At 32.9% G+C, this 213,707-nt stretch overlaps 15 protein-coding genes and 2 long non-coding RNA genes across 23 annotated transcripts; 10 read left to right on the forward strand and 7 right to left on the reverse strand.

Moving 5' to 3' along the window:
- The first annotated feature begins 10,087 nt into the window (after positions 1-10,087).
- LOC140054502 (arylsulfatase J-like) lies at positions 10,088-21,049 on the forward strand. 4 transcript variants are annotated; one of them, XM_072099511.1, is made up of 11 exons: positions 10,088-10,542; positions 11,095-11,217; positions 11,756-11,915; positions 12,427-12,539; positions 15,869-15,997; positions 16,778-16,903; positions 17,168-17,294; positions 17,520-17,874; positions 18,558-18,709; positions 19,146-19,307; positions 19,818-21,049. In XM_072099511.1, exons 2-11 carry the CDS (start codon positions 11,098-11,100, stop codon positions 19,967-19,969), a joined length of 1,596 nt encoding a protein of 531 aa, XP_071955612.1. In that variant the 5' UTR covers positions 10,088-10,542; positions 11,095-11,097; the 3' UTR covers positions 19,970-21,049. The 4 variants fall into 4 exon arrangements, with proteins under 4 accessions (XP_071955612.1, XP_071955613.1, XP_071955614.1 ...); XM_072099512.1 differs by lacking the exons at positions 12,427-12,539; positions 15,869-15,997 and adding exons at positions 13,313-13,425; positions 13,884-14,006; XM_072099513.1 differs by lacking the exon at positions 11,095-11,217 and having other exon boundaries at positions 10,457-10,542.
- Positions 21,050-32,165: 11,116 nt separating this feature from the next.
- LOC140055467 (uncharacterized) lies at positions 32,166-47,113 on the forward strand. The gene is made up of 23 exons (XM_072100806.1): positions 32,166-32,183; positions 32,350-32,424; positions 32,549-32,650; positions 32,955-33,711; positions 33,832-34,034; positions 34,437-34,582; positions 34,974-35,228; positions 36,903-37,061; positions 37,292-37,449; positions 37,694-37,939; positions 38,285-38,349; positions 38,645-38,874; positions 38,965-39,123; positions 39,419-39,548; positions 39,839-40,051; positions 40,353-40,608; positions 41,137-41,434; positions 41,788-41,951; positions 42,414-43,009; positions 43,177-43,545; positions 43,844-44,009; positions 44,513-44,664; positions 45,087-47,113. Exons 1-23 carry the CDS (start codon positions 32,166-32,168, stop codon positions 46,602-46,604), a joined length of 6,435 nt encoding a protein of 2,144 aa, XP_071956907.1. The 3' UTR covers positions 46,605-47,113.
- A 757-nt stretch (positions 47,114-47,870) lies between these two features.
- On the reverse strand, positions 47,871-57,569 carry LOC140055178 (uncharacterized). The gene is made up of 5 exons (XM_072100419.1): positions 57,410-57,569; positions 56,821-57,001; positions 56,162-56,312; positions 50,331-50,410; positions 47,871-49,866 (listed from the first exon to the last, which is right to left on the reverse strand). The coding sequence occupies exons 1-5, from the start codon at positions 57,488-57,490 to the stop codon at positions 49,784-49,786; spliced, it is 576 nt and encodes a 191-aa protein (XP_071956520.1). The 5' UTR covers positions 57,491-57,569; the 3' UTR covers positions 47,871-49,783.
- Positions 57,570-57,877: 308 nt separating this feature from the next.
- Positions 57,878-68,987, reverse strand: LOC140055690 (CCR4-NOT transcription complex subunit 11-like). 3 transcript variants are annotated; one of them, XM_072101057.1, is made up of 11 exons: positions 68,863-68,987; positions 65,533-65,638; positions 64,446-64,580; positions 64,233-64,340; positions 63,638-63,807; positions 62,960-63,092; positions 62,373-62,579; positions 62,079-62,228; positions 61,161-61,265; positions 59,949-59,999; positions 57,878-59,354 (listed from the first exon to the last, which is right to left on the reverse strand). In XM_072101057.1, the coding sequence occupies exons 1-11, from the start codon at positions 68,898-68,900 to the stop codon at positions 59,208-59,210; spliced, it is 1,350 nt and encodes a 449-aa protein (XP_071957158.1). In that variant the 5' UTR covers positions 68,901-68,987; the 3' UTR covers positions 57,878-59,207. The 3 variants fall into 3 exon arrangements, with proteins under 3 accessions (XP_071957158.1, XP_071957161.1, XP_071957160.1); XM_072101060.1 differs by lacking the exon at positions 68,863-68,987 and adding an exon at positions 67,792-68,021; XM_072101059.1 differs by lacking the exon at positions 68,863-68,987 and adding an exon at positions 66,736-67,182.
- A 270-nt stretch (positions 68,988-69,257) lies between these two features.
- On the forward strand, positions 69,258-70,728 carry LOC140055692 (uncharacterized). Its single transcript, XM_072101061.1, has 3 exons — positions 69,258-69,320; positions 70,092-70,167; positions 70,351-70,728. The coding sequence occupies exons 1-3, from the start codon at positions 69,267-69,269 to the stop codon at positions 70,506-70,508; spliced, it is 288 nt and encodes a 95-aa protein (XP_071957162.1). The 5' UTR covers positions 69,258-69,266; the 3' UTR covers positions 70,509-70,728.
- Positions 70,729-70,735: 7 nt separating this feature from the next.
- On the reverse strand, positions 70,736-83,712 carry LOC140055689 (CWF19-like protein 1). The gene is made up of 14 exons (XM_072101056.1): positions 83,623-83,712; positions 82,491-82,575; positions 82,112-82,196; positions 81,166-81,270; positions 79,896-80,113; positions 79,557-79,760; positions 78,369-78,494; positions 77,992-78,103; positions 74,691-74,770; positions 74,194-74,286; positions 73,322-73,438; positions 72,573-72,686; positions 72,100-72,197; positions 70,736-71,401 (listed from the first exon to the last, which is right to left on the reverse strand). The coding sequence occupies exons 1-14, from the start codon at positions 83,637-83,639 to the stop codon at positions 71,263-71,265; spliced, it is 1,593 nt and encodes a 530-aa protein (XP_071957157.1). The 5' UTR covers positions 83,640-83,712; the 3' UTR covers positions 70,736-71,262.
- Positions 83,713-83,944: 232 nt separating this feature from the next.
- LOC140054096 (dynein axonemal assembly factor 3-like) lies at positions 83,945-93,003 on the forward strand. The gene is made up of 10 exons (XM_072098942.1): positions 83,945-84,080; positions 84,618-84,763; positions 85,357-85,544; positions 86,199-86,345; positions 86,954-87,170; positions 87,291-87,413; positions 87,880-88,081; positions 88,982-89,096; positions 89,672-89,828; positions 90,219-93,003. The coding sequence occupies exons 1-10, from the start codon at positions 84,014-84,016 to the stop codon at positions 90,282-90,284; spliced, it is 1,428 nt and encodes a 475-aa protein (XP_071955043.1). The 5' UTR covers positions 83,945-84,013; the 3' UTR covers positions 90,285-93,003.
- Positions 93,004-94,733: 1,730 nt separating this feature from the next.
- LOC140055631 (GTPase KRas-like) lies at positions 94,734-120,539 on the reverse strand. The gene is made up of 8 exons (XM_072100973.1): positions 120,338-120,539; positions 117,664-117,712; positions 111,076-111,104; positions 109,318-109,402; positions 101,353-101,495; positions 99,552-99,670; positions 99,358-99,399; positions 94,734-98,429 (listed from the first exon to the last, which is right to left on the reverse strand). The coding sequence occupies exons 1-8, from the start codon at positions 120,366-120,368 to the stop codon at positions 98,364-98,366; spliced, it is 564 nt and encodes a 187-aa protein (XP_071957074.1). The 5' UTR covers positions 120,369-120,539; the 3' UTR covers positions 94,734-98,363.
- Positions 120,540-121,013: 474 nt separating this feature from the next.
- LOC140054750 (myb-related protein A-like) lies at positions 121,014-138,783 on the reverse strand. Of its 2 annotated transcripts, XM_072099831.1 has the most exons (19): positions 138,642-138,783; positions 137,727-137,850; positions 136,891-137,040; positions 134,190-134,293; positions 133,408-133,536; positions 133,029-133,143; positions 132,670-132,754; positions 131,960-132,092; positions 131,379-131,527; positions 130,867-131,000; positions 130,219-130,344; positions 129,644-129,798; positions 128,559-128,676; positions 128,162-128,257; positions 127,329-127,439; positions 126,212-126,301; positions 124,584-124,739; positions 123,828-124,025; positions 121,014-123,347 (listed from the first exon to the last, which is right to left on the reverse strand). In XM_072099831.1, exons 1-19 carry the CDS (start codon positions 138,659-138,661, stop codon positions 123,231-123,233), a joined length of 2,310 nt encoding a protein of 769 aa, XP_071955932.1. In that variant the 5' UTR covers positions 138,662-138,783; the 3' UTR covers positions 121,014-123,230. The 2 variants fall into 2 exon arrangements, with proteins under 2 accessions (XP_071955932.1, XP_071955933.1); XM_072099832.1 differs by lacking the exon at positions 124,584-124,739.
- A 458-nt stretch (positions 138,784-139,241) lies between these two features.
- On the reverse strand, positions 139,242-163,469 carry LOC140054322 (tyrosine-protein kinase BAZ1B-like). The gene is made up of 27 exons (XM_072099261.1): positions 163,308-163,469; positions 162,074-162,249; positions 161,504-161,609; positions 161,244-161,292; positions 160,922-160,999; positions 159,910-159,986; positions 159,323-159,488; positions 158,201-159,058; positions 157,383-157,546; positions 156,416-156,574; positions 156,073-156,202; positions 155,532-155,700; positions 155,017-155,120; positions 154,381-154,533; positions 153,144-153,301; positions 149,246-149,403; positions 148,583-148,809; positions 148,010-148,221; positions 147,412-147,576; positions 146,663-146,831; positions 145,955-146,066; positions 144,842-145,122; positions 144,164-144,354; positions 143,660-143,840; positions 143,447-143,524; positions 142,971-143,114; positions 139,242-141,941 (listed from the first exon to the last, which is right to left on the reverse strand). Exons 1-27 carry the CDS (start codon positions 163,418-163,420, stop codon positions 141,759-141,761), a joined length of 4,761 nt encoding a protein of 1,586 aa, XP_071955362.1. The 5' UTR covers positions 163,421-163,469; the 3' UTR covers positions 139,242-141,758.
- Positions 163,470-163,837: 368 nt separating this feature from the next.
- LOC140055468 (uncharacterized) lies at positions 163,838-172,723 on the forward strand. The gene is made up of 9 exons (XM_072100807.1): positions 163,838-163,998; positions 164,799-164,994; positions 165,381-165,470; positions 166,103-166,189; positions 168,240-168,487; positions 168,812-168,932; positions 169,438-169,636; positions 170,489-170,629; positions 170,772-172,723. The coding sequence occupies exons 1-9, from the start codon at positions 163,838-163,840 to the stop codon at positions 172,721-172,723; spliced, it is 3,195 nt and encodes a 1,064-aa protein (XP_071956908.1).
- A 4,517-nt stretch (positions 172,724-177,240) lies between these two features.
- Positions 177,241-187,461, forward strand: LOC140053849 (actin-like protein 6A). The gene is made up of 13 exons (XM_072098568.1): positions 177,241-177,666; positions 178,623-178,699; positions 179,410-179,590; positions 180,250-180,350; positions 180,810-180,907; positions 181,883-181,977; positions 182,522-182,628; positions 182,921-183,069; positions 184,214-184,328; positions 185,241-185,321; positions 185,492-185,587; positions 185,878-185,964; positions 186,394-187,461. Exons 1-13 carry the CDS (start codon positions 177,642-177,644, stop codon positions 186,472-186,474), a joined length of 1,293 nt encoding a protein of 430 aa, XP_071954669.1. The 5' UTR covers positions 177,241-177,641; the 3' UTR covers positions 186,475-187,461.
- A 1,490-nt stretch (positions 187,462-188,951) lies between these two features.
- LOC140055339 (uncharacterized) lies at positions 188,952-191,194 on the forward strand. Its single transcript, XM_072100658.1, has 7 exons — positions 188,952-189,441; positions 189,764-189,838; positions 189,998-190,146; positions 190,237-190,294; positions 190,384-190,582; positions 190,666-191,016; positions 191,148-191,194. Exons 1-6 carry the CDS (start codon positions 189,014-189,016, stop codon positions 190,816-190,818), a joined length of 1,062 nt encoding a protein of 353 aa, XP_071956759.1. The 5' UTR covers positions 188,952-189,013; the 3' UTR covers positions 190,819-191,016; positions 191,148-191,194.
- A 1,103-nt stretch (positions 191,195-192,297) lies between these two features.
- Positions 192,298-193,653, forward strand: LOC140055469 (uncharacterized). Its single transcript, XM_072100808.1, has 4 exons — positions 192,298-192,775; positions 193,071-193,145; positions 193,302-193,447; positions 193,538-193,653. Exons 1-4 carry the CDS (start codon positions 192,348-192,350, stop codon positions 193,651-193,653), a joined length of 765 nt encoding a protein of 254 aa, XP_071956909.1. The 5' UTR covers positions 192,298-192,347.
- Positions 193,654-193,755: 102 nt separating this feature from the next.
- Positions 193,756-194,866, forward strand: LOC140055643 (uncharacterized). The gene is made up of 3 exons (XR_011846680.1): positions 193,756-193,886; positions 193,969-194,317; positions 194,445-194,866. It is a non-coding gene; the product is annotated as an uncharacterized lncRNA (long non-coding RNA).
- Positions 194,867-196,416: 1,550 nt separating this feature from the next.
- On the forward strand, positions 196,417-198,125 carry LOC140055332 (uncharacterized). The gene is made up of 5 exons (XM_072100647.1): positions 196,417-196,738; positions 196,829-196,886; positions 196,976-197,174; positions 197,257-197,606; positions 197,876-198,125. The coding sequence occupies exons 1-4, from the start codon at positions 196,510-196,512 to the stop codon at positions 197,407-197,409; spliced, it is 639 nt and encodes a 212-aa protein (XP_071956748.1). The 5' UTR covers positions 196,417-196,509; the 3' UTR covers positions 197,410-197,606; positions 197,876-198,125.
- A 6,122-nt stretch (positions 198,126-204,247) lies between these two features.
- LOC140054321 (uncharacterized) lies at positions 204,248-207,929 on the reverse strand. The gene is made up of 2 exons (XR_011846509.1): positions 207,872-207,929; positions 204,248-205,881 (listed from the first exon to the last, which is right to left on the reverse strand). It is a non-coding gene; the product is annotated as an uncharacterized lncRNA (long non-coding RNA).
- Between the last annotated feature and the right edge of the window lie 5,778 nt (positions 207,930-213,707).

Below are 213,707 nucleotides of genomic sequence, written 5' to 3' on the forward strand. Positions count from 1 at the left end.
TTCCTATTGTCGTTTTGTGGTAATTTACAGCTTTTTATATGTTTAACAAACGTACATAATCAATTGCGTCTGCATCATGCTAGACTACAACTTCCGGTAGTGACGTAATCAGCATATTTTTGGTAATAAAACTTTTTCACTAAGCTAGGGAATCTTCTGATATCAATATTCATTAGACCGTACTTTAGTTAGCCAATCAAAATAAACGTATAAACAATTTTGCGGCGATGTTACATGTTGTTGAGGTAAAATATACTGTGTTTTACAATAACCAATTTGGTTAGAGTAAAACACAATGATAAAGAATAGGAAACATTTAATAATATGATAAATGACATTTACATAGCAATTTATCACTGTGTTTTACTATAACCAATTTGGTTAGAGTAAAACACAATGATAAAGAATAGGAAACGTTTAATAATATGATAAATGTCATTACATAGCAATTTATCACTGTGTTTTACTATAACTAATTTGGTTAGAGTAAAACACAATGATATAGAATAGGAAACATTTAATAATATGATAAATGACATTTACATAGCAATTTAGCACTGTGTTTTACTATAACCAATTTGGTTACAGTAAAACACAATGATAAAGAATAGGAAACATTTAATAATATGATATATGACATTCACATAGCAATTTAGCACTGTGTTTTACTATAACCAATTTGGTTAAAGTAAAACACAATGATAAAGAATAGGAAACATTTAATAATATGATAAATGACATTTACATAGCAATTTAGCACTGTGTTTTACTATAACCAATTTGGTTAAAGTAAAGCAGAATGATAAAGAATAGGAATTTAATAATATGATATATGACATTTACATAGCAATTTAGCACTGTGTTTTACTATAACCAATTTGGTTAGAGTAAAACACAATGATAAAGAATAGGAAACATTTAATAATAATGATTATTTACATAGCAATTTAGCACTGTGTTTTACTATAACCAATTTGGTTATAGTAAAACACAATGATATAGAATAGGAAACATTTAATAATATGATAAATGACATTTACATAGCAATTTATCACTGTGTTTTACTATAACCAATTTGGTTATGGTAAAGCACAATGATATAGAATAGGAAACATTTAATAATATTATGATAAATGACATTTACATAGCAATTTAGCACTGTGTTTTACTATAACCAATTTGGTTATGGTAAAGCACAATGATATAGAATAGGAAACATTCAATAATATGATAAATGACATTTACATAGCAATTTAGCACTGTGTTTTACTATAACCAATTTGGTTAGAGTAAAACATAATGATAAAGAATAGAAAACATTTAATAATTTGATAAATGACATTCACATAGCAATTTAGCACTGTGTTTTACTATAACCAATTTGGTTATGGTAAAGCACAATGATATAGAATAGGAAACATTTAATAATAATGATTATTTACATAGCAATTTAGCACTGTGTTTTACTATAACCAATTTGATTATGGTAAAACACAATGATAAAGAATAGGAAACATTTAATAATAATGATTATTTACATAGCAATTTAGCACAATGTTTTACTATAACCAATTTGGTTAGAGTAAAACACAATGATAAAGAATAGGAAACATTTAATAATAATGATTATTTACATAGCAATTTAGCACAATGTTTTACTATAACCAATTTGATTAGAGTAAAACACAATGATATAGAATAGGAACATTTAATAACATGATAAATGACATTCACATAGAAATTTAGCACTGTGTTTTACTATAACCAATTTGATTAGAGTAAAGCACAATGATAAAGAATAGGAAACATTTAATAATATGATAAATGACATTTACATAGCAATTTAGCACTGTGTTTTACTATAACCAATTTGATTAGAGTAAAGCACAATGATAAAGAATAGGAAACATTTAATAATATGATAAATGACATTTACATAGCAATTTAGCACTGTGTTTTACTATAAACAATTTGGTTAAAGTAAAGCAGAATGATAAAGAATAGGAATTTAATAATATGATAAATGACATTTACATAGCAATTTAGCACTGTGTTTTACTATAACCAATTTGGTTAGAGTAAAACACAATGATAAAGAATAGGAAACATTTAATAATATGATATATGACATTCACATAGCAATTTAGCATTGTGTTTTACTATAACCAATTTGGTTAGAGTAAAACACAATGATATAGAATAGGAAACATTTAATAATTTGATAAATGACATTTACATAGCAATTTAGCACTGTGTTTTACTATAACCAATTTGGTTAAAGTAAAACACAATGATAAAGAATAGGAAACATTTAATAATATGATAAATGACATTTACATAGCAATTTAGCACTGTGTTTTACTATAACCAATTTGGTTAAAGTAAAGCAGAATGATAAAGAATAGGAATTTAATAATATGATATATGACATTTACATAGCAATTTAGCACTGTGTTTTGCTATAACCAATTTGGTTAGAGTAAAACACAATGATAAAGAATAGGAAACATTTAATAATAATGATTATTTACATAGCAATTTAGCACTGTGTTTTACTATAACCAATTTGGTTATAGTAAAACACAATGATATAGAATAGGAAACATTTAATAATATGATAAATGACATTTACATAGCAATGTATCACTGTGTTTTACTATAACCAATTTGGTTATGGTAAAGCACAATGATATAGAATAGGAAACATTTAATAATATGATAAATGACATTTACATAGCAATTTAGCACTGTGTTTTACTATAACCAATTTGGTTATGGTAAAGCACAATGATATAGAATAGGAAACATTCAATAATATGATAAATGACTTACATAGCAATTTAGCACTGTGTTTTACTATAAACAATTTGGTTAAAGTAAAACACAATGATAAAGAATATGAAACATTTAATAATTTGATAAATGACATTCACATAGCAATTTAGCACTGTGTTTTACTATAACCAATTTGGTTATGGTAAAGCACAATGATATAGAATAGGAAACATTTAATAGTAGTTATGATAAATGACATTTACATAGCAATTTAGCACTGTGTTTTACTATAACCAATTTGGTTATGGTAAAGCACAATGATATAGAATAGGAAACATTTAATAATAATGATTATTTACATAGCAATTTAGCACTGTGTTTTACTATAACCAATTTGGTTATGGTAAAGCACAATGATATAGAATAGGAAACATTTAATAATATGATAAATGACTTACATAGCAATTTAGCACTGTGTTTTACTATAAACAATTTGGTTAAAGTAAAACACAATGATATAGAATATGAAACATTTAATAATTTGATAAATGACATTCACATAGCAATTTAGCACTGTGTTTTACTATAACCAATTTGGTTATGGTAAAGCACAATGATATAGAATAGGAAACATTTAATAATAGTTATGATAAATGACATTTACATAGCAATTTAGCACTGTGTTTTACTATAACCAATTTGGTTATGGTAAAGCACAATGATATAGAATAGGAAACATTTAATAATAATGATTATTTACATAGCAATTTAGCACTGTGTTTTACTATAACCAATTTGATTATGGTAAAACACAATGATAAAGAATAGGAAACATTTAATAATAATGATTATTTACATAGCAATTTAGCACAATGTTTTACTATAACCAATTTGGTTAGAGTAAAACACAATGATAAAGAATAGGAAACATTTAATAATAATGATTATTTACATAGCAATTTAGCACAATGTTTTACTATAACCAATTTGATTAGAGTAAAACACAATGATATAGAATAGGAACATTTAATAACATGATAAATGACATTCACATAGAAATTTAGCACTGTGTTTTACTATAACCAATTTGATTAGAGTAAAGCACAATGATAAAGAATAGGAAACATTTAATAATATGATAAATGACATTTACATAGTAATTTATCACTGTGTTTTACTATAACCAATTTGGTTAGAGTAAAACATTTTAACTATGATAAATGATATTTAGCACTGTGCTGGATACAGTAAAACACAAATAAAGAATAGGAAACATATAATAATATGATACATTTACATACAAATTTAGTATTGTGTTTTACTATAGCCAATTTGGTTACAGTAAAACACAATGATAATGAAACATTTATTATATGATGTTATTTACATAGCAAAATATTATATTAAACATATCTTATTATCTAAACGTTATGATAAAGAATAGGATACATATAATGTAATAATATAATAAATACAAGTTACATAGTTTATCATCTTGTTTTACAGAACCAATTTGGTGACACAGTTAAACACAGTGATAAAGAATAGATACTGTTTTAGGTTATATAACCCTAACCCTAGTTTAAAGCGATATAATACATTCATCGCGAAAAAGTACGTATCGTATTCAGAAACTTTTGAAATTTGTTAGATATGTTTAATAGGTTCTTACGTCTATAAAACAAACAAAAAATATAAATTTCACAAAAAATTCGTGATTTTAATAATTTGCATTTCTAAAAATGTACACTTATGAAATACCATACATTTTCCAACACATTTTTACTTCATTGATGATTCCCAGAAATCAAAATAAAACAAATTATGATATTTCTTTTACGTTATAGATGTAAGAACCTATATTGAACATGTACCAAATTTCAAACGTTTTTTAAGACGATACGTATTTTTATCGATGAATTAAGTATGTGATCGCTTCAAACTAGGGTTAGGGTTAAATAACCTAACAGTTCCATTCTTTAACACTGTGTTTAACTTTTAACCAAATTGGTTTTAGTACAACACAATGATAAACTATGTACATTTTATTTTTCATATTACATTATAGGATACATATAATGTAATAATAATAAATACAAGTTACATAGTTTATCATCTTGTTTTACAGAACCAATTTGGTGACACAGTTAAACACAGTGATAAAGAATAGACACTGTTTTAGGTTATATAACTCTAACCCTAGTTTGAAGCGATCACATACTTAATTCATCGCGAAAAAATACGTATCGTATTCAGAAACATTTGAAATTTGGTAAATATGTTCAATAGGTTCTTACGTCTATAAAACAAACAAAAAATAAAAGTTTCAAGACAAATTCGTGATTTTAATAATTTGCATTTCTAAACATTTACACTTATGAAAGACAATACATTTCCAACACATTTTTACTTCATTGATGATTCCCAGAAATCAAAATAAAACTATTAGGATATTTCTTTTGCATTATAGATGTAAGAACCTATATTGAACATATCTACCCAATATCAAACGTTTTTCAAGACGATACGTATTTTTAGCGATGAATATTAAATATGTGATCGCTTCAAACTAGGGTTAGGGTTAAATAAACTAAAACAGTTCTATTCTTTATCACTCACTGTGTTTAACTTTTAACCCAAATGGTTATAGTAAAACACAATGATAAACTTATATGTAAATTTTATTTTTCATAACATAAAATGTTTGATATTCTTTATAATATTTAATATTATATTTTAGGCCTACTATTAATGACGTATAAATGCACACTATACATCTGAAATAACTTTCTACTTCATTGGCGATTCTTACCAAAAAAAAAGAACTAATTTTGTTATGTATATAGAGCAACCTATTATAACATGTCTTGTATGATTTTTATCTCGTTTCAATTACATTTTATACTACAATTCAAATGAAAAAGCATCACAAAAAAATACGTCTGGTATTCAAAAAGTTTCTAAACTCGGTACACAGAAAAAACGAATATGTTGAAAATGTATGGTCTTTCATAAGTGTGAATTTTTAGAAATGCAAATAATGGAAATCATCGATTTGTCTTGAAATTTATAATTTGTTTTGTCTTATTGAACATATCTATACAAAATGTCAAACGTTTCTGAATACGATACGTTTTTTTTCTCGATGAATTTATAATGTCGCTTCAAACTAGAGGGTAGGGTAGTAACCTAACAAGTATCTATTCTTTATCACTATGTTTAACTGTGTAACCATATTGGTTCTAATAAAAAACAATGATAAACTATGTAAATTGTATCTTTCATATATTACATTTTTGCCAAAAAATGTTTTTTTATCCTCATTTTAATATTTTGGTAATGTAATTCACATGCATAAAGTTTTGTATCCAAAAATTGTTTATTCTTGGGTAGAAATGAGGAAATAAATAGTATTCCTGTATAATATAATAATCAATAATAAAGTATTTAAAAAAGTGTTGTGTAAACGAACGTTTTTTACGCTTCGAATTTTCTGTTACATTATGTTTGAATTGAAGCTACAAATATTGAATCATGGACCTATAAATTAGTAATTTATAGGTCCATGATTGAACATATCGTCACTCACCACACATTTTTTGTTTTGTATTTCGAAAGTATTTATTCTAAAGAACAATTGATGCAAACATCAACTGCGTATCTTATTTCATTAATTAATTATATTAATTATAATTTGGCGATTATTCGTCACACGAAGCGTCGAATATCGATTCGTCTCGTCATATGGGAAGAAAACGTGCATTGCGCACACTGTTTACGCGCCTCAACAATAAACGGCGAATATGCGATTCGTCACTAATTATGGAACGCCGTTTTACACAAGTTTTTGGCGATGATAAAAATTGCGTCGATGATGAAATTGCGTCGATGAAAATTGCATCGACGCAATGTAGATTGCGTCGATGCAATGTAGATTGCGTCGACGCAATTTACATTTTGCGTCGATGAAAATTGCATCGATGAAAATTGCGTCGATGAAAATTGCGTCGATGAAAACTGCATCGATGAAAATTGCGTCGATGAAAACTGCATCGATGAAAATTGATGTGATGAATTTAATTGATTATGAAAATTCCAAATGGTTTTAATTCAATCAATGATGAAAATGACTACTAGTAAAGTAAATGATGATGTTAATAATGATGTTAATGTTATTATGTTGCTAAAAATTGACGGTTTCTGAATATTTTGATATGATAAACATGTTTACCGCTTGCGCTAGCGCGCGTTATAGACAAGCGCACAGTGAGCGCGCACTAAAACAATGTTGAAATATATGCACTGATTAACATTTTAGTGATTTATTGTCAACACATTTTAGCAATGGATCCATTATTGTCCTTTCGGACACATTATATCTTCTAGCTAATTGCTTCCGTTAATCCACCAGTTCAGTACATAAAATTCAGATGTCCAGCATCCATGACATCATATTCAAATCATACCAGCAGGGAGATCGCAATTTTCATCGATGAAAACTGCATCGATAGAAAATTTTTTTTTTTCATCGATGCAGTTTTCATCGATGCAGTTTTCATCGACGCAATTTTCATCGACGCAATTTTCGTCACATTAACGCAATTTTTATTACATCGACGCAATTTTCATCGACGCAATGTTCATCACATCGACTTAAATTTTCATTACATCAATACTATATTCATCGACGCAATTTTCATCACATCGACGCAATTTTCATTGCATCATCGACGCGATTTTATCATCGCCTAAACTGGCATTCCATACTAATTGAGTGTGATCTGATTGGTGTATTATAAATAAATTCATCGCGATGAATTTTTCAGTAGATGTAATGAGACAGTTCAGTAGATGTAATGACAGTTAATTTAATTGTTCTGCTCTTTTTGTACAAATCTATACTACTTTATATTATGGATTTTGTAGTACTGTTAAAATTATTAAATCTCTGGAAGTGTGTTTTACGAGTATGTCCGCAAATTTATGCGTTTACGGTTTTAAAATGTGAGTTTTAAATAGCGAACATGATCTTGTTAGGTGCACTACGCACGCAGTATTCCAAAATGTCTTACTAATTGGGAGAAAATCATATTGTATCATATCATATTATATCCATTCTTTAAATTGGTATAGTAAAACACAGTGCTAGCAATGTATCATATTATTAAATGTTTCCTATTCTTTATCATTGTGTTTTACTCTAACCAAATTGGTTATACAGTAGTAAAACACAGTGCTAAATTGCTATGTAAATGTAATTTATTATATTATTAAATGTTTCCTATTCTATATCATTGTGTTTTACTCTAACCAAATTGGTTATAGTAAAACACAGTGCTAAATTGCTATGTAAATGTAATTTATCATATTATTAAATGTTTCTTATTCTTTATCATTGTGTTTTACTATAACCAAATTGGTTATAGTAAAACACAGTGCTAAATTGCTATGTAAATGTAATTTATTATATTATTAAATGTTTCCTATTCTATATCATTGTGTTTTACTTTAACCAAATTGGTTATAGTAAAACACAGTGCTAAATTGCTATGTAAATGTTATATATCATATTATTAAATGTTTCCTATTCTATATCATTCTGCTTTACTTTAACCAAATTGGTTATAGTAAAACACAGTGCTAAATTGCTATGTAAATGTAATTTATTATATTATTAAATATTTCCTATTCTTTATCATTGTGTTTTACTCTAACCAAATTGGTTATAGTAAAACACAGTGCTAAATTGCTATGTAAATGTCATTTATCATATTATTAAATGTTTCCTATTCTTTATCATTGTGTTTTACTATAACCAAATTGGTTATAGTAAAACACAGTGCTAAATTGCTATGTAAATGTCATTTATCATATTATTAAATTCCTATTCTTTATCATTCTGCTTTACTTTAATCAAATTGGTATAGTAAAACACAGTGCTAAATTGCTATGTAAATGTCATTTATCATGTTATTAAATGTTTCCTATTCTATATCATTGTGTTTTACTCTAATCAAATTGGTATAGTAAAACACAGTGCTAAATTGCTATGTGAATGTCATTTATCATATTTTTAAATGTTTCCTATTCTTTATCATTGTGTTTAACTCTAACCAAATTGGTTATAGTAAAACACAGTGCTAAATTGCTATGTAAATGTTATATATCATATTATTAAATTCCTATTCTTTATCATTGTGTTTTACTCTAACCAAATTGGTTATAGTAAAACACAGTGCTAAATTGCTATGTAAATGTTATATATCATATTATTAAATTCCTATTCTATATAATTGTGTTTTACTTTAACCAAATTGGTTATAGTAAAACACAGTGCTAAATTGCTATGTAAATGTTATATATCATATTATTAAATGTTTCCTATTCTTTATCATTGTGTTTTACTCTAACCAAATTGGTTATAGTAAAACACAGTGCTAAATTGCTATGTAAATGTCATTTATCATGTTATTAAATGTTTCTTATTCTTTATCATTGTGTTTTACTCTAACCAAATTGGTTATAGTAAAACACAGTGCTAAATTGCTATGTAAATGTAATTTATCATATTATTAAATGTTTCCTATTCTATATCATTGTGCTTTACCATAACCAAATTGGTATAGTAAAACACAGTGCTAAATTGCTATGTGAATGTCATTTATCATATTTTTAAATGTTTCCTATTCTTTATCATTGTGTTTAACTCTAACCAAATTGGTTATAGTAAAACACAGTGCTAAATTGCTATGTAAATGTTATATATCATATTATTAAATTCCTATTCTTTATCATTGTGTTTTACTCTAACCAAATTGGTTATACAGTAGTAAAACACAGTGCTAAATTGCTATGTGAATGTCATTTATCAAATTATTAAATGTTTTCTATTCTTTATCATTATTTTTTACTCTAACCAAATTGGTTATAGTAAAACACAGTGCTAAATTGCTATGTAAATGTTATATATCATATTATTAAATTCCTATTCTATATCATTGTGTTTTACTTTAACCAAATTGGTTATAGTAAAACACAGTGCTAAATTGCTATGTAAATGTTATATATCATATTATTAAATGTTTCCTATTCTTTATCATTGTGTTTTACTCTAACCAAATTGGTTATAGTAAAACACAGTGCTAAATTGCTATGTAAATGTCATTTATCATGTTATTAAATGTTTCTTATTCTTTATCATTGTGTTTTACTCTAACCAAATTGGTTATAGTAAAACACAGTGCTAAATTGCTATGTAAATGTAATTTATCATATTATTAAATGTTTCCTATTCTTTATCATTGTGTTTTACTCTAACCAAATTGGTTATAATTTATTTAATTTCATTTCAAAAGACATTTACCTAAATTGCTATTTAAATGTCATTTATCAAATTATTAAATGTTTCCTATTATTTATCTGGTTATATAGTAAAACACTGTGCTAAATTGCTATTGTATAAGGACGAGTTCCGAGAAGATGTATTCAAAGCTACAACCAATCAGAACAGTGTTAATCAATATAATCCATGGCTACAGCCAATCAGAAACGTCCAAATCGCAATAACCCCTAGGCTAATAGAAATTATTGGTCCGAGTAGCCTTTTCAACCAGACGTTGCGAGGTTTAAAAAGTAAAACATGATTTACTCGCCAGTTTGGTATAGTTTATATACCTGAAGTAGATGAGTGCCTGGTTCACGAAAATCCTCAAGCAAAACCATTGTTTAGCCATTTTAATGTAATCATGTTATTTTAGTTTAATATATGTAAGTACTTATCTTAAATGTTGAATTGAATCAGTAAACTTGTTTCTTGAGAAATTAATTTATCGACAAATACTGTGTTGTTTGTCTACTACTACAGTTACACAACACAACACACACATAACAGTCCAATGTCGGTTATTAATTTATAATACTGTATTATGTTATGTCTAGGGGTGCCTTAATAAGTTGAGAGAGTTAGGTAGCCGAGAAGAATATGATTTTTTTTTATAGATATTTGAGACACAAACCGTCAGAACATGGATGGTGCAACAATGATCAGACTGGTTGACCAGCCTACTAGAAACCATTTAGCTCGGCCTATTGTATTGTTAGTTATACTAATTCCACTTTCACCAAGACGTTTACCTCCCCATGCCTAAATCAGCAGGTTCTCGCCTTGTCTGAAATTTTCAATTTTCACCACCCATCCCAATTCCTTGCACAGATCTTCATATTTTATATAAATAATTATATTTAAAGCATCTTTGTCTCATCTGTTTTTAACCTCTCGCTACGGCCTTGTCTAAAGTCTTTTTTTGTTCATTAATACAGTAGATGAAAATGTTGACCACCAGTGAAGGACGCTTATTCTCAGTATTTCTAACTGTTTTTTGTGTGTGGATTGTCACTGCCCAGAAACAACCAAATATTATATTTATTGTTGCTGATGACTTGGTAAAGTGCAAAATATTCTTTAAAAGCATGTCTAGTCAAGGGTCGGATGCAAGAATTTTGTATATATATAATTTAATGTTAGCTATAATTTAAAAAGGGAAAACTTGCACCTCTAGTGCTACCCAGCCACTGAATCCGTCTCTGGTAGTTATGTAATATACATGCCCACCCATCCTGCCCCACCTCCTCCCTCCAAAGTAAAAAAATTAAAAAAAATTATTTATCAAATTTTCCTGTAAAATGAATGTATTTTATTTAATGTTCAGGTACATTCAACAACATTATACACATTTTAAAACCCTTTCTACTGATATTCCAATTTTATTTAAAACATACTATTGTCCCTTGTTTATTAAATAGCACTAAAGGCTTTATGTTATCAACATTGAACACATCCACTGTCATATTTTATTCAAAACATACTATTGTCTCTTGTTTATTAAATAGCACTAAAGGCTTTATGTTATCAACATTGAACACATCCACTGTCATATTTTTTTCTTTTTCACATAAATGAGTATCAAATTTGTCACTTTAGGGATGGAATGATGTGAGTTTCCATGGCTCAGAACAGATTCCAACACCAAATATTGATAAGTTAGCATACGAAGGAGTTATTCTCTTCAATTACTATGTGCAGCCAATTTGTACCCCAACACGTAGTGCAATAATGACAGGCAGACATCCTATACATACAGGTAATTTATAATACAAAATGATTTATTGTGGTAAGAAAATTCTAATCTTAGGAATAATTTCCTTTTTAAGTTCTGTCTACACTATCTGTGATGTGCCCATGGATATGAAGATGTCATATCACTACCATGTTTGGGCATATCACTACCATATCACTACTCTTTTTGTCAAACTAGTTTGAAAGTGAGACAATTTAGACATGGTTTTTTTTTTTAAATTAATTTAGGCATCAAATACCAAAACCGGCATCATACTAAACCATAATAATTGATTGTTTATTTTGTACAGTAAACAGTAATGATTGGTTTATTTTATTTGAGCTTTAAAAAAGTTTTTATATTGTACTAAAATAAATCCAAAAAGATTTTTTCAGAAAAAAAGGCCAATTCTTAGTAGCCGCAATGCAAAACACTACTTTTGTTAATATTTGTTCTGGTATTTGTAGTGTGGTATTTTAAGCGGAACCAGGTCCATTGATGATATTTATTTTATGGTAGTCTTATATCTTGACAGGATTGTATCATAACGTTATTATGGGTCAAGAGCCATTTGGCCTCAGACCAAATGAGACCACTGTTGCTCAGTATCTTCATGACTTAAATTATTCCACAGTAATGATTGGAAAGGTGTGTTATTACTAATTAACTAAGTTGTGTTTAATTACCAAGTTTGAGGAAGTCTTTAGTCCTTTCATTTATAACAATCATGATCTGCAACAACAGTTAAAAAGTTGATGTTTCTGCTAAGGTACTCAAGTGTTATTCTGTAGAATGTTAAGCATCAGTTTACATTCAACTGGGTGAGGAGTGTTGGACATTGATCTTGAGATCCAGTGGCGTAACGCAGAGGCCCCTGGTTTAGGAACCCTAAGTGGCCCTCCAACTCTGGGTTTAGCCAGTGAGCGCTCATAGCCGTTACGCCACTGTTGAGATCATGAGTTTGAATGCTTGTCGCTTTGCTTGTATTATTGAGAAGCCCATAATTACAATACAATACAAAAATGTAATCTGTAAACTGACAGAGTGTTCTAGATGGCATATAATAAATAATGCAGATTCAAAATAAGCGGCCCTTCGAGTTGTTAATGAAGGCTTGGCTGACCATTCCAACATTATCGAGAACTTGTTTGAATATTGTGTTTGTATTTCGATTACGCTTCGAGCATTTTTCATCTTGGAAGAATAGCTTTTTCGTCATCTGATCCGATTGGAAGGTTTGGAAGAGGAATGGGGTTCTGCATCAGCAACATTTTTTGCATCACGACATAATTATTATACATGTTTAGAAACAATATGAAATCTTACAAAATGTGTAGAAATAAATAAAAATAATAACTTCAGTTCATCAATAGTAGTCTGTTTTGACTTTACCCTTTGACCCGTAAAATTGTGCTTTTCAGGCTTATTTCATAGTGTAATAACGGCTGCCCAGCCAGATGGACTTAGGCCAAATGAGACCACTATCCCTGAACACTTACGCCAACTTGGTTATGAAAACCACATGGTTGGCAAGGTAGGTTTTTATAAAAAGATAATGTTTATTCCAATTAAAAAGTAAATTATAAAATATAATTACAACAAAAATAAATATGACAATCACAAGCAGTCACCCTAATAAAAAGAAAGGATACATTATATACTGTACAGTATATCAAAAAATTGAATATATTGTAATGTTTTTGGCAGACGTCTGTCGCGAATGAATATTCATCACAGAAGCCTCGAACACAATACAAAAATTAAATACATTAAAAATAAATTCATTACTATAAATTATAATAGATATTCAATTATGTTCAATCGGGAAAAGACAAAAAGCTCAAACATGTATTTTTCTTTGAAAACTCAATAGACAGTACAACAATGACTTCATTAAGAAATACCTTTTAAGAGAAAAAAAAATGTACAGTATGATGTTCATGGAAAGTGCAAACTCTAATGCTCAAATGGACTCTTTTTGTATGTCAACAGTGGCATTTAGGTCATTTTGCCAAAGAATATCTCCCAATAAATCGAGGATTTGATTCAAGTTTTGGATATTACCTAGGAAAAGAGGACTATTGGGAACACACCTCCTCATTCAACTTCTCCAAGGTATAATATTGAGGGATTTGATTTGCAACAGCCGGTAACTAAAATATTCCTTGCATAAGTCAGCTGGGTTAAAAAACAAGACAAGCATCTGAAATAAAATTGTTTAAATTTGACAAACAAAATTCAAAACAAATTTGAGGAATATGACAGAAATTCCATATTATTTTAAGGAATTTGTATTCGTTTGAATGCCATTTACATATGTAAACTAGTCGCTATTTTTGCTGGTAGAAGAAAGATGTATAAATATCTTAATACTAGATGGCGTGTGAAGTGAATAATATTTGTTCACATAATTTACATATAATACTGAAACAGTTTGGCTGTCAGTGATATAATAGTAAATACTTGGCTTTTGCAAATCAACTTCTCTCTTGTGTTTTTAAATTTATGCATGACTGTTTCCTATATAATAATTATATTTTCCTTCCCTTTCTTTTAATTATTTTTTTCATTGGTTCATTTGTTTACCTTTTTCAATTATTTTATTGATTCATCATATTAATTGTATAATTTTACCAGACATAAATTCTCCACCTGTGGGAGGTTAATACCTCATTTTTGCGATCACATAAAATTTACCAAACTACAGCTAGAGATTTGAATGTTTAATTCTATATTAGCATTTTTTATGATTATAGATATTTTTGTTTTGATGGAGAGGGATGTCTAATCTCTAAAAGTTGTCATCTTTTCCATACTGCTTCTTTAGCTCTGTCTACACTATCAAACTTTATGTGACAAAAAAATGTGATATGTCATATCACTACCATATTTGGGCCATCACACTTTTTTTTGTCAAACTAGTTTAGTAGTGTAGAGACAGAGCTTTGATATAAACAGTTTTCTGCATGGTTTTTGTAAGTTCTAAATCAATACACAGCATGTATTTACCAGAGGTTTTAGTGCTGCTTCAAGTGCCTATCTTGGTTTTACCAGTTGGTGAAATAGATTTTTGAAGTCCAGAATAGAAAAGTGTATGATATCTAGTTGGCCAGTTTCTTCTAATGTACAGGATAATCCCTACTTTGTATCAAAGGTTTACTATAGTATTATTAGTTAAACTGTCTTTACTATAAGAAATGGAGACCCACTTGATAGTTTGATTTAGTTCGCTTTTGGGAATCCGGTCTCTCTCTATTGTTTGTTTTTTTTTGTTATAATTATGTGAGACGAAATAAATGAAATGAAATGAAATGTAATATTGCACACATGACCAACAACTTAACATCTCATCTGGAGATAATGAATACTGCTGCAGCCTATTCATGAATTGTTTCAATTGTCTAAGTAGCATTGTAGTCTTCAATTATAATTTGTTGTATTGTTTATTTTTATAGCATGGTGTATTTTGATGTGAAGTATAGTATTTAGATGTGCGACACATAATGTGTGTGGTCGATTCTTAATAAGGTACTTGTCTATTAATCCCAGTGTTCAAGGGTTACTTCTTGTCTATTAATCCCAGTGTTCAAGGGTTACTTCTTGTCAAATACCAGGATTTTTGTTATACTGTATGGTTATGTTGAGTATCATGTATATTGCCACCTTTTAGTTTTTGAGACCTTAGCAGAACATCCTAATTTTATTTTGCTAAATTTAAATTGAAAAATGCATTTAGAATGACATGAAATGACTAAAGACTTCTAAAAATAATTTTAATAATATCACTATAAAATATTCATTGTATTAATATTTTATGAACAATTTAATTTAATATTGCAGATATTGTCATTTTTTAACATTACACAGTAACTTAAACTTTTTAAAAATAATAGCCAGTTTAAAGCTTTAATTGATCCAAACATAAACTATTGCAAAACTATCCATTGATTTTATCATCAATCATTTGTCATGTTCAGTGGCATTTAGGATTCTTTGCCAAAGAGTACACGCCCACGTATCGTGGCTTTGACTACCATTTGGGCTACTACACGGGTAAAGAAGATTACTTTGTGCATACATCAAATGAACACATTGCAGGAGATAAAGTGAGTATGTTATGCTGTCAAAACCTGGTTATCCTCATAGTACAGTTGGCTCTGTACCTGAAGTATTCTAGGCTAAAATTGTGTTCTGTGGTCTTATGTTTCAAGCAATATGGAGCTATATTGTGTATAGGGAGAGTTTGATATCAGTGCCATCTTGTCATCATGGAGGATAGACAAAATATGTAATATTCTAATTGTCTCTTCCTTTAAAGGATGTTAAGCTGTTGTTTCTGTGTATATAAATACATTATAAAAGAAATTGGTGTCTCATAGTGTATCGATAATGGTATTAGCAGAGGACTGATTTGAATTCTCTTGGTTTTATTTTTATATTAACACTTTATGATATACATGGTTATTTGGTTCACTAATATAAAATGAGTTGGATGTATTCTAATTCACTGCCATTATAGGTGCTCTTGTCTGCCTGCAGAGGCCCTAATTGTTGTTGATGGATTTAACTTTAAGTCTAAATTGTTTGTATGTATGTAATCACAGATAACAACTTTAATATTACCTTTATTTATACTGTATGAGTTCAATACTGTTACGGTCAAATTTATAGCAAATCCCTGACAAATACTGTATATAACACTCTGTTCTATACATTACTGTACTTTCTGAATTTAGTTTTGTCTGTTTATGCTTACTCATGTTTTTTAGTTCTTCTTCTATACATATTTTATTGTATTGCTTTTTTTATTTGATCGTTTTTATTGTGCATGCCGCATTCTAAATATAACAAACAATTTAGTAACACTGTTGATGTTAATTTGCCAGCATGCATTCTGGGGATATGACTTCCATAAGAATGGTGAAGTGTACAAACCTGAATTTGGACAGTATTCTACTGAGCTCTACGCAGATGCAGCTATAAATATTTTGAAGAACCATGACACTTCAAAGGTAGAGTTTGAACACATTTCAAAGTGTTTGCTAATTAAATTAATAAATAACCAAATTATCTTGTAAAGCTTTCTAAAAAAAAGTAAAGATGAAGTCTCTCTATTTTGCCATTACTATCCATTGTCCAGGTTGTGAGAATATAGCATCTTCTAATACAATATGCTCTATTTTAAAGAAGCATCGGCAAAAACAGTATCTCTATGTACAACAGTAATGATTAAAATTAGAAAGACTATAGTTTTAATTTTTGAAAACTCTTTTTAGCCACTGTTCTTGTATTTGCCATTCCAAGCTGTTCATAGTGCCAATGAAGATGATCCATTACAGGCTCCTCAGAAGTATATCGATAGATTCCCATACATACAAAATAAGCAAAGAAAAGTATATGCTGGTAAGTCAAGTAGCAATTAAGCTGACTTGTAATACAGAGATGGTGTTACATGATGCCCCATAATACATAAGAAAACTTTATTATCTCCAACAATCCGAAGAAATTACAAGCACTTGCCATCAATCATACTGAAAGAAAATGACCCAATTTTTTATGGAAGTTGAGAATGTGCTGTTTTATTTTTGCCTAAGTAAATACTCACAGAAGATATTTTTTTTTCAATAGCAATGGTTTCGGCACTTGATGATGCTGTTGGAAATGTCACTGCCAGTTTAAAAGAGACCGGACTCTACAATAATTCAGTAATCTTTTTCACGACTGACAACGGCGGCCCCGTTTGTGGGTTCGACTACAACTGTGCAAGTAACTTCCCTCTACGTGGCGTCAAAGCAACTTTGTGGGAGGGAGGTGTTCGCGGTGTTGGTTTGGTTAATAGTCCTTTCTTAAAGAAACCTGGTAGAATTTCTGAAGACCTTGTGCATGTCTGTGACTGGTTGCCAACGATTTATCACTTGGCTGGTGGAGATACAAGTAAACTAAAGAACTTGGATGGATACAACCAGTGGGAAACTATATCAAGGTTTGTACACAAACACATCAGCTCAACACAGACCTTACAAACAACCCGTGATGGCCAAATAAGTCTGGTATTCCAGCAGGTCAGGATTTCAGAATGAATGGCCGATATGCATGTGTGGAACCTTGGGAGATTTTTATGTTCAGGGCCAGCTGAAACTCTAGAAACCTTTGACCTATATTTTCAGTTTCATTTTTTATTTTCAATATAAACAAGTGTCATGAATATAAGCAAAAATGGAAGGATGACCAAAAAAGAGCAAAGTCTATAGTGGCAAATTGTCTGAAACAACAATATACTTTATGTCTGAAGTATCAGTTGCTTGGCAAACAGTACACACTCACAGTATCTGAAAGTCCTTTTGTTTTGCAAATAATCTACAGTATGTTATGTTGTTTAAATACTACTTTTCTACTTGTTACTACTGCATCATCACTTATCTTTACATGCAGAAACTACAATATTTTTATACAGTATCTTGGATATTGGAACAATTTTATTTATGTTCATATATTTATATTCATGTTTCATTTACTAAATTAAAATACTGTAACAAAACGTACATTTTGTTACTTATTTATTCAATTTTGGGTACCTCTTTGCTAAATTGAACAATCTTTTCTGATATTTGTGATAATTTGATGACTTTTTAAATTTTAAATTGATGAATGTGTGTGTTTATATAGTGGTGTGACAAGCCCAAGAAAAGAGGTCATTCACAATATTGATACAGTTGGCAACTTCTCAGCCATCAGGATGGGAGACTATAAGCTTGTTGTCAATAGCAACTACAATGGATCATGGGATGGCTGGTATCCAACTAAAGACGAGGATGAAGGTACAGTATCTTATTTTTTATTTTTCTTATTCATTTTTTTAAAATTTATTTATTAATTCGGTGGGGCTTCTAAAGAGACAATGAAGCTCTATAGCTCGTAGAAGTCCCAGCTTAAAATTTACAACTAAAATAATATCAATGATGTTTCTGGACGGTCATTGTAAGTCTGTGTCCACTTACTGGCATATATTCATAGCAGATATCTACCTGTGTGTGTTTGTACTTTATACCATCTTTTCCTAATTACTTGTAAATAGTTCTTGTTCATCTTTGTAATTAATTATTAAAAATAAAATATTCTGCTGTGTGTTTTCTCATATTATTGAATTTTCTGATTGGAATATGTACCTTAGTGAATGTTGACATTTCCTCTTTCAAACTAATTTTTTTCAGTCAGAATAGTAATAATACAGTAATTAAATTTTCTTTCCGCCAGACTTTGTAATACCCGTAAATGTAAACCCGCAAGCAGCTGTAGTGCACTGTCCACCAAAGCCACCAGATGTAGAGACAAACTGTCAGCCATTCAAAGCACCATGTTTGTTCAATATTAGAAATGATGCTTGTGAATATATCAACATTGCTGCGCAACATCCAGGTAGGCAAAAGAATACAATTATTTGTGATTTTGATACCATTAAAGTTTAAAATGTCAAACGATTTATGTGATTTTTCCAAATGATGTCTGATTTTCCTTGCTGGTGCCATATTTGTTTCAGTAGTGACAGCTTGGAGATTGTCGATTATATTTTGTCTGCAAGCCAAATCAGAGTTGAAACACATTTAACATAGAAGTTTTGTTTAAAAAACCTATTTTGTTTTTCATTAAAAAGGTGATCTTTTTAAGATTTTAGCCTAATTATTTGTTTAAAGTTTGGAACTTTAGTTTGAAGTGACTGTAAGAAATCTGAATTGTAAAAACAAAAATTGTAATCACATTACTTTTGGTAACATAATAATAATGATCTTTTTTAGAAAAAAATTATTTTAATATAATATAAAAAAAATTGATTTTGATTTTCCCAAGTCTGATTTTCCTTGCTGGTGCCATGTTTGTTTCAATAACAGCTTCAAGATTGTAGATACAATATATTTTGTCTTTTTGTAGACATTGTTTCCAAACTGCAAGCCAGGATAGCTGAACTTCTACCAACAGTGGTACCAGCAGCTAACAAGCCTGAAGATGTCAATGCTGATCCCAGATTACATGGAGGAAACTGGGTTCCTTGGATAAATCTAACACAATTTAACGAAGTGTAAATTTTGGAGGTTTTTTTTTCTTTTCATTTTAGCATTTCCTTGATAAATAATTAATACAGTACTACAATTACCTCAATAATTAGTGAAATAAAAACAAAATTCTAATCTAATTTTTAAAATGTAGTATTACATATACACAGAAACAAAAAGGAAAATACAGTTTTAGTAGTAATAAAATAAGAAACATTTTTAAATGAATGAGATTTAAAATAATTATAATTTTATGGGTTTCTAATGGGTGCAACGTTTAATAAATATGCTGATGCTGATTTGATAACGTTGTGATCATCGGCTGCCGAAAGCTCTGTCTGCACTATAAAACTAGTATGATGTGTCCAAATATGGTAGTGATATGACATTATCATGTCTATATATGGGCACATCACATATACTTTGATAGTGTAAACAGAGCTTTAGTCAATATGACATGTCAAGTACACTTTATGATACTGTGGCATTGTCTCTTTCTCTGTGCCGGTATGGGGGACAGGTGTATCTTTGATTATTTCTCTTGTGGAGTCTGCTTGAATAGTGGAATAAAAAGCTCCGGTTACAAGATAAGAACAGAATTGGAAAGTACATAAATTTTCCTTTCTACAATAGGGTTACTTTTTAAAAATTGTTTTTTAAAATTCATTTATTGTTCATTTAAATTATAGTTACCATGATTATAAAATCAACGTATAAATTGCAATATTAAACCATGTAATAGAGTTAGAATACTTGGTTACTAAACACAATATACCATGCTAATGTTAATAGTTCTTTCGTCAACTTCCTTTAAACGATACTAGGCTACCTATATCATTCTAAACGGACAAAATACATCTTTTGATTTCGGCCAAGTGTCATGTATTTAGGTATTCTATGCACCAGCTTGCCATCCGTTGCATGCAACAGTTCCTTGTATATTGTACACTACAATCGGACAAAAAGATCTCCAGCTAATCTCCAACAACTCATTTGCATATTTTTGAATTTATTTATAGAAATGTACAATTTAATCTTACATTATTACTGGACATAATATATATCTATTTTTCTACTGTAGAAGAAGGGTTTTTCTACAAGATTTGTATTCATCATTTAATGTTCAATAATTTTTAATTATGATTTTTTTTTTGTCAACAATAAAATCGATTGAAAAAAAGAAATTTAAGTAATTTATCGTCAGTGATTACTTCATTGATGCGTAGTGGCCTAACAATAAGAACCACATCGTCTTAAAACAAGGCCATAGATGGCTGCAGTCGCGTGCTCATTATTGTTTACCGACCGACCGACCAACCTACAAACTGACCGATATTACTGAACATGTTTAAAAATGTTGAAAATGTTTAAAAACATTTATATTTTTTTAATTTACACGTGCGTATCTTGTCACTTTTGACGTGCTCGTATAACGTAATTTCGAGTTGAAAAGTAAGTCAAGAAAACAGAAATCGGCAAAAAGAGTGCGCAATAACATTTAACGCGCAGTGCGCGCGCAAAAATCTGCGCACTCATGGCAATTTTGTAAACGCTTAAAATTGCCTGAAACGTATTCTTATTTCATCGAAAATAAATTTTGAAAATTTTAAGCGCGCGTACGCATGCGTTACATGCGCTACGCACGTAATTGTATTGCCATATGATGATTTATGCCCTGAAATTTATGAGTACCAAATTTTATTTAATTGTGATTCATGGTTGTGAAGATATGATTACAAACGTGATTTCGTTAAATTGTGCGTAGACCGCGTCATTTTTTATTGCGCACCGTGAAAACATAACCACATCGATTCCTGGCCATAAGGAATATACTGTGAAAAATTTACTTAGCTAGATTAAACTGATATCAAGATACGGTCAGAAAGCGATAAAACGCATAGTGATACCGGACCGACAGACAGACAGACCGACCGACCGACCGACCGACCGACATAGTGAACTATAGAGTCGCGTCCACGCGACTAAAAATAATATTTGTATCACCAATCCAACAATTAATGAGTTATTCATTATTCATTAATAAGTAATTCAGTAATTGACATAATTCGAGGTTAAGAATTCGTTTCTTGCTTGTAGAATTGTAATCATTTTTTATGTTATTTATTATTATTTCAAATCACAATTGTTTTTTTACAATGTCGTGATAATGAATACAAAACGTGGCATTCAATGTTTTTGTGTTCCACCGAAAAATCTCCATGAAACGCAGGTGACGTACTTAAAAAAAGTTACCGCTAATGTAATGTAATATAACTGTTGGCCTCATGTCACTTTTGCTTTGTAGTAATACTTCAATGAAATGTTTGTGGTTGTTGTGCACGCGCATTCGTCACAATAAAGACACTGCAAAAAATTATGTTCTTTCAAACGTGGCGCGCTGAAATAGAATTTGCGCGCTTAGAAACATACATTTAGTTGCCATCGCAATTCAAAAGAAAAAACATATTTTTTGGCAGGAAGCTGTTATCGAAGTTTATTGTTCAAAATCTGCTTTCTACGCGGTCTACACTTAGACATTACCATGAAATTTGTAATTTTAATTGCAAAATATGACTTCTGTATAAAAACCAACGAATCATGCTTTTAACAGGCCTAATGCCTATTTGAGGTCTTAAGTTTTAAAAATGTTGTTTTATGACTCGTACTCCTCCAGCTAGGAGGAGGACGCCGCGCAAACGCGATGGCGACGAAGCCGTAAGCTGTGTTTATCATAATGGTAACGCTAAACCAACAGAAACAACAACAGCTTGTCAATAGGTACATTTATTTAATTTATTTAAATATATTTATACAGGATAAAAACATCAGGTATAGGCCTAGGCCTACTAGCCTAGGTAGCACCTTTTTTACATGTCCTATTTTTAGAATAGGTTAAAAAACATACATAACAAACATACTAGCCTAGGCTAGGCCTAATAAAACTGTAAAAATAGCAATGTAAAGACAAAAAGGAATGAAACAAGCACGAATGTGCAATACTCGGGGTACAGCGAAAGAAGCTGTAATGACGTCATAAGACCGGATGTAACGTCACATACACATCACTAACCGCGCTACCGAATACGGCTATACGGTACCATCTTCGAGACGTGATATGGCTGCATCCGGTTTGAAATTAAAAAATCCGGCTCTATAGCTTTGAGGACATGTCCCTGTAGTATATTCATGCTAAATCCGAGCTCAATACTACAACGAATAAGGGGGGAGTAGTACTTTATAAATCGCACTTTTTGCTCAATAGTGTGTGGATGGTAGAAGAAGAGGAAAAGATGAGAGTCCTAGACTCAGGTACCCCGAGTAATAAAACGAGATATACTCTATATCATATTACGTATACAGTATATTTCACCATAAAGTTAAAGAAAAATAGGTTTCGCCAGGGCTCGAACAACCGGGACCTTCTGCGTGTTGTTAAGCAGACTTGACAACCACTACACTACAAAACCTCTTACACTAAAAATGTGGGTTACACAAAGTTTTTTAATCCATTTAAATTACAAATAAATATGGTAATAAGCACAAAGCAAAATAAACATGTATAAAAGTGATAATTACCGATTACACAAAATAGTTATTTAAAAAAATAATAAAAATAAGATATACTGTGTATAATTATCATATTGCGTATACAGTACTTTTCACCATAAAATAAAAAAAAAAAGGTTTCGCCCGGGCTCGAACCAGGTACCTTCTGCGTGTTAAGCAAACGTGATAACCACTACGCAAAGAAGCCGCATATAACTACCTTACGCTGTGTGGTGTGTCACACATTGTGGCTTCTTAATTAAACAAATTAATTAACAAACTAGACTCGGGTACCCCGAGTAAAAAGCACGAATGTACGATACTCGGGGTACAGCAAATGAAGCTGTAATGACGTCATAAGACGGGATGTGACGTCACATACACATCAATAACCTACCAAATACGGCTATATGGTACCATTTTCGAGACGTTATATGGCTGCATCCGGTTTGAAATCTAAAAATCCGGCTCTATAGATTGGAGGACATGTCCCTGTAGTATATTCATGCTAAATCCCAGCTCAATACTACAACTAATAAGGGAGGAGTAGTACTTTAAAAATCGCACTTTTTACTCAATAGTGTCCAGATGGTGGAGGAGAAAAAGAGTAAGTACTAGACTCGGGTACCCCGAGTAAAAACTAGAGATAAGTGATACACATTTATCTATAGTTTTGTAATTGATAATTCAATTTAACCGTCTTTAAATGACTGTTTCGATACTGTATCTAATATGCCTTGGCATTGCTATTAATAAATATTAGTGTTACCATGATCTTCTTTGACGCTTTTTTTAGTTTGAAGTTTACTGGTGATGCTTTACGGTGGGTAACATTTGCATTACTAAAGCGTGGTTCCCACTAGCGACGCAACGTAAGTACGTAACGCAACGCAAGTGAATTGACCAATCACAAGCGATGGCTTATACGTTTTTGATTGCTGTCTATAACTTCGCTTGTCATTGGTTAAAACGCTTGCGTTGCGTTTACGTCCTTGCGTTACGTTCTAGTGGGAACCAAGATTTACGCAGAATTGAGCCGCATAATGTTGCGAAAAAAGAGTTTTCAGATATGGCAGGTAAGACGGCAAGGTAAGTATTAAATTATTGTCTATTACTTTTAGAAATAAGTCGAGTATTATGAAAATTAACTTTGTTTGCCTATTAATTGTCAATCCAGTTTATACAGTAGTAGAACTCTACAGCTCACTATGTCGGTCGGTTGGTCGGTCGGTCGGTAAACATTAACTTGAGCACGCTACTGCCGCCATCTATATGGCCTTGTTAGTTATTCAAATGTATGCGAACCCCTACACGGCGGGTATAAAAGGCAAAACAAGATCAAACATTGAGCTAAACACCTAAAGTTGGCCTAGACAAAACAATTAGTACAATCTACTATAAATATTCAACTTCAAAATTATTAGAATTTCGCAACAAGCTTTTTTTTAACCATGTTGTTAATGATTTTTATTTATACCGCGGTACTAATGTTCATTGAAATTGTCTCGAACGTTTCTGTTAAAAAAATATGTTTACTTAATATCTTATGATGCCCATAAAATAGGATTTTTATCTTTGTACAAAGCTAATAAACGGATGTTTTTTAGAAGTGGAAACTGTTCTTGTCATTGATGTGCAAATATGTTCCTTTGAATACAGCGTGCTTTATCATGTGAACCTTATTATAAATGTTTGCTCATGAATAATGCATGTTCACCATGGAAACAACAAACAAAGAGGGAGGGACCGAACGTAAACAGGACTCGACCCTCTCAACGATGAATGGTCTATTGTATACGCACGTCTTATTAAGGTTGTGGCCTTTGTTATAGACAGTATAAACTAAATCATGAACTAGGGTACAATAAAGGTAACGTACTTGGTACGAGTGCTTATAACACTCGGTCATAACTTGTTTGAACAAGAACAATTTCACTGTTATAAGTGCTTGGTACAATATTTCAAGGATCACAAATCAGGATAGAAATGTTTTTTAATCGTAATCATTATAACCCAAATGATAGCACTGCGCAAAGGTTGAATATCAATGAGGTAAAGATAGTTTTTGAAAACTCGAATGAAGTTTACTAGGATATGGGATCGAATCGACTTGACGTTACCGAAAAGTGGTTCAAATCACCGTCCTCCGACATGGATAAAGGATTTACAAAACCATTGGTTCCTTCAAGAGACAGGGTGAGTTTAATTTTACGGTGCTATTTAAACAATTTAGTTAATTTGTGATTAATTAAATGGTAGTGTTTAAATATGAGTATGGGTTATAATGTATCAATCCAAAGGCAAATGACTGAAAAAATAACAAGGATGTGTGTATCAGTGGTTGGATCTCAATGGAGATACAAAAAAAAAGCAAAACAGCCAGAAAAGTTAGCAGAGCTTTCGCCAACACTAGTTTATCAGTGCAAGTTAAATGAGTAGTTCTGAACATGTAATACATTACCGTACACTTTTAAATGTGCTACATTTAAAACATGATGCCTACATTACTGCACATGCTGAAAGTATTAAGTTTTAACTATTTTTGTATGATTTTATTTATACCGTATTAACTAAATCAAGGCCAAAACTTTGTACAGTAGGGTTTTTTTTATATTAAGAATTTAATTATAAGATTTTCAATATTGTTTGTAATAGTCATGTTATAGGCCTACAACACTGACCAAAAAAGTAAAACTACTACACACCAGCACTGATTTGTTTTAATGTTAGTTTAATTTAAAACACATTTGACCGTATTTATACCAAACTTTATAGTTATGTCATAGAGATATTATAATGCACTATAATATCTCTATTGTATAGACAGTGTGTTCATAAATAATGGATGATCATTCAATGTTATATCTATTTGCAATGCGTCACTAAAATCTACAAAAACAAACAACACTTAATAATTAACTTATTCGGTTTAATTGAACCGCATTAATGCTAAAACACCTACTGCCTTTTGTAATATTTTTTGTCATTCCATTGTGAGAATTGTTAACTTGTTAAGCACGTTTAGATAGCCGTCTATTATATTCCGAGATTAAGTAGGCCTATACCCACTCATTCCTAAACGACGTCAAACTGTTTCAAATTATTATGAACCTGTTTCTGTAAATGTTCAAGCATTTTATTTTTATATTCCGAACCGAAGTTTCTTAATGTAGCCAACAGAAATATACAGTAATATATGCGTCTATCTGACCGTGCACTAACATTTTGTCATTAATAATTTATCGGCCTGGAAACTAAAGGCCGAATGACTTTGAAGATATTATGTTGTACTGTAGGCTAATTTGCAATGTACCGCAGAGACCTCCATAATTTCATATTATAGGCTACATCAGCAATGTTGAAGGGTCTACCGTCGTTAAAGAGGTGGTTCCTGATCATTGGACATTATTTTCCAATGTGTTACAAAAATGAGGCCTATGTATCTTAATAATGCGAACGAGGCGATAGTAAATCAACCAACTGTCAAACTGTGGTTACTGTATACTTTTTTTTCTACTCACCAATTATTTTTTGTGTATTCATTTTTTTTTAAGTAGTAGTTTATCTTTATAAAAAAAAAACAAAGGTTTATTGACCAAAATTCCTTATTTCCGAACACTGTACTTTTGATTGTGATTGATGAACGTTTTTACACAAAAATATTTATTTCAGACGTAAAAATAAAGAAAAGATTTACTGTAAAATGAAATGAAAACTAGTAATCACTATGCTGGTAAATATTTAAGATTGAAAACTGACAGTTCTTTTGACACCTCTCATTAATGTCAGAGAATATTAATCATTAGTTGTAAACAGTGAGACATTTCAAAAATAGAAGTATTTTCTAATTCTGATATTTAAAAACCACTTGACCTTCATTTCAAAAAGTATAAATTTAGATTTATGCGTGCATAATAAATCAGGGGAATTAACAATTGGAAAATGAAAAATAAGAAAGATTCCTGGTTAAAAAAACTAACAAAAAATGGTGGAGCAAGGAAGATGAAAAATACGAAATTAGATAAATTTGTAATTCCAATTGTTTGAGTTCCGTTCCGTTTTGAGGGGAAAAAAATATTTAGATAATAATTGAAAGAAGAATTTAGATGATAAATGATGAAAAAAGAATATTATGAAGTTGCAATTCAGAGGAAAGAAATTAAAAGTTTTGGGTGAAGAGGAAAAAAGAATATTTAGAAAATGATGAAAAGTAACGAAGAAATCAAGAATTTAAAAGAAGTTGTAATTCAGAAGGAAAAACAAATTAGAAGAAGAAATAAAAAAATTCCAGGTATAAATATTAATAGGAAATGATGGAATAAAGGAAGACGAACAAGAGAATACCTGAATAAAATTGTAACTTACGGAAAAAGAATCCAAGTAAATTGATGAAAATATATATATATAAATTTGTGTACCTTTATTTTTATATTTAAAGTAGTTATAAGAACAAAAATCAACAATAATTCTTTTACTCATAAATTTAGTGTTAAACATTTATTTTTCATATATTTTCATGTTTTTTTTTGTAATTCTTAATTTAATTTTTGCTTGTATTGTTTGATTGTCTGGAGTTGAAAAGATGTGAATATTAACAGAAAATGATCGAATTAGGACCACAAGACCCCCATTTTGGTTTTGTATTTAAACGTTATACTCTTCATGTTACAGTTGGCTATAGTTTTCAAAGATATTTTTTTTTCTAGGTGTATAAACACCCAGTCGGGTAATAATATCTCGTAAACCTAGTCGGCTATTAATAATAATAATCTTAAAACGATACCGACAATTATATAACATTTGTAATCATGTTTAGCAAGTTGAGTACAAAAGCAGGACTGCAAATCTGTTGTCGACATACTTACGTCAATAAGTAGTGTGTCGTTGTGTTCAGATCAAACCCAAGGAGCTCGTAAAATGACAATATTAATTCCCAAACGACCCCATGCTGCATGTCTTAGATAACAAGCGCCTCCCTCTTTTATTGATTTTAAATCATAATGGAGTAAGTCATTGTTAGCAAATGTAATTATATAATAAATAATAGGGATTGTCGATATTTGTTTGGATTTCTTAAGATAATTCCCAAACGACCCCATGGTACACACATAATTTACCACCATATATTCAAAAGGATTTACTCTAATCATGTACCTATAAATTATATACTAATTTATAGATAGGTCCATGCTCTATTCTATAATAACTCTATTCATTTTTTTTTCTAATTTAAACAGGTTTGTTTGTATCTACAGTATAATCATTGTATTAATAATTATAATCTTAATTCCTTACTCCCAGTCTCTGTGTTTACGATTTCAAAGCAAGTATATAGTATACAAAAGAAGTAGTTAGTAATGTTGTAATGATGAAATTAGCTTAAATATATCATCACCTGAAACAAGAATTTACTTTGCGTCTCGACCAAAGACATTATTATTATTATTACATTGTACCATTGAGATGTACATCTCCCTAGTTGTGTACGTACAGTTGGCCTATAATCTTCAGTATTTTCAATATAGACCTTACAGTATGTTTGACACGGTGGTGTAAATTAGCATTTACAATTAGTTTCCATTTTTGGAACTAGGTGAGGTAAAGTTGTAGTCGTAAATGTAATTCTTGATATATTGTGCGCATTGAAGTCAATAAATTCTACTTAAATTTGACGAAAATAAATTATCTTGGGATAAAAAAACTAAAATAATTTTGAAATAGACCTATATTCTATATTTACATTTTAATGAGTGTACATTTTTTGTTTGATGAGTTTGTGACGAGCAAAACGTTCGAGTTCTGGTGACTCAAGATGGGGTCATTAACGACATGCAAGCCTGTGTTCATAACGGGACGTGAACAGTAGGCCTATGATCATTTGTGAAAAGCAGTTTGAAGGGTCTAATAACGACGGTTCAATCGCAGTCATGGCCTGAATTTTTGGCTCTAAAAGGCATGTCTAACATGCGCAGAATGTTATACAAGTAATTATGAGCCCAATGATTATGAGAACACATTTTTTAAAATGATCGCAAACTGTCTTTCTACAGTATACCGTTTTACAATGACAATAATTGAATTTGTAATTTTATGTAAAATACCTATAATTTTTTCTCTATTAATGATATATTAACAATACTATAATAAGAATAACATTTATTATTGTTTACAGAAAAATTCTACGTTATAACCTTTTCCTTCATAACACTACTAGTACTAATGTAGTAAAATAATATGTGTCTGATATATATCTAACATTCCGATCGTTATAAATTCCCAATGTGAAAATCATTCATTTTTCCGATGCTCTTAAAATGTAATAATTTATTACTGACAGTATTTTAATTTTATAGAGATTTATAATACAAAGTAGGACGCTTGTAACATTTATTTTAATGACTCGAGAATCGTTAATCAATCAATTGTCATCTTCTGTAAGTATAAGATCAAGGTTTTTCTGAATATTGGCCCAGGTATACTTATTTGCAGATTAATGGGGTTTAAAATAATTAGATTAGCCTAAAGCTCTGTCTACACTATCAAACTTTATGTCTAAAAAAAACTAGTTTAATAGTGTAGGCAGTAAAGCTCTACCTACACTCTCAAATTGGTAGTGATATCTCCAAATACGGAAGTGATATGACCCATATGGGCACATCATATTTTTTGTTGTCACATAAAGTTTGATAGTGTAGACAGAGCTTTATAATAGTTCTGGCTACAAAATGTATGACAGGAATGTTCTATTGTTGCATTACTATAAGTTATAGTATACGTATATCTTGTTGAATTGTACTGTGTTTCTACAGTATATGTAACCAGATGAAATATTCTTTTGAAAGAATTATACATTTTTGTATGTTACCTGGAAATTGAATAAAATAAAAAAAAAAATTAATAAAAAATACATGGCTGTTTTTCTTGTTGCTATATTTTATATGATATGTTCTTTAATATCTGAATTGTTCAATTAAGTTCAATTATGTTATTCAATTTGCCGTATTTTTATTTAAACTTAGGCTATGTGAAACGCATAGGCCTGATCGTAATTTAATTAATTCTACTATATAAATATATAGCGACTAAAAGTTAAATAAGGAAAATATCTCTTAAGTGTGATTACAGCCGCAAAATTAATCATAGATCCTATAGTAGAACCTGCAATGCACAATATGATTGAAATAACGAATTTGCCGTATCCGCTTAGGCCTATTCCATCTGTGTTAATTTCAACATGGAAAGCGTCTGACGACAGAAACATAATTATTCCGGTTATTAGTTAGATTGCAGGCTAATTACAATAATAATGTCTGGGTTTCTATGTAAAATACATAATACATTAATATTGATTATAAGCTAAAATAAACTTTCATCGTTTTTCGTAATACTAGGCCTACTATTATGGTATCACGTGGGAGCAAAAACCTGGAAAATGTCAATCAGTAGAAATATTTGTGGTGAGAACAAAGGAACGTTATAGAAAGTTAAAACACTATTGCTAATATTTATACATTATTATATAATATATTACAAATTGTATTACGTTAACGTAATTAACTAAATATTGGAGCGGATGATTACGTCATACCGTGACAGGTATTCGACGCCATTCCTTGGATAGACATGTAAATTTGCCTAGCAACAGATTCATGTTTATATAAGTCCAAGTAGGCGGGTGAACTTAGGAATATTAAGTCTCTTTCTATTCGTTCTTGTTTCTTGACTTTGTTTGCACTAAATATCTAAAATTAGGGTATCATGTTCGTAGACAAATCTGAAAACAACTTGTTTATTGACTGCCGCCTTTATTCGATGACCTCTGTTGTTTTCCCATGTAATCGATTTGCTTTGAATTCAATTGATTGGCGGGTTTTAAGATGTACTTGAAGAAAACAATTCTATTTGTCTTTGAGATTTTCGACTGTTAACTAGAAGTGCTTGAGGAAACTTACGCAAAAAGTACATTACGTTGTAGCCTATCCAATGGTAGCATTGTTTGCTTCTAATATAAATACCCATTCACAGTATAAAATATTGTGAGCATGCGCAGAATGCTGCGTACGCCTGAAATTTGCATAAAGCTGCATTCACATCAAACCCGACAGTTACATTTGTTTGTTTATAGTTATTTTGATAGTTATTGTCATGCTTTAATTAGAACAATCGACAGACTGTAGATTGTAGTTGTACAATAGATGGATTAAAATGTATTTATTCATTCAGCTTATTTTAAGTAAGGTGTACATATATCACAAGGTCTAGTATTTATAGGCCTAACAGGTTTTTTTAGTAGGTCACATGGATAATTCTTAAAAAGACTATAAAAGAAGGTGTCAGTTTTGGCACTAGGACGAAACGCAAGTAGTTTTACCAATCCCGGGTCGATTGTGGATTATCCGTCGAGTCGTAATATTATTTGGCAAATGACTACATCCTTGCGTTGCGTCCCAGTGGAAACACAGCTTTAATGTTTCTTATGCAAGTATATGTATATCTACTACCGGTATATATACTGCATTACTTGTAAGTTAAATAAATATATACTTCACAATATTTGTATGCACCTTCCTAACTTTATTCTTACAATATTATTTAGCCTCATCGACGATCAACCTCTTTGCCGCCAATGACGGAAGAATTGAATACAAAAACATCTAGAGGAAAACTGATTTCACAATCCATGGGGCCTACAATTGAGGTATTGTTAATTGAATATATTTTCCAATAACGTCACTCACATTAAGTGAATATTTTGGCATATGTTAGAAGTCTGTACGAATAATGACTGTAAACTTTGACTTGTATTGATAATTTAAAATGCATGTATACAAATTTAAAATCTTTTTTTTTCTCTTTTTTATTAGAATGGAGACACTTACGTGAAAAGTAAACGCAAAATAAGTCAGGAATCGAATCAAATGATCGTGACGCATTTACGGGTAAGTTGATTCCAAAGAATAACACATGACGCACACATCGTAACACCGACGTAAAATGTCGTGTCACGTCTGTCTAATATCTTTCTATTATTTAATATACTGAAACATTTTCTTTTTATCTTAGCGGAAGCTTCGACAACGTATGAATCAATGGTATGATGGTGCTTCATCGTTAAGTGATGATGAATCTACGTCGGAGATAAGTCGGATTCAATCACCAGCAAAGGTATATATACAGTCTTATATTTAGGCTCTCTAAAGAGCTTAAACACGCAGTATTCTAAACAATTAGTAGACCCTATCATTCGTTTTTCAACATATTAGAGAACTTTAGATTTTCCTAGAATCAAACAAAATTGTGTTGGAGAATCTTGTGAGGAAATACGTTCTAATACCCAGGGTTGTTTATGTATGCGAACAATACATAAACATAAATGAATTAGGTCGATATCGTTCATTTTTAAACGTCATTTTTCTTTTAGTTATAATAGGCGTACCCCAATTCGTTATTTAGTGTTTTATTTCTACAGAACATTTCAAGGCAAGATATCTTTCACAAGTATAATGATATTGGAGGCCGATTAAGTAAAGAAGGCTTTGCCAGAGATGGTCTTTATCCAATACCACGCCTACCATCAGAAAAAATTAGTCCAGAACTTATTAGTAAGTTTGGAAAACATCCTGATACGAAAGTATCTGACCGGCACCGAAGGGTTTCAGAAATAGCGTCTGCTGTTTTGATAAAAGGCAACAAAGAAGTTAGTTTAAATACAGGACTTGAACGAAGGTTGTCATTGGTGAAAAACTTCTCATATGATATTGATAAGAAAGATAAAAAACTTGACCCAATATGTGCATCTGATGTTAGCGTAGCGTCCTCAGATGGAACACAGTCCACTGCCAGCACAAGGAGCAATTCTTCTAGGAAAAAATCTTCGGGAACGGAGAGAAGTCTGTCACCACTTGATGCAAGTAATGTCGGCGGTACGCTTCCAGGAACACCAGTTAAACTTCCGGCGATATTAGTTGATTCTTCTCCTTTGAATAGTGACGTCTTACAGAATGATAACAGACAATTAGAAGATAGTGCTACTATAAATCAAGTATCATCACGCACAAGTCCAGTACCTGACCAGCATCCAAATATCCTAGATATTGATACGGTTGACGTAGTTGAGGAATTGGATTGGGAGGATGCGTTTCATTTGATTTTAAAAGGAAATGTGAATGTCCGCTGTCCGATTGATAAGAAAGTTGTAAATATCTACCTCGCTTCTACTTTTTCAGGTAAGGAAAACGGCTTTCGGTCACTGTAGCTAGCTGTGAAGGCGCTAGTTACACTCCGTTATGCGTGATTAATTAATAGAATGACGTAATTCATAAACGGTATTTAACTTTCTTTTACAGATTTCGTTGGTGAAAGATCTGCGATAATCAGTAAATCAGTTCCGCGCTTGCGACAGTATTGTCGTGACCGAGGTTTTGACTTTCAGCTTCGTGATCTCAATTGGGGTCTGAAAGATATCACCACCGATGATCATACGCTTACAGAACTTCGTTTGAAGGAACTAAAGAATTGCCAGCTGTCATCAAAGGGTCCGAATTTTATTGTAAGTTTTAGCAGTCAAAGTACTTGAAGAGTATAGGTCTATATTTAATATAGTTATGTTACGGTACTTAGTTCAATGCGCTTAGTAGTCTTCTCACTGCTCCGCCTGGGCTGCTTTGGTAAGATTTTGGATAAGGTCTTTATTTTTGGTGCAATTTGTTTCGTGATATAGTCTATTATTTGTTTATAAAACAAATAGCAATGTGTACAAAAATGCAACAATCTTTCAAAAATGTATATTATTCTAATTAGATTGAGGCTGTTTCTGTTATCACTGTTACTTATAAAGCATCGATTTGATCTAAGACCTATACATTAAAACCTATAGTATTGATCTTCTCTGCTTGAAATATGCACACCTTTTTTCTTCTCTGCGATAACTAAGATTGTATTAATTTTATAGGCCTTACTTGGGCAGAAATACGGACAGTTACCATTGCCCTCAGCAATTACAGTGACGGAATACAAAGCGATACTGAACGGTCTTCAACAAGAAAAAGATTTTTATATTAAGCTATATAGACCTTCAAAACAACTGACAGAAAACGGGTATGTTCATTTTGATTTATTTAAATATCCAAAGTTGACTGCGCCTTCTTTGTAAATATTTTAAACAGGCGGGATTGGGCTCGCCGTTCCTCTTTGATACTCGTTCCAGTCGCCGTTTTAGATCCAGTATGGTGGACCTAGAGTGACATAGCTATACATTATTACGTAACCAATGGCATTTTCAAAAATTGCCCTCCTTGGCAAGATAAGACATTTAAGATAGTTATAAAATACATTTAGTACCTAAAATACTATAAAACCACATTAAAAAACATAATTAAAAAGTTCTCTTATATTTCGAATTAAAAGTGTGTAGTGCGTGTGGAACAAAAGATAATTTAAAACGTGATTTTTATAAATAAATCAAATTTTTTCATAATTTGCTACACAGGGACGACATGCTTGAAGTTCCTTCACAAAATCCAAATGGGTTTATCAATAATGTAGTAGCTGCATTTGCACATAAAATGAGTGAAAATACAACATCACAGGGTTTCCGATCAAGAGCTGGTTCATTTAAGTCTACGGGGCAGCCATCAAGAAGCAGGTCAAATTCCTTTAATGTCAGTCCATCAAGAAGAACGTCTAGATCCAGACAAGCATCAAGATCCAGATCAGGGTCGTTCAATTCTCAACCAGAAAATAAGTAAGTTCAATTCAATTCAAGAAACATTTATTGACCAAAACTATAACTTCATAACAATGGTTGGCATATAATATATATATATATTCGAGAGACTACAAAAGGCCCAATGGGCCTGTCGCTGTAGTCCCTCTTTACATACAAATAATAATACAACATTTGGTACAGTCTCTACTAATAAAATGTTGTAACGGGAAAGAGAAATTCAACTAAACGGCTAGTGATATTGAGCAGATTGAGAAAAAGAAGTAAGCAATGGTGCTAACCGGGAATCGAACTTTTCTTTAACAATGGTTGAAATGTAAATGATCATAGTAGGTGGTATGTTAATAGTTTACTATTTTTATGGGAGTTTACAGGAAAAACAATTCTAACAGTAATTATTTTAAAAATAATTATTATTTTTTATTAGTAATTATATTAATAATAATACCGTATAATAATGTATTTTATATATTTCACATTAATGCTGCATCAGGCGATCATCTTCCAAACGAGCCACCAAATTCAAAGTTACAGCAAAGAAAGTAGTAAATACGCTTCGGTTCTTCAATAGTTCAGCAGATGATGGAAATAAATGGTAGACATGCAGAAATAGTCATTCACATTGTTAAAATATGCACTTATTTGTATTAATATATGTCGTTTGTATTGTATGTTTCTGTAATTTGTATAAATTGATACAATTGTCTGGTTAGAGGTGTAATATATCATTTCTTATTCTATGGGAATAATATTTTCTCTCAAGGCTATATTTTTCCTCGAAAAAAAATATAATTCCCTCGGAGGATATCAAATGTTATACTGTATTACAGTGTAGCAGTGCACTGTATGACTTACCTTTACCTGTTTCCGCAGCCAAAAATTAACCGATAAAGTTCCTGTATAAACGGGATTTAACCGATTCCGCTCGAGAAAAATTAACCAATAATTATCTCATTCAAATCAGATAATTATCAGCTAATGCGACAACCTTTGACGTGAAGGACAAATCGTTGCGCTGTGATTGGGCTTATGGTTGTTCAGTAATGTCTGATCATGCACACTTTGATAATTTTTGTATTCATTCACTCATTCAAATTAACATTTAGTTCTTTCAAAACAAAATAATCAAAACAGATTAATAAAGAAAGAAGTGTCTTTAAAAAAATGGTAATATATTTCTTTGAGTTTTGAACGTGGCAAGATCCCAAAAATGTAACATTAAAAAGGAAAAACCAAGAAAAAACTTGTTGTGTTGGGCAAGCCATAAGATATTAATAATAATAATAATAATAATACTCTTTCGTATGCGGAAACGCGACCAACCATTTGTTTCTGTTATTGCTGTGTCACTTGTTTACATTATAATTATAATTTAATTGCTACTATTTTACTTTCATAAAATCAGCACAATCGTGTTTAAAGATAATCATGACTTTCTAACTTTTTGAATGTATGTAATGTTATAATAATGTATAAAGAATTTATGTACAAACCAAATCCACACTATTGTTTGTAAAACAATGCTCATAACTTTATTTGTTAATTCTATCAACTGTGTTTAAGATACTGAAGAGTGCTTTCTTGAACAATATTTAGGAGGATAAATAAAGTTATTGTGTATACAGCAAAGAAATGAAAGAGTTTGCAATTGATCTATATGTTTTGCTAAACAACATTATTTATTTATTTTAGTACAGATGAATATGAATCTGAAATCAAAGAAGAGACAGTTGATGATTCAAAAGAGAAGGCAGCTGAGCGAAAATACGAGTCTGATGCTAGTTTAGTAAACACGTGGTATAAACTTGATGAAAACACCATTCCTCATGTCTATAGGTTGCAGTCTATAAGGTAACATTGTTGCATTGTGTTTTTTTTTTGTATTTTATAAAGCGTAGTTAGTACTGCGCATGCTTGGAATGGAATCGGCCATGTACGCTTTCACGACTATGACGATTATCAAGATATGATCCATTCAAATGGCTGTATGCATAGCAATTATGTTTGTTGTTTTTGTCATTGTTATATGCAGAGGAAAAAAATTGGGGAAAAAAAGTTTCTTTACTAACCTTTTATTTCAGCTCTCAATTTAAAGACTTCACCAGTCAAGATAAACAGAAAAAACAGAGAGCGTTGAACCAATGGAAAGCAATTCAGAAAAAGCTTCAAGATATTATAAGCAAAATGCTGAAAAATTGCATCAATACTGAAGATAGGAGTCGTGAGTTTTACACATCTGGTAAGCTAAATTGAGTACTTTATTGCTTTAAAATGAAATGTACTGCAGTTTTGCCAAATTCACATGGATCGAAATTTTACCGGAAGAAAGGGACATTTCATTACTCGTAACATATTCTTAAAAAATAGTAAATAAAAATGTATACATATTAATATGTACTTATGTTTGCACCTTATTGATAAATAATGATATACCTACAGTACAAAGCAATCTCAATGTTTATTGAAATATCTTGTTACACCAGTTTTGGAACGGGAGGTTCAACAAGGTCTTCTAAATCCTGACGTCGATACAAAAGTTAAGGTCCAGTGCTTTCAAAGAAGGTTTGAAAATATCAAACAACATTTACAAGATTTCTCTGCTAAGGAGTACATTGATCTACTGCCGATGAAAGCTGAGAGTGATACAGCGCTTGCGCAGAAAACAGAAGACTTAATTGATAACAGAATTATGCAAAGAGTAAGTAAAAAAGTACAGCATGCTTATTACCGTTAAAGCTTGGTTCCCGCTAGGACACAACGCAAGCGCAACGTTAAGTGATTTGACCAATCACAACCGATGGATTTATTTGAACTACCGCTTGTCATTGGTTAACTCGCTTGCGTTGCACCTACATCCTTGCGTTACGTCACTACTGAGAACCATGCCTTATGAACGAGATATCTTGTATTTATATTACGGTAGAAACTCTATCAAAAAGAAAACGTTAGCAAAGTGTATCTCAACAAAGTTGGTCGAAGAAATACGATTTTGAAATACTCTTTTCTCTTGGTTTGTCAGTAAAAGTAGTGGATAGTTTATAATCTATTATATCTGCAGTAATTCTGTTCTGCAGTAATTATGTATTACTGTAAGGTAGTCAATGATTTATCAGCAAGATACCAACAGAATGACACATTTGTAGCTTTACACTTTCCTTTCATGATCTGCTTCCCAAACTTTTTTTTGTGACGCTGTAATATGTTGTGTTTCAATTCTATTTAATCTCTCTAATGTAAATGCACTTTATTAACAGACTGAACAATACTTTGCCTCAAACTTTAATGAGGCACATTAACTTAATCAGATTATACAAAATACGTTTAAATAAAAATAAACTAAAGTAAAAACCTTATAAACACATAAACATTTTTTTATTCAAACCGAAATATCATTCATGATAATAATAATGATTTTTTTTTTCAAATAAAATTAGATAAGCTTAAATAACCTCCACACGTACAATGTATCGTGGGACCGGGACGGAATCAACCCTGAAGCCAACCGCAGTCACAAACATTATTTGGAAAAGTTATCAAATGAATTACATGATTCGCTTAAAGTCAAAATAGACGCCATGGTGTTTTCAGAAGGTTGTATTACATTTGGAAACTCCTTCCAGTTATATGAAGAACTTTCCCAGCACGTTAACTATATTCACGAGAGGTAATTCATTTAACTATTTTGTATTATGTACGGAATGGCATCATTGACGAAATCTTTGAATTTTGATTTCAAATGTTTTTCCATTCACAGAACGAGTAGTTTCTTTGGGTTTGGTGATGTTCTAACTTGTATAAAGGAACACTTATGTAATGGTGAAAATCAAGTGACTGTACTGCATGGGAAAGCTGGCTGTGGAAAGTCAAGCCTGATGGCTAAGGTGTCACTATTGTTACCTTCTTGGAACAAAGGGTATGTTATGATAGCAAATTACTGTAAATTTATAAATTATACTTATATTATGCTATTTGAAATTTATAAAACGTGTACTCGAGAAAAACGCGTTCTACATTACAATAACGGGAGTTGTAAACCCGATGCCATCATTTACCGCTCAGTATATAATATATATATATAATTGATGATTTCAGAAAATAAAACAAGTAAATTCACGAAGCAATTTTAACTTTACAGTAACTATGATTTTCAGTGCCCGTTGAGCCTACAATTCATTAGTCTTACAATGTATCTTGTACTTGTTCTATAGACCGCAACCTGCTATAATAACGAGATTCATTGGAACGACAAGCTACTCAGAAATACCTCGTTGTTTACTCAAGAGTCTGTGTAATCATATTTCCAATATATATGATCTAGATCCGGAAACAATACCACAGGTAATTATTAATAATCACTATTAATCACATAGGATTTTCAATAAAACTCTAAAACAAAGTTGGCTAGATCCATCTTTTCAAATATTTCCATTTTCTAAAAAAGGTTTGGTCTCAAATGATTGTATTCATCGTGTACACGTTTGTGAGATATTTTCATTTCCCTAAATTGGTCATTCGATTATGTGATTGTTTTTGTACAAGACGGTGCCGCATTCTTTCTTCTCCATTTCTTCAAAACATCAGCCTAATTCTGGTCAGGTTATCTGTATCGAACTTACGTTTCATTTCAGGATTATTTTGCATTGATGAATGATTTTACAGGAAGGTTGCAAGCCGCAAATCACGAGCGCCCTCTTGTAATCTTTCTCGATGGTCTCCATCAAATGTCACCCGAAAGTTTGACAACGGGCGAAGGTTGGCTACCGAAGAATCTCCCGCCAAACGTCCAACTCGTGTTATCGTGCGCAGACGACGACTCGTGCACCACTTTTAAATCCATCAAGGTATTGTCTTTGATACGATAGCAATGATTTTGGGACTGTAAAGAAGAAGATTATTTATAGATATTTTACAAAAATTAATTTGCGCATGCGTATAAGCCTTATTCGCTATTATCACTTATTCGCTATAACAACAAGATTACCCTTTAGTTGCTAGATTTTAATTTACCGTCATATTTTCGTAAATATGTCTTAAAGGCGATGTAGCTAAACATTTATGAACTGATAGAGTTTTTTTCCTATAATTTACACTTGATATTTTACCTATCAATCAATAGTATCATTATAATTCTATAATCCACAGAAACAATTTCCGTCTGCAAATTATGTACATGTACCGGACTTAGCAAAGAAAGATATTAACAATATCCTACAGTATCGTCTATCAGTGGAAAACAGAATGCTCACAGAGGAACAGATGAAATATTTAATGGAAAGCGTTCTTGAAAACCCAACTCATCTGTATCTGAAAATGGCAATACAAGAAGCACTGTCATGGAAAAGCTACTCGGTGCTCAAAGACATGCGTTTAGGGAGTACGACAAAAAAGCAGATTAATGGTAATACTGTACTAGTATATTTTAATGTCTCTAATAAGCGACCAATTGCGCGTTCAAAAGTAGTTGCTTGCAAATTGTATTTTTCCAAATTTTAGCTTCGCATGTTGCTTGGCTGGATTACGTTCTTGCTAGTCATCGGTGTTGAAACTGAATTACCTTTATCTTGCCTTTCAATTTTAAGGAACCCAGTGTCAGGTTGTCAACTCCACTTTCTAAGCCTCAAATGAGACTTACAGTAGTTTATAAGCACGATAAATTATAAAGTAGTTTCCATAACTGTAATTGGCAAGTTCGCTGGTGAAAAAAGATATTTATAACGATAAATAGACTTGCCCCAAGGGTGTATTCATTGTTCATTTATTTTTATTTCGATTTTTGTCAGAAAATACATAGTATACGTATGAAACGCCATATGTGTCAAAATATTTATCTTTTTATTAATTTTTGCAGCCAGTACGGGTATGTTAACATTGTACCTACAATTTTGTACAATATCAACTAAAGGAAATGTTTTATTTTTCCTCTTAGCATTTTTCTTGCGGTCGGAGCAGTGTGTTGGTGAGCCCATTGTACGCAGGGCTTTAGGATACCTCACGGCATCTAAATGTGGTCTCACTGACAACGAAATAGAAGATCTTCTTTCCTTAGATAATGCAGTAATTGAAGATGTTGCGAGTGCAAATGGAACCACATTGTACCGTTTTCCACCAGTCTTATGGTCTAGCTTAAAAGACTTGCTTTATCCATATCTCATGAAAAGCACCTGTTGTGGGGTGCCACTTTACAGGTGGAGGTACCACCTGTTTAAAGAAGTAGCAACAGAAAGGTACGGTGTTTACAACCCTTTTCATTCAATTCACATCCCTGTCCATTCTATTCACATTTATTCAGAAATATATAGTTACATTGTTACATACAAATTGCAAAGATCTTGCAGAGAAAAGTCTATTTTCTGTAGTCTTAAGGCCCTTAGAAAAAAAAAGAAAATAACAAAAATCACGAAGAAGACGACTTTTCTGACGGTATTGCTAACATAAAGACTTATAACTACATTTTCAGAAATGTTATATTTTCTAATTATAAGATATCCAGTGCTACCGAAATTCTTCAAAATGTCTTAATTACATGTACGGTAATATTAACATTGTTTTTTTTTATTATTCTTTGGCCAACCATCAGGTACCTTCTTTCTAAAGACAAAGCACCATCTTATCACCTGATACTTGCCGAGTATTTTTCTGGTAGATGGTTTGACACACCAAAACCTTGCAAGTCCACTGAAAAGGGAAAACTACGGTTCGTAGATTCACAGGCATTGAGTTACACCAACAGTTTAACTTCAGGTAGCTTTACACTTTCCTTTAAACTTTCGTGTCTTGGTCCGCTTACAACCTGACGCTGTACTATGTTGTGGTCAGATGTTAATTCATTTCATTTAGATATATTTAGTATAGAAACGTACTTTGTATCAAAATGACTTGCTTCAATACAATAACTTCAGGACTAAACTATTTTTTACAAAATGTTATCGCACAGGGCAATTTAAAGATATATTATTTTCCACTTGAAAAAATAATTTTGTTGTGGAGTACCGTATGCCATTTAAAAAAAGCCATGAAAATTGTAATTTAAAGCAAAAATAGTTAAATTTGGTCGGATTTAACGGTCTATTTTGTGAAAACATTATTTTTCCCGTGGCCTATTCAAAGTCTGAATTTTTTAATCTTCATTTTCATGTTTTTAGAGGACAATACAGTTTAATGCCATGATTTTTTGTAACATTTGTGAATTTAACTGTGTTACAGGTGTATCAAATATGTATTACAACTACCGTAAGCTACACGAGCTACCGTATCATCTTTTAAATGGCAAGCGAATGGACCTTCTTAAATCAGACGTATTGTTGAACTTTGAATGGACGTTGGCAAAACTAAAAGCAGTGTCTTTACAAGATGTTCTGGATGATCTCCACAGTGGCCTTGCAAGTGAACCAAATGTTATGGAGTTACGTCTAATCAGTGAAACATTACAACTGTCCGTCAATGCGTTGAGGAAGAACCCGAACCAATTAGCTTCTCAACTAATAGGAAGATTGCATAATATAATATTGAACGACAAACCAATGTCAATTGGAGACCCGAAGAAGTACCCTCTTATTGCTGTTATGTTAACTCAAGCTACCAAGTCACCGACTTCTGCTTTAATACCATCGGTCACATGTTTGACACCACCAGGAGGCGTACTATATGATCTTCTTGCGGGTCACACTGACTTTATAACGGCACTGACAACTACCACTGATGGCCTAGAGTCTATCACAGCATCACATGATGGGACTCTCAAACTCTGGGATCTTAGAAGTCGAAAGGTTTTAAAAACCATCGAAAATGTTGGAAAGAAGGTAAGTGATTACTAAAACTTTTTTATTTAAAAAAGAAACACAGAAGGTTTTATGTAATAATACAGGTTGAACATTTAAATTCATGGACATTTACTAGACTATATTTTCATTATGGGGCATTTATTATCGTGGCATGTGTACAGTAATCAATATGTCGTTTTTTATAGGTTGATTCAGTCCACGTGTGCATGAATAACTTCTATGTCGTCACAACCGAAGAGATGCTAATTAAGATTTGGAATATTCATCAGGGTATTTGCATAAAGGTCATGGACGAATTTATTGACCCTGCTATTATTACTTCTGCTGGAATGGAACAAGAGTACCTCGTTGCTTTTTTTAACGGTTCAAATGTCATGAGGTCATGGGACTTGAGAGATGATTACAAAATGCTTAAAGAAATCCAAATAGAAGACGAAGCAATCCATAAAGACGGATCATTGTGCATATCTAAAAATTCCTGTGGAGAAAAAGTCTTTTTTGCGTTTCGAAGTGATAACAAGGCAAAGGTACTGAATACAATTTCGGGAAACACGGTATGTAAAACAACATAAGATCATTATATCATATTTATGTAGGCTTAATTTTTACTTTATTATTAGGTAGTTATATAAAAATAATGAATGTTTATGGGGCCAGGTACCTAGGCCATTCACAAAAGCAGTGCTTCTAAATTCCGAAATTTAATATACAATGTAAACAATTTATTTTATTTTATTATTTTCTTTTTCATGTTTTTGGGCCAATAACTAGTTAGTTTAATGCTGATTTTGGAACGACGATACACACAGATTACAAATTAACAGTATACTATTATATTTATATTCTATTTAGGTACATTGCTTACGCACAACTGGAGAATCTGCATCAATTACTGCACTTGGAGTTTCACGTGAATATTACGTCATAGCATGCCGTTACCAGTACATGAAGCTTTCTGAAATCCATCATCTTGAACTATTTGAAAACACCAGTGGTCAGTACCTACGCTGCATCAAAGGTAGAACAATACATTCCCTTTTTCTTTTCTTTGTCCGCATCAATCTTCATCTCATCGGATAGGCCTACTGTATAGCGTCTACTGACACCATCTAGAGTAGCCCTTTTTATTGTGGCTGTGACACGATTAGTTCCACACGCGCCCGGAGAATATGTACATAGTACAGTACTATTGGTATTTGTCGCAGCCAGACAAAAGATCATAGGAAATGGTACGAATTCCTATCTTGAAAAGGCGAGCCCAATGTCGTTAGATTGCGTTGGTTAGATGTAAGTTGATACAGAGTTTGCGGTACACCACGTCATATATTAGTTCTGAAAAGAACTGTTGAGTTTCTCGACGTTTCGATCAATATGCTTTAATCGTCGTCAAGAGAGAGAATGATGATGTAAGTTAATATTTAGGAGTTATGTGGCAATGGTTGGGTCTGTTTTCGACACATAATACCGTATCATGAGAATCGACTGAATGATGAACACACGTTTTTACCTTTTTTTTCAAAGGCTGTACACAAGACACAATAGATGAACTATACATAAACAAGATGGGATCACACGCGCTAAGTCTGTGTTATTCGGCACAGTCGAATGCTACTGATGTTGCTGTATTCAACCTGGAAACAGATGACCACAAGCATCTTGCACGACACGCTCAGGTAAACTTTTAATCTATATATAAATTTACGTAAGGGCAAAATTCGGTAAATCGCGCGTTATTTCTAGAATGTTTACTCGATGGTATATAAAGTTGGTTCGTACTTTCGGTACTGATTTTAACCACCTGATATAACCCTGTTTACTAATTAAATTGAGTTCGATAATTAGTTATTGACGATTAAAACGAATTTAGGTTCAACGATTTGCCCCAAATAGGGGTGTTTTTCGATCGCGGTATACACTGTCTAATGGATGTCTATACCGCTAGTTAACACTACTGTATGCTGTGGTATCATAGTATATTACTGGGTTTTTTTCATTCTAAATATTAATGATTATAAAACAAAGTAATGTGAACGTAAATATTAAACTCTATCGTGTTTAAATCGTACATTTCTCTTATGTATTTGTATAACAACAGGTTTCAACCATGGGAACATGTGTGAATCTCAGCTATTGTTTAACAGCATCGAAACGGGACAAAGCATTGCGTATATGGAATTTTACTAAATATGTGAACGAGCGTGAATCTGGAGATGGCAAGAATAAGAAAAGAGATGGAATATCTGCCATCGTGCCAATGATTGATAACTCTAGATACGTAGTCGCCAAAACCATCAACAACGGCCCACTGTCAGTCTGGAACGTCGTAAAAGGAAGATGCGCCGATAAAGCCGTTCGAATTGAAAGAGGACTCGGTGACCAACATGACGTGGTGCTCATTCGAAACAATAAGGCTATCATTCTGTCCGATAAAGGTATGTCCACTGTGAGTGACAAGCAGCAATTTGTATTTCAGACGGTTTTTATGTATGATCTACGACTGAAAAAGTATTTGAGAAAGTTAAATCAGGTTTTTATTGTACCGTCACCAGCGCATGAGTACAGGATCCTGGAAGATGATTCACTGATGGGTATGTCAGAAAATCGGGATCACTTGATTGTTTGGAATCTCGAAAATGGTCATATCAAATACAGGATTAAGACAAAATTCCGCGAGCTAGAAAGACAGCGAGTATTAAATCACGAAGAAGGAAAGCCGAAGTGGAGGAAGAAACGTGAAACCACGGCGAAGATGTTGCCATGGGACCGGAGAACTGAAACAACAATAGCAAGACAAAAACGAAGAGATGAAGAGATGGATGAAGATAAGAAGCGAATGGACGATCTTAGAAAAGAGAAGGAAAACGCAATCGAGCAATTCGTTATGAGTAAAGATGAAAAAGTTATCGTATGTTCTTATTTTGCACACCATATGTGCGTGTTCGACGTTGAATCACAGACGCACACGCAGACATTAGAAAATGATAACTCAATGCTATTTCTGTATAATGCATCAATAACAAGCAAAGGAACGCACCTTGTCCATGCAAACTACGATGATCTGGAAAAGGTTAGCTATGTAACATTATGGGATCTTGAGACAGGGCAAGTAAAGAAACGTCTAAAGAACGAACCTAACGTATGTTGCATTGGACTGAACGACCTCGCTAATAGGGTGCTCTTTGGAAACGACAAGAACATCTTAAAGATTTGGGATGTTCGTGGTCGTAAATCCAAATTAAGGAAATTAAAAACACCAGGACTAGAATTAACATTACAAAGTAAAGTGTTTATGATTGAGGATGGCAAACGAGCGGTGGTTTTCAGTAATGACGTTACGCTGTGGGATTTGGATGAAGGATCTCCATTGGCGATGTTCTCACCGGACATTAGCATCACTTGTGTCGATGTCGTCATGGATGGTCAGCTGATTGTGTTGGGATTACACGACACTTCGGACATAGTAACGTTACGTTTAAAGGGACGTAATATAAAATTTTTAGATTTCAAAAACAGTGCTAAGTCACAGGAACTATTTGGTGAAACGACTGGTGATACATCAGACGAGGATTCGTCGTCAGATGATGTAGATAAGTCTATTACTGAATCCACATAATGTGTGGGTCCGCCGAAAAGGACGCAACACATCAAGGCAGCGACGTAAAAGTGACAATCATCTTGCGTAGTAGACACACAGTGTCGAAAATGTCGTTTTTCATCGATTGCGGCAATGTACAAAAAATGAAATCCGTTTGATTTTACGTAGAAGAGTGTAAAGGAAACTAGGCGGCCATCGACCGGGGTCTTTGCTGAGCCATCCTTAATGGTTGATCCTATACCAGAACTAGTCCTAGCCAAACTTAATATTATAGTAGAACCCCTTTAAATGGAGTTTCTACCGTTATTGTAATTTATAATAATGTAATAAATATTGTAAGTAGGCCTATGTTGGAGAAAAACAAGTTTTAGAAATTCAATAAACAATATTTAAAAATTCGTGGTCACAATTTTTCGAAAATTTGCCAAATACCCTTTTAATTGACATATTGACCTGCGCAGAATCACATAATTTGGTCTGCGAATGTGACCTCAATATAATACATATTTTAAATAGTCGAATAGTCGGTACATATAGAGTTCTGCGCATGTTACCTCTATATATTTTAAATAGTCGATATTTGACCATTTTTCGAAAAAATCTTTGTACTGTAGTACAGGAAAATTTTCGAAATATGGCCAAAATTCCACCCATTTTTAAATATTGACATGCGCAAAATCACATAGTGTGTTCTGCGCATGTTACCTCAACACGTATTTTAAATAGTCGATATTTAAAATATTGAAATGCGCAGAATCACATAATGTGGTCTGCGAATGTTAACCTCAGTGCATTTTGAAGTAGTCGATATTTTCGCAATTTAAAAAAAAAATCCTGTACAGGGATTTTTTTTCAAAAAACGGCCAAATTTCGACCCTTTTCTTTTTCGACATAACTTGTTACAAACACTAAGATGTATAAGATGATTATAACGCAATGCGCATATAGCAATAATATCGCAAAATAATTGAATTTAAAAAAATGGATATTTTGGACATTTTTCAAAAAAATCCCTGGATTTATTTTCCAAATTTCGACTCTTCTTTTTCGACATAACTTGTTACAAACACTCTTATAAGATGATGATAACGCTATATATGCGTGGGCCTATATATAGCAATATTATGGCAAAATAATTGAATTTTAAAAAGTGAATATTTTTCGAAAAAAATCCCTTATACTACAGGTACATTTTCGAAAAATGGCCAAATTTCGACCCTTTTAATTTTTTGAAAAAATGCGAATGTGACCTCAATACAATAAAAAAAATAGTCGATATTTAACTGTTTTTCGAAAAATTCTTTATTTAAAATATGGCCATTTAGGCCTATATTTTGAAATACCTCAATACATATTTTAAATAGTCGATATTTGGAAATATTTACATGCTCAGATTCGCATAATGATCTGCGCATGTGGCCTCAATACAATACATATTTGAAATAGTCGATATTTGACCATTTTTCAAAAATAAATCCTTGTACTGTAGTACGGGGAAATTTTCGAAATATTATTATTTATATTATTATCATATTATTAATAATATGAATAATTAATTATTCATTAATATTTTGAAATATTGACATGCGCATCTCAATAGACTAGCTAACCTATTTAAAATATATATTGAGGTGGTAACATGCGCAAACCACATTGTGATTCTGCGCATGTCAATATGTCTATATTTGGCAATTTTTCGGAAATTTCCTTTTATACAATATTCTTTATTTATAGTGTATAAAAGAAAAATTCCCGTACTAAAGTACGGAAATTTTTTAGAAAAATTTCACAAAATCGACTATTTTTAAATAGGCCATTTTTTTAATTTGAAAAATGTATTTAGATAACATGCGCAGACCTATTATGTGATTCTGCGCATGTCAATAAAAGGTCTTTCGAAAAATGGCCAAAGACCGACTATTCAAAATATGTAGGCCTATTAAGGTAACAAATGTCGATCCTTTTATTTTTAGACATAACTTGCCACTATGACTTTAAGTAACCCAATATATGCACATATAATATTATCGTATAATAATTTGAATTGATATAGTTATAACAGTAAGACTTAATGCATAAAAACGGAACAGCAATAGAAAAACGGAACAGCAATAGAAAACCTTTTATTACCGACAAAAAAAATGATTTCAATTCTCATTTGTTAACCAAGAAAATAATGCTCAAGCCAAGATTACATACATGCGATAATATTTTTACACTATTTCTATAAAGCAAAGAAACCGCAAATATTGATCAATATTTTTAACGAATAAAGTACAGTTGTGTCTTCCTCTTCCTGATCTTCGTCCAAGAGACAATTATCGTTTGAATCCACGATGCTGAATCTGATTATACGTCTTAACAGGGAATCTGCAATTGACACTGCTGCTTATTCTCAATTTCAAGACTAAATAGGCCCCTAAGTTTAATTTTCCAAAAGACCAAACCAAAAGAATGTAGGCCTAAACTATTTTTATAATAAGTTTAAATTAAAAATCATATTAATTTAACCAATGTAATGTCACTTATATAATATATTATTAAAGCAAATTAAACAATTGTATTTGTTTATTTGACAAATTTTGCTATAGGCCTATAATTAATAATTTAAGCAGTTTAAGATGCACAATTTACATTGATAGGCCCACGAACGTGAAAGTATTTCCGTGTTTCATTGATGTAAAATAAGTCAGTTAGCATAGTCTCAGCGGCAATTACATTACATTAGGCCTATAGGCCTACATAAACTAACGTTCGAAAGCGATGTAAATTTATCACGGGCGATATCCCTGAAATAATTTATTACATTTTATCACATGCGTGTTGTAGGCCTACAGTTTGTGTGAATCGTTTATTAGCAAATACACAAGATTATTGTTTATAGGCATATAGATGTAACAATTTTAAATCGTCGGTATGTTTTGTCATTCATTTACTTGCGGGTTATTAGTTACGTCCTTGTAAGTGGGAACCAAGATTTAATAATACATTACTTTTTTCACCATAGTAAACGTTGTTAACAATTTCAATTCATTCTATCACCAAATAGAGAATCCCAAGAAAATAATTAATGTTGGCTGCTGTTCATGAATGTTCGTTTTAAACCAGAAAAGCATCTAGATACATTAAAGAAACCCAACAATTATTGAGAAAATTATTCAACAGACGAACAGACTATATGCCGCCATTTTAATTTGTTAAAAACCTATAGCTGCATTTAACGGATTGTAGGTATTTCCTGCGTGTACAGCGGGTTTATTCTGGTTCCTGCCCATAACCTCTGAAAAGGAAAAAAAAATACCATTATCATTTATCATTATCGGGGGAATTGATATAAGCCTACTAAACTTTGTTTTTTTATTTTATTTATTTAACAATTTTATATTACTGATCTATTTATTATATCATATTGTACTTCTATACGCATTGAACAATGGAAATGATGTTTCAACTAATCAGTATTATTATCATCTTTTCAAAATTATTAAATATTTGGCTCATTGATGGTCCGCTAAACAAGAGTGTTCTTGTATAACCTTGTATAAAAAAACATTGTATAGACATTTTAAAAATGAATACACAAAATTAACAATAATTATATTGTCTACATACAAGTAATGATCAATAACTAACATATGGAAGCATAACATATAGTCGAGCAATCACGTTATCGATAGGCTATTTAATATTACATGATAATTAAAAAAATAATAATAAAAATATAATTTAAAAATATAAATATACCTTGACAAGTACCAAAACCAAGTATGTGAATAACGATGCCTTTATCGTTTTGTTCTTTTCTGTAGTTTTCGTAGAAACACCTGTTAATAGTAATATAGAATAAGTAATAACAATAATGAATGCATTGAGTACAGACTGTACTACAACGTAATACAACTTTCAAGATACGTGTTCACACGAACTCTGAGTCTTTCTCTCCCCCTAAAACGTTTTTATTTCCGTAATTTTGACACTATGCTTTCCACGATTTGCTTCCGTATTTTTAAAATCTTTTTTTTATTTGGTTGTTTATCCCGTTTTCTTTTGGTCTTAGTAGTGGTCTTTTTTAAACTTTCTTTTTAGTTTCTTTCATTGATTAATTGGTGTAATAGTCTAATTATGTGCCCATACAATTTTAATATTCTTCTTTTAATTCTTTTACCTCATTCTTCTTGTTTTGATTGACCTGTTATTATCTATATTATTTTCTTTCACCTAAACAGTTCATTTATTAAATTTAGCTTACTGAAGGATACCAATATGCATATTAATTCTAATGACCGTATTATATAATAATAAATGAAAGAAATGACGTAATCATATGAGCATTATTCAAGATGGTGCTACTGTACTTATATCGACCAACACCTCCCAACACTCGTGCTTGGTTCCCAGTAGGACGCAACGCGAGCGTGTTGACCAAATAAATCCATCGCTTGTGATTGGTTAAATCCTTTACGTTGCATTACGTCGTTGTGTTGCGTCTATAGAATTGCAATCATTAAACCCACTGATAAAGGTTCTGCCACTGTTGCTATGGACATCAAATTTTATGAAGAGGATTCCTTAAGACAGCTAAACAATCCTCTTCATTATCGTAAACTTACAACGGATCCCACCCCAGAAATTGCGGATAAGGTGGCCAAATTGTTTGATCTTTTTGTTAGGGTTACATGCTTAAAGCACTTGTGCTTATTTTGTATCCCATTCCATTATCTTATTATTTGTATTGTATTTGTATATGTTTTTATTTTGATTATGGAATAAAAATGTCGATGAATTGAATTGAAATCTGTTTCTATGATGGTAAAAAAAAACACTTCAGAACGGTAAAATTATTCCATTGACTACCAACATTTAAGTCAATATTAACTAAGCTGTTTTTTTAGTTTCATTCCAAAATTGTTTATATCTCTACCAAGCTACCTTTTTTGTTTTCTACTCTTATTCAGACTCCACCCTGTCTTTTTTGTCTATATCTTAATATATATATTTGTATGTGTCTTAATGCTGTGTGTGATTATAGGCATATTTCACAAGAATGTGTATGCGAATTTGGTGTAATTGTTATGTAACCAGCCTTTCAACTAACAATAGATTCTGACTAACAATAGAACAGCAACGCCAAAAACAAAAGTATCAAAAACCTGTATATTAAAATGAAAATAGTAGCAACTCATGAAAAAAATTAAATTACTTGAGCAAGCACATACTAACATTTTAGCGAAAAGCGAGCTTGAATAACCGAGATACACTCTGTTGAATATGATAACCTACAACAAAGGATACAAATCCTAATTTTTAAATTCAAGTGGCCATTTGATGACGTCACGTAATTTTTTACGCCTAATGTGTACATGAATGCATATCTACAACTCAATGACTACCAGAATTGGGGGTCACCGTGCATTCTGAAAAATTATTTTCATTTTAAAAATTCCTTATTTTTAACCATTTTTAGCACTTTTGTGCAAATGTGCGCATTTTGTCATTTTTAACCTTCTCGTTATTTTAAGTCGGAATGGACTCAAATTTGGTGAATGTACTAAGGATTGTGAGTAGAATGTAATTTATACATCAAATTTTATTTTTTACGCTTTCTAGGAATCGCGTGCACAAAAACGTCTTTTTGCGCAGTCATTTTTTTGAAACACGCAAATAGCCTAATTCATGCTCTAATGATCAAAACTTAATTTTTAGCTTTTTAAATTTTTAACTCGCGATTGCACGCGCATGGCCTTACGTGCGCGTGCGTTTTTATTTGCTAATATTTTTACCCTTGACCTGAAGTTTACGTGTAGTGAATTTCATTAATATGTGATAATGAATTATGGAGATATGATTGATAATGTGATTTCACAAAATGGCGTATAAATGACGTCACGGATTGCGCTGAAAAATTAGTACTAAGTTAAAGTATTTGAAAAACATTGGGAAATTGTTGTGAATATTGTCATTCAACTTTTTGAGATAATTGACAGACAAAATCTGTAGAGAAAGAAATAAATAATATTGATTTCATACAATAACAATAGGTAATCATTATAACCCTTGCCTCTTGTACAAAAATGAAGTTTTTTGGACAAGGAGTTCTCGAGAAAAAGCAATTTCAGTTTACTTGTCACATTAAGACTCTTTACCGGCTTTTGAAAATTAAAATATCTTTTAACACTAGCCGGTCTAAAAATAATATCATTTGTGTTATCTATATATAAATTTACGTAAGGGCAAAATTCGGTAAATCGCGCCTTCTTCGAACATTCGGTACTGATTTTAACCACCTGATGTAACTCTGTTTACTAATTAAATTGAGTTAGATAATTAGTTAATGACGAATTATATATTAAAACGAATTTAGGTTCAACGTTTTGCCCCAAATAGGAGTGTTTCCAATCGTGGCATACACTGTCTAATGGATGTCCATCCTAAAAAATACCCGCACACAATAATACGAGGATGTTTCGCATTTTCCTATCTTCTCCTACGATAATTGTTTTTAATAGCCGAAAACCGGTTGAACAGAATCATAATGTTGAAGATTTTCTTAAAGAATACTATTTTGATAGATTTAATATACGTTTATACAAACGTTTTTTCAATCTGTGCTACAGTGGTTGGATATAGTTTTTTTAACGGATGAGCTAGCGTTTTCAGTCGCCGTCTATATGTACAAAACTTTATTATTGCAGTTAAACCACCCAAGCATGACATGACTGAGTAGCGTTGTAGGCCTACGGTACGAAGGATCACATGCCCTAAACGCAAAACAACTTTGGTGGGTACGAACCAATCTAAGTATGAATTGGCTCTAAAAAACAATTGAAAACCATTAGGCCTACTAATTAAGTTGAGTTAGATAATTAATATTTATTGACGATTAAAGCGAATTTATGATTTGCCCCGAATAGAGGTGGTTTTCATAAATTGTTTTACATTATATAAACATAGGCCTACAAATAAACTTTATTACTGACAGTTGCTTCTTACCGTTTGTATTAATTAATCTATATATAAATTTAGTAAGGGCAAAATTCGGTAAATCGCGCCTTACTTCTAGAATTTGTACTCGATGGTATATAAAGTTGGTTCGTACTTTCGGTACTGATTTTAGCCACCTGATGTAACCCTGTTTACTAATTAAATTAAGTTAGATAATTAGTTATTGACGATTAAAACGAATTTAGGTTCAACGATTTGCCCCAAATAGGGGTGTTTTCCGATCGTGGTATACACTGTCTAATGGATGTCCATCTTGAAAAATACCCGATACAAAAATGCGAGGAGGCTTCGCATTTTCCTATCTCCTCCTACGATAATTGTTTTTAATAGCTGAAAACCGGTTGAACAGCTAGAGTACACCATCATAATGTTGAAGACAGGCCGATTTTCTTAAAAAAATACTATGTTGATAGATTTAATATATGATTATACAAATGTATTGATTTGCGATGAATGGAACATCCCAATCTCTCAGTCTGCCAGAGTTTGGTTTAACACAAGTAGGTAAATTTATGAGCCCTTGGCTTAACACATACGGTAGGTAAATATATGGGCCCTTTGAGAATAAACTTGCAATACTTTGACAATACTGTAAATACCCATTAACTATTTTTAGTCCTCATTTGAATCGAACATTTCCTACTGTGAATGTTCGTACTGTAGATGTAATATAAAAATATATACAGATAAACTTTATTACTGAGATTGTGGATAGGATCTACTGTTAGATATATAAACACATTATTATATACAAATAAACTTTATACTGACAGTTCCTTCTCAACGTTTGTATTAATTAATAATTACCAATAAAATAAACGTCGTAGTGGTGTATCGTGACATGTACTTTAATATTTCAATCGATTATGACAGTGACAGTTTTAACAAAGTATTAAATCGCAAATGTTTTACTGTATTTAGAGGTATATTATTTATAGGCCTATAAAACACAAAAAAAAATATTTCGTTACTGAGTGGATAAAGAATATATTTAAAAATTGTTCTTCTTTGTACCTATCCGCTTTCCCATCCCTCAACCCTAATATAAAAAAAACCCATACAAAACACAAATTGGGTTTCTTTAAATGAGTCCAAATCAAAAATTTGGACTCATTTTGTGATAATTTTCTCCTTCGGAAGTAATTCCCAGAGTGGTAATTTTAGTTGACTACATAAATCATCGTGTCTATTTATTCGTTTCTGTAAACGACAATGTATTATAGTCCTGCGGTACGTACATTTTAAATCGCCAGTTTTGTGACGTTGAAATTACTGTGTATTCGAGAACCATCTGTGGGCACGACCTAGATGGTACGCGAGCGAAGCGAGCGTACCATTTAGTACTGTAAAATTAAACGTCGTAGTGATGTATCGTTATAATGTACTGTACTATTTCAATCGACTATTACGGTGACAGTTTCAACAAAGTATCACATCGCAATTTTTAAGGTGTTTAGTGGTATATTATTTGTAAAACATGAAAACAATTTCGTTACTAAATGGATAAAGAATATATTTAAAAAGTATTCCTCTTTAGAATACGCGGTTCCCGTTTGGGGAACCTGTGTTAACGAATCTCAGAGTAAGCAATTGGAGCCAATTCAACGTACAGTTTTGGAGATTATTTTGCCTGGGGTCAGCTATGAGTGTGCTAGAACATGTCTGAATATCCCACTCCTGTCAGAAAGGAGCACCCGGCTACGCATGAATTATTTTCAAAAATTAAGATTATCGTCTCATTAGACGTAAATATCAATTTCCTCTCCCTAAATTAACTAACTTTGGCCTCTTTAATTCCTGGTAGTGTATCCCTGTACACGGGTGCCCCTTTCTGACTTGAGTTGTTATTAAGAGTTTTTATTTTGTATTTTTCCGTTTTTAATTTTGTCCTTTTCTAATTGTATTGTATTTTGCTTGATGTATATGTATTTTTCTAAAAATTACTTATATTTTTATGCATACGATTTATATATTTTTATATATTTATTTTTGTTAAACTTTTTTAATGTATTTTGAAATTGCAATAAACTTTCCTCGTATCGTATCGTATCTTTTTTTGAGTACATAAATCACCGTGTCCACCATTTATTCGTTTCTGTAAACGAATGTTATTGTCCTGAGGTACGTACATTTGAAATTGCCATTTTTTTTAATGCTGACATTACTATGTATTCGAGAAGAGATGGTACGTGAGCGAAGCGAGCGTACCATCTAGTTTGTGAAATTATTACTAAACCAATTTTCTTGAATTCCAATAGGCATGGTCTGTAGGTCGAAGTATATACCTACCTACACCGAAAAATCCAGAATGATAACTTGGGAATTGTAGGCGTTATCGTGCTAACAAACATACATACACACAAACATACATACAAAGAAAAAAGTTTGCCAAGTAACAAACGCGTTCGACTGTTTGGTGATGAAGAGATAATAATGATTATTATATGAAATTGTTATGAATATGATGATTTAAGAAGATCAATATTGATTGATGACACAGTGGCGACTATGATATTATTGATAACAAAACTATATGGCTACCTGTAAGTGTGTCTATAACTCATCTACTGTACCTGTTAGTTGATTCAAGCAGGTCATCTGAACAAACGGGTCTATGAACAAACGAAGTACAGGTAAACGTTCGAGTACTGCATTCCGGTTTATTGTTCAGTATCATACATTGTTCATATGTGTCACAGTGATGGCCTGGTTCAAAACATGCATCTTAAACATAGAATATAATAGACAAATAAATGTATACGTCGTAAAAATATAATAACGTACGCTAGAGTACTGGTAAGTAGAAAAGTTAGTCAGTCTTTAAAAAAATATTAACGCAGTAGTCGATAGTCTGTGATGAGCTCGTATATCATTATTATAAATACTGTATAGAATTGGATATAGTTTATTTGGTAGATAATTGTCTGCGAGAAACACGAGAGAATGTACTATCAAATAGATGATATACTGAAGACTACAAGGCCTACACAATACAAGAGCGAAAAGCTGCGATTGTCAGCAGACAAAAATAGAGCTCACGACCGATATACTCGTTTGGTTGGCCAGTTTTCGCTTCGCAAAAAGTAGTAACTACCACTTCTGCTGAAGCAATAAAGTTTTATATAATTTGTCGCAGAAATTTAAAAGATGGAAGATGAATACGAATGCGTATAAGCAGACGCATTCAATTCGCGCAAACAAAATCACCTAGTGATAAACAAGCTTTTCCTACCTTCACAAATACCCTGATTTGTGTTACCCCTGGGTGCTGTGCAATAGAGCCCCTGTTCACATTCACCGGTCGTACCACATGCGTCTCCTGCTCTTAGACCACAGAAACAGTAACATTCACCTTCTCTTGAAAGCAACTTTGGAATTTGAGTTCCATTTGTTGGTGGTTTGCAGTGACACACCTACATAAAAACAAATATGATAGGCCTACCGGTATTCTTTCATTTGAATTAGTTTATTGCCAATTGAGTAGCAACATCAAAGAACATTCCATGCGCAATATTACAAAAAAAAACAAAACTAAAGGCTTCAGGGGTGCAAATTAAATAAACGCGTTAAAGATGAGATGAGGAAAAATGAACCTACTATCCTGGCTCATTAGGCTACTAGTGCTTTTTGGATTAAACCCGACATTTCATCTATCGGCACATCGGCAAAATAATTAATATAAATTTCTAGAGACAAATAAACTTACACTAAATAGACAGTAGGCCTATAAATCTACAGGAAACTACGATATAAGCGCAGTAATATAGGCCTACAGAAACGATTGACAAAAATCGTGTAAAGATCGAAACAAAAATACTTACTGGGCATATATCGAAGGGTTTGGCACCAGTGCAGGCAATTAGACCCAAAACGCACGCGACAAAAAGCGTCCTCATCATCATCTTGCCTTTCTATGATTTACATGAAGAAACTGCGTTTTAGTTGATCGCCAGTCTCAACGATAATGAACAATTTGAAAGTACGTGTAAAGTTGTTCAAACGCTAAACGAACACATGTTGACTTGTAAATAAACAGTGTTATCGATCACATTATTTCAACATTACATTTCCTTCGGCTATCAGATGATAATTAGCAATTCGATCTGTATTGATGATTAATAACCCGGATGCCAGTGGCAATTCATCGTACTAAACTTTTCCACGAGATATTAAATCCATTTGCGTTGGGTACGGTAATACGGTACCGTGCGCAAATTTATGATATAATGTTTCTAAGATAAATTGTGGGAAAACCCTGCGCAACAAAAAAAAAGCACAAAAGAAAACTCTCCAGCGATCCTATCATTTTATTTACAATGCATGTTCCGTTTACATTTGTTGACGTATTTCTTAAAACATTAATTTTATCGGTTTCGTTTTTGCATTGTAGGTCCTACTTCATTGTACCGTCGTAAACTTTACACAAGAAATTTCTCTATACTTTGTGCTCGACATAAGCCGAGGGCCCGCGCCGTTTTGAAAACCCATAACAGGCGGGTTTAATAGGTAAGGTATGGTTTAAAAATTATAATGCAAAATATTCTTCTGTACTTCATTTAGGTCCTAGCGTACCAAAACTCCGCCGCCCAATTTCATTTGTGGTCGCTGCTCCAAAATTGTGGAACTTTTTGCCTTTGGTGATTCGAATGTTCGATCTCCAAAGCTCAATTGAAGATTCACTTGTTTCGTTCTGTGTCAAATTCGTTATTTGTTTCTTATACATTTTACATGTTATTGTTTGTTAGGCAGGACAGTCAGATGCAGCTCACATCATTATGACACTTGTGAATAAATAGCTAGCTTGATTTGACAAGTTAGTGAAACAGTGTAGTGATGTGAGATTCCATTTTCGGACTTTTTGCTGTTGTCAACTAACTTGTCCATTTTTACACTTGTCCTAAACAGCGCATAAAGGCTATTTGTATTTTGCGCTATATAAATGTAAAACCATTAACCACTTCAAAATCTAAAATCAACATAGTCCTGATAATATTAGCATTAATTTCCGTATTCCAAAATGTTTGGGATGTCCATCCCCGAAAAGAAAAACTGGCGACGCCCATGCGGAGTTATGGATTTTATTTTTGAGGTCTAATATTGACGGATATATACGTAAGCAAGTTTCGGAATTGATTTTTATGTAAGGATACATATTTGCTAAATTGATTACAACGTCATTTCCCCAAACAGGTGTTTGTGACAATAAGGCCAAGTATCTGTATTTTTATTTCCAAATAAGGAAATTGTTTGCACAGACAGGATAATGTACAACCTAGGATTAATAGTAAAAAAAGTTGCAACCACAGAATTTGTGTGAACTCTTACATTGTTTTCATGTCAAAAAGATGTTTACTGAAATGAGATTACGGATTGCTGCAATGTTAAACCTCACCTAAATTGATTATTTACATTAACAAATAGTTCAGTTGATTTCATAAAAAATGCCCTTTCACACCCGGAAGCGCAAAACGAAAACAAGTTTGGTACAGGTAGTAACTGGATCTCGAACTCCATATCTTGTATCACCTCCACTAAAAACTAGTCTTTTTGATGTTTTTTTCTTAAATTTAATTATTTATATAAATATTACTTTCGTTATATAAATATTACTTCCATTGTTCAAGATTTTGTTTCAGTTTTCTTGGCAGAAGTTGTAGGTGTTGGCTGTTGTTCACTGTCTAAGGTCTTTAGTAATCGAAAGAGTCCAGCTGCTTCTCGTATATGACTAAATTCAATGCAGAATGCTTGCATCTCAATAAACAAATCCTACCAAATACATGACAAAAATATGTATTACAGAAGCCAATATAGTAGAACTTCTATCAAGGGGACAGACACCTTTGGTTTCTAAAGCAGGTACTTTTAATGGATGTCCTCTGAATAAAGGCCAATTTACACAGACGAGCGGTAACGGTAAGCGGAAAAACCACATAGCTTGTCCCACGTAGAATCTGTTTTTATCGTGAGCGGAAACCTACCATCGGCCCCGCGTTGTGTGTAAATGATCATAAGGAATAACATAGATTTATAGAGATATATATACTTTTATTACTGCTCGTCTGTGTAAATTGGCCTTAAACGTATATTGCCCTTCGTCCCTTTCATATTACAATCATAGACCTTTAAAAGGTCTATGTTAGAATAAGGATGTCCGCTGAACAGAAGTGTCCCAAAGAATTTAGTTATTTGCCTCCTAAACTTTAATTTGGTCAAATGTTTGATTTGAACTAATTGTAAGTAAACTTGGTTAATTAATATCTTTAGTCTGCTTAAGTTGACAAGAAAAACATCAATAATCAGGAATTGGTATTAAGAAACTGGAAATTACTGAATTATCATAAAAATTATAAAATTAAATACCTTAACATTGATGACTTTATTTCTAATCAAAGACTGAAGAAAAACACAGACCTATAACAGAAATGCTATTGTTATATTTTATTGTTCAAAACAAGGATTAAACTCTGTCTACACTATCAAACTAGTTAGTGATATGACATCATCATATATGGGCACATCACATTTTTTGTCACACAAAGTTTGATAGTGTGGACAGAGCTTCAGTGCATTAAAAGAAAATTGTGGGCATGCAGTGAAGTTGTGATGTGATTTCCCACTCTATTTCTTGACACCGCTTTTAACCCTTGACCTCAATATGTTAATGAATTGTGGGTGTATACTTATTCACAAACTATTTAGATTTATCAATCAATAAGTATTGAACATTTTAGAAATTTGAAACTGTTTTTCGAGACAATTTTAAATATTATCAGCTGTGCAAATAAAGACTTCATATTGACAACTTTCACAAATCAATAAAAATCAATCCAGCGAATACAGTATTTCCAAGGGTATTGCAAAATTTCATAAACGTTTTATAATTGTAAATTTATTTTGTGTCAAGGAGAAAGTAATTGGCCAGATGTTTTGCTCTAATCTACAAAGGTACCCCCCAGAATGCAACTACCACTCTATTGGCAGAATACCTGTTAAGGCCCATTTACACTAAGGCGATAACGATCTACGATAAAAAGATAAATATGCATTTTTCATACCTAAAACAAAAGAATTAAGAAAGTTTTCATCCTAGAACTATAGGATTATCATCTATGCTGCCTTTGATAAAAATAATATTTCCACACGTCCAATCAAATGACGTCATGATTAGTAAGAGCAATAATATCGTTACAATACAATTATGATTTTATTGTTTTTGACATCATTTGATTGGTTTTTCAAAAATAATATTTTTATCAAATACAGCATACATGATTATCTTACAGTTCTAGAACAAAAACTTTTCTAATTTCTTTCGTTTCATCTAAGAAAAATTTTTATTCATTTATTTATCGTTATCGCCCTAGTGTAAATGGGCCTTTTTTCCATTGGACTGAAATCCAACAGCGCAAGCTCAGTGGTCTAGAGGAATGAATACCAGGCTGGTGATTCGGAGGTAGTGGATTCAAGTCCCACCGAGAATTTTTTCTTCTCAATAACTTACATAAGAACATTTTGTATCATCAATCGGAATCATTGCTTTATGCATATTTTATGAAGTATTTAAAAACTTACTAATCGTACTAATCTGTTCTGCATGTACTTGTCACGAATTGTCTCGCATGTTGAGATACAGTTAGAAATATAAAGGTGTACAAACTCTTGTGGTAATTCAACAGCCTGCAAATTATTAAATGGATGATTAAATATAACCACCATTCTAACATTAATTTATATCTATTATAATTTATAATTGAGACATGACACTTTACACAATTTTATGCCAATTTCTCTAGTTATAGTCAGGATGGTTTTGTATTTTTTTCCGCATAATTTTCAATTTTATTATCCATGTAGATTACAAAGAGTAATTCATTTTCATACTTTTTTGCTTCTTAACATCAATAGTTGAATGTGAAATAGTAAGGATAATTTCTAGCCAGCCTAACCACTTCTTGTTGGTATGCAGATACCCTACCATAAGCTCACCAGGACTTTCATATTATAAACCCTCCCACACTTTCAATATAATATTTATTCGGCAAAAGTTCTTAAAAGTATGTTTTACTTTTTATCATGCCAGGAGCAAGAAATAGGCATGAGCCCAAACAGAAAACTGCTCTTATTACCAATACAGTATATAATTAAAATTTGTTTGATACTTTAAAGTTAATTTTAAATAGTCGTTTTTTATTCATATTCCGCATAGCAATTTGACCTCCTGTCATGCTTTGCTGGTCAGATACAAAACAGAAGACCTAGGCAAGTTTACATCTTTCACTCTCTGCGGGTGAAATCATATATTGCAGGCAACGGTTGTACACTGCATAGTCTGTGGGAGGTGTTTTATTATCCAATGAGAAGCGTTCTAATATAGACATTTGGTTTGTGTCATTGCAGGGCCTTGCATCATCAAAACTAATTAAAAATACTGTTTCAATTTTTACTAACCTACATTTCTACCCCATATACTTAGCTACGACCTTGACTTACATTCGTTAATCTGTTAACTACTTCCATAGAATGCAATGACATTTCCATGTTGACAAGAACCGAGAAATATTCTGTAATCTGATTTGATTGCATCAACTTAAGGAGTACTTCAATTGCAATCAACGGATTATTTTCTACCAAGTTAGGTAGCTAAAAAAGAGAGAAAAATGCTTGCATTAATACTCTATAGTCAAAGAAAACAAGCTCTAAACAACACAAGCAATACCACCATACCAATTAGATTTAAATTAAATTAAAATGAATGACGAGACCCACCTTTACTTTTGTTATTACCTTAACTGGAGTTAATCCAATGTGATACACCTGTTTCGGATCCTTCTCTAACTCTTGTAAGAGTTGCTGTTGCTGTGGAACCGTCAATGCAACAGAGAAAGCTTTAGTCATCAGACGTTTGACCTCAAGACCAGTTGTGTTACTTACACACATTGTTGTGTCCCATGCCAAGTTGATGTCCACATCAACAGGGTTCATCCAGATCAACTAAAACAGGCATAAATATTTTTTTACTCAAAAATGTAACACACTGGGTGTTCTCCATCTACACTATCAAACTAGTTTGAAAAAAAAAAGTGTGCCCAAAATTGGTAGTGATGTGACATCATCATGTCCATGGGCACATCACATTTTTTTTGTCACATAAAGTTTGATAGTGTGGACAGAGCTTAAGAGCACCAGTAAGAATAGAACAGAAACATTTCTTACATTACCTTTCAAGACTGTACTCTATTTTTCTTTTTTTAAACATAATATTGTACAAAGTGCTCTCTAAAATAAGTGACATTTTGGGGTCTACTGTACACTATGATTATTGTGCAAAATTGAACAGGGTTTTGTTGATTGTATAAGATATGTTCCCGTACCTCATCTTCACATACATGTAGAGGGGGTGGTAATCGAATAAATTCTGGTTTGAAATATTTCGACATTGCTGAATTTGGACCATTACCAAGAATTTCAAGAACATTTTCTGCTTGTTTAAGATCGACATTTGCACTGAAAAATAAAAAAAAAAAAAAAAAATATGTCATTTGATTTGAAATTGGGATAAGAACTAAATAATAATAATTTAAAAAAAACCCTTTTAAGTAGGCCTAATGAGCAAATAATCAGCAGTTAACCTCTCTTGGAACACTCTTATAAAGGAGACATTCAAATATCGCTGGTTAACGAACCAGTAACCAGTCAACTGGTTAAACAGACACCACCTATTTTAAAAGGGACACTGTGGTTTGGTCAAAAAGAATCTGTGATTTTTCTGATTGGTTCAATTTAAAATTATAGCACAATAACCGCAATCAGTTGGTAGCATTATTAAATTATAGTATTCATATGCTATTTTAGCACCACAATAAAAGGTCAGAGGTCATTTACCTGGCAACAGGATCAGTCATATTGTAACACAATAAAGGTCAGAGGTCATTTACATGACATTAGGATCTCTCAAATTGTAGCACCGCAATAAAAGGTCAGAGGTCATTTACCTGACATCAGGATCACTCATATTGAAGCGCCAAAATAAAAGGTCAGAGGTTATTTACCCGACATCAGGATCTGGATCGCTCATTATACAGGGCACAGCCACCTTGCTTATAACAGGCAGTTCAGAATGTTTCCTGGCTAATGCCAACTGCAATTCACTAATGTCTATGACTGGAGCATTTTGGCCAAGGTCCATAGCAACAATCTGTCTTGGAACTTTTTTGAAAAGCTGCAATAAAAATAAAGGATAAAAAATCAGATTTGGATTCTGTTATCACAGACACTTTTTTTGGGTGGACAGTCGTGATCAAGTGAGGACGACACTAGGTTTTCATTCAAATTGAATACTAGTATTCCTGAGCTCTAATTGGTTGGGCAACAAATGCTACAAATATTATGGAAATATTCTTAACTTAAAGCTCTATTCACAGAGGAAAAACGAAAATATCAATCAGCGCAATGCATGTTGGGATTTATAGCGGGCTGCTTAAATTATTTATTAATATACTTATTTTTCACATTTTTAACCGTTTAAAGATGAAAAATGTTATCGAAATAGGACTTTATAGTATCTATTTTACATTAAATTTGGTTTGTTAAATTAGATCTAAAAAACGTAGAGAATGGGACTTAAAAGTGAAATAAACACAGTACTTCTCTAGACGGGGAAGTGACATCCAAAATCTGAGAAAGGAAGTATTTTTCTGAATGGTTGATTGGAGTCATTAGATTAAGACCACCGGCTGCTTCCTCAACGTTACCCTAAAAAGAAACAAAAATATTTTGAATACTTAAACAAAAATTGATGGAAGATAGGTTGGTTAGATTTCTTTTTCTTTTAACTGATTTTACATTTTGTTGCCTTACCAGAAGGTGTACAAAAATTGGAGCAAATGGATTTGAGCCTATGGATTCATTACGATACATCTCCCATAGGAGAAACAGAGCTGTTAAACGTTGTGGTCCAGTTGGAAGGAAGTCAGGGTTGTGTAGCAGCAAAACCTGTAAAAAAAAAGTATAAAAACATTTTGTTTAATATAGGTATGTGCAGATTCAGGAGGATAGGCTTTCAGATTTTTTAAGCTGGCCAATTAATTTGGGAAACTTTGTCATAAAACTAGGCTTGCTCCAATATCATCACTGTCAGGGGTGGATCCTACATTATAGATTAGTGGGGGTTGGGTAAAATATTTCATAAATGATAAAAACTATCTGCCAGGTTGCACCTGCCTATCCATAGCGATGCATGCAAGATATGAACATTTAAAAAAAAATCAACTGCTGATGGTAAGCTTTGGCTATATACTTACTAACTCTCTATGACTCAAACAAGTACAGTGCAGTGGTGGTCTTGAAAACCGAAAACTCTCCGCCCACCCCTCCTCCAAAACATTAAGTTCCAGCTCAATACTATTTAATTTGCATTTATTAGACTTAAAAAAACAAGACATTTTGGACCAACGCAATTGTCTGTATTTGAAGATGCTTAAATGTTAACTGTATTATTCTGGTCCTCAAGAGTAACTGGAAACTGAGGCTCTCCACTGACCCACAGCAGCCATCAGTGCAGCGCCTACCAGATCAACACAACGGGAGACGATCCCCTACTCTTTACGAATAGTTTACCAAGTTCTTTAACGTGCACTATTAAGTACACAAGACCAACGGCCTTATATCTCATCCAAAGGATGAGGCAATGCGAGTAAAGCATCTTGCCTAAGTATGCAATTAGTATGGTACAGATAAGCTTGAACCTATGCCTATCAGATGCTAGTCCGATATTATCATTACACCATCACTTTCTGGTATATACTGTACAGCACCCGCCACTATTTCTAGATGGTCTCCCATCCATAACACCACCGAGCCCAACGTTGCTTAACTTTTTGATGATCTGACGAGAACAGGTGCTATAATATGATTAAAATTCATTACCTTTGATCATGTGACTTACCAGAAATGTGCCAACCTTAAAATATTCATGTTTTTGAAATGATTCATGAAACCCATTTGCCAAGTTTTCAAATGAGGTATTATTGGAAGACTCTTCACTCAGGATACTGAAAATAAAATCAAATTACTACAGTTAATAGCTTATCTAGGCTAGGACATCGCTGTGCTCTAGGGAAGCCAATCTACATAATACCTTGCACCTACTGTACATAGGCTAGTGATTATGTAATTGTTTATGCGTGATTCTTGCCATATATCAAATTGTGCAAGAATTTTCTTACATAATTTACAAAAAGACTTTGATACATTTGTGTAATTTACATGGAAGCTAGGCCCACCAGGCTTATTGACAGAAAATGTCAATTTACATCATTTACGAATAATACCTAGGCCTAATCAATATTTATGGAACGCCGTTTACGCAACATTTCGATGATATAAATTTTATGACTTGATATGTGAATGAAATGCATCGATATGTAATTTTATGACTTGATATGTGAATGAAATGCGTCGATATGAATTACATGACACTTTTTGAATGAAATGTTTTGGATGAAAAGCTTTGAATTGAATGATTTGAATGAAATGTTTTGAATGATCACGATTTTTAATCTCAACCTCTAGCCTTAGTACCCTCTTCTCCTCTCTCTCTCACCGCTTTCATCAATATGGAGGATCCTTTACAGCATAGTATAGGGCAAAAAGCTAACATGGAGAGGTCTGGTACGGAACACGGTCAAGCTACCAAGTGGGAATGACATACGCCACCAATAGTTTGACTTTTCAAAGCATTCAATTCATTCAAAACATTTCAATTCAAATCATTTCATTCAAAACTTATCAATTAAAAACATTTCAATTAAAAACATTTCATTCAGAACAAAACATTCAATTCAAAGCATTTAATTCAAAACAAAACATTCAATTCAAAGCATTCTATTCAAAACATTTCATTCATATTGCGTCTTCAATTCATATCGATCGATGCATTTCATTCACATAAAATTTCAAACAAAATTCATATCATCGAAATGTTGTGTAAACGTAACGGTGCAGCCTAGGCCCTTAGTAGTATAATTAGGGAGGTTAGTAGATGGGGGTGTCACGAAACCTAAGACCACGAAAGCTAAGACCCCCTAAGACCTAAGATCACGAAAGCTAAGACCCAAAACCTAAGATTACAAATATTTATCTTTCGCACCTGCCTTGTATTTTAACTCCCAACATTTATTCTGAATACCACACCTTAGAATTGGCACTTTTATGAAAAAGAATCACATAAAAAGTAACAAATACATTTTTAAATTGATGATTTTACAGACGTTTTTCTCGCACACAAACTGTTTGCGAATTTCGCATGACTAGCCTACAGTACAGCAGTAGCAGTCGGCCTCTACCATGTTCAATGTTTTTGTTTCTATGGAACGTCAAAAGAGCAAAAATTATATAGAGGGCTGAAAACTCTGTGGAGTCCATCTACAGTGTGGATGGAACAATGTAAAATTAAAATTGTAATGATAATAGTATAATCATGCAAGTACGAAGAAATAAATACTGGCAAATAAATTTTAATTTAAAAATCATGATTTGTTTCGTTTTCTTTCTGTTTTTATACTTGTACTATTATTGTTGCTCTTTTGGCGCTCCATAGAAACAAAAACATTGAGCATGGTAGCTCGAGGAGTTACAGTATACAAAGAAACATGTCTGTAAAATCATCAATTTAAAGGATTTATTTATTTGTTTTTATGTGTTTCTCCGTCTGAAAGTACTTATAAATCCTAATTTTAAAGTGTGGTATTCAGGATAAAGTTAGTCAACAAATTTGGAGTCAAAATACAAGAAAGGCAGGTGCGTAAGAAAAACATCCTCTGAACCAACACAATGGAGTAAATATATACCAACAAACAACCCGTCAAGTTTGTTTGTTGTGAAGAAAAAAATATACATTTACTAAACGGGCGAAAATAATGTGATTTTTATCTATGTTTTGCGGTAGTATTTAATTATATTTATGGTAATAAATGAAACCTAATGACTAATGTGTTTAAAATTATGTATGGATAAACAAGTATTGTTTTTAAGCTGTAGTATATCTTAGAATTTGTAATCTTAGGTCTTGGGTCTTAGCTTTTGTGATCTTAGGTCTTAGGGGGTCTTAGCTTTCGTGGTCTTAGGTTTCGTGACACCCTAGTAGATGGTCTAGGTATAGGCCCTAGGCCTAGCTAGGGTTAGCTAGGCCTAGGCCCCGACCTACCTAGTGTAGCAGGTAGGCCTAGGCTAGCCTATTGGCGCTAGTTCCGTTTCGCACCTGTTTTTATTTCGACTTCCTTTTGACTCCAAATTGTTAAGCAACTTATTGTGAATACCACACCTTAAAATTGGGCCTTATAAGTACTTTTATGAAGAAGAATCACATAAAAAGTAACAAATAAATCATTAATTGATGATTTTACAGACATGTTTCTCGCATACCGTTCGCGAATTTAGCAGCATACTCGAAGTTCAATTTCGTTTCTATGGAGCGCCAAAAGAGCAACAACAATAGATGGTTAAAAACTCAGTGGAATGCGTCTTCTTTTAATGCATTTATTATTGAAATACACGTTTAATTTTAATATATTTTGTCAATAAAAATGCTGTAACATTTTACTGCTAATAATTTGCTGTTTTCAAATAGCAACCAACCCTAGGCCTAACTAAGAGTAAGAGACTATAGATAGACTAGTAAGACTAGAGGAATATTATTTAGATCAGGTATACCCCTACAGCAGTACATGATGTAATATGATGATGAATTTGTCGATTTTCATTCCTAAAAGTTCCTGCAAAAACCATGTACAGTATCAACAGTAATATTTTTGTTGCATTGCCATTGACAAAATATGATAAAATTGAACGTAATTTTCACCAATAAATGCATTAAATATACGCAATTTACTGAGTTTTAGCCATCTATTATGATTGCTCTTTTGGCGCTCCATAGAAACAACAACATTGAACATGGAGTATGCGAAATTCACAAACCGATGTGCGAGAAACACGTCTGTAAATTCATCAATTTAAAGGATTTATTTTTTACTTTTTGTGTGATCTCCTTCGTAAAAGTATTTTTGAGGCCTAATTCTAAGGTGTAGTACTCACGATAAAGTTACTTAACCAATTTTGAGTCGAAATAAACGACAGGTGCGAAACGGAACTAGCGCCGGCCTACTTTAGGGCCGGGCCTAGGTAGGCTAGGCCTAGGCTAGTTTAGTTAGTAATTGAAAACCAAATTACGATTCATAACAAAGACACTACATGCTCTAATATAAAATGGTAAAATCACCTTAAAATTGTAGTTATTTCTTTTGGTAAAAGAGACATTTTAAGAGAAGAATAGCTGCAAAAACTTCATCTAGGCCTAGGCTAGGCCCGTTAGAGGCTACTCTGTGTGTATGCGGAGATCGCGACGGCGTGCTGCTTCGATCGATCGTTTGAATTAATTTTATCAAAGAAAATGACTATGGAGCGTCGAAAGTGCCTTTATTTAGTGGCATGGTGTAAAACATGCTTTATTTAAAAAAATACTGTTTATTTAAAATAAAGAGGAAAATACTTTTGGCATTACCGGGATAGAAGTTTCAAATACATGCAGACTTGCAATTTGTGTAGGCATATTGACAAGTTTCAAATACAATCTGTAAATCAGGCAATACAGGCGTTCCATAACAACAACAAAATAAAATAAAAATGGCTGCGTCGTTCTCGGTTTGCCGTTTGCAACTAAAACAATTATTTGCACTGGTAATTGTATGCTATATAAACTATAAATAAGAAGCATATGTCATTTATAGGCGGCATTATTTATATAACCTATTTAATTAAAATGTTTGGTCGTACTTCTTCATCTTTTTTCTTCTAGGGCTAGGCCTAGGCTAGTAGTAGTAGGCCTAGGCCTAGCTAGTAGCTAGGCTAGGCTAGGAGGCTAGGCCTAGTAGTACTTGAATTGAAGGGACCTAGCCCGCCCTAACTAAGGCTAGGTATAGTCTATTCGGCCTAGGCCCTCTAGTAGTGTAGGACAAGGCTAGCAAGCAAGAAGGCTAATAGTAGGACAGTGAGTCAGGTAGTCAAGTGGTAGGTAGCTTGGCAATGACAGTCCTCTGCCACGTCTAGGCCTGTCTGGCCTGGGGGAATCCGTCTGGGGAACTGGTATGGATGATTATATATTATTGGTTGGGTATTAATTATCATCCATTTGAAATTACAAGAAGACAAGATGCCGGCACCATTTAGCCTAATTCATTCCTTGCCTTGATCATAATGTGCGCAATATGATGCTTCTATACGTTATAAGCCCAAGTAGGCTAGCTAGACTTTAATACAAAGGACTGAACTGTAGGAGATCCAATTTTTCACAGCGAGTAATTACACATTGGAATAGTTTGCCAACCGAGTCGTCATTTCCAAAACCACTAACACATTTAAAAACCGATTGGATTCGTTAAATGGGGTTATAAAGGCACACACCGCCTAAACTTTCCCATCCAAACTAAACGAATGGTTTTTTTTTTATAGAAATCTCTACAACTTGTATGCAGAGCATCATATTGTACATCAAAACCACCAACTAAACCTAAATCAACTTCCATAGGTTTGTTTGCAACACAACGTTATCAAGTTTTCACAATTTGCATCACAACGTGATCAAGTTTTCACAATTTGCATGCTTTGCCTTTGAATAGCAAAATCGTTATATTGAATGTCAAACACAGACCTACTCTATCTGCAATCTTTATCAGATCCACTACTTAATTTATTATTTTTTACATTGCAGGAAAGCCAAGTGGAGAATCACAAACAACAACCGGCAGTAAATATGAATCAGGGCAATACTACAAACATAATGAATTCACTTACTATGATATTGAAGACAAAATGGCCAAGTCTAGGGTAGGCCAACCAGCATCACCAAGAGCTGGAGAACATTGCTGAAGCTAGCTCTTACAGACACTTATTAATGAGAGACTACAGTATGAGATTGTTGACTTCTTAGCATACTTATTGATAGTGTGTACTGTTTGTTTATGCATGATAGTCTGCAGTAGTAATTATATTCAAATGCAATTATATAACACACAAAAATAACCTATGATTTATTAATCAACTTTACTTTTATTCTGAAATTGCAATCAATAAAATTGTTACAAAAATAAATGTTTACAAGTACATGTTTATTCGCTGTTCTACTTAATTATATTACATGTCATGCCAGTAGGATTAAAATGTATTCAATAAATTCAAATAGCAAGTTTGGATTTATCTTTACTTGCTTTTCTTTACTCGACCAAAACTAATGTGCGGTATTAATTTGTTTATAGAGTCAGTTTAGCACCATATTCTCAGTGCTGTATCTCCACATATGACAATTTTGCCCAGTATCATATGCAACTTCCTTAATACAGCATCTCATTTGTATCACATGTGATGCCTGCATTATGCTTAGGTTAGGCCTACATATGTTACAGGGGTCATATGTGACAAATTTACAGAAATTGTCTGATACTGGACAAATTTAATACGTACATTGTACTGTACCAAGAATCGGCTAAGTACAATATAGTATACCAATTACTAAGATCATGTTTAACCTGTATTACATTAACAGTCCTATTTTAAAAATATATGAGAATACAACTGTACAGATGAAGATGAAATAATTAAATATTAAACAATAAAACCTGGCAATCTACAAGTTAAAATCAAATTGCTGAAATTGTTTGCGGAACATAGATGCATTTTGTGCTTCCTCTTCCTTTGATATTGAGCATGCTTTCCAGTTTGCTCGGTCTGGCATATTCAGTAGGGCAGGGCATGCCATAGCTTCTCTGCAAAGAAAACCAAATGAAATGTTTAGTGGTGGTACCAAGGGTCTTTTTGGAAGGTTAAGCCCGGGGATGTTGCTCATCTTACCGGGGATGTTGCTCATCCTACAGGGGATGTTGCTCATTCTAACGAGGAAGTTTCTCATCTTACAGAGGAAGTTGCTACCCCTGACTGGGCATATTGCTTTCTTTGTAGGCACTATAAACATAAGCGGCTGAGCCTTTAAGACGGTGGAACCGTAATCCATAACCACAACATCGGCAAGGGTTCGGAGCTCACTTGCTCTATGGTTCTGGTGGTAGAACAAGTCTTCTCGGATAAGGACAATTTGTATACAAAATGATCAACCTGGTATCTCTCAAGATCTTTTGAGTAGTGGGTTACCCCGGTGTACTACTCCACACACACAGCCACTGTTGTGGACAGATGAGAGAGCACCTTAATTGGTTGTCCTGACATGACCCTTATGGGAGAAGTATGACATCCCCAGTACCATGAGCATTGATCTATTTGTTGTAATGGCACAATACAAGAACTCATACAATTACATCCATTGTGGTTTTGATCCCAATACTCATATTTTCCATTATAGATGCCAATATCTATAGATTCTTTAATAGTGCCCTCTATGGTTTGACTTATTTTTTAATACATGCATACAACAAACATCTTTACGAAACATATACTATGTAGTACAAACCTTCCAAATTGTAATGGGAAGAACTTCTTAATACGATGCAACAATTTCTCTCCGCTGTCTAGTTCAATATAAAAGTAAGGTGCTCCCAATGCAACTATCTGAATACGAATACAAATTATTATGTTAAAATTATAATGGTGCACATTGGTCTAGAGCTTATTTGGTCAATGCTACACATTTACTTGTTTAAGATAACTAACTGTCATTAGAGATTTACGATAACTCTTTCATAGATAGAATCTATTCAATATATTAAGATAACTAAATGTCATTTACGGTAACTCTTTCATATCACTGATAGAATCTATTCAATATATTTAATCCTAAGATATAATAATATGCAACAAGTAGTACCACATACAAGATTAATTCAAACAATTTTTCAAGCACAACAATATACAAAACTACTTTTGTATTCGTATACATGTCAACAACAGTCAATGTGATAACATATTTAAATATAAGATACAAACCTGTTTCAGATCACTGTGTGTAGGAATCTCATTCAATTCAATATCTTCCTTCATACTATATTCCAACAAACTTTCTTTAATATCTAGTTCTTCGTCCTTTGCAATTGGTACCACCTACGAGAGAACAGAAATACTGGTTACAATAGGGAGACCAGTTTAATAATTGATTTACTACATATCAGCGTGTTTCTGGAAACATAAATACTGTAATCCTAACCTTCTTTTCACCCTTCAAAATTTCAGAAGTGGCACTTTAGGCATGGATTTGATACAACAGACGTGATCGACTATAGGCACTGTCAAAATGTTAAATTTAAATATTCTGGTCCTCGAGCTTAACTGGAAACTGAGGAAATTCTGATTAGGCCCTCTACGGACCCACAGAAGCAAAAAGTGTGGTGCCTACCAGATTAGCACACCGGGAGACAATCCCCTACTCTTTTTGAATAGTGTACCAAGTTTTAGCTTTAGCTTTACATCCTATCCATGTGTATCCTTTATTATTTTCGTCTAGTTTCTTTTTGCCAAAAGACAACAGAAGTATGGCGTACAGTTGTCATTGCCATTTGAAAACAAAGCATTTAGTTGGATCAACCTTGCGAATGACCTCCTTCAGCACAGTCAACCATGCCGATAGAAAATACTGAACCATCAATGTCAAAAGAAAACTTTATAAAGTATAACCTGAACATGATATGTATATCTCTATTATACCTTATTCGGCGATGCAGCGATTCAATCATAGTTACCTGAAGCTGTAAATGCTGCGTCTTGTAATTTCTTTCAAATATAACATAAGACTTATTTTTTGACTTGAAATACCTGTTAATGGCTTTCTTATACTGGTTGATCTCATCTGTAACGTCCTGAATGCAAAGCAAAAACAGGCGATTACTAACAAGAAAAGTTAACACTCATTTTATTTGCTGGCTGGCTTTTTTCAAAGTTACAAAGCAATATGAGGATGATATGTAGAGGAAATACTTTTTTATTTGTTTGAGACAATCAGTAAGAGGTTGCGAAAGCAACAAACGCCATAGCATGAATGTGTCAGCAACCACTAAATATTGTTATTGCTATGGACTGTTTTATATTTAAGTTTGGCATGCATTGGCATGCAGCATCCTCAATATGTACCTCACAAAATGGAAATGCACAATCAATAGGGTTCAACCTTGCTTGACTTAAGCTCCGTCTACACTATCAAACTTAATGTGACAAAAATATGTGATGAACCCCTTTGGTGGCGAAGTGCGCTCTAGAAATCTGCTATATTATTATTATGTGCCCATAAATGGACATGACATGATGTCGTATCACTACCATATTTAAACATCACTACCATATTTGGGCACATCACACTTTTAGTAGTTTGATAGTGTAGACAGAGCTTTAAATATTTTTTATATTGTGTTACTGTATGAGAAAAGAAAATTTATTTTGATTACTAAATTGATAATGGTTACTACTTTTAATTTCTACTATTTAAAAACCAATTATTTCTGCAGCAAGCACATTGAGACTCAACACAACACAAACAAATTGTGTTTACAACTCATTACCAATGTCAATACAGTATTATTTGTTGTTAAGTATCATTACTTATTTTAAGTTTAACTACCTGTGGTAGATCAACCTGTGACTGGAAATGACCTATAGGCAAAATCATCACATGATCGGGAATGAGACCACCTTTTGCAAGAGCAACATATGTCTGTAATAAAGAAGAACATAGTGAATTAGGTTTTACATTTAATAACAGTGAACATAATTGGTCTTAAGAACTCATTTACCCTTATAATTTGAGTGTCAGTTGACATTGTGTAAACTGCTGCTTGATTTGGGACAGCTTACTAAAACATTAGGATTTCTGCAGCCAAAAAATGCACTTATCCTAGTTTTTATTCTAGTTTTTATTTAAACTTTATTTATAGAGGGTAACTCTTCCAGCTGGACAAATTAATGCCGGTTGATATTCAAGGGCCCTCTTAAATTCAATAAAATACATTACGATACATTACTATTATATAATTATATGTCTTTTTTAATTTGTCGTTTTTTAATTGTTCATAGTTCATTCAGTAATAAATTTTGCCTGACTAATATCTTAAAACTTACCGTTGTTCCAACACTGACTACTAAATGTTTTTCAACTTCTGGGCTTCCAAGACAGAACCAACAAGGACCATTTGCTTTAGCTGTTGATCATAGTATTGTTATTAGGTTTTTATCATATCATGTTTATTTTTCATATAAATTTATTTTGGAATTAAGTGTGTTAATACTGCTTCTAATAACATGTTCTTAGTTTTGATGGATCTATGCTTTTACTACCACATACTAAAACATATTGTAGAATCAAATGTGACTATAATGAAAGGCTTCCTAATCCATTTCATGTTATATTTAGTTTGTGATTTGAAAACAACTACTGTTCAGAACATTAGTGTAACTTTAAGTAAATCTCATCTCTCATTTCAACCACTAAATAAAAAACTTGTGACGTCAAGTGAATGAAACAGATAGTTTATATCAACTGAAAACACTTGGGCTGGCCCAAACTCACTCTTGGACGGGTTCAAACTATCCCTTGAATATGGAAAGCCAAACCCGCCAAAAATACATAATACATACCATCCACCAATAATTAATTCGTACAAAATTCAAACCATCCAATATTATCTCATGCAGTTCAATGAAAACTTAAACCATTCACCTAGTATCTACACCATCCAATACAATGTGTGACCATCTACCACTAGCCCAAACGACAATACGCCGAACAAACTACCCATAACACAAACCATCTAAAGAATGTTGAGCCCAGGCAGCAATAATTGAATTAATCTAACGTTAATACAAGTATATATTAGCCAACTCATTTATCAACATTTCATGTAGTTCATGAACATTTCAAACAAAGCATCTTAATTTTAGTTCATCGAATTATAATTCTAATTCATTGCCTGTTTTATACACCGTTCGTCTGTTCAACAGTTGAAACAACTGTTTTGCACACGATACGCCCGTTCGTGAGTTCAAACCATGATATTTGAAGCATCGACTTTCCAAACAGCGATTTTTCGCACCGAACGTATTTTCTTGAGTTAAAGTGGTTGCATTTCAATCACTTGCTTTTGATTGGCCAGTATTACACACCGTTCGCTTGTTCGTGATTTCAAACCATGATATTTGAAGCATCGACTTTCCAAATGGCGATTTTTCGCACCGAACGTATTTTCTTGAGTTAAAGTGGTTGCATTTCAATCACCTACTTTCGATTGGCCAGTATTACACACCATTCGCTTGTTCGTGATTTCATGTGATAACATTTCATTCGACAATTTTTCAAACGTTAGTTTTTGACTCCGCTTACGTATATGTCAGTTGATATACTATTTTTTAATTTTCATACTTTCCATAGTCAGTTTTGTACATCATTCGCATTTACGCATGTAAAGTGTAGATATTCCATTCGACAAGTTTTAAAACGGTAGTTTTTTTTTTATTGTTTAATTGTAACTGTTGGCGCCGATTTTATATTGGGGGGGGGAGGGGGAGGTGTTCGGTACTGAATTTGAACAGTACACATTTTTAAATATGGTACCTCTACACGTTGGGTTATTTAATGCATGATGAATAACAAAATAATTATGATTTAATAACAATACACATGTTTTTATTTAATCCATGATAAATATTCGTAAAATATGTTTATTCGGATATTTATTAATTACGTCTCCACTATAGTCTATAAAACATAATGAATGTCATTATTTCAAAAAAATAGGCCTACCCCGTAAACAAATGGAAGCTTCTCAACAACAGTTAATTTATGCATCATAGAGAGCACAGAGCAGAAAATGGCTCTAGACCGGCCTCATCTAGCAGCCGCCGCACACGCCCGCCGCGTAGGGAGGGGAGAGAGAAGCACGACACCAGCTCTCTCTCTCCTCTGTCTCTCCCCCACAGGCGGGCGAGGTGGGTGTTATACCCCGGGCCTAGTTGTGGGGCGTAAAATTGTAACAGGCCCACAAGCTAAATTATATTATTTCATTCTGTTTTTTTTCCATTATTTAAGTTTGTGATAATGTGTGTAACCAGGGAGATGTAAAATAAATTTATAAATTAGTTTACATCTCCCTGACCTGTGTGTGTAACGTAGGCCTAGGCCTAAGTAAGTGTCATACAGTCGTAAAGTTGACATTCATCCCCCGCCCCTCAATATTAAATCGGCGCCAACAGTTACAATTTAACAATAAAACAATAAATGTGCGAAAAACTACCGTTTAAAACTTGTCGAGTGGAATATCTACACTTTACATGCGTAAATGCGAATGATGTACAAAACTGACTATGGAAAGTATGAAAATTAAAAAATAGTATATCAACTGACATATACGTAAGCGGAGTCAAAAACTAACGTTTGAAAAATTGTCGAATGAAATGTTATCACATGAAATCACGAACAAGCGAACGGTGTGTAATACTGGCCAATCGAAAGTAGGTGATTGAAATGCAACCACTTTAACTCAAGAAAATACGTTCGGTGCGAAAAATCGCCATTTGGAAAGTCGATGCTTCAAATATCATGGTTTGAAATCACGAACAAGCGAACGGTGTGTAATACTGGCCAATCAAAAGCAAGTGATTGAAATGCAACCACTTTAACTCAAGAAAATACGTTCGGTGCGAAAAATCGCTGTTTGGAAAGTCGATGCTTCAAATATCATGGTTTGAACTCACGAACGGGCGTATCGTGTGCAAAACAGTTGTTTCAACTGTTGAACAGACGAACGGTGTATAAAACAGGCAATGAATTAGAATTATAATTCGATGAACTAAAATTAAGATGCTTTGTTTGAAATGTTCATGAACTACATGAAATGTTGATAAATGAGTTGGCTAATATATACTTGTATTAACGTTAGATTAATTCAATTATTGCTGCCTGGGCTCAACATTCTTTAGATGGTTTGTGTTATGGGTAGTTTGTTCGGCGTATTGTCGTTTGGGCTAGTGGTAGATGGTCACACATTGTATTGGATGGTGTAGATACTAGGTGAATGGTTTAAGTTTTCATTGAACTGCATGAGATAATATTGGATGGTTTGAATTTTGTACGAATTAATTATTGGTGGATGGTATGTATTATGTATTTTTGGCGGGTTTGGCTTTCCATACTTGAACTAGCCAAACTATTCAAATGGGTTTGTCTAAACTATCCCTTGGACTGACCCAAACCAATTATTGGGCTGTCCCAAACTTCTTTTCAGCAAAGTTGGATGTTTATAATGCATTTTATATGGGACATTATAAACATCTTGGTTTTGAGATTCAGAGAGTCTGATTTTGAAAGTGTTGAGTATAAATACATGCACTGATTTAAATAAAACCTGTATGTTTTAAAGTAGCTTACGGTGCTTCTTAACCTTTCTTGGTCCTGATCCACCTTGGTGATCTCCTTGCCTCTTTTGACCTTTTTGAGGCTGCTTTGTTGAAAAGAAGTATTGGTTTGACATATCTGTCTCCTGCAAATAATCAAATAACTTTTTAATACACAAACATTTGGAAAACTTAAGCTCTGTCTACACTTTCAAACTAGTTTGAAAAAGAAAGTATGATGTGCCCAAATTTGGTGGCGATATGCCCAAATATGGTAGTGATAAAACATCATCATGTCCATATATATATATTGTCACATAAAGGTTGATAGTTTTGACAGAGCTTTACTCTGCAAACTAAATTGTGTTGCACACAATGTTCTCATTATACCAAACCAAGTACAGTACTTACATTTGATTCTGTTTGCCTTTCTGAAGATGTAGTTGAGAAGGGACATTCTGTGACATCTTGTGGCTGAACTATTAGTTCTGCATGAGTAAGTTTGCTCATTGGTACTATATTGAATGCATATAAATACTAGAAAAAAACGTTAAAAACCTATTTTAATATTCTGGGTTTCAATTTAATGGCAGGCCACGCGAGTGGCAAGAGAGTAAGCATTATGGTGTAATGGTAAGGATATTTATTTTATTTATTTACTTTATTTTATTTCAACAATATTTAATGAGGGTGGTCCATCCAGCATCAGCTGATCATTAGGGACCCTCAAACAATACAAACAGTAAATACAAAATAAACTATAAAAACACAAAATTAACAAAGATAAAAAAATAAATATATATATATAAATATAAATATACAGTATGCCTACAATGAAAGAAGGAAAAAAAGAAAAAAAATCAGAGAGAGAGAAACAGGTGTTTTTTCAAAAGAGATTTAAAGGAGGAGAAATTGTAAGAGTTACGAATGCTTAAAGGTAGAGAATTAAAGAAAGGAGGAGTATTGAAACTAAAAGAAAGTTTAAAGATTTCAAGGTAAGGACGAGTCGTATGTGCCATAAAGGTAACTTTTTATGTTTACTTTTTTCTCTCTGCTTTTTAATTTCTTATATCTCTTTATTTTTATGTATGTTTGATTGCAAACGTTTGTAATTTCTTTGGATTGTTGGAGTTTTCTTGTGTATTATGTCCATTGTTTGTATCATTAGGCAAGATACTATAGTCTCATTGCCTCATTCTTTAGATGAGACATAAAGCTGTTGGTCCAGTGTATCTACATTGCACATTTGTATGAAAGAGTCATGGATTGTCTCTCAGTGTGCTTGAGATATAACAGATACTACATCAGAGGTTCCAAGTTGAAAAAACTAAATTTCTGTGGGCGTTATTATAAACAGTGCCATGAGTGTTAATTTTGAAATAACATGTTTGTTTTGCGAACATGTTGTTTTATTTTAGATGAAAAATCTCTAGGCTAGGCCTAGCTATCCTAGGCCTAAATCGTTGAGTCTGAATTTTTGGATAGACGAGAATCTGGATAAAAAATTCGAGAAAAATCTGAAAAACTTGGGACCTCTGCTACTGTACATACAGTTTCTTATGTTCAGATATTCATGACATATTGTTTATTTCAACTGACCTTTTTCTTTGCTATATTTGCAACACTAGCTAAGCTAATAAACCTCGTCACATGTCGTTGCTTGTCTTTTAAAACCTGGTGATTCCTGTATGGCAACCTTTCATAGTAGACGTCATCTAACCCTGCAAAGTGGTACCTCGGTTGTAAGGCTAGTGCAAGACCTGCAAGTTTGCTTGATCCTGATTGGTCAGATCCTGGTCCGTCCTAAAAATTGTTATTCAGACAATGAAGCAATTATTGTACATTAGTTATTATACAGTATGGTGTGATGCCTACTGTACACATAAACATACTGCCAGTCATGTGATAATCTTTGCAGATTCCACCTATTGTACTTACTGGTTTTATGGCAAACCTCTCAACATTCCGTGGCCACTGTGACGTTATCAAAACATCAACTCCTTTAAAAGACGAGTTTGAAACTAAGGGCATGGCCAATTCATTGATGTCTTGTTCTGTGAAGGTGTGTTGTTCTCTTGGACCGGTACCCTCTTGCTCAACCCCGCTAAGGTATGCTACCTGCAGACCCGACATCATGTTCATGACACCTTTCCGACCTAAAAAAAATGTTTAAAAAACAAAAGTAATTATTTGTTTTTATTTGATCTATTCAATATAGTCCTAAAACAATTTAAATAATACAACTATTAAAAAATGATTGAAACAACTAATGTATTGTATTGGATGACAGACCTTTATAGTACAACTTGATTCCTTAAACATATGATAACTCTCGGAATATAATTACAGTACAATTTTGATAGTGTGTAGCATAAACATAAATTGTAATTACATGAAGTATATTGTATATTATATAACACCTATATAAATTCCTGTCATTTGATTGGACGAATGTGGGTCACATGGCGTGCAATAGTACGCACTATTCAACGATCGTTAAATAGTACTTTTTGAAACATTTTTGTGTACGAAAAAAAAACGTCTAGATGTTATATAAAACAAATAATGAATGTTTTGTATTCGTGTAATGGTACAAATAATGGCACTTGGTGAATGATGAAAGGTTATATCAACTCGGCTTTGCCTCGTTGATATAACCTTTCATCATTCACCTCGTGCCATTATTTGTACCATTGCACTCATAAACATTCATTATTTGTATATTAAGCTATATCTATACTATCAAACTTTATGTGACAAACAAAATGTGATGTGTCCATAATATGGACATGATGATGTCACTACCATATTTGGGCATACTGTATCATTACCATATTTGGGCACATCACACTTCTTTTGTCAAATTAGTTTAGACAGAGACTTTCTGAAACAGGATGCTCTTTGGGAAAGTCTAAAAATGTCTAGCTTTTTGAAAATATTCATTCAGTTATCAGAATGCATACTTACGATATGTCATTCAGTTATTTGTTGCAATTTGGAAAAATAAAAAAAAATACCTTAATGAGAGCTCACTCAAACATGTATTGAAAAACTCGAAAGGTTATTGGGAGACTTAAGAGGCCTACATTTTCTAGGTGTCCAGGGTTCTAAATTCACTAGAAACCAAGGGTTCAACCTGCTCACATTAAGCATTCTAACCTCAATGGTTGTAGGCTTAAAAGAGTTTATATGGTAAAAACCCACTGACCTAGATATGTTACATTCTCTGCAATCTCATATCCATTAGGTGATTTTGAAAACATTTCCCTTTCTTCTGCCTTATTAGCACCAAGTATGTAAGTTGGCATGGGAGCTGTAAAAAAAAAACACAACAAGATAATGTATATGCATAACTCACAACCGTATGTAATTAAATTTACATTTTGTTCAAATACTCCTCAGTCCCTACAGAGATTAAAATGGAGAAAGTTCATTATTTTAATGTGTATTTTCATATCAATGTGTTATCATGGGAGACACGGTAAAGTCATACAGTAGTTGCATACTTACACAAAAGGTGTAAAATGTATGTAATTAGGGGATGATTGGGTTTCGTACGATGAGGCACTTAAAAAAAAACAAAATTCCTTTGCTTGAGGACCGTCGTACCCGACTGTGCAAGGAATATTTCCCAAAAAACTGAAAACCCCTAGTCATATCCTGCACAACCTACTCTCACCACCTTGCCTTGTTCCATACCAATTGAGATCAGTCACTGAATTTCCTATGCCAAAGTGTAATACCAATAGATCAACTTTATTACACTGGTATATTTAATGGTTGGTAGTTGCCTTTTCTTTGCACAGTCTGGGTGTAATCCCACCCCTACTTTATTTATGATTTCACAAACAGCCATATCCCCGGGTATAGTCCCAGTATTGACTTTTGGTCCGGATGTTGTAAGACTCTATAGCCATTTTTTTTACAAGAAATGCTTACCAACCATTTTTTTTGCTGAATCTTTGTTTCCCCTGGTATAGTCCCACCCCACAAAGTTGGTCCAATTTCGTGTTCTAGAGGGTGGGACTATACCAGAGTATATACGGTATATATATATTGACTAAAAAATGCACAAAATATTCCTTCTTGATGGAAACTAGTCCTGACCACCACATGGTTTAAAGCGGTTCAATGCACCTATTGCATACAATTACCTGTTGCCTGCTTGCTCTCATATTTCAACCAATTAGTTTTTGATTTCTCTGAACTGTCAAAAAAAGACCCAACACAGAAAAGTGCCTGAAACATAAGAAAATGGATTACTTATAGAAAGTACAGTAGTATTTTTTCTTTTCATATCGACCACTATAGTTTTTCCAGGTAGGTTTGGGTCCTTTTTTGGTCTCTTATGCCTTTCTCATAGATTGGGATAGAACTCTTTGCGCTGAAATATCAGAGTCTAACGAATAAGGTGTACGAACATTAGTTGTGTAGCTTTCTCCTTTTCATCTGGCAATCCACAGAAAGGGATAAATAAAATATTAAACAAGACTAAATTTATCAAATAAATATGATTATTATGTCCTACAGTACCTCAAATGGTCCAGCTTTTTTATTTACTTTTTCAACTCTTTTGAATAACTGATCTAAGTTACCCTCCACATCACCACTTACTAAACTGAAAGGTTAAAAGAAAAATATTTGTAAACTTGAAGGTAATGAGTAGGCTTATGTATTTGTCTGACAAGCAAGACTTCATGGTCAGAACCAGTTGAATATACTCTAGGCCTTTTTCACAATACGGAAGACATCTTCGATCGATGGCAAACAATGCTGTGCAGCGAATAATAACCACTAAAAATAACAGCGTTTTCAGGGGATTTCAGGACAATTAATTTTAAAATCATAACTTACTCCTATTATGGAGGGTCGTGTAAGAAAAAAAGTTACTGTAAATTAAATGTACTTGGATGAAGATTGGCCTACAATATTATATGATTGAAAAATATAGAAAAATTGTTTTGATCGACTAAAATACAACAGAAAAAAGACAGTGTATAAAGTGGTATGTCACTATGCTTATTTATATAGTATACACAGTATTTTGCTGATTTTAACTTGTTTCTGGAAAGAAAAATATATACAAGTTAAAGCATCTTAATAAATAATATTGTCTTCACTTCACATGTCATCATAAAACCCCTACTGTACAGGCGATACCGGGCAAAGATTAGTATGACCGCAAACAATGTAAACAATTTACACTCTCTGTTGTTTTCAAAAATGATAATTGCATAATAATATATAAAACTACAATTTTTTTTGTAATTTATTTTATATATAGGCCTATTATTCATTATAATTTAATATATATCAACATTGGCAATAATATCAATAAAATCATGTTATTGTAGTTCAAACACCTTTCCAAAACACAACTTAATAAATATTCAAAAAATGTATATTAACAATCAGTGATTTTGGACTAAAGTGAGACGTTTTTTTAGGGCCACAAGGTAGGTGGGATGTTTCGCCCCAAAAGTGGGCCGAATCGTTCCGACCGGAATCGCTAGAGAGAGGGTCACCAGTCCTGGCTAAACACAGTATGAAATGAATTTATTTAGGCCTAGCCTCCTAGTAGGAATCCTAGGCCTAGGCCCTAGGCTAGGGTAGAATCATTCAAGTCACGGAGATCCCAAGTCACCTCCAAGTCACACACACTTACATTTTTACAGGTTCCATTGCAGTTTGACTAACTAGGCCTAGGAAAAACACATTTTTTTTCAAACGTGGACGTGACTCGCGCCGTATGGACGTGACGTACATAGAGTTCTTTGACTTCTTTCTGTGAATTTTGTTTGTATTTTTATACTGCTCCGTCAATATCAACGCGTTGCTCATAAACCAAATTGCGTTCACGGTACTTCGAATGTGAGTGTTTAGAGTGATAAATGACGCATTCTAAAGCAACGAAACGCATATTTACAATTTTTAATTCTTTGCGGTTGCCTTGCGAACGTTATGCTTTGCCAATTTTTGGAAATGGAGGAAGCACAAGAGGAAGGGCCAACAAACTAAGTTTAGATTTATTAATTTATTTCGTTTCACCATTGAAAATGACAGACTCACTAGGAGCTATTACATGGTGGGGTTTTAGCCCTGCACTTGATTTACAAGATAAAGGTATACGATGTTCGATTTACATTTAACCATAACATATGTTATGTTTAACCATATTTTTTTTTGTCAAATTGTGAATGCTTTCTAATTTCTTCTTGTTGCACAGCTGCTCTGAGTCCTGGGAAAAATCTTTGTTTTTTTATTGAGGATAGGCCTAGGCTGCCATCTAATTTTGTTGGTGTAAAGGCTATATTAGCACGATCAACCGTCTTCCTGACATATTGTTTTTTATCTGTAGCTAAGCCTACAGTCAGCTGTTTCCTGATTGTGCACCTTTCTTAATTAATTTAATTCTGTTGTGGGTACACATGCTTGCAGTTAACTGTGTCGATATAAAACTTTACATTACACATCCAGTCTACCGTGCCTTAACCTAAGCAATAGAAAACAAACAATTACATGCAGAGCCAAGTCATATATAGGCCCTATACACTTTAAAGAAAGAGAATTAATTGTAGCTACACACCAACATAAAAGCTTCAACAAGGTTTTTTTCGACATCATCCCTGTAATAATACTAATTTTATTTTATTTTTGTAGATATTGAAACGGAAGCTAAACATTTAAATTTAGACAATGAGTCGACTACTGAAGCTGTCAACATTTTGCTTGTTGGTGCGGGTGATATACGACACATTCTGGAAACAATATCCCGAGCTTATCGCCACACCAACAAACAACTCAATGTGAGTATAAACCCACACATTTAGTTGATTACCGTTTATGAAGAATTCCTGGAATCAAGTAGTCAATCAATCGTACCATTTTTTAAGCGCCACTCCAACGGTCATTGCTCATAGCGCTGTCAGAAAGAAAAGTTTTTAGACTTCAAACTTTCCAAAGATATCAAGTTTCTAAAACAGTATGTAAAGGTATGTTTCAGAGCCTATGCCCAGCAGTACTGAATGTCCGATCTCCCCAGCTATGTTTTCTCCTTGGAATGTGCAAGAGCATTTATTTGTTCGATCTCAGTTCTCTTTTCCTCAGTAAGCAAGAAGAAGGCAGAGACTAATGGACCTAAAAATAAAGTAGAAGGCTTATTTAAAAAAAATCCCTATTTTTAATTTTTAGCCAATTGAAATTGAGAAAAATTGAACTTAAGCCATGTCTACACTATCAAAAAATGTGATGTGCCCATATATGGACATGATGATGTCATATCACTACCATATTTAGGCATATCACTACCATATTTGGGCACATCACACTTTCTTTGTCAAACTAGTTTGATAGTGTAGACAAAGCTTTAGAAATAATAATAATATTGTTTACGTTTCAGTTTTACGTTGTTGAAAACAGCTTGGAATTGTTAGCGCGACAACTGCTTCTACTGATGATTGCGTGTGAAGACAGGAATCGTATGGGACTACAAGAAAAGATGGAGCTATTCTTAGAAGTATTTGGCAATAGCCTAATTCGGCAGCAGACTAACGAATACATAATTGAAAAGTCTAACTTGCTTATTAAGTATGTTTCAAATTCCTTTTTAAAGCTTGGTTCCCACTAGCGACGCAACGTAACGCAACCTACACAACGTAAGAAAATGCCCTTCCAATCATTGTGTTTGCCCCCGCCTGCGTGAAATCAAACCTGCGATGTTTGCAGCATTATTGCGTCGTCAGTTCCCACTTGTGATTATGCAATACAGAACTTTGCGTCAATACGTCGCTGCGTTGCGTCCTAGTGGGAACCACGCTTTAGAGACACATTTGTCCTGAGACAAGTTTCACATTTGTCGTATTCGTTTCGTGACTTTACCATTGAGTACAGTTTTTCATTTGAGTACTTATTTAACAGAGTATTCTGAGTGCTGATTGCTCTCAACAAAAAAGCTTGCGTTTGTTAATGTTTTCTATTCAAAAGATTTTCTGTTGAGCACCATCATTTTACAATCGGCATTTGAATACAAAAAGTACTCAACGAATCTTATGTTTGACTACGATAAAATCAAATACGACAAAAAGTCAACATAAACAATATATTTGGAGTTATGTTTATGTTTATAAAATATACTAACCAAAACTGAAAAACAAATTTTTATTGGATGATTATATGAATTATTACTCAAAATCATTTTGGTTTTGACCTACATGCAAAAAAATAATTATAATTTATTTTCAGAATGGTCACAGATTTAGACTTCCTCGCATCTTCGTTCCCGGCACTTGATATTTCTGCTTTGAAGTTCAAGGAAAGAGATCAACTGGAAGCAATTTTCAAGTTTTGGAGAAACCCTGACAACCAAGTGTTTGATATATCAACTTATTGGTACATTTTAACTTTACGTTTCAAAAGATATAGACTAACTTTTGTCCCGGACTAGATAGTTCTGAACTAAAGTTATATTCCCTTTCAAGAATACGGGCCCTAAAGTTTGAGAGTCATGTGTTAAAGTATTGCTATAGTTCATTCATTATTCTTCATTAGTGGATATCCATATTTTCATTTTCAACAGACAACTTATATCCGATTCGCACAAACAACACACATACATAAAAAATATCAAACAATTTGGTTTATATCTCCCAAGATTATACTCTATATTTCACACTAGTTTGTTAAGTGTAATGTAAAAACTCAGTAGAAAGATACATGCACATAAGCACAGATACCACATGTTACATCAATGTATTGACTTATTACCAACTTATTCCAAGATTTTACAAGTATAAGCACAGAAATGCTTTCACACAATACCTAGTTAATAATAATTTGTTATCAGTACATCACTGTACTTTTTTATAAGATTTTTACAGGTATTAAACTGTACTTTTGTCTTGGGTTCTGCCATCTACCTCATATCTAAAGGCAGTTCCTTATCCTGATTCACACAATAGCTTTCACTAAATTTGTAAATTCCTCAATTTTGTCCACAGGGATAATCGAGTACGTAAACATCTTGATCAACGCTATGATTCACGGCGCAATTGTTTTGATTGGGACTACAATATGAAACTAAGGGATAGAGGAGCATCAGTTATTAATGCTAAACAGTATGGCGCTTGGAGAGACACTGGAGTGGCGTTTGAAGCCAGGGATGGCAACTATGACATTCCAAATAAGACATTGGCATCTGGTTTACTCTTTAAACAGGTACTGAATTTTGGAATTCTTCTCTGACTAGTCTTCAATGATTGTTTCAGTTGTATTTCACACAACATATTATACTATATGTAGAAAACTCTGTTATTTACTGTGCTACTATGTTTTTAGGGAGGGGCTACAATGCAACAACGTGGATACTGGGGTGATATTGTCTGCAGTCCTTACCTTGCATATGGAATTGAAAGTGAAAACAAAGAATTATTCAAGACTCAGAATGGAACACATATTAGGGTTAGTAAGTCACAACCATAGAGAAGAAGTCATATTTAATATCAGACACGATTGGGCTGCAGGCCTAAATTGTCTGGTTTTCTGGATGCAGGAGAGATTTTGAGACCTTACAGAAAATTATAGTTTTAGCAAAGTTTCCCCCGGAAGGCAGAGAGCAAGTGCACAATGCAATCAATGATAAACAGGTGCTCATGATGCAACTGAGTCAGTAGTTTAAGTCACTTGTATTCAACTTCATACACAACTGCTTTAGAAACAGAGAAAGTGACATAACATTTGGTAAATTTGTTTATCAGAAAAAGATAAAAGTATTTTGAGTCCTTTTTTTCTTAACGAAAAAGCCTGAGCACATTTTAATATAACCATTCTAAAACAACAAAGTACTCAACCAATCTTTATGTTGACTACAAAAGTTTCCAATAAAATTGTCAACACCATAAATTTTGTTCTAAAACTATATTTCCAGACTGCTGCAGATGTTTCGGAGTTTAACGTTCTATCCCTTCTTTATGAACTCTCAAACAAGGAGACGTATGTACCAAAAGAAACAATGGAAGGAAAGAAACAAGATATCCCCTCAGCTACTTTAACAGAAATAACTGAAGAGGAAGAAGAAACAGAAGATGATGTCAAAGAAAATGGTACTTGCAATGAAGAACAGATTACAGGTGTGTTAATAAGAATAATAAATTAGGTTTACAGAATACAGTATGCGCTTAACAATAGAAATAAAAAGCTGAAAACTAAGAGGAAAAAAGAGTGAGTTTCAGAGCAGCCTATAAATGATTGAAGTAGCCTGACAGATAGAGGTTGGTAAACCGTTCCAAAGGGTGACAGATGCTTAAGAAAAGGAACAAAAAACCATATTAAATGCTTTGTTGACGGATGGATGGAATTAGTGAGTAGAGACTCTGAACTAGATCGCAGAGGTCTCTTAGGAATATATGGATCAATCAAATTCAAAATAAAAGCAGGCGAGGTATTCACCAGTTTCAACAACCATCGTCTAAAGTAAAATACAATCAAACTGCATTAAGCTATACATTATAAGTGTAGCTAAAATTGTCTGAAGGTGATTGGCCGATAAAAACTGACAGCTTGCCCATGGCAAACCAATTGAAATGCTGTTAACAGGACGAAGGTGAAATAGAGAAATAATTCTCTATAGAGGTCAATGCTAAACTTCAAATACTGTACGCCCCTATAAATTTTAAGATTTTATCTATTCTCTGTAAAGCCTGTTTTTACACACACATTAGAACTGAATTTTAAATTAATCCCATTTTACTATAAAATTTCCTGAACTGTATGTATGCATTGCTCAAATTAACCCTGTTGTACTGTATATATAATAAAAACGACCTTGAATGATCCCATTCGAGATTTTGAATAGCCTTGAGCCACAATTGTTACACATCTACTGTAAACCTGATGTTTCAAATACTCCATGCTTTGAGCTATGCTAACATCAGTCTGACATAACGCTAGGCTATTCATTACTTTATCAACATTGGCAACCTTTGTACCATTTCTTTAAGCCATTAATTAGTGTATTCTTTTTTTTGCAGATAACATATTATTGGAAAATGTCAAAATCTTTTTCCTTCCCCTTGGCTCAGCAGCTGAAATTCATAAAAAGAGTAAATACAAGAAATTGTTCAACCTGGTCTATTTCTCAAATAGGTAAAGAATTTTAAATAAAGAAAAGTGCCGATTATTTGAATTTATGAATCATGGAGGTAACCAGTTATGGATCCAAGGCTGGGGGACTAATATTATTATATTATTAGTTTTTCCTGAAGATTATTACGGAGATTTGATTCCATTGTTATGTAATTGCCACTAAAAATTACGATTGTTGATTTGCTGTGCAATATATGAGAGTTTCATTTCCGGCCAATTAAAGATGCCATTTACTGTATCATGAAATGGGGTGTTATTAACCACAATTTGCTTTCCACAACCCCCACAATGAGGGCCTGTGGCTCATGTACTTAGTGGTCTTGTCTGCCTCCCCTCCCCTAATTTAACATGCTGGATCCGCCCCTGGTAACTAAATACTACACCATTTTGAGCTAATATTCTTTACCACAAACGTTTCCGGCATATATACATTCACATACGTCGTCCTACCAACTTTACAATATCAAACAGTTTGTTAAATCACCTAGCCAGCTAGTTTCTTTTTTATTCCGTCCATGCTGTAGCATATATGACTGTTTTACGTTTAGCGTAGCAATCTTTATTCTTTTTTATAGCATGGTTCATAACATTAATGAATCGTTAAAGACAATAATGGCAGATGGAGCAAAGGTAGTCCTTGAGACCGCTAAGTTTATGTTGGAGTTAACCGAAGAGCAGTACATGCAATATGTAAATAAAGTAACAGCAATGGTTAAGAATATTGGATGCAAGGTATGGAATGAATTATAGGTACAATAAACAGTGGACCCCGCTCTTTGGGTCATCCTTTTTTCAGGGGACATTCTCCAGTGAGACAAAACGGGGGGAAATGTTTTGATACTATGCCCAAATTCTATTCAAGGGACACTGCTTAAGGATATACTTTATTGGGTTGTGAAGGTGTCCCTTACTGTAGTACCAGACAGCAGTTATGAGGTTGGACATGTATTGTTATAATAATAAAGCTTATTCTACAAACGGTATTCCCCCTCCATTATTTTTCTTGTGACAAAAGTAAAGTAGGTAATAGGAATTCTACTGTATTTTGATACATTACGTTTGCCTAGGTTTGCAATTATTAGTTCAGTATGTGCCATTAATTTATTTGTTTTGTCATTTCAGCCTTCTCCTAAAAGTGATGCAAAAAATGACAACTTTGCCACATTCACATTCTTAGGAAACGAATGAGGTTTTCCAGTCAAACTCTATCAATAATGAAAGAATATCCACAAAATATATTTCAACATCATGATTTAGGGGTGCGTGAACCAGAAATTAGCGCATTCCAACATTCTGTGGTGTATTCTATGAATTTTCTTGGCTGAATATTGATACAGAATCATGCATTTTATGATGGGTATGAAATTGGAATTTCCTCATGGGGCATTCAGTGAAGTATAGAGCCCTCGAGTTGGCAAGCATGGGACGGCATCTACTGAAGCATAGAACCCTTGAGTTGGCAAGCATGGGACTGCATCCACTGAAGCATAGAACCCTCGAGTTGGCAAGCATGGGACGGCATCTGATGAAGCATAGAACCCGCGAGTTGGCAAGCATGGGACGGCATCTACAGTACTGAAGCATAGAACCCTCGAGTTGGCAAGCATGGGACGGCATCTACTGAAGCATAGAACCCTCGAGTTGGCAAGCATGGGACGGCATCTGATGAAGCATAGAACCCGCGAGTTGGCAAGCATGGGACGGCATCTACAGTACTGAAGCATAGAACCCTCAAGTTGGCAAGCATGGGACTGCATCTACTGAAGCATAAACCCTCAAGTTGGCAAGCATGGGACTACATCTACTAAAGCACAGAACCCTCAAGTTGGCAAGCATGGGACTGCATCTACTGAAGCATAGAGCCCTCAAGTTGGCAAGCATGGGACTGCATCTACTAAAGCATAGAACCCTAGAGTTGGCAAGCATGAGACTGCATCTACTAAAGCATAGAACCCTAGAGTTGGCAAGCATGGGACTGCATCTACTGAAGCATAGAGCCCTCAAGTTGGCAAGCATGAGACTGCATCTACTAAAGCACAGAACCCTCAAGTTGGCAAGCATGGGACTGCATCTACTGAAGCATAGAGCCCTCAAGTTGGCAAGCATGGGACTGCATCTACTAAAGCATAGAACCCTAGAGTTGCCAAGCATGGGACTACATCCACTGAAGCATAGAACCCTCAAGTTGGCAAGCATGGCTGATGAGACAAGAAGCAGAATAAGTTTATGATGGATCAAATGAACAATTGAAGCAATTCAATCAAAACTGGACACACCTTTAAGGTTCTTTCACACCTGCTCTGGTCCGGCGGCTCCGGCAAATAAAATTGAACGTCAATGTTTCGTTTTCAGGACACTCCATGTGGCTGTGTGCCAATCGATTGGTCTGTGACACACCCTGAGACTGGCCTATGACATCCCTTAGAATGGCATGTGGCTCTGACACGCCCTTGATTATTTCTGTAAATTCTAAATTTTAAAATACATTTTGAATATTAAAGAATTTGGTTTTGGAAGAGTTGACAAAAATTGTACAGAATTGTGTACAGAATCAATTGTCGGTCAATAAAATGATATTTTTCAAAATTGTTGTGTAATTGAAAAATATGAATTCTTAAAAAACTACCACTGTGCAAAAATCTAACTCAAAAAAACAGGTTGAGGTTTATGTAGTTAAGAAATTGTATTCTTAAAAACAAAAAGATCCCTACCCTAGATGTTTTTGAATTTCAGGTCGATTAATTTTGGCAGATTTAAAACAATGGTTTCGGCCTAATAATTGAATATTAAATTAAATACAACATGTAATATAATATGTGTTTAATAAGATTTTTTATTTAAAATTATCATTTATTCACAATGTTTTACCAGGCTGTAATTATATGTACTAACATTAAAAAAAAAAAAAAAAAACTTTTACGTGTTATACTATGCGTCAATAAGCATAACAAGTAAAACGCAACTGAGACTGATTGATGATGTTTAAATGCAAAAATAATAGCCGACTTATATTGCCTGATGCATGTTTACAATTAGGTGCAGAATAACCGATGATACGTCTATTTATCAGGCTATAGATATACACTAGAACTGTTTTGTCTTGTCTCTTTGTATTTAATAGAATGAGAAAACACTCTTAAATCTTTGTTAAATGACCAATTTGACAGGTTTTATGCCAAGGTTTCTGATATTTTAAAATTCAATGAAGTCCCAATAGACTTACACATTATATCATCTTCAATTCTGCATGGTTAATTTACACCGCGACAATGACTGAAAGATTTTCAGTGTAGGCAATAAACAGTAAAATAAATTGTTGTGTTTGAGAAATGATAACACAGATTCTTTACAACATTTTGAGTGCTAGAGAAGACGATAAGAATAATTTTATAAATGCAATTGAAATGATCAAGTAAAGAAATAAACGAATGCTTTTGATAGAAATAGAGTGGGGTTAAAATAATAGTTTGGTTCTATGCTTTAAAATAACTTAATTTTGTCACCATTCTTTTAGTAGGCCTACCTTGTATCTCCACATAATATAATTTGACCGGGCACAATATCACTTTTTATGTTTATTGTATTTTTAAAATATTGTATTTTTTTTAATTGGAAAAATATATTGGAAATATTTTTCCAATAAAATATAAACAAATATCTATTTTCAGGCCTCAACAAAGTTTCAGGGAAAATAGAGATACAAGGTTTTAAAAGCAATGCTAAACAAAATCTTTAATGGAAAATTTTAACGTATTGCGGAAAATATTAAGGAATGTGTAAACATAAAAAGAAAGACAAAAATCTAATTAGGGAAGACCGGTTATATTTCCATTTTTATATTAAGAAAATGTAAATAACTTGGCAAGTTAACAGATTTGAAGGCTAAATTTAATGAGCTTTTTTTTTTATAGAAAAGTCATATAATTATATTTTAACAGTTTATGAACATATGGCAAACCAAGAAATGTCTTTTTGTTCTTTTTACAGATTTCCAAATTTGTTATAAATTAAAAAAAATTTTCTATGAATATTATATGTCTCTGCGTCTTAAATTGTAAAATAATGTTTCTACTTTCATTGTGGTCCCGAAATGGAGTTTTGTCTTTTATAACAGTAGACTATATTGTTTGTTCCATTTTTTTTAAAGCAATTGTTTTGCTTCAAACTTTTATATTGCTAAGGAAGCGATTGTAATGAGCCATTTCTTCCCCTTTCAAACATGGCAGTTTGAAGAACAAATATGAATTCCAATTTACAATCAACAATACACTACTTTATTTGTTATAACATAGCTTTAGAATTTCATTTCTAGATGTCCTAATAATTAAAGGTTATAGGTCAGAAAATCAGGAATATTGAGGTAGGGGGTTGTAATTTGATGCAATTAGTCTATAACTTGACAGAGATATTAAATGCATGCTTCATTTGAATGTATTGATCATTGTAATACAGTACAGTATGCTGCACCGTTATACAACAATATTAGCATCACTGCTATACGATATTAGTATAAACAACCAATCCCATTGTCCTTTTTAATACCAATATTACTGTAACGTTACAATTATGTTATAGAGCGATATTAAAAAATAGACAACACCTGCATAAACCAATATTAATTATGGATACAAAATGGTATAATGGATACAAAATGGTATAATGGATTGTGGGTGTGAGAAGGAGACTGACAAGGGGAGCTTTCTACAAAGCAGTAGTATACTACAGGTATATCAAAATATGTTGGACGCTTGATTACCGATCGTGAGGTCGTGGTTCGAATCTAAATCTCGCCGCATTGCTTGTTTCCTTAGGCAAGGCACTTACATTTGCCTCTCCCCCCACCCAGGTGTATTAAATGGGTGCCCAGTTACATCAAGACACAACTTTGCGCTGATTACTATCTGCATTATGGAAGTATGTTTCCATGTGTTTTATCCAAAAAATTACCGGGGTAATAATGCTTGTAAAATGCCTTGAGCATGATTTCTAATAATAAAGGTGCTGTATAACTGTGGTATTATTAACAAAACGAGAGGTCATTTGACGTTGCAAGTGCCGTATTTCAACCATAGGGCGTAATGGTTATTTTAGAGCACTATAGGAAAAATTTGTAATGATTGTTGAGGCCTGAATGTGTCCTCGTAATATGGTTCTAATGTATTTTAAAATATATTTATCAATAAAAGTTAAATTTACTTATTAAAAACGTTGGCGACACTAAGATTTAGGAGAATGCATATGTTCTTTACAGGGAATGCACATTTGGACCTTTTTTGTCTTTTGAGATATTCATGCATCATCTGATTTCCAGTAAATTAAATATATTGTCACTAAAAACGATGTAGGCCTACACTTTATGTTTTAACATATTCTGTCTAGGCCAAATTGATTTTGGATGCCCGAATTGGTCGGCTCTGAAAGTATATTTCTATCCAAATAAACAAACAATTTAGAAATACATAATATGGGTATTAAATGGCCACTTTCACTATTTACTGAAACCAGTGTAGTAACTTTAAAATACATACAATGTTTACAATCATTTTGCTTTTTAGCCGTTATATTTATTTTAAAGACATAAATCATAGGATAAAAATCAAAATCATTTTTGTTTCAAAAAAAATTACTTTTATGATATTATTTCCCATCATATTTATTATTACATATTTGACAATAATATCAAAATATATGGTGGTATTTCGTCTAATTATAATCAAAATTAACAATAATGATACATAGATTCACAGGCATACTTCTTCTAGCTTGGCCTATATTCTTACCAAAATAATATTAAAATACTTGCTGATAGAGAAATAGTTCATTAATTTATATATTTTAACTTATCTCCTTGCTACTTATAAGGTTAAAGTAGAAATAGTACAAACATCGATTATGTAATATATTCACACAAAAAAATATTAGAGGATAGGAAGAAGGTACTATTGTTTTTACAGGTCACTAATAACATATTATGCTACTGGATTGACTTTTTACATCTGTTGTATACTATACTGTGGGACGCGAATCCAGATAGTTACTTCTTGATGATGTTGGTATAAAAATAAACAATATCTATAATAATAAATGTATTATTAAAAATATTAGACTTTAGAATTTAATTGATTCTGTGTGAAGTTGATCAAAATTATATTGTGGTAAAATTATAAAGGCTAAATGCATTCATGACATTAACTTTGAATAGTTTTTCTTAAAATTTGGATTAGGTAGTACAGTAACTATCCAACTACCATACATTTTTTACCAGGGCTAATATTTCTGGTTTTCTAGAAAGTATTCTGAATGTGTTGCTAGTGGTTAATAAAAATGTTATGGACCTTTTAGACCTCAAGAAAAGTTCGGCTTTGGGAAAATTTCCAGTTTTGAGAGAGTTTGGCATTGGGAGAATTGTTTCTGGTTAAAGTTACAGTACAAGACCGATGTTTCTGAAGGTGATTTGTGCAGAAAATTATACAGGGTCAATGATTTCACATCCCTAAACATTGTTGTTGTTAATTGTACACCCAGACATAACAAAGTGTAGAAAACTTGATAGCATAGTATCACATAGGGTAGAGCAATATGCAGCCAACAGATGTAAAATGTCAAGTTCTTAATAAAGGAAGTATAAAGACAAGTACACAGTGGCGTAACGGCTATGAGTGCTCACTGGGGAAGCATGAGCAGTCCAATGCATTTACCCACTCCCTAAAGAGTGCTAAACCAAGGGCCTTTACCCACTGCGTTATGCCACTGCAGGTATTTGACAGTTTAATGGGGAAAAACATTATTATTATTTAAAGCCCTATTCGCATTCAATTTAATCAATACCATAGGGTTACTTTGGTCAAATCATATTCTCTCCTTTGGATGCCTTGCCTTGTGACCGTACTTCAACTCGAATCCTCAGCTCTCAAACTCCCATTGCACAGAACTCTAAACATATTCTTATTTAACTAAGCTGTAGTTGAATATGGTTGTTTAAAAGTAGAAGGCCCAATTTGTTCAACTGGCATGATCTCAAGTTCTAGCCGAGTCAAGTTGACATCTGGTTGCGAGAGTGACATATTCTTAACTTGACTTGTATGACTAATCTTTTTATTTATTTTATTTATGTTTCTTCTTATAACTTGTGTTAAACACTGCACATTAGAACCGTATTAAGGCCAATTTACACAGACGAGCGGTAAGAATAATAAAAATATAGAATCTGTTATTCTTTATTACCATTGACACACAACGCGGTGTGGACAGGCAGTTTCCGCTCAGGATAGATACAGAATCTTTGTAGGACAAGAGGTCTTACGCTTACCGCTCGTCTATATAAATTGGCCTTTAATCGAACACCATCGGGACGCAACAAAGTGTTGGCCATAGTCCTTACACATAAATTTCCATTTGTTTGTTGGGAAAGTGTCCCTTATATCGCCTTCTCTCAATAGAGGGATTCTACTGTAGCATATTCTGACTGATCACAATCAAACATTCACCAGTAAAGTCATCTGGCAGCCAATAATTAATTAAAGATCCTGTTAATTAGTTTACTCATCGATAACTTTCCAATTAAATAAACATATTTGCATGATTCTATTCATAGCATTCAATAAAATGCCCCACAAACTCACGACCTTTATAATCTTTTTGTACCAAAAAAAACCCATTAATAAGTAGAATATATATATATATATATAATACTTGAGACTCGTGGGCTGCAATAATAAAACTCAATGTTTGAAAAAACATAAAACTAGATTATTATTAAGAAAAACAATTTGTAATACTGTATCTTTTGCTGAAAATGTTATAGTTCATCATTAATAGTATTGATTATATATTTATGTTTTTCAGAAATTTTGCATGTTTTACTGAGATTTTACAAGTGAAATTGAAAGGAAAATAATGGGGTATGGGATAATAGCAAAAACATTGTCACCAAAATAAGTTGTTAAAAATTATTCTTAAATAGTACCACATGTTACAAATGGGTATGTTTAGACTCAAAGCTTAGGTAGTTCATATATGCAGCGTACACATTTTTGTGTCATTACTAGGGTGCAGATTATCATTAGATAGCTGATACAACCTAGGGGTTCATAATTGAGCAGTAGAGGCTGGAGAAGTAGAGGCTGGAGAAGTAGAGGCTGGAGCAGTAGAGGCTGGAGCAGTAGAGGCTGGAGCAGTAGAGGCTAGATCAGTAATATTAATGCCAGCCAATGATCTCTTTTAGACCCTTTTATTGATTTTACTGGACAGGAAGTTTTGTATCAATCACTACAATAAGACCTACATTTTACGTAAAGTAGAGGACAAGATAAAAAAAATTAAATTGACCTCCAAACATGTAGATCCTATAGGTAAGGCTGCAGTAATGTGACCTTACACCTAGGCCTAAAAACATACAAACTGTTAATGAATGGAAATAAAATAGTAAAATAAAGTATGAAATTACAAAGTAACGACGACGCCATAGGTCATTTTATGTGTACGTAAAATCCAGGGAACTTAAAATCATGGTACGTAAAATGTAAGGTCTACTGTATTATTTCGGTGTCAAATATATGATTGTGGGACGTATTTGTTTTATCTTGTCAAAGACTGTGTTTCCGCAGCCAAAAATGCTTTAATCAGGTAATTAATTAAAAAATAAAGTGCGCATTATCAGTCAATTTGTCCTTCTGGTTAAAGGTTAAAAATTATCACATTTATCCGATAATTACCAAATAATTTTTTTGAGCCTAATAAGTTAAACCCCGTTTCCACAGGCAGTTTATCGGTTAATTTTTGGCTGCTGAAACACAGCTAATTAAAGACTCTCTTCAATTACGATGCTTAGTATACAAGCATTATACAAACAACTATGAAGTTTTTGAAATGGAACAAACGTGTATATAAAGGGATGTGTACTGTACCCCAATCCAATCTACCCTCTGGTGTACATCAATTTGCTTCAATTGGGAATTACAGTATCTTAATACAATATTCTTATAATTTAGCTTAAATAAAACCTTGCAGGCAGGATTATACTGTTGAAGTCAAACTTGTTGAATAATTGTATGTTTTTTAAACAAAATGTTGTAATCCTTTTACAATCGACGATCGCTTCATTCATGTCATTCTCCTTTCCGAGAAGTTTACAGTATATACATGTATTACATGACAGCATGACATCAACACTCTGTACAGGTTTCAGAAAATTATTTACAGTATAAATTTGATATCCGAATGCCCCGTATAATTATTTCCCCCAATGTCTCCTTCATCCGCCAATGCTTAAAACAAACAACACCTCGGCCGCCCTTTAGTTTTCTTGTTCTTTATTACGTTTCTTTTCTCTTTCTGAAAAAAAAAATTTAACAAAAAACGCATGAAGTAATAATAATACTTTCAATTTTTTCTTTATCATTTTGTGTATTGGAACATATAACGGTACAAGCTCTTAATACTTTATTTTTACTTTCCATTTTTTCTTCAACACTTTGTGCAATGTATTGGAATATATATAACTTTGTAAGCTATTTCATAAATTTTACTCTTGGGAGTTTTCAACATTAGTGAACCTAAATCAAAGAACACTTTCTGCAACATGTTTTCAGACGTAGCGGAATTTAACAAATTTCACTTAGTACTTTTAGTAATGGACGATGCAGTAAATCTTATAAAATCAATGTTTGAAATAAAAACTTTGAAAGAGTTGACATAGAAATCAGTATAAATTTTTGTTGCAAAGTATGACATTTTCTTTGAATATGGGTTCAATAGATACTATATGGATAATGGTCACACATTTATGCATTTTATACACACATAATTAGTGACATACAAGAATCCTGACGCCCTTCATTCGGTTCAACGCAAAAGCAAAGATGTACCAACATGATTTACCTATATATCCCCATGTAAAACAATGTTGTGCATCATAAATGCAAAAACTCAATTACCGTATACCCTCAGGTATAATCACACTTCGGGTCTAATCCCACCCCTACTTTATGTCTGATTTCACAAACAGCTATAGTCACAGTATTGACTTTTTTTTCTGGATGTAGGCTTCTCTCTAGCCAGTTCAGATGAGTTTTAATGCTTACCAATCATTTTTCTCTTGTTTCCTCAGCTATGGTCACACAACCATAGTCACTCTCCCCTCCCCCAACCCACCAGTTTCATGTTCTTGGGAGGTGGGATTAAACCAGAGCTCTGTCATTTCAACACAAAGATTAGGGTATATTTTTCACTACAAAAAACTTATTTGCATATTTATACTTACATCTTTTCTAATTTCACGAACTAGCGTATAAAAGGCTTCATCCTATAAAAAAAAAATGTTGAGTATTAAGTAACAAGATTTGTATTTGTCTTTAAAGAAATGATTCTAATGTTCCAGAAGTAATACCTAAAGTTGGCTATGTAATAACAGTGCATAATGTGAAGAGATAGAGATTAATTCATGATAACACTTACAACGCCTTGTCTTGTCTTAGCTGATGTTTCTATGTATGGTATTGCGAATGTCTTCGCTAATAGTCCAGCATTCTTCTGGTCTACATTTCGGTTTGGAAGATCGATCTTATTACCAACCACTGTAAGAAATATATTACATTTAGCACGTGTACCCTTTTTTAAAGAAAACTAAATTAACATGCGACATCCAGCAGAATTAGTTAAGAAATAATCTAATGTAATATCTTAATAATATCCCTTATCACCATAATGATGTAGAGGCCAATACACTGAGTTCAATATTCATCAATGATCATCAATATTGTTAATTTGGTGTTTATACTGCTATGTATCACAGCTTAATTTCTGTAAACTAATAATGATTAATTTAATAATTAATATTAAACTTATTTTCAAGAAAATGTTGTAGGTGCAATCGAAGTTTGTTTCTTGCAGGTTTCTTTCTGTGTGGGGAATGGCCTTAAATACAGTAAGTCTAGGAGTCTCTCAGAATTATAAGTCAACCAATTATAATGTATGGAGGGATTCCCATTAGAGTAATCATACATTGAACCTGGAGATAAAGATATCTACTTCATTAATTTAATAATTAATATTAAACTTATTTTCAAGAAAATGTTGTACTGTAGGTGCAACCCAAGTTCGTTTTGCAGGTTTTTTCTGTGTGGGGAATGGCCTTCCAAGTACAGTAAGTCTAGGAGTCTCTCAGAATTATAAGTCAACCAATTATAATGTATGGAGGAATTCCCATTAGAGTCATACATTTGAACCTGGAGATAAAGATATCTACTGCAAAGATATTTAGACAACCTTATTCCTAACAACCGTATGAAAAAAGTGACAAACTTGGTTAATGAAAATGTGAATTAAATCTATCGTTTGATCTACGGCAAGATCGGTATTACACGTTCTATATTATCTTAATTGCCCAATCAATGTCAGTGAATAATGAGACTTTGTGTAGTGAGTAATAAAGCATAACAAGTTGAATGATAATTATGATGAATCTAGCTGGCACTTACAGGTCAATATGTGTTACTAAAATACCTCATATTCAGGGACTACAGTATTGCATAGATATAGTATGGTAATAGTGACCACTGTAATACCTGTTTATATGCAGAGACTATTGCATGGATATAGTAAGGTAATAACTAATAGTGACCACAAATACGGATATGGATGCATGGTGGATACAGTACAGTAGTTGTTACCACTGAAATACCTGTTTATGGAATATGCAGGGACTATTGCATGGATGTATAGTAGTTGTTACCACTGAAATACCTGTTTATGGAATATGCAGGGACTATTGCATGGATGTATAGTAGTTGTTACCACTGAAATACCTGTTTATGGAATATGCAGGGACTATTGCATGGATGTATAGTAGTTGTTACCACTGAAATACCTGTTTATGGAATATGCAGGGACTATTGCATGGATGTATAGTAGTTGTTACCACTGAAATACCTGTTTATGGAATATGCAGGGACTATTGCATGGATGTATAGTAGTTGTTACCACTTAAATACCTGTTTATGGAATATGCAGGGACTATTGCATGGATGTATAGTAGTTGTTACCACTGAAATACCTGTTTATGGATATGCAGTAGTTGTGAACACTGAAATATCTCTCTATGGATATATGCAGGGACTAATTGCATGAATATAAATAGTACAGTAGTGTAGTATTAAACAAAATGGTGTTACTGCAATAAATTCCTTTGACATGGTCCCTTACTTGTTTTATGTATATTATTATTAAACTAACTATTTGAAAATTAAAAAATACTTACAAACCATGGGAACTTCCTCAGAATCTTTTACCCGTTGTATCTGATCTCGATACGAGTGAATATCTTCAAATGATTTTTCGTTATTGACAGCGTAAACACATAGAAATCCTTCACCCGTCCTCATGTATTGGTCCCTCATTGCACTATAAATAAATTAATATTTTAATTACCGTACTGACAATACTAATAATTAAAGACAAGACTCTCATTTTCAGTTTTCTTATCTGAATAGTAAAACTGAAAAAATGGCAATTTAGAAGACACAAAAAGGAAAGGTTGTCAATGTGAAACTGAAAACTAAAAGGAATTTATTTTCAATACAACAAAAAATTAATTACATCAAGTATAAATGAACAACAAAAGTTGTATGGAAGAAGATAACTTGAAGTTATAGCCACCATAAAACAAAGTTAACAAAACATGATATTAAGGTAAAAAGATACAGTACAGAATGTTTATTTTAAGATTATCCAAGAACTTGTTTAATAAATAAGGGCCTCAATGAACAACAAAACGACGCCTAATAGATGATGAACGATATGTTTCTTGGTACATAATTGTTAAAATGTTAAAAGAAAATCTTGTATAATTATGATGATGTTGTTCAGAAGATTTAAAAAAAAGTTATATCGACTTTTGAATGAATAAAACTGAAAAGAACTACTGCTTTTTGCAAGCGCTTATGTCAATAACGTGTGTGGTTATCATATGGTTCGTGTAACCAAATTAAACATTTTCAGTTGCATTTAGTTTCTTTCAGTTTCAGAAAAAGTAGAACATGTTCAATCCAACGTGAGATAAATACCAGTACTATGGAAATATTGACAAACTACTGAAAACTAAATTTTAATTTGGCTTAAAATCCTGGTAAAATACTATAATTATTGACAAATCAACAACCCACACATGTAATGCTTTCCTTCCAGGTTTTCCAAAGTGACAGTATTATTATTATTTGTTATTTTTAAAAACGTCTTTCCAAAGATGATCAAAGCACTTTACAGAGTAATAATTAACAGAATCAACAACATACAAAATATATTTAAATGTGCTATAAACAATAGCATTGTCGCCTTTTCATTTTCTTGACGTATTAATTTATTGACTACACTGTCAAGTCAGAACATCATTCTGCGCATGCTCAGAAACATCTGCACATGCTCAGAACAACTGTTTGATGCGATGAGTAAACCTAATTGAAATTTTTTGAATTACCGAAATTTGTTTACCAAGACTACAGTACTGTATCTGTACTAAAATGAATTTATATCATGTTGACGTATCTACAGTCAGTAGATATTATTTTAAAACTTTTGGTAAATTTTTAGAGTAAATACCGTAATAAAGGTTTTGGGTTTCATTTATTTTTTACATTTGATTAAAAAGCATATTTTCTTTATTAGAAGAAATAACTTGGAAATAAGTTACAATGGACAGACATTTCAAATGCACACAAAGAAATCTCACTATTATAAAACTATATTGTGAACAATGAGTAATTCAGCATCTAGCAAGGACAAATCTATTTATAGAAATGACATCATTGTACAGCATCTGTATATTTAGACATGATGAATGTTTTTAATACACAGTAGTCATCAGCATTATTAGTAGCCTGCAGTGGTGATGATACAAGTTTATTTTAAAATATGATTTACATTTTCCCAGGGCCTGAAATTCACACCAGCAAACTAGTAATTTGCTATAAAGCATTATATTTGTTTATAATTTCTAGCTAGTCATGTTTGTAATTTTTTAATTTAGGCTATGAAATTTCATTTTCTACAGTGCAGTATTTGGGATGATTTCTGAGAACTTCTTTCGCAAACTGTAGTGTTATTTATCAAGTAAAAATTCTGATTTAAGTACTTTCCATGAATCTATATCAATAATTACATAATTTGCTAATGTTGCCATTTTATGACAAACTCATTAATTTATTATATAGACTTTAAACTTGGACGGGTAATAAAACTGTTAATGTCTCTCCTAAATACCATTTCTCAGGAGCAAAATACAAACACAGATGATCAACTGGACCGTATACTAATAATATTCTAGATATAATCTTTGTCAATGATTGATGCAGAAATAATACTAAACTGACTATACAGTAGTATATTATATTACATAGCCTATGTAAATACGCGAACGTGATTGGTTGAAACTGCATCACATGACTACCGCTGCGAGGATCGTAAATCGTATATATCCTCGAGAACGATGATATTGACTGTGTAATTTTCGCGTAATTATCGTGTCCCCTGTCATTAAACATATAGATTCTCGAGTACGATGATATTGACTGTGTAATTTTCGTGTGCAACACTCGAGTTTGCCGATAAATAAACAAAAGTCATCTACTCGATCTTGAACTCGGGTGGAATTGTCACTCCATCGCAAGACAACGTCTCATCCGCTTGGCCACGGAATTTGCTTGAAGAAATTAATCTTCTAAACTATTTAAGCTATGCATACATAGCGCCCTCATTTGTTATAAGTCCACCCTAAATGTGATGAAACACCGTTTGTGATTGGTCAATACTCACGGTAGTAACCTAGTAACTAGTACGCGCTGAACATCCGGTGATTCGGCTCCTCGAAGATCGAGAGAAGACGAATTGTTTATTCGGCCTACCTGATTATAATATTATTATTAATAGGCTTATTGATGGAAATTCTTCTGTTAATTTAAACGACCTAGGCCTAAGTGAATATTTTATTGCCAAGGAATCATTAATTAGTAATTATCTGTATATTATTCTTCGCAAGGTAAGGTGTCTAGGCAGGCTTGTTTTAAATACAATACAACTACTATAGGAGGCCTAGCCTAGCTTCACCCAACCCAGCAGACTTGTTCTTGGCTATATAATATAACAGATATTGCCTTTTATATCGGTTAAATATAAGATTTGACATCCCCTCGGGAATGATATTAAGTTCTCGGGGAATATATATTTCCCTCAGCTGGCGCTTCGGGAAATATATATTCCCTCGAACTTAATATCATTCCCTCGGGGATGTCAAATCTTATATTTAACCTCTAAGCAGTCAATATCTGTATAATACTATACTGTATGTGTATGTTCACTCCCACCTCTTAAGCATTATTTTATAGATATACAGGTTTAAAGATAGTAAAATGGAAAGGGCAGATTTAATAATACTGCAAGTGTACAGCATGCAAACCAGGCATAGAGTATAGTTTATGATATAATGTGCAAAATCAATAATCTTTTTTCGTAAAATTTAGAATAATTTGAGTGGCAAATGGAAATAAAGATCTTAATTTGGAACTACTGTACTGTCAACACAGTGCTACTACTATGCCTCATACTGACATAGGCATAGGCATACTGACACATGTACTGTACATGTGTCAGTATGCCTATAAATGTATGAGGCATAGTAGCACTGTGTTGACAGTACAGTAGTTCCAAATTAAGATCTTTATTTCTATGAATAAAGATTATTGATTTTGCACATTATATAAATTATACACTACTAGATGGCACGCTCGCTTCGCTCGCGTACCATCTAGGTCGTGCCCACAGATGGTTCTCGAATACACAGTATTTTCCAGCGAGAAAAAAATGGAGATTTCAAATGTACGTACTGCAGGACTATAATACATTGTCGTTTACAGAAACGAATAAATATACACGATGATTTATGTAGTCAGCTAAAATTAGCACCCTGGGAATTACTTCCGAGAGAAAGAAACAAAATGAGTCAAATTTTTTTATTTGGACTCATTTAAACAAACCCAATTTGTGTTTTGTATGTAACATTAAGGGTTGAGGGATGGGGGAAGAAGATAGGTACAAAGAGGAAACATTTTAAAATATATTCTTATCCACTCAGTAACAAAATATTGTTTTTAATGTTTTATAGGCCTATAAATAATATACCACTAAATACAGTAAAACGTTTACGATTTAATACTTTGTTAAAACTCTCACTGTCATAGTCGATTGAAATAGTAAAGTACATGTAACGATACACCACTACGTACGTACGTTTATATATTTTTAAATTATTAATTAATACAAACGTTGAGAAGCAACTGTCAGTAATAACGTTTATTTATTTGTATATTATATGTTTATAATCTAACAGTAGGGCCTACCCACACTCACAGTAATAAAGTTTATTTGTATATTTGTTTATATTATATCTAACAGTACCAACACTCACAGTAAGATATTTGCGATTCAAATTGCGATCAAAAGTGCATTGCAATACTATTTATGTTTATTCTCCAAGGGGGCCCATAAATCTAAATCTATACCTCTATGGTTAAACCAAATAATTTGGAATGTTCCATTCATCACAAATCAATACATGTGTAAAAACGTATATTACATGTATCAAAATAGCATTTTTTAAAGAAAATCGGCCTGTTTTCAACATTATGATGCTGTACTCGAACTGTTCAACCGGTTTTCAGCTAATAAAAACAATTATCGTAGGAGGAGATAGGAAAATGCGAAGTGTCCTCGTATTATTGTGTGCGGGTATTTTTCAAATTGACATCCATTAGACAGTGTATACCACGATCGAAAAACACCCCTATTTGGGGCAAATCGTTGAACCTAAATTCGTTCCAATCGTCAATAACTAATTATCGAACTCAATTTAATTAGTAGACAGGGTTACATCAGGTGGTTAAAATTAGTACCGAAAGTACGAACCAACTTTATATACCATCGAGTAAACATTCTAGAAATAACGCACGATTTACCGATTTTTGCCCTTACGTAAATTTATATATAGATACTGTATGCTTGGTTTGCATCAGTATACAAACAGTATTATTACACATTTACACATACAGTACAGTAGCTGTGCCAGGTGGAGTAGTCAGAACTATATTTAAACAAGAAATATTTCTTACAAAAAACGCCGCTTGACATTTTAAAATTAATCATTGTTCTTTTGATTAATTTATGAATAATTATTAAAAAGATGTCCTTTAATCGCAAAGATACATACAAATCACAGATACGGTAGTTATTTAATTATGAATCACATGCCCATTTTTTCACTAGTTAATTGTATACAGAGCATTTGAAAGAAGACATGTGTACCTTTCCAACAATGTATTATTTTCCAACAAATATTAATCTACTAATTCAAACTACTGTAAGTCAATTTTGAACTTTAATGTGCTGTAGCCTGTTTGTGTGTGACTTTAACCTGCACTGTAGGCATGCAACTGAATACCCTCTAGAGACAACGTGACTTCAAGGTGGTAAATTCTTCCACAATCTGTTGATTCGCATCAACCAATCAAAAGGCAAGAATCCAAAATCGTTCAACAGTGAGCCCTCATAGACTCTCTTTTCCCAGACGTTTTTTGGGTACAGCAGCTGGGACCTACAAATTATAGTCGAGTTTGCAAATTCAAATTCTCAAAACTGTCAGCCTTACAGTAGATACTAAAGCTACCGCTATGAAACAGCTTATTAATGAATATGTCCTCATGGGACATAGCTGGCTAGACCAGTGGCACGAAAAAATGTATTCAACAAGTAGTCAACCAAGGGCTTGCATTAGCAACACATTACAGTATGTGTCCACAGCATATATAGTAGTAGGAATACTCTACAATAATACAATACAAATCTAACTTATTTCCAAATTAAACTAAACTACAGTAATAAAAAAGAAACACACAAAAAAATCTTCTACTAATTTTAGTTATGATTAAATTTGTTACTATAATTGTATAGTATGAAATAATTCTACTGTAAGGGGTTTAGGGACTTAGGAAAAGATGAATTTCATAAATACAATATTTTTTTTTTCCGATTGTAATTATTAAGAAGGAAAGTCATTGCCTCTTGAGTGTAATCAATACAGCAACAATAATTAAACTTGGGCAATTCTTCTTATTAATAATAATGAATAGATGCCATCAGGACAGTTCTCATTTAAAATTTAATTAAATTTTGGCTGTGTCCTGGCCAAACAATAAAAATATATGGCCGAGCGGTTAAGACAGCATAAACTGTCTTTAGCCTTTATAGCAAGGGTTCGAGTCTCACTCGCTTCATGGTTCTGGTGTAGAACAAGTTAGTCTTCTAGGATAAGGACTATAAACAGTTACACAAAACGTTTGGGTGGACCTACAGTACAGTACTATATCTTGCGAGACGAGTAGGGGATTGCCCTGGTGTGTTACTGTAGCAGCTCACACAGCTTCTGTTGCGGACAGAAGAAGTACAGTAGTGCTGTATTTGGCAGCACAGACATGAGGGAAGAAGAATGCTGTTGAAAGGTGTAACATAAAGTTCACAGCGCCATGATCACTTTCGTTGCAGATATGGCACTATATAAATCTCCATCATTATACCAACATCTACTGTAAAAACACATTTATTTATGTGTACAGTATCTGTATTCTTTCGGACAATGATACTCTCAGTCTCAACTTGTTTCTAAGATAAATCTGCTAATTCTGGAACAGAGGCTAGGCATTGCCCAATACTAGTCCCTCTTGAAAAAAACTCATTTTAAAACTTGTTTAGGTCATGTTTTAAAACCAGTCTTTAAGACATCTTTCATCCTATTTGTTTAAGAAAATATTACTTTAATTTGTAGGAATGATGTCCTACATATACCTGTGTCTAAATTTAAAAAATTCTTTATTGACAGCATCCCTTTCTTTCACAAGGGTCTGAATCTAATAAATTGATGGATCAGAATTTTTTCAAGTTTGATCTGAGAATTATATTGTTTAAAAATTCATATGCTTGCCATTTGCAATATCTGTATAACTTAACATTAGATAATGTAAATAACTGCAAAAAAAAAATTATCTTCCTCCAGTAGTTTTAGAATACACCTGTTGTTTGTTATTATCCCGTCCTTGAGATAACACCTGTTATCATCCCATTCAAACAAAAATTGCCATACTTTTGCGAAGTACAGTCAACTATGCACTTCCTCAAACAACCTCATCAAGCTCCACACGCCCAAATTCTCAAACCAAAACTGGATGTTTTTGTCCAACCCAAAAGTGCACAGTTTTTGGGACAACTGAGCGGGTGATTAACGATGTTTACAAACAACACATCTACCGGAAGATCTGAGAGGAAGGATGTAGATTACAGTAATATTTATATTGAATTTAAAAGATGTTACCAGATGTTTTGCACAAAACTAAACAAATATTAATTTGTACAGCTAACAAATATTAATTTGTACAGCTATCAAATAAGAATTCCAGATAAATACACTCGAAAACTAGCTCTAAAGGAAGATAACAAAAGAGTAAAGAGACACGTTGGAAGACCGAAGAAAATATGGACAAAAATGATGCAGGATTTCTAAAATGTACAGTACTATACTAATTATACAAGATGGTTTTAAAATGTACCACTTTACAGTAGATACAAGCTGCCCATGATGGGAATAAATGGCACGAAATAGTAGAATATGCAACTAAAATTTAGTGTAAAGATACATAAACCATTTGAAATTTACGTCTAATGGTTGAATAACTGGGAAGGTGACGTACAGTATTACCATTCCTGTTACATTGTTAACTCATTCCATGGATATAATTGTGCAAAAAGTCTTCTGGGATTATGAATCTAAAGCTTGGTTCCCACTAGCAACGCAACACAAGGACGTAACGCAACGCAAGTGAATTGCTAACTGTCTATAACTTCGCTTGTCATTGGTTAAAACGCTTGTGTTGCGTTTACGTCCTTGCGTTACGTTCTAGTGGAAACCAAGCTTAATGGTTCGGTAAACAAAAGCCAGTTGTGTGCACTTCCAGTACATCTTTGAGTTGAGGATGAGTAGGTGTTTACTAGTTTAGACGACAACATAGTAAAGATGGTTGGTGGTATGTACAGTAGGCTTGACTAGTGATCAAGATTCTGTCCATGCATGCCTATATTCCTAGACTCTCTGTAAATCAATTACTTATGTTAGTGCATCCTTGCCATTTACCTGTATTCTTCTTGACCAGCAGTGTCCAATATATCAAGTAAACAGGTCTCGCCGTCTATCACAACTTGTTTTCTATATGAATCCTCTGTAAACAAATAATATATTGTCAAACATTTAATTTGCTGGTATGAAAATAACCTATTTTCGTTTTCTAACACCCTGTTCAGACCCATGGCGTTAGACCGTTTTAGCGTACGACGCTAAAAGAATGTGTGTCTGAATAGTTGGGGATTAGCGTACAACGCGTCGTACAACGGTTGTAGCGTTGTAGTGGAAAACGGTTGATAGAACCGTTTTAGCGTACGACGCTACTGTAAGTCAACGTTGTATCCAATCAGAACGTTTCCTGTTATGACGCGAAACAAGGTTTGACCTAGGCTGACATCTTGTATCGTCAATGTGTGAGATGGATTTCAATAACAAAAAGGCCAGAATAAATAAGGCCTAACTACACTACAAATACAACTGTTACAAAGGCTACAAACTATTATCATTTGATTACCATTATATTTTCTAACAAATGACATAAATACATGCACCTTGTATTTAAACATAGGGACTACGATCCCATCCGCTTTTAGGCCTAGCTAGGCCTAGAGCCATTTACGCATTTCATTTAAGCTAAAAACTAGCGTGGGACATCAAGTCACTCATTCATACAAGGCAGACTAGACTGGACAAGTTTAATGCTGAAAACCCCCTAACTCCTAAAAAAATCAGTAAACAAACAAGGGGAGCTGTGTCCCTTTTATTAGCAAGTTAAGGGTTATTTTCAACCGACTGGACCAAAGAATATATATATCTTTGACTGGACTGGATAGACTAATCACAATCATATTTTTCTTCATCATTACGATACGAGGCCTGCTTTATTTTCGTAACGCAAGAGCCTGGGGAGAATGTTTTTAACTACAAAATAAAAACAATAGAAACAGAAATTTGGCTTTACTATATTTTTCTTAAATAAATGCTGAGGTATGTTTTATTTACGGCAAATTTTGTCATAATTGTAGGGCTGAGATCTAGGCCTATATACAGTGGAAATAATGATGAAAACACGTGGGTAAAAGCACATGAATATGCAACTAGAAACAACCTGGATGACGTACTTCCGTTGTAACGATAATCGTACGCTATGGGTCTGAACACCTCGTTTTTTTCTCTGCGGTTTGTAACGTGACCTTGATAGTAACGTTGTACGCTAAAACGGTCTAACGCCATGGGTCTGAACAGGGCCTAAGTTTGTATCTCATTTACTACTTCTGGGATCAAAATCGATATCCGTACCATACAAAAAAATAATACCAAAGGCAAAGTCTTACTTATCATATACCCCAGTCAAATGACCACTATACACTTCAGTTCAATGCCCACTATATCCCAGTCCAATGACAAACTACGCTCTAGTTCAATGACCACTCTACCCCAGTACAATGACCACACACTGTACACTCCAGTCCAATGATCACTACTACTGTACACCTCAATCCAATGACCAACTACACTCATTCAGACCACGATACTCAGTCTCAGTGACCGGTGAACTCATAACCCCCTATCTTAAATAGTAATGCGTATTATAGTCTGATTGTTCAAATATTGAGAATGTGTAAAATGGAGCTTTTGACATGTTTTACACATTAATATTTGGTCAAACCTAGAGGCATGTTTAAAATAGGTTATTTTGTTCTAATCCTGGTTTTATTCATCAGGCTATTACCAATAACTAACATTTATTTAAAAAGGCACAATTCTTACCAATGGTTGGATCATATTCATCAACAAAACTGCAAGAAAAAGAAAGATAAAATACAATAAGAAGATTGTATGAATGTTACTATTTGTTTGCAAATCTCAATCTTTTCATCTTACGTGTCCTTAAGATGTAACCTACAGTATATTATTACACTTTTATTAATTATTATAATAACTATAAAGTATAACAATACTCATAATAACAATAATTACAATAATTAAAAATAACTACTACAGTAGTAATGACTATAATTTTTATGTGTTTAAATTTTAAGTGTAAATATGTATAATTATGTTTGTATGATGTTGTATGTTTAAGCGGATATTAGCCCTTGATGGCATTTGCAGCAATAAAGAAATTGAATTGAATTGAATTCCATAGTCAGTCTTGTATTTAGTAGAATTATAATTCCACAAAAGGAGCAAACCTGCCATGAGTGCAGCTGGGCTAGTAAAAACCAATTTAACAGCATTTCTGGCAAGTCGTGTGCTTATCCCACATAGAATCTCTCCTGTACCGGTTTCGGCTCAACCTCCGGTACGATTCATGTTTTGTGTAAATGGTCATCAGAAATAACATTCTATTCTATTCATACGATTCAATATTTGCATTTTGTATCCATGTTAGTTTTGTATTAATTATTATAATAACTATTTAATTATTATTAAATATTTACAGATTTAATTAAAATACAGCAATCTACAATACATAATACTATCACTCAGTAAAAAGTAAATTACCACAGCACATACTACAGTAAATTATGTAAATAAAACTTTAAATAAATAACTAAACAAGTGAACAAAGAAGATAAAAACCGACCTTATAAATTTATAAGACCTGTACTACACTAATGTTGTACTACAACCAGTCAAAAAATGAATACTGTATAATAAATTATAACTCGAGAATAAAATAAATGCAGAATATCATTTGTTTTTTAAGTACCTATCTATTGCTATTTTGTTTTGGTTCAATGAAAAGATTTTTTTTTTTTTTTGGCCGAAAGAGAAAACATTTTTGCCAACGCCAACGGTGCCAGTCAAATGGCCAGTATACAGAAAAAGATTGTTTAGCAAAAGCAGTTAAAATTTAAGTGAAAAACCAGTATTACATTCTAAACCATACTGTAATCAAGAAGTTTAATTACATCAATCAACACAATTCACAAATAGCAATTTTGAAATATTTTAAACAGGACCACCTATGAAGTAATTTCTACAGAAATGGATCACCCAATTATATGTATAGTAATAGGTATACTATGATTGTACAGTATACCCTATTTTGAAGATATGTTGCATACAATAGTTAGTATTACACTTAAGAATAAACATAAAAATTGGTTCCCACTTGGATGCAATGCAACGTATGCAACGTTTAGCGAGTTGACCAATCACAAGTGACACATTTGGGTGTTGTAATTTGCGTAAACTTTACTTGCGTTGCATGTACGTACCGTACAAATGTGCTTACCGTACATCCAGGTTGTGTTGCATCCTAGTGGGAACCAAGCTTTAAAATCAATAATTTTGTCGGACACTGTACACATAAGTTTTACTAATTAATAGACTATAATAATTCATGATTATTTAAAGACTAATTAAATCCGTTCTATAAACCAAATTCATCAACTGATAATGAAACCATACAGTAGGACATCCATAGATTGCTGGTTGAATTGCAAGGATTGCAGCAAGGCAGCTTATCCAGGGGCCTAAGTGATGCTTTTCCAGGACAGTAAAAATGCTCTTTTAAATAGCTAAATAATACTGTATAATATTCAGTGATAATAAGACAGAATCTGAGATAAATGCCATAAAACAACCTATCCTGTGGTTGGAATTAGACCCATAGGTTTAATATATGTGTACTGTTCTGTGCGTTTAAACTACTGTATAGTAACACTGTAGACTTACGGTACTAAATACTAATACATTTGAGTAAAATGGGGAGTTTTTTATCATTTATTTTGTTAAAGAATTTAATATTATAACACAACAGTACCTTTGATTTGTTTTAATAATTAATACAAATATATACAAATATTAATAGTTACTGTGTATACAATTCCACATGTCATAATCTAAAACACAATTGTTCTAATTTAAATAAAACGTTTTCATGTCTTGACACAGTAAATAGAAATTTGAATCACATAATAACTAGTACGGTAATTAGTAATATACTGTAATGCAAGTGGTTAGGTTAAAAGTGGTGAAATATGACCTTTTCAAAAATATGACTTTTTTGCAAGTTCTTGAACAGTATTATATATTTGTGAAAATGCTTTAAATTTTATTTGTTTTAGTAACTCTTTTATTTTAGGTTTAATAATTTTTTATAAATTTATAACGATTTTCTGCTTCATCACATAAAATTCACTTTCGTAATACTAAATCATGAAGGTTTAACAAAAATTGATTTAAAACAGAACTACGGTATTTAGTGCAAACAGTATATTACTAAAAAAACTATGGCACAATAGACCAATTCTAGAGGAAAGGTTATAGGTCAAAGTTCACTGCCAACAATGTACACTTGGTTGTACTTGGCTGGTTTAGTAATTAAAGCACCACAACGCTGGGTGAGACCAAATCCACTCTGGTAGTTTCCTGAAGTCATTGTTGTATCAGCCCTAGCTCAGTTACAAGGTCATATTTACAATTATGCCCGACGGTTAAAACAGAAATTAAAATTAGATACCGCATTACTGAATAGTAAATACACCGTAGTGTAATTTGATTTTTTACACAACAGAAGAAAAGATAGATATCTGCAGAGTGAACATAAAATATTAATAATTTTTATTTTATTTTTAAATTTTGAATACAAAATTGTCACATGCTACAGCCCAGTACAGTAGGTCAATCTATTATATTTTCTTCCAGATTCTAAAGCTGTCTACACCATCAAAAACTAGTTTTACAAAAAAAAGTGTGATATGGCCAAATATGGTAGTGATATGACATCATCGTGTCCATATATGGGAACATCAGATTTTTTTTGTCACATAAAGTTTGATAGTGTAGACAGAGCTTAATACTGTACAGTCAGTAGTACAGTTATATTGTTGAAGTGACGAATTCTAGTTCCTTGAGTTTTGAAAGGTGTTTGGAAGATGGGAATAAGGACACACCGTTGTCATTTTTGATTTGCGCAAATAAATATTTTTAGTGGAAAAACGGCTTAAGACGGGCAAAGTATTGGTAGCCGACAGAGTTGGTGTGGGTCTTTAACTGACATACTATTCATTAATGTGTAGCTAGCTATATTACCAAGTTCCATGGGTTAGACGTGATCTGGATTTTTCTGTTTTCCTTATTATTTATCACTGTACAGGTATAATATTTTGTGTTAGTACACTTTAAGCTTGGTTCCCACTAGAACGTAACGCAAGGACGTAAACGCAACGCAAGCGTTTTAACCAATGACAAGCGAAGTTATAGATAGTTAGCAATCACAAGCGAATAAGCCATCGCTTGTGATTGGTCAATTCACTTGCGTTGCGTTACGTCCTTGTGTTGCGTCGCTAGTGGGAACCACGCTTTAGAGTAAATACAGCATACTTTACTCTCCTACTGTACTGTAAATTTTGTATAGTGTTTTGATTAAAGCTCCTAAAAATAATAATGTGTGAGAAAACAGGAAATGCAGATGGAATGATTCAAGTAGAATGAATTTAATTTTCCAGATTTAAAGTCAATTCTGGCGGCCTGGACAATCGATATTAATTAAATGTCTTGTAATCAATACAGCTGGAGAATACCAGAAGTAATTTTGAAACTGTACATACATTATCTGAGATGTGTATTATTTTGCAATGACCACCAAGACTATGCTTTTGAATTAGCATCAACCTTTATGTGACAAAAAAATGTGATGTGCCTATTATATGGGTTAATAATGACGATTCGGTACAATTTTGTAATTTTGTTGTCAAAATCTGGAAGACAATTTTCTAATTTTGAAAAGAAGAAGAAAAATATTACAACTAACATTTTTTTGTCACATTATATTTTTATTTAGTGTATTTTTTTATTTTATTTATTTCATGGATTGCTTTTATTTTTATGTGAAGCGCATAGAGGCTTGATGCATTATGCGCTTAAAAATTCCAAATTTATCATTATTTAGTATTCTAAATATTTTTCCTGTTTTGTTTTTCGATTTTGGATTGGGCTACAGGAAAATATCCCAAAACTTACAAATTCTTTCCAATTGAATACCACCACAAAGGAAATTTAAATATTGACTCAAAGTAAAATACAGTACTTCGTATTTTAAGGGAAGTGCGATTGGTGGCCACTGGATTTTAAGAACTGGGAACGTCATGAGTTACTTTACGATGACCAAGTCCTTATTTAACGAGTTTTCTTCATGTCAGTACCTTGTGTCAGGTCATGGTGTACTATACAGGAAGCTGTTTTCTTAGAATTGACAAATTATTGATGCTTTATTTTGAGAAATACAGTACTTTAACTGTAAGTCTGTTAATTAGTTAATTGATCTATTGTATGAACCTTAAACCTTCTTAACACTATGCTGTTTAAACAAAGACTGTAAAATCAAATGTTAACAAACATTGTGCATTAAAAAGTGATCATTTCATATTATGTTATTACAAAGCTTATTATCTCCAATATCATAAAGCAAGCAATGTTAAATAAAGTGGTTTATCAACTAATTTTCCGTCACAGTTCACAGTCCAGTTATAAAACCATTAAAAGCAACTGCACAGAAAAGCTTCTGCTTATAAGCTTGTCTAATCTATGATGACCTCATTTTCCAGACTCTCTCATAACAAAAGGTAACAAAGGAATTTAGCAAAATGTGTTTTGTAAACAGAGTGTAACTTTGTAGAGGAGCTGTAGCTTGGTGGTTAACATGCTTGCCTTCCAATCCCTAGGTCCAGGGTTCAATCCTGACCTGTACAAGGGTTTTAACTCGCCAACTCCACTCCCAAAGCCTCAAATTAGACTTAGTTTATAAGCACGATAAATTATTAAATAGTTTTATCCATCCTGTAATTGACGAGTTACTCACTGTTGGATGCGTATGACAACAAAAATGCAAACAAACAGGTACAGAATATAGTATCATCTAAACAGTTTATTCACTGTAGGAATATTGCAAATTAGTACTGTACAGTTGGTACTGTGGCGTGGAGAAATAAACTCTCTGTGATAGTGATACTGTATGTAGTAGTGGTAACTTTAAACTATGTTTACTGTACTTGATGTTTGTTTACTGTACAGTAATTTATTTGTTTACATAATTTGTCCTGAAAATAAGAAAATTTGGATTAGGCCATCTTGGATGCAGTGCCAAGTACCATGAACTACAGGGGCCGAGATGGAACAGTATACTGCGGTAACCCCTACTTTTCCGAAAGATGCATTATGTTATTTAAGTGCACAAAAACTAGTCGTGTACATTTAAATCTCCTTATCCAAGAATCCATAACACTGTTAAAGTCTAGAATATTCTCTCCTTCTGTATGACATACTCTTACTACATGCAACTCATACTATGTTTACTGAAAATTGATCTGCTTGTTGTATAATACAAATATTGATCAGTTCCAAACACACCCATCTTGAAATACAAAAGAACATTGTTATCCTATTAAATTACAAATAAATAAGCAGTCCTTGTTAGTCCCCAGAAGCCTAATAAATATTGCACATTTTAATTCATATTCTGGTGTCATTTTATATCTTAATTTCCATCTCTGCTTGACAGTAATTAGGCTACCGTAAGCGTCAAACTGTAGACTCCTGAATACTCTAATGTATTTGTAAAGATGACACACTGGTGGGTTCATCGACCTAAAGTGAAGTTTAAACCTAATACACTGTACTTAAGAATACATCATTAATGATGTACAATGGAAAGCTACTGTATATTTACAGTACTATTCCTCTGTATGCATCCCTGTACAAACTGTAGATTTTTGGAAATTTCATTACGTAAATGTATTCCATGTAATGTACACTGATGATAGTGATATTGATAAATTATAAATCACTACTGTACTGTTTGTTCTGCAAACTTGGGTCATCATCAAGTAAGGCTTTCGCAAATTAATAACAGGTTCGCAACAAAGAGATATATACTTTACTGTACTGTGTGTAGTTTATTTTGGGTATCAATGATGGCTGAGGTTGGTGGTACTTGAACATGGGGATGTACTGTTGACTGTATAGCTCTGTCTACACTATCAAAGTGTAATGTGCCCAAATACTGTATGGTATTGGTAGTGATATGATGTCATTGTGAGCATATATGTGGGCATGTCACATAAAGTTTGATAGTGTAGACAGAGCTTTAGTTTGGTATTTTGTACTGTACGCTGTGCAACTACAGTGTGAATGCCAATATGATAAATAAGTATTGGCTCTTGGAAATACTGTATTATAGTCTTTCAAAGTAAAAGGTCGTAACTCACTTGAGTGTAAAATAATACAATCTGTATTGTTTGTTTAGACTTAACAGTTTCAAGTACAAACATAGTTCAAATGACTATACGGTACTTAAATGAGATTCTGCACAGTAGGAAGGAAGATGAATACAGTAGTTATACTTACTGGTTTTGGATTAGCTGGATTGTTAGGGCGCTTTTACCAACACCTCCAGCTACAAGAAAAAAAATAATAATATTAAATATTGTACAATTTTAAACTTTTTGAGCAGTGTACAGTAGTGTGGAGTACTGTAAGGTTACATACAGTAGTAGGTACTATAACAAAGTACTGTGTATACCAAACACTATGTAATTTTTAGGCAAACAAAAAAAGCAACAGAAAATAAATGACATAATCAAAGCATTGGTTAGAATATTTTTAATACAGTATTTCTGTAAATTCTTAGTTATTAAGAAAATGGATGTACAATACTAGAAAACAAGCTATCATAATGCACCCTTGTTTTCCTCAGTTCTCTTTTATTGTACAGTCAGTACATATAGTTTTGCACATTTTTGCTCTAAAGATCACCTGCACAGAATATATTTAAAAAGATTATTTATTTATTATGTACTACTGTAGAGTAGTATTTTTAGAAATTCAATTTGCTTTTAATGAAAAGACAAAGAGCAATGTCACACCATCACACACAATAAAATAGGATCTGGTGATGTAGATGTTTGGATTCTTAACTATACTCAACAGTACCTGTACTGTAGCTATGTACGTTTATAAGCAAGGGAGGAAGATTTTAAATTTAAAGTACATTTTTAATATGTTGTACAGGTAAAGTACAGTTTAAAGTCATGTATCAAATTCCTCATTTAATGATATTTTTTTTATTTTATTTTTTTTATTTTTATTTTATGTCTTTATTAATTAATTAATCACTGTCCTATTAGATAGGTGGTAATCCCCCTGATACATGGGCTATTGTGTGAACCAGTTCACCGGGGTAACCCCCTACTCTTTTTCGAATAATGAACTGGGTTCTTTAAAGTACACACAGGTTATAACAGTGTACACTGGACCTACGGTTTATAGTCCATATCAGTAATGTTTTTCTACGACGCTAGCTGTATCCTGTTCAGACGTGTACGGCATTGCGATTGGTTGCAATTATACTATTTGGTGTGATTTGAAGTGAAGGAAAGGTCATAAATGTATGGTTCACCTTTCAGATATGGTCAATTATTACGTGAACTGTTGTACTTAAAACTGTATGTATATATCATAGGTTACAAACTGTATTTTAGTTGCTATCTGATTTAATATTTACTGTTTTTAAGTACAGTAATTGTAGCATACAACAGTTAAAAATTGCAAGTATTACAACAACGATATTCAATTACATATCGATTAAATTGCGTATGGGTATAACTGGTGTGGTTTCATAAAATTAATGTATATTTTAAGGTAAAATTGTTTAAAAAAAATTGATTGACTGTCAAAAGGGGAAGCATGCACTATTCCAGGGCTTCTCTACCCTCTCCACCCATGATCTGTATACTCTAACTTAACATTATTTTCGAAACACCATACAGTACCGTACTTTAAAGTGCATTAAATGTATGGACAATATTTGTTAGAATGTACTGTACATTCCAAAAGAATAAAAGAAATGACTGAATGACAAGTTATCCAACCCTAGTACTTTAGATTTAAGTTCCGATGTTATTCAATTCACGAGTGTAATTATTTACCATGATGTGCAAAAGTAAACATACTGTGTAAACAATATTTATAGGTGGTGTTATTTGAGCTGATATAGCTACAGTATTACTATTTAGAGTCAAAATTCAAGAACAGTTATACTGAGCTACGTACACAGAAGTAATTTTTGTAGGTGCTTTAGTCAGAATTTTGGGCGCTTAAGCTGATTTGGTCCAGCACCCCGAGTTCGCTTTCACATCGAAGCACGAATTTGTATAATCCATTGTCAAGTGAGGTCATTCATGCTCAATGTTTATTGGTCAAAAGAAAAAAATCATACGATTTCAGCAATCAAATTAGGTACGCATTAAAATCATACGAATTTGGTGTGAACGATCCTATGCTTTACCACTGAACCCATTTTCCACGATATTTTTCTGAAGACACTGTTTGAGTGTTCGTGAAGTCTTATGGCAGCAATCTTGATTGTCACGTTTGGTGCAAACATATAGTTGCACCGGACTTTGTAAATGGTCAGACTAGCACATTTTACATAGAAATAACTGCTCAAAAGACCTTTCAAATAAGTTAAAAATGGAATCTGTGCAAAGAAAAATATTTGGTAAAGCAACTTCAAGGAAGCCTGGGCTAGGACTACACAAACCTTTAATAAACGTTCACTTTCAGTACACAAATAAAATAAATAAACTAGGCTATCCAACCTTTTTTTACAATTAGTTATTAGGCCTAGGCTAGACAAACAAAGGCATACCCAGCCGTCAAAAATACAAATGACCAATAAACAATAACATAATAATAAACAAGTCAAGGGATTCCAGGGACCCTTTTGTTCATACAGTATAATTATTTGTCGCTCTTTAATTAGGCAATGATCATCTGCCATCACATCAATAGTTTGTCAAAACGGCCATTGAGAAATTCATCTAATCTTGGCCGACATAAGCCTAGGGAGTTGGCTCAACTTAGCTTAAATTACTTAGATTTCGGTGAGTCACAAACGGGCCCACATAGCACAAAAGATTTGTAAACACGAGTTACCAGGTAGAGTGGACGCCCGCTGGCTGCTCTGCTGCTCCGAAATCGGAGCAGAATTTTTGAGCTTGTATTTTTCTACTTAGCTTACCTCCTACTACGACCAGCTTATATTCCGTCATTGTATGGTCCTTTAGGGCCAAATATATTCACTATTGCATAAATAACCAAATATAAATATGTTTTATGCGTCCCGTCCTCAGATAAAAGGTTAAAGGCTGTTACAAACCAAACTAAAACAGAGAAGATACACAGACACTACGAACTCTAGTACGCCTGCACCATGACACAACCATGAAACGACGCCCTTTATAAAAGGTGAATGCTCGCGATCTAAAAATAGTAAAATTCGGTAAGCGTCATAGCGCCCTCTCTCAATATACAATTCACATTTTTATTCATTTTCATCAAAACTTGGATTGAAAAAGAAAATTATTAAATAAAAACATAATTTTTTTTAAATAGTTATCCAGCATCAAGCCCATTGTGTGAAATTTGATCATCTAGATATTATAATATTATCTCTATGGCGCAATCAATTTTGCTTTTTTTAATACTGTAATTAATACTCCAGAAGGTCTATTCAAATTTGGATTTACACATCTCTAATTGTTCATGTTTTGGAGGACAATACATCTTGGTCATTAATAACATTTTGCTTTTGTAGGATAAAAATTTGTTATAATATATTATTATTATCAATGTGTTTGCAAATGTATATTTGTCATTTTTGGCAATAAGCATCAAACAAGAATGTACAGCACTCATTATAAACACTCTATAGTGTATTTATTTATATCATGAAACTATAATTATAGTTCCATGTTTATATCACCTGTAAAGCGTACAACCACATCCTCTGAATATTAGAAAAAAAATTCAAATCAACCAATCACCGACCATCCCATAATTTATACATTATTTCTGTACGCTTGCACACGTATTAAACTTATGCTAACTGAATAATACTAAATTGATCTTTATAAATGAAATACAGTACAGTAATAATCAAGAAGAATACATATTTACAGTTATTATAAATATTATAATTATAGTTTAAGATTAGGTATATGCGAGTCACATTCATTTTGAACATAGGGGAATGAATTGTTAGGCTCATTGTATTAAGCCTTAGTAGGGTGGCCAGTTCCTTTCCGTGTCATGTTCCTTTCCGTGTCATGTTATCTTCCCGAGTAACAAACGCACTTGTTTACAGTCGTTCTTACCAGGAATTGAACCCCGTTAAGTCCTAACCACCCGCCTAAATTTGTAAAAGATATTAAGAAACTCTACCCCACTATATGAAATATGTAAACAGAAATTAAATATAACTATTAGTTTATGATAAACTATAAAGAAAAGATAAATCAAATATGTGTTAAATAATAGAAATAAATATATCCGATTTTGTCTGCTTTTTAGATCATTTTACAATACACTTTAAATAAACATTTTTTTTTATAAATAATATAATAATAAATCAAAGGATCTATTTCTATAAATTCTTAAGCGAAATACAGAAACATAATAAATGAAATATACAATCAGTAATTAATAAAGTGTACACTAAAAAAGAGTAATAGTGGAACAGTTATACCACTTGCAAGCAAGTTTCAAAACAGTATTTAACATAATGCTTTAAACACAACTAAGTTTACAGTAGTTGAGTATGTTGAAATTGCCATTTTAGACCATGGAGCTGTGGGATTAAAAGCCAAAATAAATTAAATTGATAGTATTTTTTTTAAAGAATTTAGAGTTACTTGTATAATTTAATTTACCACTCAAAAACCATTACCAATTATTGTCAATGTTAACATGATACACTATAATGCTCCAATTAACTTAGTGAAATGGAGGGCATTACACTATAATGCTCCGATTAACTTAGTGAAATGGAGGGCATTACTGGATGTGATGTCCAGATATGCCTCCAATTTGGTATCACAAAATTGGGAAATAAGTTGATATGTATTAAATATAAAAATGCCAATGCAACCTAGAGCAATATGGTAAAAACAGTATCCTACGGTCACAGTAGTTTTTAAATGTGCAAGTTCATTTTAATTAAATTAACTTTATAAAATACTGCACATACAAATACTGTAAACTTTCAAAAGGGATAAATTACTAGAATCATGTCATACTTTAAAAAGAGAAACTACAGGACAATTTCAAAATTTACACATATCTGTGTACTACTTAACATTAGATCCATGGAGCTGAATGCCTCTTTTATATACAGTATATATGGCTCTGATAACAACAATTCTGTACATAGATACAACCTAGCTGCAATTTTGCAACTTCCATAATCTAGCTGCAATTCTGCAACTTCCATTACATAGATACAACCTAGCTGCAATTATGCAACCACTCTAACATAGCTGCAATTTTGCAACTTCCATTACATAGATGTAACTTAGCTGCAATGCGATTCTGCAACTTCCATTAAATAGATGCAACCTAGCTGCAATTCTGCAACTTTCATAACCTAACTGCAACATCTGCAATGTCTATTTCATAAATGCAACCTAGTTGCAGTTCTGCACCTTCCATAACCTAGCTGCAATTTTGCAACTTTCTTTACATAGATATAACCTAGCTGCAATTCTGCAACTTCCATTACATAGATGCAAGCTAGTTGCAATTCTGCAACTTCCATTACATAGACACAACTCGGCTGCAATTCTACAACTTCTATTACATAGATGCAACCTAGCTGCAATTCTGCAACTTCTATTACATAGATGCAACCTAGCTGCAATTCTGCAACTTCCATTACATAGCTACAACCAAGCTGCGATAACACTATATATTTATTTATTTACATACGCAATGAATTCATCAATCAGTCTTCTTTCTTGATTTTCTTTGGTATAACTTCTGTGACTTCATCGAAAAAAATATATACTTGGAAATCTATTTATGTTAGGTAAACACCTACACAAATATAAGTATAAAGTTTATTTTGATTGATTATTTCAAAGTTTTAATGATCTGGGTCTCATGTTACTGAACAAGTACTTCTTGGCTTGCTGTATGAGGATGAGCTGGTCAGCTGTCTGGCCACACGCAACTGCTTCCCATGCCTTGTTCAACTGTTACAAAATTAAAATAACATTTTTATTAAAGTTTTATAGTCCTAGGGCCTGTAATTGTCAAATTATCTTGTAGGCTAGATAGAGATGGGGTCCAAGGGTGCGGACCTCATACTTAAGAGGTCTCAAAATGATATAGGCTTTAATAAGGATATTATAATTAACCCCATTTTTAAAAGTTACTTTTCAATATCATAAACTCTTCACAGACCATATGAAATTCACTTGTTGCAGACATCAAATTGCCTACAGAGAACCCAGATATAAAATAACAAAAACAAATCATAAAGGCACAGAGATGAGAAAAATGATTAAGCTTCGTTCCGACTGGAACACAATGCAAGGATGTAACTGCACCGGAGTAATTTGACCAATCACAACGCGATGGATTATCCAAGCTGTCGCTGTGATTGGTCAACTGACTTGCATTGCGGCCACATGGAACCAAAGCTTTAGAGATAACAAAACAAAAGTACTGACCTTAATGGGAGGCTTAAATGGAGTTTCATTGATTTTCTTAAAATCTTTCTTTGGTCTGTATTTACTGATGCTAGTCTGTGCCGCTGGGGCTACAAAGCCTTGGTCAAGGGTAACAGAGAAACTGTCACTGCTGCTGTTAAGTTTGCTAGGCCTATCAGGTGACATTAGGAGAGATGAATCAGCCAGAAGAGATGAGCTCTACAATCAAACAATTTCGTTAAAATTTCAATGGAAAAGAATTCATTAGGCTACAAATAATTATAACCTGTGCCATGTCATTGGTTAATTTGTATCACATGCTATGCATTATTTACTGCTATTCTAATGACTCTTTTTTTGTAGATATTTTTAGAATTGAGTGTAATGCACTAAGCTTATTAATAGGCATTAGGAAATCCAACAGTAGTTACTGAAAAAATGATAATTGCTCTACCCTGTGTTTAATTACAAAGTACTGTACAGCATTTTTTAATGTTCCACATTTTTATTATTTTTTTAAATATTCGATTAAAGATGAAAGCGACAAATGAATACACCAAATGTCCAATCCATGGATACACAATTTCTTCATTAAAATGTATCTGTTGATTACACTATCTTTGCAGCACTTTATCGCAATGTATCTTACAGTGCATGTGTGGATATTGGCAGAGTACAGATTGCAAAAAAGTCATACAGCATCATCTTTCTGAACACACAACAATATTAATTCTCTTGAAATATGTTAGTATAGTGCTTTTTTATATGTGAACTTACCTGTGGCTGAACCTGGTTGGCAATGTGGTCCAAATTGGTTATATTAGGAGGAGGAGGAGGTGCAGCTGACTGATTGATGTTAGTAAGGGGTAGTAAGTGACTCAACAACTCTGGCTCTGAACTAAAATTCTCCAATGATGGTAGACTATATCCACCCTAGGATTAATACACACACAATGTTGATGTTGAAGGTTAGTTAGTGAAAAAATACAACTAGAAAGTTTTATTAGTGATTTGTGCAAAGCAGCTTTTTAAATTTTGTAACAAGCGTGTGGCACAGTGTGTTGGACATTGGACTAGGTGAGATCGTGGGTTCGAATCTAAGGCTTGTCACATTGCTTGTATCCTTAGGCAAGACACTTTACTTATGTTTACCTCTCTCCACCCAGGTGTACAAATGGGTACCTGGTTTAGGTCAAGACACAACTGTGCGCTGATTACTAGCTGCATTATGGGAGTATGTTTCCATACATTTAAAAATGACCGGGGTAATGATAAGTATTTTAGAGGGCACAGTGGAATTCTCTCTCTAAAAGAAGAGTATAAAAAAACATTTCTTTTTTTTTTGTAATGTTATCTAACAAATTTCTTTTTTGTAAAAATAAAACAAATAGCTTTATAAATTGTAGGTCCCAGATGTTTTCAAGCCTGACTTATTCTTTAGCTACTAATTAGTTGCAATTGTTGCAAGTGTCTGACATTGAAATATTATAAATATTCATTATTAATTAACATACTGTAAGCACAAAAGATGGCAAATTTGTATTCGTAGAAATTCAGAAATCAGGAATTATAAATGAAAGATAAAATTAAATAATTATCAGGAAATGAGATGGGTTTTTAAGTAGAACTGTCGACGTTAAAAAAGCAAACGTTTTATAAGTTTTTCAAACAGCATCAAATCTAGTATATTTCAAACGAGTGAATCATGCGCAAAGCTTTAAAATGATGGTAAATATGTAAAATCCCTAGTCATACTATTGTATATTAATGCAGTGAACCAATAATTAATACGAGATACAGTATAAACATCATCAATGCTTAAGCATTGGGCAATTAAAAAAGAAATACGCCTGAAGCAATAATGATAAGAATTAAAATTAAGGTGCAAATGAAAGGTGTGTGATAAGCATTAGGTTTATACTTTAATTAATCTTTCTCAATTACCAAATATTAAAGAACCTGAAGGTCCATTAATAAGTTTGATATATTACCAGATTTTCGGAACTCACTGTATCTAGATTTCTCCCAATTCCATAATACATCATCGCTTGTGATTCACATTACATGATATAGATCACATGTGATATACATAAATGCTGTATAATGGAATTGTTCTGATACAGGGGAAACATTGTATGATGTGGAGATACAGCAATGAGAATCGGGTAATATAAAGAAACTATGTAAAATGTGAGGCAAACCATTATGATTCTATATTTCAAACTCTAGTTTTTCATCTAATTTCAAAATATAGAATCATAATTTTTCAAAGTTTGTTTTATCATATGATATTTAATAATTAATGATAAAAAGATGATGTGAAAAGACAACAAAAAATGGCGATAGAACAACACCATCCATGCAGTAGAGAAAACGGTCGAAACTATGACTCGACTTTTATTTACCATATTTGCATCATCGGACAAAAGACTGGAAGAATCACGGAAAAGCTGGCGAATTATTGCATTGCTATCAGGATTTAGATACTGTGAGGACTGTGAGATAGAAAAGGGTTAGTTGTAACAGGTTAAAAAATAAAACTATTAAAAGTAAAACAAGATAAAATGTCGTACAGCCAACTCTGTCAATACCATACTCTGTCCTAAAAGGTTTCAAATTCTTTTTTACTATTAAAAAAACACATTTTAAGAACCATAGACCTGTTCAAGCTTAGTTATTTACCTGGATAAGTTGGCAATCAACCCACAAAAGTTAGCGATATGTGGTTCAGGAAGTCAACTTAGCAGATATATAACTAAGTCTGAACAAGGTCATAGGTAAGGATGTTCAGTATTGAGAGTGTTAGCGTATTAAAAAATCAATTAATTTAAATTGTCCATATTTATTATTATTATAATAAAAGGAAGCCAAGTTAGTAGATATATAACTAAGTCTGAACAAGGTCATAGGTAAGGATGTTCAGTATTGAGAGTGTTATTGTATTAAAAAATCAATTAATTTAAATTGTCCATATTTATTATTATAATAAAAGGCATTATAAAATTGATTTAAAAAAACAAAACATTATAAAGAATAACTAAAAGTTTAAAATGGTTAAGTAAAATATAAAAATTAAGATTAACAGCAAAATCAACCTACCTTTTATCAGTTTAGTTAGGTCTAAAAAACTTAAATTTAAACAAGTGCCAAACCAGGACATTTCTATTTGCTTAAATCCTGCTACTCACTGGCCATCAACATTTTTTTTTAGCACTAAACATTTACTCAAGATGGTTACCATGATTTGATTACACTGGATATGCTGTAGGTGGCAATTTAAAACCATCAAAATGGCCATACTAAAAAATAAACCAACCTACCTACACTATTTTTCAACCTGTTAAGTCAATATAACTTGTTTAGGCCTAATACCAAAACACAATGAATTAACATAACTACTTTGGTCGTTGTAAAGACCACAGTCACCATCATCAATGAATTAATAACTGTCTAAGTAAGCCTTATGGGCCAAGAGGTCAGAAGAGGTTAGGTAAGAAATGTGTAAATAATAAGAAAACTTACAGGAGTTTCCATTGTTCCAGGCATAGTGTAGAAGTAGTTGTTTGTGGATTTCTTTTCATCTGCCCAATGGTTGCTCAGTGTTTTTCTCACTTTCGTTGTAGGTGTATCAATCTGCAAAACAAAATTGAAAAACAAAATTACAAAGTATATCCTTTGTCCTGAAACAAAAGAATGCTATTATACTGTAAACAAAAGAATGCTATTGTACTGTAAACAAAAGAATGCTATTATACTGTAAACAATATGTGCAGTGTATACAATCATGTGTGTGTACTTAAAATACCTAAAAAATGTATCAGGTACATATCATCTTGTCATGATTTTCTGAGAATGTAGTAAAGTGAATTTAAGTCAAATCATATTTGCAATCTATGAATTATTGATTTGTATTGGTTATTTTAAATAAAGCTTTTAATAATACAGGTTATGGCCTGGGTCTTATCACTAGGATGCCAGCCTTCGTTCAGAAAATTAAGGATCTACACCTAAGCCTGTGTACTTCCACCCGCATAGTGGAATAGCTCGACGGATGAGCTCTACTGGAGATTACAAGGTCAGGTGATACCAAGATCAGTCGTCATATATCTAAAGTTCTGTCTATACTATCAAACTATTTTTACAAAAAAAGTGTGGTGTGCCCATGTATGGTAGTGATGTGCCCAAATATGGTAGTGATACAACATCATCATGTCCATATATGGGCACATCACATTTTGTTTGTCACATCAAGTTTGATAGTGTAGACAGAGCTTAAGTATGTGATGTATACATTCAAAGTAAGTGTTTTATCCTGAATTAACTACTTTTAACTCCTGAAATTACTACATCATTACCTGGTTATGGTTCCTCTTTTGTTTCAGGTCAGACATTTCTTCCTCTTTCTTGATGATCTCTGATAAGTCTTCCACAAGATGATCTGGTGTCTGGGGCTTAAAAACAAAATGACAAAATGTTTCAAATGTTAATTCTTCCTCAGATTGCTAACTACTTAAGATTTGCCATTTGTTGCTTAAATACTAATACCAATACTAATTCTATCTAATATATAATTACACTACTTACTAATTATACTTAAGTAACAGCACCTCCATTGTAGTAAAACAATACACACAGAATTTTAGTTAATTATTAGTATTTTAGTTATACAAAGAGAAATATTTTGATACAAATTTACAGTTTTTATAAATGGGAAAGAATTCTAGTACACTTTCTTTTGAAAAAATTACTCACCAGCCTGTGTATAGGTCCACCCTTCTTCTCCAAGGCTGCAAGTGCATCTTTTAATGGTGTTGGTGTTCTTGGAGTTTCCAGCAAAGCTCTGCGAATCTTAGGTGTCCTAAAGAACCCACTAGAATAAAGTATAAATTGGATTAAAAAAAATAATCTCACATAAACCAGTTAAGATTTATAGACACTGGTTAGGCTGTAAGTTAAAATTACATTTAAATTAGCAACCTAACTAATTGGTCATCAGTTAAGATTTATAGGCACTGATAGACACTGGCTGTAAGTTTAAATTACATTTAAAACTAATTGATCATCAGTTCAGATTTATATTCACTGTGAAGCTCTGTCTACACTAACAAACATTGTTTGTAATCCATATTGCCATCCATAAAATACACAATACAATACATTATAGTTTGAAATTAACAAAATCATATAAAAACTAAATAATTATACAGTTATGGAAAAGCAGAGGATAACCCTTTAAGCTGGGAAGCTTGTTTCAGAAGGGAGTTATACAAAATGTGATGTGCCCATATATGACAAGATGATGTTATATCACTACCATACTTGGGCACATCACAATTTTTTTGTCAAAATAGTTTGATAGTGTAGACAGAGCTTAAATGATGAGATATCATAAAAACACTGATCAAGTCCTAACAATCAAAAGTATTTTATTAGTAAGTAGTAAAAACCCAAAAGTAGAATAGAAAACTCCACTCGAAAGTTATTTTTCACTACTTCTTCACTGTTTCATTTGTAATTGTTTCCCCTTTTTCCGTAGTCATCTGAATTTATGACATCTACATCCACAATCTGAAGATATATGTTATAAACCACTCTACCTTTAATTTTTCTTTTTATGTAATCACATTGTAATGTTTTTTCTATTATATTTTGTTAATGGTGGTCTCTGCTTAAAGTCTATTTCTAGACTTATTTTGACCACCATCCACATTCATAAATATTTAATGATTTATCAAGAAAATATATGTATTATTTGTGGAAAATTAATAAACAACAACATAGCTTTGAAACTTTTTTCAAGATATAAATAAGACTTGTTACAGGACAATAATACTTACTCTGGTAAGTTTTCCTTATTGCTAGGTGTTTGGGTGAATAGCTGTGGTGTGCTAAGCAGACTGCTTGTACAGGGTTCCACCTTTGAGATTGGCGTCGATGTTAACTGTTGCTTACCAGGGGTAAATCCTATTCCAATTGGACTTGAATTAAAGAACTATAATTGAAAAAAAAATGCTAAGAATGAATATAACATCTTTGTAGAATTTGACATTATTTAATAGATGTAACTATTATATTAATGAATGAATTTTTAATGGTCATTTTGTAGTTTTAATAAAATTAATCACTTCCGCAGAAAAACAAAATTTTAAAAATTGTGTTTTTGTTAAATTTAATCAAAATTTAGTTTTTTAGGTAATCATTTTTTTCTCTGATCTAATTTTTGGTCAAAGTGAATAACTATTATGCAATATCAAATGGCATTTTCAACAACAAAATTTGACAAAAAAAAAACAATTTCAGGGGGACAATATATCTTTAAACGATAATAAGTTTATTGGCAAATTGGACACCAATTTATTGTTATTATTTTTCTTGAAGTGTAATAATAAACAGAATACTTTATAATAATTACCTGCGATGGAGAGAATGTGAGAGGTTTAATGGGTGTGGTCTTGGGTGTGCTCGAGTCCTTAAATATCTTGATATCGGGTGTCTTTAATATACTTGAATTACTACTCCTTGTACTTGTATCCAAATGCTTTTACAGAGAATTAAGAAACTAAACATAAACAAAACTGCCCTAAACTTGATAGTTTCAATCCTCATTTTTTAATTTAGATGATTACATAAAATAAAACATATCAATACAAAGAAAGCCAGTAGCCCCGGATTTGATGTCTGATTGTATTTTTGTATAATTGTGTATCGTTTATAAAAGGCCCTCTTCAAGTCAGCTGTACTGCTGTAGTACAGCTGATAGAGATACCCTTGTAAAACAAAGTTGAATAAATATTAAATAGAAGTGGATAATACATTTTCAATATGCAAAATTACAGATTTTATGTACATTTTCATAACAAAAGTTATTTTTTACAAACAACAAGAGCTATGGGAGAGTTTACTGAATAGAGAAAGTATTGTCATAAATTTCAGAAAAACATAAATTGGAATAATGCACTTACTGTTTAAATAAAACGATCTTAAACATCATAATATTGAATCTCAATGGCAAGATTTCGGATTTGGCATAATTATATTTTTAAATAATATCAAAGGATACTGATCGCCTTCGCTTTTTCCTCAGTATGGTTGGTGGAGTACTATACTTGGATGTGACGGGCGAAGTGATCGGTATCAGACGCCCTGATGTGTCTTTGGACAAGGACGAGATGGCATGACCATCAAATCGATATCCTAAAAAAAAACATTAGACATTTTATTTGGACTTATTATTACAAATTGGGATGAACTTAATTATTCATAAAAAATTATGTAAAAAAGTGAGACATTGTTTGTAATAGAGTTGTATAGTTTTGCTAACTTAACAGAGGCAACAACACTAAACTAAGGAAAGATAGACAATAGGCATTAGATTCAATCTTTCTCACAGTAAAAACAAATCAGAACACTAGCCGCTACGCCAAATAAACATTCAGAATAATAATAATTAATTACAGTAGAACTTCTCATTTGGGACACCAATATAAACCAGTGGACACTCCTATTAAAGAGACACTTTGTTGGGTCCCAAAGAGTCCCCTTAATAGGGGTTATTTACTGTAATTAGCATACCTGTGGCTCCCTTTTGATGAAGCTTTGAGAATTTAATTGGTGTAGCAGTAATTGAGTCATCATCACCGAGAAGCATGTCAAATGTACTAAGGTCATCCAAATGTGGCTCTGGGTCTAGAAAGTTTGTATCAGGCATATCTGGTAGATCTCTGAATAACAAAAAGGTATAGTTAGTAGTAGTAAAACATTGACATGGTGAGATGAAATATGGTGACATGTAAATGGTGGTTTATATATCCAAACTCTAATTTAATAATCAACTGCCCTTTCATGTCAAAATCAATGTACTACGACTTAATGCTCAATACGACAGAATTCAGATATAATCCCATCCTTCAAAAAAACTAATGCAATCCAAGTATATAATCCCACCTTCTGGTGTTATTTAATTTAGCAATAGATTAATGGGATTACACTAGGTTACATACAGTTTGAATGACTTTCCAGAAAAATCAAAAAGTCTATAATGTTTAGTTATTTAATCAGTATATTTTGAATATATATAATATTAAAAACCGTTTGGAAAATATATGTAAAAAATAAACAGTAGACAGTTGGAAAAATTAATTTCAATTGGGTACCTGAATGGAGAAATAACGCCCTCATTGTCCATAACAATCCATCGCATTGGACTCGATTGCGCATTCATTCTGCCAGACATCTGTGTCGATGTTGAAGGTAACATGTTTCGTCTCATGTTTGTTTGAAGAATACCTAAAGATAAATTTTTTAATTAGCCTTGACCATAGAAATAATTCATGAAACTGTTAATAGTTTATTAAACGTGTTAATATTTTAGATAGGATGATATTATTTTAGATGTTCTTTAATTTACAGAACAGTTTTTTTTTAACACACCAAATATAAAATAGCTTATTCTATTTTACATAAGTTAGAATAATTCTTAAACCTACAGGTAGAACTATTGTATAGTCTAGTGGATGAGGCGTTACGGCAGGGGTACTGCAAACCATACCTACAAAATTGGCACAGGTTCAAGGCTATCCTTTCTCTCTATTCTCGGATAAGGAATTAAAACTTATGTGCATTTTAAAGAACCCAGTTCATCTTTCAGTAGGACATTACCACGGTGTACTGGTCCACCTCAGCCCGTCATTGTGGACAGACAAACGGGCACTGTTTGGTGGCAATTGTACGACACAAAGGATCCTTAAGTGACAAGAAAGTTGTTGTGTTTGTGTTGTCCACGTTCACACCTGTGCGCAATTCAGTCCAATAGGCTGTGAGTCGCAGATTATTCCCCAACATTTAATAAGCATAAACAACTTACTTCTCAGGCTACTATCTTGACAGTTGCTCTGTTGAGTAGCTAAGGCTGCATTACTGCTGATATACATAGGGTAGGGATTTGACGACTTGAAAAAAAAAAAAATTAAAGATATAAAAACATGACGTGACAATCCAAAAACAATGGAGAGAATGCATTGTATTGAAAATAGATAATCAACAACTCTTTTTAATTATTATTTATTTAGTAATACTATATTAATACAAAATATATGTATTACAAAATGCTATGTGCTATTATAGGACCCAGAAGTATGGTCAAACAATTGGATCTATACCCCATCAACTAGCAAATGACCTCATTTGACAGTCCTTATTTTAGGTAACGTTCTTAATATTTACCTGTGTATATTGGTAGTTGCCCGCTACCTGGTTCCTGGGTGAGTATGGGTTGGTTTTACTTTCTGCCTTTTTTTTCATAGTCGAATTCCAGTGGTTCTTAATTGCATTATCAGTCCTGACGCAATAAATAAAAACCAATTATTCATTTTTATTCTTATACACAGTACATACTGTACATGACTTATGTTTTGAAATTCACCTGAAATGTGTGACCACCTTTAATATGAAAAAAAAATATGGTAGTGATTTGACATCATTTCCATATATGGGCACGGCATTTTTTTGGAACATTTTGTAAAACCGTCCAATGAAAAGAGGTTAGACAGATACAACTAAATTACAAACATAAAGGGGTACATTAACTGCGGTAATCATTTACCTTCCAGGAAGCAGTTTGGCAATCTCTGCCCATTTGTTACCAAGACGCTTATGAGCTTCATAGATAATACGATCTTCTTCAACCGTCCAAGCACATTTCTTTATGTTTGGGTTCAGATGATTATGCCACCTGAATAAAGGAAGATATTATTACTAATATTCAATCTAAATTTTTTTAAATTAAAATTCATAACTCTAAATGTATGTTACTGTAGCTACTGTGATTTAGGGAAATTTACATAACTGGTAATAGCGAAAATGAATGTCAATTAAGGGGATTAATTATGGTTCACCAAAAATGTAAGGGTTCCACAAACAATTAAAAAATAAGTCAGTAGAAAAAATAGTGACTTGACAAGGGAAGCGGAGATGAAAGTGTTTGTACAACGCTTTGAGATGGGTACCATATAAAGAACAATACAAATACATTTATGCTGTTAGAAGTCTGTTTTTACACTCACAGTATATCCCTGAACGCCTTTTTATATCACTGTGCTGTACAACTAAAAATGGTAGTATAGTAACTGATTTTAATTGTGTTTGGAACCTACCTTAAATGTTTCTGCAAAATATTACCTACATTGATGGAATTTCAAAACTATTTTCCTCAACCAATTGTTTATAAATACACTTTAGGCAATTTATTTGATGCAACACAATTTCTCAGATTATACACATACTGTACACAATCAGATTCACTTGTTAGGTACAATTTTTTCTTATTTATGATTGATATTAAATATGAATAAATATTATAAGAATACAAAATATTTTTACACCTACCGTTCCCTGCACTGTTTGCCTGTACGCCCAGTAAGGTACTTAGAGATAAGAGACCACCTTTTTGGGCCCAACTCCTTGACCAATCTAACGACCAAATCATCCTCCTGATATACAATTAATCAAGTGAATTTATTAATAATAAAAGTGGTGTCATAATGTGTGCAAGAGAAAGAGAAGCAGTGCTGTACCAACAAGAGAATCTCAGTAGCCCCTACTCTAATTAAACTAAGTATATCTTAATGTATTGGTGCATCTATTGAAGATAGTCCTAAGTACGTTCTGTTCTGTGTCTACTGTTAGGACACTTAAATCAAATTGATGCTGTATATTATTGAAACAAAGAGAAGTACCATGCCTACAAAAATGAATCTCAATAGCTGTTTCTAATATACTAGACAGTAGCACACCTTTCATTTTGTGACACAAAGAGACATACAGTACCATGCCTACAAAAAGATAGCCCCTAGCTTCTATTACAACTCGGACCCACATTCATTTGGATCAAGTTCCATGTCTATACAGCGAATCAAGCATCTATATCTGTAGACTAATTTTCAATCTCTGTATATGGTATTTTAATTTGGTCTGTGTATTGGAGCATCTAGAAGTGTCATGCACAAAGGATGTATACAGTACTGTAGTACAATTTATCCTAACAAAACAATCTAAACTATAGTTTTTTGTGTGCTTCTCTCTTCGTTGATAACATCTTTTCTGTAAACTTTACAGTAACACTAGCCCTGTACGCAATCTGTTCCTTCTACTGACATCTTTTAGACCAATGTACCTTCCACAATCATTTTATACCAAATACAGTATTCTACAATAGTACTACTTGACATTTGTGTGTCCACCAATTACAACCAGCAATCTCATAGCAACTCAGTACAGTAGATGTGATTGAACTAACAGTACGTTAAATTACATAGATCGATATATTGTCTCATAACCATTGTACTTACCATGGTAGTTTGACATAGGGTCCTGGAAGTACAAATATGCTATGTACCTAACCTGGCTACCTACCATTGTGTATAAGACACGTCACAATTGTGTTAGGCATACAGTACCTTTCCAGTTTCTCTGTTCTTCCTGATGGCAACTACCTCATTTGCAGTACCTAACCTATCTACCTACCATTGTGTATATATAATTGTGTTAAAGCCTAGGCTAGCTGACCAGTATACCTTATTCTTTCTCAGCTATGAATGACCATAAACATGGTCCATATGCCAACTGCCTGCTCATCACCTGCAGTACCTACCATTATACACAAGACATACCATAACTGTGTTAAAGCCTAGGCTAGCTGACCAGCATACCTTATTCTTTCTCAGCTATGAATGACAATTAACATGGTCCATATGCCAACTGCCTGCTCATCACCTGCAGTACCTACCATTATACACAAGACATACCATAACTATGTTAAAGCCTAGGCTAGCTGACCAGTATACCTTTCTCTACACTGTTTCCCTATTCTTCCTGGTAAATATTCAGCTATGAATGACCATCGACGTGGCCCATATATGCCAACTGCCTGCTTATCACCTGCAGTACCTAACCTGTCTACCAACCATTATACACAAGACATACCATAACTGTGTTAAAGCCTAGGCTAGCTGACCAGTATACCTTTCTCTACACTGTTTCCCTATTCTTCCTGGTAAATATTCAGCTATGAATGACCATCGACGTGGCCCATATATGCCAACTGCCTGCTCTTCACCTGCAGAACCTAACCTGTCTACCTACCATTATACACAAGACATATCATAACTGTGTTAAAGCCTAGGCTAGCTGACCTGCATACCTTTCTCTACACTGTTTCCCTATTCTTCCTGGTAAATATTCAGCTATGAATGACCATCGACGTGGCCCATATATGCCAACTGCCTGCTCTTCACCTGCAGAACCTAACCTGTCTACCTACCATTATACACAAGACATACCATAACTGTGTTAAAGGCTAGCTGACCTGCATACCTTATTCTTCATGGTAAATATTTAGCTCCAAATGACCATCAACATGGTCTATACACAAGACATATCATAACTGTGTTAAAGCCTAGGCTAGCTGACCAGTATACCTTTCTCTACACTGTTTCCCTATTCTTCCTGGTAAATATTCAGCTATGAATGACCATCGACGTGGTCCATATATGCCGACTAAGTGAGCTATCATATCATCTTCCTACAGTGCCATGAAATGGAAATATGTGCAATGTGAAGAAAAAGAGCATGCATTTTACATTACATACAGTATGCATACATTAACTAGTTTGACAAAAAAAAAGTGATTTGCTCAAATATGGTAGTAATATGCTCAAATATGGTAGTGATGACATCATCGTGTCCATATATGAGCAAATCACATGTTTTTGTCACATAAAGTGTGATAGTGTAGACAGAGCATAAGAATAGCAAAAAACATTTGAATAAATACAGTATATTAAAAGTAGACACTACCAATCTCAGACTCTCTCAGACTTTTCTTGAGGTCCACAAAGTCCCAAATTTTGTTTTAAAAAAAGTAGAAGTGTTTAAAAAAGATGATGATCGGATACCAGACTTTCCAGAAAAACCAGACTATAATTAGCCCAGGGTGTTTATGTTTTTAAATTTATTTGTAAATAAATAGATATTCATATTTCTGACAAGACCTGTACAATAAATATGTTAAATAAATTAGTTATTTTACTTCTTTTGTCCATGGTCCTTTTACAAGGTCAGGGTTCAAAACCTTTTGCCATCTCTGGATACAGTGCAACTCATTTCGGTCAACATAACTAGCAATCACTTTCCAATCGCTACAACCGTGGTAATCAACTGCATTTCTTAACTTGTCATCCTAAAATATAATTGAATTGAAACTTTGAATACAATACATCACTAGCATTGATCTACTGTATAAGTGTACAGCAGATCAATCATTTATTTATTTACTTCAACAACAATATTTTATTTCATTTTTTTTTTTATTATACTTTGCTTAATGAGGGTGACTCAAAACAGCCAAGGATGTAATGCATGAGCCTGAGGCCGTCAACGAGTGGGTGGTCCATCCAGCGGAACCTTATCATTAGAAACACTCGGAACAATACTGACAATTTATATATAAACATCAAAACTAATTGCCAGTGCTGATTGTTTGTATATTGTTATCCACAAATTCCCATTTTTAGAATGTAAACTAAATAGTTTCATGTAACTTGTAACAAGTTGTAAGCAGGTTTGATCTTCCAATTTATTACACATTATCATATACATTATCGTTATAGCAAACGCACTGTGAGAAATCGTGGAGGATAGCATAGTTGATTGGATTTGTATGATTGGTCAGTTTAATACCAGGGCAATACCCATGTGTTCAGTAACTCTGAACAAAAAAAAACAGGCCTTTAATCTGTGTTTTTTTCCAAGATTAACAGGGGTCCTTTGTGAAATCTTGGGAGATTTTTCACAAAATAATCTTCACACCATGCAAACCTGGTTATAATTGTTACTACTTGCAGGTGTGAAAAGGGAATAAGTTACCTCTTCTTTTGTCCATTTACTACTATTTGAAAACCTTCTTGACCCTGGAAATAACCCTTGACTGCTATCCTGATCACTGTAGTCACCATAGTCATCACTAGAATCACTATCATAGCCACAACTACTGTATAAGAGATACAATTACAGTATTTTAAAAATATATTCAATTCAACAAACATTTATTTCATCAAATGCCATTCAAATAATACAAAGCATAAAATGTGGACCAACCTAGTAGAAGTAAAACTTGTCTCAGTTGGCCCTTTAACATGGTTACAAAATAATAACAAAATTCAGGATACATTAATAGCAATCGTTTAGCAAATATACTGGCTAATTACTAATTTAATAAACTTTATTCACTTTTAAAAATATTACACTAATTTCATTAAAATATAGCGCGTCATAATTGACCAGTCACAAGGTTAATTCATTATGCATTCCGATTAATTACCCACCAAAATATAGAGTATCATAATATTAGTTATTACTATATTTAATACTATTATGTATAATTTTGTTAATGAGATGAGTGGTATATCAAAAAACAACATAAAATAAAACAATTAATTAAAGATTAAGAAACATTTTCAAGAAAATATATTGAAATGTCACATTATGATTATCTAAGTCTAATTTAATTATCTATCAATTATTAGGATTATTATTTACAAATATTATTGAACAGTACACATTTAGGAACGCCTAAATTAATAATCAGTTGATCAGTTACATTAGGCCCTAGACTAGAGAGCAAACATAAGAAACCCGCCAGGTTCAGCAGGATATCCTCACTTGTCTTTGGCGCACTTCACCACTCGCACACTGAACATACACATCATACACACTTTTTTGCTCGAGTTGAGGCCTAAACTCTATTGATAAAATGTAAGTCATAAACAAGGTAGTTCTCACCTAAATCGTGACTGCGACATTCTGAACGATCCACTTCCGTATATAAATTATGTTATTTCTATTTACATTTGTATTTAACTAACACAAAATGCTAAAATACAGACTGTATGATAGAGTAAACACCGACGAAAATATACAATGGTGACATCAACATTAGCGAATTCGGCGCGCAGTTTTGTGATTGGTCAATAATCAACTTTGACCTAATTACGCCTAGCTGATTAATTCGTTGCCAGGTTATTTCATCAGATTTACCCAATTTTAAAAGAGACTTTTTTGTATAAATTAATTTTAGTGGATATACTGTTCCAATTCATTGACAAAATTCCTTTTTTAACTTTGATAAAAAATATCTGAGCCTGTTAGAATTAAATTTCTTCAAATTATAGTCAAGCTTAATTTCAATAATTAAATAAATGTCATTTTTGTTACAGTACGCATACTTTGTTTCTTCTTTAAGATTGTCTCATACAGAAAATTCAATATATAATTTGGATATCAAATTTTTAAATTTAAAAAAATTATTCATATTCAAATTTTTCTATTTTGCAACTCTCATCAAAAACAAGCAAAAACATTTTGTAAAATACAAATGCTTTTATTTCACATCTTAAGTTAAAATAGGCTACAAATGTGACACAAATATACAAGCAACAATATAGATTGTTACACAACTTTACTTCACTTAAAAACTGCCTTTATTAAAATAGCAATAGTTTAACCAAAACGGAAAAACAAATGTAGAGCTAGCTGTTGTCTGTAGTAGATTGATTGGGCTACGAAAACACATCTTAACAAAGAATTACTATAATTTATATTCGAAATCTAAATAAATTTTAATTTTCACTAGCCCAAACATTGAACCAATTTTAAACATTTTTCCATTAAATGTTTATTCTTATTTTTATTGATAAATACATATGATAAAATTATTCGAAATGTATGCATTTTTATCATCAAGACAACTCGTCTCATCTGTACATATAATATGTAATATATCATTCCGTAAATCCAATTTCAACCCAGCAATCAAATACCCACTTCATTACTTCTCAGGCACTGTCATCTACCCATAAAATTGTCTAAACACCTATCTTTTACTAGAGGAAGTAACAGTAAAACCAGAACCAGAAAAAAATTCTTTAGTAGGTGCAACAGTGATACATGCAGTACATATTTATATATCATTCTGTGCTATTTACAACACATTCCCACAATCACATATTTAATGAAACTAATTACAAATGAAATTACTCTAACAATTAAATATGCAATTAATTAATATTTTTATAGTTCATTTTGAATATTTTGTTAATTTATTTAGTAAGTTAATTTATCCAAAAAAATAATTTTATATTACAGTTCATTCAATGCAAAAAAATTGATTAAATTATTAAGCTCTGTTTACACTATCAAAAAAATGTGATGTGCCCATATATGGACATGATGATGTCATATCACTACCATATTTGGGCACATCACACTTTTTTTTTGTCAAACTGATTTGATAGAGCTTTAGCAATTATTTCTGAACTCCAAATCAGATATTTGTTTGTACTAAATACAGTGAGAAATCCTTCTAGGTTGAAAATAAAATAACCATACCTACTTTAGTTAACTTTAATTTTTCTGATTAAGCCTGGTTTCCTTAAAATTGCTACACCGTCGCTACAGCGTTTCCATTAAAATCGCTACACGCGCAGATGTCGCCGACGCAATCGGGATTCATCGCAGTCAAATCGGCGAAGTTCAACCATGTTCAACTTTGCCGATTTTGACGGCGATGAATCGTATACGCGTACCAAAGAATATTTAGCGCTCGCGTAATAGATCCCCGATAAATTCTAGCGTTTCTATAGAATCGCTACGCATAGAATCGCTACGCTCTGTCGTGTAGCGATTTTATGGAAACCAGGCTTTAACCAAGAATATATTTCTGCAACATCGCAATGTTAAAATGAAAATGCTGTTCACTGTCTTTTATTTGCGCGAATAATTCTTGCCAACGAGATGACACACTTAAAGAGTTCAACAACCATGCTAAACTCCACAGCATTTGTCATTTCTCAAATATAATTCAAATATTGAAAATTATACCACACCCCTATTAGTAATATAACAAAAACTAGGGGCCCCGAAAAATTGATAAGGCCCCGGTTATCTCCATTATCATTTGTACAGATGAAAACAGTAAACATTTTAAATAAGCAGTCAACCGAGAGGTCAAAGAATATTTCAGTGCCTCAGTCACCACCATCATTATAATTTGTGTGGAAACAGGCAACTATGTCAGTGAAAAATTTTTCACACACATGTTGGAGATTCTCTATCTTGGAAACTCTCTATCTTGGAGATACTCTTATATTTACAGCTTAGATCTCCATACCAAAATGATGATTATAGTCATTATGTGTCCATGGTGTACAATTTGATGACATGGACACAAAGCTATAGCCATACCATTTTCATATATACACCAATGACTATCAAACAGATATATGAATTAACCAAAGAATCAATCAGTGACTAACTTCAAGAAAATGACTTGACAATTTGTATAAAATATTACTTTGCTCCAAATGGTAAAATGATCTACTGACCAATCACAATTGGAATAATTATTCTCATAGAAAAGGTAAAACATATGATCACAATCTCTTTATTATCTTCGGTGACTTATGTTTAACCAGACTATCCAGTCTGCACTGAACTTTTCAGTTTGGTTAAGCTATCTTCGTTAATTTTCCAGAGCAGGTGTTTCCAGACGAACCGATTTCCAATTTCAGTATTTTTTTATATATATTTTTATAATTTAAAGAGAAAAAACTATCAAAAAACTTTGGGCTATAATTTTTTTTACTCTATTTTATACATTAATATTGTAAAAGTGATGGTCATTATTCAATAGTTTCAATAGAGAAATGTAAAAAAAAACCAAGGCAGCGAAAAACAAAAATAATTACTGTCAGACAAGCTATGTGTGCAATCAAATATTTTCTTTACAATTAGGAGGAAACTTACGTTTATACGATAAAAATATTGTACCAATGTTTACCTAAATATTTAAATGACACTGCTAGAACGCATTTATTTACTAATCCCTAACGTGACTCCTTATCATAAACAGACTTTACGTCTCTTTCTTGTGTTGCGACTCTTCTCGCTAGAATTGTCTGAATCTACACTGGAATCTTGATCCTTGGTTGTCCTACTGTACGTCATGTTCGGTAAAAGTCGTTCTAAGATTTCAATAAACTGTTCCTCCAACTTTTCTGCATGTATGACTTCTTCCGAGCCCTTCTGAAACACAAATAAACAAAACACTTTCTAAACTATTTGTTATTGTCATTGTTGCATAGTAGAGTCTCCTAAGGCAAGTATATTATATACAGTCAACTCCGCCTAAGTCGAATTTGTGTAAGTCGAAAAATCGCGAAAGTCGAATTTTTATGAAAGTCCTAATTCTTTCCTATACATTACTGTGCAATTTTTATTTGTAAGTCGACGTCTTTTTGCGGTCCGAATACACACATTCTTTAGTGATTTATATCGTATAAGTCGAAGTCATAAATCACGCGGCAACAACGAGCTAAAAAAGCCAATGAAAAGTAAATAATTCGATAAAAAAACGACAGAGGTGATAATGTGGGACCATATTGGTTCTCTCGAGCACGTTGTATAGTATAGGCGGCATCCTACAACTCGCGCTAGTATATACTGTACGAGTTGTTTTAGAGTTGAGAACTTGAGCGGCGTTTTGTGGGTACCCATTTTGTGTTAGACAGATGGCAATATAAACAATGGATACCGATTTCGAATAAGAACCGAAATGTATTTATTATACGTTTTCGTATTGTTATGACTTAAACCATAAAGAAAATACAGTTGCTGATAAAAGAGGCTTAGCGTTTATTAGGCCTAGATAGCTAAGAAAACTCAATTCAAGAAGACTACAGGGCAGGGTCTACAAGGCTTAGCCATAGCGCGGCTAGTGAGTGAACCTATGCCTAGCATTTTTTTCACAAATCTGTTCAAGTCGAAGTTCACATAACTCAAATTTTTATACCGGTCTGATTAGATTCGACTTAGGCGGAGTCGACTGTACAAATATTAAGAAATCATAGGACTAAAGATGAAATAATCAGCTATATCAAAGAACTGATTGGTAGAAATATGTTGGTAGGCTGACAAGTTTCATGCATAGATATACTATAAGAACAAGATCAACTCCAAAATGGCGGCTACGACCAACCATTCGATACATTAGTTATAAACCCTATGCCTAAAATATTATTTGTGCATTTTGGATACAAAAATTTAAGTACAAACCTTATAGTAAAGCTCAGCATTGGTAAATATGAGTTTTATATCCAATATAAAGCTATCATAATTATTGTATTCTAAGCATAGCGTCCTAGTTTTAATCGTCTGTAGATCCACTGGGTTCTTCACTACTTTGTAGTATTTCTTAGCCTGTAAAATAAAAATTAATTAATTAATTAGGAATAATAGGAAATAGATTCTTGGTAATTTTCACTGTATCAAGGGAAAATTCAGATACAGTGTGTCCTGTGTCACATGTGAACCCTTATCATAGGCTATAAAGTTAACCTTAAAATAATATACCAATCAATCAATGCCGCCAAGTGGGTATTCGTGTAGAAAGTTGAACATTTTAAAAAACAATTTAAAGTTTGAGAAAAATATGTATAAAATAGCCAAATATAAGAAAATAATGCTACAGTTAGTTAAGTGATGTACAAAAATAACCATAATTTGTTTGAAGTAATATTGGTATGCATTACCTCTTTCTTGTCAATAGGCTTTCTAAACAAAGCACTGTCCTTTGATTTGTTTAATCTGTACAGTATATCTTCAAGAATCTAAAAAGAAAAATACAAGTCATATAAACAGTCAGTGCACCAGGAGACACATCTACAGCTCTACTTGCGCAAAGAGAAACAATTACAACGTACAGTTTAACTAATTGCATTTGAACACACATACGCAATACTTACTCTAGTTTCAAAGGCTTGCTTGGCCTTCTTCGTTGTAGTAACTTGATCATCCGAATCATCGTCGTCATATCTTATTCGTTTTCGTGAAGATTTATTAGCGGATTTCTTAGTATTCTTTAATCTCCTTGACTTCGTAGTTCTCTTTTTACCATGTGTACATTCGTTACACGACCACTTTCCTCTACAAAATAAATAAGAACATTTTTGATTTATCAGACTGGAAAGTTATTTGGTGGAATTAATTTAAGCTAGTTGAGCCAGTTGTGAAACTGCTATGAGCACTCACGGACTACATTCAGGGTCCTAGAGCAGTGCAAAAAAAAAAACCCATTCTCAATAACAGTAAAAAAAGTATTTAGAAAACGGACCTAAAAAATAAATAACTTCCGTCATTAACAGGTCCTAGGCTCTCAGCATTAGAGAGCCCTTAGGGGCCTTAAACTAGGCGGTTAATTGACCTTGCGTTTCTCCACTACAATTAGCCAGCCTAGGATAATCACTTACCTAGGAAAGTTCCTTAGTGGAGGCTCATGGCAGTCTCTATGATAGAAGCTTTCGCATTCGTAACAGTTCAATAATTCTCCCTGTTCATCACAAACACAACAGTACTGCTCTTCTTCCTCTTCATATTCACTCTCGTTGTCGTAATCTTCAATAACCACGCGGTTTCTGGCGGTACGACGAGGAGTTTGAGGCTGGGAAAAGATAACATTTTATTTAAATGGAAATACTCAATTCATGAGCACTCACAAAAGTACAGACATCAACCAATGTGAACAAATACAATGGAACCTCTTCTTTGGATACGCCTATTAAGGGGACACTTTCCCATGAAATGAACGAGGGGAAATATGTTTCAACACTACAGTCACCCCCTATTAAGGGGACACTCCTAATAAGGGCTCTATTAGTACACAGTGAAGGATGGTAACCATCAACGCCAAAATACAGTGGAGCCCCTGCTATTAAGGGGACACTTTTCACCTTGAAAAGGTTCTATTAAGCTCTGTCTACACTATCAAACTAGTTTGACCAAAAAAGTGTGATGTGGCAAAAAATGGTAGTGACATGTCCAAATATGGTAGTGACATCATTTCCATATATGGGCACATCATATTTTTTTGTCATAAAGTTTGATAGTGTAGACAGAGATTTACGTAATAAAGGACGTGGCAACCATACCTTGCAAGATGGGCATTTCCATTCTCCTTTTGGAAAAGACTTTAATACAGGGCGTAAGCATGATAGATGGAATGGTTGATTGCAATCATCGCAAAGTATAAGCCTATTTTCACTGCTCTTCTTCCTGCAAATTTTACATTTTGCGTTCTCCGCAGACTTCTCCCATTTGACGCTAGATTCAAAGATACCCAATAGTACATGAAGTCGTGAAAGGGTGGTGGCGCTTTCAACTGCATCGCGCCACTTCAGTATTTTTTCTGGAACTTTAGGTTCATCAGATTCTAACAAAAAAATTTAAAATACAAGTGTACCTTCTTAAACATGGGAAACACTAGAACATAATGCCTAAACATTGGGTTATAATAATTATAGTTTCATATGTAGAGTACAACATCATTCAGCAATAGGTATTACGAATGAATGTTATTAAACATTGAACAAGAATAATGTGAATTCGTTTTGTGAATTGAATTGAAATATTTTATTTATACTTGGCGACCTCTTCAGTCAAAGACTGGTCTCCCAGAGGGCCCAGTTATGATCAGTGGCTGTGATGTACCAATACACCGGGGTAACCCCTACTCGTCTCGAAAGATGTACTAGGTTCTTTAAAGTGCACATGAGCTAGATGTGTACACTGGACCTACGGTTTATAGTCCTTATCCGAGAAGACTCGTTCTACCACCAGAACCATGAAGTGAGTGAGCCTCAAACCCCTGCCGATGTTATGGCTACGTAATTACGGTTCCACTGTCTTAACCGCTCGGCCACTCACTTTGTACTTTGTTTGTTTGTTGTATTTGTGTCTTACATGAATACGATAATTCTAAGTATATTGTATAGTACCATACAAATAACGTTAATAAATGGAAATGATATCCCACTGATGAAATGAACTACAGTGTACTCAGTAAAAGCTAGTTAACACTTACACAGTTAAAATGTCAACAATAATCTCATTGTAATGTTTTTTGTTAAAGTCTAGATTTATTGTAACTACCATCCACATTTATAAATATTTAATCATTTATTAAGAAAAATATTAGTATCATTTGTAGAAACTTATAAACAACAACAAAGTGACCATGTAAATCTAAAACTCCCTAAACATACCTGGATCATCAGAATCGTTTTCCTCCAATCTTACTTTTGGTTTCTTCATTGCCATAATGCCCTGCAGAAACCGTGGATTTGTAGAGTTCTGAGTCTCAATAAGCAACGCACCCTGTTAAAAACATTCAAATACAATAAAATTGTATGTAACTTCAAGAATTGAAATTAAAGATATATTCTCCCCAAAAAGATGAAAAATGAAGATTAATTAAATCATACTTTGAATATGTTATTTTGTAGTTTTAATTCTACTTCCCTAGAAAAAAAAACCCGATTGTGTTTTCACTTATAAAATGACAAAATAAATTGTTAAATTTAACCAAAAACTCATTGGCTGGAAGTCAATTTGACCAAGCTTTAAATTACAGGTAAATAAGTTTTGATCTAATTTTTGGTCAAAGTGGATAACTATTATGTTACAGTAAAATTGCATATTCAACAACAATTTTGTTAAAAATTTTTTTTTTTCAGGGGGACAATACATCTTTAAATTTAGGCAGGTTTTTATTTAGCATTGGCATAAATTTCCTCTTGGCTACCCAACTACTTATTGCTTTGTATCTGATGGCTAACATTGAGACTAGTACTAGCTTTACATAATTAGTGCCAGATCAAAAGCTCCCTTACTGAAATATACCCAATCATGATAATAATTTATATTTTGACATATATTATGTCATTATTATTATTAATGACTTAATTACTAACCAGTGTTTCTAGATCCTCTGCTGTATTCAAACTCTTCTCCCAAACTTGGAATGAGTCCACCCCTCCCAGGTTTCCTTGTCGTATATGCTGCTCTTCATCTAATAGGTCTTCTTTGAAAGCAGTCAGCAGGTCCTCTGGCCCATTGCATGCTCTTAGTCCAGGACTAGACCTGATTTTGAAAACAAACATTATGTTACACAAGAACAGGAGCACAAACTTTAATAGGGGCACTTTCCTGTGAAACCACTAACAAGATAGATTATACAGGAGACACTACAGGTCCTGGAGGTGTCCCTTTAACAGGTGTTCTACTTTATTTTAAGTACTGGTTGTTTGCGTATAAGTATACTTTCACAAGATTAAGTGCACGTCAGTGTACTGGAAAGTGCAATACAGACAGAAATGCCATTGAAATTGGTAAGTGGTCATAAACTGAAGAAAAACCTACATCTCAACGTAGTATGTAATATCTGAAATTCAATTCGCAGCGGTAACCATTAATATTAATGTGTAATGAAAATTAAATATGCAGTGTAGTATAGTGGCAATGTTTCTTATGTCTGTAGGCTCTTATATACAAGATGTATAATAGATGGAGAAGTCTTTTGTAAGTACAAGATCTGAGCTAGAAGCTCATTTTTATTGAGATAGAAATATACAATAAAGTTCTTGGGGCTTTTTCTAATTTGTTTGGAAATTGATTGAAAAATCTTTGCTATTAAAATGAATGTATTAACGTATGTATGTACCTCCTTGCCAGATTGAGTGACTTGACAATGTCTTGGTAACTTTTCTTGAGCTCTACATAGAGGGTGCTTTCACGTATGCCTTGGTTGTTTATAATCTCCATCAATGTATCTAGGTCCTTTTGACTGTCATACTGAAACCACATATTTTGACCAACCTTTGGAATTCTATAAAAACAATATTGATAGATTTATTGAATGAGTTATTGTATTGGAATTACGACTCTGTCTACACTATCAAACTTTATAACAAAAAAAATGTGATGTGCCAATATATGGACACGATATCATATCACTACCATATTTGGGCCAATCACACTTTTTGTAAAACTAATTTGATAGTGTAGACAGAGCTTTAGAAATATAATATTTTAAAAAATACGACTAGAAATTTCAAAATTCATTCTTAATTGTAATTTTTATACCAAATACTAACAAGGAATAGAAATATATTAACTTTGAATATGTATAAAAAATTTAAATAGGCCTACACAACTATCTCTAGTAGTGATTATTCTGAATTCAGAATTTAAAATTATGGTGGACTTATGGTGTCTCATCAAAATAGGGGTGAGCTTACCCGCATCAGTTCGGTACTTACGTTAACTCTACACCTTCTGTGGGCAGATCCGAGTCGTCTGAATCTGAATCACTGTCGTCATCTTTGAATGAATTGCCAATCTCTTTACAAGCCCAACCCTTCTCAACAAAAAGTCCAGGTACGACACTGGAGAACAGCCAGTAACGACTATGATTACGATCAACACCTAGAGGCTGGTTTCGCAATATTGACTTGGCTAGTTGAATACCATCCTATATATGAAACAATATGAGACAAAATTGAGTACAATCATTTCCAAAGCCAAGTTTCTTAATGTAAACAAATATTTTTTTATATGGTTCGTCTCCATATCATTATCATAAAGGCCAATTGACACAGACAAGTGGTAACGGTAAGCAGAAAACCAAAATAGAATCCATGTTATTTCTTATGACCATTTACACAAAATGCAGAGCACTGCAGATGAACAGTTGAGCGGAAACATGCTCAGGATAAATACAGATTCTATGTGGGACAAGCTACATGGTTTTTCGCTTACTGTTACCGATAAGATTGCAGTTAATATGCTAAAAAAAATTTTAGGCCACTAGAAAAACCTTATGCCTTCCATACCTCAAACCGTCTTTCAAACGACTCGGCTTCACGCTGTTTTCTTAATTCCTCTAGATCTTTTATACGTCGTTCTTTTTCTTTACGTTCTTGCTCAGCGCGTTCAACCTTCATTTTTGCAGATTGCATACGTCTTCTTTTGATGACTGTAATCAAATCGTTTTCGTCTTCTGGAATAATTATTTCTTCTTCCTTCGTATTCTCCTTAGCTTTATTTTCAGTCTTATTTTCTAAAAAAAAAAAGTCAATAAATATTTTAGCATTCACAAATACCAAAATGATTAGTACATCAATTAATTTTATAAGAAGTAGACAATTGATTGATTACCAAGTTGTAGATCACCGAAGTAAAGCAATGTTGGGCCAGGTTAGAGCTTGGATGGGAGACCATTTGGGGATTTCAGGTTATGTATATGGAGCTGGGGTCCCATTAGACATTTAAAATCAGCACTGCTGACTTTTATGGCACCCCTGCATCTAGTATCTGCCTCAGATATATTGGCATATGCCTTACCTCTGGTCAAGGTGGGCACTGGATGAGAGAAGCCCTCAAATCAATGATAAGACCAACCAAAGTGCTTTAAACAGTCCTTCCATTATTCAGATAAATGCAAGACTAAGGCACCTTGATGCCGTCTTATTTATGAATGGAATACTCAATATCACCTTTTTTAACTTCTTTGTCCCCGTTCTTTGCTACATTAGGCTTCTTCTCCTGTTCCTCCTCCTTCTTAAGCCGCAATGCTTCCTTTTCTTCCCTAATTTTCTTCTTTTCTTCCCTCACTCTATCATTTTTTTCTTTCAGTGTTTTCAGTTTCTCTTTCCTAAAAAGACAAATCCACAAAGTAATATATAATGCCCAGCTCTAAAACAATCTGTGTCCAAAAGGATCTAACACAACACAATGGACTAAAATGTTTAAAGACAAATCCACAAAGTAATATATAATGCCCAGCTCTAAAACAATCTGTGTCCTAAAGGATCTAACACAACACAATGGACTAAAATGTTTAAAGACAAATCCACAAAGTAATATATAATGCCCAGCTCTAAAACAATCTGTGTCCAAAAGGATCTAACACAACACAATGGACTAAAATGTTTAAAGACAAATCCACAAAGTAATATATAATGCCCAGCTCTAAAACAATCTGTGTCCAAAAGGATCTAACACAACACAATGGACTAAAATGTTTAAAGACAAATCCACAAAGTAATATATAATGCCCAGCTCTAAAACAATCTGTGTCCTAAAGGATCTAACACAACACAATGGACTAAAATGTTTAAAGACAAATCCACAAAGTAATATATAATGCCCAGCTCTAAAACAATCTGTGTCCAAAAGGATCTAACACAACACAATGGACTAAAATGTTTAAAGACAAATCCACAAAGTAATATATAATGCCCAGCTCTAAAACAATCTGTGTCCAAAAGGATCTAACACAACACAATGGACTAAAATGTTTAAAGACAAATCCACAAAGTAATATATAATGCTCAGCTCTAAAACAATCTGTGTCCAAAAGGATCTAACACAACACAATGGACTAAAATGTTTAAAGACAAATCCACAAAGTAATATATAATGCTCAGCTCTAAAACAATCTGTGTCCAAAAGGATCTAACACAACACAATGGACTAAAATGTTTAAAGACAAATCCACAAAGTAATATATAATGCTCAGCTCTAAAACAATCTGTGTCCAAAAGGATCTAACACAACACAATGGACTAAAATGTTTAAAGACAAATCCACAAAGTAATATATAATGCCCAGCTCTAAAACAATCTGTGTCCTAAAGGATCTAACACAACACAATGGACTAAAATGTTTAAAGACAAATCCACAAAGTAATATATAATGCTCAGCTCTAAAACAATCTGTGTCCAAAAAGATCAACACAACACAATGGACTAAAATGTTTAAAGACAAATCCACAAAGTAATATATAATGCTCAGCTCTAAAACAATCTGTGTCCAAAAGGATCTAACACAACACAATGGACTAAAATGTTTAAAGACAAATCCACAAAGTAATATATAATGCTCAGCTCTAAAACAATCTGTGTCCAAAAGGATCTAACACAACACAATGGACTAAAATGTTTAAAGACAAATCCACAAAGTAATATATAATGCTCAGCTCTAAAACAATCTGTGTCCAAAAGGATCTAACACAACACAATGGACTAAAATGTTTAAAGACAAATCCACAAAGTAATATATAATGCTCAGCTCTAAAACAATCTGTGTCCAAAAGGATCTAACACAACACAATGGACTAAAATGTTTAAAGACAAATCCACAAAGTAATATATAATGCCCAGCTCTAAAACAATCTGTGTCCAAAAGGATCTAACACAACACAATGGACTAAAATGTTTAAAGACAAATCCACAAAGTAATATATAATGCCCAGCTCTAAAACAATCTGTGTCCAAAAGGATCTAACACAACACAATGGACTAAAATGTTTAAAGACAAATCCACAAAGTAATATATAATGCCCAGCTCTAAAACAATCTGTGTCCAAAAGGATCTAACACAACACAATGGACTAAAATGTTTAAAGACAAATCCACAAAGTAATATATAATGCCCAGCTCTAAAACAATCTGTGTCCAAAAGGATCTAACACAACACAATGGACTAAAATGTTTAAAGACAAATCCACAAAGTAATATATAATGCCCAGCTCTAAAACAATCTGTGTCCAAAAGGATCTAACACAACACAATGGACTAAAATGTTTAAAGACAAATCCACAAAGTAATATATAATGCCCAGCTCTAAAACAATCTGTGTCCAAAAGGATCTAACACAACACAATGGACTAAAATGTTTAAAGACAAATCCACAAAGTAATATATAATGCTCAGCTCTAAAACAATCTGTGTCCTAAAGGATCTAACACAACACAATGGACTAAAATGTTTAAAGACAAATCCACAAAGTAATATATAATGCCCAGCTCTAAAACAATCTGTGTCCAAAAGGATCTAACACAACACAATGGACTAAAATGTTTAAAGACAAATCCACAAAGTAATATATAATGCTCAGCTCTAAAACAATCTGTGTCCAAAAGGATCTAACACAACACAATGGACTAAAATGTTTAAAGACAAATCCACAAAGTAATATATAATGCCCAGCTCTAAAACAATCTGTGTCCAAAAGGATCTAACACAACACAATGGACTAAAATGTTTAAAGACAAATCCACAAAGTAATATATAATGCCCAGCTCTAAAACAATCTGTGTCCAAAAGGATCTAACACAACACAATGGACTAAAATGTTTAAAGACAAATCCACAAAGTAATATATAATGCCCAGCTCTAAAACAATCTGTGTCCAAAAGGATCTAACACAACACAATGGACTAAAATGTTTAAAGACAAATCCACAAAGTAATATATAATGCCCAGCTCTAAAACAATCTGTGTCCAAAAGGATCTAACACAACACAATGGACTAAAATGTTTAAAGACAAATCCACAAAGTAATATATAATGCCCAGCTCTAAAACAATCTGTGTCCAAAAGGATCTAACACAACACAATGGACTAAAATGTTTAAAGACAAATCCACAAAGTAATATATAATGCCCAGCTCTAAAACAATCTGTGTCCAAAAGGATCTAACACAACACAATGGACTAAAATGTTTAAAGACAAATCCACAAAGTAATATATAATGCTCAGCTCTAAAACAATCTGTGTCCAAAAAGATCTAACACAACACAATGGACTAAAATGTTTAAAGACAAATCCACAAAGTAATATATAATGCTCAGCTCTAAAACAATCTGTGTCCAAAAGGATCTAACACAACACAATGGACTAAAATGTTTAAAGACAAATCCACAAAGTAATATATAATGCTCAGCTCTAAAACAATCTGTGTCCAAAAGGATCTAACACAACACAATGGACTAAAATGTTTAAAGACAAATCCACAAAGTAATATATAATGCTCAGCTCTAAAACAATCTGTGTCCAAAAGGATCTAACACAACACAATGGACTAAAATGTTTAAAGACAAATCCACAAAGTAATATATAATGCTCAGCTCTAAAACAATCTGTGTCCAAAAGGATCTAACACAACACAATGGACTAAAATGTTTAAAGACAAATCCACAAAGTAATATATAATGCTCAGCTCTAAAACAATCTGTGTCCAAAAGGATCTAACACAACACAATGGACTAAAATGTTTAAATTAAAATACCACACAAGCAGTTTTATATCAACAAAATGAAATAATTAAAAACCTTTATGATTTTTTTTTATGAATATTATTTATATATTTAACATTAGCAAATGATGTCATGCAGTGGTTTATTTGTCTTTTTTTCTGTTAAGGGTTTTACTTCTAATTATCAATCTCTGAAACAGCTATTTTTGTTACCATTTAATTTACTGTAAATGTATGCTTGTTTTTTTTTTTAATACAAAAAAAATATAAAAAAATAGCATTGATTTTACTTGACATTGTTAAGCTGCAATAACATGAAATCAATGTTCTTTAGTGTACTAGATGAAGACTTACCAAAGCTGGGTTGCGTCCTTTTGCTTTTCTTCCATAAAATCAATTACTGAATAAGATGACATAATGCGATGGCACAGACAGATCAACAGAATTATTTTCTCATCCGCTTCAAGCACATAAAACTCTTTAGTATCTAATTTCTCAACTAAGTCTTGGGGCTAAAAAAGATAACAACAAAAGGTGATTAGTCTCTATGAGAAAACATAACATTATTTGAAATATCTTCATAGCCTATATTATTATTATAAATTCAAATATGCCTAAAAACACATCTTTTTATACATACGATTTTAGGTGTATAAAAATAAATAAGTTATTTTTATTAGAAATCTTTAATCAAAATCCTTATGGATAACTTTCCATAAGACTACAATGCATAACATTTTTTTTTTATTTCAAATTTGGTAAAATATACTACCTCCAATTTTATTTGTATAAAGGTAAAGTATTTGTCCTCAAGCTTAATTGAAAACTGAGGAAATTCGGATTAAGCCCTCCACGGACTCACGGCAGTCAGCAGCACCTACCAGATTCCCTACTCGCTATGATTTGTGTAACCAATGTAGCTAGTAGATAACCAGTTTATTGCTTGAAATGTTATTTATTTTTTTTTTATTTCAAAAATATTTTATGAAGGTGGTCCATCCAGCATCAGCTGATCATTAGGGACCCTCAAACAAAACAAACAGTAAATACAAAATAAACTATAAAAACACAAAATTAACAAAGATATAAAAAAATAAATATATATATATATATATATAAATCCAAAGGCAAATTACTGAAAAAAATGACATGCTGTGGGTATCAGTGGCTGGATCTCAATGGAGATACAAAAATAAAAAGCGAAAAGCTAAATCAAAACGATAAAGTAAACAGCCAGAAAAGATAGCAGAGCTTTCGGGCAACACTAGCCCTTCATCAGTGCAAGTGTATGACATACAGTTTTGTATATATATATATATATATATATATATATACAAAAATACAGTATGCCAACAATGAAAGAAGGATTAAAAGAAATAAAATCAGAGAGAGAGAAACAGGTGTTTTTTCAAAAGAGATTTAAAGGAGGAGAAATTGTAAGAGTTACGAATGCTTAAAGGTAGAGAATTAAAGAAAGAAGGAGCATTGAAACTAAAAGAAAGTTTAAAGATTTCAAGGTAAGGACGAGGGATAAGAAGATCTCCTTTAGTAATTTGCCTAGTGTTCATACGGCCGTTGGAAGAAATCTTACCACATCATCATCTACGTCCTGGTGGATTTCCTCATCTGTATCCGAGTCATCCGTCTCCTGATCGTTGGGTCGAAGGCAGAGTCTCATCAACTCTGACGCAGTGTGCATGTTGACTGGAATACCAGACAGCTTCATTCCGAGTTCAGAATAATCCTGAAGTAAAAATTAAACATTTAAATATTAAAATTAATTGGCGGTGAACTAGTGTAAATTTGTACTGCATGACTGTATTGTCAGAGGGGGGCCTGGATATGAAATTTTGCAAAAACTAAGGGGTGATACTATTACACGATCATGGGAATATACTTGATGTATACGTCAACCAAAACTCATTACTTTTACTTGAAGCTGATATACTAATCTTTTTTATTAAAAAAAAAATAATAATTAGGCAAATTGCCAAGGATAACCATAATTCATCACTATTCAATTCAATCCTATTCACAAGACAAACATATACACAAGATGCTCTACATAAACATAAATAAAGTCTTATTAAAAGTCTTTGAGAGTGTAATTTGTCATTAGAAAAAATCCTGACCCGACAGGGCTTGAACCCAAGACCCTTGGATTGTAATCATAACCACCAAGCCACATCTCCACTATAACTGATATTAGGAGTGCACCTATTATTACCTCAGCTATGTCATCCTGAAGTAGAGTTTTAAGCAGAATCACTAAACATCGGGATAGATAGCTAAATCCTTGAGGTCCACTCACTAATGCCTGCATCAAATTCTCTAAAGATAAAAAAAGGGAAAATATATCATGTTGTGCATAAATAGACTGCAAAACCACAAATAAAATTTTTAAAAATATCTAAAATAAAAAAGAATAGTATACCAAAAATATTGTTCTTTAGATATTGCAAACAAATGTGGGATTCAGATCATAACAGTTCATGAAACCATGCACGTACAAGTGGCTATATTTTAAACACATATTCACAATAATTTGTGGACACTTTCCCATGAAACAGCAAACACCTATTAAGGAGACACTCTGTTGGGTCTTAACAAGGGTTCTATTGTAAAACTAGTTTGACAAAAAAACTGTAATGTGCCCAAATATGGTAGTGATATGACATTGTGTCCATGGGCACATCACATAAAGTTTGATAGTGTAGTCAGAGCCTTAGAAATCATGCTTACCAGCTGTTATAGGGTATTGATCATCTGGCATGAGTAAACCAGAATACATGTTCAAGAACTCGGTAATCATTGCGACATCTCCAAACCGTGTGTTTGGTATGCCCTCTGGAAGAACTACCGGTTTAGGCAATATCAATGGCTTTAACAGGAGCTCTTGGTCTTCATACCGCTGTCAAGTAAACAACAAATATCTAAGTAGCACGTTATTATTTGATTACACCTCTATTGTCTTACAATTACCATAGGCAAATATATACACTATCCTTCAGAAAGGTGAAAATTTTTTTCAGAGAACACACACACAAGATGCTCTACATAAAGGCCAACTCAGACACCGTCATACTACTTGTTGGGAGGAAATTAAATATGTTTAAATTTCTCGACATAAAAACTACATCCTGACACTATCTGCAAGACAACTCGTCGTGTTGGAATTTAACTCAGAAAACACCCGACAAGTGAAGATGTTTCGTCATGCCTTTTTGTATGATGCTGTCTTGAGTTGGCCTTCAATTTCAAATTAGGTTTTATCAATTATTACCTTGGCAAGTTCTAATCTTTGTTTCTTTTCTTCTTCAATCTGTTTATTCTTAGCTTCTCTTGACACCTTCCTCTTCTCTTCCCTCTGTGCCTTCAGGAATGCCTTCTTATCGTCATCCGACATTGAATTCCTAATCAAGATATACAAAAGCATTACATAGCTTCCTTTTTATTCATATCATTGAAATAAATCATATCATTTGAAGTTACGTGATTTTTGGAATAAAAATAGTTAAAACAAATAAAGCAGAAGCCCTATTAAGGGGACAAATTCAACAAAGTGTCCCCTTAAGCGTCCTCTAAATATGATTGGTTGACCAAAGTATTAAAAATGAATATCATACCATTTAATCTTTTTCTGAATCTGTTCATGTTTTCTGATTACATCGTCTTTTACAAGCGGATTTAAGTGGTTTCTCTGTATCGTTGTAAGCTGCCTGGCACAAGCGCTGAGATATTGAAGGTACTGAGGCTTTCTGTTGTTTTTCTTAGAAGCTATCAACCTAATAAAAAACAAACAGCAATTATTTTTAAAAAATGAACCAATATCTTCATACACTGTACCATTAAAACATTAAATTCCATAGTACGTTCAAATCAAATTGAACATCAGCTCTTCTTCACTCTTAATAATAGTGTTTAGTAGGGAAGCACTCACTAGTTCCCAATAGAGAAAAATGACGATTGTATTGGTTATAATCTATACCCAACTCGCCAACTTAGTGGTTTCATAGAGGTTCACCATTTCCCTCTATTGTACCCACAATCAACATTAATCAGACTGTAATCAGACTGATATGCCACATCATACAATTTTCAATTCAGTACCGTATTTATTTTAATAAATGCCCCGCTTTGAATAAACGCCCAGGTCTTTATTTATTTCCTTGAAGAAAATGCCCCACTACATGCATATACACAATGTTGTATTGCAACACATTCTAATTGTAGAATTCTTTAATTGACATGATCTACAATTTACCAAGCATTTTGATACAATCTTTACTGTATTCTATCACTTCTTGATTGTGTTGTTAATTTTTATATCTATGAGGTATTTATTTGATTTTGCATATTACCATGTTACACCAAAAAAAAAGAAACGTCTCCCTCCAAATAAACGAAGAACACCCCCCGCCCCACCACTAAAAACCCTCCTAAACAAAACGTGTGCCCTCCACACCTAAAAACCATCCTGAACAATAAACTCCCCCACATCTAAAAACCATCCTGAACAATAAACTCCCCCTAAAAAAGCTCTTGAACAATAAATGCGAGGGGCGTATAAAAAAGTACTTGTGAGTGAATTACTTTTGTACAATGGGAGGCATCTTAGGTGTTCTTGGTCGTGGTGACTTGGGCGACTTGGGTGGCAACTTTACGATCTGATACCTTCCATCGGAATCATCACTCGAATCATTGTTTTCCTTTTTCTTACTTTTCAAATCAAACAATGTCAACTGTTTCATAGATTTCTGAAAATATATTCATTAAAAAACATTTTATTCTGTTAAATTTATTACTAAAAACAGTCTGTTTATATATTTTGGCAAATTTCCAAGGATAATAACCATAAGCGAATTCATTCACTATCCTTCTTAAAGGTGACAATCCTGTTCACAAGACAAAAATATACACAAGATGCTCTGCATAAACAAAGTCTTATTACAAGTCTTGGGAGTGGAGTTGTAAATTGTCATTAAACAAGACCTGACATGACAGGACTTGAAAACAGGGCTCTTGGATTGGTAGTCAAGCATCATAACCACCAAGCCATAACTCCACTCTGAGGGTTCCTAATGATCAGCTTCGGCTGGATGGGCCACCCTCGTTAAATATTGTTGAAATAATTAATAACAAAATGTACTTGCATATATAATGTATGCAAGTAACATTCAGGGATGGGTGAATGGATACTATAGGTATTCAAATGGCACATTCAACAACAAAATTGTAACACATTTTTTCAGGGAGACAAAATATATCTCCCTGTAACATTCAGGGATGGGTGAAAGATAGTTAAAAGTTGAAGAGGAAGGCCTTTAAATAAGCTATAGACTGGGTGGAAGACTTAAAAGCCGGGTGTCCCAGTTTATGTGGCTCAAAACAAAAAGGACAAAATACAATACCTTATCTTTTGGCGATTTTGATGACTTGTTCGGTGTAGTACCCTTTGATTTGGAATTTTTAATAAACGATTTACTTGGTGTTTTCTTTTGACTTTCCTTTGATTTCACAGTTGTTGATTTTCTCTTTGTTGAAACCTTTTTAGGAGTAGTTTTTGACGATTTTTTTAAAGAACTAGAACTTTTTTTGCTTTTATCTTTCTTCTTTTTCCGGTCTCTTTCTTCTCGCGACTTCTTTGATTTTCTTTTAGTACCATTTTTCTTGTCATTTTTCGACACATCTACTTTTGCTTTTTCTTTAGCCATATTCTTAAAAATTTCTCGCCAATTTGATTTTATTTCATCCCTTGAAATTTTAATCAGTGGCACATCCTCATCACTAGAAATAACTTCAGTTTTGTTCACAGATTTTACTTTTGAGGAAATCGGTGAAAGAGCGAGTTTTTTTAACGGTACATCATCATCAGAATCGCTACTACTTTCGGTGTCAACCACGTTAATCGTTTTTCTCTCATCGTTTTCAATACGAAACAAATTAACTCTGAGAGTAGACTGTTTACTAGGCATTTTGTCCACTTTAGTGTTACACAATGAGTTCACTTTTAGGTCTGTTGGTGATTTTTTACAATTTTCACCACCAGATTTCTCAAATTGAAATTTTTGTTTGCTTTTACTCGCTGGTGAGCTATAGGTGTGATCAAGGTACACTGGTGATGCGCAACTAGATGAAGCTTGAGGGCTCTCTTCTTTAGGAGAGTTCACACGTAAATTTGCTTGTGCAGACGATTTGTTTGTCTTTATCTTCTTAGATGTTGCCTCTAATGTTTCGGACTTGCGTTTCTTGTTATTATCAAATTGAACCTGATGAAAAATCAGAAGAGAAATTCTTATATCATACAAAATGTTTTTACTATTTAATCTATTTATTTCTTATTACAATCTTTTTAAAATGTATAGTATTAAAATGTTTATTAGATAATTCAGAGTTGGCCGTATTATTAATATGACCCTACTATCATTCTGAACAAATATTGTCAACTTGATATGTATTTATGTTAAATTACCACCTTTCATTATTAAGAATTTTTAAAAAATTGTTTTTTTTTTTAAATAAATATAGCCAACCTTGTATGGAGATAACAAAAATTCTGGAAATTTGTTTATCAAATTAAACTTCTTGACTAAATGCTCCAAGATAACCCACACTCTATTATTTTGACAGTTACTTTGTAGTGTGCTTGTCTGTAGAAATAACTGCACAGCTTCTTTTGATGGAAGCTCCTCTAAACGTCTGCAAAAAATAAAATATTGTCACATTTCCAAGCACCAGTGGCTTCCCAACGAATAACTAGACAATGTAGCTATTGAGTCTAATAGTCTTCATACACACTCAAAAGCAACTAACAACATGGATACATGCTAATAAACAGAGTTTCATTTCAGGCTTAGAGAGTGGATTAGAAACATTCATGAGTTAGAACCCTGGCACTAGGTTAGGATTGAACCTTGGGATTGGAAGACGAAATACATTAACCACAAAATAGCAGTACTTAGAATGACTTTTTGACTCAATGGCTTCATAGTCTAGTGTCGCACCACAAAAAATCACTAATATTCATGCAAGGATATACATGTATGCTACTATCTAAAGATTACATTTTTAAATGTTTATTCCAAAAACAACATCAGTGCAATACAAACAGTATACTTACATCAGTTCTCTGGCGGGCACACCTCCAATAATTTTCTCTTCTCCGATTAATTTAATATTACACAAAAGATTTCCAGTCTAGATGGGATAATTCAGAAGATGGGATAATTCATTTATCATGTTGCAATTATTTTATTAGTGGGTATCAAAAAGTTATGAATGTGCTTGAATGTATGTGATTTATCTTAAGTATCTGTAAAGTTGTAAAATATTGTTTTTTTTTTTAAATGTGAATATATTATAGTTTATTATTATTTATCTGTGTCGGTTTCAGTTGGTTGTAGAGTTAATAAAATAAAAAATAACAAATAAAACAATACTTTCAGATACAGGCATGAATTTTAAATATAATATCTGGTTAATTGTACATAAATCAAATATTTGTAACAGAAATCAAGATGAAAAACCATGAATTTCCCCTAATATGGTCAAATACAAAATTTGGCAAAATTCTGCCAAAAAAAACCAGGAAGACTTTTTTTCAGTAGTTAGGTAGTTAACATAGTGTAATAACATGTCTGGTGACTCCCTAGAAGGTGAAAAAAGTTGGTGGATATACGGTGGATAATTTTTGCTATTGCATGAAAATAAAATTCTGAAGTTGAATAAAAATACCAGAAATGTAAAATTCAAGTTATATTACCTATATTTAGTCATCTGATAACATTTTTACCACCGTTTATTTTTCATAGCTTTTTAAAATGCCTCTCTATTTTCAAAATGTGTGTACAAAATAGAGATTTTACAGTGTAATTTGAACTGATATGAAAGTGCTAATTTTCAAAAAGCTCCTGTAACACAAATAAAATCCCCAAAATTATGAAACATAGGGGAAACTATAGATCAATAATTATTGGAATGTATGATCAATAGAAATGTTTTGCCCGCACCTGGCCTTTAAGGTACCTAGGTCTCTCTCTCTCTTTGCTTCAGAAAAAGCTTCAAACACTTTGGTCCACCCTACCCTACCAGCACAATTACATCCATGAAAAGCAAGTGAAATTAATGCCTACCTTTAATGGCGATTGTTGCTTTTCCCCAGTAAAATTCTCTTTATCACTAGATGGTGAACCAGTCTGTTTTACAGGTGTCTAAATTGAAAGAGAGTAAAGAGATGATTCACATTTAAGCATTCAAACTGGCATGTCTACTCTAATTGCTGTTGGATTAGATATTTAAAAACTTGGTACATCAGGTGGAGGATTGTCTGACATGGATAGATAAATTTAACATCACAACTAATTCTATGTATTTATTTTTCAGTTTAGAGAGAAAATAGTTTAAATACATTTATTTCATTTTTTGCATGAACCACTTCTAACTACTAAACTATACCTTTTGATGACTGCCCTCTGCCTCTAGTTTGATAATCTTTCCTCTAACACTTTAAAATAAAAAAAAAATACAATAATCAAAAATAAATAATTTGTCAGATGTTATTATCACATGCTAGAATTCAAGCCTACAGTACTCCTCAATTTGAAATATTTGCAAATGTAAAATTATGACAAATAACTTTTTGGACCATGAGTATTTTTCCACAACTCATTATCAAACTTCCAATTTTATGTTTATACCTTTTATTGTTTACTTACACCTTTGATTTAACTTTGACCTTTAACTCCACCAATTCTCCTACAACAAAAGTTTGACTGAGTTTAAAAGAAACTTGTTCTGTGAGATGCTCAAGAGATAATGTACCTTAAATAAATAAAAGCAACATATTTTTTTTTAATATGATAAAATTCATTTACACTTCGTTCGTTTTGTCAAACTAATATATAAACTGTAAATTCATATAATATTAGATGGGGACTGAGTCTGTTAGGTCATGTATTTAAAAACATCATCTTTCCGACAAGGCGGCAGAAAAACTAAACCAACCTACTTTTGAGATATTTCTTGAATTTAATTTCAACAGATTTTGGCCAACTCTCAACAGTTCACCTTTATTTTGTTGTCATTGGCAAAGGACTTTAACATTAATTTAAACGCACATTCACTATACCAATAGCTACATACACAGTTAACCATGCCAATAGCTACTCCGGATAACTTCAGTGTTATACAACATTAACTGCGTAATGTGAACATCTTGCTAGTAAATTTAATACTAATTTGCTACACACATGTCAATCTATAAATAAGTCTGAACAGGGACTTACTATGATGAGCTAATTCACAAGCTATCTTCTCAAAATGTGCTGGAAATACCTCCCGTAAGGATTCTTCTGCAGTCTTTTCAGAATCTAGCGCTTCTCTGTACGTCAAGTTTGACTTCCCTGTACACCTACACGTCCAATTCTTTGCACTGTAAAGTGCTACTTTCTTAATATAATCGCTAAAAATTGGGTGCGTTAAGTAAAATATTAAACATCAAATGCAGTGTTAAAAAATATATATTTTGTTTCATAAAAAAGTGTCCTCCTAATATAGAGTTCAAAAAAAATTTACCTCATAGATAGATGATAAACCAAATGAATCTATATCATAGAGTATGAGGCAAATTTTTATAAAGACTAAAGTGTAAAGAGATTTTAAAAGAGATTTTTTTTTTACAGCTGGGAATTTGTATTTGTTTGAACAAAAATATAGACCTAGGCCTAGCCTACATAATAAATTTAAATTAATAAATTTGGCATCACGGAATTAGAATTTAGTAATTGAAATTCTCCTGCAAAATTTTTTAAAATAAAATAACATGAAAACTAGCCTATAATAAACATGATTAAGTAAGTTGAAACTGATCTGTTGTAAGATCTTGCAAAGTTTCATTATAAATATGTATTTTAGAATATTGTCAAGCAATATCCTGCCTAAAAATGAGTAGAAAATCATGTAATTAAATTTGTTATATTTAGTTATTTAAAAAAATTAAACCAAAGTAAAATTGTAGAATTTATTTTTTATAGTGTATCACATAGCAACAGACATCAGAGTGGATTGCTTAAAAACATTGTTTTTTAGTTTATTTCCATGATTTAACAATGACCTAGCGACTAACTCTAGGCCCATACGAATGGAAAAATAAGCCCGCATCGTTCAATTCGTGTGGGAGACAAACCAATTATTTGCCTGTTACAGAGCGCCGAATTCACGGTCATTTGAGTTTCGAAGACTCGGCTTAGCCAGTCAACGTCAGTCGCCTGCTTAGCTGGGTCAGATACGCTACAGACAGAATAAATATTTGCAATGAATGTATTACTTTAAACGCAAGAAAAAGGCATTAACAGCTTTTATAAGTACTAAAGGAACTTTTTACTTTATAACTTGATCATAATTAAATGTAAAAGCATCATAATACTAGCAACATAAATATCTAAAAATATTACGGGGGCCGCCATATTTGAGAACTTCCCGCAAACATAAAAATATTGTTGCCGAAATTGCAAAGGATACTCTTGAGTTCTGAAAACCTCTCCTGTTACTGGAATCGTGTACTGTTTGTCCCATGGATATAAATCTTTCGGTTTCTTTGCCAATAAGTAAGGCTTATTGTCCAGAAGTGGCATTTTAGACACGTTTTTCTCGCCGAAAACGGTGAGAATTCATCTTCTTGTTTGAAACTGGCGGGAAGGTAGAAAGTTTCGCGGACTGATTGGGTATGACGTAAACATGACCTTAGAGGCCTAACAAATGACCCGTATCCAATTTTGTATCAATCATATCGGCTACAAGTATAAAATAACTGATTTATTTTATTTGAATAAAGTATAAAATGTAACTAAATAAATATAATTTAGTATTAGAATTTTAATTGATAGTTTTTTGATATCTAAGTAATTGTTGTAATGCGTTTAACCTTTGTTTGTTTAATAATGTAGAAAAGGCCGTGTTTTGGGGAGGCAATTTTGAATAACATTGTAATGTTTACTCCTACTTTATTTCTTTTTTCCTACAAAATTAGGATTAGATTTGGTTAATTGAAGATGGGAGTTCAAAACCTATGGTCCATTTTGTCGCCTGTTCAATTCCATAAAAATTTAAGTGAATTAAAAGGGCAATTACTTGCTGTTGACTTGAGCATTTGGGTTTGTGAAAGTCAGGGTGTCAAACAGATGCAAGCAGTTGTATTAAAACCATTTCTGAGGTTTGTTTACTTATTGACTGTTTTCATAGTCTTTGTCTAGTTAAGTCACTGCTATATCAGTGTGAACTATACTCAGTTTCCCGTTAAACTTGAGGACTAGAATAATTTAACATTTTTAATAATACCGTGCAACAAAATGTGTTTTTAATTTTGTATTAATTAACTCTGCAGTATATATTATAATAATTAATATTATGCATAATATTCTTTACTTCGTCTTTAGATATCATACCTTGCGTCTACACATTCGTACCTTCGGGTACTGTATATGTACGATAAACTCACAGGGGTGCGATTCTGCAATAGCACCACATACTGTAGCATTTAATTACAAGTAAAAGTACAGTATTTTCTGTAATATCTTCTGATATACGTTGACAGTTGTTTTACATTAAAACAAGTATACACTTATACTGCTGAATATATATGAGTTTTATTGAATTGAACTAATGTTGCTTGTCCGAAGACTTGAGAGAATATAATAATCTATTAACTGTTCACTGAGTTGGTATATTGTGGAATTTATAATTGCTCTAATGGGATTTTGGCTACTTTTTATAGGTCATTGTATCTTCAAAAATATAAAAGAAAATTATTATTGCACAATGGTTTTTTTTTTATTTTTAAAATTATTCAAGCACAAGTAAGTTGGAGCACCAGGAAGATCAAATCAAAATATTTAAAGTGAATAATATAACTTTATTAGAACCTATTCAATGTTTGATTCATTTAATGTTAAAACATTTTTGTCTGGGCTCTGTTGAAAAAATATATTCCTCAATGTCTTTCATTTATTCTAGGAATTTATTTTTTCGGATAACTAATTTAACACAACTTGGCATCAAATTGGTTTTTGTCATAGAGGGAGAAGCACCAGAATTGAAATGTGAGACTATGATGAAAAGGCAAGGAAGACACAAACAAGGCCAGAGAGGTGCAGCTCCTTCTAAATCTAAACAAACTGGAAGAAGACACTTTAAAGCACGTCTTAAAGAGGTATAGTATAGTTGCTTTTTGGAACGACTTACCACCTGCAATTCAACAAGCACCCACTACCGTTACATTCAAACAATTATTAAAAAAAACTCATCTATTTAAGTTTTCTTTTGACTAATTTCTCTCTGTATATTTTTGTTTTAATGTAAAGCGCATTGGGGCTTTTAGCATAAGCCCGATTTATTATGATTATTATTGTTATTATTATTATTATTGTATCTACTTTTTGGTTTGTTCAATACAAAAGCTTTGAAAATCCTACAGATGCCAGATAACATCATTTTACATATTGAAAGCATTGCAATTTCAAAGATTACGCATCTTTGAATTTTTCTTTTTATTTGTCAATGGGCAAACTTTAGTTCATGATTTCTTTATCTTTTTAGTGCTGTGAAATGTTGGATTACCTCGGTATACCATGGGTACAAAGCAAAGGTGAAGCAGAAGCCATGTGTGCATTTTTGAACGCCAATGGTGTAAGTTTGTACACAATAGATAAAAAACAATAGCAAAAAAAACTGTAACTAGAGGGTACTCCGAGAGTACAAACCTCTGCCTACTGTAAAATTCCCCTACATAAAATGTCCCCGGAATATATATATTTTTTTAACATTTTTTTTTGGTGAGAATCGGATAAAAACTGTGGCCTCCAGGCTGTTCACAGACACACACACACAAACATACAGGGGTGAAAATATAACCTCCTTGGCGGAGGTAATAAGAAAGTCTGTCCAACAACCTAAGTTCCATGGAAATTTTAGAAGTCTATATCGAACATAAGCTGAATCGTCTGTCACCAAAAGTGGGCCGTCGAATCGTCCCACCAAAAGTGTTTCCCTGATGTAACTACATAGCATTGGAAGGCCCCTTAGTGCTAAACAAGGGCCCTTAATTGCCCACTGAGTTATGCCACTATAGATACCCAAAATTGTTCCTAGATGCTAGTGAAAATTGTTATATCAATTGTTCAGTCTCATGCCAGGTAATCAAAATCTAATCAACAGTACAGGAATATGTGAAAAAAAAGTACAGCCAGTTTACTCACCATCTCATTGGTACTACAGTACTTTATTTGTGCTAATACTGTGACTATTTTTCTTTTTTGCAGTTGGTCGACGCTTGTATTACGCAAGATGGCGATGCATTTCTGTATGGTGCCAGAGTGGTTTATAGAAACTTTACACTTAATACTAAGGTTAGTAACTATAGTATTGAGATGGAGCAATTCGCTAACACTTTACTTTCACACATGGCACAAAGTGTTACATACGACTCTCCTTTTCAAAAACTTCTAAATTATTTTCTTATGCATTTTGAAAACCAGAATAAAAATAACTAGAATTTAATTCGTCACTTTGACGAATTATAGGTGATCATTTTTATCATTTTAATGAAATTAACATTTTTTAAACATGCACGTACGTTAACATACGATCGTAAAAAGCTGATGTACGCCATCCTATGACATGATGCATATACACTTATAGTGCTGAGTTGTACCTATTATATACAGTATATACTGTATATCTATATACAGTGTAGCATAGGTGAAATTACTGGACCCACATCATGTTCAAATTTTTCGGTATGATGGAATTATCAAAATAAACTCGAAGATGACAATTTCGAAAGATAATGAATTGAGCAAATAAATATAAGGATGGAAAGAAAATTTGACACGTAGAAGCGCAATGCGCGCTCTTTGAAATTTGTATAACTTCGACTAAAGAAATTTAAAAACTACTTTTTAACTTCAACTGGCCATATGATAACATCACAACATCCGATAGGCTAAATTTTTATATTAATTCATATCTACATTTCATCAGCTTTCATAATAAGTTATAATCTTCAAGGTCACCTTTAATTCTGAAGAGCTATAATATATTCAAATGTACGGTGTAGCTGAAATTACACGACCTACGTTATTCAAGTTTTTACGCGTGATGATGTCATCAAAATGAAAATGTTGACAACTCCTGAGAAAGATAATTAATTGAGCAAGCACATACTAAAACTTCTGCGAAAATCGAGCTAAAATAACGGAGATGCGCTCTATTGAATGTGATAACCCATACAAAAAGATAAAAATTACTAATTTTTAAATTGAAGTGGCCATTTGATGACGTCATACCATTTTATACGTCTAATGTGTACATGAATATGTATCTACAACCCAATGGCTTCCCGAATAACTTTAAAAAATTGGGGGTCACCTGCCATTCTGAAGAGTTATATTCATTTTAAAAAGGCCTTATTTTTCACAATTTTCATCACTTTGATGCAATTAATTTGCGCATTTTGACATTTTAACCTGCTCGTATACCGTTATTTTAAGTCGGAACTGACTCAAATTTGGTGAATGTACTAAGGATGCTGTTTAGAATGCGATTTGTATAAAAAAATTGCAATTTTTACCCTTTGTAAGTATCGCGCGCGCAAAATAATTTTTTTGCGCAGTAATTTTTTGAAACACGCAAATGGCCTAATTCATGCTCTAAATTGATTAAAACGTAATTTTGAGCTTTTTAAATTTTTAATGCGCGATTTCACGCGCATGACCCTACGTGCGCGTGCGTTTTTATTTGCTAATATTTTTACCCTTGACCTGAAGTTTACGTGTAGTGAATTTCATAAACATGTGATAATGAATTATGGATATATGATTGATAATGTGATTTCACAAAATGGCGTCTACGTGACGTCAGGGTTGAGTGATCACGCTGAAAAGCTTATTATGGCTAAGTTAAAGTATTTGAAAGACATTGTGAAATTTTTGTGATCATTGTTATTCAACTTTTTGAGATATTTGTTACACAAAAAGTGTACAGAAAGAAAAAAAATAATAAAGATTTCATACAATAACAATAGGTGATCATTTTATTCTAAATGATCACCTAATAATACAAATTAAACAAAATAGCATTAGATTACATAACTCTATGAATTAACACTAAAACCAGTCTTAGTCGTTTCAAGTGGTCGATCGGTTAAATATTGGTGCAGTCAAAGCCATATTTCCGATGGTAAGAACCCAATGAATATTTTAGAAGAGAATAGGTTTACACCGGAACCGTTTATTCTTTCATCTGTGTACAGATCATTGAGTAGCGTTAGGTGGAAGCTGTACAAGATGAAGGGAGAATAGGGCAGAAAAGCAGTTGTATCTGTCGTTAACACTTGTGAACAATTTGAGCTGCTAGACAGAGTTATTCACCACATTTATTTATTTTTTTTTTTTACAGGATCCTCATATAGATTGTTATCGCATGGATGATATTGAGATCAAATTAAAATTGAATCAAAATAGACTTGTTGGATTAGGAATTCTGCTAGGGTGTGATTTTATACCAAAGGGAGTACCTGGTGTTGGTAAGGAAGGTGCAATGAAACTAATGAATGCGTTAGAAGATAAGGTTGATGTTTTGCAAAGGTTCAAAGAATGGTATCAGGGTTTTCCATTTCAATCAGCAGCAGAAAAAGATGTCGTTAGGTGATAATTCTTGTGCACTATCATCATTTTTTTATATATTGACAGACATATTTAGTGTGTGCTAGTGTGGCCCTATACAGTAAGTTCAATGAGAGACCTTGTCAATGAGGCGGAGAGGCTCATGTTGTGAGTCAAGTTGTTTTGAACAATCCAATATAAAGTTGTATTGTAGCTACTGTATGTCAAGTCTCTCTATTTGGTAACTGCCACTATACGATCCACGGTACACTAGAATACATATTTATTTTTGCTTGAGGCAATCTCTGTTTAACATAAGTAAGATATTTTAATTCATTTTGACTCCTCTAATATACACCTTTTCAGGAAAGCAATGAAAGTTCCTGGGTTTCCTAACCAAGCAGTTATTGACGAGTTTTTAGTACCGAAAGATAAATTTCCAAAACAACCATTTATTTGGGCTAGGCCGAGCTTACGCAAAATAAAGGTGGGTAATAATGCATCAGGGGAAGTATCAGTAACCAAAATATGAGAACTGAAGAGTGTGAATTGATTAAATAACCCAAAAAAATGTATATATATATTTTATATATGTATTTTAATGTCACATAGTTATTCTAGTTATTATAGTTATTCACTTTAAAAATTGGGTTGAAGAAAAATTTTTACCTGAAAAAAACTATAATTTATACCAACAAATTGTCAAATTGGCAGCCAGACAATGAGTTTTTAGTTGCATTTAACCATTTATTTTGTCATTTTATAAGTGAAAACAATATTTTTCTAGGTTTTTTGTACAGAAGTGATTTACTTTGTTAAAACTACAAAATGGCCTATTCAAGGTCTGATTTTATTAATCTTCATTTTTTCAGATTATAGATATTGAATTAAAAGATAATATTGAGATAATAAATAGATCTAGTACAAAAGACAATGATTTGATTAAAAGATTTATTTCGATTAATAATTTGCAAATTTTTGTTATTTATTAGGGTTATAACCTAACCAAACTTGACTGGCCAGAAGAGTATACAGAGGAGAAGGTTCTGCCTATGCTAACCTCTCATGATATGAACCAGATTATTAAATATGGTATTGAAAACTGTACTAAATGTCTTAAGCCGGTGGAAATAGTCAAAACTAGAGTAAGACAAGGCATACAGTGTGTGGAAATACACTGGGAAAGGCAAGGTACAGTAACTACATCTTTACACTCAGTTTTTAGGACCTTTATACCAGTTTCTAAACAGTTAAATACTATTACTGTTAAAGTATTATCATTTATAGACTATTTATTAAAGATGTATTGTCCCCTTGAAAAAATGATTGTTTCATTTTTTTTCTTGAATATGCCATTTTAATATGTCACATAATAATTATTCACTTTGACCAAAAATTATTTACCTGATAAAACTGTAATTTAAAGCAAACAAATTGGCTGCCAGCTGTTGGATATATCTGTTTATTTTCTTATTTTATAAGTGAAAGTGAAAACATTATTTTTCCAGTTTTGTTTTTCTATGAAAGTGATTAACTTTGTTAAAACTACAACATGGCCTAAGTCTGATTTTATGAATCTTCGTTTTTAATGTTTTGGGGGGACAATATATCTTTAATAATCATAATCATAAACAATTGCCATTTAGAAATATTCGAATGCAAGAAAATGGCATTTTTTAGGCTTCATATGAGCAATTAGTACAGTCAACTCTCCCAATACCAGACACCTTTTGGCTGGCCAAATAGTGTATGGGTAAAAATGAATTTGTGACTGTTTGGATTTCAAGAAAAATCTGGTATTTGGAGAGTTTCTGGTTTAAAAATATGGTTTTAAACAATGTGTAACATGACATGGAATTTTAGATTGATAAAGAGAGTATAATTAATATAGTATAATAAACTACAATACAATTTACTTATTTTTTACATGATTATGTTGGTGCATAGTCTGTTGAAGATTTATAATTAAAACAATTTTTTCTTTACAAACTGGCAGACATATATATTTAATTAAAGTGGTACCTAATTGTATATACCTTACAGATATTATTACAAGTAGTACAAGCGACACAGACAAGACAGAGTTTTACACAACAGTTGAAAGTTTACACCAGTTCAGTAATGCATTTCCTGAACTTGTTAACAGTTTTATGGAGGTTAAGAATTCTAAGACTAAGAAAAAATGTAAGTGTTTTGAATGCATAAAACTCCAAATGCCTTTTTCTATAAAAAAAAATTTTAAAAACTAGACTAGGTTTTTTGTTGATTGTAAACATCATTTTGTGTAATTTTTTTATTCATTTCAATTCTGTTAATTTATTTACAGCTAAGAAAGCAACTCCATGTACACAAGAAGGCAAAGAGACTGACGTTGATTCACTAACTGATGCTGTTAGTAAAATATCCCTAACAGAACCTATTAGAGCAACAGATGAACTCCTTATTGTTACTGAATTAAAAGACAAAGAATTAAAGAAACACTCGAATGGGATTGGTCTGTTAAGTCACATGATAGAAACTGATGCTAAGGCACCTCATGGAGTTACCATCCCTGTAGGACAATCTAAGAAGATGTATTCTAAGAAGGATATTTGTGTACCAAAACCCAGATACACCAATGAAGTAGCATTGTCTGTTTTGAGAGGAGAGTCTACTGTGTTTGATAACGTCAAGTCAGAGGACATAACATCAGGTACTAAACAGCAGCAATGTATAACAGTGAATTCACTACGGGATAGTTATAATTTGAAAACTGCTAAAAGCAATGTCAATGGAAAAATATCAAAATCGCAAACAACAAAAGTTAGTAAACTTGACGATAAGAAAAAGAATGAAGTGTTTTCTGCGAACTTAAAATGTTCTGCAAGTGATTCCCCACAAAATGATATCAGAGGTATTCCAGATTCTATTAATCTAGAGATGGATCTAGAAAATAGTTGGTTTGAAAGTATTTTCTTAGAGATGGAGTCCGATATTAAGAAAAGGAGAGATAACAAAAATAAGATCGCCAAAGGAGTCAATAAAAATGACAAAAAGAAAACTTTAAAATGCAAAAAGCGTTTAGCTTCGAACCCCGACACTAAAAATGAAATCCGTACTGAGCAACATAAAGTTGAAGGTGTTGCAGACCATGAAATTCTGCCGTTATGTGAACGGCTAATGAGAAAGTCTGTTGTGAAGAAAGAAAGCCATGATAAGAAAGAAAAACTGAAGGATGTGAAAAATGTCCAAGCTTTTCGAGAGACGGAAGTGACTTCAGACATGTCAGATAATGTCAATGCTTTTAAACAGGTTGAAGAGAAGAATCATGCTCCAAGTAATTCACCTGATATGAAAAAAGGCAAGAAAATTTCTACTGAATCGTGTAATGGTGATACCTCTTGTTTCTCTGAGAAACGCCTTCTAAAAAGTAGTGATTTAACCGGAGAGACAGCTATTAGCAGTAATTCTGGTAAATTAACACTACAACAAAATCTAGGCAAAAGAGGATGCCTCAAAGATTCGCCAACAAGCCTTGATCTTTCAGAAAGTTTCCATTGCCTTTCGTTAACATCACCAGATGAAAGATTATCAAATCAAAAAGAAATATCCTATAAGGCTAAACAAGGTGAATTACATGATGTCTCTATCCATGGTCAAATTAAAAAAGAAATATCCTATAAGGCTAAGCAAGGTGAATTACCTGATGTCTCTATCCATGGTCAAATTCAAAAAGATTTTCCTGGTCTTTTTGACTGTACATTACCTTCTTTATTGACTGGTGGTGAATTAGTCTCACCAGCATCGGATGATGGAAAAAGTAGATCTCTACTAAAAGATCCATGTATAACCAGTTTAATAACAGATGATCAGGACACATGTCAAACGGTTCCAGTCTCTTATCAGGTGACTAAAACTTCTCAATCTGAAACTGTAAGTAACATTCAGCAAACTAAATATCATGAACGTGCCACCAACAAGCTGAAGCAAACGGTGAAGAACATAATGTATCCAGTACAGTCTGCCAACTATCCTGAACCAGTAACAAGCATGCCATGTCCAAAGCCAGCAAAGACAACCACTATCATCCAGCAGTCCCAGGTTATTTGCAGTCGTAAAACGGATCATCTAAAGGAGACAAAAAGAGAGGAAATTAGTCACATTCCAAATGTGTACAGTCCTGAACCAGTATCCTTGGAAGATCGTTTAAAGCAAAGACTTCAAAAATGTAAAGATGTACAAACTTTACAAACAATGGTCACAATGAAGAATGTTTTGAAAGCTCAACAGAAAAATTAACATTGACTTATAAATTACAGTAGAGCCTCTATTAAGGTGACACCTCAGGACCAAAAAGTCTATGGATGTCCTCAGAATAGAAGTTGGCTGTAGTGTTAAACATTACATTGTTGTTCCTTCATTTCACATGACAGTTCCCTCTTAACAAAGATGTCTCCTGAATATTAAGGTGCCCAAAAGGAGAGGTTCTGCTGTAGTTAATTTCTCAACATGATTTGAAAATAGAAATATATATATATATATAAGATTTTAATTTTCACAATTTGCCCATTTACTAATGTGTAGGGTCATTCCACTGGGGTAATTCCATTAATACATCTTTGTGGTCTTAAGCTCTGTCTACACTACTAAACTAGTCTGACCTAAACAAATTATGATGCGCCCAAATATGGTAAAGTAGTAATATGACATTATCATGTCCTTATTATGGGCACTTCATATGTCACATACAGTTTGATACTGTAGTGTAGTCAGAGTTTAAGACCCTCGCTAAAGAAAAGTTGTTAATTTTTCATTACATTCTTGATATTATCTGAATTTTAAACATAGTATCTTTATATGATCTAATTATTCTATTTAAATAAAACTTGAGAAGAAGAAATATATTCCATAGTGTCTTCCTGTATGGCGGCACGACAGTGTCAGTTAGAATTTCGATCATGAGACGAACTATCAACTTTTTAACAGTATACATAATATATTTATTATCAGAGTGTATCAATTTTATATTTATTGCCATTGTGTGTCATCAATTTTATCTATTTTAATGTTTTATATTATTACAGACAGTATAATTTTACGTATTTACTTTGTATATATTTCGTATACTTTAAACAAATTACGTGTACGTGAGTTACCATTCATTGTATGCACTCTGCCACGTAAATATTAGCCTACTTGCTTGAGGATGTTGGATCGTTGAAAAAATTGCATTCAATTTTATCTATTTTAATGTTTTTATATATTACGGTATTATCTTTTTTTATTTTACGTATTTTCTTTACGTATTATTGATCTATCATATATTTTAAACAAATTACGTGTAGGTGAGTTGCCATTCATTCTATCCACGTAAATGTTACTTGCTTGAGGATGTTGGATCGTTGGAAAACTTGCAATCCAAGATGTGAAAAATTAGGGTTTGCTAAAATTACTAGTACTTCAATACGTCTCGCATAGAATATTTATGACATTTAAATTTATAAGAAATGTTTTAAAATAAAACAACTAACATTAGTTAGTATTTATTTGGTATTGCGTAAATTATTATTTTAGCATTAAAGCTTATCCAAGCAAATTGAGTATTATTTGATTTTGCGTAATATATTATTATTATTCAGTGGTTTGAATACAGTAATGTAGTTGTTTTAGTAGTAGGTTATCCTTGTGCTAGTGATTTGCATTTTCGTCGGCTTTTCAAGTCTTTTGCCCTAAGTACGGTAGTTTTTTTTTCTCTTTTGTGGCGTTAACCACTATTTATTCATTTCATCTTCAACAGATTAATACAATTATTTCTAATAATAATAATAACTATTTCATTGTTATTCTCACTTTTGTTTTGTGGTTTATATTTTACATTATGTGATTTAATCAATGTTACTGTTCTTAGAATCAGAACATTAATATTTCTTTTCTGTTATCCTCCTTTTTTCATAATTTTCTAATATTTTTTTTTGTTCTATAATTCTCAACATCTCAAATTATAAACACCTAAGTACGGTAGTTTGGTCCTATCAGGGAAGTGTGAAATTACACTACACTTAATTTCACTCTTCCCTGGTGTTATTAATCCAGAACTGATGTTTTTGCATTTGATCAAAATACGGCGAATCCAAATCTTTCGAAATTGTCTGTGTTCTCTGTTAATAATTTCGAATTTGTATTGACCTTAAATCGTGAAATTATTAAATATTATAGTGTTTAAAATCATTCTACAATAAGGAAAACCAATCTGAAACAAATGTTGAACCAAGTGCTATGCAGCAACGGGAGTTTATCCTGAAGAACTAAATGAGGGCATATTAGTACCCTTACAGAAGCCCGGGAAAAAGCGCGGACCAGTTATCCTGCTAAATATGAAAAAAAAAATTTAAAAATTATTGCAATCTGTATGATTGGAAGAATGAATGAAAAGATTAACCGATGTATACCCCCAACCCAATGTGCATATAGAAAAGGCCGCAGCACCACAGAACTGGTATTCAGTGTTAGGTTAGGCCCTACTAACAGAGCTGAGAAGGCGATAACTTCAGAAGACTATGAAACAATACTAATAGATATGAGCAAGGTTTTCCATTCGGTGAACAGGGGGAAACTATTAACAGATCTCAAGAAGGTCTTGAATGATGACGAACTACACATGGTCTCACTTATACTAAAAGACGTCAAACTGAGTGTACGATGTGGTAGTACAGTGGGCGAATCTTTTACAACCAACATCAATGATGAAACCAACAACTACCACAATCATCATTATTCATAATGGATCAACAATATGCAGACGACATCGGATGGGTGGCAAATTCAAAAAACGCAAGTCGAATAAGTTAAGAAGACCATGCATAAGAAACTAGAAAGCAGAAACCTAATCATAAACAACACTAAAACAGAAAAATATATAATCAAACGAAAAGGAGATGAATCATGGAAAAAATGTAAATATCGCTAATTGACACAGATAACGATATGAAACGCCGAAAACAACTCGCAATATCAGCCTTCAACAACTACAAAGAAATTCTAACAAGCAAAAACTTATCACTAGAAGTAAGAATGAGACTATTCAATGTATATGTCAGAAGCATATTTATGTACAACTCAGAATTATGGAAAATAACCAAAAAACAAGGGGACGAAATTGACTGTTTCCATAGGAAATTATTAAGAAAAATTATAAAAATTAAGTGGCCGGACACAATCAGAAATATAGAACTATATATGCAGAACGAAAGAACTAAAATGGTCAAACATAATAAGGAAAAGAAAATACAAATGGACCGGACATATGCTAAGGCTTCCGATGGACACTCCAGCCAAATTAGAGTTGACAGAATCCATTCGAAAAGTTAAAAGACCAGTTGGCAGACCAAAAACTACCTGGATAGGAAACATAAATAAAGAACTCAAAAAAGCAAATACATCGATCGCAAAATTAATGACAGACCACCATCAGACCACCGAAAGAGAGTCATGGAAACGATTAGCGTACGCACCAAAGACGAATAGCGTAACGGATGGATGATGATGAAATTCACTTTATATTGCATATTACCTCCTTTTTTCATTAATTTTATTGTATTTTTTAATACTACACTTACAAAACAAGTTTAAAAAGCAAAACAAAAGAATTTGAGTGAGTGAGTGAGTGGCCGATTGGTTAAGAGAGTGGAACCGTAATTACCTAGCCATAACATCGGCAGGGGTTCGAGGCTCACTCACTCCATGGTTCTGGTGGTAGAACGAGTCTTCTCCTCGGATAAGGACTATAAACCGTAGGTCCAGTGTATACATCTAGCTCGTGTGCATTTTAAAGAACCTAGTACATCTTTCGAGACGAGTAGAGGTATTAGTACATCACAGCCACTGACCACCAACTGGGCCCTCTGGGAGACCAGTCATTGACTGAAGAGGTTACCCAGTATAAATATATATTTCAATCAATCAAGTTAACACAAAGACGATGAGCCTACTACATTGTTAGCCCTTTTGTTTTCCAAGCATCGTTATAACATACTGTATAATTTCCTTATAGTTATCATTAACATATATTTCGTTTTAAAATATTTTACACAGAAATAACAATTTTCATTTTTTGAGTTTTCCATTTGTTTTCATTGCAGAATTCATATTTTATAATTTATATATGTACAAGATAAAACAAATAATCATATAATGAATTAATCACAAAATATCCGTTTTGATGTTGAATCACTTGAATGTTTTTGTAATTATAATAATTTTACCATTTTTAAGTTGTTTTCAAATAAATTATGCAGGAGAATTATTCTGATCGAATGTATACCTCATGGTATTAAATACAGTACAGGTTTGGTATCAAAAGCTGCTGGCGTTTTAAGTATGTTTGTAGACTTAATATATCGAAATGTTTGGCACAGTTTGCCGTGGAAAAGTTAGACGGTCATCAGATGGAGAACCGTGAGTTGATCCACGGTGGTCTAACTCACACATTCCTGAAAAAAAAACCAACCTTCCTTTATCTGGAATCATTCCATTACACATACCATTTACTCAATTCATTAAATATATAGAATTATGAGTATATCAATATCGTCACACTTACAAAAAGAAATCTTCATTTTCTTCAATGTTGCATGCCTATTGGTATCATCATCTTTTAAAACACTAATCTCGTTAGGCATTGCGCGTCTCACTTGTGTATCAGTATGTTTTTGAGCAAGCATGTGTATAGGTCCGCATGTGAAAAGTTCTGTTTCCTTTTTTATGTTTGCCATCCATGTTGTTTTTGGTCTTCCTTTTGGTCTTTCTCTGAGCCTCTCAGAGTGCGATCGATCTTAGCTGGTGTGTTTTCATTTAAACGGAGCAGGTGTCCGCCTTCTTTTCTTACTCCACTCAATTTCTCCTGTTCTTTTGTACAAATCTTAATTTTTTTTTCTTTCTCCGGCCACCTTATACATATTATTCTCCTTAGACATCGATTTCGCTCTTTAGTGATACTGCCATTGTCCACAATTATTATTATTGGTATAGTATTATGCTTATTTGCTCTCCTACCATTGTTTTTGCCCTTTTGGCGTTCCTAATTCACCACAGAATGCATTCTCGGCGTTCCATACCGATAAGCGTGTGTATGGCCTTTGTTGTTGTTTTGTGTAAAATTCGACAACATTCTTCTGCTATTATTCTTCTATAGATAATTAACCTCATATTGTAAATCAACATGAGTGGTGGTGTATATGGTGGAGGTAATGTGTAATAGGTTTATTATTTTTTTTCTTTGTGTCTGATCAATATAAACGTATATTACTAGGCATAGGCTAGGCCGGTTTCTTCTTCAGCGCGGCGGGTAAGCCGTATGTTTTTGGCGCCGCCTTACAGAACGATTTGTCTAGGGAATGGCATTTAGGTTTAGGCCTAGGCCTAGTACAGAAAATACTAAGCCTAGCTTAATAATTATCTTGAAGAACAATATTTAGGTAAACACAGGCTTAAGTTAGGTATGGTCAATTAATTAAATAGAATTTATTCTATTAAGTTCATCAATTCACTAACATAAAATATAAAATTAAAATAAAGCTTTTTAATAATTTGATTGACATTATTGTTGATTGTTTGTATGTATTAAATATTAAAATGTTATACATCATAGTAGGTCTACTACTTTAACTGTCAGTGTTACTATCCTATTTTACCTATACTGTTTTTTTTTAAACTTCAAATGTGTACAGTAGTTTTAATAATTAATTAAAAAAAAGAATATAATTATAGTCTTGAGATAATATCTAAATAATATAACTTTTATTTTATTTGTGTTGTCATTTTTATGTTTATGTAAAATTTCCTGCAAAAACAGAATTGTAAACTTCTTTATGCAGGATCCTCGCCATCAATTATATACTGTGTAATTGTAAAGTTATAAACAATGACTAAATAAATGTGAATGATGAATAAAACATTGCATGATGGTGTAGGCCTACTGTATATTCTATATGTGCAATTTGAACTGATTGTCCAAGAGGATGTCTTTGCGCATATTCACATGCTATACTTTCAATTAAATATTTTCCTTATATTATAACCCAATTTTCTAATATCAATGTGTGAATGAATGTCTGAATGAAGAAAACCAAAGCATACAAAGAATTAGTTAATATTGTCTATGCAAGCACTACAGTATATAATCTTGTTATTTATATTTTAGATGAAGTCGGAGCCTTAGTATTTGATGTTGGTTCGTATTCCATCAGGGCAGGCTATGCTGGTGAAGACTCTCCAAAAGTACTACCATTATTATTATTTGACTTTTATGACTTTTATTCACAACCAAATATCTGTTCTTCACAACCAGAAAATTAGGCTTATTGGCAATGTTTTTTATAGTTTTATTCCGGCCTACAGTACTGGGCTGAAAATTAATAACAACTTTATTTTAAAACGAATGCAACATTTGAATCACCAGATTAGTGTTTTTCACAAGCCCTTACTGTACTTACTATAAAACTATTTACACAAGTTATCATTTACAGTACATATGATTAAAATACATTTTCATTTACTTTATTATATGTATGTAATAACAAAAGCAACAATAAATCTTATTTTCATACAAATATTGTTACAAATTTGATTTTCATATTGTACATAGTCTTTTCTTGTAATCTGTATTTAATTTTTGTTTTTATTGTTTGTCTGGAGTTGAAGAGACTCGCCCTTTGGCGATAGTTGTCTTCGACAGCTCTTGTCTCTCCTGAGTGTTCCATTTTTTATGTATCACTGAAAGGAATAAATAAATAAACAATAAAGTTTTATTTATCTTAGGCAGACTTTCAAACAATGTCGCTTCATTCCTGCTTGGCTGAAAATTATAGCGTTTCATTTTCAAGTTTCAATCAGTTTTAATAAACATTAATAAACCAATACTACTGTAGCCTATCTTTATCTTCTATCAGTATAATAAATAACAGTAAAGTTTCATCATCCTATTTTAGGCAGACTTTCCTACAATAGTTGGTGTGGTGGACAACAAAGATGAAAAATCTATGGAGGTGGACGGGGATTCAGGGCAGACGATTAAGGAGAGCAAAAGCAAGAAGTATGTAATAGACACAAATGCCTTACACTTCCCAAGAGAAGGCATGGAGTTATCTCATCCTCTAAAGGACGGCATGAGTAAGTAAACTTTTTTTTTTGTGCATAGATAGCTTTCGTAAATCACACTGAGAACATTTTAGTGGAGTTTCCCCCTAACTTATGCCCTTGTGTTTACACCCTGTTAGATGTAGTATAGACACCAGTGGCGTAACAGCTATGAAAGGCTAAATTGCCAGAGGCTTCCAACGTTGGAGGGCCAATTAGGGTTCCTAAACAGGCGACCTTGGGTCTGTACGTTACGTCACTGATAAACACTAGAGGTTAAACTATGTGACAGAGAAGTGGAAACATTAAAAGATGTACTACACAAGATGGCCTTTGTTTTGCTTTTTACAGTTTATTAATGCAATAGAACACCTATTAAGGGGATACATGAGGAATACCTTTGGGACTCAACAAAGTGGTCCTATAATAGCAGTCGGCCCCCTGAAAAGGGGTGTTTCCCCTGAATAGAGGCTGGCAGTTTTACAGCATATATTATCCCACATTCGTTTTACAGAAGTGTTCCCTTAATAGGGGTTTCTCAAAGAAAGTCTACTGATATTCAAAAATTGTAATTTAAAATATTTAGGTCAGCTTCCCAGGCTCAGTCGGATTCCCTATGGAAGATTTCATAGTTCTAAGTATCATGTTTAAAACGGGAATCTGATTTTTTTTCTTTCTTTCTTCTCTTTTAGTTGAAGATTGGGATATATTTGAAAATCTATTGGATCACTTGTACAAGAAACATGTTCGTTCAGACCCTCTACAACATCCAGTTTTAATGTCAGAAGTTCCTGTAAGTAGTTTATAAACTGAAATCATAATTTTAAAATTACAGTAAAGTAATTTCTTATACTGAACACCCTTCTTGAACTGGTCTGTTAGCTTTTCCAAATGTAATTGGATATTTTTATTTGGGTCTTTAAGAAAATTTTAAAGATTTTTATAGTTTTGTGTTGACTGTAGTAAACTAATGAATTACGCCCTTCCTAGTAGACTGAATCTGCCCTGGCTATAACATGTTTGCAAACAAATATATTTGACGAAATAATACTTGACTTGACTAACACATAATGTAATTAATATCTCAGAGCTTAACAGTATCACCTGATTGAAGAGTGCTGTTTTGAGTCAATATATTTATTTATCTAATTAAAAATGTATTATATAGTATACAGTATATACATTATATATCTTCAATTGTCAATTTTATACTGGGATATACAGATAATGTTATTTATTATTTTTCTTTTAGTGGAATAGTAGAAACAAAAGAGAGCGACTGACTGAGTTAATGTTTGAACATTACAACATACCAGCTTTCTTTCTATGCAAAAACGCAGTACTATCAGCGTATCCTTTAAACAATCAAATTATAAAATCATTCTTAAGCTGTGTCTACACTATCAAACTAGTTTGACCAAATTTGGTAGTGATATGCCCAAACATGGTAGTGATATGCCCAAACATGGTAGTGATATGCCCAAACATGGTAGTGATATGCCCAAACATGGTAGTGATATGCCCAAACATGGTAGTGATATGCCCAAACATGGTAGTGATATGCCCAAATATGGTAGTGATATGCCCAAACATGGTAGTGATATGCCCAAACATGGTAGTGATATGCCCAAACATGGTAGTGATATGCCCAAACATGGTAGTGATATGCCCAAACATGGTAGTGATATGCCCAAACATGGTAGTGATATGCCCAAATATGGTAGTGATATGATATCATGTCCATATATGGACACATCACATTTTTTTGTCATAAAGTTTGATAGTGTAGACAGAGCTTTATAGTATTATGTGTTAAGTTTATACAAAAATTGTTCTGGCCAATAATAGTAGATTCATTAAGAAAAGAAGCTATATATTATATTTCCACTTCAATTCAAGCAAACTTCATAGTTAAAGGCTACTGCTCCACTGGTTCTGGCGTTTGCAATTGTTATGCATACAGTAGGTATGTGGTGCATACTGTACACAATTAAATGATCTTAGTTTTTCACAATCTTATTTTTTTATTGTTTTTCACTTCAAACTGACACTATTATTAGTAATAATAATAATAATAACTGGTATATCATTTAGGAATAATCCCTTTTGCCTAGTTTTTGAGAGGTCCATCACGATCTTGAACAACTTCCTAGGGGGCAGAATAATAGTTTGTTGTGTATACTAAATTAGTATGTTTATTGTCAGCAATTTACATCATTGAAATCGATTCTGACTGGATTGAAAATATTTTGAATGTCCCCCTATTTCAATTATGCCAGAGTGACTTTAATATCCTAAACTTTGATAACCTTAATAATGCTATAGGTTTGCTAATGGCCGTGCTACAGGTTTAGTTGTTGACAGTGGTGCTACACAAACAACTGCCACGCCAGTACATGATGGCTATGTGCTACAACAAGGTAATGACAGGTTATGCTTATTATTGTTTTATCCAAGATTACCTTTTGTGATTGTAGTAGATCTCCTATTAATGGGACAGCAATACAACAGAGTGTCCTCTTATTCAATAATTATGTTTATTCACAATTACATTTACAACAACACCCAACTTTATATAAATACTGTTTTTATATTGATTTCTTCCAGTGCATTCTTGGCTTTTGTTTAATGATTTTAAAAACTACAATACTAGCCAAGTTATATTACTACAGTCAGTGGTGTAATGCAGAGACCTGAGGCCCCTTGTTTAGGAACCCTAAGTGGCCCTCCAATGCTAGAGGCCTCAGGAGGTTTAGCCCTTTTCAACATATTTTAATTTTTTTTCCTCTGGGCACTGCTCAAGGGATCCCCCATAAGATCCAGGCCCCTGATTTTAACCAGTGAGTGCTCATAGCCGTTACGCAACTGACTGCAGTATGTGTATGTATGTTTACATTGTTTATATCTATGATGGGGAATGGTTCTGAATCTGAAAAATTAAAAGAGTAATAATATTTTCCATAGGAATTGTGAAGAGCCCTATTGCTGGTGATTTTATTACAATGCAGTGCAAAGAATTACTAGACAACCTGAAAATTGATGTTACACCAACATACCTAGTAGAATCAAAGGTAAAATAATAATACAGTTAAACCATTGTAAACTGTCCGTATACTTTCATTGTTAAAGATGTATTGTCCCTCTATTTTTTTCAACATTTTTGGTTGAATATGCCATTTATTTTCTCACTTTGTGAAAACATTGTTTTTTCTCCGTTTTTTTTTTTACTGAAGTGATTAACATTATTAAAACTACAATATAACCTTTTCAAAGTCTGCTTTAATTAATCTTCATTTTTTAATGTTTTTGGGGGACAATACATTTTTAAATTACCTTTTACTCATTATAATTCTGTATTTGTAGGAGGTTGTAAAAGATGAACAGCCGCCAATTTTCAAGAAACGCTCCGTACCAAATGTAACAAAATCTTGGCATAATTACATGGTAAAGAAAGTTATACAAGACTTCCAGGCATCAGTTTTACAGGTCTACGATACAACCCCTGATGAAGAGTAAGTAAAATATATAACTACAGTACTCTGTAATGGATTGAATTGGTGGAATAATGTAATGATGTGGGTACTCATAATTTTCCGTGTTTAGGTCCAAATCCTTGGTAGATCATTACTGTATAGTACAGTACAATTTCTACTAGATTTGTATTTGTATAAATGTGTAACCTATCTTCTTAAAGTAGAAATTTCTATATGCAGAAATGTGTAAGAAGTCAAGTTATAAAAGTAAAATAGAACCGCTAATAGGGAGGTTTCGCAATCTTACGATAACGAAAACGGATACGTCATACATTTGTGAAACTTTTGAGCTGATCCCCATTTCATATTCGTAAAGCGTATTTGTGTTGACAAATATCACCAGTCATATTCGTAACTACAAAACGAGTATAGTTTTTGATCTATTTTGCACATTTTGCATTTGAATTGGGAATGATTCATGATTATAATATAATTATAGATTTATTGAAGGTAATTTACTAAAGTAATTTACTAAAATGCCAGGTCAATTTTGATAAATAGCAGTTTTTAAAGTTCTCACTTGCTTTGATGTTACGCTAGGCCTAGGCAGCCAAGCACCAAGCAACACGTACCTGCGCTTCGCTCAAATTTACCGCAGTCATATTTTGGACGGCGCCCTCAATATTTCGTTGCCATGCGAAACAGATTTTTTTATGGCTTACGAAAACGAATACGTGTGTGTGACGTATCCGTTTTCGTTATCGTATTCGTGAGGTTGCGAAACCTCCCTAATAGAGAATAACCTTTGGGACCCAACAAAGTGTCCCTTTAATAGAGGTGCCACTCTATTGGCTCTTTTAACTATTCTATTCGTATTGGTTTCCCACAACAGTTTGTGGTCCATGACAAAACCTAAGTATTTATATTCTTCTACTCTATCTACTTCGTTACCATCAATCAGAACTGGAATAATAGCATCTTTCTTTACTCTAAAGTCTACGACCATCTCCTTAGTTTTACCAACATTTAACTTTAAATTATTCAATTTGCTCCAATTTACAAAATCTGAATCATACATTGCCTTTCGTTCGTGTCACAGGAAAATGTCCTCTTAAGACGGTATTGTAATTGTATACCATAATATAGTATTTTAAGTAAAAAACTAATAAATTCTTTTTTTTAGTGAATTGTCACAGCTTCCAACTGCCCTATATGAATTTCCCAATGGTTACCATCAGGAATTTGGCCAGGAAAGAATCAAGATTCCTGAAGGTCTGTTTGATCCTTCTAATGCAGAGGTAATCTTCCAGCACTTTTTTTGGAATTTGTTTTGCATTTATATTATTAGGAGAGCAAGTTGGCACAGAACTATATACAGTATTAATTTTCCCTATACATTTCTTTACAAAAATACAGATACAGTACATAATAGGGATTAAAGTGACCAGTTTACGCCCACTTGGGTAGTATTCGACTGGTACTCATCCACGGATATATATGAATGTTTCGTTGGGCATACAGCAAAATGCCACTGAACAAGTTATCAAATTTAGCAGTTGACATGCCAGTCAACTTGCACATATCATAAGAATGACTTCATATGGTATCAGTCACATAGTGGACGTGCAAATCGAAAAGTCCCTAATTATATACCTGGATACTTGTGTAAATAAAAAAATCCTATAATGTGTATAAACAGTACTGGTATAGCATTTATCATTTTCTGCTTACGTCAAGATAAAGAAGTGCTTAAGTGAAAACAGATACAAAATACGTAAAAATATTTGTTTACATTATTTCTGAAAACTTACTTAAGCAAAATCATTGACTTAAAACTATTAAGATTACTTTAGCTTAAAGCATGTTTGTTAAATCTGATCCCTTAGATTTGATTTTAGGTCAATTTGAGGCTAGCATCTCTTTTCTTTCGTCTACTAGTTTACACTGTGATTATAATAATAATAATAATAAATAACATTTATAAAGCGCAAGAGACAAAGGTTTCAAAGCGCTGTGTTTTCCAAGATCTGTGCAAGTAGTAGCGTGTGATTATGCTTCTCTGAAGAGATGAGTTTTGAGTTTAGTTTTAAATGTGATTACAGATTTTGATGAGCGTATTTCGAGGGGTAGAGTGTTCCAGAAGACAGTAAATAACTAGACTGTCGTTATTCAAAATAGATTTTCTTACTGGTATAATTATTGTAATTTAGGGTTTTGAAGGCAACACTGTCTTAGGTGTGACGTCCGTTGTGAATACAAGTGTTGGAATGTGTGATATAGACATCAGACCGGTAAGTTTTTTAATAACGAACCTGAATGTATTATTTTATCTATTTCATATTTCTTATATTAGTGAAAGAGTTCCATTTTAACACATTTATTCTGTGTTTTAAAACAGACTGTTTTTTTCTTGTGTATATTACTAGGTAATTTCATTATTTATGTTTTCGTGATTTTCTAGGCTATGTACAGTAGTATCATCTTAGCAGGAGGCAACACTCTTATAAATGGATTTTCAGACAGACTAATGAGAGAGCTACAGACAAGAACACAAAATGTAAGTTGTACCTTCTCAATATAATTATGGCAATGTTCACTATTTTTTTGCCTCTACGGTGCCTTTAATTGGGACAATCAAAAACCTAAAACCAGGACTGTAAACACCAGTATGGTTTCAACCTGACCACTTTTTCACAGTGACCTTTGACAACCCAGTGGCTTGTACACAGATTGTTCCCTTTTCTTGCGAAAACCGCAGTACTACTACTTATTTCTTAAGGCTACATTACTGAAAAAGTTATACATATACAATTGTTCAAATTTTAATAAGTTATTTTGTTTTTCTAGAGCACAAAACTAAAAATAGTTGGGAGCAATAGCACCTCAGAACGAAGATTCAGTTCTTGGATTGGTGGATCAATTCTGGCCTCACTCGTAAGTATTTTTTATCATTTTCATTATCAAATTTCACCTATCTTGTATAGTAGTGTAGGTTATAATTGTAGGTAAACCAAAAAGTTGTACATTCTTTAATACATTTTGTTTTCCATCGGACAATGACTGGTTAGTTGTCAATGTTATTGAGGGCTGCTCTTGATGTTGTGGGGGCGCCCTTTATCAAAACATTTTAAGCTTTAATTTAACCATATACACCATTGAAGAAACACTTCTGTCAAGACAAACTCTTCCTTTTACCATATTTAGCTATCACACCAGCTCTGTCTACACTATCAAACTTATGTCATATCACTACCATATATGGTTACATCACACTTTTATTGTCAAATAAGTTTGTCAGTGTAGACAGAGCTTTAGGCTACCGTTTAAAAGGATCTTTCTAATTTGTTTGTTGACTCTCCACAGGGCACATTCCAACAGATGTGGATATCAAAACAAGAATATGAAGAGTCGGGAAAAGCGTGTGTCGAACGGAAGTGTCCATGAGGGGAAAAATAGAAAGGTTCCAAAAACAAAACACCTTATTTATAATGTTATTTCTATCTATACCCAATGACTAAATGAATATCAACATTTGTCAGTAGGTTAGAAAACATTGGAAATGATATGAATGATATTTTTGTGAGACTTCCAAACGATAGTATACTATAATATACTTTTGTAATATACTAATATTAAATGGGTACAACATACACCCATAAAATAATCTTTCAACCCCATGGGTTCCTTTAAGTTAAAAATGTTTTCCAACTTTAAAATACATTGTGAAAAAATGAACATGTGGCCCAGCTGAAAGGAGTTCTTGTAAAGGTAGTGTTCGCTGTAATCGTTACTGTAATTGTAAATTTGTATTTTTTTATGAAACGTAATCAATTTCTTATACCTAATTATTTTGAATTAAATGTAGTTGTTAATTGTGGTTATGGTGCCTCCCAAACGATTTCACACTCCTTGGTTCAAATCATTTTACTGTCAAACAACTCCAATCTTCAGAGGTCTTCCCAAAACCTTTGTTTATGTAGTGTTAATGTAAACAATTAGAAATGTTTAGTCTTTAGTAATCAACTATGTGTCACATAATCTATGTGATTGTAAATGACATTTAATAATAAAAACAATATTATTATCCTGTAGTGTTTTTTATATCTGATAACCAGTCTGTTAGTACCAATTTGTATTCCTGTGCATACAAGGTGGAATAGGCAGTTGAAATGATACTGTTTATACATTGAACCAAGTCTGTATTTTTATGTTGGTCCACTACGATTACATTTTTGTCTGGAAATGTGATCAATTATTATATGTATGAAACGCCATATGAATCAAATTGTTTATCTTTTTACTAATATTTATTCAAAAAACAATCTAGAACCTATGCAAATTAGTTGGTGCTATCATACCACCGCGAAGTAAGTGCTTTCCCAAATGATAGGCTACCATTGTGATACGTTTTATTTTAATTCATTAAGCAACTAGTTACGGTATGTGAAACAACAGTACATATATTGATACAATCAGGTGCTGTAATGTAACTCAGAAATACAAATACAAATACTGTAGTGTAGATCCATAACAATAATCAATAAATTGTATGCTCGCGCGTACATCTATTTGGGTCACAAGAATAATCAGATGCACTTCGTGTATGCCAACTAAGTTGACACCCTTTTCTAATATTCTCGATTCGCCCACAATATTCTCGATTCACCCTAATGGTTCTGAATTCTGGTATTATCTAGCTATAGGTCTATTAGATCTCTACAGGGCCTGCATGATTTGCGTTGAAAACGGTATTGCCATTTATGGTGCGTGACTATGCATTTACATGTCTCAATTAAATTGCTTTCACTTGATATTCGTTTCGTAGTATAATTTAAATTCATTACTATGCAGGCTAGCTTGTTTGTTTAATGCTTGCTTAATTTAATCTATGTTTAATGTCGATTATATTATAAACATTCGATCGATATTGTCTCGGCGAAATCAATTAGTGAAGAAGAGGAGGCCTACTATGATTCTACTGTACTAATTATGTGGACTAATAATTTAAAAAGCTGAGCTTTAGAAAGCTCGTGTCTTTGGCTTCGATTCTGTTTTTAAAAAGATATCCGAATTCCATTCCTATATTCATAACTTTAATCTGAGCTACGGTACCTTTCGCCGCCGCTATATTCTTAAGCGTGGTTCCCACTAGCGACGCAACGCAAGGACGTAACGCAACGCAAGTGAATTGACCAATCACAAGCGATGGCTTATTCGCTTTTGATTGCTAACTGTCTATAACTTCGCTTGTCATTGGTTAAAACGCTTGCGATGCGTTTACGTCCTTGCGTTACGTTCTAGTGGGAACCAAGCTTCTGTCTATAACTTCGCTTGTCATTGGTTAAAACGCTTGCGTTGCGTTTACGTCCTTGCGTTACGTTCTAGTGGGAACCAAGCTTTACAACCTAATACTTACAGGTACTTACAATTATTTTATGTGTACTAATTCCTTCATGGTCTTCCTCATGAAGCAAAGGGAATTTCCCGTTATCCTTATTACGTCACCATGTGGGTTGACATAATGGGATCAGGCTATAAAAATACTTTATACTAACACAATTAAATTTTAGTATTAAAAAGAAGATAGAGAAAAGACTAACTACAGACCTAGGCACAATATTCTACAAACCATTTATATTTACAATTTTATATTATTACTGAACACAAAATATGGCATAAAACAAACCTTTTAAATATGTCAATATTATCTTTTGGTAAAGATCATAAAAAATATATTTATAAATAAAAGGGCGGTAAAGGACTTTATCTCGAAAGAAAGTCGAGAAAAAGCTAAGAAAAGGGAGGGAGAGCGGACATGCGCAGTATACGTAAGTACGCATCATCGCGTTGCCATGCCAATTATTGTGCGCATCAACATTCCTACGATACAACTTGCTTCTAATTCAGAAACTTATCGGAAATCTTTTACTTAGTTATTTTTATAAATATATCTATCTATTGTATTAATTCGTTTACTATTATAATGGGTAATAATTGCAGCGTACTTTGTGGAAATGATACTGTTGAATCCACCGTGGTGGACAATCGCGAGAAATTAGAGGAAGAGGAAGGAACTGATGTTGATAATCCTATGCAATCGGTGCCAACCGAAATCGCTGAAGCTGAAGACGACACCAACAATGCCAATGGTTCCTCGGCAACTGCGTTGACAGACGTCCCACCAGTAGCTGATCTGTCAGATAGCCACGATACGGATAGCAAAGAAAAGAAAAAGAAGACTTCAATCTTCACAAGAGTCCGTCGGTCAATCAAGTCAAAGAGAAGAACCATGGCTGATGTTAGAGATGTATATAGAGTGAAAGACTGCAATGATAGTGTAGAGACACCTGCCGTTAAACAAGACGTGGACATACCACTACCTGTTGAAACCAAAGAAGATTCAAATGAAAGGTTATTATTATATAGTTTAGTGTATAGATGGCTGGCATTACAACAAGTTTTAGTTTTATTTATTAATAATCTGTGGAGACTGACGATACCATTACATACAGGGCCGGGAAGGGCGAACAAAATGTATGGTACCACGGATAACACTCTTAAATCTCCGAGAAGAAGAATTATAACCTATTTTATATTAATCACGATATTTACGCTCTAAGTACTATCATTAACTGGTTGAGACTTCGGCTTCAACTGATTGATTTCATTTGTCGCTAAATATTATTATTGGTACTAAATTATTCTTTATCTCTTAATTATTCTCTAAATTTAGTGTAAAAGAGGATAAATCAGAATTGGTTAAAGAAGAGGACATGAAATACGAGGATCTGGAAGAGCAAAATGTTCTGTAAGGATAACTATAATTTTCAATTTTTAAAAACAAATTTTATTTGAACCTATAAATTACAGTATGTCTAATTTTTTTAGATGAAAAGACGTGTAGAAATTACAATCATCCGCGAAGAAAATTATTATTATATGAATGGTTTTGTGTTTTTTTATTTAGTAAGCAGCTTATGCCTGAAGCCCTAGATGATGCACTGAATATGGTAGAAGACTCATTGTCGGTGGAGGAGGAAGAAAAACATAGTTTGTGTTCGGATGCAGACGTTGAACAATACAAATATTTGGTTCAAGAAGACAATAGAAAATTGGGTACAGTTTATAGACAACATTTCCTTGTATTTAAACTGTTTGTGTTTATTAAATGCATTGATTATAAAATATTGTTTTTCTCGTTTACAGATGAACTTTCTGACCGTTATATTTTACCGAGTGACGTTCCTACTCGTGTGATCAGAAGGTATTGTATAATCAATGTCTTTAATAAATCATCATTTATTATCAACTATCATCATTGATAATAATTATATTGTTTATAATTTTATTCAGCAATGTCCAAGATTTGACTGTGGACAGCAAACTTACACGTCGTCCCCGACCGCCATCGCGGTGCGGTATCAAAGCTGAGCTGATTTTATCCTACCGAGACGTGAACAGGGAGATACCATCTGCGTTTTCTACAATGGCACAGGCAGATAATGACAGTGAACTGATGGAAGACATTGGAATGCTCAATCGGTACCGCCAAGTAAGTAACTAACAAAAAATAAAGTAAAACAGACAAATACCTCATTTTCATAAATTTATTAAATGTATAATGTTTCTTTATAGCTAAAGCAGAAGCACAATTTGAACGAGATGGCAAAAAGACGAGAACGTAACAGAAGATTAAAAATAACAATGAAGCAACAACACAACCAAACATTAATGGAACCACAGGGTGTGTTGGAAGATGTCTTAGAGGCGGTGGACGAGGAGGAGTAGTGGGAGGTGGTCCGGTAGAGGAGGGGTGGAGGCGGAGTTTTGACAGAGACAGACCAGATGGAACTAACAGCAAGGATAGGCGACCAGGACGCTGAGCATAGATTGGGATACTGGGACAGTCACATAAACCAGTGAAGAAAGTCTAATAGACGACACGAGTATTATTCGCCAGATTTTAGTTAGCGGCTTCTACTTTAGGTAAATGCTCACGTTAGTCAGGCCAGTGTAGCCGACCTATAGTTATACCATATATAATTATATATATATGTCTATATATAGGCATATCGTTCTGAATACTAAACGGATTGCTTTTTTTTTTACATTTTTAGGTTTTTGTTTGTTGTGATGAATAATGAATGGAGGATATAAAATTGATGATTATAATACCGCATAGTCCATGTCGATACATAACAAACCTAACTTCTACAATATTAGACTGCACGATACGAAACAGAAGTATGACACATTGTCTATTGGTCTTTGTATTCATGAGATGATTATCAGATACGGATTTCATTGAGAAGACTGAGAATATACAAATAATATATAAATATGATGAAAATAAAATGAGCAGTTTAAAAAAAATGGTGTAGTCTGTCGCGCATTTCAAATGTCTCTGGTTGTTAATTATGCCATAGGCCTACTTTCTCAATACCAACTTCAATCTAAAAGACAAAATCGAAATCCGTTTTCTATAAAGGGAAACACTACTTCTATAAAATTAAAAAGTATCCTAATAAACTTAAGGGAAATTCTTAAAGATTTATTGTAGTGAAATACCTACTTTTTTAGGGGAATTAATAAGATTGATTAAATTCACCATGTGGGTTGATATAAAGAGGTTAGGCTATAAATACCCTCGAACACAAGACAACAAATGATGAAAAGTAAACCCCAGTCTTACTAAAAAAAAGAATATAATTATATAATTGTTTTCAATTTTGTAGAACACCGTAATAATATCCAAATTTCAGCATCATAAATTCAATATCTTATCTTATCCTATATATTTTAAAAGACCTTAAGAGACCTAGGCATAATATTCTACAAACTATTTTTACTCCAATATAATAATAGATACAAGTGATGGATTATGAAGTCAACACAGTGTATTTACAATGTTATCCTTTATTACTAAACACAAAATATGGAAAAAACTAAAACTATTAAATATATTATCGTTTGGCAAAGATCATAAACAAGGCCATATACATGGCTGCAATCGCGTGAGCAAATTTCAGTTAGTGTTTACCGACCGACCAACCAACCGACCGACATAGTGAGGTTAGAGAAAAATGATATATTTATAGAGGGCAATAAAGCATTTTATCTCAAGAAGGAAGGAAGTTTAGAGAAAGAAAAAGAGGAAGGAGAGTGGTACTGCGCAGTATACATAAGTACGCATAATCGCGTTGCCATGCCAATTACTGTGCGCGCATCAACATTCCTACGATACAACTTGCTTATCTAATTCAGAAACTTATCGGAAATATTTTAGGCTATATTGTATTAATTCGTTTACTATTATAATGGGTAATAATTGCAGCGTACTTTGTGGAAGTGATACTGTTGAATCCACCGTGGTGGACAATCGAGAGAAATTAGAAGAAGATGAAGGAACTGATGTTGATAATCCTATGCAATCGGTGCCAACCGAAAGCCCTGAAGCTGAAGACGACACCAACAATGCCAATGGTTCCTCAGCAACTGCGTTGACAAACGTCCCACCAGTAGCTGATCTGTCAGATAGCCACGATACGGATAGCAAAGAAAAGAGAAAGAAGACTTCAATTTTCACAAGAGTTCGTCGGTCAATCAGGTCACGGAGAAGAACCGTGGCTGATGTTAGAGATGTATATAAAGTGAAAGACTGCAATGATAGTGTAGAGACACCTGCTGTCAAACAAGACGTGGACATACCACTACCAGTTGAAACCAAAGAAGATTCGAATGAAAGGTGATTATATTGTTTAATGTATATATGGCTGTGATTAAATAGCGTGATTACAAAATTTATTTATTAACAATCTGTGAAGACTGACGATACCATTACATACATGAAGGGCAAACAAAATGTATGGTACCACGGATAACACTCTAATAATCTCCGAAAAGAAAAATTATAACATATTTTTTATTAATCACGATATTTACGCTCTACTATCGGCTTCAACTGATTGATTTCATTTGTCGCTAAATATTATTATTGGTACTAAATTATTCTTTATTTCTTAATTATTCTCTAAATTTAGTGTAAAAGAGGATAAATCAGAATTGGTTAAGGAAGAGGACATGAAATGCGAGGATCTGGAAGAGCAAAATGTTCTGTAAGGATAACTATAATTTTCAATTTTTAAAAACAAATTTTATTTGAACCTATATAAATTACAGTATGTCTAATTTTTTTAGATGAAAAGACGTGTAGAAATTACAATCATCCGCGAGGAAAATTATATGAATGGATTTTGTGTTTTTTTATTTAGTGAGCAGCTTATGCCTGAAGCCATAGATGATGCACTGAATATGGTAGAAGACTCATTGTCGGTGGAGGAGGAAAAACATAGTTTGTGTTCGGATGCAGACGTTGAACAATACAAATATTTGGTTCAAGAAGACGATAGGAAATTGGGTACAGTTTATAGAGAACATTTCCTTGTATTTAAACTGTTTGTGTTTATGAAATGCAATGATTATAAAATATTGTTTTTCTCGTTTACAGATGAGCTTTCTGACCGTTATATTCTACCAAGCGATGTTCCTACTCGTGTGATCAGAAGGTATTGTATAATCAACGTCTTTATTAAATCATCATTTGTTATCAACCATAATCATTGATAATAATTATATTGTTTATGATTTTATTCAGCAATGTCCAAGATTTGTCTGTGGACAGCAGACTTACTACACGTCGTCGCCGACCGACATCGCGGTGTGGTATCAAGGCTGAGCTTATTTTATCCTACAGAGACGTGAACAGGGAGATGCCATCTGCGTTTTCTACAATGGCACAGGCAGATAATGACAGTGAACTGATGGAAGACATTGGAATGCTCAATAGGTACCGCCAAGTAAGTAACTAAATAAAAATAAAGTAAAACACAGACAAATACTTCATTTTCATAAATTTAAATGTATAATGTTTCTTTATAGCTAAAGCAGAAGCACAATTTGAACGAGATGGCAAAAAGACGAGAACGTAACAGAAGATTAAAAATAACAATGAAGCAACAACACAACCAAACATTAATGGAACCACAGGGTGTGTTGGAAGATGTCTTAGAGGCGGTGGACGAGGAGGAGTAGTGGGAGGTGGTCCAGTAGAGGAGGGATGGAGGCGGAGTTTTGACAGAGACAGACCAGATAGAACTAACAGCAGGGATAGGTGACCAGGACGCTGAGCATAGATTGGGATACTGGGACAGTCACATAAACCAGTGAAGAAAGTCTAACAGACGACGATTATTATTCGCCAGATTTTAGTTAGCGTCTTCTACTTTAGGTAAATACTCACGTTAGTCAGGCCAGTGTAGCCGACCTATAGTTATACCATATATAATTATATATATGCCTATATGGGCATATCGTTCTGAATACTAAACGGATTGCTTTTTTTTTTACATTTTTAGGTTTGTGTTTGTTGTGATGAATAATGAATGGAGGATATAAAATTGATGACTATAATACCGCATATTCCATGTCGATACATAACGAACCTAACTTCTACAATATTAGACTGCACGATACAAAACAGAAGTATGACACATTGTCTATTGGTCTTTGTATTCATGAGATGATTATCAGATACGGATTTCATTTGGAAGACTGAGAATATACAAATAATATATATAAATATGATGAAAATAAAATGAGCAGTTTCAACAAAATGGTGTAGTCTGTCCCGCATTTCAAATTTTTCTGGTTGTTAATTATGCCATAGGTTTACTTTCTCAATACCAACTTCAATCTAAAAGACAAAATCGAAATCCGTTTTCTATAAAGAGAAACACTTCTATAAAGTTAAAAAGTATCCTAATAAACTTAAGGGAAATTCTTAAAGATTTATTGTTTAGTGAAATACCTACTTTTTTAGGGGAAATAATAAGATTGATTAAATTCACCATGTTGATATAAAGGGATTAGACTATAAATACCCTCGAACACAAGACAACAAATGATGGAAAGTAAAACCCAGTCTTACTAAAAAAAAAGAATATAATTATATAATTGTTTTCAAATTTGTAGAACACCGTAATAACATACACATTTCAGCATCATAAATTTTAAAAGACCTTAAGAGACCTAGGCATAATATTCTACAAACCATTTTTACTCCAATATAATAATAGATACATGTGATGGATTAGGAAGGCAACACAATGTATTTACAATGTTATCCTTTATTACTAAACACAAAATATGGAAAAAACTAAAACTATTAAATATATTATCGTTTGGCAAAGATCATAAACAAGGCCATATACATGGCTGCAATCGCGTGAGCAAATTTCAGTTAGTGTTTACCGACCGACCAACCGACCGACATAGTGAGCTTAGAGAAAAATGCAACATTTATAGGGGGTGAAACATTTTATCTCAAGAAAGGAAATCTAGAGAAAGAAAAAGAGGAAGGAGAGCGGACATGCGCAGTATACGTAAGTACGCATCATCGCGTTGCCATGCCAATTATTGTGCGCGCATCAACATTCCTACGATACAACTTGCTTATATCTAATTCAGAAACTTATCGGAAATCTTTTACTTAGTTATTTTTATAAATATATCTATCTATTGTATTAATTCGTTTACTATTATAATGGGTAATAATTGCAGCGTACTTTGTGGAAGTGATACTGTTGAATCCACCGTGGTGGACAATCGCGAGAAATTAGAAGAAGATGAAGGAACTGATGTTGATAATCCTATGCAATCGGTGCCAACCGAAAGCCCTGAAGCTGAAGACGACACCAACAATGCCAATGGTTCCTCAGCAACTGCGTTGACAAACGTCCCACCAGTAGCTGATCTGTCAGATAGCCACGATACGGATAGCAAAGAAAAGAGAAAGAAGACTTCAATTTTCACAAGAGTTCGTCGGTCAATCAGGTCACGGAGAAGAACCGTGGCTGATGTTAGAGATGTATATAAAGTGAAAGACTGCAATGATAGTGTAGAGACACCTGTCGTTAAACAAGACGTGGACATACCACTACCAGTTGAAACTAAGAAGGATTCAAATGAAAGGTAATTATATTGTTTAATGTATATATGGCTGTGATTAAATAGCGTGATTACAAAATGTATTTATTAACAATCTGTGAAGACTGACGATACCATTACATACATGAAGGGCAAACAAAATGTATGGTACCACGGATAACACTCTAATAATCTCCGAAAAGAAAAATTATAACATATTTTTTATTAATCACGATATTTACGCTCTACTATCGGCTTCAACTGTTTGATTTCATTTGTCACTAAATATTATTATTGGTACTAAATTATTCTTTATCTCTTAATTATTCTATAAATTTAGTGTAAAAGAGGATAAATCAGAATTGGTTAAGGAAGAGGACATGAAATGCGAGGATCTGGAAGAGCAAAATGTTCTGTAAGGATAACTATAATTTTCAATTTTTAAAAACAAATTTTATTTGGACCTATAAATTACGGTATGTCTAATTTTTTTAGATGAAAAGACGTGTAGAAATTACAATCATCCGCGAAGAAAATTATTATTATATGAATGGTTTTTGTGTTTTTTTATTTAGTGAGCAGCTTATGCCTGAAGCCCTAGATGATGCACTGAATATGGTAGAAAACTCATTGTCGGTGGAGGAGGAGGAAAAACATAGTTTGTGTTCGGATGCAGACGTTGAACAATACAAATATTTGGTTCAAGAAGACAATAGAAAATTGGGTACAGTTTATAGACAACATTTCGTTGTATTTAAACTGTTTGTGTTTATGAAATGCAATGATTATAAAATATTGTTTTTCTCGTTTACAGATGAACTTTCTGACCGTTATATTCTACCGAGCGATGTGCCTACTCGTGTGATCAGAAGGTATTGTATAATCAATGTCTTTAATAAATCATCATTTATTATCAACTATCATCATTGATAATAATTATATTGTTTATAATTTTATTCAGCAATGTCCAAGATTTGACTGTGGACAGCAAACTTACACGTCGTCCCCGACCGCCATCGCGGTGCGGTATCAAGGCTGAGCTGATTTTATCCTACCGAGACGTGAACAGGGAGATACCATCTGCGTTTTCTACAATGGCACAGGCAGATAATGACAGTGAACTGATGGAAGACATTGGAATGCTCAATCGGTACCGCCAAGTAAGTAACTAACAACAAATAAAGTAAAACACAGACAAATACTTCATTTTCATAAATTTAAATATATAATGTTTCTTTATAGCTAAAGAAGAAGCACAATTTGAACGAGATGGCAAAAAGACGAGAACGTAACAGAAGATTGAAAATAACAATGAAGCAACAACACAACCGAACATTAATGGAACCACAGGGTGTGTTGGAAGATGTTATAGAGGTGGTGGACGAGAAGGAGTAGTGGGAGGTGGTCCGGTAAAGGAGGGGTGGAGGCGGGAGTTTTGACAGAGACAGACCAGATGGAACTAACAGCAATGATAGGCGACCAGGACGGCGAGCATAGATTGTGATACTGGGACAGTCACATAAACCAGCGAAGAAAGTCTAATAGGCGACGAGTATTATTTGCCAGATTTTAGTTAGCGTCTTTTAATTTAGGTAAATGCTCACGTTAGTCAGGCCAGTGTAGCCGACATAGTTATACCATATATTATTATCATCAAAATCTGTTATCACATTTAAAACTAAACTCAAAACTCATCTCTTCAGAGAAGCATAATCACACGCTACTACTTGCACAGATCTTGGAAAACACAGCGCTTTGAAACCTTTGTCTCTTGCGCTTTATAAATGTTATTTATTATTTATTTATTATTTATCATATCTTTCTGAATACTAAACGGATTGCTTTTTTTTTAAATTGTTAGGTTTTTGTTTAAATCATGAAATGGAGGATATAAAATGAACGATTGTAATACCGCATAGTCCATGTCGTTGCATAACGAACCTAACTTCTACAATATCAGACTGCAGGATACGAAACAGTCAATTATGACACATATTATTATTATTATTGTCTAGTGTATTCATGAGATGATTATCAGATACGGATTTCATTGAGAAGACTGAGAATATACAAATAAGGCCTAAATATATAAATATGATGAAAATAAAATGAGCAGATTAAACAAAATGGTGTAGTCTATCCCGCATTTCATTCATTCATTTCTCTGGTTGGTAACTATGCATAGGCCTACTTCCTCCATGATACCAACTTCAATCTAAAAGACAAAATCGAAATCCGTTTGCTATAAAGGGAAACACTTCTATAACATTAAAACTATCCTTAAGGGAAATTTCTTAAATATTTGTATCGAATTACTTACTTGTTTAACGGAAATAATAAGATTGATTAAATTCGGGGACTGGGTTTATAATTTCCTTTTCTACACCAACAACCAGGATGTGAACAAATATAATTATTTCCCCCCTTTTTCTCATAATGTAACAACTCTTGGTTAAGTTGAAAGTTTCCCTTATCTAAGGTTTCTAATTTATAATTTGTGGTAGCATAGATCATGTGCTAACTATTTATAGAAGATAATAGTATTCATGTTTCTATATGCGGTGCTAACTGTCACCCTTCAAATATCTCCGTTGAAAAACAATGCAAAAGAAATTGTGGGCTGAAAAAAAAAATCGTGTATTAATTACAGTTTTCTTTGAATTGAACATCCACTGTCTACATTATCAAACTTGATGTGAAAATGGGATGTGCTTATATTTAGACACGATGATGTCATATCGCTATCATATTTGGGCACATCACACTTTTTAAAATACAAAAACAAATGTTACAAGACTAGAGTAGGCCTAGCTAGTCTAGGAATACAATCTGAAAAGAGACCTATAGGAATCAAGTTAGGGTGAGCGGAATGTTAGAAGCAACATTTCCAGATATCTATTTTTAAAATGGCCGCCATTTCAATGTGTAAAGTGGCTGAGAGTGATCAGAAGGGATGTTTAAGATATGGTTATGTTCACTGCCTCTAGCATTCCACTCCTTCGAATTATTTTTTTCCAGATTTTTTTCCTAAACTAAAAATGTTATTCAAGAAATAGATTTCACCAGCCCACTCAGAAATAGGCCTACCACTTTACCAGTGGAAAAACGCCACGATTCACTGTTACAGGCCTACAATGCAAAATGTAGCATATGCCCCTTAACTTTGACTGGCATGTGATCAGTTAATGTTGTTCAAATGCTTTATGAATGAAGACAATTGATCTGTACTGTATTTAGATTTAAGTAATAATTTACAATGTGAACTTCCCTTTCTTGCGTATTTTAAGTAACGTTGAGGATACATAGTAATACGTTAATCCGTTTTAACATTTACGTTAATTCGAAATATATAGCATGATCTATATATACACTAAAAGTACTACGGCAAGCTTTGATATTGAAATAAATTAATTGACGTACTTTGTAAGCTAAACCGCCGACTTTTTTTTGCTTTCAAAAATCACGTATTGCTAATTAGAAAATCTCGACTTTTCGGTCAAGCTGCCGTCTTACTAAAAATGCAGATGAGTATAAAATGCAATTATTAGGATAGTAAACTCGCATTGGTCAATTGCGGCATTTTAGCAGACTAGAGAAATGATCTTAATTGAATTCCGTCATGATGTGAACATATATAATTAAGTGGAGATTAGTTCACCATTGAGAAAATATAATACACCACACTTTTCTGTGATGCTCAGTCTTGCTAACGTGCATATATCTTAACTGAATCCCATCAAGATGTGAGCATCTATATAATTAAGTAGTTTAACCATTGAGAAAGAAATATATTTCTACCCTGTAAAAAGACATCCACTAGCTACTGTAATACGCGTGAAACATCCCTGACCTCTGGTCATTAATGGGAATAATATGCGCATTTAAGGCTCTTTTCCACTATGCGAATTTGTTCGCGCGAATCAAAAGCGTCAGCTTATATACGCATGCGTCATGTTTCCATCTTCCAAATCTCTCTCTTTCGAGTTTTTCGCTTCAGCGAAATTAATAGTTCGAATTGTGCCTATATTTTTAAGAGCTCAGGAAATGAGCTATGACGCGTTCATAAGCACTGATACGAATCGAGGTATTTGATTGATTTTTTTAGCAAAATCGTTTGGATTCGCGCGAACAAATTCGCATATGATAATGGGAAACAGGCTGTTTTTTATGATACGCGTCTAGTTTGCCTAGTGTGGAAAACAGGCTTAACACATTGTTTAAAAAATTTATTTTCACCTCCCTATTTTATACGTTTGTACCCGTGGAGGTTGATGATATAATGGAGGAGGCCTAAAATATCTCCATAATGATAGTCTACACTAAACCAGTATGACTGAAACAGGTGCGTCAATAGAGATTATTTTAAGAACTGATCGCATTTCGAAAACATGGTTAGCTTACTTTACGAACACATTAAAACTGAGAACAATGTTAACATATTGAAATCCCACCGAGAGGAGATGTAACATCATATCGCCTAACAAACTTTAAACAAGTTCAAGAATTCCGCAGTATACCACAGAGAGCCACTAAAAAAAGATGAAATACTGACTGTAATATTGTAATTAGGATATAGTGTAAAACCTCGAAAATACTTATTCTTTTGTTATTATTTTTGGATGGGCTTCTTTTCAAGATGGACTTCTTTTCAAGATGGACTTCTTTTCAAGATGGACTTCTTTTCGAGATGGGCTTTTTTTTTACCTTTGCAAACTAAAGATAAAGAGAGAGAGAGAATGAATGAATGCTGTGATTTGTGAACTGGTTCACAAAATAGCCCCTGTATTACCACCTATCTGATAGGACAGTGATTAATTTACTATTGGTAATTGCCTAAAGACATAAAATAAAATTTTAACAAATTCTATTACAGTATGATTTTTAAGACATTACCTGCCAAGTTTACATATTTGATCAAAATACTATTTTAAACTTTAAAATGAATGTACGATATGAAGTTGATAATATTGTATCTGCACAAGTTGTATATAATGGCATTCAATCACCTTGTTCCTTTGATATTAATAGTCTCGAAAAGAAGCACATACTATCTTGAAAGAAGCCCAGTGGGATTGATTGATTAAAAAACGATTTACTGGTACTCGGATTTTTACAAATATAAGTGACAGTAGGCCATATATAGGTAATTAAGGCAGGCCTTAAAATAACATGCATTTTGTTTTGATATCCTACTACTCAAATTCCCTTTAGATTTGAAGTTTCAGTTTTGATCCTTTAAGGTGTTTTAATTTAGTTAATGTTAATTCATTTTCAAATATTACAGGCGGCATATTAGGGCAATGGTTAATAATGTCAGTTACATTATTTTACACATTGTTTTATTTGTAGGCCTATGGGAAGTCACGGAAGTTAACCAACAAGACACCAGTTTAGAGTATAAGTAAAGATTAAAATGTTATACCGGGTGTACTTTGGAATTGAACCTCAGCAACAATCAACAATCCGCAATTTCACTACACCAGGTGATGTAATGAATAGTAATTACAATTAAAATGTCCATTACTATTTGATTAGCATGATAATGATACTCAAGTCCATTATCATGAATCAAGGGTTAACCTGACGTTTAGTTTTTCATAATGGATATGAGGTAATTGTGTTTTTTTAATAATTATTTAACTGACATTTATTGGTTGACATGAAAAGATGAATTAAGTGAGAAGATAATGTTCATCGTTGCTTGGAATTGACGTTTCGGAAGTCATTGTGATTTTGGAGGGGTGACACAAATTCCCGAATACTTGTTTCTCTATAGTTGTATATATAATTCAACTATGTGGTTGTTATGATGTAAGAATGAATGAAAATTAAGCTGCACCTCTCCCTTTGATGACTGACCAACATTGAATATTGTAGTCCGTCCTATTCTATAGACCGTATGTACAGAGTGAGTAAACCCATGATAGAGAAGCACTCAAATATTTGTTTGCGTTCCTAACATTCATTGCATATTGCATTATAAGTGTTTAACTCGAATATAGTTGTTTAATGATAGCAGTTAGCTAAACAAGTTTGCTTTATGAGTGTCTATTTACACGAGGATCACGTACATCGTCCTTTTCAAGCTTCGCTCATCTTTCGTTCGTTATGGTCGGTTCATTCATTGTCGTCTGTTTAAGCTTCGCTCATCTTTCGTTCGTTATGGTCGGTTCATTCATTGTCGTCTGTTCAAGCTTCGCTCATCTTTCGTTCGTTATTATGGACGGTTCATTCATTGTCGTCTGTTCAAGCTTCGCTCATCTTTCGTTCGTTATGGTCGGTTCATTCATTGTCGTCTGTTCAAGCTTCGCTCATCTTTCGTTCGTTATGGTCGGTTCATTGTTCATTCATTGTCGTCTGTTCAAGCTTCGCTCATCTTTCGTTCGTTATGGTCGGTTCATTCATTGTCGTCTGTTCAAGCTTCGCTCATCTTTCGTTCGTTATTATGGTCGGTTCATTCATTGTCGTCTGTTTAGTGTGTTTATGCACATCAGTGAGGAAACGGACGCTTCGGTCGTTTACATATCTAAGAAACGGATGGATTCGTTCGTACACCTATCTAGGAAACGGATTAGGCTTACTTGGTTCGTTCACTTATTTAGGAAACGTAGGATTTGTTCGATCACCTATATAGGAAACGGACGGCTTCGTTCATTCACCTATCTAAGAAACGGACGACGCGTTCGTTCACCTGCCACAGTATAAAGAAATGGTAAAAAAAAACCCGGACGACTTATCGTCTCTTTAGAAACGGACAACTTCGTTTGTTAACCTACATAAGAAACGGACGACGCGTTGGTTCACATACAGTATAAGGAAATGGTAAACAAAAAACCGGACGACTTTATCGTCTCTTTAGAAACGGACGACTTTGTTCGTTATAAGAAACGGACGACGCGTTCGTTCACCTACCACAGTATAAGGAAATGGTAAACAAAAACCGGACGACTTCAGCGTCTATTAAGAAACGGACGACTTTGTTCGTTATAAGAAACAGACGACGCGTTCGTTCACCTACCACAGTATAAGGAAATGGTAAACAAAACCGGACTACTTCATCGTTTCTTAAGAAACGGACGACGCGTTCGTTCACCTACCACTGTGTAGAATAGGAAATAGCCCAAAACGAACGAGTTAATCACACTGTTTTTTTAGATAGCCACTTATCATTTGATATATAGGACTATAATTGTCAATATCCTTTTAATATCTATATATATATATATATATATATATATTATATCACTAATTTCCTTTTAAAATAACAATACAAGAAATAACAATTCAGTGGAGTGAAATATAATTTAATATCTATGTATTTAGCACGTGTGTGAGATTGGATTTCTGTTAAAAGCTTTCGGATCTAATTAACCAATGTTATTGTAGAGTTATATTTCCAGATGCGTTGCAGAATACACGTAACGTAGGTCTTATTAATTTACGATCAATAAATCATACTTTAATATCGTATTGTTTTTATATTATAAATCATAAATTATGCGGGTAATAATAATTTAATCATTTTGATTGAAGTCTGAAAAGCAATATAAATAAATGATGGCACATGCGGATATAGTAAGTTTCTACTGACATTGGTAAAAGGATTAAATGTTTCAGCACACATGGCGTTTCATACGTATATATGCTTATTATACGAACAATTGTAGTTTACAGACAAAATCGAAATCGGATAGTGGGAATGGGATGTGTTAAATTTGCAGTTATAGAACAGTAGGCCTACTTCAAGCATATAAACTCAGTGGTCTAAATCGAAATCGTTGTGAAATCTTATATCTCATTGCAACCCACCTATAGAGACAATAATTGCTGTGGGTCACGGAAATGTCGGCATTCGTGTCGTATTTAAGATTCTCTTGTAGGCTATTCTAAATATAAATTGATAAATAGTTCAGTTTAAAGACTGTGTTCTATCGATTAAGAATAAAAACAACAATATAATCCACTTTTATGTATTTAATTTAAATTGTCATAATAGAAGATGTTTATACTGACAAATGAAACGGCATAAAGTATTCGGTACTGTATATTGTGCAGTATCATAGGCAAACTCTGTAGTGAATTACATAACATGTGACGCCTGTATCATAAGGCTTGAACCTAGATACATATGTATTACAGAATTTGACATGATACTGGCCAAATAATGCTTTATGTATAGAGTATAGATACAATACAGAAAATCAAGTGATATTATAAAAATAAGCATGCGATATAGAAGACACGCCTTCTTTTATAAAGTCGAATTCATTATAACAGGAAATTACAATATCTTCGATTTGGCTAGATTGAACACGGTTGACTTAATACACTAGAGCTACAATACATCGCGTTCCACAGGTATTAATACAACGAAGGAATTTATAATAATTATAATTTTATGCATACGGTTTCTCCTTCAAACAAGCATTTCAATAATGACACTAGAAAATATGAAAAGTGACAACCGACGATGTAAGCGATTAATGGAGAGAGTAGGACATCAGTTACATTTGCGACATTGGCGCCAGAACTTCGCTGAAATTGTGATCTTAATGGCACTTGTCTTATTCACCATATTCCCCCTCGCGGTCGGATGATTGATAGATAGGACCTAATTAGCCTACATATGACGTCACTGCGTCGAAAATCGAAAACTTTTAAGCGCAATAATCGTCGCATTTTGAATTAAAACAGTAGGCCTATGGTAATGAAATATCTAGGCATTTATTACATTGTTAGCAGTAACAATGTCTTCAAAAATCTTTGGTCTGAGAATTCTGCATGATTACAAATTTATTCGCACGAACGCATGCGTATTCATAGGCCTATTGGAATTTACTTTTTGTGAAGAGGCGAAATAAGATTCGCGCGAATATATTCGCCTATTGGAAAAATAATTTACCGTACATTCACACTTATACCGTTTAACGGAACAAGAGAGTGCCATTCAATTCCTTATATTATTTTCCCATTTTAACAAAATAATGCCGTTTTCTGTTCTCTGTGAAAAGGAACAATTGTGCATGTAGGTTGGTATTATACGATGGACGTATACGAATCTTACGTGGCAGGTATTCATTACCATCCAGGGCATAACTATTTCAAACCATCCCTTTCTTAGACTATGACATATAATTCAGTATTAATAAGTCAATTAATTAATTTAGTCAATTGTTTCCATAGAAGTTCCATTCTTTAAGAACTGTAGATCCTTGCCCCGTAAACATTGGCGCTGTAGACCCTTCATCGGACAACGTAGATGAATAAAACTTAATCTTTTTAGAGTTTGTTTCATTGAATGCGTTAATACCTTCACGCCATTTGTACGAATAATATGAATCAACAACAAGTTCTAGACTGATATCCGAATGTTTGATCACTTGAAACCAATAGAGAATATCATTTAAAGAAAGAGTACCATTTTCAAAAATCCACGCTTCGTTCAAAGTAGCCGACGAGTTTTCCACACCTTTAAGCTTCTTCGTCGGTGGTGTTCCATGCCCTACAAACACTATCCTCATATGTGAGCTAGGCTTAGAATTTTTGGTAAAGAAGGCACGAACCATTTCAAGAGCCGAAATGGATGATTTACAAGTGGCTATTTCTATCTCTTGCAAATCATTTTTGACGGATGCTAGCCTGCTCTTTACGCTCTTTATATCTTGCTGGCAGACAAAGTCGTCGTATAGTCCACAAGGTGCAATGATGAAAAGTGTTGGTTGCGGATCACAAGATGGAGATACCTTCTCCATTTCGCAGTAGGCCTACTCGTTTTGACGAAAACAATCAGAAAAGATTTTTCTGCTGAAAAGCAGACTCAGATGCAAGTATATACCAGTCTTGTTAATTTATCGCCGCCTGTTAATCCTGTAATAAAATGTATAAAAGTGGTTTTTAGAACACTTTCGCCATTAGGCCTATACGACAAATGACGATACTAAAGGTTGCTATGATATTTCCCGCTCAGTTATTAGTGCCATGCAATATCAATTCATGATTGTTTTATAACAAATAAATTGAAACTAGGAAAAGTACCGTATAAATGAAATTGTAGAACCAATCGGAAATTCTTCTGGTAAGTTGTTTAAAATGACAATTGAAATTTCTAATAGGCCAGCTACAATATCATAATTGTTTTTACTCTCATGCCTTGACTCAGATTAAGATTTTTAATTAAAACCCAGTAGGCCTATACTTCACCCAGTTGTTTAAAATAATGTGTCTCTCCTAACCTGATTTCAAAAAGATATGATCCAATATGAAATATAGTGTTTTTCTAGGCTGATAAAATGTAATCGCAGCTGCCGATGATGTCCGTTGTGCAACTAACGCCAATATCGTTATAGGACACAATAAAAGAACTAAATGAGAGTGTGGATGTATGAATAGTTACATAACATGCATTAACGGCCTTTGTCTTGGAAAATCGTCAAGAGCTCGATAATGTCGTTTTAAGACTAAAAATCAATATTTATCAAGGATCCGATCATGTAACAATATAACCGAATTAATTATGTATCGTGTAATTGTCTCTTCGGTCATACACGAATACGTTAGATTCCATTTATCATTTAAATATTCAGCTTTAATTAATTAAAAAAATTTATCATTCATTATCTGGAGTAACCGTTTGGCCGACTGAACACTCGGCCTACTGGTTGAACATAATATCGATCCTTGTGACGGATTGAGTATGGATAACGACAGGTAGTATCCAATCACACCCTGTGCATTATAATATTAGATTTGTTTGAAATACCACATGCGCATCAATGCGTACAAATAACCTCATCTAATCGACAAAATCAATAACTGTTTGGGAATCCCGGAGCGTTCATTATCATCGAATGCATTCTATTTAGTTTGTAGTTTGTCTGTATTGTTTAGTATGTGTTACTCATTAAAGTGTTTTGATATCATTTTATAAGACGATGTTAGTTTTTGAACAACTACATGGGTAGGTCCAAGGAAAGGGTGGTCTACTCACAGGCTCTTTAACGAAAAGAGGTGTGAGTCAGCATGAATTACTTTACGTTGTGTGCATTGTTTAGTGTGGCGCGTATATTGAAGTGTTTGATATCATAATATAAGACAATATTACGTTTGACAACACAATTACATGACTGGGTACAAAGGATCAGTAACCTCTCACAAGCTCTTTAACGAAAATAGATGTGCCGAGTCAGCATACTTTTCATATGTTGACAGTAGGCCTAGTCATCCATTTGATTATGACGTCTCTCTCTCCCAGTCAGTTCAACCCCGATGACGTCATTAACATGATGTATGATGGTGATAAAGCCCTGTCTACATTCTATCAAACTTAATGTGACAACACTATGTGAATGCCCATATATGGACATGATGATGTCACATTACTACCATATTTGGACATGTCACTACCATCTTTGGGCACGTCACACTTTTTTTTGTCAAACTAGTTTAAGGTGATAACGATCATTTTTATCAACGTCAACGATATCATGATTAAGATAATAATAATAATCATCCGTGATCATGGTTGTGACGGTGTATATGATTATGGATGATGACAAATATGGTGATAACAGTAAGATGAGTATGACATTGTCATCACCAATTATCATCATCCTGATTATCATAGCATCACGTCGACCGTCATCGTAAATCAACTCTCTAGTAGACCTACTGTAGACTCCCCATAGAATAAATAAAGATGACAGAATTTATATTTAACAATACTAGGCTTACTGGAAATTTTGCCGATGTTTTACACATGATGTGTAAAACAAGCATATACGTACAAACAAAGCAGTTTATAAAACATAAAACGCATAACTATATGAAATATACAAGATTTACGTTTTGTATCACTTACCTAGCTTACTGTGGATTAGTGGCTCTCATGCGAAGATGTGTTTAGACTAGTAGACCAAGCAAAGGGCGTGTGCTCGCGATCGAAGTCAAATGCGAAAATTATTTATGTGTAGAGGGCGTTAGGCATAGCGTTTGGTATGTGAAGATAAGCTGTATGCATGTCAGTATTACTACTGTACACATCATTCAAGATACCTAATACCATTTTAAAATTAATATCCAACGGAATACTCGAAAGCGCTAAATCGATCTTACTTTTTCTGGCTAATTTTAGCTGGACCTCATGAGTTTGACAAGAAGGGATATCATTGGCAAACACCAAGAATAAGAGGAAAGTTGAGTTTAGTTTAGAATTTCCTGTTTCCTTTATTAGACCTACTCAATCAGCTTTTTCTTTGTATCAATAGACTAGATACGATACAAGCTGTACTTGGCGAGTTGAAAAACAGAGTAGACTTTAAAATACATTGTAGCCATTTAATTAGATGTTACCGGTAAAAAAGACCTACCATAGGCCTAATTATTCTATTTTAGTTTAATTATGGGTTTTGAATTGATAAATCAGCAGGTTAAAAAGATCAAAACCTACTTTAATTTAGAAAATATTTTCCGATTTAAACAAAATGCATCCAAATATTATATTCAATCAACTGCGAATTGAAATGGCAATCTGTCTAAAAAACGTAATATGATTGGACAAAAGTTTGTATAGGCCACGCCCATTTGAATCGTTTTTCTTTCAAGAGGTCAAGGTATAAGACATTTTAAAGTTTTGCGTATGGCAATCCTACATATCTAGGATGATACTCTTTGCCTGTATTGAATTATTTACATACAATATTAATACATTCGTGGTTTGTGATTGTTCGTAGAAATCTCTCGTATAAGTACGAACAAATTTATGAAATTCAGCGGTTATTCTTGTGGACAGTAAGGGGAACCGTTTTCGCCGCTCAGTGTATGCAGTTATCAATAGAAAAAAACGTTCAAAGTTTAGTTTAAATCTATATATACATTCCCCTCGAATAACGGAATTGCAATCGTTCCGGTATAATTTCAATTACAGCGATTGTCGTGGATATACCAATAACATTAATAGACAATCAATGTTTTGGCTATATTCCTTCGGATATTTCACTGTGTGTACCGTCTTAAGCTCTGTCTACACGATCAAACTAGTTTGACAAAAAAATGTTATGTGTCCAAATATGGTAGTGATATGACGTCATTGTGTCCATATATCACAATTCTTTAAATTTGATAATCGATTCTTCTAGTATTCATACAAACTTAATTAATATAATCAGAATTTAAAAATTGTAATTTATCCATTATGTTTTAATATAAACAATAATGTTTTTGGCCACATACGTCTTTTACATTGTGTACGATTAGCATAAGTGCTTTCTAATTTATAAATTACGTATTTGTAAGAAATATAAGGTAAATGAGTAGAATGTAATGTGTGCCAGAATATATTGTAATATTAATAATAACAATTATCATTATTGTTATTAACAATACTGTTTTGGTTATTGACTATTTAATTGTGCCCAACTTTAGAATGACTATTCTTTTAATTTATAAATCGATTCTTACTTATTTGTAAGAAAAATATTATAGACTGTATATTCTTTTTATCTAATTAGAATTGAATGTGTTCAGGAGGAATCGTAATATTAATAAATCTTGCTATTATCCTACGGCTATTTCATTCGAATTGGGATAACTGTCCTAATTTATAAAGCGATTCTTCTGTCTTGTCAATAGCATAGACTCTAAAGTCTGTATCTATTAATTAAGAAGTGGTGTGTATCAGAAATCGTGGTAATAATAATAATTTCGATTTGATATATCTTATACGGCTATTTCATTCGACTTGAGATTCAATAACTGTTCTGTAATATATGTCAGCGATTCCTCCATATTTGTGAAAGAAGTATATACTAACTAATGTAATGTGTGCAAATTGTAAAATTAATCATTAGTCTTAGTTAAGTCGAAGATGCTCTCCAGATGGAATGCCATCCTGAGATGAGTAGTAGTAATTTTGTTTATTTTATTTATTTCATTTATATGTAATTTACTTTCTATGGACAGAGTTTCCGAAATAAAAGATTGAATGAATGAATGAATGAATTACCATGGATTTAACAATAACATTATGTTATAACCAATGTTGTTTAGCTATCCTTATAGAGACCGATTTATGATGTTCTAGAGTTAAACAGCGATGTGTCTTATGTCGGAAATGCATCACAGCATTTGATCTAATAAAATGTAATGTGCCAGCAAAATGTGAATATCCATAGGTAATAATGACATTACTTTTAACCGTTGGTTTCGATTACATCTTACGGCTATTTCATTTAAATGAACTAGGAATTAGTATATTCTAACTTTAGTTTGACTATTTTGTATAATTGGATCTTGGATTTCCTAAAATTCGTCTTTTCTTTGCCACAAAGACGAACTTTACCACCTGGTCTAAAAGTGAATTGAATAACCAATCACTTCGGACAAGCCTCCATCGCGTCGCGAAGCGCACCGCAAGTCTGTATTTAATTCGTCTTTTTAGTGCAGTTTTTTTTTCAAATTATATGTATGAAACAGTCACCATATGCTAAAATATGTATCTTTAAGGGGTACCGTACTTTTTGGGGTTGAAGGAGGTTTGTTTGTATTGGGTTGCACTTTTATATGGATTCTTAGAACTTTTGCCATTGTTTCTATATAATTATTATTATTATTGGTTGTGATTATTGAGTTTAATACATTTTTTGATGCACCTTTTATAGATTATGACACAAAACACTAATTTTTATTTATTTTTACCATGGCCATATTGCCCTATCTTTATTTCCTTGTACAGCAGAACCTACTATTAAGAACATATTGAGAATATTTACACGGCTGTACGTTCAATACCTATTATTCTTTTATGGTTATTTTTGTAAAAGGATTTCAAACAAAAACAGGATTTACTTGGAAAACAATTTAAAGTAAATTGCATGGTAATGTGTTTACGTATATATAATGTTTTTGTATTTATTTTCAACCACTAGTTCTTCTCTGTTTCCTTGACTATATTTAGCGACATAACAATGGACTAATCACGTGTTATATTCGAATAACTCGAATCTGAGAGATGCCGATTTCAACCAACCCATAAAATAAGAAATGACGTCATTAAATTGTAACACATTCATTACATAGAAGATATGTATTCATATTCATCGACGCCAATTATTATTTTTTTCAGTACCGTGCTATTTATTGAACAAGTCCATATACATGACTGCAGTCGCGTGCTCAAGTTAGTGTTTACCGACCAACAGACCGACCGACATAGTGAGCTGTAGTGTCTCGTTGCACGCGACTAAAAAGCTATTTGGTTTTTATATACACGCTGACCCCCGTTGGCGTGCAGGTAGTCCCCAGTTTTGCCAATCGGCATAACATGTTATTAGTGCGAATAATATTTAGATCGTTATTTTTTACGCATGTCTATTCATCTACCTTTTGAGATTGTGAGTAAATTATGAATTTTAAAATTTTCGTTTTTATATTTCGTATACATGTTTGGATTTCTTTCAATTTAGGCCTATTCATAATATTACACTCCCCAAAATAGAAAGAGAGATCAGTGGTGGATACAGGATGAGATTAGGTACGCTAATGGAAATATATAAAAATTATACCAAAAATCACTGAAGAGAGGCATTAAATTCTATTCACAATGTAAATCGGGAAATGCCATATATTTATTTAGAGTTTAGATGTTTCCTGTTGCACTTTCAACAGCTTGTCTTTGAATAATTATTATGTAAATTGCACCGGATAATATGTATAGTTTATGCGTTAACAACACCCTTTTATAATAGGACTTCAACATACATTTGAACTCTTACTTCTTTCTATTCTATTTATTTTGAAAAAAAAAAACATCCATTTATAAAAACAAATGCATGTAATGTGTATATTAGTTCGGTCGTTACTCTTAATATAACTATTATTTACTCGCCCATTTTTCCTAGTAAAGGTCAATTAGGCGGTTTAGCTTAATATTCTAACAAAAATGTTATACTGTATATAAAAACATTCGATATACCTGAACCTGCCCCCTTTGTGGATCAGATGGGAGGATGTATTTCTACCGCTTGTCGAATTCTAAGAATCGGATGTCTCACTGAAACAACCGGGTTAAGAAATGGGAAAAGGAAGACTAATTTGATCATATCTCAGGCTCTGTCTACAATATCAAGCTTTAATCATCATGTCGAGCAAGTTTACTTGATTACTTACTTACTTGGATTTGAACCAGACACTTTGTTCATTTAAGTTATACTGTCATGGTCTCTTGCAAACAACTTTAGATTGGCATCAGTCAAATGGTGATTATGTGAACTCTAATGCATTCTATATAAATGATCTTTCATTACTGATGAACAATAACAATTCTAGTTAATCGACATACTACATTAGACATAGTAACCTAATGATAATTAAGCCTTTCATTTTCTCCCAGGCCTCGGTTTAATTAAAAATCTTAAAAAAAAAAAAATCTAATTAAAGACCACTTGTTTGCTTGTACACACTAGACGGAGATAGACCTTAGGTAAACTGACTCTAATTAGAGACATAAAATCATAAACACCATTATAACTCTTGTTCCAAGATTAATCTATATATTTATAATGTTTAGCAGAAATTTACATTTAATTATTTTGTATATCAGATAAGGTGTGTTTAATAATATTTCCTTAGTAAATTAATATTCTACAAAAAATATTCATGTTATATTTGAGCTCTTCTTTTCCTGCATAAAATTAGAAGCCATTTCATAGTGCATTGTTTTATCCTCCGACAAGAATTGAAAAGTTATGATTAATTTTACCATAGTATCTTGGACACCGTGATTGATTCAGATTCAGATTTTCCGATATATGCCAAAATTATTCTCGTTAACACTTTTTCAATTAAGTGATGTAGAATACAATTATCTTTCTTTCTTTTAATTCAATAAACAATGGCCTCCGGCCCATTTCACATAATAAAATCGATATTATTTTCGGAAATAAAGGTTTTTCTTTTTTCGTAAGCTGTTGCAAAGGACTTTCATTGAAGGGTTTCATTGTTTACAAACATAGTTTTAAACATGTAGGCCTATACATTTAAATCAGACATATATTTTTTCCTGTTTTTATAAAAAGTATAAAAAAGAAAATGTTTTTCATCTTCTAAACTTAATTGATCACAAAACATACATATTCTAGACTCTCGGTTAAAATTTAAATGTCGCACCTTTTCAACAGGTTATGACAAGATCTAAAGCGTGATATTAATGTTCTATACCTAAAACTTAAATCATAAACATAAAGTTCGTAAAAATTGCCGAACTTAATATTTTTATAAAAATTGAGACGTGTATTATTACTAATTTTTTTATTTGATTTCTGCAATGCAACATCCTTAGGCCTAATTCTTTGTGAAATATCTGTAATGGGTAAAATGTTTTCTATTCCACATTATAACCACAACCGAATTTATTTAGAACATGTTTTATTTCTAAATAAGTATTTCGTTTCAGCATGCAAATACTAACCGGAGAAGACGGACACTCTCATATTCCATAAGATAGATTTTAAGTAGCTCTTTTAAACTCTTATGTGGCAGGTCTTGCTTCTCACAACATACAGACATATAAACTGTTTTACAACTCACATAGTTACAAATACTAAATGAGTATAATACTCTTTCATATACGTAAATATGTTCCATGACAATTGTTATTATTATTACATATTCATTCACCATTCCTAATATAGAATACCATT

This window comes from Antedon mediterranea, chromosome 7 (genome assembly GCF_964355755.1).
Source record: "Antedon mediterranea chromosome 7, ecAntMedi1.1, whole genome shotgun sequence".
NCBI classification, from domain to species: domain Eukaryota; kingdom Metazoa; phylum Echinodermata; class Crinoidea; order Comatulida; family Antedonidae; genus Antedon; species Antedon mediterranea.

Bases quoted from the DNA above. Each gene is read 5' to 3' on its own strand.
- LOC140054502 (XM_072099511.1), top strand. From the start codon at position 11,098: ATGAAAATGTTGACCACCAGTGAAGGACGCTTATTCTCAGTATTTCTA. The intron at 11,916-12,426 runs GTAATTTATAAT...ATATCTTGACAG, and splicing joins CAGACATCCTATACATACAG to GATTGTATCATAACGTTATT. The intron at 17,295-17,519 runs GTAAGTCAAGTA...TTTTTTCAATAG, and splicing joins GCAAAGAAAAGTATATGCTG to CAATGGTTTCGGCACTTGAT.
- LOC140055467 (XM_072100806.1), top strand. The intron at 43,010-43,176 runs GTAAGTGATTAC...CGTTTTTTATAG, and splicing joins TCGAAAATGTTGGAAAGAAG to GTTGATTCAGTCCACGTGTG. The intron at 44,010-44,512 runs GTAGAACAATAC...TTTTTTTCAAAG, and splicing joins GTACCTACGCTGCATCAAAG to GCTGTACACAAGACACAATA.
- LOC140055178 (XM_072100419.1), bottom strand. From the start codon at position 57,490: ATGATGATGAGGACGCTTTTTGTCGCGTGCGTTTTGGGTCTAATTGCC. The intron at 50,411-56,161 runs GTACAGTAGATG...TACTATTAACAG, and splicing joins CTGCTTGAATCAACTAACAG to GTGTTTCTACGAAAACTACA. The intron at 49,867-50,330 runs GTATATTTATAT...TTTCCTTTTCAG, and splicing joins TGGTTTTGGTACTTGTCAAG to AGGTTATGGGCAGGAACCAG.
- LOC140055690 (XM_072101057.1), bottom strand. From the start codon at position 68,900: ATGTCTCTTTTACCAAAAGAAATAACTACAATTTTAAG. The intron at 64,341-64,445 runs GTAAGGCAACAA...GTTTCTTTTTAG, and splicing joins CAATTTTTGTACACCTTCTG to GGTAACGTTGAGGAAGCAGC. The intron at 61,266-62,078 runs GTAAGTCAAGGT...AATAATTTGCAG, and splicing joins TAGTTAACAGATTAACGAAT to GCTGTTGAATTACCACAAGA.
- LOC140055692 (XM_072101061.1), top strand. From the start codon at position 69,267: ATGGCTGCGTCGTTCTCGGTTTGCCGTTTGCAACTAAAACAATTATTT. The intron at 69,321-70,091 runs GTAATTGTATGC...TTTTTTTTATAG, and splicing joins TAAAACAATTATTTGCACTG to AAATCTCTACAACTTGTATG. The intron at 70,168-70,350 runs GTTTGTTTGCAA...TTTACATTGCAG, and splicing joins ACCTAAATCAACTTCCATAG to GAAAGCCAAGTGGAGAATCA.
- LOC140055689 (XM_072101056.1), bottom strand. The intron at 78,104-78,368 runs GTAAGTACTGTA...GATTATTTGCAG, and splicing joins AAAGGCAAACAGAATCAAAT to GAGACAGATATGTCAAACCA. The intron at 71,402-72,099 runs GTTTGTACTACA...TTTTCTTTGCAG, and splicing joins TTCCCATTACAATTTGGAAG to AGAAGCTATGGCATGCCCTG.
- LOC140054096 (XM_072098942.1), top strand. From the start codon at position 84,014: ATGACAGACTCACTAGGAGCTATTACATGGTGGGGTTTTAGCCCTGCA. The intron at 87,171-87,290 runs GTACTGAATTTT...CTATGTTTTTAG, and splicing joins CTGGTTTACTCTTTAAACAG to GGAGGGGCTACAATGCAACA. The intron at 87,414-87,879 runs GTTAGTAAGTCA...CTATATTTCCAG, and splicing joins AGAATGGAACACATATTAGG to ACTGCTGCAGATGTTTCGGA.
- LOC140055631 (XM_072100973.1), bottom strand. From the start codon at position 120,368: ATGACGGAATATAAGCTGGTCGTAGTAGGAG. The intron at 109,403-111,075 runs GTAAGAATTGTG...ATTTGTTTACAG, and splicing joins TGAATATGATCCAACCATTG to AGGATTCATATAGAAAACAA. The intron at 99,400-99,551 runs GTAAGTGTTATC...TTTTTTTTATAG, and splicing joins CTAAGACAAGACAAGGCGTT to GATGAAGCCTTTTATACGCT.
- LOC140054750 (XM_072099831.1), bottom strand. From the start codon at position 138,661: ATGTCGCAGTCACGATTTAG. The intron at 131,528-131,959 runs GTACCCAATTGA...TTTGTTATTCAG, and splicing joins GGCGTTATTTCTCCATTCAG to AGATCTACCAGATATGCCTG. The intron at 124,026-124,583 runs GTAAGTTCACAT...GTTTGATTGTAG, and splicing joins CCAACCAGGTTCAGCCACAG to AGCTCATCTCTTCTGGCTGA.
- LOC140054322 (XM_072099261.1), bottom strand. From the start codon at position 163,420: ATGCCACTTCTGGACAATAAGCCTTACTTATTGGCAAAGAAACCGAAA. The intron at 161,000-161,243 runs GTATAGTTTAGT...CTTTCAATTTAG, and splicing joins CAGAGGGCAGTCATCAAAAG to ACACCTGTAAAACAGACTGG. The intron at 147,577-148,009 runs GTAAGTACCGAA...TTGTTTTTATAG, and splicing joins ACAGAAGGTGTAGAGTTAAC to AATTCCAAAGGTTGGTCAAA.
- LOC140055468 (XM_072100807.1), top strand. From the start codon at position 163,838: ATGGGAGTTCAAAACCTATGGTCCATTTTGTCGCCTGTTCAATTCCAT. The intron at 163,999-164,798 runs GTTTGTTTACTT...CATTTATTCTAG, and splicing joins GTATTAAAACCATTTCTGAG to GAATTTATTTTTTCGGATAA. The intron at 164,995-165,380 runs GTATAGTATAGT...TTATCTTTTTAG, and splicing joins TTAAAGCACGTCTTAAAGAG to TGCTGTGAAATGTTGGATTA.
- LOC140053849 (XM_072098568.1), top strand. From the start codon at position 177,642: ATGAGTGGTGGTGTATATGGTGGAG. The intron at 177,667-178,622 runs GTAATGTGTAAT...TTTATATTTTAG, and splicing joins TGGTGGTGTATATGGTGGAG to ATGAAGTCGGAGCCTTAGTA. The intron at 185,965-186,393 runs GTAAGTATTTTT...GACTCTCCACAG, and splicing joins GATCAATTCTGGCCTCACTC to GGCACATTCCAACAGATGTG.
- LOC140055339 (XM_072100658.1), top strand. From the start codon at position 189,014: ATGGGTAATAATTGCAGCGTACTTTGTGGAAATGATACTGTTGAATCC. The intron at 190,147-190,236 runs GTACAGTTTATA...TCTCGTTTACAG, and splicing joins AGAAGACAATAGAAAATTGG to ATGAACTTTCTGACCGTTAT. The intron at 190,295-190,383 runs GTATTGTATAAT...AATTTTATTCAG, and splicing joins CCTACTCGTGTGATCAGAAG to CAATGTCCAAGATTTGACTG.
- LOC140055469 (XM_072100808.1), top strand. From the start codon at position 192,348: ATGGGTAATAATTGCAGCGTACTTTGTGGAAGTGATACTGTTGAATCC. The intron at 193,146-193,301 runs GTAAGGATAACT...TTTTTTATTTAG, and splicing joins CTGGAAGAGCAAAATGTTCT to TGAGCAGCTTATGCCTGAAG. The intron at 193,448-193,537 runs GTACAGTTTATA...TCTCGTTTACAG, and splicing joins AGAAGACGATAGGAAATTGG to ATGAGCTTTCTGACCGTTAT.
- LOC140055332 (XM_072100647.1), top strand. From the start codon at position 196,510: ATGAAAAGACGTGTAGAAATTACAATCATCCGCGAAGAAAATTATTAT. The intron at 196,739-196,828 runs GTACAGTTTATA...TCTCGTTTACAG, and splicing joins AGAAGACAATAGAAAATTGG to ATGAACTTTCTGACCGTTAT. The intron at 197,175-197,256 runs GTAAGTAACTAA...GTTTCTTTATAG, and splicing joins TGCTCAATCGGTACCGCCAA to CTAAAGAAGAAGCACAATTT.